The 242564-nt window shown below is 38.9% G+C and overlaps 2 protein-coding genes and 3 pseudogenes across 5 annotated transcripts; 2 read left to right on the forward strand and 3 right to left on the reverse strand.

Annotated features, from left to right (window-relative positions):
- Positions 1-4181: 4181 nt before the first annotated feature.
- On the reverse strand, positions 4182-53262 carry CCDC77 (coiled-coil domain containing 77). Of its 4 annotated transcripts, none has more exons than XM_037064818.1 (13): positions 53152-53262; positions 50129-50183; positions 48216-48267; positions 40528-40771; positions 35435-35577; positions 19997-20093; positions 17245-17317; positions 15977-16068; positions 14861-15009; positions 8609-8828; positions 6042-6167; positions 5788-5940; positions 4182-5029 (listed from the first exon to the last, which is right to left on the reverse strand). In XM_037064818.1, the coding sequence occupies exons 3-13, from the start codon at positions 48251-48253 to the stop codon at positions 4883-4885; spliced, it is 1482 nt and encodes a 493-aa protein (XP_036920713.1). In that variant the 5' UTR covers positions 48254-48267; positions 50129-50183; positions 53152-53262; the 3' UTR covers positions 4182-4882. The 4 variants fall into 4 exon arrangements, with proteins under 4 accessions (XP_036920713.1, XP_036920714.1, XP_036920715.1 ...); XM_037064821.1 differs by having other exon boundaries at positions 4183-5029; positions 40528-40629; positions 53152-53247; XM_037064819.1 differs by lacking the exon at positions 50129-50183 and having other exon boundaries at positions 53152-53247.
- Positions 53263-54996: 1734 nt separating this feature from the next.
- On the forward strand, positions 54997-55308 carry LOC119000026 (60S ribosomal protein L37a-like; annotated as a pseudogene).
- An 18313-nt stretch (positions 55309-73621) lies between these two features.
- KDM5A (lysine demethylase 5A) lies at positions 73622-207553 on the forward strand. The gene is made up of 28 exons (XM_037064822.1): positions 73622-74198; positions 77152-77229; positions 81269-81391; positions 97963-98133; positions 100102-100236; positions 111041-111146; positions 112517-112608; positions 113182-113340; positions 114676-114795; positions 115476-115634; positions 123778-123959; positions 133096-133258; positions 134319-134438; positions 138885-139079; positions 144918-145099; positions 145481-145605; positions 146306-146456; positions 148049-148163; positions 154281-154636; positions 158172-158310; positions 162702-162881; positions 163729-163890; positions 165640-166191; positions 166572-166715; positions 188579-188735; positions 194117-194337; positions 198034-198444; positions 204258-207553. The coding sequence occupies exons 1-28, from the start codon at positions 74034-74036 to the stop codon at positions 204462-204464; spliced, it is 5070 nt and encodes a 1689-aa protein (XP_036920717.1). The 5' UTR covers positions 73622-74033; the 3' UTR covers positions 204465-207553.
- Positions 149475-150561, reverse strand: LOC119000008 (aldo-keto reductase family 1 member B1-like; annotated as a pseudogene).
- On the reverse strand, positions 151512-152480 carry LOC119000007 (Y-box-binding protein 1-like; annotated as a pseudogene).
- Positions 207554-242564: the final 35011 nt, after the last annotated feature.

Raw genomic sequence — 242564 nt, forward strand, 5'->3', positions numbered from 1 at the left:
TTATCTAAGAAAAAGAAGATAAAAAACATGTACAGTAAAATGACAGCAAACTCAAAATCATTAACCACCACACCTAAAACAAAAATAAAAACAAACTAAGCAAACAACTAGAACAGGAACAGAATCATAGAAATGGAGATCACATGGAGGGGTAGCAACAGGGGAGTGTGGTGGGGGAAGTTACAGAGAATAAATAGCATAAATGGCAGACAGAAAATAGACAGCAGGGAGGGCAAGAATAGTATGGGAAATGTAAAAACTAAAGAACTTAGAACACAAAGGGAGGCAATGTGGGTGGGAGAGGGTGTGCAGGGTGGAAGGGAATGAAGGGGGGGAATGGTACAATGTAATAGCATAATCAATCAAATATATTTTAAAAAAAGAATTATTCTTACCTCATTCCTAACCCTTGTATCTCATCCATTACAGAGAAATGATGTTCATTCTACTTCTATATATGTCCCTTCCTCTCTATTTCCATTGTCTTCCTTTAGCTCCAGCCTTGAATATCTGCTCTGGAAAAGGACTGTAGCCATCTCTTTTCTTCTGTCCATGTATGCAGTGAGCTGTAAAAGTACAATCTGCTCTGTGGTGAGTATTACAGTAAATTTCAGTAGTGCAACTAGTGTGGCATGGGTGGAAAGGCAGTGTGAATCGTAAGTCTAGATAAAAAATAATATAGTTGCCGATTGGTGTGGTTCAGTGGGTTAGGTATTATCTCTCAAACTGAAAGGTCATAAATCAAAAGGCTATTGGTTCAATTCCTGGTCAGGGCACATGCCTGGGTGGTAGGTTTGATCCCCAGTAGGGGTGCATGCAAGAGGCAATTAATCAGTGTTTCTTTCCCACCTCACTGTTTCTCTCCTCTTTCTCCCTCCCTTCCCCTCTCTCTAAAAAATTAAAATCTTTTGAAAAATAACATTGAGGTTATTTTGTGGAAAAAATCACAAATTTCAAAGGATAAAAGGGTAACTTATGAAGTGACTTTTATACATAGGCTAGAAGGGAAAATTTAAGGCAAAGCAGATGACACCACTGGCTCTTTTCTCAAGATTTTCTGCACCGTCCTTTGCTTTGTTCCTGCAGATACTGTAATAAATCCTGGTATTAAGTAATTGTTCCTTGCCTTGATCTGCAGTACAAGAATTTCCCATAAAAGAAACATCTATTTATTAATGTGATGCTCCCTCTCTACCCTGATTTTTTCCATTTTCATTTATTGATTTTTAGAGAGAGAAACATCAATTTATTGTTCCACTTATTTATGCATTCATTGGCTGATTCTTGTATGTGCCCTGATCAGGGATCAGACTCGTGCATATCAAGGCAATGCTCTCACTAAGCTACCTGGCCAGGGCCACCCAAAGTTCTGTGAAAGTTAGTTTGCAATTCAAATTCTTTTAATACATGAATTAATACTATTAAATATTTCTGTTTTTTACCATTAAGTTTTTATTTGATGCAAAAGGTCATTTTTTAAATTTTTTATTTTAAATATTTTATTTATTTTTGGAGAGGGGAAGGGAGGAAGAGAGGGAGAGAAATATCAGTGTGTGGTTGCCCCTCATGCACCCCCTCCTGGGGACCTGGCCTGCAACCCAGGCATGTGCCTTGACTGGGAATTGAACCGGTGACCCTTTGGTTGGCAGGCCAGCACTCAATCCAGTGAGCCACACCAGCCAGAGCCAAAAGGTCATTATTGTGAAATGTAATGCACATTAATGTATTATCAATGTATTAATGTAAATATGTATAACATAATTACATATTATATAATACATATTAATACATTATTATATTCAGTGAAATGTTATACCTTTTTTCAAAAAAGTTTAGAGAGAGAGGAAGGGAGGGAAAAAGAGAGGGAGAGAAACATTGATGTGAGACAGCAGCACTGATCGGTTGCCTCCCATACACACCCTAGACCAGGGACTCAACCTACAACCTAGGCATGTGCCCTGACCATGAATCCAGTCAGCAACTTTCACTTTGTGGAATGATACCAGTTAGAGCTCATATATTTATGTCCTACATTACATGACTTTGTCTCCTGTCCTTGTACTTCCCCATGCTTTCACATGTTGTCCCTCTATCTAGAATGCCCAAATTCTTGTCTGACTCTGAATTCACATTTATAATTCAGCGCAAATATGACCTCATTTAAGTCATCTTCTCTGCTGGTTTCTATCCTTTGCACCTGTAGTACTTATTTTCCCACCCACTTTTGGAGCACAAAGAATATTTTTATGTGCTGTAAAAACTTAAGATCCAGCACAATTTCTAGTACATACAAAGCATCTTGGAATAAAATGATGAATGAAGAAATGAATGGTATTAAATGCATGTTGGAATCTGACTAACAATGGTGGGCACTTGAAAGAAAATGTGTGGTCTTTTGTATCTGGCTTCTTTAACTCAGCATAATATTCTTAAGGTTGACCCATGTTGCAGGTTATGTCAGTATTTATTCTTTACTATGTCTGAATAATAGTCCATTGTCCCTGGCTGTCGTGGTTCAATGGATTGAGAGCTGCCTGCAAACCAAATGGTCGCTGGTTCTATTCCCAGTCAGGGCACATGCCCGGGTTGTAGGCCAGGCCCCCAGTAAGGGGCACACAAGAGGCAACCATACACTGATGTTTCTCTCCCTCTCTTTTTCCCTACCTCGCCCTCTCTCTAAAAATAAAGAAAATATTTTAAAAAAACAGTCCATCAAATGTTTACATATTCAACAATTGATAGACATTTGGGTCATTTCCACTTTATGGCTATTATGAATAATGCTGCTAGGAACATCTATGTACAAGTTTTTGTGGGGATGTATATTTTCATTTTTGGGGGGTATATACCTAAGGAAAGGAATTGCTGGGTCACATGATAAAACAGTCACATGATAACTGTTTTAACTTTCTGAGCAACTGCCAGATGGTTTTCCTAAGCAGCAGCACCACACTCCATCCATTAGCAATATTTCTGGCTCCCAGTCTCCCCTCGCCTACATCAGCACCTACTCTTTTGTACTGCAGCCATCCCAGCGGGTGTGAAGTGGTATGTCACTATTGTTTCCAATCCCCCCAATTAATGATGCTGAGCATCTTCTAATGTTCTTATTGGCCATTTGTATATATTCTCTGGAGAAAAGTCTATCCAGATCTCTTGGCAACTTTTTATTGTTGAGTTCTAAGAGTTTTTTTTACATATTCTGGATATTAGATTTTCTCTTAATCCTCACAATCACCTCACTTAAGCAGATAGATTTATCTCTTTTTACAGATGAAGAGACTACACCCTTGAGGATTTTAGGAAGAGGCAAGATTGAAGCTACATCTGTGATTCTCCAAAGCCCAGACAGATTCTTTCCATTACTCTTTACTGTTTGTTGGTGATATTTAGAGATAGACTGTATTAGTGGAGGGTTAATATGAAAATGAATGTCATTGGAATTGAGGCCAGGGTGTTAGGAACTACCAACTGATAACTTAAGTCAATGGTGGTAAGCCCCAGAGTCATACATAAAATTAGAAATTTGTATTATATGATCTCCAAGATTCTTTCTTATTATGAAATTCTGACTCAACAGGGTTTGTGTTTTGCCCAGCATCAAAATAGCAAGTCATGAAAAGCCAATTCCTGAAATATTAGGACAAAAGGAAGAACCCATCCACTTACATACATCTCTCTAAAGCTCAGGACTGGTCTCTCTGGGAATTTCTGTCCTGATTCATTAGTAAAAAAAAACCTGATCTGTTTTCGAAGGCTTAAAAAAAAAGGCAGCATCTTCTACTGACCCTTTAATTACTACTTTCCTTCACACATATATGAAAACCTGTTCTTCTTCATTGCTTTGCCCTGAGTAAATCACAAGATGCCATACTAAGCTAGACTGATTTCCCAGAGGCTATCTAGGTGAACACAATTATTTTGCCTCAAACACATAGTTGTTTGCCTAAAAAAGGCTATAGATGGAAAAAATGGATGAAGTTTTAGTGCCATCACCTTTAGAACTATCTTTGCTACCTCCAATACCAGATGATTCCAAGGGATGCATTTAGGAAAACTTTACTGCATGTACAGGACCACAAAGACCATGGGACACATAAGTAAATGGAGCCACTGACAAAGTACCATGTGGTTTTTAACATGAAATTACAGAAAACTCAAAGAATATTTTCAATTATACATTTTATTGAAAAGAGTTAATTTAAAATATATACATTATTTTTTAAACAACATGTTATTGGTACAATACTGAACTTTTCATACAAAGATCACTTAAGTTTTACTCACTCTTATCAAAGTGCCACATTTATTTTCCTTGATAAACACTTTGCTTAAGAGTAGAGTCTCTATCGCCCTCTGGTGAAACTTCATGAGATTGGGTGTCTATAAAAGTAATTAAGGCCTCACAGCTCCCCAAAGCAGAAAGTTAAATTAGCAGAATTACTGCCTATTCACATTTGACAGTTGTGATGTGCCCACAAGAAAGGCAAACTTGGTGGGTGCCTTTATCTTAAGGAAGATGTTTCTCCTACTGCCCTTCAGCCAAGATCATAGCAAATATCCTTTCTTCCTGAGTTTTCATGGTTACTGTCTTCTTAAAATACAAAAACCTCTCATTATAAATGGAAAAAATAATGTGGGAAAGTTTCTAAGTAATGGTTCTAATCCAGACAAAGAAGAAGTTAACAGGAAAGCAAAAATTATAAAGTTTAGCATGCAAGAAAAGCTTTTTTAGTGGTCCCTGATTCTTCACCCTGTTTTTATAATAAAGGATAACACCACCCTAGTCAATTCCACCTACAGTTCTGGGAGAAGATGACATGTTTATCAGATTTCAAAAAGCAGACTTACTATGGATGAGGGCTATTTCTAAAAGTAAATATCAACAGAGTCTAAGTTCATTCTCCAGACCAAATACTTTGGACTTTAGGTTCTTCAGTTCTCCTTGAATTTTATGTGCCCGTCTATTGCTCTCACGGACCTCACACAGAACAGCAAGATCCTGGTTTGCCTGGGCATTAAGTGTTGCCTAGAGATTTGGGGGTGGAAAAAAAAAGATTAGAACATAATGCCAAAGGAGACAAAGCAGTCATAAAGACCAGGCTATGCTGGCTCCTTTTTATGACACATTTGGTACAGAAGGTAAATTCAATCCTTAGTTTTAGTGACTAAAAGAAGGAAAATTTAGAGTAAAAGAGGGCACGAGACCCTGCTTTCCCACACAACAGAATAAAGGAGACTTGAGATAGAGATCAACAAACAATTAACAATGAGTAAAAAGAAGAGATCGACATAAGCATCACTGGTGAATTTGCCAAAGAAATTACCCCATATTTTTTATAATCAACTTTTGTTTGGAGCACTGATCATTTAGGATATGTGGATAACTGGTTAAATCTCTATAAGAAAGTTCTTGGGGCAACTTTGTTTCTAAATAAATCTGTGTCTGGTAGGAAAAAATACTTTATTACTCAAATACTCATTTTCCCTATTTGTAATATAGACACAGTTCTTATAATCTATTTCTTGAATTGGGAAGGATGAAAATTTCTGCTAAGTTAGCTTAGATATAAGTATAATGTTATAGTCATTCAATGATTTAACCTATTTTTGTCTTCCCTCTAGCATGGACTTGTTCAACCAATTTTACTGAGACTTGAAGGATGTTGATCTCTAAGTACCTACCACCAGGGAAACAGCACATCTCTCTTCTGAGGAGCCCTCATGACCACGTGTTCTCACCTGTACCCCTTTTCTGCCTTTTAATAATTCAGGATCAGCACTTACCTTATAGAGCATTTGCTCCAAGTCTTTCAGTTTCTGCCGGAGAACCTTAATATCTGTCTTAAAGCCTTCTACTTCCAAGATACGCCGATTCTCCAAGGTCTCATATCGTTTTGTCATTACCTGTAAACGCTTCCCCATCTTGTTAGAGCGGTCCTGAATACAGGGAAATAAGAAGGCATCGTGACGATGAGGGAAGCGTTCCTTGAGCCACCTGACTTCCCACACCATCATAAAAATGGCAGAGAATCTGGTACCTTGAAGATATCTCTCCTCACTCCTTCTTCCTCACGAACTCGGGCAAGTTCCTCTTCTAGGGAAATGCACTGCTCTTGGTACATGTTGGACAGCTTTTTCTCTTGTACTAACTTATCCTTTAGGGACTGTGGGTCAAAAGGGAAAAAAATACTACTGAGTTCTGTGACTTAGGTACTTCAAATAGCATTTCGATAAAGAAAGAAATTAATGAAGGGATTTATAGAAGTACAAATGACTTAAGTAACAGGACAGCAAGAACTCTGGAGAACATTTGAAAGAGAATTCTCTTAGCTTTTTTCCAAAGTGTAAAAAGTGTACATAGTAGAAATCTTTTAAAATCAAGTATTTTTGGCTCTGTGAAGAGTAGATAACAGAGTTCAGAATTGTCCCAAGTAAGACGTAAGAACATAGCCCTCATATTCGCAGGTTCCACATCCATGGATTCAACCAAGCACAGAACAGAAATATTTTTTAAAAAGGGCATTGTTGCTGATGTGTATAGTGCAGTTAGGCCTACTGAACATTTTTTTATACAAACTTCTTTCCCTGTCATTATTCCCTAAACCAGTGATTTTGCAACACTTTTCATCTCATGGCACACATAAACAAATTACTAAGGTTCTGCAGCACACCAAAAATATTTTTTTTTGCCAATCTGACAAAAATAAGTATAATTTTGATTCATTCACACCAAATGGCTATTGTTGTGTTAGCTGTTGTCATTTCCTTTTTCTTTCTTTCTTTTTTTTTGACAATGTAAGGGAAAAGAGGCCCGTGCCCCTAAGTAGTCAGGAATTGCTTATTTTAAAAATTCTTATGGCACACAAGTTGAAAATCGTCATCCTAAACAATGCTGTCTAACAACTATTTACATTGTATTAGGAATTATGAGTAGAGATGATTTCAAGTACATGGGATGACCTGGCTGGTACGGATCGGTAGACTGGGTGTCATCCTGCAAACCGAAAGGTCACCAGTTCCATTCCTGGTCGGGGGCATGCCTGGGTTGCCGACCAGGTCCCCAGTTTGGGGTGTACAAGAGGCAGCAATTGTTTCTCTCCCACATCAATGTTTTGTTCTCCCTCTCTTTTTCCCTTCTTCCCCTCTGTCTAAAGGTAAATAAGTAAAATCTTTAAACTTAAATAAATGAAGTACATGGGAGAATGTGTGTAGGTTAATACAAATCCTGGGCCATTTTATATAAGACATATGAGTAACCATGGACATTGGTATCTGCAATCAATCCCCTGCAGATACCAAGGGACTACTGTAACATGTTTGGGACACATTTCTGAGGTTCTTTAAAAAGAAAGAAACAGCAACAATACTTATTATACATATTCTATTGAGCAGTCAGAATGATCTTTTTTTTAAAGATTTTATTTATTTATCTTAGAGGGGAAGGGAAGGAGAAAGAGAGAGAGAAATATCAATGTATGGTTGCCTCTCGTGCGTCTCCTGCTGGGAACTGGGAACTGGCCTGCAACCCAGGCATGTGCCCTGACTGGGAATCGAACCGCGATCGTGTGGTTCGCAGGCCGGTGCTCAATCCGCTGAGCTACACCAGCCAGGGCAGAATGATCTTTTAAAAAGCTAAATAATAAGCCCTGGCTGAGTGGCTCAGTTGGTTAGAGTGTTGCCTGTACACCAAAATGTTGCAGGTTCAGTCCCTGGTCAGGGCACGTAAGAGAGGTAACCGACTGATGTTTCTCTCTCATAAATAAAAAATAAAAATAAAAATAAATAAAATAAAATAAAGTAAACTAAATAACATTATATTACTTCCTTACATACAGACCTAGAAGAGCATTCCAGGGAGAGGAAAGAGCAACTTTAAAGGCCCTGGAGTATAGGAAAAGGAAGAAAGTCGTGGTTATAAAGAAATAAGCAAGGAAGAAGTGGTACACAAAGAGGTTACAGGGGTGCGTAGCAGTGAATCACAGTGGGTCACCCCTCCAACCTCCTTGTGTGCCACTTCATTTTGAACATACATACTCCAGGGCCTTTAAACTTGCTCTTCCCTCTCCTTGGAAGGCCCTTCCCCATAGATCTCTATGGCAAGCTCATTCCCATTTTTAGGTCTCAGTAAAAACACCAAACTTAAGAGACTCTCCCTGTTTCTCCATAAAAGTAGACTTCCAGTAACTACATATAATCTTCATCTAATACTTTTAATTCCTTAATACCACTTTTTCTTAATCATTTCCTTTGTTAATGCTTCTGTTCTTTTTCACCCACTAAGATGTAAATACCATGATGGCAAACCTAGTCAAGCTTATTTACTGCTATAGCCCCAGAGCCTAGCCCATAATAGAGGTGCATTAAATATTTGTTGAATGAAATGATTAAATGAGTGAATGACTCAGTCGATCATTTGATTTTCTAAATCTACAAACACTGTCATGATGAGCTACTCTTAAAACCTATTTCTTGAGGTTATTGCTACATCAGCTTCCTGCACTGAATGGCTCTTGTATGATAATTCTTAGGTTCTTTGAAATTCTCTGATTTCTTTCAAATTCTTACCAAAAAACCCCCCAATTTCTGTAAGATACATAGAAGGTACCTTAATATATTCGTTTTGTTTACGATGACTCTCATGAACAACTGGCCAAACTCTTCCAATTTTATCTTCTTTCTTCTTACACTGTACTCTGTATTCTTTAATCTTTGACACCAAATGATCCTTTTCAAGCATCCACAACTTCTCCTTATTTTGGTTTTCAAATCTGAGTTGCAAAAAGTCTTTGGTGCTCTCATAGAGCAGTTCCTGGGTATGACGGAGACTGAAAGAAGCACAAATGTGACCATGAAGATGTTTACACAGCACGTACGGCAGTTACTCCAAACGAAGGAAAGACACAGGTTCTTTAAAAACTCTCCAATATATAAATTATGTAAAATATTAGCAGTTTTATCTCTGGCTGATGTGGCTCAGTGGATTGAGCACCAGCCTGCAAACTGAGAGGTCACCGGTTCTATTTCCAATCAGGATACATGCCTGAGTTGCAGGTCTGGTCCCCAGCTGGGGGCATGTGAGAGGCAACCAAATCTCTCGCACACTGATGTTTCTCTCCCTCTCTTTCTCCCTTCCTTTCTCTAAAAGTAAGTAAATAAAATATTATTAGTTTAAAAAATATGCTTAATCTGATCACTCACAATCCTACATGTTTTATTGGACAGAATGTAATGTACCTACTCATGCTCATTGTTCACAGACTGGTCTTTACAGATATTTTGCCAAGTGCTAATTTCAGGCTACATAATCAGACGAACTAAATAAAAAATTTACACACAGACTGCACAAGAATGGACTACTCTCATGCACTGGTCTTTACAATAAAGAACCTAACTCATGGTACTCTGACTGAGGGTTAACACAAATTCTAAAATATTAGAAACAGTTTTGTTTCTGTTTAGCTGTGCTCTACACGTAAACTACCTGATATCAAATCTTATGTTGTTTTCAAAATCAACTTCCTCTATGAAGTCATCTGGACAACTTTGCCCATTTAATTTCTCCATTGTCTGAAATTCCTTATCAGCTTAAATCTAGTCTCCTGTGTTAGAATTCAGCTTGCTTATAATATACTCTCATGTTTTAACTGTCAACATGCATGTTTTCCAACCTGAATGAAAGCATGTAATTGTCTGTCATTTATTTTTTGCCCAGCTACTGCCAAATTGTCAAGGACAGAAGCAACTACTAGATATACAGAAGAAACAAAATAGATTTCTGCTGACTACGGAGATTTGGAAATAGGAAAATGATGTTTCTATCACCAACAAAGAATATTCCTAGAACAAAGCAATCCATCAGTTTTACACCTAGAAAAATACTGTATCAAGTAATCAAACTATTTGCAAAGAGTATTGAGTACTGTGAGGCAATCACTCTACTTTTCCACTGAATAACTAATGTTAGGTTCACTTAGCTCTTTTCATGAGTAACAGGGCACACAGACAGGAAAAAATAATAGCATAATGCCAGGCACAAAGTACAGTAACTGTCAGCTGATAAAATATATATATATATATTTTTCAGGTGTATGTATATGGGTACAAAGAGGGAGAGATTGATTTACTTATAAGGTTCTCTCTTGCTTTCAATGAGTTATTTTATTTTTACATTATGCTCTCAATTACAAAGTGGGAAGTATGGACTTGTTAGTGTACAAATGGTGAAAGTGACACCCAAAGAGCAGTCATCAATGGCCTTGAATTTCATGCCATTTAATATCGTCAAGATGACATAATGGAAGGAAATGATCATGTGCTCAGACATGCAGATGATGCTAACCTAAGCCAATTATTAATATTCTGGAAAACATGAACAATTAAAATTAAAAATACTGTTCCTTTAAAAAACAATGAAAATCCAATGAAAAGTGAAAGGTTTATGCTTAAGCACAAAATACCTAAAATAGGGCATTTTCTATCCTGCATTGTTCACAAATCTTAATTGAGTATCACATCCAATTTTAATTACCACATTTTAAAATGGAGACACTAGAAAAGTTTAAGGAAAAAAAACCAAAGTAATGAAGAATGTACCATGAAAAAATATTATTTTAAAATGTTGGATGTTCACCATAGAAAAGAGATGGTAGGATGCAACTTGGTAAGCATCACCAACTGTTCATCAGATGCTTATTGTGCTCCTGTTATCGACACAGGGCAAGACCCTAGAGGAACAAAGACATAATTATGAAAGTTGATGAAAAATGTCCTCACAGAGGCATGTTAATCATGATGGGAATGCAGACAAGGACAACTTAATTCTGCCTTGGGAAGTCTTCAGAGAAGGATGACACTACATATCAAGGGACCTGCCACAGAACAAGTGTTCCATGAACAACAGATATTATTAGTTTAGCTAAAAGACATAGTAAACTACAGCAACAGAAAATGAGGTAGGGCTGAAAGGTTAATTTAGTGCCACATGAAGTCCCTAAAAATTCATGCTGAGATATCAGGGCTTTATCATAAGACAAACAGGGAGCTATCAAATGTTTTAAAGCACTTGGTAAGTCCTGATGGAGGAGCTACTAGTGGTAGTGAGGAAGAGTACAGAATCCAAAGGAAGCAGTGAGAGGAAGTACATTTAGGTTATTGCAAATTTTTAAACAATGTAACTTGAGCCTATACAGTAAGAATGAGAGCAGAGAATGGATTTGAGAGGTTTCTTAGGCTTCTACTGCATAGGGTTTAAAATGAGGGAATGAGAGTGGGGAGTTCAAGATAATCGTGATGTTTCAAGCTTGGGAAACTGGATGTGATATCACTAAATTAAATGGGAAAAAGGCCCTGGCTGGCGTAGCTCAGTGGATTGAGCGCGGGCCTGCAAACCAGACGACCGCAGTTCAATTCCCAGTCAGGGCACATGCCTGGGTTGTAGGTCGCTTCCTTGCAGGCCAACTACCAGCAGGGGACGCACAAGAGGCAACCATACATTGATGTTTCTCTCCCTCTCTCCTTCCCCTCTAAAGATAAATAAATAAATAAATAAAAGTCTAAATGGGAAAAAGAATGAAGCAGTAGGTTTGAGATGGGGGAGGGGGTGCTTACTGGGGAAGAAAAACATATTGGATTCAATATGGTCACTCTGAGGTCAATCACATTCTCCACCCCCCAAAAGAGAACCGGCATTAAGGATTCATGCCATAAATTTATTTAGAAACACATCTAGTATGTTGACTTCAACAGTTTGATCCATTTTCAAAACAAACTGTACCTCTTAAAATGCTCCTCTTCATTTCTACTTCATGCATTAGCAAAAACATCCTTATTTTTTTAAGCAGTTGGTGTCTTATTATAAAGAATAGTGTGGCAAATCCAGATGCAAACTACAGTCATCATAGCTAGTAACTGCCCCGTTTTCCAGTGAAAATGGCAAGTTTTTCCCTGGGCTCTCCTCACAGTGGCTTCCACGAACCACAGAGTTTGTGAGCCTCCAAAAGCTCTGTACCAACATTTTGCTGATGGAAGAAGCCCTGGGAAAGGCACAGAAACCGAAAGTGGAAGAAATGGCAGTCACACCAAGTCCTTTTTTTCATGAATTTATTCCCCTCTGTGCAAGGACAAAAAGTGGTGTTGAAATATATTCAAATGAAGATGTCTTTATAGCACAGGTCTGGCCACTGGTACCAGACAAAAGGCGGAGGAGGGTTAGACAGGCAGAACTGAAAAAGACAGGTGTTGGAGAAATCAAGGGAGATTAACTTCAAAGTCAGAGTGACCAGAGGTGCCAAACATGCAAACAGATACCGATTACCATGCGGGCTGTAAAGAGATAACTGGTCAGAGAAATTAAGAAGTCAGTGTCGACCCTAGAAAGGGCATGCTCAGTAAAATGATGGGGATGAAATCACACTGCAAAAAGGTGAGGAAATGCAGACAGGGAAGGAAAAAAAAGCAGTGAGTACAGAGAGTTTGTGTCTTTTCTTTTTGTACAGGTGTATCAATCATGTTTCCATTTTCATGAAGGACCAAACAAAAGAAAGGACCCTACTATATTGAGTCAGATAACATATCCGTGGCTAAAAGAACATTTTTTAATCACTAGGATCAAGCTAAAGCACCAAAATGGGTTACACTGAGTGTTTAAAATACCTACCCTTGATTCCTCAAGAAAAGAATCAACAGCAGACTTCTGGCCAAGATGGAGGCATAGGTGGAAACACTGTACCTCCTTGCACAACCAAATTTAAAAACAACAAAGATTTAGAAACAAAAAACACAACCAAAGAGACAGAAAAGTGAACTGTACTGAAGTCCAACAACAACGACCCATTCATCCAGACAGGTAAGAGGGGTGGAGTCTGTGGCTGGCAGAGTCGGTGGATGGTGGAGTTGGTGGCCAGCAGAGAGGGGTCACGGCAGCAGGAGGCAATGGTTGCCGACCTGGGCAGGTGCGCTGGACGAAAACCCAGTAAGGCTAGCAAAGTGGCTGACTGACCGTGGACACACATTTGCATGCAGAGAAACCAGGCCGGTTTAAAAACAGTCATTGAGAAAGACCTCGCTACCCAAGGCTCCAGCAATGGGAACTAAAGCCTAAAAGCACCTATTGTAAAAACATGTGGGGGTTGAGGTGCTGGGAGAGACTCCCAGCCTCACAGGAGAGTTCGCTGGTGAGACCCACAGTGTCCTAGAATGAACACAAGCACACCCATACAGGAACCAGCAACTGAAGGGCCCAATTTGCTTGTGGGAAGCGGCAGAGAAAATCGAAATGCGAGAGAGAGGAGAACAAATGCCATTTCTCCCTCTCTGACACTGCATCCAGTCACAACCCAGTGACTGTGTTGACCTGCCCTGGTGAACAACTAAGCTTTCGCCCCTCAACGTAACAGGCATGATCAGACCAAAACATTATGGCTCAAGCAGAAGAACAGCTCAAAGTCCCAGAGCCAACACTTCTAAGTGACCAAGAGATAGCCAACCTATCAGATGCACAGTTCAAAACACTGGTGATTAGGATGCTCACAGAACTGGTTGATTTTGGTCACAAATTAGATTAAAAAAAAATGAAGGCTACACTAAGTGAAATGAAGCAAATTGCACAGTGAACCAATAGTGATGGAAACAAATATGGGACTAAAATCAAAGGAGTAGGCCAGAGCAAGAAAGAAATGACCTAACAGAAAGGAATAAAGAAACAAGAATTCAAAAAAATGAGGAGAGGCATAGGAACCTCCAAAACATCTTTAAACATTCCAACATCTGAATTATAGGGGTACCAGAAGGGGAAGAGAAAAAGCAACAAGTGGAAGACTTATTTGAACAAATAATAAAGGAGAACTTCCCCAATCTGGCAAAGGAAATAGACTTCCAGGAAATCCAGGAAGCTCAGAGAGTCCCAAAGAAGTTGGACCCAAGAAGGAACACACCAAGGCACATCATAATTACATTAGCCAAGATTAAAATGAAGTAGATAATCCTAGAAACAGCAAGAGATAAGGGTAGAGTCACCTACAAAGGAGTACCCATCAGACTGTCAGCTGATTTCTCAAAAGAGACTTTACAGGCAAGAAGGGGCTGGAAAGAAGTATTCCAAGTCATGAAATCCAAAGACCTACATCCAAGATTGCTCTATCCAGCAAAGCTTTCATTTAGAGTGGAAGGGCAGATAAGGTGCTTTTCAGATAAGTTCAAGGAGTTCATCATCACCAAGTGCTTATTATATAAAATGTTAAAGAGACTTATCTAAGAAAAAGAAGATAAAGATATGAACAGTGAAAGGACAAGAAACTCACAGTTATCAACAATCACACCTAAAACAAAAGCAAACTAAAAGGACCGCTAGATCAGGAGCGGAACCATAGAAATGGAGATCACAAGGAGAGTTAACAACAGGGGAGTGGGAGGAGGAGAAGCGGGGAAGAAGGTACAGAGAATAAGTAGCATAGAAAGTAGGTAGAAAATAGACAGGGGGCAGGGCAAGAATAGTATGGGAAATATAGAAGCTAAAGAACTTGTAACACATGGACATGAACTAAATGGGGGGAATGGTGGGGGAGGAGGTGCACAGGGTGGAGGGGAATGAAGGAGGGGAATGGGACAACTGTAATGGCATAATCAATAAAATATATTTTAAAATATATAAATAAATAAATACCCCCCAAATGAATCAACACCATTCCTGGACAAGCCTGGATACCCACAAATGTAGAGGTGGAGGTGTCTGATAAAGACAATTTGTTCAAAGGTCCTGGCAGTTCCATGATACTATGTTGCAAAAGTACAGGGCCATTATCTTTTAAGCCACTCAGAAAAAATTTTAAATCTGTTAGATATAGCTTCCTTGAACACTCACTTTTTGGTAAGCTCTTTGATTCTGTCCTTATTTCTTTGGTGATGAACTTGTATTTCCTCAATGAGAATTCGTCTATCTTCCATGAGCCCTTCAACTTGCTCTCTAGAAAGCTTGGTCTGTTCTTCTAGCTGAGCCTGCAGTGCTTCCACCTAGATAGGCCAGAAAGGGTGAGGTATCACTCCTGCCCTGTTTCCTCTTGTTCTTTACCTCCAAAAGCCAGCCTTTCTTCAGAAAACAAAACAAAACAAAACAAAAAACCCACAAACAAAACAAAAAAGCAGCAAAACAAATAGTAGAAAGGCATCACAGGGCACTCCTCTTTACTTAGTGACTTACAAATGGGGTTAGGCTACACAAGAGCAGACTTCACACAGCAAAGCATCTGTGTCACACAGAGAAAGCTACAAAACCCAATTTCCCCTATTCTCACCTCTTCACTATCTTCCCTTTTAAACTTGAAGCAGTGTCTCACCTTTAAGACTCCCTAGTGGCATAGAAATAGAATGACTCTTTTCTTCGTTTTTTATTTTAAAAAGTGGAGCAAAATCAGTATAATGTAACTTCCTTATCTGAGTCTAGCTGTCATGGCTACAAATGGAGATACTGGCCAAAGAGAGGAACTGCCATTTAAATCAACAGAGCCCCCCGACAATAACAGAATTTGAGTGTAACTAGATGAGAAGTTGTGGCTGCAAACGACAGACCATTGCGAGGTGGTAAGAGGATGCTGAATTACTCTCCTAGACCTGAAATACATGCACTAATAAACTGATATGCCCCCCAAAGTTTGATCTATCAGCACAGACAACTGCAACTCTCTGTGTATCCCCTAGGCAACCACAAAAGGAATTCTTCCTGTGCGATGGTTTTGCTGTGTTGGGATTAGCACATAAGCTGAGTGAACTGAGGGTTCAGAATAGCACCTTTAGAATGGTTAATACACAAGAGTGGTTTTTATATAAGCTTCTGTAAACTAAGAATAACCTCAATTTTTTAATCTCATAATGCCTAGATATAACATGTATGCAAGGAGATACTTACATGGCAGTGAAGGTGTGACATTCAAAATAAGCTATGGATAGAAACTGTTCTGGTCTGCCAAAATGAATTCTTTACCTGTAGCATGAGTGTTTGTATGTCTCTTTGGTACTGCTCAGAACTTTCTTCCTTCTCTCTCATTGCTGTTTTTCTATTGCTTATTTTATAATCTAAAATAAGAAAATAAAAATAATAAAAACCTTTATTTAGCTTTTCTTTCTGCTATGGAAGTATCAGCATTACCTTTGCATAGGAGTTCAGTTTCATTTACCTACAAGAAAATGCAAGAAAGAAAAAGGAAAACATACAATAATTATAGTGCTTAATTTTTCAAATAGGAATCTCTACAAGGAAACTCTGCTAAATGTCACCTGGAAAATAATATCCATCCATCTTTCTGAAGAATAAACTACTAAATTTTCCTTTGAAGTTGTATTTATTTCCTTTGTAAAATCTTACTTAATCAGAGTAAGGGTAAGAAATACAAAAACTAAATCTAAACATGTATCACCCAGTTTTTAAAAGACAAATTATTGTTAAAATAAGCAATACTGACACTGCACAGAACAAAATTTAACTCCTTGAACAATTCAAGAAGCTCATGCTAAAAGAGTAGATTTTAAAAGTTCTCACCATAAGAAAAAAATTGTAACTATGTGTGGTAACAGACGTTAACTAGATTTACTGTAGTGATCATTTTATAATATATACAAGTATCAAACCATTAGGATGTACACTTGAAACTAATATAGTTATATTGTCAATTATACATCAATTTTTTAACAAAGAAGGAAAATTAAGATTTCCATTAAACAAAGAGATGGCTCTGGCTGGTGTAGCTCAGTGGATTGAGCATGGGCCTGCGAACCACACGATCGCGGTTCGATTCCTAGTCAGGGCACATGCCTGGGTTGTGGGCTGGTTCCCAGCAGGGGACTCATGAGAGGCAACCATACATTGATATTTCTCTCCTTCTCTCCTTCCCTTCCCCTCTAAAGATAAATACATAAAATCTTAAAAAAAAAAAAAAAAGAAAAGAAAGAGATGACTGAGGCCTAGAGAGGCTAAGTAATATTCTGTAGTTCCAAAAGTTGTACAAGTTTTTATGACTTATCACCGTAAGCACGTTAATTATATATTTTTTATTTCTATTCCATTAAAAACATCATGGAAAGGTAAAAACAAAACAAACAAATAAACAAACAAAAAAAACCTCAGTTAGATCTCAGATTACCAGAGGATCATTATGAACATTCATTATCACTGTACAGTAGGGAAATTTTTCTAATTATTTGCAGCACGTTTTTGAATTCTGTATCAATGAGAATTTATTATATGGTTGGTACCTGCTCTGAAAGCTGAAGATTCATTCTGTTCACATGTATCTACAGCCTGGATAGTCTTTTGAAGAATACTGACCTAAAAAAGAAAAAGGAAGGTACAGAAATAGCCTTCCTGTATATGTGATGTTTTACTTTTTAGCTTTGGTGCCAAAGATAAACACTACTGATAAATTAAATTGGTCAAAATTGATATAATCACATAGAAATATCATACATATAAGACCAAAGTGGACAAAATGATAAATTGGATAAAACCCACTGTTGGTGACAAAAGCTAAAAATAAACAAACAAAAAAAAAACCCTTCAGGGTAATTTAGTAACATCTGCTTAAAAACTGTGGTCTTTGACAAGGACTATTTTGTTCTCGATATATTTTATTGATTATGCCATTACAGTTGTCCCATTCCCCCCTTCACTCCCCTCCACCCTGCACACGCCACCCCCACCATTACCCTCCTTTCATTCATATCCATGTGTCACAAGTTCTTTGTATTTTGTATTTCCCATAGTATTCCTGCCCTCCCCCCTATTTTCTACCTACCATCTATGCTACTTATTCTCTGTACCTTCTCCCCTCTTCTCCTCCTCCCACACCCCTGTTGCTAACCCTCCATGTGATCTCCATTTCGATGGTTCCACTCCCAATCTAGCTGTCCTCTTAGTTTGCTTTTGTTTTAGGTGTGGTTGTTAGTAACTGTGAGTTTGCTGTCCTTTCACTGTTCATATTTTTTATCTTCCTTTTCTTAGATAAGTCCCTTTAACATTTCATATAATAAGGGCTTGGTGATGATGAACTTCTTTAACTTGACCTTATCTGANTGGGCACTCCTTTGTAGGTGACTGTCCCCTTATCTCTTGCTGCTTCTAGGATTCTCTCCTTCATTTTAATCTTGGCTAATGTAGTTATGATGTGCCTTGGTGTGTTCCTTCTTGGGTCCAACTTCTTTGGGACTCTCTGAACTTCCTGGATTTCCTGGAAGTCTATTTCCTTTGCCAGATTGGGGGAGTTCTCCTTTATTATTTGTTCAAATAAGTTTTCCACTCGTGGCTGTTCCTCTTCCCCTTCTGGTACCCCTATAATTCGGATGTTGGAATGTTTAAAGATGTCCTGGAGGTTCCTAAGCCTCTCCTCATTTTTTTGAATTCTTGTTTGTTTTTTTTCATTCTGTTCTGTTTGGTAATTTTTTTTCTTCCTTCTGGTCCACCCCCTTGATTTGAGTCCCAGTTTCCTTTCCATCACTACTGGTTTCCTGTGCATTTCCCTTCATTTCAATTAGTTTAGCCTTCATATGTTCCTCTAATTTGTGACTAAAATCAACCAGTTCTGTGAGCATCCTGATCACCAGTATTTTGAGCTGTGCATCTGATAGGTTGGCTATCTCTTGGTCACTTAGATGTGTTGGCTCTGGGACTTTGAGCTGTTCTTCTGCTTGAGCCATAATGTTTTGGTCTGATAATGCCTGTTACGTTGAGGGGTGAAAGCTTAGTTGTTCACCAGGGCAGGTCAACTCAGTCACTGGGTTGTGACTGGAGGCGGGTCAGAGAGGGAGAAATGGCATTTGTTCTCCTCTCTCTCTCGGATTTCGGTCACCTCTACTGCTTCCTACAAGCAAACTTGGCCCCCCTGGTGCCAGCTCCTGGTTGTGTGGGTCTGTGCACCATCCAGGACCCTGTGAGTCTCTCCAACAAACACTCTGTGAGCTTGGGAGCTTCTCCCGGTACCTCGACCCCGAAAGTTTTTTCAATTGGCAATTTTAGGCTTTAATTGCTGTTGCTGAGACCTTAGCCTCTGCGGTCTGTCTCACTGCTTGCTCCTTCACTTGGTTTATCTGCATGCAAAAGTGTGACCACGGTCAGCCAGCGGCCTTGGGCCCTCACTGGGTCTGCCTGTTGCCACCCCACACCTGGGACCTGCCAACCCCCGCCTGGGCTCCTGGGTCGGTCCGGCCAATTTTTCCTGCCCAACACTGCTCCGCCAGCCACTGACTCTGCCCCTCTTACCAGTCTGGATAAATGGTTTGTTGCTGTGGGACTTTCGCACAGTTCAATTTTCTGTGTTTTGGCTGCATTTTTGTTACTAAAATTTTGTTGTCTTTAAACTTTGTTGTGGGAGGAAGCACAGTGTTTCCACCTACTCCTCCATCTTGGCCGGCAGTCGACAAGGACTTTTAGGAATGTAATGGAAACATACACAAGTGTATACACACACGTGTATATATATGTGGCTATGTATAAAGATGCTCAATGAGGTACTGTTTAGAGAAATTAAAAATGTGAATAGTATATATACATATAACTCTATGTGAGCAGAAAAATAGTTTTATCTCTGGGGTATACATTATAGGAGACTACCACTTATATATGATAGATTTCTGCATGTTTGTTTTTATAATTTTTGTAATCAGTATAAACAAAGATTAAAAAGAAACTTGAGTACTGAAACTTGAGTACTGAAAGTCTGATTCTGCCTTCCTCTCTAATCACATCCAAAAAAACTATTTCTCTGTGCTTTAGGTTTCCAAGTAGTGAAATGGGTGAATAATGCTACTTCCCAAGAATTCTGAAGAAAAATAAAATCATAAAGCTCTTCGTAATTATAGAAAATACTCTGAGAACTTAGGTAGACATGAGAGTACGATAACTAATTCTCCTTCTAACTTCTTAGCAAGCACCAAAATGGCACTGATTATGGACCTGAGACTTTATTTTGTAAAAGCCCTGTTTACCATGCTATCTAAACCAAAAATTACTTACTTTGTTGGGAGGCTCCTTAAAAAAATAGGTCACTTCTCCAGTGTCTGTTCCCACAAGAGCCAAGAGATTCTGAATCTTTTTCTTGTCTTCTAGCTCCCTGCAATTCTCATAAAGAGTAAACATACATTGTATAAGCACATTTTTCTGTTTTAAAAGATCTCCACTCTAAGTTACTTATTTATTAAAATACTTTATTTATTTTTTAGAGAGGGGAAGGGAGGGAGGGAGAGAGAGAGAGAAACATCAATGCGTGGTTGCCTCTTACATGCCCCATACTGGGGACCTGGCTTGCAACCCAGGCATGTGCCCTGACTGGGAATCAAACCAGGGACCCTTCGGATTACAGGCAGGCACTCAACCACTGAACCACACCAGCCAGGGCTTACCTTATTTTTTAAAAGTGTATTTTATTGATTATACTATTACAGTTGTCCCATTTTTCCACCTTTATTCCCCTCTGCTATGCAACCCCCCTCCCATCAGCATTCCCCCATCTTAGTTCATGTCCATGGGTCGTATATATAAGCTCTTTAGCTTCTCCATTTCCTATACTACTCTTAACATCCCCCTGGCTATTTTGAACCTACCAATTATGCTGCGTATTCCCTGTACCCTTTCCCCCATTGCCCCTCTCCCTCTCCCGCCGATAACCCTCCATGGGATCTCCATTTCTGTGATTCTGTTTCTGTTCTAGTTGTTTGCTTGGTTTATTTCAGTTTTTGTTTTTCTCTTAAGTTCCATTGTTGATAGTGGTGAGTTTGTTGCCATTTTACTGTTCATAGTCTTGATCTTCTTTTTCTTAGGTAAGTCCCTTTAACATTTCACATACTAAGGGCTTGGTGATGATGAACTCCATTAACTTGACCTTATCTGAGAAGCACTTTATCTGCCCTTCCATTCTAAATGATAGCTTTACTGGATAGAGTAATCTTGGATATAGGTTCTTGCCTTTCATGACTTGGAATACTTCTTTCTAGAGCCTTCTTTCCTGCAAGGTTTCTTTTGAGAAATCAGCTAAACTGATTTCTCAAAAGGCCTCCATAGTTTTATGAGAACTCCTTTGTAGGTAACTGTCTCCTTTTCTCTTGCTGCTTTTAAGATTCTCTCCTTCTCTTTCATCTTGAGTGATGTAATTATGATGTGCCTCCACTTTTACCTCTATTTTGCAACCATACCCAACCATTTCTGTGAGCATCTTGATTACCAGTGTTTTGAACTCTATATCTGATAGGTTGGCTATCTCTTTATCACTTAGTTGTATTTTTGGAGCTTCTATCTGTTCTTTCATTTGGGCCATATTTCTTTGTCTCAGCACTTCTGTTACATTTTAAGGGGCAGAGCCTTAGGTATTTGTCAGGGTGGGGCAACCCCCATCACTGTGTTTTGGCACTGTCTTTGGGGGAGGGGTCAGAAAGGGAACAATGCTGTATGCTCAGCTCTGGGCTGATTTTTTCAGTCACCCCCACCCCCGCCCCCACTATCCAAAAGCAAATTGGGCCTTTCTGGTGCAGATTCCTGGGTGGGTAGGTTGGTAGGTTCAAGCACCCTGTGGGTCTCTATGAAGCTGGGAGTTTCTCACACTGCCACAACCCCTACAGGTTTTTACAATCAGAGTTTTTGAGGCTTTATTTGCCTGCACTGGAATCCTGGGTTGCATAGTCTGTCTTGGTCCCCAGTTGTTCTTCCTGTTTATCTGCACATGAATATGAGACTGCCTGGTCCTCCAGCTAGTGCCTTGCCCTGAGTCCTCTCTGCCCCAGCTGTCCATCTCCGATCCTCCTATCAGTCTGGATGAATATTTCTTCTTTAACTCGGATTAAAGATTTAATCCAACAACTCGGTTGTCGGAAATCCATACAGTTTGATTTTCTGGCAGTTCTGGCTGTTTTCTGTTTTAAAACTTGTTGTTATCCTTCTTTTGGTTGTGTGATGAGGCAAAGTGTATCTACCTACACTTCCATCTCGGCCTGAAGTCCAAACTTCTTTTTAAAATAATGGTAACCTCAAATTAAAATTGAACAGAATTTATCTAGACCTCAGCACCAGTTTTTGAAATACCAGATACTTATAGTTAGGAATTGAGAGAGAAGGGGCCAGAAATTAATTTCTCATTTGGTTCTAGAAAAGAACTGTAGTGATAGTAGGGTATACTGCTCAGGTTCTCCACTTCAGGAGTGACAAATTCATTCTCCCAGCTACCAGCAATTTTGCAGGCTGATGGCTCAGAGCTGAATTTCTCTCTAGAACTGACATCTGTCAAAGAGGACAGCCTTAGCCAAGAAACAGCCTGCACCCAGTGCCCAATTCCCTTCTCTCAATTCTGGATATTTCTCTTTTTTTTTCAATATATTTTATTGATTATACCATTACAGTTGTTCTATTCCCCCCTTCATTCCCCTCCACCCACACCCTCCCTCCCCCACCCTTAGTTTATAACCACGTATCTCAAGTTCTTTAGATTCTATATTTCCCCCACTATTCTCGCCCTCTCCCCTATCTCTTTTCTACCTACTGTCTATGCTATTTTCTGTGCCTTCTCCCCCCTTCTCCCCCTCCAACCCCCGTTTCTAACCCTCCATGTGTTCTTCATTTCTATGGTTCCACTCCTGATCTAGCTGTCCTCTTGGTTTGCTTTTTTTTTAGATGTGGTTGTTAATAACTGAGTTTGCTGTCCTTTCACTGTTCATATTTTTTATCTTCTTTTTCTTAGAAAAGTCCCTTTAACATTTCATGTAATAAGGGCTTGGTGATGATGAACTCCTTTAATTTGACCTTATCTGAGAAGCACTTTATCTGTCCTTCCATTCTAAATGAAAGTTTTGCTGGATAAAGCAATCTTGGCTGTAGGTCTTTGGATTTCATGACTTGGAATACTTCTTTCCAGCCCCTTCTTGCCTGTAAGGTCTCTTTTGAGAAATCCGCTGACAGTCTGATGGGCACTTCTTTGTAGGTGACTGTCCCCTTATCTCTTGATGCTTCTAGGATTCTCTCCTTCATTTTGGTCTTGGCTAATGTAATTATGATGTGCCTTGGTGTGTTCCTCCTTGGGTCCAACTTCTTTGGCACTCTCTGAGCTTCCTGGATTTCCTGGAAGTCTATTTCCTTTGCCAGACTGGAGAAGTTCTCCTTTATTATTTGTTCAAATAAGTTTTCCACTCGTGGCTGTTTCTTTCCCCCTTATGGTACCCCTAGAATTCGGATGTTGGAATGTTTAAAGATGTCCTGGAGGTTCCTAAGCCTCTCCTCATTTTTTTGAATTCTCATTTCTTCATTCCTTTCTGGTGGGATATTTTGTTCTTCCTTCTGGTCCATTCCATTGATTTGAGTCCCAGTTTCCTTTCCATCACTATTGGTTTCCTGTGCATTTCCCTTCATTTCAATTAGTTTAGCCTTCATATGTTCCTCTAATTTGTGACTATAATCTACCAGTTCTGTGAGCATCCTGATAAATATTGTCTTGAATTATGCTTCTGAGAGGCTGGCAATTTCTCGGTCGCTTAGAGTTATTGGCTCTGGGACTTTGAGTTCTTCTCGCGCCATCTTTTGGGCTGTTCATGCCTTTTCCGTAGCAGGATCAGAGCCCTAAAGTGTTCACTAGAACAGGGCAACTAAGTCGCTGGGTTGTGACATTGTATGTGGGGGCGGGGTCAAAGAGGGACAATGGCTTCCCGTCTGCTGGCTGCCACCGCGGCCCCGGCGCCACAGCCACCACCGTCAACAGACCCACGTGTTTCGTTCCAATGCACTCGAGTGTGCCACCGCCGTCAGCCCTCCACCACTGGGTTCGCCCCCTGGGGCCTGTGTGGTCCGTCTCACTGTGCACGAATGTGTGACTGCGGTCAGTCTGCCCCACACCCCGACTGGTTCCGGGCTGCCTGCGCGCCTAGGTCAGGGGATCTGTCCTGCCCGACCCAGCTCTGCTGCTGGCTCCACCTCTCTTACCATCCCCGTTGAACGGTTCGTAGTTGTCGGACTTCGGTATAATTCCGTTTTCTGGTCTTTGGGTGTGTCTTAGTTCTCCAAACCTTTGTTGTGTTCAGACTTGGTTGTGGGAGAAGGCACAGTGTTTCCACCTATGCCTCCATCTTGGCGGAAGTCTGGATATTTCTGAAGACCCATCACAACTTTATGGCACCCTGTGCACTCACTGGGTCATCTCTAACTGAATCACAGTTTAGTATCTGCCCAGAGTTCTCTTATTCCTTCATAAGTAGTTACTCCTGAAAATACTCCCAATGACCCTCCTACAAGTAAATTTTCATTGCAGAATCTGTCTTCCAGGGAACCCAACCTAAGGCAGTTCACATCAGATATGGACCAAGGAAGTAAAATCTAAAATGAGATTTTAGAGCTGGTGATATGAGGATGACTTATAGAATATAATATTCTTATCAGCAAGACAGATGGCTGGGGGCGGTCAACAGGGTATAGTTTAAACAATAAAAAAAATCAAAAAGGGAAGGAGGATGATTATTGTCTATAATATAAAGTCACAACCTTTGAACCATTTTCCATACCTCAGCCAGTTTTAAGGGTCAGAGACAACTACCTGAAGGAGGAACTGGATCTCCAAGGAGGTAGGACTTGGTGACATCACAGCAAATATACATGGTAATGATTCCCTAAGTCTTCCCCAAAGTGCTTATGGCCATTATTCAAGTAATTGTACATTGAGGGAAAGAAATCACCCAGGCATTTTAAAGACTGCTTGGTATATGGTCTGAGCTGACACCAATATGGGGTGACTTGAAGGATTACCATGGCACTGTAGCATATGGGAACCAGGACACATATGGAATTTTGGCCCAGGTCCAGCTCACAACCTGGATCTGGCCCACTGGATCCAGGCTCAATCAGTGCTCACTTCCCTCATCTCCAAGTGAATAATTGGAATGAATGAATAACTGGAATATTTGGTAGTCAGCAAAACCTCCAGATTGGTTTCTTGGCTTCAGGTTAAGACAAGTAGAAACCTCTGAAACTGCCCATCCTCACCCGAAGATGGCAAAGACCTAAAGGATGTAGGAGTAAAGTTCTCCGTCAAATACTCAATTCATTTACAAGTTTATGACCTATGCAAAACCAGACAGATCATAGTAGACTACTAACAAGTAGGTCTCAATTTCAGTCACTGTGCTACATGTAGTGTTTTTGCCACAGCAAATTACCCTGGTCTTAAGTACATGATATGTGGCTACTGATTAAGCTCATGGATTCTTATCCATTCCTAACAGGACCACAAGCAGTTCTCATTCATGTGAGGGTGAACAACACTATACTTTTACAGTCTTTACATAGGTCCATGTTAACTTTTCCACTCTCTATCAAATCAGTCAGGAGGCACCAGAATCTGGCCATTCTATAGATGACATTAATTCACTATTGATATCATATTAAATTAGGCTGGATAGATAAGAAATGGCAACTGCATTAGAACCTTTGGCAAGATACATTTGCTCCAGAGGACTTCACTGATGTGCTTTGTAAATCCTACAAAGCACATCAGTGAAGTTTTAAGGGTCTGACCTAGGCATGCCAGAACATTCCCTTCAAAGCAAAGGATGAATTATTTCATCTCACACCTACCACCTCTAAGAAGGAAGCTAAATGCTGAGAAAGACTGTTCAGGTTCTGGAGACAACATGTCTTTTAAACAATATTTTGACCTATATGTCAAGTGACATGGAAGGTGAACTTTCACTGTGGCCGAGTTGAAAATGTTCTACATTATGTCAAAGCTAAAACTAGTAAGGAGATTGAATAAGTTATCAAAAACCTGACAAACAAAACCCTAGACCTGATGGCTTCACTGGTGAATTACACCAAACATCTAAGTCTAATACAAATCATTTCAAAACTTCTCCAAAAATTAAAAAAGAGGCAATACATTCTAACTCATTCTATGAGGTCAGGATTGCCCTGATACCAGTATCAAGAAAAATAATACAAGAAAATTACTACTGAGCAATATCCCTTATGAACACTGATACAAATATTCTCAAAATACTAGCAAACCAAATTCAGCAGCATACTAAAAGGACTATACACCATGATTAAGTGGAATTTATTCCTGAAATAAAAGTATAGTTCAACATAAAAATCAATCAATTTAATAGGCCATATTAACAGAATACAGGGACTTTTGGCCAAGATGAAGGCATGGGTAGACACACTGTGCCTCCTCTCACAACCAAAATAAGGACAAAAATTTAGAAACAAAATAACAACCAGAAGTGACAGAAAATTGAACTGTATGGAAGTTGTACAAACTAGGAGTTGAAATAGACACATTCATCCAGACCAGGAGGCAGGGTGGAGTCAGGTGGCCCAGCAGAGAGGGGTCGTGGCACAGGAAGTGGTGGCACCAGGCGCACACGCACACAAGATGGCAGCAGGCAGACCCTGGGTGCTCAGGCAGCAGTTGGAAGACTCCGGACACAGGGTGGCAACTGGCAGACCCAGTGAGGGGGCAAGTGTGAAGCAAGGCACTGTATGCAAGGTAGCTGGCTGACTGGGCGGTCCCACATTCACATGCATAAACTGGGGAGCAAGACAGACTATGCAACCCAGGGTCCCAGCGCCAGAAAATAAACCCTCAGAGCACCGACTGAAAACACCTGTGGGGGTTGAGGCACAGGGAGAGACTCCCAGCCTCACAGTTAGTTCAATGGAGAGACCTACAGGGTCCTAGAACATACACAAGCCCACCCACCTGGGAACCAGCACCAGAAGGGCTCAGTTTGCTTGGGGGAAACAGTGGAAGGGACTGAGGTCTGACAGAGAGTGGGATAAGCGCCATTGTTCCCTCTTGGACCCCAGCCATTTAAGGACCGAAATAACCTAGCACCGGGGGGTGGGGGTGGGGGGTTGCTGCGCCCTGTGAACACCTAAGGTTCTGCCTCTCACTACATAACAAGCAGAACGAGACAAAAAAAATGGCCCAAACGGAAGAACAGATCAAAGCTCCAGAAATAATACAACTAAGTGAGGAAGAGATAGCGAACCTATCAGATGCATAGTTCAAAACACTGGTAATGAGGATGCTCACAGAACTGGTTGAATTTGGTTGCAAATTATATGGACAAATGAAGGCTATCCTAAGTGAAATAAAGGAAAATATACAGGGAACCAATAGTGATGGGAAGGAAATTGGGACTCAAATCAATGGAGTGGACCAGAAGGAAGAAAGAAACATTCAACCAGAACACAATAAAGAAAGAAGAATTCAAAAAAATGAGGAGAGGCTTAGGAACCTCCAGGACATCTTTAAACATTCCAACATCCGGATTATAGGGGTACCAGAAGAAGAAGAGGAAGAGTAACAATGGAAAAGTAATTTGAACAAATAATAAAGGAGAAATTCTCCAGTCTGGCAAAGGAAATAGACTTCCAGAAAGTCCAGGAAGCTCAGAAAGTCCCAAAGAAGTTAGACCCAAGGAGGAACATACCAAGGCACATCATAATTACATTAGCCAAGATTAAAATGAAGTAGAGAATCCTAGAAGCAGCAAGAGAAAGGGAGACAGTTACCTACAAAGGACTGCCCATAAGACTGTTAGCGGATTTCTCAAAAGAGACCTTACAGGCAAAAAGGGGCTGGAAAGAAGTACTCAAAGTGATGAAAAGCAAAGACCTGCAACTAAGATTAATCTACCCAGCAAAACTATCATTTAGAATAGAAGGGCAGATAAAGTGCTTCTCAGAGAAAGTAAAGCTAAAGGAGTTCATCATCACCAAACCCTTATTATATGAAATGTAAGAAAAAGGTTAAAACATGAACATTAAAATCGTAACAAATTCACAACTATCAACAACTGAATCTAAAAAAAAAACCTAAGTGAACAAGCAGAACAGAAACAGAATCACAGATACGGAGATCATCTGAAGGGTTATCAGCAGGGAGGGGTCAGGGGAGCATGGGGAGAAAAGGTGCAAGGAAAAAGAAACATAAATAGTAGACAATAGCCCTGGCTGGTGGAGCTCAGTGGATTGAGCACAGGCCTGCGAACCACATGATCGCGGTTTGATTCCCAGTCAGGGCACATGCCTGGGTTGGAGGCCAGTTCCCAGCAGGGGACTCATGAGAGGCAACCATACATTGATATTTCTCTCCTTCTCTCCTTCCCTTGCCCTCTAAAGATAAATAAATAAAATTTTAAAAAAATAGTAGACAATAAATACCATTGTCTATTGTGTTGGGCACACAATAGAGAGGGAGAGGTTAAGAACAGTATGGGAAATGGAGAAGCCAAAGAAGTTATATATATGACTCAGAGACACGAACTAAGGCAGGGGAACTGTTGAAAGATTGGGAGTATTGGATGGAGGTGTCAAAGGGGGAAAATGAGACATCATTAATAGTATAATCAATAAAATATATTTATAAATAATAATAAAAATAAAATAATAATAAAAAGTAAAAGTTCAAACAAAACTACAAAGCTACAATAATCAAAACAATGTGATACTGCCATAATGACCGATGGACTAGAGAGCTCAGAAATAAATCCACATATATGGTCAAATGATATTCAACTTTTAGGGAAAACACAGACTTTTCAAGAAATGGTTCTGGGAAAAGTAGATATACACATGCAAAAAATGAAGTTATATATACCCTTACCTAACAACATATACACAAACTAACTTAAAATTGATCAAAGACTTAAATGTAAGAGCTAAACTTACAAAACTCTTAGAAGCAAAAATAGTGGCACCAGAGGCAATTATTTCATGAATATAACACCGAATGCCAAAGCAACAAATTGGACCTTGTGGAAATTAACACATGTGCATCAAAGAACAGTATCAACAGAGTGAAATGGCAACCTTCAAAATGAGAAGAAACATTTGGAAACTGAGAAGGATTAATATCCAAAATATATTTTTAAAAAACTCTGAAAACCAAACAGCAACAATAAAACAAACAACCCAATTCAAAAATGGGCAAAGGACTTAACAGACATTTCTCTAAAGAGGACATATGAATGACCAATAAGCACATGAAAAAATGCTTTGTATCACTAATTAGGGCAGTGCAAATTAAAGCCACAATAAGATACCACTTCACATTCATTATTATGGCTATTATTTTTTAAAGATTTTATTTATTTATTTTAGAAAAGGGAAGGGAGGGAGAAAGAGAGGGAGAAAAATATCAATGTGTGATTTCCTCTCATGTGCCCCTTGTTGGGGACCTGGCCTACAACCCAAGCATGTGCCCCAACTGGGAATCAAACTGGTGACCCTTTGGTTCGCAGGCTGGTGCTTAATCCACTGAGCCACACCAGCCAGGGCTATCATGGCTATTATTTAATAAAATAGAAAACAAGTGTTCTAGTGCATATGAAGAAACTGAAACCCTTGTACATTGACAGTGGAAACATAAAATGGTGCAGCTGGTATGGAAGAGTACTGCAGTTACTCAAAAAAATTGAACCTAGATATAGCATTTGATCCAGCAATTCAATTTCTAGGTATACACACAAAAGCATTAAAAGCAGAAACTCAAACAGGTATTTGTACACCAACATTCATAGCAGTGTTATTCATAGCAGTTGGGAACAAGTTAAATGTCCATCAATAGAATGGATAAACAAAATGTGATATACACATTATGGAGGAGCTTTGCCGGCAGAGCCCCCTGTCCACCGCAGATGAGAATAAGTCTACCAACACATGACCTGCTTGGAGAGGAAAGGTGGCCATTCTCTCAAAGGAGAAGGACCAAAATTCTTTTTCCTCAGTGGGCTTTTACTGGGTTCATTTTGCACAGGAATACAGGTAAAGCTCATTAATCATCGTCAGGCAATAAGGATCAAACAATAGATAACATACGAAGAACTACTAGGACTTATTCTGAGTCAAGGTATATTAGCAAAAGGGCAATAAAATTTCGGGAAACAAACTCATTTTCTGCTTGGACCTTTATCATTTAATTGAGAACATTCTTAGCAAAGCAGGTTTCACAGGATTTTATATATTCTTTCTTAGGCCTGATCACCCAGGGAACCTGCCTTTTCCAGCACAGGGATGCACGGTCCTTAAGGTCCTTAAGTCAGGCAGGGGAAGTAAGGCAGCCAAGAGATTAGGAGACTTCTCGAAAACACAATAAGGACTTAGGCTGTGTCAAAGCCGAGGTGCGAGGGTCTATCACTCCCTTTTGCTATAGTCCCCTAAGTCCTTCCCTGGGGGTCCCCCATGATCATACCTGTCTTAGGTCATTCCTCCCTTGAGGAATCTTACCTGTGTTACATGATTAGCTAACCAATCATGCACTGGGGGCCAGGCAGGGTGAAGTAAAAGAGGCAGAGGCAGTGCCCCTGCCCGGGAGATAAGCTTTGTCTACTTAGTGGCTTATGGTCCGAAGGTCTCTCACTCAGCCTTAGCCATGGGAGGGGTTACAGCTTCTGAAACCAGGGAGGGTGGTTCCCAACAACATATACAACAGAATATTATCTAGCCTTAAAAAGGAACAAAATTCTGACACATGACACAACATGATGAACACAGAAAACATTACGCTAAGTACAAAAAAGCCAGACAGAAAAAGACAAATACTGTATCATTCCATTTAATCTGAAGTTCCTCTAATAATCAAACACATAAAGACAAAGTAGAACAGTTCTTACCAAGGGTTAGAAAGAAGGGGAGTTATTGCCCTGGCTGGTGTAGCTCAGTGGATTGAGCATGGGCCTGCGAACCAGACGATCGCGGTTCAATTCCCAGTCAGGGCACATGCCTGGGTTGCAGGCCAGTTCCTGGCAGGGGATGCACAAGAGGCAACCATACATTGATATTTCTCTCCCTCTCTCTTTCCCTTCCCCTCTAAAGATAAATAAATAAAATCTTTTTTAAAAAAAGAAGCGGAGCTATTGTTTAATAAGTTCAGAGTTTCTTTATGGGATCATGGAAAACTTCTGGAGATGTACACTGGTGACAGCTGCACAAAAATGTGAAAGTACTGAATGCCACTGAACCACACATTTAAAAATAATTAAAATGGTAAATTTTATGTTAAGTATATTTTGCCATAAATAAAAAAGAAATCAGACATTCCAGAGGTCCTCAAAAAATGTTAGCTGGAAGCTTCCAATCAAGATGGTGGCATAAGTAAACGCTGTACTTGTGTCCTTCCACGACCACATCAGAATTGCAATCACACTATAGAACAACTACCATTAAAAAGTGCCTGAAGTCTAGCTGAACAGAATTCCTATAACTAAAGATATACAGAAAAAGCTACATTGAGACTGATACGAGGGACAGAGGACTCAGAGTGAATGGGCTGGTCCCACATCCATGTGTGATTTAAATTTGAGAGGAAAATGTTGACCCACCTTGAGGAATGAGGAGTTCCAGCCCCACACCAGGCTCCCCAGCCCAGGGTTCCAGTGCATGGAAGAAAAGACCCATAACTTCTGGCCATGAAAACTAGCCAGTATTGCAGCTGAGTAGGATGTAGGGCACCTGGAGTTCCCGGCAGTTTCTCTTAAAAGGCCCACAAATGGACTTACTATGACTCACTCACTCTGAACTCCAGCATTGGAGCAGCAGCTCAAAAAGTTCCAGGGACACATAGGGGAAAACTGAATTGTCTGCTTTTGGTGCAAGGTCTGAAAGGGCAGCTTTCTTCCAGAAAAAAGTGCTGGTAGAGGCCATTGGTCCTTTTCTGAGCCCTCCCCAACAGAGCGGGCAGGTGGGCACCTAACCTGGCTCACACAGTTCACACCCTGAGACCCTGCCCTACCCATCTGGCCAGCCCACCATGGCCTCTTCCAGTGGCTTTTGTATACAAACAGCCAGTCTTGGCTCATGCTGCAGACTTTCCTAAAATCTCTCAAAGGGCCACTAACCCCAAACAACCAGGATCTGGCTTCTGAGTGCCACCCCCTCCCCCCCACCTCTTTCTAAGAAGCCTCAAATCCAGCACTAGCAGCAGCCAGACTCAGTTCACAGCTTGGCCTCTCTCAGGCACCTCCAAACACAGTATAAGTAACAGCCATCTGAGATCACTTTGTAGCTCATGCTGGTGTCCCCAGGCAGGCCACTGGTGATGGGTGACCTTGGCCTTCACCTCCCATGAAGCTCCAGAGCCAGCACACCTGGTGAAGAGCTCAGAAATGCTGGAGTACTTCTATAAGTGACATACTCAAAGGACAGACTTGATGGGCACCAGAGCTCTGGTGAAGCAATTTCTGCTCCGTGGGGTTGGTCTCTGCACAGCAGCTCCTCTGCTTTAGGGCTGCCAGTCCTCGCAGCCAACTGGCTCAGGGAAAGGTAGTCAGTCCCTCCAACTGATGTGCCAACACCAACTAAGACTGAACTACAACAGGAAGGTAACACAACCTACATGGGAGTGCCTGGCTGAGATGACCAGACTGCTGTGCTAGTGGGCCCTACAGGACATCTACCACATAGAGCCATCCTACCAAGACTGGGAGACATAGCAGGTCTACCTAATTCATAGAAACAAACACAGGGAGGCAGCCAAAATGGGGAAATGAAGAAACATATCCTGAATGAGTCAAAGAAATCTCCAGAAAAAACTAAATGAATGGAGGCAAACAAACTACCAGATACCAGTTCAAAACAATCATTATAAGGATGCTCAAGGAACTTAGTGAGAACTTCAACAGCATATAAAGGACAAAGAATTAATCAGAAATGAAGAATACAATAACTAAGATGAAGAATACACTAGAAGGCCTGGCTGGTGTGGCTCAGTGGATTGAGCACTGGCCTGCGAACCAAAGGGTCACCAGTTGGATTCCCAGTCAGGTCACATGCCTGGGTTGCAACTCAAGTTGTACCCCCAGTAGGGTGTGTGTGAGAGGCAACCAACCACACATTGATGTTTCTCTTCTTTTTCTCCTTCCCTTCCCCTCTTTTTAAAAATAAATAAATAAAAGATTTAATTTAAAAAAAGAATACACTAGAAGGAATCAACAGCAAATTAGATGAAGCAGAGGAGTGAAACAGTGATTTAGAAGACAGAGTAGCAGAAAACACCCAATCAGAGTAGCAAAAAGAAAAAAGAATTTTAAAAAGTGAGGATAGTTTAAGGGACCTCTGGGACACCATCAAGCATAACAACATCCACACCATGGGTGTACCAGAAGGAGGAGAAGAGAGCAACTGATTAAGAACCTAGAAGAAATAACAATTGAATACTTCCCTAACCTGGTGAAGGAAAAAGACACACAAGTCCAGAAAGCACATAGAGTCCCATACAAGATGAACCCAAAGAGGCTCGCACCAAGACACATAATAATTAAAACGTCAAAGGTTAAAGACAAGGAGAGATTCCTCAAAGCAACAAGAGAAAAGCAGTCAGTTACATACAATGGAGCTCTCAAAAGACTGTCAGCTGATTTCTCAACAGAAATTTTGCAGCCAAAGGAATTGGCAAATAAAGGACTTACAACAAAGATTACCCTACCAAATCTCTATTACAAGAAATGTTGGAGTTTTCTTGAAGACGAAAAAAAAAGGAAACCAAAAATATGAAAAATGAAATGGCAATAAATACGTAGCTATCAACATTACTTTAAATCCTTAATCAAAAGACATATGGTGGCTGAATAGATAAGAAAACAAGACCCTTAAAATAAGACCCTTAAAACAAAAGGTCTCAGATCGAAAGATACACACACACCACTAAAACTAAAGAGATGGAAAAATGTATTTCATGAAAATGCAAACAAAAAATCAACAACAAATAAAAGTTAGAGTAGCAATACTTTATTCAGACAAGATAGACTTTAAAACAAAGAAAAGCTTGGGCTGACTCAGTGGGTTTACCATCATCCCACAAACTGGAAGGTCACTGGTTTGATTACTGCTCAAGGTATATAACTAGGCTATAGGCCAGGTCCCAAGTTGGGGGCAAGTGAGAAGCAAACGATGATGTTTCACTCCCACACTGATGTTTCTCTCCCTCTCTCTCTCCCTTCCTTTCCCTCTCTCTAAAAAAAAAATGATTAATTTTTAAAAAAGCCCTTGGGGAGCAGTGGGGGGTGAGCTGAGATGGGAGTAAGAGACAGAAAACTATACTTGAGCAACAATTTTTAAAAAAAGCCCTTAGTGATATTGCTCTGTGGGTTGGGTGTCATCTCAGAAACCAAAAAGTCACTGGTTCAATTCCTGGTCAGGGCACATGCCTGGGTTGCGGGCCAGGCCCCTGGTTGGGGGCCTGCAAGAAGCAACTGATTGATGATTCTCTCGCATGTCTGTTTCTCTCACACACTGATGCTTCTCTCCCTCTCTCCCTTCCTTCCCCCCTCTCTAAAAATAAATAAGATCTTTTTAAAAAAAAAAAACTATAACAAGGATCCAACAATTCCACTACTGGATATTTTTCCAAGGAAACCCAAAACACTGAATTGAAATTATATGTGAATCCATATGTTCATTGCAGCATTATTTACAAGCAACATTATTTACAGAAGCAACCTAAGCGTCTATCAATAGATGAATGGGTAAAGAAGAAGTGATGTATATATACAATGGAATATGACTCAGCCATAAAAAAGAACAAAATCTTGCCATCTGTGACAACATGGATGGACCTAAAGGGTACTGTGCTGAGTGAAATGGGTCAGACAGAGAAAGAGAAGTGCTATATGATTTCACTTATATTTGGAATCTAAACAGTAAAATACACAAAGCAGAATAGAAACAGACTCGTACATAAGAGAACATTTTGATGACTGCCAGATGAGAGAGGATGGGAGGATGGGTGAAAAAGGAAGGGACTGAAATGTATTACAACTTGCTAGTTAAAGAACAGTCATGGGACGTAAAGTACAGCATAAAAAATACAGTCAATAACATTGTAATAACTGTGTGGTGCCAGGTAGGTACTAATTTTATTGGGATGATCACTTCATAAATTACATAAATGTCTAATCACTGCATTGTACACATGAAACTAAAATGATATTGTTGGTCAATTGTATTTTTTAATACAAAATTAAAAGTTATTTTTTAAAAGCGTGTACTACAATGGATACTGTACTACACTGCTCAGATGCCACCTTCGGGACCGAGACATGTATTCCTCAGTTGTTGAGTCCTTCTCTAGGAACTACCTTGGCTGAAGGGGGCTGCCTCTCCCACGTTCACACCCACTGCCTGGTGGCAGCCTACCTCAAATGACCGATTGTTGTGGAGGTACAAAAGTGTGATTACTTTTCCCCTGTAGGGTTGGCTAACGCCTCTGTTACCACTGTATCACACTGCAAACTCTTCCCCTGCTCATCTGCTCATAGATATTTTTCTTGAGAGCTTTGCTACTAACCATCCCACAGGAAAATCTCTATATCCAGAGTGTTTTTGCTGGGAAATACAACCTAAGAGAATTACCACAGAGAAACTTATCTTGTTTAGCGTAATTTAGAAATATAACTTCCACATTTTCCTTCTCCTACTCGTTACCTGATTCTCAGTCGGTCATTTTCTGAGTAGAGGCGCAAAACATGTTCTCGTTCCTGGAAGAGGCAGACTTGCACATCACTTAGAGCTTTCTGCAATTCAGCAATCTCTTCCTCCCTCTGCTGCAAATCCCATTCTAGTTTGTGCTGAAAAGAAAAAGTCATTGAAAAGAGACTGAGCTCTGGCTGGTGGGGCTTAGTGGACTGAGTGCCAGCCTTTCAGGTTGCTGGTTCGATTCCCAGTGAGGACATATGCCTGGGTTGCAGGCCAGGTACTCAGTTGGAGGCGTGCAAGAAGTAACTGATTGATATATCTCTCAAACATCAATGTTTCTCTCTCTTTCTCTCCCCCTTCCCCTCTATCTAAAAATAAATGAAATCTTAAATATAAAATATTTAAAAAAAAAGAAAAGAGACTGAGCTTCACAAGAGTATCTCTTGTATATGGAAGGGATTGTACACATAGAAATATTACAATGTGAATGGTTTCGCCAATACAGACCTCAAATGACAACAGTAAGTTGTATATAGACTTGAGTTTAAAAGTTACAAAGTGAGTGGGCTTCCATATAATGTCAAAGCTCTCCTATCTTTTACAGACTATAGAACCCAGAATGCCACCTGATTTACCTGTTCTTTATATAATTTTTAAAAAATGCTTTCTATTCAACAAGCATTATGACATTTGAAAGATAAAGATGCAAAGTTATGTTTTCTTCCTAGAGCTAAGTAATTTTGTGAAGAGACAGATGTACGAACAATTAAATAAAACAATTACTTCACAGAGGAACATATCTAGTAAAATGGTAGAAGGAAAAATATGACTAGAGTAAAATCTCTGAAACCTTTTTGGGAAGTCAGAGACCACCATTAAAAAGTTGAAAGTTGAGCCCTGACCAGTGTGGGTCACCAGTTTGATTTTTCAGTCAAGGCATGTACCTCAGTTTTGGGTCTAGTCCCTGATGAGGGTGTGCAAGAGGCAACTGGTCGATGTTTCTCTCCCTTTTTCTTCCCACTTTCCCTTCTCTCCAAAATACATAAAATCTTAAAAATAAAATTTGAGCCCTGGCTGGTGTGGCTCAGTGGTTCAGAACCAGCCTGTGAATCAAAGGGTTGCTGGTTCAATTTCCAGTCTAGGGCACATGCCTGGGTTGTGGGGCAGATCCCAAGTGGTGGGGCACACTAGTACATTGATGTTACTCTCCCTCTTTCACTCTCCCTTGCCCTCTAAAAAATTAAATAGATAAAATCTTTAAAAATAAAAGTTGAAACTTGAAAGATGAAAACTGCTAGGGACAAGATGAGAGTGAGTACTCTCAGGAAAGAGAACAGTAAATACAGAACCATAGAAGAGTCCAAAATGTTTGGACAACTACAAGTATTTCAGTGTTACTGGAGTGAAAAGTGAGAAGCAGACTGAAGAGGTATGTGACTGGAGGCTGGACACTGGTTAAGAAGGATATTTTAATAATGCAGGTGACATAAGAATTTGAACTAGTGCTAAGGCATTGCAATGAAGATGTTGGAATGGATTAAGGGATATTTAGGAAGCAGAGTCAACAGAATTCAGTAAGTGACTGAATGTAGGGGCTGGGCAGAATTATAGTAAGACACAGAATAAAGAAAATAGTTAAGAGATAAGAATTTGACGAAGGACCCCAGCTAGCATGCCTCAAATGGTTGGGCTGCAAACTGAAAGGTCTCCAATTCAACTCCCATTCAAGGCACATGCCTGGTTTGCCAACTGTGGGCTCTGCCCGTCATGGCACTTGCAGAAGGAAGAGGCAACCAATTGATGTTTCTCTCTCTCTCTTTTTTTAGCATATTTTATTGATTATGCCATTACAGTTGTCCCATTCCCCTCTTCACTCCCCTCCACCCTGCACACCCCTCCCCCACCATTCTCCCCCTTTTGTTCATGTCCATATGTCACAAGTTCTTTAGATTCTGTATTTCCCATAGTATTCCTGCCCCCCCTATTTTCTACCTACCTTCTATGCTACTTATTCTCTGTACCTTCTCCCCTTTTCTCCTCCTCCCACTCCCCTGTTGCTAACTCTCCATGTGATCTTCATTTCTATGGTCCTGCTCCTGATCTAGCTGTCCTCTTGGTTTTTGTTTTAGGTGTGGTTGTTGATAATTGTGAGTTTGCTGTCCTTTCACTGTTCACATTTTTCATCTTCTTTTAGATAAGTCCCTTTAACATTTCATATAATAAGGGTTTGGTGATGATGAACTCCTTTAATTTGATCTTATCTGAGAAGCACTTTATCTGTCCTTCCATTCTAAATGAAAACTTTGCTGGATAGAGCAATCTTGGATGTAGGTCTTTGGATTTCATGACTTGGAATACTTCTTTCCAGCTCCTTCTTGCCTGTAAGGTCTCTTTTGAGAAATCCGCTGACAGTCTGATGGGTACTCCTTTGTAGGTGACTGTCCCCTTATCCCTTGCTGCTTCTAGGATTCTCTCCTTCATTTTAATCTTGGCTAATGTAATTATGATGTGCCTGGGTGTGTTCCTTCTTGGGTCCAACTTCTTTGGGACTCTCTGAGCTTCCTGGATTTCCTGGAAGTCTATTTCCTTTGCCAGACTGGGGAAGTTCTCCTTTATTATTTGTTCAAATATGTTTTCCACTCGTGGCTGTTCCTCTTCCCTTTTCTGGTACCCCTAGAATTCGGATGTTGGAATGTTTAAAGATGTCCTGGAGGTTCCTAAGCCTCTCCTCATTTTTTTGAATTCTTATTTCTTCCTTCTTTTCTGTTTGGTTGTTTCTTTCTTCCTTCTGGTCCACCCCCTTGATTTGAGTCCCAGTTTCCTTTCCATCACTATTGGTTTCCTGTGTATTTCCCTTCATTTCAATCAGTTTAGCCTTCATATGTTCCTCTAATTTGTGGCTAAAATCAACCAATTCTGTGAGCATCCTGATCACCAGTGTTTTGAACTGTGCATCTGAAAGGCTGGCTATTTCTTGACCATTTAGAATTATAGGCTCTGGGGCTTTGAGCTGTTCTTGGGTCATAATGTCTGGTCTGTTCACACCTGTTATGTATGAGGGGCGGAGCCTTAGGTGTTCACCAGGGACAGGCGACCCAGTCACTGGGTTGTGACATGGTCTGGCTGAGTGGTTCCTTGTTGTCGGACTTCTGTACAGTTCAATTTTCACTGTATTGGCTGTGTTTTTGTTACTAAAACTTCGCTGTCTTTAAATTTAGTTGTGGGAGGGGCACAGTGTTTCTACCTACGCCTCCATCTTGGCCAGAAGTCCTGATGTTTCTCTCTCATATCAGTATTTCTCTCCCTCCCCCATCTCTAAAATAAATAAATAATGGTAATAAAAAGAAATGAAGGGAAGGAAAATGGTAGTGGTGTATGTGTATGTATAGGTAAAGTTGAAAAACATTAGTTCAGATATAAACATATGAACATGGAGCTTAAGAGAAAAGAGTCAATATTAGCTATTTTGGATGTTATTACTCCATATGTAGTAGCATGGATAAAAATAAGATAATTTATAATACAATCTGCAAAACCGGTGACATTTAAGATTAAGGAAGGGGTCCTGTTAATGTAGACTGAGAGGTAAGATAAAAACCAGGAAAGAAAAATGACATAGAAATTAAGAAAGGAAGAGAGTTTTCAGAAAGCAGAGGTCAATAGTGACAGATACTGCAAAGGTCACAAAGAGGAGATCATTTTGGCAAATGGGACTTAGAGACCACATGAGTAGTTTTACTAGCAGAGTAAGGAGAAAGGCCTAACTGTAGCCAGAGAAAAGAATGAGTGATAATGTTAAACTATTCTGGAAGTGGGGCTAGGAAAAGAAAGCTACCTATATAAGAGAGTAGTTAGAGAGGGAAGCACAATTCAAGAATGGTGCTTCGTTTTGTTTTGTTTTTTAAGTAAAGAAAGACTTGATCACTATGAAAGAAAGATATGCTATGTAAGTGGAGCAAAGTAATAAGCAAGGAGTCACATGCAGGCAGTACTGAGGAGAAAAAGCCCACATTAAGCAAGAGGTTGAAGATAGAACACAAAGAGAAGAGCAATAATGAAGCGTTTCTAAGGAGAAAAAGGGATGGGGGCCAGGGAGACAGTTGATCAATTCAGCTTAAGAGGGAGAGACATCTTGTCCCTGAAGCAATATGAAGAGAGATGGACACAGGTGTAGGTGACTGTGTGGATGGGCAGGAAGGAGTTATGCATGATAGGTGGTATTTCCCCTTTGAACTAGAAAGCAAGGTTGCCTGATGAGAGACAGCTAAGACAGGCCTGCAGGCTGCAGGACAGTTGGGAAGGTACAACACAGATAGGAAGGGAGAAGGAACTGACCAGGGGTAGGGTGAGTTAATTGCTGTGGAGTAACTGAGGATGGAGAAGAATTTATTTACCACGAATTTATTCTGCAATGATTTGTGACCTAGGGGCAATTCTGCCTGTACCCCAAGGAGAAATTAGGCAATGTCTGAAGGTACTTTTGAGGGTCACAACTCAGGGTGGGGTGAGGGTGTATATGTGTGTGTATGCTGCTGGTATCTAGTAAGTAGAAGCCAAGGATGCGTTTAAACATCCTACAATTCATAGGACAGACCCCAAAATATAGAATTATAAAGCCCTAGATGTCAACAGTGCCAAGGCTGAGAAACCCTGCTATATAATTTAAGTGCAGCTAGGGTTTTTGCTAGGTAAGTAAAGCAAAAGAATAGGCAAGGAGTCATGTACAGGCAGTACAGTTACATCAAAGTAAAGTGTGATGGGGCTCAGGTTAGAAAGGAAGAACAAAATGTCAGAAACTGACACACAACATTCAGAAAACTGAAAAGTCAAGGAGCCATGAGGTAATAATGAAGTCAGGTATATGGGGGTGAAACAACTAAAAGTATAAGAGACACAGAGACATAAGAGTTTAAGATTTTAGAGGTGGAGGGGTTTGGGTGGGCTTTGATCTAATGAGGGACCCAAAGGGAGATAGCTAGGCTGGGGTAGAAGGTAATAAAAAAATACCTGCCTGTGATACAAGGTGGCATTTCTAGGTCTTCTCTAGTCATGAACAGACTTAATCACACTCCTAAAAGGGCATGCATCATCTTTTTTGTTACCTGTCCTTCACAAGCTTCTTTGTATAGCTCCAGTTTCTTCAACAAATCCTCATTTTCTGCCTCACACTCAGCCATCTTCTTTTGATAATATTCCAGAAGCTCCTGAGAAGGGCAGAGAATGGCCAGACGATCTTCAATGGAAGGCAAAGGAGTTGACTCCACTGAATCTGAAAAAGACACTCCCTTCCACCTGGCAGAACCACTGAGGCCACATGCAGAACCATGCTTGGAAGGAGTTGTCAGCCTATGTGAAATTAGAAAGGGCATATTCATTAAATTGTCTAAATGCTTATGAAACATAATTTTTTAACTAAAAAAAAAAAGGTTTATGTTTTAAAAAAAATCCCTACCCAAGGATGTGTACTGATCTTAGAGAGAGAGGAAGGGGAAAGAAGGGGAAGAGGGAGGGAGGGAGAGGGAGAGAGAGAAACATCAATTGGTTGCCTCCTACACGTGCCAGTACTGGAGACTGAACATGCAACCTAGGTGCGCACTCTGAACAAGGGTTGAACCTGAGACTTTCTGGTGTATGGGATGACGCTCCAACTAACTGAGCCACCCAGCCACGGTGAGGCTTATGTTCTTAAAGTAAGTAGGTCCTTGCCTTTCATGACTTCAAAAACTTCTTTCCAGCCTCTTCCTGCCTGCAAGGTTTCTTTTGAGAAATCTATCAGATTTCTCAAAATCAGTAGATTTTGAGAAATTTTGAGATTTTTCTCCCTTCAACCATTGTTATGGGAATTACTTTGTAGGTGATTGTCTCCTTTTCTCTTTCTACTTTTAAAATCCTCTCCTTATCTTTTAATCTTGGGTAATGTAATTATGATATGCTTTGGTGTGTAGTTCCTTGGGTCCAACTTCTTTGGGACTCTCTGAGCTTCCTGGATTTCCTGGAAATCTATTTCCTTTGCCAGACTGGGGAAGTTCTCCTTCATTATGCTTTTCAGTAAATTTTCAGTTCTTGCTCTTCCTATTCTCCTTCTGACACCCATATGATTCAGATGTTGGAACATTTAAAGTTGTCCTGGAGGTTACTAAGCTTCTACTCATTTTTTTGAATTCTTATGCCTTCATTCTGTTCCAGTTGGATTTTTATTTCTTCCTTCTGCTCCACATCATTGATTTGTGTGTCAGTTTCTTTCCTACACTGTTGGTCCATAACCTTCACTTTTACTTCCATTTTGTGACCATTCTCAACCATTTCTGTGAGCATCTTGAGAACCAGTGTTCTGAACTCTGCAACTGATAGGTTGGCTATTTCTTCATCGCTTAGTTCTATTTTTGAAACTTTGATCTTTCTTTCATTTGGGCCATATTTTTTTTGTCTCCTGGCACCTGTTATGTTGCAGGGGTGGAACCTTAGGTATTCACCAGGGCAGGGCAACCCAGGCTATAGTGTTACCTGGAGCAGGGCAATATATTTGGGGGAGGAGTCAGAGAGGGAACAATGTTGCCTGCTCAGCTCTTGGTCAGCTTTCTGTCACTTCTTCTGCCCACAAGTAAACTGGGCCCTTCTGGTGCTGACTCCCAGGTGGGTGGGTTTGTGTACATTCTAGGACCCTATGGGTCTCTCCAATGAACTTCTCCTGTGAGGCTGGGAGTTTCTCCCACTGCTACAACCCCCACAGGATTTTGTAGCCAGAATTTTGTGGCTTCATTTCCCTGTGCTGGAACCCTGGGTTGCACAGTCTGTCTTGCTTCCTAGTTGTTCCTCTGGGTTAATCCACATGCAAATGTGGGACTACCCAGTCTCCCAGCCGCCACCTTACCGCCCATTCTTCAGCCACTGACTGAAGAATGCATGTTCTCTGCCTCGGCTACCTGTCTATGCCCCTCCTACCAGTCTGAATGTTTCTTCTTTAACTCTTTAGTTGTCGGACTTCCATACAGTTCAATTATCTGGCAGTTCTGGCCTGCAACCCAGGCATGTGCCCTGAATGGGAATAGTATCGGTGACCCTTTGGTCACAGGCCAGTGCTCAATTCACTGAGCACACCAACCAGGGCTATTTTTGAATTTGTTATTTTTCTTGTTTTGGTTGTGATAGGATCCACCTACACCTCTATCTTGGCTGGAAGTCTAAAATTCATTTTTAAAAAATGAAATTCATTTTTAAAAACAAAGCCAGATACCAAGAGAAAATTTAATATAAGACATACACCAACAGAAACAATTATACTGCTGGTGAAGTGTAACTTGGTAAAACTAAAGACAAATTGGCAGAATCTAGTAAAATTCCAATTCCTCTTGTTCTAGAGAAACTTGTGCACTTATGTATAAGGTGACACTTAAGAAAAACATCACAAAAGAGTCAAAATTAGAAAACATAGCCAAAGTATTACAAAACTACATCACATCCTAATCTCTAGATTGGAGACATCTGTATTATACCAACCAAGACTAAACAAGATTTAAGGTGATCAAAAGTGTTTGCTGGACAAGAAGTGTTTTTAAGCTAAAACAATGAAAGTCAGAAAATAAATGATGTAGAATTGAAGAAACCCTCATGTGAAAATTAATCCATTTTGGCTTACTGCAATTTACTAGGTAACAAAACAGACAACAGAGTTGGTGAACCTGGTATACCAGAACCCAAGAGTTGTAGTTTATGAAGGTTATAGTTACCACTTATAATAAGCAAGCATGTATAGAAGAGATATTAAAATGTACTTTCAGCAAACATGAAGAAAAAATCTAATATTATCTCAATCATTAAGCTTGTGACAGAAATATTAGTTTATCCAATGTTCTATGTTTTCCAAGGGGGCTGCCTTATAACAACAGTGGGAAATAGGTTCGTAGATGAACTAAGAGATATTTCCGAGATTTTGCAGATGAGTGTTGTGGCAGAGGATGAGGCAACAAGGTGATGGCAGAACCAGCATTCCAAGTCCCCTTTGTATACTGGTTACTTCTTCTGTAATCCAGGAGGCACTAACCCTGTGCTAGGCCCACTCAATCTGTCTAGGTTCTGGTATTATCATTTAGTGTGTCCTTGTTTTTAATCTAAATTCCATGTAATAAGAAAAGAATAATGAACTTCCAGCCAAGATGGAGGTATAGGTGGAAACACTGTGCCTCTTCACACAACAAGTTTAGAGACAACAAAGTTTTAGTAACAAAAACGCAACCAAAACACAGAAAATTGAACTGTACGGAAGTCTGACAACAACGAACCATGCATCCAGATTGGTAAGAGGGGCGTAGTCAGTGGCTGGCAGAGCGGGATCCAGCAGGAAAAACCTATCTGACCAACCCAGGCACGCAGAAGGCGGTTGGCAGATCCCAGACAAGGGGTGGCAACAAGCAAACCCGGTGAGGGCGAAAGGCAGCTGGCTGACTGCGGTCATACATTCACACTTGGATAAACTGGCGAAAGAGTGAGCAGTGAGACAGACCGCGCAGGCTAGGGCCCCAGCGTCAGGAATTAAAGCCTGAAAGCACCAATTGGAAAAACTTTCAGGGTCAAGGTGCCAGGAAAAGCTCCCAGGCTCACAGAGACTTTGTTGGAGAGACCCACGGGGTCCTGGAAGGTGCATAGATCCACATACCCAGGAGCCAGCACCAGGGGGACCCCCAGTTTGCTTGCAGAGGGGAGGAAAATTGGAGAGAGAGTGGAACAAACGCCACTGCCCCTCTCTGACCCCACCCCCATAATGTCACAAATCAGTGACTGGGTCCCCCCACCCTGGTGAACACCTAAGGCTCTGCCCCTCATACATAACAGGTGTGACCTAACCAAAACATTATGCCTCAAGAACAGCTCAAACCCTAGAGCCATTACTTCTAAGCCACCAAGAGACAGCTAGCCTCTCAGATGCACAGTTCAAAGCACTAGTGATCAGGATGCTCACAGAACTGGTTGATTTTAGTCACAAATTAGAGAAACAAATGAAGGCTAAACTAATTGAAATGAACAGAAATGCACAGGAAACCAATAGTGATGGAAGGGAAACTGGGACACAAATAAAGGGACTAAAACAGAAGGAAGAAAAAAATGACGAAACAGAAAAGAATGAAGAAACAAGAATTCAAAAAATGTGAGGAGAGGCTTAGGAACCTCCAGGACATCTTTAAATGTTCCAACATCCAAATTATAGGGATCCCACAAGGGGAAGAGGAAAAGCCACAAGTGGAAAACTCATCTGAACAAATAATAAAGAACTTCCCCAGTCTGGCAAAGGAAAAAGACTTCCAGGAAATCCAGGAAGTTCAGAGAGTCCCAAAGAAGTTGGACCCAAGAAGGAACACACCCAGGCACATCACAATTACATTAGTCAAGATTAAAATGAAACAGAGAATCCTAGAAGCAGCAAGAGATAAGGGGACAGTCACCTACAAAGAAGTGCCCATCAGACTGTCAGCGGATTTCTCAAAAGAGACCTTACAGGCAAGAAGGGGCTGGAAAGAAGTATTCCATGTCATGAAATCCAAAGACCTACATCCAAGATTGCTTTATCCAGCAAAACTTTCATTTAGAATGGAAGGACAGATAAAGTGCTTCTCAGATAAGGTCAAATTAAAGGAGTTCATCATCACCAAGCCCTTATTACATGAAATGTTAAAGGGACTTTTCTAAGAAAAAGAAGATAAAAAATATGAACAGTGAAAGGACAGCAAACTCAGTTATTAACAACCACATCTAAAACAAAAGCAAACTAAGAGGACAGCTAGATCAGGAGTGGAAACATAGAAATGGAGATCACATGAAGGGTTAGCAATAGGGAAGTGGGAGGAGGAGAAGGGGGGAGAAGGTACAGAGAATAGGTAGCATAGATGGTAGGTAGAAAACAGACAGCGGGGAGGGCAAGAATAGTATGGGAAATGTAGAATCTAAAGAACTTGTGACACATGGACATAAACTAAAGGGGGGATTGGTGGGGGAGGGGTGTGCAGGGTGAAGGGGAATGAGACAACTGTAATGGCATAATCAATAAAATTTTTTTTTAAAGAAAAGAATAATGAGTCTAATATGGTTCAAATCCAGAGTGTGCAAGTATAAGCCAACTTGCACTAAAGTTATAAAAGTCTTGATTCTTTTTTTTTTTAAATCAGATTTTTTGTGTAACACGAGTTAATAGAAGTCTTGTTTCTTTTTTTTTTAAAGATTTTATTTATTTAGAGGGGAAGGGAAGGAGAGAGGGAGAGAAATATCAATGTATGGTTGCCTCTCATGTGTCCCCTGCTGGGAACTGGCCTGCAACCCAGGCATGTGCCCTGACTGGGAATCGAACCGTGATACTCTGGTTCGCAGGTCCGTGCTCAATCCACTGAGCTACACCAGCCAGGGCGAAGTCTTGTTTCTTTAATAACTCAAAAAAGAAACAAATATCTGGACTTCCGCCAAGATGGAGGCGTAGGTAGGAACACTGTGCCTTCTTCCACAACCAAGTTGGAATACAACAAAGGTCTAGTAAACAAAGACGCAGACAAAGAACAGAAAATTGAACTATGTGGAAGTCCGACAACAACAAACCATTCAACCGGACTGGTAAGAGGGGCAGACCCAGCCGCAGAGCAGGGAAGGGCAGAAAAGGTCCCCCGACCCCAGGTGCCCAGGCATCCGGGGTAGTGTCGGGCAGACCCAGTGAGGGCGCAGGGTGGTGGGCTGCCGCAGTCACACATTCACGCGCAGATAAACCAGAAAAGAAGTGACCAGTGAGACAGACCACACAGGCCCCAGCGGCGAACCCAGCAAGGACGCAAGGCAGCGGGCTGACCATGGTCACAAATTCGCGCGCAGTGGAACAGATCGTGCAGGCATCCGCGGTGGCGGTGGTGGCGGCAGGCAGCAGAGGGGACCGCCGTTGCTTTCCTTTGACCACGCCCCCACATACAGCGTCACAATCCAGCAACTGAGTTGACCTGCCCTGGTGAACACCTAGCACTAAATTCCTCATACGTAACAGGCACGAAGAGCCCAAAATATGGCTCAAGAAGAACTCAAAGCCCCAAAGCCGATAACTCTATAAGCAAAAAAGAAATAGCGAACCTCTCGGATGCACAGTTCAAAACACTGGTGATCAGAATGCTCGCAGAACTGGTTGATTTTAGTCACAAATTAGAGGAACAAATGAAGGCTAAACTATGTGAAATGAAGGGAAATGCACAGAAACCAATAGTGATGGAAACAAATCTGGGACTCAAATCAATTGAGTGGATCAAAAGGAAGAAACATTCAACCAGAACACAATAAAGAAACAAGAATTCAAAAAAATGAGGAGAGGCTTAGGAACCTCCAGGACATCTTTAAACGTTCCAGCATCCATATTATAGGGGTACCAGAAGGGGAAGAGGAAGAGCAACAAGTGGAAAACTTATTTGAACAAATAAAAAAGGAGAACTTCCCCAGTCTGGCAAAGGAAATAGACTTCCAGGAAATCCAGGAAGCTCAGAGTCCAAAACAAGTTGGACCCAAGAAGGAACACACCCAGGCACATCATAATTACACTAGCCAAGATTAAAATGAAGGAGAGAATTCTAGAGGCAGGAAGAGACAAGGGGACAGTCACCTACAAAGGACTTCCCATCAGACTGTCAGCGGATTTCTCAAAAGAGACCTTACAGGCAAGAAGGGGCTGGAAAGAAGTATTCCAAGTCATGAAATCCAAAGACCTACATCCAAGATTGCTCTATCCAGCAAAGTTTTCATTTAGAATGGAAGGACAGATAAAGTGCTTCTCAGATAAGGTCAAATTCAAGGAGTTCATCATCACCAAGCCCTTATTACATGAAATGTTACAGGGACTTATCTAAGAAAAAGAAGATAAAAAATATGAACAGTGAAAGGACAGCAAACTCATAGTTATTAATAACCACACCTAAAACAAAAGCAAACTAAGAGTGTTGTGGGAAGAATCTCACACCTAGAAGAGATAGCAGAAAACACAAGTAGTTTATCACGTGCACGGGCCCAGAAGAGTCAGTCTCCAAATTCTGAGCCCTGAACAAAGGGATTTATATAGTCTGCAGGGTCTTCCTGTCTAGGTGGTAAAGGAGGATACAAAAGCGGAATGTGGAAGTTAGTTCTGACTACGGGGCTTATCTTAGTCCTTGGGAACATCCTGTTATTTGCTTTCTCAAGCGCCCTGCTAGCTCTTCCCCGGGGTGCTTGGGGGTGCTTGAGGGTTGAGTGAACAAAGGTTTTCTGTATCAAGAGGACAGCTAGATCAGGAGTGGAACCATAGAAATGAAGAACACATGGAGGGTTAGCAATAGGGGAGTGGGAAGAGGAGAAGGAGGGAGAAGATACAGAAAATATAGCATAGACGGTAGGTAGAAAATAGATGGGGGGAGGGCGAGAATAGTGGGGGAAATATAGAATCTAAAGAACTTGAGACACGTGGTCATAAACTAAAGGGGGGAATGGTGGGGGAGGGGGTGTGCAGGGTAGAGGGGAATGAAGGGGGGGAATAGAACAACTGTAATGGTATAATCAATAAAATATATTTTTTAAAAAACGAAGCATAATAGGTAGGCACAAAATAGACAGGGAGGTTAATGGTATAGGAAATGGAGAAGCCAAGGAACTTATATGTACAACCCATGGACATGAACTAAGGAGGGAGGTGGGAAGCAGGGAGGAGGAGGATAAAAGGGAGGAAAAAATGGGACAACTGTAATAGCATAATCAATAAAACAAACTTTAAAAAGAAAAGGAACAAATAAAAAATAAACAAATATCTTACTTTTTGCAGACAGGGGTATGTGTCGGGGTAAAGTTCATGTTGTCTATTTCACCTGTCAGACATACAAATATTCAGAATGACAGGGCCGGAACAGAACAAAACGGTAGAACACACATACTGGTTCCCTCTCCAATCGTACATGAGCCTGCTGCTCCGAGTGTGACATTTTAAAATGTAGTACTATTTGTTAAAGTAGTTCTGAATCCTGAAGTTGTATGACTTTTGAATTTTCATAAGGTATTCTTTGTCATTATTATTTTCAAATAATATCAAAATTGCATTTAATATTTGGATGGATAAGCACAAAAAAACCCTCCTTGGTATGAAGATTATCTGCAACAATACAAAAACATTCCTTTTGCTGCAATTGTAAGAGAGGGAGATGCACAAAGTTTCTAATAAGCAAGAGATAGTAAGTGAAAATTAAGGTAGAGGACCCATTATGCTAAATTTAAGAGAAATAAAAAGCCATTGATATTGTCTTTATTTTGTATGTACTGTTTTATTTTAGAGAAAGAAAAAATATTACTTATAAATTTTAAAACGCCCATTCACAATCTTCATTTTTTTTCAGAGGAAGTTTATTTAGAAAGTTACAGTGGTAGCAGTAGCGAGCACAGACTCAGGAAACAGGCTACAGAAGCAAGAGAAGGGCCCTTAGAGCTTAGGCTAGAGAAAGGCAAATGTAAGGCAGGAAAGAAGAGGGGAATGGGAAAGGCAGTATGTTGATAAGACAGATCTTGGAGAAGGGGAAAAGAGGGAAGGGGAAGGAGGATGAAGGAGAAGGGGAGAGAGAAGGGGAGAGAGGAGAAGGGGAGAGACTTTTTTTAATCAGCTTTGGGGAAAGCTTTCTTATCAAGAAGGCTGTGTTGATTCATTCTGACTTTGAGCCAGTCAGGAGACAATGTGATGTGCTGTTCTTGTGTTCTACCTAGAATATATCTGTTTACAGTCTTCACTCCTCGGGGAACATTTTTTGAAAAAAGGAGATAATTACTATTGTCCACTCTATAACCATTTTCTTGCTAGGGACTCCAGAGTGTCTCTCCCCTAGTCCTTGAAACCTTTTTCATATGGCTTCCAAGACACCACAGGTTCCTGGTTCTCCTTCCTCATTGGTTGTTAATTTTTAGTCACTGCTACTTCTTCCTCATCTTCATCTATACTTATTGCTTTGGTAAATTCATGAAGTCTCATGATTTTCAAGTGTGCACCTCCAGTCCTTCCTTTGCCCTCTACTTCAGGCTCACACACACTCCACTTAGACACCCAACAGGTCTCACAACTTCACCAATTCCAACACTGAGCTCCTGATATACACTTCCTACCACCAAACCTGACCTTCTCTCTGAACTCAATGTCCCAGCAATTATTAACACCATTCTCTTAGTTGTTTAGGAAAACAAACTTAGAGAAATTTCACTCCTTTCTTTGTCTCAATCCATTAGCAAGTCCTATAGCCTCTGCCACCAACAAATTTAAAGTCTGACAACGATTCATGTCAGTAATGCCTGGATTACTACAATGGTCTCTCTGTTTCCACTCTCAACTCCATCCCCTGCAGTCTCTTCTCAACACAGCAGTTAAAGGGATTATTTAAAATATGTCAAAACACACCGAAACTCCTAAGGGCAGGCATTTTTTATCTACTGTGTTCACTGCTGTACCTGCAGTGACTGAAATAGTGCCTGGTTCATAGTAGGTGCTCTACATGTATTTTATAAAATAATAAATAATTTTAAATCCTCAATATGAATTTGACTCTATTCATCATCTTTTTCTTCTACTATCCAATCTAGCTGGAAAATCTGTTTTTGCTTTTGTCATTCCACCTTCTCCTACCAGCCAACTTCAAATATGCCATCTCTTTTTATCCTCTTGTTTAAAAGACTACTTTCCTTCTTCAAACTCACCTCCTTCTACAAAGCTTCTCCAAATTAGGCCAATTTGCCTCTTGTGGAAAATAACCTAGAAAATAAAAATGGTAACTAGGTAGGTATGGTAGGATCATAAGTGACTTTTTCATCCTTACCTGAAGACATGGTTATTGTTTTGAGAAAGAGAGAGGAAGGGAGGGAGAATGTGAGGGAGAGAAACATCGACTGGTTGCCTTTCATATGTGCTCTGACAGGGGACACCAAACCCACAACCTAGGCATGTGCCCTGACCTGGAATCGTACTGGTGACCTTTCTGTTTGCAGGATGACACCCAACCAACTGAGCCACACCGGTGATCAGGGACAAGTGACATTTTTATAAACACCTTTATTGAGATATAATTCACATTCTATATAAAAGTTTATAATTCAATGATTAGTATATTCACAGATACGTACAACCATCAGCACAGTAAATTGTACATTTTCATCACTTCAAGATCAAATCTTATATGCTTTAGCTATCACCCCTGTGCTCCACCCTACCCCTGCCCTAAGCAATTACTAATCTACTTTCTGTTTCTACAGATCTTCCTGTTATGGACTTTCATATTAATGTAATCATATAGTATGTGGTCTTTTGAGATGGGCTTCTTGCACTTAGCATGTTTTCAAGGTTCATTCACGCTGCTGCATGTGTCAGTCAGTACTTTGTTCCTTTTTATGGTCAAATAACATTCCATTTTACGAATATGGGAGACATCTTAAAGATAAATATCACTGTGCTAAAACTATTTAAGAGTACATTGGAACTTTTTCTTAATCCTCACCCAAGAATACATCCACTGATTTTTTTTTTTTTTTGAGAAGAAAAGGGAGGAAGTGATGGGGAAGAAGGAAGGGAGGGAGAGAGAGAGAATCATTGACTGGTTGTCCCCTTCCCCATATGTACCCCTACCTGGGGTAGAACCCCCAACTCAGGTATGTGCCCTGAGTGGGAACTGAACCCATGACCTTTTGGTGTACAGGACAATGTTCCAACCATCTGAACCATACTGGGAAGGGAAAGAGTAATCTGGAACTTTAAAAGAGCTTTATAGCAACCTGAAATCTCTCTTCCCCCTCACAGGCAATCTCACTCCTTCTTCTCGAAGACTATTGCACATTTACTAAAAGTTATCTACACTCACTTTTATTTTGTTTTATAATCTCTAACAATCTGACTTCTACTCTAACATCTGAACTAAAAGCACTTTTCTTGGTCAGGAGATATACAAATTAATAAATGCAGTTGCTCTTTTGGGTTCCCATCTTCCACCCAACAAGTCATCCTGGATTTGTATGCTTAATTTGTCAGTGTTGATCACCCTTTTAAATAATATTGCTTTATAGTTGAGAGCATGGATTCTGGAATCAAACAGACTTAAGTTTGAGTCAAAGTTCTGTCTCTTAGTAGCTGTGTGACTTCAGGTAAGTTATTTAACCTCTCTAAACTTCCATTACTTCTTAGAAAATGGGGAGAATAGCATGTATATTATAGGTCAGTGTAAGGATTAAATGAAATAATGAATAAAAGGTCTGACACTACAGGCACTCAGTAACTACAGATTATTATTTTTATTGAAAATGTCCCTCCCTTGGTTCAAAAGGTTCCATCCTCAACTTTCTTTACTACTTCCCCAATCCATTTCTTTGGAAACATCATTTTCACTGCTTTTATATTACCTCTATAATTAAAACACTGCCTGATGCAGAGTAATTAACTACTTGTTGAATGAGCAAATAGATCTCTTTCAATCTCCTGATGACTGGTTGCCTCTCTCATGTCTCCAACTGGGTACCGGGCCCACAATCCAGGCATGTGCCCTTACTGGAAATCGAACCAGCAACCTTTTGGTTCACAAGCCAGCACCCAATCAACTGAGCCACACCAACCGGGGCTCATTACTATTTCTATCGACCCTCTCATCCAACCATATAACTATCTATATTCTATCTCGATGATAACAATGCTAATTCAGGATCTCCCCATACTCTTAACAACGCTACAATGGCTTAAATGTTCTACCCACTCCTGGTCTTCCCTGGATCATCTTCGTAGAAAAGTCATAAAATTCATCACTAACTCCTCATAGCCAAATGCATTAAATCAAACTCAGCCTAGAGGTCACTGCTTTCCATCTAAGGACCAAACCTCTCTCTCCTGACTCATTTCCCCGTACTCCCCTAATTATGCCTTCTGTTGCTGATAACTGTCTTGCCTCATGACTTTGTTCCTACAACTGGGACATAGCTCCCTCCACTCTTACAAGTTCACTTTAACCCAGTCTGTAGATGAAAACGCATATGCTACTTCCTTCATCTGTTTCCTGAGTCTCTCCATCCATATCCTCTAAAAAAGAAAACCTGCACTTGTTTCGTACAAGTGCAAAAGAACTGCACTTGTACATATTGGAGTTCTTTGTTGCTACCATTTCTCCCATGATAGTGCATGCTCCTTGCAAGCAGCAGCTTGCCTTACCCATGACTGTATCTCTCAAAAGAACAACATCCTTGCTTATATTACATTAATGGGTTTCAACTAGCTTCTATTCCTCTTTCTCTGCAATATCCTTGTTTAGGTATATCTTTTATAGCTTGTCTACCTACAATTAACTCTTGTTTAGCACTTTGACATTTACTTTACACCCACAACTCTGTGAAGTATTTTTTATCTTCCATTGACTTAAACGAGATTGAGGCTTAATTAGAATAGCGCGGGATGGGGAATACTGGAACCCATCTCCAGGACCTCCTAATTCTGTACTCCTTTTTTAGTTTCATCTCGTTCTCGACTCCCTTGTCGCTATAGCTCCCCAATGCTCCAGTACCCTGAAATCTTTCCCTTTGCATATTCTAATTTTCCACATCCGCTCCCCAGGACTCCGGACGCCCCCAAACCCCACCCCCATATTTCGGGCCCACATCTGTCTCTTCCGAGCTGCTTCCACAGGTACTCTTCCCTCACCAGAGTTTCCCTTCCCCAGACCCTTCCCAGAAACCCGAAATTTTATACTCACGCCATTCTAAACCCCCGGAGTCACAGATGCCAACGGAAAAACAAAAGTTAGATCAAGCAGCGTCGTGGCGCCACCGACGGTACTGAAATCCGTCCAATCGCCTACCAGTTTGCCCAGTCCCGGTAGCATTGCGCACCAATGGGAAGGATATTCACTCAGAGGCACACCCCATTCCTGCTCACTGGTGCTCGCGCCTTATCGCGCAGAGATCGTTGGGGAATGTAGTTTTATTTCTGCTCACAGCTCTCTAGGCGGAGGAGGTAACTAGTCTCCCAGTTCTCTCAGAACGATACTTGGGATCAGACTGAACTAGTTCTGGACGCCTACAGTTTATGCTTGTTTATCTACTTTGTTTACATAAAAAGTGATGCAGAAACGCACTGCACAGTCATGAAAGGATCATAGGATTATTGTGTGTCGTAATGAACAGTATCTCAAGAAGATAAAGATAAGAAGTTTCTCCTTTAATGCCCTGGTGTTCTAAGCCAAGGCAGGGCCTGTGGTTCAATCTGTAGAGTCAGAGGATTGTGTATGTAAGTATATAAATGCTGACACTTTTGATAGATAGCAGGCTCTACTTAATTTTCCTGAGAGATGTGAGAAATTGACTTTAATAATATAACCCAAAACCCAACTGTCTCATCTTTCCAGAAGAGCAAGGTTTCAGAACTGCAGCTACTGGTATGGAAAAGCTTAGACTCTTCACTAATATAAGACCTAAGGATGTCCGAGAGAAACTTGCCATCTTTTCCCAAGCCTGCCTTTTTTTCCCCTTTGTGATTTTTCTCTGTTAGTTACATCAAGATCTTCTCAGACACCGTGGTTCAGTATGTTTATCTCTCTTTTGGCCCCTACATTAAAAAAAAATCATGGTGTTCTTTTTCTTTTTAATTTTAATTTTTATTAATTCTTGTTCAAGTACAGTTTTCTGTCTATTCCCAGCCCCGCCCCCACCAGGGCTCCCCACCTCCCTCCCATTTCCGCCCCCCACCTTAGTTATTGTCCATGTGTCCTTTATACTTGTTCATGTGAGTCCATCCCCTTTTCCCCTATGATTCTCTCCCCTCTCCTCTCTGGACCCTGTCAGCCTGTTCCGTATTTGAGTGTCATTGGTCATATTTTGCTTGCTTGTTTGTTTTGTTGTTTATATTCCTGTTAACGGTGATATCATATGGTATTTGTCCTTCACCACCTGGCTTATTTCGCTCAGCATAATGCTTTCCAGTTCCATCCAGATCATGGTGTTCTTACCTTCATACCTGTTCTCAAATATAGGTCTTCCTGTTTCCTTCTGCTTCCAGTCTCATTACCTTTTACTTGAACTACTACAAGAAAAAAAATTTTTCTCATTAAACTTTGTTTTTAGTCTCAAAAATCCTGTGACAGATTTTTGGTCAAGTTGTTTCCGCTAAAAATTACTGATTTCAAAAAGGAAACTAAGTGGTCCACAAAACATTCTCTTTTCCTTTTGAAGGTGATATGATGCATTGTAATCATTAACCCATCTTTTACTCTTGAACTTAAATGGCCAATTGAGACAAACAGTTCTATGACTGTCCTTCCACCACTGACTAAGACTGAGGTGGCAGGTATTGGGGATAACATTCATTTAGCCTTCTGAGCTTTCTGGGCGGACTTGGTGACTTTGCCAGCTTCCACTGCCTTCTTGTCCACACCTCTAATGACACCCATAGCAACTAACTCTCATATCTTGAAAAGCAAAATGGCCCAGAGAAGGATAGTTAGAGAAGTTCTCAACACGTGTGCCCTTGCCAGAAACCGTATCAACGATGGCAGCATCATCAGATTTCAAAAACTGTGGACCACTTTTTGGATTCCAACAACATGGCTAAATACACCAAGAAGATTGAAATTCTCAGTAACTATGGGACAAGTTATGGTACCTCCCTAAGGGCAGTGGTGAAGAAAATTAAAATCAGTTATCACAGTTGCCCCTCTAGGTACACTTGCCCTTGAAATCCAAGTACACTTGCCCTTCCTTTGGGAAAATGAAGATGAACAAACGAACTGTGGGGATCTGACATTGTGTTTCCTGCATGAAAAACAGTAGCCGGTGGTGCCTGGCCCTACAATTCCACTTGTGTTGTCACAATAAAGTCTATCACCAGAAGACTGAAGGAATTGTAAGACCAGTAGAAGCTCCACAATTTGAAATGTTTCTAGCTTATGGTAAAGATGCGGGAGCTTGTCAGCTGGATGAGTTGGTGGTACTGGACCCCTGGGCTGGGAGGCCTAGTATGGGGCTGGAACTCCTCATTTTCAAGATATCGAATTTTTGTCCATTATATGTGAATATGGGACCAGCCCACTCTTCATCTCTGCTCTACTACCAGTCTGGATGATTGTGGTTTCTTTAATTCTTTACTTGTCAGACTTCAATTCAACTTGACTTCTGATGGTTCTGAGTGATGGTTGTTCTATATTTTAGTTGTAATTTTGATGTAGTTGTGTGAGTAGGTGAGGCATGTTTACCCAGGCTGCCATCTTTACCTGAAGTCTACAGTAAGTTTCTAACTAATGTTTTTGCCTTCTTCAATCTATTCTATAAAAGATAATTCTTGAAAAGAAAGAAAAGAAAGAAAGAAAGAAAGAAAGAAAGAAAGAAAAGAAAGAAAGAAAAAGAAAGAAAGAAAGAAAGAAAGAAAGAAAGAAAGAAAGAAAGAAAGAAAGAAAGAAAGAAAGAAGTAAAGAGATAGATTATTTTTGTGGGGTCATGTTGGACATGGCTCTTCCACCAAATCCCAGCCCCGTGATGGAGGGCTGGCCCAAGGGACCCTGGCCAGAAGGAATGTGTGTTGTCCCAAGGCACAGTGTATGGCTCCCTCCCTATCTCCCCAGGGGACTGGTTTCTTGCTGGACTGCTTCTTGACCTTTTCTTTTTCAATGTGAGCATTGATGTATTATGACATAACTTTAGGCCACATGAAACTTTGTGTAATTTGGACCTATGCCCTCTTTGTCTGGGACACCTTATAATTAGTCTTGGACAGGGATGGCAGGGGTAATGCAGTCCTACTTAGCTGACTTGCCACCATCAGTGTTCCCTGTAATTTAAGTAATAAAGGCTATGTCTGTTATACTAGGTCCTTCTTGTGGATTTTTTTTACTAATCTAAATGAGTGGTCAAGGTCACCGGACTCAACTTCCTGTGTTACAGTTTTTTTAAAAGCACACTTCTGGACGTGTTATACTCATGTTCATAAACTTTGGGTGATTCCCCACAGAGCAGAGAATTAAGTCCAAATAGTAATGTGGCACTCAAACACTGACACAGTCAGATTTCACTTATTTCTATTATGATCAATAACTGATTATTTTCTGAATGTAGCATGAACTTTTCAGCTTTGTCTCATACAATTCCTTTTATCTGGATTTACCCTTTTCATGAATCAGCAGCCATAAAATTTCTACCAAGTCCGACACAAATACTCCTTGATTGGAAGTAATCCCTTCTGTTTTGATATCCTTGTACCAATTAGTCATTGTATTTTTATAGCACAGCTTCAGTTCAAATGTCATCAGTCTTGAGTCCTTCTCTGAAATGACTGATCCTTCCTTAACACTCTCTACTCCCACCACTCCCTCCCTTAGTTACTTTTTAAAATATCAGCATCTAAAATAATATATATTTATTTGCTTGGGCTTACTACTTTATCTCCCCTTACTACTCAAATGTAACCTCTATGAGGGGAGATAATTTGCCTTTTTGTTATATATCCAGCATCTAGAAGAGTGCCTGGCACATAGCAAATGGTCAATAATTTTACTTTTATTTTTATTTATTATTTTAGAGAGAGATGGGGAAGGAAGGAGAAATAGTGAACAAATAAGTGGAACATTGATATGTTGTTCCACTTAATTGCACATTCATTGGTTGCTTTCTGGACGTACTCTGACCTGGGATTGAACCTGCAACCTTGATTCCATACTTCAGCCAACTGAGCTACCCAGCCAGGGCTCAATGGTTGTTTTTGAATGCAGATAACATTTCTACCTACGTATGTATTGCCCCTCTCTTAGACTGGTCTTTCCATCTATATATAGGTAATATTTCATCATTCACTCAAATGCCAAAAGGGCATTCCCAGCTCACTGGTTTCTTGCAACCACCTAACATCAGAATGATAATTTTAAAAAATCATTCCAGTGGTGAAGGATGAATTAAATACAATGCTGGTAGATTTTGGAGGCTATAGTGATAACTGATATGAGAGCAAATGCCTAAGCAAGAGTGTCAGTGATAGGAATGTGTTGAAGGAAATAGGAGATAATTTGAAGTTCCTATTGACTGGGACCAGAACAGGAGCGCTAGCTAGAGGAGCTGACATTAATGAGCATGGGAAATGCAAGAGGAAGAATATATTTTGAGGTTGTGAGAAGAGCAGCTGGGGGAACACTAACTTGATGTATTATCTTTTTCACTTTATTTAAATTTAAATATTTTATTGTTTATGCTAGTGCAGGTTGTCCCAAACGTTCTTCCTTTTTCTCCCTCCACCAAGTCCACCTCCCACTCCTACAGTAAATCACCACACCATTGTCCATGTCCCTGGGTCATGCATACATGTTCTTTGAATAATCCCTCCACCTTCTTTCAACCAGTCCCCACCTTCCTCTCCCCTCTTACAGCTGTCATTCTGTTCCATGTTTCTATGCCTCTAGTTCTATTTTGCTTGTTGGTTTATTTTGTTCATTAGATTCCACTTATAAGTCAGATCATATGGTATTTGTCTTTCACCAACTGGCTTATTTCATTTAGCATAATATTCTACAGTGCTATCCATGCTGTCACAAAAGGTAAAAATTCCTTCTTTTTAACTTCTGGGTAGTATTCCACTGTGTAAATGTACTGCTGTTTTTTAAAATATATTTTATTGATTATGCCATTACAGTCGTCCCATTTCTCCCCCTTCATTCTCCTCCACCCTACACACCCCTTCCACCCACATTCCCTGCCCCTTCAGTTCATGTCCATATGTCATAAGTTCTTCAGCTTCTACATTGCCCATACTATTCTTACCCTCCCCCTGTATATTTTCTACCTACCATCTATGCTACTTGTTCTCTGTACTTTTTCCCCCTCTCTCCCCCTCCCACTCTCCTGTTGCTAACCCTCCATGTGATCTCCCTTTCTGTGTTTCTGTTCCTGTTCTAGTTGTTTGCTTAGTTTGTTTTTGTTTTTGTTTTAGGTATGGTTGTTAATAATTGTGAGTTTGCTGTCATTTTACTGTACATGTTTTTTATCCTCTTTTTCTTAGATAAATCCCTTGAACATTTCATATAATAAGGGCTTGGTGATAATGAACTTCATTAACTTGACCTCATCCGAGAAGCATTTTATCTGCCTTTCCACTCTAAATGAAAGCTTTGCTGAATAGAGCAATCTTGGATGTAGGTCCTTGAATTTCATGACCTGAAATACTTCTTTCCAGCCCCTTCTTGCCTGTAAGGTCTCTTTTGAGAAATCAGCTGACAGTCTAATGGGAACTCCTTTGTAGGTGACTGTCCCCTTATCTCTTGCTGCTTCTAGAATTCTCTCCTTCATTTTAATCTTGGTTAGTGTAATTATGATGTGCCTTGGTGTATTCCTCCTTGGGTCTAACTTCTTTGGAACTCTCTGAGCTTCCTGGACTTTCTGGAAGTCTATTTCCTTTATCAGATTGGGGAAGTTCTCCTTTATTATTTGTTCAAATAAATTTTCCACTTGTTGCTCTTCCTCTTCTCCTTCTGGTACCCCTATAATTCGCATGTTGGAACTGTTAAACATGTCCTGGAGGTTCCTAAGCCTCTCCTCATTTTTTTTTTGAATTCTCATTTCTTCATTCTTTTCTGGTTGGATGTTTCTTTCTTCCTTCTCGTCCACACCGTTGATTTGAGTCCCAGTTTCCTTACCATCACCATTGGTTCCTTGTACATTTTTCTTTATTTCACTTAGGGTAGCCTTTATTTTTTCACCTAATTTGTGACCAAATTCAACCAATTCTGTGAGCATCTCAATCACCAGTGCTTTGAACTGTGCATCTGATACGTTGGCTATCTCTTCCTTGCTTAGTTGTATTTTTTCTGGAGCTTTGATCTGTTCTTTAATTTGGGCCACTTTTGTTTTGTATTAATGTGCCTGTTATGTAGTGAGGAGTGAAGCCTTAGGTGTTCATCAGGGCAGGGTAATCCATATAGCTATTTTGTGACACTCTATGTGGGGGAGGTGTTTAAGGGGAAACAATGGTGCTTGCTCTGTCCTCTGCCAGATTTCAGTCACTTCCCCCACTTCCCACAAGCAAATTGGGCCCTTTTGGTGCTGATTCCCAGGCGGGTGAGCTTGTGTACACCCTAGGACCCTGACGGTCTGTCCAGTGAATTCTCCTGTGAGGCTGGGACTTTCTCCCACTGCCTCAACCCCTCACAGGTGTTTTTAATTGGCAGTTTGAGGCTTTATTTCCCTGTGCAGGAGCCCTGGGTTGCACAGTCTGTTTTGCTCCCCAGTTGTTTCTCCCAGTTTATCTGCACTAGAAAGTGAGGCTGCCAAGTCCACAATCTGCTGCCTTGATGGGTTCACCTGCTGCTGCCTCATGTACCCCGGTCCTCCAACCACCCCTTGCTGTGAGCAAGCAGTGTCCCCCTGGCTCATCTCCACCCCTCCTACCAGTCTGGATGAATGTGTCTTCTTTAACCCCTTGGTTATCAAACTTCCATAGAGTTCGGTTTTTGTCAGTTCTGGTTGTTTTTTGTTTTAAATTATTGACTTTCTTTTGGTTGTGTGAGGAGGCACAGTGTGTCTACCTACACCTCCATCTTAGGTGGAAGTCAGCCGTTTTTGAAATATTTTTTATTGAAGTTGATTTTTAGTTTCAAGGCATTATGATCTGAGAAAAGTGCTTGATATGATTTTAATTTGTGAAGACATATTTTATGTCCTACCATGTGGTCTCTCCTTGAGAATGATCCATGTGCACTTGAGAAGAATGTGTATTTTATTGCTTCAGGATAAAACGTTCTGTAAATGTCAATTAAACCATTTGATCTAGTGTGTCATTTAATGTAGCTTTTTTTTCTTGATGGTTTGTGTGGAAGATCTATCCAATGGTGATGGTGGGGTGTTAAAATCCCCTACAATGACTGTACTTTATCTATCTGTTGCTTAAAGTTCTCCAAGATTTTCTTTATGTATTTATGTGTTCCTGTATTGGGCACATATATGTTTATAAGGGTTATATCCTCTTGTTGGATTGATATCTTTAGTATTATGTAGTGACTTCTTTGTCTCTTGTTATGGCCTTAGTTTTGAAGTTTATTTTGTCAAATATAAGTATTGCTACCCTGGCTTTTTTTTGCATGGAATATGTTTTTCCCCCCCATCCCTTCACTTTCAGCCTGTGTTTTAAATCCTTTTTCTAAAGTGGGTCTTTTGTAGACAGTAAATATAATGTGTTGGTACCCTAAGCCACTAAGGAAACAAAGGTTATCTCCCTGGCAGGAGCACTGCCTCTGCCCACTTTACTTCACCCTGCCTGGCCCCCAGTGACTTCACCCTGCCTGGCCCCCAGTGCATGACCGGTTAGCCAATGACAGGTAAGATTCCTCCAGGGAGGGATGACCTAAGACAGGCATGGTCACATGGGGCTCTCAGGGAAGAACTTGGGGGGCTATGGAGAAAGGGGGTGATGGACCCTCATCCCTCAGCTTTGACATAGGCTAAGTCCTTGTTCTGTCTGTAAGAAGTCTCCTAATCTCTTGGCTGCTTTACTTCCCCTGCTTGACTTAAGCCTGAAAAAATGCTGGAGGTGGGTGTGGCCCTGTGCTGGGAAGGGCAGGTTCCCCAGGGCAATCCGGCCCAAGAAAGAATGCATAAAATCCTGCAAAACCTGCTTTGTTAATACCCTCAATTTAAATGCTAAGGGTCCAAGCATGAAATGAGTTTATTTTCCCAAAGTTTTATGGCCCTGACTCAAAATAGGCCCTCAGAGTTCTTTGAATGTTATCTATTTGATCATTACTGCCTGATAATGATTGATGAGCTTTTCATATACACCCTGTATTCCTATGCAAATTAAAACCAACAAAAACCCATCAAGGCATGCTTTCCTCTTAAGAGAGTGGCAGAGCTGTCCCTTTTCCTCCACAGGACTAGGTAGTCCACGAGAATTTGTCTCCTCTCAGCCATAATCCTGTGGAAACTGTGGGCTGGGACCTCAATCAATAATGGGTCATGTTTTCTTATCCATTCAGCTACCTTATGTCTTTTGATTGGAGTATTTAATTCATTTACACTTAAGGTTATTATTGATAGGTACTTATTTAATGCCATTTTTTCTTTGTACCTGTGTTCCTCTCTCTCTATTTCTTCTTCTTAGAGCAGTCTCTAGCATCTCTTGCAATGCTGGTTTGGTGAAAATTTACTGCTTTAGCCTTTCTTTCTTTCTTTTCTTTTCTTCTTCTTTTTTTTTTTTTTTTTTGGTCTGGGAAGCTATTTCACCTTCCATTCTAAATGAAAGCTTTGCTGGATAGAGTAGTCTTGGTTGTAGGTCCTTGCTTTTCATAACTTGACAGCTGGCTGGCTGTCAGTCTTAGACTTGTCACTGACCTGTTTCTGGGAAGCCTTCTGGTGAGATCAAGTGGATTCCTGGATCTTGAATGGGAGATGCCTTTCAGACTTCAAGAAAGATGGTGGTGTATTCCTCTGCCCCTGAGCCACTTGTTTGAGTCTGTCTGGGATTATCTCCCTGAACTGCGCAGGGTACAGCCTCACTAGGCTAGTGGGTGGGGCCTCCAGAGGCCAGATATTGGGTCTGCCAGAAACCAGGAGTGTGTTTCTATGGCTTTCCTGTGAGGGGGAAGCACCATTCTGGTTTCTGGGAAAGTGTGTAGAATGGCTGTGCCCTAAAGCCAGTCTCTGACATCCCCTGAGACAGCCTATATTGCTGTCTCCTCAGCAGGGATTAAGATGAAGGATGTGACAACAGAAAGGAAAAAAGAGTGTTCTTCTTCAAGGATGCCCGGATGATCATGCTGCAGCCTCCTGTATTTCCCAAAGGATGGTATTTTGGATGGGAAGGGACTCTGGGTGCTGCCTAAGATTGGACTGGCCTGGAGGAAGGTGGCAGGATTATTCTTCTTTGGATGTTCTAGAGGGGATGAGCTCTGAAGCAGAAGCCTGCCATTCTTCCAAAATTGTGTAACTTTTGTATCTTATGTTGTTTAATTTGTAAACTAACCTTATAGAACTAAGATCATTAAAAACTAACGGGGAGAATGATAGGGGAACTCAAGAGTTAAAGATCTTAGCATTAATTAATAGGCTTAAGTGATTAAAGCTGTATTTAAAGAGTTAAAGATTTTAGCCTGAAATGATAGGCTTAAAAGATTAATGCATGTGGAAAGCTGTTATTCCAAAATCTTGTAGCTTTTGAATAAAAACTCCTTTCCTTTGCCACCAAAAAAAGAAAAGAAAGAAAGAAAAGAAAGAAAAAGAAAAAACTAAAACAAACACATAAAAAGAGATATGGTGGGGGAAGGGTAGGCAAGCAGGATTTCAGAGGGTGAAGTGAGCAGTTTCTCACAGGGTACATGAAAATTATTTGCCTGTGTGGGGAGCCTACACCATGAAAACAAAACAACAATTAGTAACCATTTTTTAATTTTGAAAAAAAAACATGGATCAGAGAGAAGATAGGAGACTGATATTTATCATCTCCTCTCCGTTATTATTATTTATATTTTTAATTCTCTGATCTAGGTTGGTACATAGTTGAGAAAAAGGTCTGTTTTAGCTGTCCTCTATAAAATCATGTGTGGTATAGAAAATTATTGATAAAGTCCTTATAATAAATTTTGGCTTATCTAAGCCAACTGAGAACACTTCACTCAGTTTTTAAATTTGGAAGCTCTTGGTACACTACTTTATAAATTACACAAATAGTTTGGCAAACAGATTTAGAGATTCAAGTGACATGTTTTACCCAGCTATATTTTTTTACAGTACTCTTTGAAAGTTCCACTAGTTATTCTATGAAATAAGTGCAATTTGCCATTTACCCCTATTTGCAATAGGAGATATAAAATTAAAATCCCAAACTGAACCATAATTCAGAAAGACAGTAAAGGACCTTGTGAACTGAAAAATACAGAGGAAAATAGACAGTGATAATTTACAAGTAGTTTCTGTGACCTCAATTTTAGGTACAAATATACTTACTCATTAGCTTAAAGAACAGATAAAACAACACCAGCCATTACAATACATATGAGGAATAGGTGAAGGTTTAAATTTTTTTCAAAAATTGTGGAATTTTAAGGCAACGATGAAACCAATGGTAAAGAAGGTACTCGACTCTAAGAAAGAAATGGGTTATTAAACTATAGGATCAATCTAATAGTGTAATTAATCTAATTAGTATGAGATAGTGTTACCATAGACAGATCACTGGGGATTCTCCCCTATTGGCCAACATAGTACTAGGGGCAGGGGAGGTTCTTAAACTGAGTGAGGTGGAAGTTAGAAAGATGAATGGGTGGGACTGGGGTGTGCAGAAACCTAGAAGGTAATTGGAAAGGATCCTGGGTGCCAAAACTAGGAAGAAAATTGGATAGGAAAAAAGCCCTCCCCTCCCTATCCCTTTAAGAACCTCTGGTTTGAGCAGGCAGGGGAGATGGTCTTTGAGATGGGAGTCTACCAGGCTCCCAGGTGGTGGGGCACTGGTCTAAAACCTCTTTCCTTTTGCACCAGCATCTGTCTCATGAATTTGGCTTTTATTACAGCAGGCAGCTGAACTTTCATTTGTTTGGTTACAATAATATTCCAGAAGAAGAAAAAGTAGGTATATACAGTAGAACTTTGGTTAAAATACTACATTTAGTGGGGCTGGGTGAAAAAGTTGAAGGGATTAGGCAATACAAACTGATAGTTACAGGATAGTCACAGAGATGTAGACTGCAGCATAGGGAATTCAGTCATTAATACTGTGATAACTGTATGTGTGGGGCTAGGTGGGTACTCGAAACTGCAGGGGCACCACTCTGTAAAGTAGGTGATTTTCTAACCATTTTGCTGTACATCTAAAACTAATACAGAATGATATCGAATATAAGCTGTAATTGGAAAAAAAGTTAAAAGAATATAGGTTATGTTTATACCAGAATTTTGAACATAGTGACCAACAGATCTTTCATTTAAACATTAAGACATATAAAAGGAAGTTTTAAAGGAAAGGATTAGTTCAATAACACATGGTGGCATTTTATAAGAATTTGGAGATAACAAATCTCAGAGCCATATGTTTAATGCCTTTGGTAAGTACAGTGATCTAAACATTTTTAAATGCAATATTTCAAATGATGATTATTTATTAACATCATGATAAAGGAAGAAAGAACATTTAAATCATAGCTTTCAAAAATTGAATCTCTGTCTCTTTTATTCTGATTTGTCCTCTGTGAAGAAGAGAAAGTATTGTCCTGGATTGGCCAAAAAGTCCGTATGGTTTTTCCTATATAAAAGACACATTTTTTTCACTAATAACTTTATTGGTTTGGATATTGTGAGAATGTCGGCTATCTCCTGAATGGTATAATGTTGATTGCTCTCAATTACTGCCTCAATTTGATTGCTATCAACTTCCACTGATCTACCTGACCGTGGAGCATACTAGCCCAGCAAGAAATCTCCAGTATGAAACTTCACAAACCACTTTTGACACCTTTGATTAGTCACAGCACCTTCTCCATGCACTGCACAAATCTTTTGTTTTTTTTCAGTTGTGTTTTTACCTTTTTTGCACTAATAAAGCATAATGTGCCAAAAATGTTGCATATTTTCTTCCATCTTCAATATTAAAATGGCCACACAAAAACTTACCAATTTTGATAAGTTTTTTAAAATGCACTCTTATATGACAGCTGTCAAAATGCAATTTAACAAAATTGTTTTGAATGAAGTTAGAGACAGCTGAGTGCTACTAGAGTAATCATACAGAAAAAAACAAATGACTTTGCGCCAAACCAATACATGTATTCCTGTTAATTGAATCTGTTGACTTTAACTTTCAGGAGTCTGTAACAGAAATAACAATTTTTGTCTGTTTCCTGAATACTAAATCTGGTTTTTCTAGTAGTAAGGCCTTTCCCAAACCCTGCTCTGACACACATTAAGAAGCACTGATTTAAAGTGGTATTTCAAACATGGCCCTGGGTGGAGCTAAATAGAAATATTTACTAAAGTGAATTGTTGAACTTAATTGAATTCAATCCCAGATCACCAAATGCAGAACAAACTATCATTATTTTCATCTAAATGAATTTAAATGTTTGTTAATAATATTTGATTTCTTGCAATGTTAAGGAATATAAGAGAACCCATTTAACTGCATTTTAGAAGAATCTAGTAATGATACAGAGCAAAATTTTAAATGCTTAAATATTTAATAAGCAAAACCTGTTGTTGAAAGTATTGCTGTAATAATAGGTTATTTATTTTTCTTTCATCTTTTAAAAGCATGTCTCTTTCAACCATCCCATCCTTATGATGTTAATTCAAATTACTGGATAAACCAGAAGGTCTTGAAGTGTAGTCCTGTTTGTCCCCAGGACTTTGCTGTTCCCTGAGATACATTCTGAAGTTCTTGAAGTAAAAATTATTTTTATACCAATACTAAGATTCTGTTTGCCTATTTTATCATTGACATTTGCACTGATGGTGCAAAAGCAACAGTGGGTAGAAATGCTGGTTCCTGGAACAAATCGTTAACAGTGACACCAAACTATACTAGTAGTTATTGTCTTTTATTGCACAGTCATGGTTTTTAAAAAAGCCAGTTTCACTTAAGAATTCCCATGAAAAACCAGTAAAAATGATTACTTTCAATAAACCTTGACTCTTGATTACATGCCTTTTTTAATAGTTTGTGTGAGGAAGTAGGTGGGACACAGGACACGCTCGTGTTCCATACAGAAGTTGGAGGATCTGTTCAGGGAAAAGCAGCTAGGACTTAAGCTGGCCATTTTCCATGGAACACCAGAAGGCTTCACAGACATACTATGGGTATTGAGATCTAAGTATTTGAGGCATTTTCTTGAAGAAAAAAATGAGCCCCTTTCTTTGATGGAAACAATTGTCAGTATTTCATGATGATGAAAATTTCAGCTTTTAAGTAAAACTTACAGTTTTGGAAACTTGTTTCTGTCACAATTTTTATAGCTTCCCAATTTCCTGAGATCAATGAGAATGTGTTTGTGATTTTACAAATAACATACAATGATATGTGTCAACACTTGGAAGATCTGTATAACTCAGTGGACCAATATTTTCCAAATGACCGATGCATAATGTTACAAAATCATAACTGGGTAAAAAAATCCATTCAAGGACAACATTGACTGCCATTTTAATGTAACAGTACAAAAAGTTCACTTTTAATGTTTTAGATTTGACATTGCTAACCTTTAAGAAATTACAGTTATTCAAAAAGAAGAAATATTTATTTAATTTTACTTTTTTTTACAGAATCTTAGCATTTTTATTTGTAGAAAAAATAAACAAATTTCCATCCCCGTCAAGGTGTCACAAGAAATTAGGTAATAAAAGCAAAAATACAAATCCTAAAGTCATTTAGTACTTTTCTCCTAATTCCACATAAAAAAATGAAAAAAAGTGTTTTCAGGTTTTGAAGTCTCTCTTAATAATACCTAGGTGCAAGAAACCTGTAGATTCCTCTCATCTCATTTATTAATTTAATATTCTAAAGAAGTCTTTCCTTCAGGGAAAACTGAACTGATCAATTATGGGCTTTAATAACACAATTCCACTTCACCTGCTCTAAGTTCAGTGTGTTTTGTCTAAAACCACCCTTGAGAGACAGTATTACTCTCATTTATACAGTAGTAGCCAGTCTAGTATTTTGGAAACATCACCATGAGTGCCTTTTCCCTAGTTGTCTCCTCTGTGATGGTCTGAAACAATATACTGTTTTTCATCAATGATATATTTTACTAAATAAATACAATACAAAAACTAATTTAAAAGTCTCTTTATAAATAAAATACCTAGCCTTTTGTATATCAAATTATAACCTGGAAGATGAAGAATGCACATTGTTTTCAAATATGCAAATTATGTGCTAAAGTAAAAAATTACAAATGTCCTTTAATTCAAAGGTCTGTTGCTGCCGTCAGTGGGAAGTGCACCAGGAAACGATCCTCCATGCTAAAGGTTGTTCCTGCCCATTTCAAGTAAGGGAGTTACTTTTTACCTGCATCTTCTTTACAGCTGGCGCTGCACTGTGGCACAGATTAGTGGAGGATGGTGGTGAATTTCTCTGAACTTCTGTCACAGTCTTACAGAGTAATACTCAAATTTGCAGTCAAAACACTTCCACAGGTCGATTCTGGAGTGGGCATCTTCTGCACATTCTCAAGCTTTCCCCAAAATCCCAGGACTTGGATGCCTTCAACTTTACACGTTGGACACATGCGGTGATCCAAAAGCCATGGGTCAATGCATATTCTATGAAAAATATGCTTGCATGGCAGAATTCTGACAACATCTTTGACTTTAAATGTTTTAATACACACTGCACAATTCTCAACATCGACATTGATTCCCTTTTCTCCATGTTATTTAGTATGAAGTGGAAGCTGGCCAATAACTTTCCCCCCTCTATGGCTCTCACTTCCAAACTGTGAGCCAGTACATAGGAAATGCTATATATAGCAAAATACTAGTGAAAAGGCTAAATTTTAAAATATTCTCCCTCTTTTCAACCACATATCTGTGTGGCACTAAACCCATATCTGGGTTTTCTTCACATATTTTTAAAAATATTTTTATTTATTTATTTGTAGAGAGAGAGGAAGGGAAGGAGAAAGAGTGGGAGAGAAACATCAATGTGTGGTTGCCTCTCATGTGTCCCCTAATGGGGACCTGGCCTGCAACCCAGGCATGCGCCCCGATTGGGAATTGAACCAGTGACCCTTTGCTTCACAGGGTCAATCCACTGAGCTCAATCCACTGAGCTACACCAGCCAGGGCTGTTCATGTGTTTTAACCAAAACAATATATCACAACAGATTGAACTCAGAAACAGATATGAGAATCCAGCTTGATCCCAGTAAGCTAAACATTTAAAATTTTTAAAAAAATTTTGCATCTAAAAATAATGAATACATTTGTAAAAATCTTACAGAAAAGAATCAACAAATTGATGTTTCTCTCTCAAATAAAAAATATATTTATATTAACATGTATATATTAATGAGTCACATATATAATAAGTTACATGTATATACGACTTATGTGTCACCTTGGAGGATGTTTTTATCATTTTTAAAATTTTTAAAAAATATTTTATTTATTTATCTTTAGAGGAAAAGGGAAGGAGAGAGGGAGAGAAATATCAATGTATGGTTGCCTCTCATGCATCCTCTGTTAGGATCTGGCCTGCAACCCAGGCATGTGCCCTGACTGGGAATTGAAGTGCGGTTTGCAGGCCCAAGATCAATCCACTGAGCTACACCAGCCAGGGCAGAGGGTGTTTTTAGATGAGATTAATATTTAATTAATAAATTTTGAGTAAAGCAGACTGCCCTCCATTGTGTGGGTGGGACTCAATCAGTTGAAGGTTTAGATAAAGCAAAAGGCCAGCCTCCCCAAACAAGATGGAATTCTCCCGCAGACTGCCTTCAGATTTTATATGCACCATCATCAGCTCTTCTGGGCCTCCAGCCTGCCAGCGGACACTGCAGATTTGGAGCTGGCCAGTTTTTCTAATCATGTGAGTCAGTTCCTCATAGTAAATTTCTTTCCATCTATATACACATACTATTGGTCTTGTTTCTCTGGAGAATGCTGATTAATCCAACATGTAATGGATTTATTATTTTTAAATAAATATTTTAAACACTTTTTACTTTTAATTACTAATATAGTAAATATCTATAGAATATAATCCATATAAACAAGATCTTTTTAGGGTTCTCAGTAATTTTTAAGAGTGTAAAAGGGTCCTGAAACCAAAAAGTTTGAGAACCACTGGTAAACGATATTTAAAATAATATGGTATTTATTATTTTTTAAAAAGATTTTATTTATTAATGTTTTTAGAGAGAGGGGAAGGGAAGGAGAAAGAGAGGGAGAGAAGCATCAATGTGTGGTTGCCCCTCACATGTCCCCAAGTGGGACGGGGGAACTGGCCAGGGCATGTGCCCTGACTGGGAGTCAAACTGGTGACCCTTTGGTTTGCAGACCTGCACTCAATCCACTGCCCCTTACCAGCCAGGGCTGGTATTTTTTTTAAAAGAGTTAGTAATTTTGGTTACTTCTGCTCTCTAAAACTATTCCTCCTTCAATTAATCTGAATTCAAGAGGTTTTATTTCATTTTTTTAAAAATCCAGAGACAACAGCTTAGCCAATAATTACCACAGTTAAGTATTCATTTTATTCTATTGTGCACTAAGGATAGTCAATTTTATCTTATTTTATTTTTTAAAAGATTTTATTTATTTATCTTTAGAGGGAAAGGGAAGGAGAGAGGGAGAGAAATATCAATGTATGGTTGCCTCTCATCCCCCACTGGGAACTGGCCTAAAACCCAGGCATGTGCCCTGACTGGGAATCAAACCACAATCCTTTGGTTCGCAGGCCCGCACTCAATCCACTGAGCTACACTAACTAGGGCTAAGGATAGTCAATTTTAGATAAAAACATAATATTCTAATATTATTTATTTTTTCTCTGAAAGGCTAATTTCAAGAGCTATTAAAATAACGAAAACAACACCTTTAAACTACAGCTATACTCAACTCTACCAAGAGACCTGAATACTACTTTTTTTGTTCTTGTTTATTCTGTTACCATCATCCCAGAGACCCAAATACTATTGACAGTGAATTTAACTTCCTGTGTGCAGAATGCCCTCGTAGGCATTTCTTTATGATAGGATCTTTACAATAGTGATTTTTGAATGGGCGGGTGTAAGGGGTGAGGGTAGTGTTTATGTACCCTCCTTGAGAGGAGCCTCAGAATCAGAGGTGGTGAAACTGGGGAAGATTTCCCATCTCTAGCAGAGATATTTACTGCCCTTCTCTTACAGCTTCACTGCTAGTGTGAAGGGCTGTTTCTCAGGAGTAACAATGCAAATAAAAATGACTGAGAATCACTACTCTATAATTTTATATTCTACTAAGGAGGTAGTTAAAAAATAGGTAAGTATAACTTGAAAGACTATCAGGATATAAACAGGAACAATAAAAACTTTTGGGAGTTTACGCTTTTTTGTTTTTAAAGATTTTATTTATTTATTTTTAGAAAGAAAGGAAGGGAGGGAAAAAGGGTGAGAAAAACCACCATGTGGTTGCCTCTGACACATGCCGTACTGGAGACCCAGCCTGCAACCCAGGCATGTGCCCCAACCAGAAATCAAACTGGCAACCTTTTGGCCCACAGGCTGGCACTCAATCCACTGAGCCACTGAGGATTTATCATGGCCTTGCTGCTCTAATAATGCTAAAGCAAAACTGTTATATTTTAATTCAATGTTTAATAAAACAAATTATTTCAATGTCACTTGTTGTACTTAGAATTCCATTATTTCTCTTTCCTGTGAATAATACGATTGTCCAGATTTAAGTAGTAAAAAATCTCAAATTTTGTTGTAAATCATCATAATTGTATGCAATGAATCACCACTCTTTCTCTATACCTCTTTGCAGTGTAACACTGTTGCTCTTGCTGTCCAGAAATGCAGTTTTACCACCCTCTTGAATCAGGTCTTGCCTTATGATTAGCTTTCACTAATAGAATGTCATAGATGTTATTTTGTGTATTTTAGAGTCTAGACTTCAGGCCTAGGCTTCCACCTTTACAGTTCTGGAACACTAAGACCACCATGCTGTGGAAAGGCCCTGTGTATCCTACTGAGAATGAGAAGTCAGCCTTCCTTGTGTGGCTCAGTTGGTTGGAGTGTTATCTTGTGCATCAAAAGGTTGTGGGTTATATCCCTGGTCAGGGTGCATGGGGAAGGTGATCAATCAGCGATTCTGTCTCCCTTCCTCTCTCTCTCAAATCATTAAAAACATATTCTTGAGTGAGTATTAAAAAAAAAAAGAACGAGAAGTCACGTGAACTGAGGCTTCCCAGCCAACGGCCAGCACCAGCTGAGAGATGTATGAGATTATTTTGGATCCTCCAACTCCAGTCCAGCTGTCAGATGACTGTAGCTGTATTAGTGATCCCAGGTCAAGCAATCAGAACACCAGATTGCCAAACCAAAGAATTGTAATAATAAAGTTTTCACTTTCAGCTATGAAGTTTTGAAGTAGTTTGTTACACTGCACAGGCTACCTGAAACAGAACTATCTCCTCAAAGTATTTGTGTATGGAGTTTAGACTGGTGTGTATGGGTAACTGGGCATCAACTTTTGTGGATACTATAATCAAATGGAGGGATATTATGTTTATCACATCCTAATAGTCTCAAATAAAATTTATTATTTGTAAATGTAGGATGAGGCAATGAAACACAAGGCAAATTTATTGGGTCAATCTATTAATTCATTAATTAATTCACTCAACAGATATTTATTGCACACATTTCAAACACCAAGCAATATTCTAGGAGCTGGGACTAAAATGTCAATAAGACAGACAGTACTCCTCTCATCATATAGCTTATAGTTTGAGGAAGAAAGCAATTAAACAAGTGATTTTAAAAAGTTGCAGAAAGTGCAGATTACTGCTGACCAAACAAATGCACAACATTAGGGAAGGCTTTCTGGAGAAAGTGATTTTTTAAAAAAGATTTTATTTATTTATCCTTAGAGGGGAAGGGAAGGAGAGAGGGAGAGAAGTATCAATGTATGGTTGCCTCTCCTGAGTCCCCTGCTGGGAACTGGCCTGCAACCCAGGCATGTGCCCTGACTAGGAATCGAACCTCGATCATGTGGATCGCAGGCCCGCACTCAATCCACTGAGCTACACACCAGCCAGGGCCAGAGAAAGTGATCTTTAAGCTGATGGATGATGAATAGAAATTCATTCAGAAAGGGGATATAGGAAACTGTGGGGTGGGTCAGGAGAATATAAATATGTTCAAACAAAGGAAACAATATCTGTGAATCCTCAAAGGTGAAAGCATGGTGCATTAAAACCACTACAAAAATGTCTGTGTAGTATATTGAAAAGCTTTAAGAGATGAAGCTTAGGAGTAGGGCAGCAAAGTAAAGGAGTCATTGAAGCGGAGATGAAAAATGACAACGTAATATGGCAGCTGGTAGAGATAGATTTGACAGGAGCAAAAACTGAGCTGTTATCATAGTTCAGGTGAGAACTTAAACTGGGAGAGTAATAATAGGGATGGAGAGACATGGGTGGATTTAAGATTTTTAGATGATAGAATCTCCAGACTTGAAGCACAGCTATATATTGGTAATAAAGAAGCAGGAGTTAAGTATTATTTTTAGACTTCTGGCTTAGGCAACTGAGAGATGGAAGAAGTCATTCATTGGAAACTGGAAACACTGAAAAAACAGTGGGAAGCTAACCATGAGTTCAAGGTACTTACAAGTTTACCAGGTGGAGTTGTCCAATGAGTAACTAGATATAATTCAAAACGGAAGTCTAAGTTGGAAATACAGATTTGGGAGTCATCAGCCATCGCTGGCAATTTAGGTCCTGGTGGAAGCTAAGGAGTACACAAGGAGTATATGAACCAGCCCTGGGAAGTAAGACTTCCTTCCCACAAAATTTTTGTTTCGATTTTATCTGCAGGTCAGATTAACATCAGTGAGGGTATTAAGAGACTTTATCGAATTAGGGTATAAGAAACTTCCAACAAATATTTAATACTAAGAACACACTCTCAACGATTTTAGTCATTTCTACATTATTGTCCACAGTTTGGAGGAAGTAGAGATAGACACAGATATAGAGATTTCTGACAAACAGGGTCTGAAGAATTGCCATAGCTTTTACAGCAAATTGAGAAAAGATTACGTAGTATGTAGTGCCAGAGTAAAGTGGTTGCTGTTCAGATGACTTGCTCAAAAGCAAGTTAACAGTTGGAAAAGCAAGATCAGCAGCCTTTGCTTCTACGTGGATAAAAATCAATTCTGCCAGGCGGCAGGACTTGGGGAACGGGTTTCACACGAACCAGTATGGTGATGGGGCGGATATAAAGGGGCCGAGATTGTTATAAGAGTCACTAACAATCAAAGGACAAAAAAAACAAGAGAACCTGAAAAAAGTTTCTTGGAAAAACACACAGAAGTTAAAGCAGCCTGCCATGAACTAGCAGCTAAGTGAGGTAACCGAAAACGAGCCCAGTCTGTTCTTCCGCCCATTTAAACACAAAGGGGAACTCCATTTCCTCTCCGGCCTCCGGCCCTCACACAACGGAAGCAGAACCTTTGCTCTTTGCAGCATTACGCATTCCTCCGCGCCGGAAGAGTGCTTCCGATCTCAAACTCGAGTGCTTCTCGACTTCCAAGGAGAGCTCAGAGAACTCCAGGGTGTTTTGGTTGAAGTTTTCGGGCAGCGTGGAACCTTCACAGACAAGAAGACAAGGAACACTGGGTTGCTGGGAAAGGGGGGAAGAAGGGAGGTTGTACAACGAGCGTCGGGCTGCTGCGGAGGGATTCTATTTTGGGGTGGCGGAGGGATTTGACTGTATGTGAACTTCCGGAAAAGTACCAGTCCTGTGAGGAAAAACCCCGAAGGAAACAATAACAAACGAAAGGAGGAAGCGATTTAGGGGTTTCTGTGTTCTTGCCCAAGAAGATGAGCTTCGGCCCTCGTCAGGGGACGTGAAAGAGTTCGGAGGGCTTTAGCCACATCTTCTCCACTTGTTTGCCCCACGGGGGCCCTCAGGGTATTGCCATGGCGGGCGTGGGGTCCGGGGGCTACGCGTCGGAGTTCGTGCCACCGCCGGAATGCCCAGTCTTTGAGCCCAGCTGGGAGGAATTCACAGACCCGCTCAGCTTTATCGGCCGCATCCGGCCTCTGGCAGAGAAAACCGGCATCTGCAAAATCCGACCGCCCAAGGTACCGGCGTCTGAGGGAAGAAGAGAGTGGGAACTCGGTGTAGTTTTACTTTTCCAGTCCTTCTCTCTTTTTATATTTAGTTTCCTTTATTTCTCAATCACTAGAGATATGTTTTTTGGATGCTTTTGCCTTGATTTCTTTTGCGGTCTTAACGTACGCTTGTCCGAACGCGAATGTGTTGTCCCTGGGGCCTTTCCCCTTTAAAACTTGGGGACTGATACTTCTTGGATTGTGGACAAGGCTAACAAAAGGCGTTAGGCCTTTCATTGACCGACAAAGTGTTTGAAGTATTATGGCATGACATGTCCTACACTCATGTACCATCCTTATTACGGTACGGTAGTAAAAATTGCCGTCCATGGGCTATTTCTTTATCCAGGCCCTATTAATGCTTTATTTACTAAATATTTGCAGGCCTCATCTGAGGGCTAAGGTTTCTTAAACAGTAACCTGAGTTCTAGTTGTCCCCAAGGATGGTATCTCCAAACAAGAACCCTAGACAGATTACTGCTGAAATGATAGTCTTCCCAGGGCAAGAGGAGGAGCAGCATTTATTTTTAAAACATAAAGGATTAGGAAGGATTTATGAGTGATTGATGTGGAAGAAAACGTTGAAATCTTTTGATATAAGGAACGGTGAATTAAAGATTTATGAATCGCAATTATTGCAAATAACTGGGTTTGTTTATAGGTTAATTACCTCAGTCTTGTAAGGTAAAAAAAAGCAAATACTATCTTTTGTTCGGGGGAATTAGTGCCCCAAGACACCGAGTGATTTGTTCAAGGTCAAAAGATTCATTAAACCTCAAATGATGTTCCTGGTCCACCTGTACCAGGGTCAAATATATGCTCGTTAAAATGCAGATCCCTAGGCCCTGTTCCCAGGCTAGAATCAGTTTCTGTATGTGGGAGATCTAGATTCAGCTTTTCTAGCAAGTACTCGCGGATGATTCTTAATGCACATTAAAGTTTGTGAACCATTGCCTTAGTGCTTGTTGAAAGGGACACCTTGCTTTATGTTTTGTCTACTAGTAATACAAATAAAATGTTGAGTACTGTTACTCGTATTGTGTTTTAAAAAGCATTTGTTCTCACTGAAGACTACCATGGTGTGTGCACAACAGTGAATAAAGAGTTTAGTTGGGAGGGAAGAGGAAGGAGCTAATTTAGCACCTACAGATTATTTCAGTGAATACTCTTAGAAGCCTTACTAGGTAAATAAAGCCTCATTTTACAGATGAGGCAAGTCTGGATGAGTTAAATAACTTATATCAAATGTATGATTTTGGGCAAGTGGCAAAGTAGATAGAAACGTTTGTTTCTAAAACCCTGACATGCTACTGCCATTATGCAAAATGATTTTGGTTAAGATTACAGACTGTTGCCCTGGCTGCATGTGGCTCAGTGGATTGAGTGCCAGCCTGAGAACCGAAAGTCTGGTTGGATACCCAGTTAGGGCACATGCCTGGGTTGTGGGCCAGATCCCCAGTTGGGGGTGTTTGAGAGGCAACCTATCTATGTATCCCTTGTACTTAAATGTTTCTCTTCCTCTTTCTCCCTCCCTTCTCTCTCAAAATAAAAATAAATAAAAATAAAACTGATTATAGACTATAAATTGAAAGCAAAGAATTATCAGATAATTGCTATGGTGAGTTATGATTATATGAACTGCCATCTACCAGAAGCTTCATTTAACTCTTTTTTTCTATCAAAATTAGCTAGTACTGATGAAACCTTAAGCACTGAAGTTTTTTGGTAAACCATATTTTCATTTACTCTATTGTCTTTATGAATTAGAGATTCTATTTAAGGTTCCTTTTGGTAAAAAAAGTTGGTTTTTATTACTTAAAAGAAGGTTGAAGTAATAACACCTTCCCTTTTTATGTCACACCATTGAAAATTTAATTTCAATTAATGTAATTACAATATTGGTGGATTTCTTTAGTTTACAAGATAGGATAAAAATTTTTGATTACTCAGGTTTTTAAATAGATTTACTATTACCATATTTTGCTATGTATAATGTGTTCCCATGTATAATGCACATCCATGTTTTTGGCCCAAACTTACAGGGGAAAAAATTGTCCATTTTAATTTTTTAATTCAATTATATATTTATATTTAGGTAGTTGTTTTTGTACTATAAAGGAATTTTTAGCATTTATTTTTGAACATATTATGGTATAAGAAATTTTATGTAACAAATAATTATAAAACACAGGAACAGATACAAAGTATTTCAGGTACTACCCATGTATAATGCGTATCTTTATTTTTCTCTCAAAAATTTGGGCAAAAAAGTGTGTATATATTATGGTAAACCATGGTATTTAGGCCAAATTAAACTGTTCTCTAGAACCATGCTTGCAATATGCTATCTCATTTAGTTAACACTACATCTGCATCTGCAGTCTGGAAATTATCCTTTTTCTGTGGGGTTACTTACCTTTTTTTTTTATTCTGAGAGCTGGGCTTTGAACAAAACGTTTACGTCACATAGACTGTAGAGTGCTGTGTCACATTACACATGAATAAACATATTACCCAATTATATAAGTAGTTTAAAGAATTACTTTTTAATTCTACCCTTTGTTGTTTCTTTCAAATTCAGTTTTCTTTTTAATTTTCAAACTTGGGTGTTTATTAGACATTGTATTGAGATACATGTTCACTGCATTCTACTTGATTAATTGGGCAAAGCATAATTGAGGGGTATAAAAATAGTACTTGTGGGATTTAAGGATTTATAGATGAAGTTATTTAGAGATAAATGGAGATAAGCAATATTTTATCTAAATATTATTATTTCATTCTAGAATATAATAAAGAAGACTTGTTAGTTGTTTTCTTGTCATCATGATTTGTGACAACTCAACGAATATAAATGAAGGGAAGGAATAATGCATTCCTTGCTTATATACCAGTATACTATAAAAAAAATCTTTCCATTTAGGATTGGCAACCTCCATTTGCGTGTGAAGTAAAAAGTTTTCGTTTCACACCCAGAGTCCAACGCCTGAATGAACTTGAGGTGAGTGTTATATCACCATTGCTACTTCCTGATTCATTTTTTATGTCAGAGCTCTTGATAGAGAACTTTGAGAAGTTCGTGTATCAGAGCTCAGTTACATTAATTGGGACTGAGTGAAAGGAAGTTTCTGATTTAAAAACAATTGTTTTAAGTAGTTATTACAGTGCTTCTGCTTAACTGAGATTATGGGAAACTACCTTTAGCCTTATTTTTCATGGTTGAAATTTCCAGCTTAGTTACTTTCAGAGACCTGGAACTCTTCAGTTGTACTTCTTTTTTTCCCCCCCTTTGTAATTTACTTCTCCCCTTTATCTCTCCTCTGCCCAGCACCCCTAACCCTCCAGCATTCCCCACACTCCCCTGCCTTAGTGCATGTCCATGGGTTGTACATAAAAGTTCTTTGGCTTCTCTGTTTTCTGTACCATTCTTAACCTCCCCCTGTCTCTTTTGTACCTACCAATTATGTTTCTTATTCCCTGTACGTTTCACTCTCCCCATCCTCCCCCCGCCCCCCGAAAACCCTTCGTGTGATCTCCATTTCTCTCGTTTCGTTCCTATTCTAGTTGTTTGCTTAGTTTTTGTTTTTTAGATTCAGTTGTTGATAGTTGTGAGTTCAGCACAACTTGTGATAAGTCCTTTTAACATTTCATATAATAAGAGAGTGGTGATGATGAACTCCTTGAATTTGACCTTATCTGAGAAGCACTTTGTCTGCCCTGCCATTCTAAATGAGAGCTTTGCTGGATAGAGTCATCTTGGATGTAGGTCCTTGCCTTTCATGACTTGGAATACTTCTTTCCAGCCCCTTCTTGCCTGCAAAGTTTCTTTTGAGAAATCAGCTGATAATCTTAAGGGCACTCCTTTGGATGTAACTCATTTCCTTTTGCTGCTTTTAAGATTCTCTATCTTTAATCTTGGGTGACTTAATGATGATTTGCCTTGGTGTGTTCCTGTGTGGGTCCAGTTTCCTTGGAACTCTCTGGGCTTCCTGAACTTCCTGAACTTCCCGGAAGTCTATTTCCTTCACCAGATTGGGAAAGTTTTCCTTTATTGTTTGTTCCAGTAAGTTTCCAACTTCTTGATCTTCTTCTTCTGGCATCCCTATGATTCTGGTGTTAGAGTGCTTAAAGTTGTCCCAGAGGTTCCTAAGCCTCCTCATTTTTTTAAATTCTTGTTTGTTCATTCTGTTCTGGTTGAATGTTTTTTTCTGCCTTTTGTTCCAAATCATTGATTTGAGTCCTGGTTTCCTTCCCTTTACTGTTGGTTCCCTGTGTGTTTTCCTTTATTTCACTTTGGGTATCTTTCATTTATTCCTTCATTTTGTGACTGATGTCAATCAGTTCTGTGAGCATCCTGATTATCAGTGTTTTGAACTCTGCATCAGGTAGGTGTAGCAGTCTCCTTGTTACTTAGCTCTTTTTCTGGAGCTTTGATTTGTTCTTTCATTTGGGCCATATTTCTTTGTCTCAGTGCACCTGTTATGTTGTAAGGGGTGGAGCCTTAGGTATTCATGAGGGTGGGGCAGGGGTCAGAGAGGGAACAATGCTGCTGGCTTGCTCTGCTCTAGCCTCACTTTCCAACGAACTCTCTGGTGTGTAACTGGGAATTTCTCCGGTTGGAGCATCCCTCACAGTAGTTTACAGCTAGCTAGTATTTAGTTTCCTCTTCAGTGAGCCCTGCCTTGCCTGAGTGTTCTGCCCCCTTGCTGCATGCTCTCTGCGTGGCTGCCTTCTGTTTCCACTCCTACTGGTTTGGGCGAATGTTTCTTTAACTCCTTGGTTGTTGGAGTTCTATGCAGTTTGATTTTCTGGCCATTCTGGTTGTTTGTTGTTTTTAGATTGGTTGTTGTCCTTTTGGTTGTGTGAGGAAGTAAAAGGTTTCTACTTATGTCTCCATCTTGGTGGGAACTTGATAACCTTGTGTGTTGTCTTGCCCTGTACTTTTCTTTAATACTTATTATTTTGCTAAAATTTTTTGTTGATGTTGGAAGATTGTCTCCTATGGTCTTTGGAAAATAGTTTATTAAATTCTATCCAAAAATCCCTAGTTTTTAGAGTTTTCTTAGGGGAGATAGGTTCAACAACTTTTCAGGAAAATAAAAATTTAATTAAAATCTTAAGTTAATCTGATTTATTAAGAGTTCCCTTTAAATTTGACTAATCTCTCTATTTAAAAATAGTTATTCTTCTGTATGTCCTCCTTGGTGAAGTGTCTGTTCAAGTCCTTTGCCCATTTTTTAATTGGGTTGCTCGTCTTTGAGTGGAGTCCTGTGAGTTCTTTGTATATTTTGGAGATTAAACCTTTGTCTGAGGTATCATTGGCAAATATGTTTTCCCAAACAGTTGCTTCTCTTTTTATCTTGATACTGTTTCCCTTAGCCATGCAGAAGCTTTTAAGTTTGATAAGATCCCATTTGTTTATTCTTTCCTTTATGCCCCTTACTCTAGGGGACGTATCAGTAAAAATCTTAACGCGTGGAATATCTGAGATTTTCCTGCCAATGCTCTCCTCTAGGGCTTTAATGGTTTCCCGGCTTATATTTAAGTCTTTTATCCACCTTGAATTTTTTTTGGTGCATGGTGTAAGTTGGTGCTCGAGTTTCATTTTTTTGCATGTAGCTGTCCAGTTCTCCCAACACCATTTGTTGAAGAGGCTGTCTTTACTCCATTTTATGTTTTTGCCCCCTTTGTCGAATATTAATTGACTGTAGAGATTTGGGTTTATTTCTGGGCTCTCTGTTCTATTCCATTGGTCTATGTGCCTGTTTTTATGCCAGTACTAGGCTGGTTTGATTACAGTGGCCCTGTAATACAGTTTGATATCAGGTATTGTAATCCCAGTTATTTTGTTCTTCTTTCTCAAAATTGCGGCCCTGGCTGGTGTAGCTCAGTGGATTGAGCACGGGCATGCGAACCAGAGGATCGCGGTTCGATTCCTCGTCAGGGCACATGCCTGGGTTGCAGGCCGGTTCCCTGCAGGTCAACTCCCAGCAGGGGACACACAAAAGGCAACCATACATTGATGTTTCTCTCCCTCTCTCCTTCCCCTCTAAAGATAAATAAATAAACAAAATCTTTAAAAAAAAATTTGCGGCTGCTACTCGGGGTCTTTTATGGTTCCATATAAATTTTTGAAGTGTTTGTTGGCGGTGAAAGACAAATACCATATGATGTCACCTTTAACAGGAATCTAAACAACAAAACAAACAAGCAAGCAAAATGTGACCAAAGACACTGAGATACAGAACGTGCTGACAGGGTCCAGAGGGGAGAGGGGAGAGAATCACAGGGGAAAAGGGGAAGGACTCACATGAACAAGTATAAAGGACACACGGACAATAACTAAGGTGGGGGCGGAAAAGGGAGGGAGGTGGGGAGCACTGTGGCGGCGGGGGGGCAGGGCTGGGAATACAAGACAGAAAACTGTACTTGAACAAGAATTTTAAATAAATAAATAAAATAAAAATAGTTATTCTTCAAGGTTTTCAGAAGATCTTTAGTGTGGTAGAAAACTATTTCAGCATACAAAAGAAATATCTTAGCTAAGGTTTGATATGTCATACTGAGACTGTTTTTTCCTTGATTCCCTAAAACATTTCTGAGATTTATAATATATATCTTTTTCCTTTAGTCTCTTGTAATTAGATACTTGATGAAGGATCTTGATTTAAAGTACACAGTTGGTGTACTTTAAATATGCATGTTATCTACAGATGAAATGGCAGAATACTTAGAAACAGATTAATTTGATCTACCAAATTTTCTGGTTAGCTTAAGCTTAAGCCAACTTCATCCAAAAAATTGCTTTGGTTGATAATATGAGAACTGTTGACATATATTACAGTAATTTTTTGCCTTAATAAATTATATCTGTTAGAAATATTTTGCTTTATTATTAGTTTACTATACAGCAATGGACTGAACAATAATGAAAAGCCTAAATTTCTTTAGAGAAACTAGTATCTGTGTTAAGTAATACACATTTATTTTCAACTACAGTATAGTTCTTATTTCTGATTTCTGCATTTTAATAATCTTAGGCAATGACCAGAGTGAGATTGGACTTCTTGGATCAACTAGCAAAATTTTGGGAACTTCAAGGGTCTACTTTGAAGATCCCTGTGGTGGAGAGGAAAATCCTGGATCTGTATGCTTTGAGCAAGGTGAGGCTTTTACTAGGTCTAGAAATTGGAGAAGAAGTTAGTGAATTTACAAAATTAGGAATTTCAACCCTGGCTGGTGTGGCTAAGTGGATTGAGTACCCACCTGCTAACTGAAAGGTTGTTGGTTTGATTCCTGGTCAGGGCACATGCCTGTGTTGCAGGCCAGATCCTTAGTAGGAGGTGCACGAGAGGCAACCACACATTGATGTTTCTATTCTTCTATTTCTCCCTCCCTTCTCCTTTCTATAATAAATACATAACACTCTTTAAAAATAAATAAGTTACAGAGTTAATTTTTGGAAGATTTCGTTTCAAGGAAAAAAATTACATTTAAATTATTTTTATGATACATTTAAAAATTAATGTCAGGTCATAATTCTCTAAAAACTTTGTTATATACCAAAAATTCTGGGAAGTATAATCTTATGCTAAAAGATGTTGCAGATTTTTTTTTAGACATATAAATAAGGTAATGATGTCATTAAGCACTGTGCTGAGAATTATCTAGTGCAGGGGTATGAAAACCTATAATATACTAAAAGGGCAAGTTACAGTGAATTTGAGGGATGGATTTATATCTTGTATGGAACCATTAGGATAAAAAATTTTGTTTTAAGAATGTCTTTTTTAACAATTAAAAGGTAAACATTTAATTAAATGATAAATTAGGTTGCATTCTTGGATTTGTAGAGTTGTAGGATTTCTTTTTATTAATTAATTTTTAACTCCTTATCTGAGGATATGCCCATTGATTTAGAGAGAAAGCAGAAGGGAGGGTGAGAGTGAGAGGGAGAGAAGCATTGATGGGTTGCCTCTCACGTGTACCCCGACCAAGATCAAACTCATGACTGAGGCATGTGCCCTGACTGGGAATTGAACCCATGAAGACACTCTAACCAATGGAGCCACACAAACCAAGGCTAGAGTTGTAGGATTTAAAAATTGAGAAGAGGCTTTAGAGTTAATTTAATCTGAATACCTAGTTCACACTCCTTTGTAAATGGATTGCTTAACTGTATGTTGAAAAAATCCAATTCCTTTTTGTGCAAAGGAGAATACTACTACTAATAAAGCATATCTTATTTTAGTATTTAGAGAATGTGTTGCAGCTATGTGAAGGGTAAAGTTTGATTTTCCTGGGGTTTATTGAAGTCTTTATGTTGCCCTTAACCTTTGGAAATGCTTATAAAACTGAGATATAAAGATAAAGGCAGACAGATTTTGATTTGTAGTCACTCTGTTTATACTTTATAATACTTTTGTTCTCTAAATATCATAGTGAGATTGCTGCCTCTCAGCACATGATCTTTTTTCTTTATATTGAGGTGTAACTTAGAGTGCAATGCACAAATCTTAAATGTGCAATCCAGTAAGCGTTTATATATGTGTGCACTTGTGGAACCACCACCCAGAGAGTTAGAAAATATTTACAGCACTCTAGTGGGCTCCTTCATCTCTATCCCAGTCACTACTTCTCCCCCAAAGCAACCACTATTCTGATTTTTTTTCTTTTTTTTAAAAATATATTTTATTGATTATAACATTACAGTTGTTCTATTCCCCCCTTCATTCCCCTCCACCCGCACACTCCCTCCCCCACCATTCTCCCCCCCTTAGTTTATAACCACGTGTCTCAAGTTCTTTAGATACTACATTTCCCCCACTATTCTCGCCCTCCCCCCATCTATTTTCTACCTACCATCTATGCTATTTTCTGTGCCTTCTCCCCCCTTCTCCTCCCACTCCCCTGTTTCTAACCATCTATGTGTTATTCATTTCTATAGTTCCACTCCTGATTTAGTTGTCCTCTTGGTTTGCTTTTGTTTTAGGTGTGGTTGTTAATAACTGTGCGTTTGCTGTCCTTTCACTGTTCATATTTTTTATCTTCTTTTTCTTAGATAAGTCCCTTTAGCATTTCATATAATAAGGGCTTGGTGATGATGAACTCCTTTAATTTGACCTTATCTGAGAAGCACTTTATCTGTCCTTCCATTCTAAATGAAAGTTTTGCTGGATAAAGCAATCTTGGCTTTAGTTCTTTGGATTTCATGACTTGGAATACTTCTTTCCAGCCCCTTCTTGCCTGTAAGGTCTCTTTTGAGAAATCCGCTGACAGTCTGATGGGTACTCCTTTGTAGGTGACTGTCCCCTTATCCCTTGCTGCTTCTAGGATTCTCTCCTTCATTTTAATCTTGGCTAATGTAATTATGATGTGCCTTGGTGTGTTCCTTCTTGGGTCCAACTTCTTTGGCACTCTCTGAGCTTCCTGGATTTCCTGGAAGTCTATTTCCTTTGCCAGACTGGGGAAGTTCTCCTTTATTATTTGTTCAAATAAGTTTTCCACTCATGGCCGTTTCTGTCCCCCTTCTGGTACCCCTATAATCCGGATGTTGGAACGTTTAAAGATGTCCTGGAGGTTCCTAAGCCTCTCCTCATTTCTTTGAATTCTCATTTCTTCATTCCTTTCTGGTGGGATGTTTTGTTCTTCCTTCTGGTCTATTCCATTGATTTGAGTCCCAGTTTCCTTTCCATCGCTATTGGTTTCCTGGACATCTCCCTTCATTTCAATTAGTTAAGCCTTCATATGTTCCTCTAATTTATGACTATAATCTACCAGATTTGTGAGCATCCTGATAAGTAGTGTCTTGAATTGTGCTTCTGAGAGGCTGGCAATTTGTCGGTCGCTTAGAGTTATTGGCTCTGGGACTTTGAGTTCTTCTTGTGCCATCTTTTGGGCTGTTCGTGCCTGTTCCATAGCAGGATCAGAGCCCTAAAGTGTTCACTAGATCAGGGCAACTAAGTCGCTGGGTTGTGACGTTGTATGTGGGGGTGGGGTCAAAGAGGGACAATGGCTTACTGTCTGCCGCCTGCCGCCTCAGCCCCGACCGGTGCCGCAGCCACCACCGTCACCAGGCCCACGCGTTACGTTCTACTGCACTCGAGTGTGCCACTGCCTTCAGCCCTCCACCACTGGGTTCGCCCCCTGGGGCCTGTGTGGTCCGTCTCACTGTGCGCGAATGTGCCACCTTGGTCAGTCTGCCCCACACCCCGACTGGTTCCGGGTGCCTGCGGGCCTAGGTCGGGGGATCTGTCCAGCCTGACCCAGCTCCGCTGCTGGCTCCGCCTCTCTTACCGTCCCCGTTGAACAGTTCGTAGTTGTCGGACTTCGGTATAATTCTGTTTTCTGGTCTTTGGGTGTGTCCTAGTTCTCCAAACCTTTGTTGTATTCAAACTTGGTTGTGGGGGAAGGCACAGTGTTTCCACCTATGCCTCCATCTCCGTGGAAGTACGGTTTCGTGTTTTGGTTAAATTACTTTGTCTTTCTCCCTTATTTTTGATATTAAAAAGTGTTATTGGGATGTCTGTAATTTAATGGAGTTTTACAATAACAATTACTGTTTCTAATCAGTGCAACAAGGAAATTAATTTTTTAAAATGTATTTATTGAGTATGCTATTACAGTTGTCCCAGTTTTTCCCCCTTTATACTCCTCTGCCTAGTACCCCCATTCCCTCCAGCAATTCCATCTTCCCCCCTCCCCCCACTTAATTCATATCTGTGGGTTGTACATATAAGTTCTTTGGCTTCTCCATTTCCTATACTATTCTTAACCTCCCTGTGTCTATTTTGTATCTACCAATTTGTACTTCTTCTTTTTTGAAAATATATTTTATTGATTATGCCATTACAGTTGTCCTATTTACCCCCATTCATTCCCTATTCCCCTCCACCCTGCACACCCCTCCCCCACCATTCCCCCTTCTTTAATTTATGTCCGCATGTCACTAGTTCTTGAGATTCTATATTTCCCATACTATTCTTGCCCTCCCCCCTATTTTCTACCTACCATCTGTGCTACTTATTCTCTGTACCTTCTCCCCCTTCTCCTCCTCTCACTCCCCTATTGCTAACTCTCCATGTGATCTTCATCTCTATGGTTCCACCCCTGATCTAGCTGGGCTCTTAGTTTCCTTTTGTTTTAGGTGTGGTTTTTAATAACTGTGAGTTTGCTGTCTTTGCACTGTTCATATTTTTCATCTTCCTTTTCTTAAATAAGTCCCTTTAACATTTCATATAATCAGGGCTTGGTGATGATGAACTCCTTGAACTTGACCTTATCTGAGAAGCATTTTATCTGCCCTTCCATTCTAAATGAAAGGTTTGCTGGATAGAGCAATCTTGGCTGTAGGTCTTTGGATTTCATGACTTGGAATACTTCTTTCCAGCTCCTTCTTGCCTGTAGGGTCTCTTTTGAGAAATCAGCTGACAGTCTGATGGGAACTCCTATGTAGATGACTATCCCATTATTTCTTGCTGCTTCTAGAGTTCTCTCCTTCATTTTAATCTTGGCTAATGTAATTATGATGTGCCTTGGTGTGTTCCTCCTTGGGTCCACCTTCTTTGGGACTCTCTGAGCTTCCTGGATTTCCTGGAAGTCTATTTCCTTTGCCAGACTGGAGAAGTTCTCCTTTATTATTTGTTCAGATGAGTTTTCCACTTGTTGCTGTTCCTCTTCCCCTTGTGGGACCCCCTATAATTTGGATGTTAGAACGTTTAAAGATGTCCTGGAGGTTCCTAAGCCTCTCCTCACGTTTTTGAATTCTTGTTTCTTCATTCTTTTCTGTTTGGTCATTTTTTTCTTCCTTCTGGTCCACTCTCTTAATTTGAGTCCCAGTTTCCTTTCCATCACTACTGGTTTCTGTGTATTTCCCTTCATTTCAATTAGTTTAGCCTTTGTTTGTTCCTCTGATTTGTGACTAAAATCAACCAGTTCTGTGAGCATCCTGATCACCAGTGTTTTGAACTGTGCATCTGATAGGTTGGCTATTTCTTGGTCACTTAGAGTTATAGGCTCTGGGGCTTTGAGTCTTCTTGAGCCATGATGTTTTGGTCTGTTCACACCTGTTATGTATGAGGGCCAGAGCCCTAGGTGTTCACCAGGTCAGGGGAACTCAGTGGCTGGGTTGTGATGCTGTATGTGCAGGCGGGGTCAGAGAGGGGCAGTGGTCTTCCCCTCTGCCACCTCCCACTGCTGGGGCCTGTGCTGTTCGATTAACTGCTCACTCTGTCTCACTGCTCACTTTTCGCCTGGTTTATCTGCACACGAATGTGTGACTGTGGTCAGCCTGCCGCCTTGCGCCCTCACTGGGTCTGCCCATCGCAACCCCACTCCTGGGATCTGCCAACCGCTGTCCCCGCACCTGGGTTGGTCTGGCCGAGTTTTCACGCACAACCCCCTTCTGCCAGTCGCTGACTCCACCCCTCCTACCAGTCTAGCTGAATGGTTCGTTGTTGTCGGACTTCCATATAGTTCAATGGTCTTTGTTTGGTTGTGTTTTTGTCACTAAAACTTTGTTGTCTTTAAACTTGGTTGTGTGAGGAGGCACAGTGTTTCCACCTTTGCCTCCATCTTCTCAATTTGTACTTCTTAATCTCTGCACTTTCTCCCTATTCTCCCCTATGCCCCGCCTGCTGATATCCTTCAAATGATCTTCATATCTAGAATTCTCTTCCTGTTCTGCTTGTTGGATTAGATTTTTTTTTTAGATTCAATTGTTGATAGTTTTGACTTTGTTGCCATTAAAATGTTTGTAGTTTTGATCTTCTATTTCTTATATAATATAGTTCTTTTTAATGTTTCATATAACAGTGGCTTGGTGCTGGTGAATTCCAGTAGTTTTGCCTTGTCTGGGAAGTACTTTAGCTGCCCTTCCATTCTAAATTATGGCTTTGCTGGATAGAGTAACCTATGTTATAGGTCTTTGCTTTTCATCACTTTGAATGCTTGCTAGTCCCTTCTATCCTGGGAAGTTTCTTTTGAGAAATCAGCTGACAGTCTGAACTCCTCTTTTCTCTTGCTGCTTTAATGATTGTCTCTTTATATTTGTAACCTTTGGCATTTTAATTATGATGTGCCTTGGTGTGGTCTATGGGTCCAATGTGTTTGGGACTCACTGTGCTTCCTAGATTTGTATCTATTTCCTTCACCAAATTAGGGAAGTTTTCATTTATTATTTTTTCAAATACTTTTCAATTTCTTGCTTTTCCTCTTTTCCTTCTGGCACCCTTATGACTTGGATGTTGGTATGTTTAAAGTTGTTGCAGAGTTTTCTAAGCCTCTCCTCATTTTTTTGAATTCTTTTTTCTTCCTGTTGTTCTGCTTGAATATTTTTTTCTTCCTTGTGTTCCAAATAGTTGATTTGACTCTTGGCTTCATCCTGTCTGCTTTGGATTCCTGTAGACTTTTATTTTACTTAATGCAACCTTAATTTCTGCCTGGGGCTATTTTTTATGCTGTTGCAGTATTCAATGAATTCTTTGAGCATCCTGATAGCCAGTGTTTTGAACTCTGTATCTGATAGTTTTCTTACCTCTATTTTGTTTAGTTCTTTTCTGGAGTTTTGTTCTGTTCTTTCATTTGGGCTATATTTCTTTTTCCCTCAATTTGGTAGCTTGTGTTTATTTCTGTGTATTAGGTAGAGTTGTTTTCACTACTTGACTTAGTAGTGTGGCCTTTGCTAGAAAAATGCACCTATAAATTGTGTGGGATGGAGCCTTGGGTAATTGCTAGGGCATGGAAAGCTGTTTCACTGTTTTGTGGCTGTATGTGGTAGAGGGCTCAGAGAGGGGTCAGTGCTACTGCCTGTCCTCCAGATATTTGCTTGGAAGGAAGCTGTCTGCCAGCACAGTCCTCTTGCCATTCACTTTAGTTTCTCCCCATTTGCCACTTGTCCCCTTCTAGCTGTTGCCTTGGTGCTGAATCCCAGAGAGGGGTGGGTCTGCATAAGTCCTGAAACCTTTGTGGGACTTTCAGAGAAGTCTTCTTTAAGTTCTACAGTTTCTTCAACTGTCCCAACCCCCTACTGGTTTTTATAGCCAGAAATTACAGGGACTGGCGTTTGAACTCTGGGCTGGGTGATCTGATCTAGGGCTGGGATCGCTTGCTTTTGAGGTATCTCCTCCAGTTTTTATCCAATACATGTGAATGTGGGACTGCCTGTTCCACTACTTCTCTGAGTCTCTCTATGCCTCTCACCTCTTCACACTTCTCCATGTCTCCATCCCTCCTACCTGTCTGGATGAATGTGGCTTCTTTAAATCCTTGGTTGTTATACTTTCATACAGCTCGATTTTCTGATGAATCTGGGTGATACTTGTTTTGTAGTTGTAATTTTTACTGTAGTTGTGCGAGGATGTGTCGTGTATTTACCTCTGTCTCCATCTTGACGGGAAGTACTGAGTCAGGAAATTCATTCTCTCTCTTAAAAGTTTTTTTTGATAGCTATAGTACATTTACACAGTGGAATTCTATGCTGCAGAAAGGAAGAAGGAGCTCCTACCTTTTGCAACATCATGGATGGAACTGGAGAGCATTATGTTGAGCGAAATAAGCCAGGTGGTAAAAGACAAATACCATATGATCTCACCTTTAACAGGAATCTAAACAACAAAACAAGCAAGCAAGCAAAATATGACCAATGACACTCAAATACGGAACAGGCTGACAGGGTCCAGAGAGGAGAGGGGAGAGAATCATAAGGGAAAAAGGCAGGGACTCACATGAATAAGTATAAAGGACACATGGACAATAATTAAGATGGGGGGCGGAAATGGGAGGGAGGTGGGGAGCACTGGTCGGGGCAGGGCAAGGAATATAAGACAGAAAACTGTACTTGAATAAGAATTATATTAAGAAAATAAATAAAAATAAAATGCAAAAAAAATAAAAAAATAGTTTTTTTTGTTTTAAAAGTAGCATTCTCCTCCACCCTTTTATTCCCATTCCCACTCCTCAGAGCTAATCACTTTCAATTCTTGGCTGTTTCTGGATTTGATCTTTGTATGTCCAATTAATATGCTCATTATGCTACATCTTTATTCTTCAGTTTTAAATATTATATACTAATTTTCTACTTTTAGAATTGGGAAATGGGTATAAGAAATCTAAATCCTCACAAATTTTGGTTCTCTTGTCCCTTCTAGTGTGGTTAGATAAATTTTTTATTTTTTATCCTTAAATTACTTATTAATTTTTAGAGAGAGGGGAAGGGAGGAAGAAAGAGAGGGAGATCAATATCAGTGTTTGGTTACATCTTGTGAGCCCCCCACTGGAGACCTGGCCTGCAACCCAGGTATGTGCCCTGACTGGAAATTGAACTTTTGACTCTTTGGTTCGCAGGCTGGCACTCAATTCACTGAGCCACATCAGCCAGGGCAGATAAATTTCTTATTAATCAAAAATTATTACTATGATGGTATAAATACAAGTATTATTTATGCTCAGGAGTTGTAGTTTGCTGTGATTGTTTTTTAATGCTATTTTAAATTTTTCTTGCAGTTAATTCCCCTTTTTAAAATTTTCTGTGTTTTGTTTTTAACTATCAAAAATTTGTTTACAGATTTTTCAGCAGATGCATAACACTCTTAGTATGGTTTTACCCATCATCAGATCATCTGTCCATTTCATTTTCTTGGTGCCATTCCTCTGGAGTTTTCTTTTCTGCTGCATTCCAGACTTGTTGTTTTTTAAGGTCAGCTATCAGCCTTGGAGTTTATTTCACTATTATTATTCTGGGAATTTCCTTTGTCTCTCCTTGTTTCAGATCTTTCTCTTACTTGGTTTTCTCCTATTTTGGTGAAATATTTCTTCTACTATTCAATAGTTTAATGAGCTTCTTAATAGTTTAAGAAGGTAAATGAGATGTATTTTATTTCTTTGTTGATTTTGAGAGTACATTTATGAAAACTGGGCACAGTGAAACAAGGAAGGACCTAGGATAGAAGAAGCAACAGGAGAGAGTCTAGGGGAAGCTGCTTTGACTCTCTGTAAACATTACTGGAAAAAGTGAGCCAAGGTAGGGCTGCTGTCAACTCACTGGGAAGTCAGAGAAAGGAGGACCAGGACACAGTTTCATTGGGTAAGCCTAGAATGGATTACCATCGCCCATTGCTCCCTTGGTTGCAAGTCTCGTGGGGGTCCCTTAGAGTTTAGGAGATGCATGCCTATATGGGAAGAAGAGAAGGAAGGGAAAGGTACAAACATGCTCTCTGGAAGGAGACTGTTCAGGGATGTAAATCCTTGTCTAAAAATGTAAAACTTTATTGGTAGTTTGGTGGGGTTTAGGAGTCTTAAGTTGTAAATTATTTTACTTCATTATTTTGAAAGCTTTACTCCATATTCTTCTGGCTTTCAGTATTGCTGTTGAAAAGAATGATGCTATGTTAATTCTTATTCTTTCTATGTGTTTTTTTTTCTTGAAGGCATAAGAGTTTAATCTTTATTCTCAGTGGTTTGAGATTTCACATGATACTCATTACTGTGTGTCTATTTTTATTCAATATTTTTATTGTACTTGATAAACTCTCTAAATCTGAACTCATGTCTTTGAGTTCTTGTGACTTTTCTTGTATTTTTTGACAATTTCTTCGAATTGAACTCTTATTAGTTGGATGTTAGACTAATATCCCTATATTAGACTATTAGACTGATTATACTGTTATGCGGACCCCGTAATATACATACCTGTTTCCTTCTTAGGGTAGAGTCCCCCTTATTTTCAAATTCTCCTGGGAATAAATCTCCAGTCACCTGCTGATATTGGAGAGAGGTAGTTTGGCTGTACTTAGTGGTGATGGTCTGATTGCTTTTAGATAGGTTTTCAGTCAATCCTGTTTGTTCATTGCTATCCCTAATTTTAAAGGTACTGCTGTTTTCATTGCATAAGCTTCTCAGGTCCTATGTTGCAAAAGCTTCTCCTTGGCTTTCTTCTATTGCAGGTGCTTGGTTTTTTTTGTTGGCTAGGTTATCACTTGTACACCTGCTTTCTCTTGCTGTATTTGTCCTCTTAAAATTAATGCCTTTGTGTTCCTTTACTGTTTTTTTTTTTTAGTGGAGTTTTGGAAAGGAGGTTTTAAGTATACTACTACTACTACTTTATGTCTGTTAAAATTGTTTCTTGCTAGCCAGACTTAGTGTGTCATTGGATTGAAATTTTGGCCTTGATTGGATCATTACTCTTTGGTCAAGTATTCATAAAGGGCTTCTCTTCATTGTGTTCAGTTTAAGTGCATGTCATGTATCTTTTTATGGGGCATTTTTGATTGATATTTTTTCTAGTGACAGTGGTGTGATATATTGCATTGCAAATGCTTGGAATAAATTGTTTATATTTTGAAATTATGCATGGTAATCCTTGAATCTGTCAGATGAATAAAAACAAGTGTAAGGTTTTGTGTTTTTATAGTAGTATTAGGGCTGGTTAGATTGTTAAAATGTTGTATACATGGAGCCAAACTCATGGTTTTGATTTCTTTGTGAGATAGCTTTGTCTTATTACTTTACCATACAATGACTCTGCTGGCTGTCATTTTCACAGCTATGTGCCAGTAATCAGAAGTATTGTTACTAATTTAGCTTGAAGTGTTTTGACTACAAAGCAGATTATTATGCAATGCTGATAATCATATTGGATAGTAAAGATTGTTGAGAGGGCTTCTGTTTCCTGTTTGACTTCATTTAGTATTTCTCTCCATGTGCTTTAGCCACATTGGCTTCCTTATTGTTCCTCAAACATTCTAGGCATGCTTGTCAACTTAGGGTCCTTGGTTTGGCTAGTTCCTCTATACCCAGGAGGTAAGTCCTCTTTTATTAGTAAGTCCCTTTAACATTTCATATAATAAAGACTTGGTGGTGATGAACTCCTTTAACTTGACCTTATCTGGGAAGCACTTTATCTGCCCTTCCATTCTAAATGAGAGCTTTGCTGGGTAGAGTCATCTTGGATGTAGATCCTTGCCTTTCATGACTTGGAATACTTCTTTCCAGCCCCTTCTTGCCTGCAAGGTTTCTTTTGAGAAATCAGCTGATAGTCTTATGGACACTCCTTTGGAGGTAACTGTCTCCTTTTCTTTGGCTGCTTTTGAGATTCTCTTCTTCCCTTTAGTCTTGAGTAATGTAATTATGATGTGCCTTGATGTATGCTTCCTTGGGTCCAGCTTCTTTGGGACTCTCTGAGCTTCCTGGACTTCCTGAAAGTCTATTTCCTTTGCCAGATTAGGGAAGTTCTTCTTCAGAGTTTCCTAAGCCTCTCCCCATTTTTTTGAATTCTTGTTTCTTCATTCTTTTCTGATTGAATGTTTATTTCTTCCTTCAGGTCCAAACTGTTGATCTGAGTCCTGGTTTCCTTCCCTTCACTGTTAGTTTTCTGTACATTTTTCTTTATTTCACTTTGCATAGTTTTCACTTTTTTGTGTGTTTTGTGACCATACTCAATCATTTCTGTGAGCATCCTACCATTGTTTTGAACTGTGTGCATCTAATAGATTGGCTATCTCTTCATTGCTTAGTTGTATGTTTTCAGGAGCTTTGATCTGTTCTTTCATTTGGGCCACTTTGTTGTCTTGGTGCATCTGTTACGTAATGAGGAGCGGAGCCTTAGGTATTCAGTAGGGCGTGGCAACCCATGTCTCTGCGATGTGATGCTATGTGTGGGGTCTCGAGAGGTTCCAGAGAGAACAATACTGCTTTCTCTGCTCTCTGCTGGTTTTCAGTCACTTCCCCCACTACCCACAATCAAATTGGGCCCTTGTAGTGCTGATTCCCGGGTGGGTGGGTTTGTGTATATTCTAGGAACCTCTGGGTCTCCAGTGAACTCTCCTGTGAAGCTGGGTGTTTCTCCAGCCTCCTCAACCCTTACAGGCTTTTCAATAAGAGTTCTTGAGGCTATATTTCCCCACACTGGAACCCTGTGTTGCGTAGTCTGTCTTACTCCCCATTTATTCTCCTTAATTTATCTGCACGCGAATGTGGGACTGTCCACTCTGCCAGTGGCTGCCTCACCTGGTCTGCCAGTGGCTGCCTTGCTGCATGTCCTCATGAGGCCTTTTAACTGCTTTTTAAATTTTCTAACACAGGAGTTATCACTTCAAAATTTAACATGTTATGTTTATTGTGTGTCTTCTAATAGAATCTAAGCTCCATGAAGGCAAATATTTTTATTTTATTCACAGACATATGTCAGGCACCTAGAGCAGTAGCTGATATTATAGAAGCAATGGAAGTATATGAAAGAACTGATGCATACTCTGGCCAGCAGGGTCTGTATGTCGTAGCTGCAATGAACCAATTCACACGGACTACAGAAGTCCTGTGGAGAAAAAGGGATGGCGTGGCCACTCTCAGAGAGCACCTTGACCCTTGCCTGGACAGGATTTTATTGCTTTCCAGTAGCATTACATCAAAGAAGGTTCTCATTTTTTATACTTAGGTTTACTTTAAGTGATTACTTCTTACAGATAACAGAAAAAAATGTTGCAAATTTAAGGGAATGATAAAAGTCATTGATCTGGTTACATTCCATCCTTGGGATGGCTTAGCACAGACTTTAAGGAGTTGCTTCAGAGATACACATTAAACATCTGCAGTCTTAACTCAAGAGTGAGGGAGTTTTAGCAAAAGCAAGCCTTAAAGCAGCCTAGGTACAATGCCAGCCTGGTTCTCCATGGGAAAGGTGATCTGGGGGCCTGGGTCCTGTGAGCCGCCTCTTGCCTGATAGGTTTTCTGGTTCAGTGCTGGGCTGCATTGACCATTGCCATGCTGATTGGTGCCCTGTAAAGAATGGCATTTTAATTTATCCATTTGCTTCCCGACAGCCCTTGCTTTAAGCTACCCTCATTGTCTTCTGCACTACAAAATTTGAAAATATATTTACTCTGAGGATATGATAAGAGAAGTTGAAGAATTAGAGATGTGTTCAACTCTTGTGCATGTGAACTTGTGTGTGTTTCTACCAAGCTTTCAGATATTTCACTAGAGAAAAATTTTACTTTGGTTATAGGTTCTTCTTTGTCTATAATGGTATCCTAGATCACATGAGTTGCAAACATTTTCTTAACTTATTTATACCATGTGTACCCCCCTCCCACATATACACTTGTTCACACACATAGACATTTATAATACAGATAATATTGATATAGCAGTTACTGTGTCCTGGTGCTTCTTATGTTTTATTTATTTCATTTATCTTCACAACAGTTGCATAATGAGGTGTAGGTACTGTTTTTTAAATCCTCACCTGATGATATGTTTTATTGATTTTAGAAAGAGAGGAAAGCTGGGGCGGGAGGAGAGGGGGGAGAAACAAACATCTATATAAGAGGCAAACATTGATTGGTTGTTCCCTGCATATGCCCCGACCGGGAATTGAACCTGCAATGTTAGGTATGTGCCCTTACTGGGCATTGAACCCACAGCATTTTGGTGTATGGCACAGTGCTCCAACCAACTGAGTCACCTGGATAGGGCAGGTGTAGGTGCTGTTATTACAACTTTTTAAATAGTAACGAATTTGAGATGCAAATTATATAATTTACCCAAGGTCATACAACTGTTATGTAGCAGAGCTAGTATTTGAATTCTCAGTCTGGCTGCAAGAGTGCGTGATCTTTGCCTTAAAAAAAAAATTGTGGTAACTTATATATAACAAAATTAGGCATTTTTAAGGGTACAATTTAATGACATGAAATACATTCAGAGGACTTATGCCAAGATGGAGGCGTAGGTGGAAACACTGTGCCTTCTCCCACAACCAAGTTTGAATACAACAACGGTTTAGTAAACAAAGACGCAGCCAAAGAACAGAAAACTGAACTATACGGAAGTCCGACAACAGCTAACCGCTCAACCGGGACCAGTAAGAGGGGCGGAGCCAGCAGCAGAGCAGGGTCGGGCAGGAAGGATCCCCAGACCCAGGTGACCCAGGCGCGCAGGCAGCCGGGATAGCATCGCAGACCCAGTGAGGGTGCAGGGCAGGCTGAGCATGGTTGCACATTTGCAAGTGCGTGGATAAACCGAGCAAAGGAGTGAGCAGTGAGACCGATCACGCAGCCCTGGCAGGGGGAGGAAGCAGAGGGGACTGCCATTGATTTCCTTTGACCCCACCCCCACATACAGCGTCACAACTCAGCATCACAACTGAGTTGCCCTGCTCTGGTGAACACCTAGGGCTCCAATTCTGATACTTAACAGGCACAAACAGCCCAAAAGATAGTGCAAGAAGAAATCAAAGTCCCAGAGCCGATAACTCTAAGCAACCAGGAAATAGCGAACTTCTCAGATGCACATTTCAAGACGCTGGTGGTCAGGATGCTCACAGAACTGGTTGATTATAGTCACAAATTAGAGGAACATATGAAGGCTAAATTAAGTGAAATGAAGGGAAATGCACAGGAAACCAATAGTGATGGAAAGGAAACTGGGACTCAGATCCATGGAGTGGACCAGAAGGAAGAACAAAACATCCAACCAGAAAAGAATAAAGAAACAAGAATTCAAAAAAATGAGGAGAGGCATAGGAACCTCCAGGACATCTTTAAACGTTCCAACATCCGAATTATAGGGATACTAGAAGGGGAAAGAAATAGCCACATGTGGAAAACATATTTGAACAAATAATAAAGGAGAACTTCCCCAGTCTGGCAAAGGAAATAGACTTCCAGGAAATCCAGGAAGCTCAGAGTCCCAAAGAAGTTGGACCCAAGAAGGAACACACCAAGGCACATCATAATTACATTAGCCAAGATTAAAATGAAGGAGAGGATCCTAGAAGCAGCAAGAGATAAGGGGACAGTCACCTACAAAGGAGTTCCCATCAGACTGTCAGCTGATTTCTCAAAAGAGACCTTACAGGCAAGAAGGAGCTGGAAAGAAGTATTCCAAGTCATGAAATCCAAAGACCTACATCCAAGATTGCTCTATCCAGCAAAGTTTTCATTTAGAATGGAAAGGAAGATAAAGTGCTTCTCAGATAAGATCAAATTCAAGGAGTTCATCATCACCAAACCCTTATTATATGAAATGTTAAAGGGACTTATCTAAGAGAAGATGAAAAATGTGAACAGTGAAAGGACAGCAAACTCACAATTATCAACAACCACACCTAAAACAAAAACCAAGAGGACAGCTAGATCAGGAGCAGAACCATAGAAATGAAGATCACATGGAGAGTCAGCAACAGGGGAGTGGGAGGAGGAGAAAAGGGGAGAAGGTACAGAAAATAGCATAGACAGTAGGTAGAAAATAGATAGGGGGAGTGCAAGAATAGTAGGGGAAATGTAGAATCTAATGAACTTGAGACACGTGGTCATAAACTAAAGGAGGAGAATGGTTGGGGAGGGGGTGTGCAGGGTGTAGGAGAATGAAGGGGGGGAATAGAACAACTGTAATGGTATAATCAAAATATATTTTAAAAAGAAAGAAATGCATTCAGAATGTTGTACAACTATCACTACTATCCATTTCCAGAACTTATCCCTCCCTATATCCTCTGGTAAAGCCTCTATTCTACTTTCTCTATGAATTTGCTTACTCTACCTATATCAGGTAAATGGAATCAGACAATAGTCATCCTTTTGTGTTTGATTTATCACTTAGCATAATGTTTTCAGAGTTCATCCATGTTGTCACATGTATCAGAATTTTATTCCTTTTTTGTGGCTGAATAATATTTTTTGTATGTGTATACCACATTTTGGTTATCCATTAATCTCTTGATGGACATTTGGGTTGTTTCTATCTTTTGGCTGTTGTGAATAATACTGCTGTGAGCATTGGTATGCAGGTATCTGCCTGAATCCCAGCTTTTAGTTCTTTGGGCATATGTATATGTAGAGGTCGAATTGTTGGATCATGTGCTAATTTTGTGTTGTTTTTTTTTAACTCTTTTGATACAGTAAAATGCAGTAATGCATATTCAAAGAGGAAAATTACTTTGAGTAATTTAGATGAGTTCAAATAACTGTTATGGTCCTTTTTATTCTGTTATCAGTGAAACTGAAAAGTGCCTAAATTTGAATGTGAGAGATGTATAATATCAGCTTCTAAAAGATAGGGGGCCTTGATACATATAGATTATACACAGAGTCAGATTTGTTGTGAACATTCCACCAAATTGGCCAGCTTATCTCATCACTTTCTATGTTAACACATTCTGTGCTACATTCCAGTAAATGTAATACAATAATCTAATCTTTCCATAGTATTTCTTATAATCTTCCATGTAAAACTTTTCTTCTTATGAAAAATTATAGCCTCTTTCCAGCTTATCCTATGAATCCACTATTTGCTTGAAATTTAAAAAAAATTTTACCAGCTTTTTGGTACATTTTTTATTTTCAGGAAGTATGTTTCTTTTATATAACATTTATTCTCATGTCTATTTTTGGTCTGTGTTTAATTCTTATATGCTGAGTTCCTTATGGGTATGGAGACATGTATGTGTTTAGTTTTCTCAAGGTACATAATATACAAAGTGTAAATTCATTGAATGTTTTGAATGCCTGGTTTATTTAAGGTAGGCAAATAGCATTAGTTAAATAATAAAGTTTAAAACTTCAAAAAATCATCTCATTTATACTTTAAAATGTTGGCAAGTTTCAGTTTTGTCAGATATTTGTTGAAAGAAAATTTGAAATCTAGGCTCACAATAATTTTTGTATTTATCAATCAAGGCGTACAGTCAGAATGCATGAATCTACCTTCTTTCCCTAAATAATTTTTACTTTCTTTTCAGATTGTTGCCAGCAAAGGAGGTTTTGAAATGGTCACCAAAGAAAAGAAATGGTCTAAAGTGGGTAGCCGCTTGGGATATCTGCCAGGAAAAGGAACTGGGTCTCTTTTGAAGTCACATTATGAAAGAATTCTCTACCCATATGAGCTTTTCCAGTCTGGTGTCAGCCTTATGGTGAGAGATATATATATACACACATTATATATATATTTTTAAGGGGTGGATAAGTTCGGTCTGCCGAGTATAAACTTTAGACTCTGTTCACCATAACTAGTTAACAGTTGGCTATGTGTAGGAGGTACCACAATTTGGGGGAATAAGGTGTAGTTTAAAAATCAGCTATTTTTGATGGTTTACAAGGTAAAGGATGATGGGAACAAAGGATGTTTTGGTAGTTAATTTAAAATAGATCCTTTGGCTTAAGCTTTTTGAAAGATTACTGCTCTTCATTTTATGTATTTTTTAAATGACTTTATTAAAGTGTAATTTACATACTATAGAATTCACTCATTGTAGGTACACAGTCAGTAAGCTGTAATAAATAAAACACTACAATCTAGTTTTACAAACACTTCAAGCAACCCCCAAAATACCTTTGTGTGTGTTTGTAGTTGGTTCCTGCTCCTACCCCCAGGTCTAGACAACTGATCTACTTTCTGGTTCTATGGTTTTGCCTTTTCTAGAAATTTCACATAGATGAAATCATACGATATGATTTTGTGTCTGGCTGCTGTCACGTAGCCTAGTGTTTTTAAGGCTCATTCATGTTTTACCTTGTATTAGTACTTCATTTTTTATGACTGAATAATATTCCATTGTATGGATATACTATAGTTGTTTATCCAGTACTAGTTGATGGACAGATAGATTATTTCCAGTTTATGGTTATTATGAATAATGCTATGAATATTCAAGTACAAGTCTTTGTGTGGACATATGTTTTCATTTCTCTTGGGTAGATACCTAGGAATGGAATTGCTGGGTTATATGGTAAGTTTATGTTTAACTTTTTAAGAAACTGCCGAACTGTTTTCCAAAGTGGCTGAACCATTTTACATTTGCACCAATAATGTAGAGGCTTCCAATATCTCCATGTCTTTGCCACCAGTTGGTATTGTCAGTTTTTTTGCTTATAGCCATTCTAGTGGGTGTGTAGTGGTATCTCATTGTGGTTTTAATTTTCATGTCTCTAATGGCTAATGGTGTTCTGCATCTTTTCATGTGTACATTAGCCATTTGTTCATCTTCCTTTATGAAATGTCTGTTCAAATCTTTTTTTATTGGGCTGTTTCTCATCTTGTATTTGTTCACTGAATGTTCTAGATTCAAGTTCTTTATCAGCAAGTGATTTTTAAGAATGCTTTTACCTAGTGTGTGGTTTATCTTTTCATTTTATAATGGTGTCTATTTGAAGATTAATTTATTGATACTATTTTTTCTTCCCCATTTATGAATTGTTTTTCTGTTGTTAATAACTGAGAAATCTTTTCCTAATTCAAGACCACAAAAATTTTCTTCTTTGTTTTCATCTAGATATTTCATAGTTTTAGCCTTTTTATTTAGGTCTTGATCCATTTTGAGTTATTTTGTGTGTGTGTGTGTGTGTGTATAGTATAAGGTAAAAGTAAGTTTTTTTCTGGTGGGCAGAGTGGTATATGAATAAATTGTACATCTAATTGTACCAGCACCATTTGTTTAAAAGACTACCCTTTTACTATTGATTTACTTCGGCACCTTTGTTGAAAATCTGTTGACTTTAAACGTGGATTTATTTCTGGTCTCTGTTTTGTTCTTTGATCTACATATTTACCTTAACACCAATACTTTGCTGTCTTGAGTACTATAGCTTTATAGTTTTGATATCCAGTAATGTAAGTCCTCAAACTTTATTCTCTTTTCCAGAATTTCTAAACAGTTTGCATTTTCACATAAATTTTAGGATCAGCTTCTCAGTTTGTTCAAAAGCCTGCTAGGTTTTGATAGGGATTAACTTGAATCTGTAGCTCAATTTGGTGGGAGATTTGCCATTTGAGGTTTCATGTAGCATTAGGGATTGATTGTAAATATATTATTTTTCCCCTAAGTCTCGTGTCTGATCTCTTATCAGTGAAACTGCTCTCTTTCTGTGCTCTGATTCTTTAGGGTGTACAAATGCCTAATTTAGATCTTAAGGAAAAAGTGGAGCCTGAGGTTCTTGGCACTGATGTCCAAACTTCCCCAGAACCAGGCACAAGAATGAACATTCTACCAAAGAGAACAAGACGTGTCAAGTCTCAGGTATCAATTTCCATGGGCCATTTATAATAGGAGTTTTAAATTTATTGACTGTTCATCTGGTTACGGGAGGTCAGTCGCATGTTGGTATTCTTTAAAACTTGAAGAGACCTGTGTTTCAGTTACTTTTGAGACGAATGGAGAAGAAATTACAAAATTCAGTCTGCTTTGTTTTAGAAAACCTTTGTTAATTTTGAACAGTTTTTGACAGGGACAACAAATCAGAGGGTTACTGCATATTGTTGGGTCAATTTCACAGACATGCTGATGAATTCTGGTACATTTTTATTTTCATGGTTAGCAGAAATGAGAGGAGTAGGAAAGAGTAGTTTTTATTTCACTTGTCATTCCTTGAAAAAACCACAGTACAACTTGGACTATTCCAATGTAACTTTTGTAGTGTTCTTGTAATCTAAAGTAATTTCAAAGTCTATTGAATGCATCAGAAGAAAAGTGCCCTAATTTCTTTTTGTTTGTTCCCTCTACTGTTCCCTTTTGTGTGTGTGTGTTGGGGGGGGTTTCCAAAGTTGTATTTTTTAAAGTTTTTAGTAAAAACAAGCCTGTAATTTGGGAAAGTGAGATGCCCTTAGAACTCTGACATGTGCTCCATTTAAATTAAACACATGAGTAGATTGAAATACAACTTAACTGGATTTTAATCATTGACTTTAATATATCTAAAAAACCCTGTGTTAAAAGAATGGAAATGGGTTACATTGAAAGTGGGAATCAGAGAAGGAAGATAGTCCATGAGAAGAGACACTGTATCTGGGATGGTAAGGAGTCTTGTCACTGCAGAGGCAGGCTAGTGATACTTTATGCTGCTTTGAGGCCATGTCTCCCTTCCTTGTTCTGAGTTTATGCTTATTAAATAACCTCCTGATTCATTAATTTAGGTTCTTAGTTACCTTAATAGCAGAAAGAGAGGTGTCTTGCATGGGGAATACGAATTTAATGGAAATTCATTGGAAAGTGGTAGCCCCACTATAAATTAATAAACTCTGGTTTAGTCATTAAGTGATTTTATTGCTATGACTGTGATCACTTTTGGGTCATGATTCTATTTCAAGATCTGAAACACTGGAAGAGTAGTAGTCTCTTCGACATAGTGACTCAAGGCTGAAGAGTTGCCCCAAGTGGCCCTGCCCTATTCATCAGTTGCCAGCTTGTGATGAAACCCCTTTTGATGTTTCTTCCAAAACAAAAAGTTCTGCTTCTTGGTACAAGAATAGGGACTATACAGAATGCTTTTACCCATTGTAATAACTGTCACTGGAGTCAGATTGGTTGAAATCAAGTAGAAAGTAGAACCATTTCAGGATTTGCAATTAAGAATTTCTTAAACTCATATTATTAATTACTATATTGTCAGTCTGCCTCATTTTTAGTTTCCTATTTTAATAAGAAAGAAAAAGGCTTTCTGGTAGGACTCCCAACTTCTTGACCCGTACAGAAAATTGTTAATATTCATTCTTAACCTCTGCCTGTCTCTAGGTAAAGTGTACCTTTCCAAGGATAATCTACTTTTGTCCCTTATGACTTCTTTATTTTATTTTATTTTTTTAAAGATTTATTTATTTATCTTTAGAGGGGAAGGGAAGGAGAGAAATATCAATGTATGGTTGCCTCTCTTGAGTCCCCTGCTGGAACTGGCCTGCAACCCACGCATGTGCCCTGACTAGGAACCGAACTGCGATCGTGTGGTTTGCAGGCCCGCGCTCAATCCACTGAGCTACACCAGCCAGGGCTCCTTATGACTTCTTTAATAATTTCAGTATATCAGTTGTGAAATCTTTCTCTTTTGCATCCTCTGCCTGCTACTACCTCTACCACCCGCCGTATATGTGTGTTCAAGCCTTTTTCTTTAAAGAACAACCCATACTTTTTCTTGAGCTATGTTTTTCATACAGTAAAATGTGTATATCTTAGTGTACATTTTGATGAATGTTTATACCTTTGGAAGTAGGGCAATTCCCTCTTTTTATATCACTGTATATCATGATTTTTTGATACTTGTCCTATAATCTATTAAAACCTTTTGTTCCTTTTTGATAAACAAATTGCTTCAAATTTGGTGAATAGGAACACCTTCAAGCTGGTTCATGATCTTTTGACATGTTTCCATCAATTTTTGAGCACTTACTTAAGCACAAGAAGGGCTTACCATCTTCTTGTACCTTAGACCTGTAATCAGCTATTTATCCAAGGAATCCTGGTTAATTTTAGTGGGAAATGGTTTTTAGAAACCAAAATCTGAGCAGAAGTTGTGCTTGTTCCTACTGGTATACTATTGTTTATAAGCCCTCTTAGTGGTCAGGGCTGGGAAATAAAATTTTAAAACATTACTTTATATTTTCAGGTCATACTGATAATTCCAACTCTAGTGCAGTATCACCAGGTTTTGGGGGGGTTAATGTTGTAGTTCTTTTGCTAGCATTTTGAGTTGGTAACTTAATTCATTTATTTTTGTTCTTTCATTTTGATGTGTTTAAGACTGTAAAATTTCCTCTAATTACTGCTTTAATTTATTCCAGAGTCTGATATGGTTTTTTTCAATCATCAATAGAAAGTTGAAAAATTCCGGGTGGAAGGGCCTTTTGATTTTTTATTTTGTTTTTCTACTTTTATTTCAGTAGTATCAGAAAATGTCATTTTATTATTTCTACTTTTTTGAACTACATTGGCCTGTCTATAAAGGTTATATTATGATTCACTGATTAAAATACTTTGATATGGCACATACTATATACTATATGCTCTGTTTCTTAGCTTTTATTATCATATAATTTGCTTTAGCTTCTACATTTCCCATACTATTCTTGCTCTTGCCCCTGTCTATTTTCTACCTACTGTCTATGCTACTTATTCTCTGTACCTTCTCCCCACTTCTTCTCCTCCCACTTCCCTGTTGCTAACTCTCCATATGATCTCCATTTCTATGGTTCCACTCCTGATCCAGCTGTCCACTTAGTTTGCTTTTGTTTTAGGTGTGGTTGTTAATAACTGTGAGTTTGCTGTCCTTTCACTGTTCATATTTTTTATCTTCTTTTTCTTAGATAAGTCCCTTTAACATTTCATATAATAAGGGCTTGGTGATGATGAACTCCTTGAACTTGACCTTATCTGAGCAGCACTTTATCTGCCCTTCTATTCTAAATGAAAGGTTTCCTGGATAGAGCAATCTTGGCTGTAGTTCTTTGGATTTCATGACTTGGAATACTTCTTTCCAGCCCCTTCTTGCCTGTAAGGTCTCTTTTGAGAAATCCGCTGTCAGTCTGATGGGTACTCCTTTGTAGGTGACTGTCCCCTTATCTCTTGCTGCTTCTAGGATTCTCTCCTTCATTTTAATCTTGGGTAGTGCAATTATGATGTGCCTTGGCATGTTCCTCCTTGGGGCCACCTTCTTTGGGACTCTTAGAGCTTCCTGGATTTCCTGGAAGTCTCTTTCCTTTGCCAGATTGGGGAAGTTCTCCTTCATTATTTGTTCAAATATCTTTTCCACTTGTTGCTCTCCCTCTTCTCCTTCTGCTACCCCTATAATTTGGATGTTGGAATGTTTAAAGATGTCCTGGAGGTTCCTAAGCCTCTCCTCATTTTGGGGGGTTCTTGTTTCTTCATATTTTTCTGTTAGGTCATTATTTTCTTCCTTCTGGTCCACTCTCTTGTTTTGAGTCCCAGTTTCCTTCCCATCAATATTGGTTCCCTGTGCATTTCCCTTCATTTCACTTAGTTTAGCTTTCATTTGTTCCTATGATTTGTGACTAAAATCAACCAGTTCTGTGAGCATCCTGATCAGCAGTGTTTTGAACTGTGCATCCGATAGGTTGGCTATCTCTTGGTTGCTTAGAAGTACTGGCTCTGAGGCTTTGAGCTGTTCTTCTTGAGCCATAATGTGTTGGTCTGCCATGCCTGCTATGTACGAGGGGCGGAGCCTTAGGTGTTCACCAGGACGGGACAACCCAGTCACTGGGTTATGACGCTGTATGTGGGGGTGGGGTCAGAGAGGGGCAATGGCATTTGTTCTGTGCTCTCTCGGATTTCGGTCCCCTTTACTGCTTCCCACAAGCAAATTGGACCCTTCTGGTGCTAGTTTCCGAGTGTGTGGTCTTGTGCACCCTCCAGAACCCTGTGGGTATCTCCAACGAACTCTCCTGTGAAGCTGAGAGCTTCTCCCAGCGCCTCAACCCCCAAAAGTTATTCCATGCGGTGCTTTTAGGCTTTAATTTCCGTCACTGGGGTCCCGGGTTGCACGGTCTCTCTCACTGTCTTCTTTTTTTGCCTGGTTTATCTGCATGTGAATGTTTTACTGTGGTCAGCCAGCTGCCTTGCGCCCTCACTGGGTCTGCCCATTGCCACCCCACACCTGGGGTCTGCCACCTGCTGCCTGAGTGCCTGGGTCAGTCCGGCAGCCACTGCTTTTTCTGGCCGCGACTCCTCTCAGCCAGCTGCCGACTCTGCCCCTCTTACTGGTCTGTATGAATGGTTCGTTGTTGTCGGGCTTCGGCACAGTTCAATTTTCTGTCTGCTTTGGTTGTGTTTTTCTTTCTAAATCTTTGTTGTCCTTAAATTTGGTTGTGTGAAGAGGCACAGTGTTTCCACCTATGCCTCCATCTTGGCTGGAAGTCTATTTTGTTGATGATTTCTTTTGCTGTGCAAACCTTTTTAGTTTGGTGTAGTCCCATTTTTTTATTTTTTTGTTTCCCTTGCCTAGGGAGATATTTTTGATAAAAAGTTGTTATGACCAATGTCTGAGATTTTGTTGTCTATGTGTTCTTGTAGAAGTTTTATGGTTTTGGGTCCAACATTTAAGTCTTTGATCCATTTTGAATTTATTCTAGTGTGTGGTGTGTGAAGGTGGTCTAGTTTCATTTTTCTGCATGTGTTTGTTTGATTTTCCCAGTATCATTTATTGAATAGACTACTTTTAGCCCATTGTATGTGTTTGCTTCCTTGTCAAATATTAATCGACTGTAAAGATGTGGATTTATTTCTGGCCTCTGTTCTCTTCCGTTTATCTGTGAGTCTGTTTTTATGGTAGCACATTGTTTTGATTACTGTAGCCTTATAGTATAGTTGATATTAGTTAGCATGATTACTCCAACATTGATGTTTTTTTTTTCAGGATCACTGTTGCTGTGTGTGGTCTTTTGTGGTTCCATATAAATTTGTTCTAGTTTTGTGAAATATGTCATTGGAGTTTTGATAGGAATTGGTTGACTCTATAGATTTGTTTCGGTACCATGGACATTTTAATGATGTTAATTCTTCCTATGCATGAACATTGTGTATACTTCCACTTATTTGTATCTTCTTCTCATAATTTTCTGATTATAGGTCTTTTGCATACTTGGTTAGGTTTATTACTAGGTATTATTCTTTTTGAAGCAATTGTGAATGGTTCTTAATTTCCCTTTTTTGTTAGTTCATTATTAGTGTATGTAAATGAAACTGATTTCTGGATATTAATTTTGTATCTTTGCTGAATTCATTTATCAGTTCTAGTAGTTTCTCGGTGGAACCTTTGGGGTTCTCTATGTACAGTATCATGTTATCTGCAAATGGGAGTTTTGCTTCTTTCCAATTTGGATGTCTTTTATTTCTTCTTGTCTGATTGCTATGGCTGGGACTTCCAGTACCATGTTGAATACAAGAGGTAAAAGTGGACATCGTTGTCTCGTTCCCTCTCTTAGGAGTAATGCTTGTAGTTTTTGTCCCTTGAGTATGATGCTGTCAGTGGGTTTGTTATTTATGGTCTTTATTATGTTTAGGTGTGTACCTTCTAATCCCACTTTGCTGAGAGTTTTGTTTTTTGTTATTGTTTTTTTAATCATAAATGGGTGCTAGATTTTATCAAGTACTTTTTCTGCATCTATTGATACGACCATCAGTAGTTCTTATCCTTTATTTTGTTTATGTGGTGAATCACATTTATTGATTTGCAACCTTGCATTATCAGAATAAATCCCACTTGATTGTGGTGTATGATCTTTTTGATGCATTGCTATATTCAGTTTGCTAATATTTTGTTGAGGACTTTAGCATCTATGCTTATCAGGGGGATCTTGGCTATAATTATCTTTCTTTGTAGTGTCTGTATTTGATTTTGGAATTAGGATTATTTTGGCTTCATAAAATGAATTTGGGAGTCTTTCCTCTTCTTGAATTGTATGAAGTAGTTTGAGAATGAGAGGTGTTAGTTTTTCTTGAAACAATTGGTAAAATTCCCCTGTGAAGCCATCCAGTTCAGGGTTTCTGTGTTTTGGGGAGTTTTTTTTATTACTGCTTCAATTTCACTAGGTGAATCTGTCTATTCAGATTCTTTGGTGCTTCCTGATTTAGTTTTGGAAGAGTATATATTTCCAGGGACTTATACATTTCGTCTAGTTTGTCCAGTTTTTTGGCATATAGTTCATAATTTTTTTTAAATCCTTTGTATTTCTTTGATGTCAGTTATTATTTCTCATGTTTCATTTCTGATTTTATTTACTTGAGTTTTTTCTCTTTTTTCTTGATGAATCTGGTAAAATGTTTGTCAGTCTTGTTTACCTTTTCGAAGAACCGGCTCCTGGATTCATTGATCTTTTATATCATTTTTTAGACTCTTTTTCACTTATTTGTGCTCTAATCTTTGTTATTTCCTTCCTTCTACTCACTCTGGGTTTTGTTTGTTGTTCTTTTTCAAGTGCCTTTAAGTGTAAAGTAAGATTTTCTTTTTGAGCTTTTTCTTGTTTTTTTAGATTAAAAAAACAAATGAAAATGAGGACACAACAATCTAAAATCTTTGGGACACGAAGAAAGTAATCCTAAAAGGGAAATTCATAGCATATAGACTATACAGGCCATGAATTTCCCTTTTAGGATTACTTTCCTTGTATCCCACAGATTTTGGATTGTTGTGTCCTCATTTTCATGTTTCCAGGTATCTTTTGATTTCTTCCTTGATCTTGTTGTTGACCCATTTAGCTTCCATGTCATTGCGTGTTTTCAGTGTTCATGTGGTTGATTTCTAGTTTCATAGCATTGTGGTCAGAGAAGATGCTTGATATGATTTCAACCTTCTTAAATTTATTGAGACTGTTTTGTGTCCTAACACATGGTTTCTCCTAGAAAACATCCCATGGGCACTTGAAAACTATGTGTATTCTTTTGGAGTGAAATGCTCTGAAGATACCAATTAAATCCATTTGATCAAGTGTTGCTCTTAAGGCTGCTGTCTCCTTGATGATTTTCTGTCTGGAAGACCTATCTGTTGAAGGTAATGGTGTGAAGTTAATGGGGTGTTAAGGTCCCTGACTATAACTGTATTTCTGTTGTTCTCTCCCTTTATGACCAACACGATTTTCACTTCATATATTTAGGTGCTTCTAAGTTGGGTGTGTAAATATTTACTATGATTATCCTACTGTTGGATTGTTCCCTTTATCATTATGTAATATCCTTTGTCTTTTACTATAAACCTTGATTTTGAAGTTTGTTTTGTCCGGTGTAAGTACTGCCACCCCAGCTTTTTTTCCCTTTCCATTTGCATGGATTATTTTTACTTTTAGTTTGTGTATATCTTTTGAACTGAGATGTGTCTCTAGGAGCAGCATATATATGGGTCTTGCTCTCTTACCCATTTCCGTTAACCGTGTGTCTCATGGTTGGACCATTTAAGCCACTTTCTTTTTTTAAAGAGCAGGAGAGAAACATCAGTGTGTGGTTGTCTTTCTTACATCCCCTATTGGGGACCTGGCCTGCAACCTAGGCATGTGTCCAGACTGGGAATCAAACTAGTGACCTTTTGGTTCACAGGCCAGCACTCAGTCCATGGAGCCACAACAACCACAGCTCTTCTTCTTAAAGCAAGCCCTTTAACATTGATTGCAGTACTGGTTTGGTGTTAACAAACTCCTTTAGCTTTTTCTTACTTGGGAAGTGCCTTATTTTTCCTTTAATTTTAAATAATAGCCTTGCTGGGTAAAGTAGCCTTCACTGTAGGTTCTTGCTTTTCATCACCTTGACTATTTAATGAACTCCCTTCTGGCCTGAAATGTTTCTGTTGAGAAATCAGATGACAGCCTAACTGGTGCTCCTTTGTATGTAACTATCTGCTTTTCTCTAATGGCTTTGAGGATTTTCTCCTTGTTTTTAAAGCCTTCTCATTTTAATTATGATGTGTCTTGGTGTATGCCTGTTTGAATCCAGCTTATTTGGGACTCAGGGCTTTCTGGACTTGTGTATCTTTTTTCTTCACCAGACTGGGGAAGTTTTTAACCATTCTTTCTTCAAATAGGATTTTGTTTCCCTTGCTTTACTCTCTTCTCCTTCTGGTATTTTCATGATGCGGATGTTGTTTTACTTCATGTTCAAAATGTTTCTCAAGCTCTCCTCATTTTTTAAAAATTCTTTTTTCCTTTTGCCGCCCTGCCCGATTGCTGCTTTCTACCTTGTTTTCCACATCACTGATTTTATCCATTTCTTCAGCTGATCTACTGTTTATTCCTTCCAGTGTATTATTTACTTCAGATATTGCATTCTTTAATTCTGACGTGTTCTTTTTTATGGTTCCCATGCCCTTCATGCTGTTGCGTATTTTTATAATCATTACTCTAACCTCTCTATCTGATAATTTGCTTGCCTCCATTTCATCTAGTTCTTTGGGAGTATTTTCTTGTTCTTTCATTTGGGGTCTGTTTGTTTTTTCTTCCTATTTTGGCTGCTTCTTTGTATTTATTTCTGTATATTAGGTAGATCTGCAGAGTCTGGTGTAGGCCTTTGTCAGACACTGCTTGTGACTGGCCTTGGCTTGGTCAGTCTGTTTAGAGCTATCAGCCTGTGGCTGTCTGTGCTGGGCTTGTTTGTGCTCAGAAAGAACCAGGCTGGCTGCACACTAAGGCCACCTTTCATCAGTAGTAGGCCTGGTGGAGGGTCAGCTGAAGCCTCATAGAGCTCATAGAGTTCCCAGAGCTCTGCCTTAGTTATTAAACTAATCAGTGGTATAACCTCAAGTTATACTGAGAAATTTAAGTGCCACAGGGTGGGGCAGAGTAATTCCTGTGGGCAGAGTTGTTGCTTCCCTCAAGTTGCTGATGCCACTTGGAGGGCAGTGCTCTCTGCTTGAGAAAGATAGCCCCTTCAGTATGGGGAATGACTCAGCACTGGGAACCTTGTGTATGTTACTTCAGTTCTCTCTCCAGAGCCACCAACCCCAGACTGTCCTCAATCTCTAGTCCACTCTGCTATCCCTCTGCCAGAGCTCAGGGTAAGTGGCTGGAAATGAAATTTTGTGCATTGGCCCTTTAAGAGGCTCTCTGAGTTTCCACCCATCTCTTCCTGACAGACAGAAACCCTCTGCTTTTCACACCAGGGTGTCATCTGGGTTTCTTTCTGTCTCTGGTGCTGTCAGCTGGGGAGCCCAGCTGGGGGTTTAGAAGCACAGACTTCCCACACTTCTCAGGGGGAACCCCCTGGCTGCTGAAATACCTGTCTGAATCTTCAGCTGCTGCCCATAGGAGTGCAGCCAGAGCTCTCTCTTCTCTGTACTCCCTACCAGTCATGTTGTGGTGAAGTGTTTTCTTCTATCTGTTCATGGTTATAAGGCTTCTTTCCAGCTATTGTTCAGTTGGTTATTCAGGATGATTCCTCCACAATTTAGTTGTATTTCCAGTTTGGTTATAGGAGGAGGTTAGTGTAGCTTCCAGTTACTCTTCTGCCATCTAAAATGGATTTTGATTATTTACTTATTAGTCCCTGTCAAGAGATATGGTTCATCTAAATTCAAAGTGTAACAGTGATGTCTGTCAGGAACCTATCATTTTCAAGTACTAGAATATCAAATGATAGTAGCTTAAACATTAACAACACAGTTTTCATATAAGGACATGTTTTTTACATAAGATTTCCAGAGATACAGGCAGTTCTAGGATTGATAACAGCAACTGCACATTCTCATCAACAGCCCAGGCTGTTTACATCTTTATGCCTTGCTTTCTTCAGTGTGTGAATGATGTACCTATGTCCTCCTAATTGCAGTGTGTCTGCTGCCCAGTCAAGCACTGTTCTTTCACCAGACTGAGTCTCCTAGGAGTAGAAAGGGAAGTTGGGGCAAAAGGGCTAACTCTTTGAGAAACTTTCCCATTTATTAGAAGATGAAAATCTTTCCCCAATGCTTCCTCCAGTAGCTCTTTCAAATATCTCATTGGCTAGACCAAGATAACATTCTAATCCCTAGCTAGGACATCACCAATGAAGAGAAATAGCATGGACATAATTAGCTTAAGATAATCATATTCATCTGTTGGGATGGGCATATATTCTCTCTAATCAAAATTGGTATCCATTAGCAAGTTAGAACTTCTTTTAACTAAGTGGAACTTTCTCTGGAAAGTTCCTGGAAATAGAACTTTCTATTGAGTTAATCCTTTAATTATTACCAGTAGTTTTTGTCTCTGGACAGAACCTAATTAACAACTGTGCTTTAATGAAAGATTTTCTTTTGTGGAAAGGAATCTGGTAGTTGTATACCTTTGATGATGTATGCTCAACTGTAACAATGAAGCAGCAAGTGGAATTAGAGAAGAAATAATTTTTTTCTTTCTTTTGAAGAGGACCTTTAAACTTTAAAATTTTTAAATTGAATTTATTGGGATGACATTTGTTAATAAAATTATATAGGTTTCAGGTGTACAATTCCTGTAAGACATCATCTGTATATTGTATTGTATGTTTACCACCCCAAGCAAAATTTTTCTTTACTAAGAAGTAAATGTATGAATCAGAATAATTAGACTAATGTGAGTTTGTTTGTTTTTGTTTGTTTGTTTAGTCAGAATCTGGAGAAGTGAATAGAAACACAGAACTAAAGAAACTTCGAATTTTTGGTGCTGGGCCTAAGGTTGTGGGCCTGGCAATGGGCGTAAAAGAGAAAGAAGGTAAAATCTGTTACTTGGTCATGAAAAGAAATATGATATAACAATATGGTCATAGCAAGGTTCAAATGACATTTGTATTAAGGTCTACCTTGGGATCTTGCAAAGACTTGTAAACTTGCAACATGGTTCCTACACAAGTCACCTCTTTTTATGTTAGATAATCTTAAGTTTAAAATGTAAGGATCATTATTAGGTTGAATTTTTATAATATTTTGGGAGAGAAATTTTCCTTTTTCATGTCTAATGTGACACAGAAATTATTGTAGTTTCTGAAGGCTAGTTTATGAGAGAATTGTGAAATTAGTTTCTGAGTGATCTGTCATGTAACTTTTAAATTCAAAGAGAAAGGAATCTTTGGTCTTTAGTATCAAAAGAACTTAAGTTCTAACTATAATTTTTTAAAAGATTTTATTTATTCATTTTTAAAGAGAGGGGAAGAGAAGGAGAGGGAGAGAAATATCAATGTGTGGTTGCCTTTCACATGCCCCATAATGAGGACCTGGCCTGCAACCCAGGCATGTGCCCTCATTAGGAACCCAACTGGTGACCTTTTGGTTTACAGCCTGTGCTCAGTCCACTGAGCCACACCAGCCAAGGCTAAATTCTAACTATAATTTTGATTTTTTTTGTAATTGCCGTAACATATTATTATACTTCATTTAAGTAAACTGTTTTAGGAAAACCTGGTAGTCTTAGCTTAGCATGTTTGAAACTTTTTTGTGAATAAGATTACTAATGCAGAATCAGGTTCTACTTTTCTCTGTATGTACATGTCAGTTTTAAAACTTAACAAAGATTGTGTTAGATATGTTTTCACTATGTAAAGAATTAATGAAATGCTATAATAAAAAATCATCACATTTTATGGTATCAGTAACTAACTCGAAATTCAGGTTGTGGACTGAACTCTGGAAGATCAGATAATATTGTGCCATCATTCTCAAAACATTTAGTGTGTTAGGACTTACTAAATACATTTATCATGTTTTTATTATTACTCTTTTAAGAATTAAACACTTTATCTTTTCCATTCTTATAATTATTGTATTGGCTGGCAGTGTCATAAAACTAGTCTCAAATTAGTCCTTGATAAATACTACATATAGTCAGTATAGAATTAGTAGTTAAACTCTGGACCTTGATTTGCCTGGATTAGAATCCCAAATCTGCTGTTAACTGGCTGTGTGATTTTGGGCAAGTTATCTAACTTCTCTATACTTCTGATTCTTTATCTTCAAGGGGGAATAACAGTTTTCTATCTCATATTGTTGTGAGACTTTAATTTAAAGAATTTTGAATAGTGTCTGGTCCAGAGTAAGTTCTCAACTTTAGTTTTTACTGTTTTATTATATAACTATTCTTATTTTAAGATGAGGTCTCCCGAAGACGAAAAGTTACCAACAGGTCAGACGAATTTAACATGCAAATGAGACAACGGAAAGGAACTCTCTCTGTTAACTTTGTAAGTGTTCTGAGATGTGTCAGTAGGGAAAGGATTTGTTATTATTTAGTTTTGCACTTTTTATCTTGCTCTAGTATCTTGGTATGCTATTTAGTTATTTATTTGGTTAGAAGACTTAATGGTGAATCTAAAGTTGCAGCTTTGGTTATATAATGTTAACCTTTCTTTGTACTGTATACTTCAGTAACTAAGTGAGAGAATGAATATGAATCTCTAAATTCTTGAGCTATTAGATAGTGCTCAGTATTCATTCTCTAACAGAGCATTTGTGTATAGGGAGGATGACTTGGTATATCTTATATCTATAAATTAACTTTCAAGTACCCTAAAGAATTTTTCTTTATTCTTATAACTCAATGCACTCTTATTAACTTGCCTATAGTGGCTGAGGAAATTTAGGAAGTTTTATGAGAAGCTACTTAAAAGTACATTTATTTAAAATAAATATTCAGGATTTAAGTTGTCTTTACTTTTTAGTGTATATTATTTTGTTTCAATTAAGGAGTTCCTGGTAAAAATTTAATGTTATTTATTATAGAAAATACACTTTTATTTTATTTTGTTTTTTAACAGGTCGATCTCTATGTTTGTATGTTTTGTGGTCGGGGAAATAATGAAGATAAATTGCTTTTGTGTGATGGATGTGATGATAGCTATCATACCTTTTGTTTAATTCCTCCACTACCTGATGTACCAAAAGGAGATTGGAGGTGTCCAAAATGTGTTGCTGAGGTACAATTTACAGATTCTTTTAAAATTAAGCTTAATAACACATGCATACATACATACTATAAACACATTCCCAAAAGCTTTTTCTACTTTTTGTTCTTCAGTATTTAAAATCTCCAGGATGTTAAGAAAATTGTATTATATTCTTACCTGAACACATTTTTTTTCATTGCTTTTACGGTAAGAGAGAAATACTGATGCGAGTGAGAAGCATCCATCAGTTGCTTCCTGCATGCACCCAGACAGGGAACTGTATAGGAATCAAACCCACAATCTTTTGGTTATGGGACGATGCTCTTACCAACTGAGCCACATCAGCCAGGGCTAAAGTCTTCAGGATTTTTTAAGAAAGATCCTAAATGGAGCTATAAAAATTGTGTTCTGACAGCTTGCCTTTCAAAGTTACTTTTTCTGACTATGGTTCGACAATTCTGTTTATTGTTGCAGATAAATGAGACTTTTGCTCAGAGTGTTCATATGCTTGGAAAACAATAAAAGTGAAGATAGGTTGTAGGTTAATATTTTTATTTTTTAATTTAAAAGAATGTAAAAATCAGGCATGAAACTCTAAAGAAACTCTTTAGGAATTATGCATTCAGTTTTTGTGCTACAAAAAAAACTGATGGTATCTGTTAATATTTTTATTTGATTGTATAAATTCTTATTGAAAAGTTATAATGATGTCATTGTCATGAAATGCCTAGTCTGCCTATGTATTTTCACAAAATGTGATTGATACTGAAGGAAAGGAATTGGCTGGGTGTATCTAGTTGTATTCAGAGGTCTTTTATGGCCTTTGAATTGTTATTGAATACTTAACTATTCTCAAGGCTACGTGATTCTGAAGCATTTCTACCCTAAGTGAATATTTGTGTTAAGATATTTGTCATGGTGATTGATGGTGTGGAAAAACCATTCTTCTAGCTAGATATTCCAGCAATCTAGTGGATATACCTTTATTCATTGATCTCTTCTTTCTCCATGAACATTTATATTCTTCACAGCTAGCTCCATAAATATACTGAGAATGATAGGCATCCATAGCCTTGACTGCAAGTGAGTAGTCCTGTAGATATTTGTCATAGTATCAGAGCTGAATGCCAACTTCTGAGTTTAAAGGTGTCTTATTACCATTTTCCTACTGGAAGACTGAAAAATGCAGTTGAGGTTCCAGAACATGATTTCCTAATTCCATATTGCAAGTAATTAATACCTGTTTTGTTGTCTAGGATTGATGGATTAGCTTCATTAGGGGATGATCAAAGAAGGTAGTGCCTGGGAGCTGTAATACTTTGGTTCTATTTCAGTGAGTTCATCTTATATATTTTTTCTTCCCAGGAATGTAATAAACCTCGAGAAGCATTTGGATTTGAACAGGCTGTACGAGAGTATACGCTTCAGAGCTTTGGAGAGATGGCTGATAATTTTAAGTCTGATTATTTCAATATGCCAGTCCATGTGAGTATCTCTATTTAAGTCTCTCTGAGAAAGTATGAAGTCCAAAGCTTTTGGTTTGCTTTCTACCTAACATTTTGTAGAAAACAGGGACAGCATGAAAATGTTGCTAGATCACCAAATCTAAAGACTAGGGGCCTGGCATCTGTATTTATTTCTTTCACTCTCTAATACGGCATTGTGTACTTTCCTGTTAAGAAATACACATTGATCTTTAAATTGTTTTTTAGCCCCCATGGGAAATCATTTTCAGAAAAGCATGAAGTATATGGCAGTTGCTGCTTTTGTTCAGTGATATGTAATAATGAAGTTTACTTACTTTCCAAGGGGCTTTTTAAAATCCTTATCAAAAAAAATTGCCAAAGCTATTAAAATACAGCCCTGATTTTTATGTTTCTTTTTTTCTCCTTAATGTCCTAGGTCTTCTTTATCTTTCTTAGTTAAGAAGCAGCTTACAAAAAAAGACAGTTCAAGTTCAATGTGTTTTTCTGGACAGATAAGTTGTTTTTAGCTTTTCCCCATCCTCAATGGAAAAAGCTAGGACCCCAGTCTTTTCAACTGTGGGATGGGAGAAGGTTTTCTATTTTATCATGGGTTTGTGTTCACTTGTCCTATGTATTAATGTTATAGTGGGTTCTCGTTACAGTGAATTAGTAATTATAACCTTTGTTTTCCTTGTATAGATGGTTCCCACAGAACTAGTAGAAAAAGAATTCTGGCGGCTGGTGAGCAGCATTGAAGAAGATGTTATTGTAGAGTATGGAGCTGATATCTCCTCAAAAGACTTTGGAAGTGGATTTCCTGTAAAGGATGGTCAGAGAAAAATGCTGCCAGAAGAAGAGGTGCAGAGCAGATAGTAATATTTAAACTTCCGCTTACCCCAAGCTGATTTAGTATTTGCATTGTAGAAAACTACCTTTCTCATTAATCATAAGGGACCATGTTTATTTAAAATGTTAAGTATGTAAGATTTGGACAATATAATCTTCAGTTTTTAAAACCATTTCAGAGTACTTTTAAAAATTATTTAATTTTGCATTTAGAAACCAATTTAACCAGTTTAAAACTTTAACCCTAGCCCTTTCTGTTTGAAAATCTAGAAGGTAATTTAATTTAGTTTCCTTTAAAACCTGAGCAGGTAGGTTTTGAAATAATGCATTTAAATTCATAAAATAAAATCCTGTCACTTAGGAGGTGACCTCTATGTATAAAGCTGAATTAAGATGACCATTTATTTCTTTTTCTCTTTTGTCCTTGTAATTTTTTCTTTTTCTTTGTAATTGGCAGTGATTCAATGTTTTACCTCCAATTAAAAGTTATACAGAGTTTTTTAAAAATTATATAATGCAGGATATACAGTGAAAGATATAGTCACTTCAGTTCTCTTAAGGTTACTATTTGCGTGATATATCTTTTTCCATTCTTTTGCTTTTTAAAAAATGTTTTATTGATTATGCTATTACAGTTGTCCCATTTCCCCTCCTTCATTCCCCTCCACTCTCTACACCCTCTCCCACCCACATTTCCACTCCCCTTTAGTTCATGTCCATGTGTCATTAGTTCTTTAACTTCTACATTTCCCATACTATTCTCGCCCTCCCCCTGTCTTCTCTACCTACTGTCTATGCTACTTATTCTCTGTACCTTTTGCCCCTCTCTCCTCCTCTCACTCCCCCTCCATGTGATCACCATTTTTGTGGTTTTGTTCCTATTCTAGTTGTTTGCTTAGTTTGTTTCTGGTTTTGTTTTAGGTGTGGTGGTTAATAATTGTGAGTTTTCTATCATTTTACTATACGTGTTTTTTATCTTCATTTTCTTAGATAAGTTCCTTTAACATTTCATATAATAAAGGCTTGGTGATGATGAACTCCTTTAACTTAATCTTATCTGAGAAGCACTTTATCTGCCCTTCCATTCTAAATGGAAGTTTTGCTGGATAGAACAATCTTGGATATAGGTCCTTACCTTTCATGACTTGGAATACTTCTTTCCAGCCCCTTCTTGCCTGTAAGGTGTCTTTTGAGAAATCAGCTGACAGTCTGATGGGCATTCCTTTGTAGGTAATTGTCTCCTTATCTCTTGCTGCTTCTAGGATTCTCTCCTTTATTTTAATCTTGGGCAGTGTGATTATGATGTGCCTTGGTGTGTTCCTCCTTGGGTCCAACTTCTTTGGGACTCTGAACTTCCTAGACTTCCTGGGAGTCTATTTCCTTTGCCAGACTGGGGAAGTTCTCCTTTATTATTTGTTCAAATGAGTTTTCCACTTGTTGCTGTTTCTCTTCCCCTTCTGGTGCCCCTATAATTTGGATGTTGGAATGTTTAAAGATGTCCTGGAGGTTCCTAAGCCTCCTCATTTTTTTGAATTCTTGTTTCTTCATTCCTTTCTGTTTGTTTGCTTCTTTCATCCTTCTGTTCCACTCCATTGATTTGAGTCCCAGTTTCCTTCCCATCACTATTGGTTCCCTGTACATTTTCCTTCATTTCACTTAGTGCAGCCTTTATTTTTTCATCTGATTTGTGACTAAAATCAACCAGTTCTGTGAGCATCCTGATCACCAGTGTTTTCAACTATGCATCTGATAGGTTGGCTATCTCTTGGTCATTTAGTTGTATTAGCTCTGAAGCTTTGATCTGTTCTTTTGTTTGGGCCATTTTTTTGTCTCATTCTTCCTGTTACTTATGAGAGGCGGAGCCTTAGATATTCACCAGGGCAGAGCAGTTCAGTGGCTAGGTTGTGACACTGTATGTGGGGCAGGGGTCAGAGGGGGAGCAGTGGTATTTGCTCCGCTCTCTTTCGGATCTCAGTCCTCTCTGCTACTTCCCACAAGCAAACTGGGTCCTTCTGGTGCTGGTTCCCAGGTGTGTGGACTTGTGTATGTTCTAGGACCCTGTGGGTCTTTCCAATCCACTTTCCTGTGAGGCTGGGATTCTCTCCGTGTGCATCAACCCCCACATGTGTTTCCAGGCTTTATTTCCTGGCACTAGAACCCTAGGTTGTGCGGTCTGTCTCACTCCTCAATTTTGCCTGGTTTATCTCTGTGAGAACGTGGGACTGCCTGCATGCCGGCGGTGCTTTTCGCGCCTGGTACCACAGCTTTTTGTGCCACGACCCATCTCTGCTCAGCCACCCGACTCCACCCTGCTTACTGGTCTGGATGAATTTGTCTATTTTATCTCTTTGGTTGTCACACTTCCATATAGTTCACTTTTCTGTCAGTTCTGGTTGTTATTTTGTTTCTAAATTGTTGTTTTTATTTTGGTTGTGTGAGGGGGCACAGTGTGTATACTTATGTCTCCATCTTGGCTGGAAGTCTCCAATCTTTTGCTTTGAAGCTGCTTGTATCTTGGAATCTGAAGTGTCTGTTGTAGGCAGCATGTGGATTAGATCTTGCTTTTTAAGTGTAATCTGACATTGCCTTTTGATAGGAGTGTTTTGTCCACTTACATTTAATGTAGTTACTGATACGGTTGATTTATGTCTGCCATCTTGCCATTTTTTATGTCTCTTGTCTTTCCTGTTTCTCTTTTATGGCTTTTCTTTCAATGTTAAGCAGATACTTTGTTGTAATATCATTTTAATTCCTTTGGGGTATTTTTGGGTATGTATTTTGGCTATATATTATTGAGTTAATTGGTGATTATGAGAATTGTAATAGCAGCTTTTTTCTCTTTGAACAGCTTTATTTGATACTGTACATTTTAAAAATACATTTTATTGATTATACCATTACAGTTGTTTTATTCCCCCCTTCATTCCCCTCCACCCTGCACACCCCCTCACCATTCCCCACCTTTAGTTTATGACCATGTGTCTCAAGTTCTTTAGATTCTATATTTCCCCTACTATTCTTGCCTTCCCCCCTGTTTTCTACCTATTGTCTATGCTATTTTCTGTACCTTCTCCCCCCTTCTCCCACTCCCCTGTTGCTAACCGTCCATGTGTTATTCATTTCTATGGTTCTGCTCCTGATCTAGGTGTCCTCTTGGTTTGCTTTTGTTTTAGGTGTGGTTGTTAATAACTGTGAGTTTGCTGTCCTTTCACTGTTCATATTTTTCATCTTTTTTTTACATAAGTCCCTTTAACATTTCATATAATAACATTTTTAACTTATTTTTGCTTCACATTAATATTGACCTAAGTCTAGGAAATACAGCAACTTTTAAATAGTGTCTCTTCATTTCCTCCTCTCTTTTGTTCATTGTACATTTTATCTACATAGTGTATAAACATAACAGCAATATAATTATTGCTTTTCTTACAAAATGAAATTATTTATTTTTAGAGAGGGAAAGGAAGGGAGAGAAACATTGTTGTTGCCTCTTGCATGCACCCCAACTGAGGACTGAACCCATAACCCAGGCATGTGTCTTGACTGGGAGTTGATTTGGCAGCCTTTCGCTTTGCAGATTTATTCAGTCAACTGAGACACACACTGGTTAGGACTAATTATTGCTTTAAACCACCTTTATTTTCTTTTAAAGTAAGAGGGAAAAATACTTTTAAAAAGCATATTTACTCACATACTTACCACTTTTGGTTCTCTTCATTCATTCCTATGGATCAAAGTTACCATTTCGGGTCATTTTCCTTTGTTCTGGAGGACTGCTTGTATTTGTAATGCTGGTCTGCTAGTAATGAATTCTTTCAGTCTTTGCTTATCTGGCAGTGTCTTTATTTATTTAGCCTTTTAGCTTTTCAAGAATAAATGTTTCTCAATTTAATTGTTTTATGCCTTTGATGAGTTTCTAGTGCCATGATATAGTGGTTTTGATAATTTTGTCCAAATTTATTTTTGTTTTCTATGGAGAGGAATTGCCCAACCTTTTCACATTGCCATTGCTGGAAGTCCTTTACAATGAAAAGTTTTCCTCCTACCCAAATTTACAATTTGACAGAGGCAGATTCTATTTTATCTTCTAGTGTATTCTATCAAATATATTGTGTCTTTCTTCAAGTAGTTATATATTACATATACAAAGTTACATATTCCTTTTAAAAAAGAACTGGGAGTATAGTACTTAACATGGTTCTGTACACGGCTTATCTATTTTTTGAGTCCCATCATGCTTTATCTAGTCCATCTTAATTCTTTATAGCATTACTTACCCGTTTATTGATGGTACCATCTCATCTTTTGTTATGCTTGCCATGTATTCAGAAATATCTGAGCACTTAATATGTGCTGAATGAAGTTTTTATTTATTTATTTTTCTTTGTGATCAAAAGTTGTATCTTTTGGCTTTCTCATTATTTTAGCAGTATATATATACTTATTTTCTTCCTGTGATCGTAGAACACACAGGTTAGGATAATCAGGTTAGGATAATATTGATTTGAGAATAGACATTAGGTTTTACTAAGAGAGAAAAAGTATACTTACAGTGGATGGAGAACATAGGCTATATATAGATGTTTTTTATACAGGCTTTAGTGTTGGAATGTACAGGTGTTAAATTTATGTAATTAAACCTGGTATATATATATAAGTATAAAGAATTGAGTCAGTCTGAGTTTCTTCATACCCTGCTATTAGCAAATGGTAGGCAATTAACAATTATTGGATAGAGACTTTGTTTTATAGGTCTTGACTTTTTCTGAAAATTTTTTATGTTTTGAAGTTTTAAGTTTTTCTTAAATAGATATTTACATCTTCTAACCTCAGAGATAAGGCCACAGGTTTTAAAGATTATTCTTAATGTCAACCCCAAATAACTAATACTAATAATGTAAATATTAACTCTTCTTCATGTTTGAGTTTTGTATGAATGTACATTTATCTATTTCTACTTCTGTACCATAAGAATGTGTAGTAATGTGTAGTAATGCTGGGTTTTAAAGATACCACCCATAGTATGAGGAGATAGGTGATACAACTTTTTTTTCCTAGACTGGATTGTGGATTTGCTGTTTATTTTCTCAGCAATGATGTTTAACTCATTTCTGTTTTTATGATGAAGGTTGGAGAGAACCCATTTATCACAAAAGGATTGTAAGGACTAATTAGAAAATGTGTATAAAATCTTCAGACTTTTTATATTTTATGTCAATTTGTTACTGTCCTGTGATTCTGTTAGAATATAGATAACCACTAGTTTTTCGCAAGAAAAATACATTCATTTTATGGGTTAGTCTTTTGATATCTGATAGCATGCATTTCTGGTATCACAGCATAGTGGAAAAGTACTTTCAAAGTTGGTGTATTTGTCTTATGAGTACGGTGTGTTCTACAAACAGGGTTTCTGAAGACTACAGATAGCATACAACTTGAAACCTTGGGAACATTGTTTTTTTCTTATCCTTGTTCTGTATTAAATCATTGACTGAATCCTGTCAATTCATTTTTCGTTATTTTCTGTAGGATTAACCTCTTTTTGCCCCCACTACTACCTTCCTTGTCTTGGTCTTACCACATCTTGTTGGGATGGTTGCCATAATAACTACTGTTATGGTCTTCCATAATAACTACTTGCATTGGGAGTCCCCATGACCATCTCCAGGTTTGGGGATTTTCTAGGGGAACTCATGGCTGTGGTTTATTACAGTGAACAGGTACAAAGGAAATCAGCAAAAGGAGAAGATGTGAGTTCAAAGTCTAGGGTAAACCAGCTGTAAGCTTTCGAGAGTTCTCTCCTAATGGAGTCACAGAGGATGCACTTCAGTTATTTCAGTATCAAACTGACAATGAATGAAGTGTTGCCTACCAGGAAGCTCATTAGAGACGGTGCTCAAGGTTTTTGAGAGCTAGCGACATAGACACCCTCTGCTCAACATATATACCAAGATTTCAGATTCCTGGAAGGAAAACAAGTGCACATAAACCACATTGTACAGTCTAGGCCCTGTGAGCCACTCGATCACTGTGAGGAACTCTGTATCATGTAAGTTTCCAAATGCCAGCCAAGGGCCAAACTTTAGGCAGGCCTTTGAGGGATAGCAGTCCTAGGCCTCCATATTAATTGTTTTTTTTGCTTAGTGCTTCTCTCTGCAGTCTTTCTCATGGTTTTATTTCACTTAAAATTTTAAGATTGGTAGGTTTTTGGGAGTTCATTATCTAAATCTGTCAACTTTTGTTTATATTGAAATTTCCATAATCAAAAGTTTAAAATATTTAAGATGCATTTGTTTTCCCTTTTGAAGGTAAGATTAAATTCAAGCTTTTTAGTTTGAAACTTTAAAGTATTAAAGATCCAATCTTTTTTTCTGGGCTTAATTCCTGTTTTACTGAGTATGATTATTCTACTCTGCCCCTTCATCAGCTAGACCACTGTATTCTGTCATTTACTTTCAGATCTTACCTCTCCTTTCAAGCTCCACTCAGCTTCTTCATTTTCCACAAACTTTTCTTTACCATCCCAACCCATGATGACTACTATTTTGCTGTCCTCAAAAGAACTAAAGAATTTACTGTTTTGTCTCTATTTGTAGTTTAATACATATTGCCTTGTCTTGGAACTTTTGTATATAGGTCTTAGGTCTTCAACTAGATTCATTATTTTTTCAGCCAACCACCTAAGCAACTAAAAAATGTATTGAGTAGTATTTTTTTGAAAGCTTCTTCATTTTAAAGCCTTTGGAAGCTAAGAATCATATCTCTTTATTATTTTTTATTGGAATTCCTAGTTAAAACTATGTTGAGCTTTATTTTCTCCTCAGTGACTCTTTTTTTTAGGCCCTCACTCAAGGATAATTTTATTTTTAAGAGAGAGCAGAGCAGGGTGTGGGGAGAGAGACATCAATCGGTTGCCTCCAGTACATGCCCACACAGGGGATATAACCTGCAACCTTTCTTGGTGTGTGGGATGACTCTCCAACCAAGCCACTCAGCCAGGGCTGTCCTCTATGATGCTTCAGTATACTTTGATAGTTTTCATTTCCGTTATGCATTATGGATGATATCCTCAAATATGTCTGTTTCACAGATTCTCTCTTCAGCTTTGTCATTGTGTCAAACCCTCTTATGCTGAGTGTTTTATTTTTAAACCCTGTATTATGGAAAGTCTCAAGTGTATAAAAATAAATGTATAATATACTTACCTTCCTCCCCCAGTACCTGTCATCCAGGTTCAACAGTTATCAACCTTCCACTGGCAGGCAGTTGGATTCTTTTATGTTTCATATATTCAGTCTTTCTGATGTCACATATCACACATCCTTTGGAAATCTCACACTACACTTCGGCAAGAATGATAGTGAAAAAGGCAAATAACATCTTAGTATTATTAAGAAAATAGTTTGACTTTGCAGATCCCCTGAAATAGTCTTGGGCTTTCTAGACCCCATTTTGAGAAATGCTCTTTACAAGGGTAAGAACTTTTAAGTCTATCTCGTACAGCTTTAGGGGTGGGTGTTTCGTATTCAGTGTCCAGTGCTTATATTTAAGTTAGAGACCTATATGAAAATTCAGACAACTGCTTTCATTCTGGCTTTGCTTCCTTTCTTTGTTTCAGGAAACTGGGAATCATTTTCTCTTTTGAGTCCATCTATGAAACAAATGTTTTATTATCATAATTTATGTAATATTTCTAGATGAGTTTGTAATGAGGGGGTTGGTCATGTCGACTTTTCTGCATCATCTCAGTCTTTAGTGTTGCCACAAACTATGTCCTCATTATATGGCACCATTCTAAAAGTATGGTGATAGACATTTTTGGAAGTTATGCTACTGGGGATAAAACAAAACTATAATAGCAACCTATTAAAATGAGTGTCACACTATTTTACTGGTAAGCTAGGGGGAATAGTAAAAAGCCTTGTTCATATTCTTCAGAATAAACCAGAGATACCTGAAATAATTAACAGGAAATATAAATACTACCTAAATAAAAAGATAGGATTAAATATTTAGGTGTAGAAAACAGCACAGATTCTATGCAGTAGCTTACTATGAATGTAAAATTTTTACTTCTTTTTTTGAAGATTCCCTTGAGATTTCTTTTGGGCACTGGTCATTTCTGATCTCTCATTCACATTTTTTTTCTTTATAGGAATATGCACTTTCTGGTTGGAACTTGAATAACATGCCTGTCCTAGAGCAGTCTGTTCTTGCACATATTAATGTAGACATATCTGGTATGAAAGTGCCATGGCTCTATGTGGGAATGTGTTTCTCTTCTTTTTGCTGGCACATTGAAGATCACTGGAGTTATTCCATCAATTACTTGCACTGGTATGTACAATCTTTGTTAACAGCATACAAATATAGCAACATTTTTAAAAGTTTAATAATATTAGGTGATATATTAGGAAGAGCTGAATTTAAAAGTGTTTCCTATCCAGAAGTAGGATAATATATTAAGGAGAGAAGTGTAATGATGTAAGGATACACTATGTCAGACACCTTACCTTTTAAAGTGTGCATGCCAAGAGCTTAGAGTTTTAGATAAAATGATAATACTTTGGCATATCTTTTGATATGCCAGGAAGGATGTTTAAAGTTTATATACTTTAAACCTTCTGTTTAAGATCTGACTAAACTTTCTGTATTTAAAATTTTCAAATAATTGTACCTTTTAGATAACATTTTTTCTAAAAATAGTAAGTTACATGTATATTCATTATTGGTAAATTGTTTTGCTGAATTTATTTGTATCTCACCCACAGCTTGCCTAGTTCATTGGCCATTATTATGATCCTAACTAAAAGATATTTTTCCCCTAGTTTGGAAACTGTTACTCAGATCACACTATGCAGGGGAAAACTAGTGATTTTCATTCTCTGCCTGATCACTTACTGTGTATTGTGATAATCCTCTAGGCACATGTGGCTATTTAAATTAGTTAAGATTAAGGAAAATTAAAAATTTACTTCCTCAGTAGTACTAACAACATTTCAAGTGCTTATAGTCACATGTAACTAGGGACTCCTGGATTGGCCAGAACAGATAGAAATGTAGAGTAACTCAGGGCATGGCCCCTCCATGACCTTAGAGAACAGGTGGCTGCCTAGCCATCAACCATAAGAAATGGAAAAAAACAGTCCATATTTGGATATCATAGCTCTCTCAAGGCCTGTGTGTCCAAAGACTCCTGTGTTTATCAGCAAAGTATAGAATTTCCACACACTACGCCATCCCTAATGCTATAAGTAACTCAGAGGCTGAAGGTGGGGTCCAGTCTCCCACACCAATCCCCCACCATTGTTGTACTGTCCTATAATGTAAACAATAAACAATATGTCCACAACACCTGGTCCTCTGGTGGGTTTTTTTTAGGGGGGTCGGTAATACGACAAAACACTTTTAAACAGCTTCCTGGCTAAGAACGTCTGTGTTACAGTTGGCGTCATGAACTTGCTATTCCAGAAAGTACACCTGTTGAGTTGACTGAGAGTGCCAATATGCTGATTAGTGGAGGTTACCAGGGGGAATCCTGGAGACGTTGCCAGGAGTAATCCAGAGGTCGTCCATGGAGAGCTCACTGAGGAGAATCCCAGGGTGGTTCAGTGGTTCAATGTGGTATGAGGTGACAAGCCTGTTTGATTGCTGGGACCCTCATTATTGGAGGGACACCCAAACACTCTCACAGGTTGTGTAGAACTTTTAAAGGCAGAATGCTGCCACTGGGAAAAGAAAAAACATGCACCACATTAGTAGCAGTGGGTTGACCCCTACTGCATATACTGTGCCAGTGCATTACCAAGCAGCTGGAGGCTGAAGGGAAAGTATGGTGCTTAGAGGGTGGGCTTAACTTGAAAAGAAAAAGGAGGAAATAAAATTCTAAGGCTAGTCTCAGTCTCTCCTTGATGCTTTGCCTTTGCTTTAAATATTGTTCTTGTTTCTGTTCTGAAAGAAACGGTGTGGTCACAACCTTGATTGTTTCGCCAAAGTTCTGGTAAATGGCATAAAATCTCTTGTATACAGTCTATCATGTTGTGACATCATACAAATTTTACTCAGACAATTTAAGTTGATGTTAAACATGGAAATAATCTCATGTGAACAATAACGATTGTTCACATGAGAACAATAATGATTTCATAGTACTAGTCAGTGGGGACCATAGACACCACTGACTGAGCATGTACACTGTGTGGCTGTCACATTCAAAATGAGCAAGTAGAGCAACAAATCTGCATCAAATTTTGTGTTAAGTTTGAACATTTCTCCACAGAGACTATCCAGATGATTCAGAAGGCCATAGAACTCCCCTCTCAGACAATAAAGCTGAGAGAGAAAAATGAGTCTTTTAAACACTGTAAATTCTCTTTCTGGAAGCTCAGGAGCTGTAGTCCTAGGAATAAGCCCAAGACTGATCTCTCCCCTGCCTCTTCTTCAGCTTTTGTAAAATTTGTAGAGAACACTAAGTAATAAAACAACTTACTTTTGAGCACACTAAAGGAATGTAGTAATCGCCAAAAATAAAAGTATAAATGTACTTGTGAATAAAAAAATTTTCTGAAAATTATAAAATATATTCCTGAATTTGTCAGTCTTAAAGAATAGTAACTACTTTTAGTTGTCACTAAAAATTAAGTTGTAATTAAGTTTTAAAAGTACATAATTTTTATAATAAAATATTTTTATTATAAATATAATATACACTAGGTTTTTAAAAATAAATTTACAATGTTTTAATTTTTAATAACTTAAAAGAGGCAAACAAAGAGGGTGTAAAAAGTTACGGAAAAATTATATAAACAAAGTAAAAAAATTGTGTACTTTCTCCACAAAAATTAGTAATTCACAATGTGTATATAGTCTTTATGTGTTCAGTCTTCATATGTGTGGTCTTTATGTAATATATATTTCTGTATGTGAGGTCCAGAGGTATCTAGCCATGTAATATGAAAAAATAGAGACATTTATTGAAAAAAGACACAAGAGAAACATTGTACATAGGAAAATGATGCCTTAGTCTGCTTCAAGGTAGGTGCCTTGGGACCTCACACAGTTCTCCAATTCACTGTCAGCTGCTCCATTGTGTTTTGCTGAATCTCATTGATGGTCTTTCAAAGGTGATTTTAGTTTTGGGAAAAACCAGAAGTTTCAGGGATACCAAATCCAGGCCGTAGGGGGCTGAGTCACCTGGGTGATTTGATGTTTCACTAAAAAACTATGTTTCACCTGGGTGAAACGATGTTTCACTAAAAACTCAAGATGTGTGAACAGATGTGTTTTGATGAATCTGTCAGTTACCAGTTGCCCATAACTATGGCCTTCTGAATCATCTGGATAGTTTCTGTGGAGAAATGTTCAAACTTAACACAAAATTTGATGCAGATTTGTTGCTCTACTTGCTCATTTTGAATGTGATAGCCACACAGTGTACATGCTCACTCAGTGGTGTCTATGGTCCCCACTAACTAGTACTGTGAAATTGTTATTGTTCACATGTGGGCATTCCAGTCCACTCACTTTGGCTGCCTGGTTAATCAGGGTAGCTCAAACCATTCTTGTTATATTAATAATGGCTGGTGTTTTTCTGGACAGACATCATCTATTAAATGTAATATGTTTTCTGCCTCCAAATGTCATAAATAGGGTATAATATTCTATTGGGCTAAAATAATAAGCATAAATTCAACAAAATCCTGTGCTCTGGATAAATTATTTGATATAAAAACCTATTTTAAGTCTTTTAATATGATTGCCATAAAAAAGTGTTACTTTACAAAAAGTTTGTTACATATTCTTTTGGTTAAGTTTATTGACACCATTTCCAAAATTCAAATTTTAAAATTCTTTCTAATTGAGAAATGACTAAATTGTTCCATTGGTCCCCTGGAATACCTTAGTAATTATTCTCCCTCTTTTATTAAATAAAGGTTTTTTAACTAATCAGGCCTATTTAATAAAGTACATAAAACATAAATATATTCCATTTACATATACATTTTATTAAAACAAATATTCTAGAAATGATAAATTCTAACATACTTTAATTTATATTCTACTTTTTATCTTAAAATATACAGAAAAACAAATTCCTTTGTCACATTATTTCTAGGATGTGGCTTTAATATTTAAAAGTTATTCAAAAAGAAAGCTAAAACTTTATTTTATTTCAGTATATTTCATGATTACACTGTTAAGGTTGTCCCAGTTTTCCCCCCTTTACTCCTTTCTGTCTGGTACCCCGCTTCCTTCCAGCACGCTGCCAGCTTAGTTCATGTCCATGGATAATGCATTTAATTTCTTTGGCTTCTTCATTTCCTGTAATATTTTTAATATCCCCCTGTCTATTTTGTACCTACCAATTTGTACTTCTTAATCACTGCACCTTGTCCTCCCTTTTCTCCCTTCCTTCTTCCTGCTGATAACCCTCCAAATAATCTCCATATCTATGATTCTGTTCTTCTGCTTGTTTGCTTAGTTTGTTTTTTAGGTTCAGTTGGTAGTTGTGAGTTTGTTGTATTTTAATGTTCATAGTTTTGATCTTTTTAAAAAATAAGTCCCTTTAACATTTCATATAATAAGGGCTTGGTAATGATGAATTCCTTTAACTTGACCTTATCTGGGAAGCACTTTATCTGCTCTTCCATTCTAAATGATAGCTTTGCTGGATGGAGTCATCTTGGATATAGGTCCTTGCTTTTCATGACTTGGAATACTTCTTTCCAGCCCCTTCTTGCCTGGAAGGTTTCTTATCAGAAATCAGCTGACAGTCTTATGGGAACACCTTTGTAAGTCACTAAGTTCTGCTTTTTTAATGCTGCTTTTAAGATTCTCTCTTTATTTTTAACTTGTGGCATATTATTTATGATGTGTCTTGGTGTGGTCTTCTTTGGGTTCAGCTTCTTTGGGACTTGTGCTTCCTGGACTTATATGTCTGTTTCCTTCACCAAATTAAGGAAGTTTTCATTAATTATTTTTTTCAAATAAGTTTTCAATTTCTTGCTCTTCCTCTTCTCTTTCTGCAACCCCTACAATTCTGATGTTGGTGCATTTGAAGTTGTCCCAGAGGTTTCTAAGTTTATCCTCGATTTTTTGAATTTTTGTTTCTTCTTTCTGTTCTGGTTGAATGTTTATTTCTTCCTTATGTTTCAAATCATTGATTTGATCCCAACTTCTTTCCCTTCACTTGTTGGTTCCCTGTATGTTTTTCTTTATTTCACTTAGTGTATTCTTCATTTCTTCCTTTATTTTGTGGCCTTACTCAGTGGGTTCTCTGAGCATCCTGATTGCCGTTGTTTCGAACTCTGCTTCTGATAGGTTGGCTATCTCTATTTCATTTAGTTCTTTTTCTGGGGTTTTGATGTCTTCTTTCATTTGGGCCATATTTCTTTGCCTCCTCAATTTGGCAACCTCCCTGTGTTAGTTTCTGTGTTTAGGAAGAGCTGCTTTTATTTTCTGTTTTAGTAGTGTAGCCTATGTAGAAAAGGCACCTATAAATTGTGCAGAGTAGAACCTTAGATAATTGCCAGGGCAGGACAACCAACTTCACCAATTTGTGGCTCTGTGTGTGGGGCCGGGGGGAAGTCTCGGAGAGAGGACAATTGCAGTGCCTGCCTTCTGGAGGCCTGCTGGAAGGCCACTCGCCCTGCTTCCTGTCACCCGGCTCCACCTTCTGTAGGTGATAGGCACCCTTCCAGCTGTTGCCCTGGAAGGACATATGTTCTAAGCATATGTTCTTAGAACATATGTTGCCTATGTTCTAAGCCCATGCATGCTCTTTAAGCTGTGAAAATGCAGCAGTTTCTTCTGTTGCCTCAGCCCCTACTGGTTTTTAAGCCAGAGGTAATTGGAGTTTTTCTTCCCAGTGCTGGAACCCTGGACTGCATGGTGTGGTCTGGGGCTGGGATCATTTGCTCCCCAGTTACCACTCCTGATTTTTATCCACCACAAGTGAATGTGGGACTGGCTCTTCCACTGGCTACCTCTCTGTGCCACCTGTCTGCCCTGTTCCCACAACTCCACCCCTCCTACCCGTCTGGATGAATGTAGCTTCTTTAAGCCTTTGGTTGTTAGACTTCCATACAGGTTAGTTTTCTTTTCTTTTCTTTTTTTTTTTAACATTTTATTTATTTATTTTTAGAGAGAGGGGAAGGGGAGGATAAAGACAGGGAGAGAAACATCAGTGTATGGTTGCCTCTCACAGGCCCCCTCCTGGGGACCAGGACCGCAACCCAGGCATGTGCCCTAGACTGGGAATCGAACCAGCAACTCTTTGGTTTGCAGGCCCATGCTCAATCCACTGAGCTACACCAGCCACGGCCCATACAGTTCAGTTTTCTGATGGTTGTGGATGTTACTTGTTTTGAGATCTGTTTGTAATTCTTTCTGTGGTTTCAGGAGGAGGCAAAGTGTGTCTACCTATGCCTTCATCTTGACAAGAAGTCCTGTCAATTACATTATCAAATCTCTAATAAATCATTTTTAAGATTTGCATTTATAAACAGTCTTATTATTGTTTTACTATAATACATTTACAAGAATATATTATGTCTTTGGAGGAGTGCATGGAGAGGACTCTGACTTGTTTTGAATTTTGTATGTCTGAAAATGGATTTTCAAATCATACCTTTAAACTGAATAAAAATTGCTAAAACTGTGAAATAACTGAATTTATAGACATGCTTGCAAATAATCAGCATAGACAAAAATTAATTACAGGACATAATAACTTAAAAATAATTGTGACATAACTTTTTGTTTAAAATATTACTAATTTTTAATCTTTTTCTTTAGACTTGAGAAAACTCTATTTTCCTAAAACAACTTGATAAATTATAGTTTCATAAACAATATTAAAACATTTATATATTTTTTTCATCCCTAATCCTCTGAAATTTAGAAACTCTTAAATATTCTTTTCATGACAGTGTTTTTTTAAGACTATTTATTTACTTTTAGAGAGAGGGGAAGGGAGGGAGAAAGAGAGGGAAACATCAATGTGCGGTTGCCTCTTACATACCCCCTACCGGAGACCCGGCCTGCAACCCAAGTGTGTACCCTGGCTGGGAATTGAACTGGTGACCCTTTGGTTTGCAGGCTGGCACTCAATCCACTGAGCCATATCAGCCAAGGTGACATTTATTTACATAAATCCGATCAAAATCTGATGTCTTTGTAGTAGGACACATAAGCCAGTTTTCAGTTATGGTTTCATTAACCAAGTCTTTGTCTGGAATGTCATGATCAAAAAAATGCCTGGGCTCTGAGTGGCACCAAAGAAATTTTAAAATTAAGACTAACTTTGAAAACTAGTGAAGACCCCTTAGAAAAATGGTCTGGTACCTTGCTTTTCAAAAGAATCATGACAGTCTTTCCAGGTTAAAAAAGTTACTTTTGTGGGAAATTAAAAACCAAAAACCATCAAAACATTTTGCTAACCTCAAAAACTTGAAAAGCTGACCCATATCTATAAATATTGCAGACAAAGTCTGATGACAACTTTGTATAACATTCCAACCAAAAAATTTTAAACTACTTGTATAATCCATTACTGTTTCTATTATGTTTATACAAATAATTAGGCAAAATTAAAATTGGACTTAATACAGGAAATAAATTGACCCTAATTTGATTCTTTAACTAAAATAATTAAAAATTATGTTTCAACAAAATCTATTATACACAATTATAAAAATAAGACTCATTAAAAATAAATCATTTATAAAATTTTATTTCTCCTCTGTAAATTAGACTGGGTCCTGAATTTTTCTAGTTTTCTTTCCAGAAACATAAACTAGAGGTAAAGATAATCTGTATCAAATTGTCACTACTTAATTTAATTTCAGCAAAAGCCTCTCATTTGGAAGTCTTCCCATCTGACACTTATAAACTCAGAAACTAGTTTGTAATTTACTATATTCATTAACCTTTGTGTTCTTTCTGTTTTCATACCTGATTACTTGTTTACACAGTATAGGCCTCACTTTAAAAGCCCATCTACATCGCTCAATGGATTAACTAAATAGACTTATTACCAAAACTAAATAATCAAATTAAATTCCACAATTTCATATCAAAATAATAATACTTTGGGAATTCCAGCCTATCCCTACTTTGGAAAAATCAGCTGACAGCTTCTTTTCCAGTCTTAAGTCCCATTCTCTTGTTTCCCTTATTCAGACAAATTAAACAAAACAAGACCCCCCCAAAACAAAAACAAAAACCCTTCCATATCCTACATAGACAGGGACCTGGTTTCTCTGTTGAAATCCTGGAGGTTGTGTTGTTCAATAAGACAAAAGTCATTTCCTCCTTGGCCTTTTTTTCTTCCTCTTGGGGTATATGTAGCTTATACTATATTTATGGTGTATAAATACAATATGCCAACATTCTCACCAGCCAGGGTCTGCCTGTCTGGAAAAACTAACGCAAAAGTTGTGAAGTAAAAAACAATGTTGTAATAGAACATGGGACAACTCAGGACATGGCACCTCTATGACCTCAGAGAACAGGTTTGGTAGCCTTAAGGAATGACAAAAACAGTCTATATCTGGATGTCTCAGCCCCCTCAAAGCCCACGTGTCTTAAGACTCCCGTGTTTATCACAAAAGTAGAATTTTCACGTGCTACTCCCTCCCTAACCCTATGAGTAACACCAAGGCTGGACGCAGGGTGCAGTCTCTCTACCAGTCCACTGCCATTGGTGCACTCCCCTGTAATGTAAAGAATAAACGACATGTCCACATCTGCTGATCCTCTGGGTAGTTTTTTCAGAATATCAAAAACATTTAAACAGCTCCCTGGCTTGCAGCTCCTATATTAGAAGAACATTTCCATCATCACAGTAATTTCTAGAATTGGATTAGGATTAAGAAATTGAGGTATTATATAAAAAATGAGTAAATAAATCCATTTCCTAGGAGTACACCTTGGCATTATAAATGAACTCTAATGCACTAAAGTGTAGTACATTAATGCCAAGTTTTTGGTCGTTAAGATTTAGAGATAACTCTATTCAAGGTCTCAACAATTTCCGGCCTTAGCTTATTGTTTTTTTGTATTGTATTGAGCTCGGTGAAATTATTTAAAGATATTCTAGAGAGCATTGACTTTTACTTTGATCATTTTGGTGATAATAAGAATGTTCAGTGGACCTATGAATCAAGGAAGTATTTCAGTATCCTTTGGAACAGTGTGTACTTTTTATGTAGTTTCTTTCCTGTTTGAAGATACTATTTACTGGTGCACCTTAAGGAGTTCATGTGTTTTGAATTGTTTTTTTAAGAGTGATCAGTATGTATCTATTACAAACAATAGCACAGCTTTATGAGATGGTTGCCAGGATTCAGGGCTTACAGTCTGTGGCTGTTTGAAACAAGACAGTTAATTATAATTTAGTGGATTTGCTTCAGACACACTGGCCTCATTGGCACCATGCTCTACCTAGCTAAACAGTTATTTCTTTTGCTAGGGGGGAGCCAAAGACATGGTATGGTGTGCCATCTCATGCTGCAGAACAACTGGAGGAGGTGATGAGGGAGCTGGCCCCCGAGTTATTTGAATCTCAGCCTGATCTTCTACATCAGTTAGTCACCATCATGAACCCCAATGTGCTAATGGAGCATGGTGTGCCTGTGAGTTTTTTTTGTGTCTCCTTTCAGTATTTTAAATTAAGAGTTATTTTAGCTTTTGATTAGATAGATAGTTGCAATAAATGCTTTGTTTTATAACTGGAAGTAAAAGATCATGTCTTCTTCTAGCTAAATTAGAATTTACACTCTGAAGGGACATCTATTTGATTAAGAAAGGAGGTGTGTTAAAGTATGAATTGTACTTTATGTATAGATAACTATAAAAATAACCTTTTGCTTTCAGTAAACTATTATATCTTGGTTTTAACAAAAATCATATTCTTTATTATCTCTAACAAAAGTATTTTAAGTGGTAGTTCTAATAACTAATGTTCATTCTTTTGGAAATCATATATACTTTTTATAAAGATTTCACAGGTTTATTCCACATGAGATGATGAAGTAAACATACATGAATATTTTTTCAACTTTTCAACTTAGTTTTGAAAATGATTATTAAATTTAAGCTACTAATACCTGATAAAGTGTAAATTTGGTATTTGTTACATACAGTCAGACACTCATCATAACCCCAATGAGGCTAGATTAGTGGGAGTGTTACTTGTCTTTATAGAGTGAATTTATACTAGGATATAGGCCTTTTCATAAGATACATAGTATTACACAATGAAATGAGATTTAGGAAACATGGGGATTTCTCCATAATACATAATGAGCTAATCAGTTAGTTTCTTTCTAAAAAATTAATTCAAGAATGGGAGGAAGTTCCTTCCTTTACAACACAAGAATAAAAAGAATTAAATTCTCTTAACTGCAAAAATTCTATCAACTTAGGAAACTAGTGGCTCAGTGAGAGTAACTCTCTCTTTGAGAATTTCTTTTAGTTTTTGTCATGAATTATCATAACTTGTTATCAGTGACTATTTTAAGAAGGTAGAATTCTGGCTGCTTCTTAAGCTTGATACTATTTTCTGATGTGTATCAGGTTAATGCTCTGTTATTTTCAATTTTACAAAATGGTTCTGAAACTGACTGATCAAATCTGTCACCCTCTTTTTTGTTTTTATTTTGTTTTGTATCACTGTTTTGAATTTACACTTAGGTGTACAGGACCAATCAGTGTGCTGGCGAGTTTGTTGTGACGTTTCCCCGTGCCTATCATTCTGGATTTAATCAGGGCTACAACTTCGCTGAAGCTGTGAACTTCTGTACTGCTGACTGGGTCTGTTCTATAGCAAGTAGCTGTTGTACGTCTACTAACATCCCTGGAAAATGCATCTTAGTTGCCATATTTCCTTAGCTGGGGAGGGTAGGGTTCATGAATATTTCAGTACAGATTGGAGTGGCTGTAGTAATTTGCAGAGTTCAGAGTTCCCATTATGGTTTTTATTTGGAAGATATCATGGTTCTTTACTTCTTATTCATTATTTGCCCCATTCTGTTTGAATTTTAAATAGTTCATATTTTCTGAATCTTTTCTGAGAGGATATGTTTCTTTTAGTCTTTGCTTCCTCTGAGCACCTTTGGATTTTATAGAGATGACTAGACCTTTTAATAAGAATTCATTCTACCATATTTTCAAATATCTAGATCTGTGCTTTTATTTTAAAATGTCCCTGTTTTACTCTTTTGATGAACAATTTCATGATTTTTATTCTCTCTTCCATTTTATGTTTTCTATATTCACGTTTTAAAAAATTATTTTAAAGAGTAACTATAATACTAAAATCTCTACAGGCTGTACTTCTGTTTAAACGGTAATGCCAATGATTGCTATTTTGCTTTCGTATAAGCTAATTATCAAATAAATACTCATTATAATCATGTCATATTGGTTGGGAAAGACTGCAAATATATAATACACTCTTTGACTTTTTCCTTTAGTGATGTTTCTGTCACCTCTCAACATTTTGAGGAATGGCCTTTAGTAATAATGGATCTTATGTTTTCTCTGGGCATCTTAGTTTATTAAATTTCATGATTAACCATTTTTTGTTTCCTTGGTTAGTGAATGAAATGATACAGTGAACAATCTTATTTGATCTAGTAATTTTAAACTTCTTTCTCATTGGACTTAGGAAGCAGCAAGAGCAAAACCAAACTTAGGACTTTGCCCTGAGTTTGAGCTCTATTTAAAAAATTCAGCTTTTATTGCTTATGATTTATTTCTTGCTTGGTTAGGTGTGGGGTGGGAAATGGAGATGATTCAGAGATGAGTAAGAGATTGTTTTTGCCTTTAACTTGCTATTATTGATATTTGACCTTGGGTAGCTTTTTAAATTTCCCTGGGCCTAGGTTTTATTACCTGGTATATAAAGGTACTGATCCATGAAATAACCTCAAACAACTGAAATAATGTATGTAAAAGCTCTTGATACTGCTCTATAGAGGAAGGTAGTGATATAAATGAAAAGTTACATATAGCAGCTTTATATGTGGAATAAAATGATGGTACTAATTTTTATAAGCCAGTAGTTAAATAAATCAGCTCTTTTATGTGGCTTCTTACATATTGTAGTAATTAAGAACTGCAAATCCCAGTTTTGTTTTTCTCTTTCTTGCCCTTGTATTAAAGCTATATAAGAAATGTTTGAGCCCTCGCTGGTGTAGCTTAGTGGATTGAGTGCGGGCCTGCGGACTAAACAACGATTCCCAGTCAGGGCACATGCCTGGGTTGCAGGCCAGTTCCTGGAAGGGGATGCATGAGAGGCAACCACACATTGATATTTCTTTCCCTCTTTCCTTCCCTTCCCCTCTAAAAATAAATAAATAAAATCTTTAAAAAATGTTTGAAGAGTAAATATGTAAGAATTAAGAAATGAAAGAGTTGGATATTATTGACAAATATTTGCTAATCATAAGCTCAATATATGTATTTTCTTAGAAAAGTTTGTTTCTTTGAAAGAGTATGAAAATAACTGCTTGATTCAGAGATAGTCTCGGACTCCTGAACTATGGTTCTTATGATTCCTTTCAGAAAATGGGGGTGAATTCTAGATGGGTCTTAAATGTTCATTTTTGAAATTTTTTCTATTTTATGTTGCAGTTTTCAAATACAAACAAAAACTCCTTTTAGCCACCCAAGTTTTTCAGCTAGAGTATAGGGAAGAAGTTGAGAGAGAATGTATGTGTATGTATGTGTATTTGATAGCAATATTATTATTTGGTTTAAACTAAAGCTTGATGGTTACAAAAATTTTTATAATTCATCTTATAGAGTATATCTGTGGCTTTTGAAGAGTAATTAGTAATTTATCTCTCTTAAGGAAAATAAAGTACGTAATCTTATGCTTTTATCTTGAATTTACTGTAGACCAGACTTTTAAAAGAATTCCTAGATGCCAAAAATCTAAATCATCTTTTGCATTGGTCCTCATTAAAAAAATTAAAAGTCAGAGACTTCTGCCAAGATGGAGGCGTAGGTGGAAACACTGTGCCTTCTCCCACAACCAAGTTTGAATACAACAAAGGTTTAGTAAACAAAGACGCAGCCAAAGAACAGAAAACTGAACTATACGGAAGTCTGACAACTACGAACTGTTCAACCTGGATCGGTAAGAGGGGCGGAGCCAGCAGCAGAGCAGGGTCGGGCAGGAAGGATCCCCTGACCCAGGCGAACCAGGCGACCCAGGTGGGACCCAGCTCACCCAGGTGCGCAGGCAGCTGGGGTAGCATCGAGGACCCAGTGTGGGTCCGGGGCAGGCTGAGTGTGGTTGCATATTGGCACGCGCGCGCGCACACACACACGAAGATAAACCGAGCAAAGGAGTGAGCAGTGAGACGGACCATGTGGCCCGCCATTGATTTCCTTTGACCCCGCCCCTACATACAGTGTCAAAACCCAGCGACTGAGTTGCCCTTCCCTGGTGAACACCTAGGGCTCCACTCCTGATACGTAACAGGCATGAACAGTCCAAAATATGGCTCAAGAAGAACTCAAAGCCCCAAAGCCGATAACTCTAAACAACCAGGAAATAGCGAACCTCTCAGATGCACAATTCAAGACACTGGTGATCAGGATGCTCACAGAACTGGTTGATTATAGTCACAAATTAGAGGAACATATGAAGGCTAAACTAAGTGAAATGAAGGGAAATGCACAGGAAACCAATAGTGATGGAAAGGAACCTGGGACTCAAATCCATGGAGTGGACCAGAAGGAAGAACAAAACATCCAACCAGAAAAGAATAAAGAAACAAGAATTCAAAAAAATGAGGAGAGGCTTAGGAACCTCCAGGACATCTTTAAACATTCCAACATCCGAATTACAGGGGTACCAGAAGGGGGAAAGATACAGCCTCGAGTGGAAAACATATTTGAACAAATAATAAAGGAGAACTTCCCCAGTCTGACAAAGGAAATAGACTTCCAAGAAATCCAGGAAGCTCAGAGAGTCCCAAAGAAGTTGGACCCAAGAAGGAACACACCAAGGCACATCATAATTACATTAGCCAAGATTAAAATGAAGGAGAGGATACTAGAAGCAGCAAGAGATAAGGGGACAGTCATCTACAAAGAAGTTCCCATCAGACTGTCAGCGGATTTCTCAAAAGAGACCCTACAGGGAAGAAGGAGCTGGAAAGAAGTATTCCAAGTCATGAAATCCAAAGACCTACATCCAAGATTGCTCTGTCCAGCAAAGTTTTCATTTAGAATGGAAGGATAGATAAAGTGCTTCTCAGATAAGATCAAATTCAAGGAGTCATCATCACCAAACCCTTATTATATGAAATGCTAAAGGGACTTATCTAAGAAAAAGAAGATGAAAAATGTGAACAGTGAAAGGACAGCAAACTCATATTTACTAACAACCACACCTAAAACAAAAGCAAACCAAGAGGACAGCTAGATCAGGAGCAGAACCATAGAAATGAAGAACATATGGAGGGTTAGCAACAGGGGAGTGGGAGGAGGAGAAGAGGGGAGAAGGTACAGAAAATAGCATAGACAGTAGGTAGAAAATAGATAGGGGGAAGTGCAGGAATAGTAGGGGAAATGTAGAATCTAATGAACTTGAGATACCTGGTCATAAACTAAGGGGGGGAATGGTGGGGGAGGGGGTGTGCAGGGTGTAGGAGAATGAAGGGGGGAATAGAACAACAACTGTAATGGTATAATCAATAAAATATATTTTAAAAAATTAAAAAATCTCTAGCTTTCAATGAAAAAAATTAAGTCGGTCAGTATGAATTGCTTAAATAGTGCTCTCTTCCTTTTTTACCCCGTCCCTCCCACCCTTCCTTTTTTTTGGGATACTTATAACAACTGTTCTTTTTGTTCTGTAGAATCTTCAATGCTGAATATGTCCACTTAACCTTTTATAGCCTGATTTTTTTCTCTTTGTTTCTATAATGGCAGTTTTACGTTAGCCTGGTCTAAACGTTTGCTGCCTCATTTATTTATATAAAGGAACTCATATTTCTTGATGTATATAATGAGTAGAAAATCAGCAGCTTATGCCAGAAGTTTAGCAGCTCATAATTATGGGAATCAAAATTCCTGCTGGGCCATAGAAGTTTAATATTTACCATTACTTCTTATGTTCAAGTGGAGTTCGTTACTCTGTCTTCTTTATAATAAAAGGAAGGCTTTGGAGGGTAAATAGTGGTTCTGTTCTGGAATATGTTACAAGCAAGTAATTTAATTTGAGAATTTTGTCGTTTTCAGTTGCCCATTGGCCGTCAGTGTGTCAATCATTACCGCCGGCTAAGGCGCCATTGTGTCTTTTCACATGAAGAACTCATTTTCAAAATGGCAGCAGATCCGGAATGCTTGGATGTGGGGCTGGCTGCCATGGTGTGCAAAGAATTGACTCTGATGACTGAGGAAGAGACACAATTAAGGGAGGCTGTGGTGCAAATGGTGAGTTTGCTGAACACATTTCCTTGTATTTAATACTGGTTATGGAATATAAAAAACTGAACCTATAAAATGCATTTTGTTTTTGATCTTTTTAGAAGTTGAACACAAATATCATTAGTTTGGAAAACGTTTCATATTTTTATACTTGTCATTTTGGTTTCTTCAACTTGAAAATTTTTTAAGAATCTTATGTCATCATCTCTAGGTTGTTAAAAATGGCGTCCTCAGGTAGAATTTCTTAGGTGTATGTTTATTTTTTAAAAAGTCTTCTACATGTAGTATTATTTCTTTAAACAAGAAAGTTCAAACCTTTCTTTTCTCTCTGAGCTTTCTAACTGAATGAAAGTTACATTTATGGGGATTATGGACTGTCAGTCCCCAAAAATGTAACTTGAAAATTAATCTGTCTACTATTTCTCCTTCTTCTAAGTAATTTAATGAGTAGAAAGAACTGAATAACCAAGGGTTGGGAGTTGAATGCTTAGAATAAGCTAAACATTTATCACATTGAAATGGGAGCAATGTGAGAAAATCTGTCTTTATCTCCATCTTGGCCCAATCTCCCTGACCCCTCCTTTTGTAGCTAGTTGCACTAGATTTGTGACTTGCTCCCTTCTGCTCTTGCACAGCTTGCTTTCTCTACCTAGATATTCTATTTCCATTTTTGAACAGCTTTGTTCAAATATAATTGATATACAGTATACAGTATGTTTGTAGTGTATAATTTTGTGTTTGAATATACTTGTGAAACATTTGTCACAATCAAGATAATGAGCATATCACCTTCAGAAGTTTCCTTTATGCCCCTTTGTGATCCTTTCCTCTTGTTCCATCCGACCCCACTCACCCTTTATAGGAAAACACTATCCTACTTTTAGTTCACCTTTTTTAGAGTGTTTTTTTAAATTGAATTATGTAATTTATACTTTTTATCTGATTTCTTTCACTTAGCACAAATACCTTGAGATTTAGTCACGCTGTTACATGAATTAATAGTATATACCTTTTTATTGCTAAGAGTATTACATTGAATGGACATACCACAGTTTGTTTATCCAGTCACTTGTGAATGAACATTTTAATTGTTTTAGCCCAAGCCAGTGTGGCTCAGTTGGTTGGGTGTCATTCTGCAGACCAAAAGGCCACCAGTTCAATTCCCAGGCAGGGCACGTGCTTTGGTTGTGGGTTCGGTCCCCAGATGGGGTGCTGTGAGAGGCAACTAATTGATGTTTCTCTCTTCCCCCCTCTCTCTCTATAAAAAGTAAATAAATCTTTTAAATTGTTTTTGGTTTCCCTGGTTGGCGTAGCTCAGTGTATTGAGCACAGACCTGTGAACCAAAGGGTTGCTAGTTTGATCCCCGTCAGGGCACATGTCTGGTTTGGGGGCCAGGTCCCCAGTAGGGAGTGCTTGAGAGGCAACCACACAATGATGTTTTTCTCCCTCTCTTTCTCCTTCCCTTTCTCTCTCTCTCTAAAAATAAGTAAATAGATAAATAAATAATCTTTAAAAATAAAAATAAATAAATTGTTTTTGGTTTTTCCCTGTTACAAATGAAACTGTTGTGAACATTTCTGTACAGATTTTTATATTGACATGTTTTTATTTCTTGGGTAAATTCTAGCAGTGGAATGGCTGGTCATATGGTATCTGTGTGTTTAATTCTTTTGTAAAATAGAAACTGACAAACTATTCTGAAGAGGTTGTATCACTTTACATTTCCACCAACAGTATGTAAGCATTCTGCTTGTGCTACATTGTCATTGACACTTGGTATGGTTAGTCTTTTTAACTTGTTAATAGGTTTGTAGTGGTATTTCATTATAGTTTTCATTGTAATGGCTGATGATTTTGAATACATTCTTCTGTGCTTATAGCTGTTATGTATCTTTAGGGGAAGAGATTAAATTTTTTTGCCTAACCTTTTTATTTTCAATTATAGTTGACATTCAATATTATTTTATAATACTTTCAGGTATATAGCATAGTGGTGAGATATTACATAGCTTGTGAAGTGATCCACTTGATAGGTCTAGTACCCACCAGGCACTATACATGGTTATTACAAAATTACTATTTTCCTTATACTCTACACCTTCATGATTATTTTGTAACTGTCATTTTGTACTTCTTAATCTCTTTGCTTTTTTACCCAGCTTCCCAATGTCCCCCACCCCCACAATCATCAGTTTGGTTTGCCCAGCTTTTAAAAATTGGGTGGTTTTCTTATTGAATTTTGAGAGTTTTTTATATATTCTGGATGTAAATTCTTCATCAGATATGTAATTTGGAAGTATTTTCTTCCAGTCTGTGGCTTGTCTTACCCATTACTTAACAATATTTTTTTTAAAGAGCAGAAGTTCTTAATTTTTATGAAATTTAGTTTATCAGTTTTTCTTTCATGGCTTGTGCTTTTGGTTATATTTAAGAAACCTTTGCTTAATGCAAGATCACAAAGACTTTGTCCTATGCTTTCCACAAGTATTTTATAGTTTTAGTTCTCATAGCCAGATTTTTCATCTATTTCAGGTTAATTTTTGAATGAGGAATGAATGAGATATGGATCAAAATTTATTGTCTTGTATCATATGTCTCTTATAATTTCAAGTACTTAGGAGAACTTGAACCAAGAATAATTAGTAGGTAGAAATAAAGCAACAAGTTTCTATTGAAAATACTGTTATATTTAATTAATTAATTATATCTATTTATATTCTTGATTATGTTATTACAGTTGTTCCATTTTCCCTCCCTTTATTCCCCTTCATCCTGCACACCCCCTCCCCCCTGCTTTCCCCCTGGCCATAGTTCACGTCCAGGGATTGTACATGCAAGTTTTTTGGCATCTACATTTCCTATACTGTTTTTAGCCTCTGTCTGTCTATTTTGTACCTGCCATTTATGCTACTTATTTTCTGTACCTTTTTCCCCCTCTCTCCCCCTTCCACTCCTCTGTGGTTAACCCTCCATATTTGATTTCCGTTTCTGTGATTCCTCTTCTAGTTGTTTGTTTAGTTTGATTTTTGTTTTAGGTTCAGTTAATAAGTGTAAGCTTGTTGTCATTTTACAGTTCATATTTTTTATCTTTTCCTTAGATAAGTCCCTTTAACATTTCATATAATTAGGGCTGGATATTGATGAACTCCTTTAACCTGATTTTATCTGGGAAGCACTTTATCTGCCCTTCCATTCTAAATGAGAGCTTTGCTGGACAGAGTCATCTTGGATGTAGGTCTTTGGATTTCATGGCTTAGAATACTTCTCTCCAGCCCCTTCTTGCCATAAGGTCCCTTTTGAGAAATCAGCTGACAGTCTGATGGGAACTCCTTTGTAGGTAACTGCCTCCTTTTCTCTTGCTGCTTCTAGGATTTTGTCCTTCATTTTAATCTTGGCTAATGTAATTATGATGTGCCTTGGTGTGTTCCTTCTTGGGTCCAACTTCTTTGGGACCCTGAGCCTCCTGAACTTCTTGGAAGTCTATTGCCTTTGCCAGATTGGGAAAGTTCTCCTTTATTATTTGTTCAAATAACTTCCACTTGTTGCTCTTCCTCTTCTCCTTCTGGTACGCCTATAATTTGTATGTTGGAACTTGTAAAGATGTCCTGGAGTTTCCTAAGCCTTTCCTCATTTTTTTGAATTCTTGTTTCTTCATTCTTTTCTGGTTGGATGTTTCTTTCTTCCTTCTGGTCCGCACCAGAAGGAAGAAGGAGTCCCACTCTTGAAAGAGTCCCAGTTGATTTGAGTTCCAGTTTCCTTCTCATCACTATTGGTTCCCTGTACATTTTCCTTTATTTCACTTAGCATAGGCTTCGTTTTTTCATCTAATTTGCGGCCAAAATCATCCAGTTCTGTGAGCATCCTGATCACCAGTGCTTTGAGCTATGCATCTGATAGGTTGGCTACCTCTTCATAGCTTAGTTGTATTTTTTCTGGAGCTTTGATCTGTTCTCTTGTTTGGGCCATTTGTTTTGTCTTGTGCCTATTACATAGTGAGGGGCGGAGCCTTAGTTGTTCATCAGGGTGGGGCAGCCCACATTGCTGGGTTGTGATGCTGTATGTGGGGCAGGGGTCTGAGAGGGAACAATGGTGCTTTCTTCGCTCTCTGTGGGATTTTAGTCACTTCCCCCGCTTCCCACAAGCCAGTTAGGCCCTTCTGGTGCTGATTACCATATGGGTGGGTTTGTGTATGTTCTAGGACCCTGCAGGTCTTTCCAGCAAACTCTCCTGTGAGGCTGGGAGTCTCTCACGACATCTCAATCTCCGCGGGTGGTTTCAATCAGTGGTTTGAGGCTTTATTTCCCTGAGCTGCAGCCCTGGGTTGTGCAGTCTGACCCACTCCCCAGTTTCACCTGGTTTATCTGCATGCGAATGTAGGACCACCCGGTCTGCAAGTCACTGCCTTGCTGACCAGCTGCAGCCTTGCAAGCTGCTCCCAGTTCCATAGTCCACCGCCTCTTGGGTCTGCCAGCCACCTCCTTGCTGCAAGTCCTCTTCTCCCGGCTCCCTGACTCCACTCCTTCTACTGGTCTGGATGAGTGTGTCTTCTTTAAATTTATGGTTGTCAGACTTCCATACAGTTCCATTTTCTGTCAGTTCTGGTTGTTTTTTGTTTTTAAATTGTTTATTCTTTTGGTTGTGTGAGGAGGTACAGTGTGTCTACCTACGCCTCCATCTTGGCTGGAAGTAGCATAAAAATAATTTTTAATGAAAATATTAAATGCTAATATGAGAAAGTGGAAAGATAAGAGAGTGTAGTGAGATTAATTCAATATCAAAACAAAGTATATGTTGCCCTGGCTGTTGTGTAGTTCAGTAGATTGAGTGTGGGCCTGCAAACCAAGGGATTGCTGGTTTGATTCCCAGTCTAGGGCACATGCCTAGGTTTCAGTCCAGGTTGCCAGTAGTGGGGGGCAGATGAGAGGTAACCACGCATTTCTCTCCCTCTCTTTCTCCTTCTCTTTCCCGCTCTCTAAAAATAAAAGCAATAAAATGTTTAAAAAATAGCAAATAGTAAAGCATAATTAATTTTTTAAAAAGTATATGTTCAAATTACTAATTAGATTGTGCCTGCCAGTGAAAATAAAGATCAGGTCCCACATTAAGTGTAAAAAGTTTGCTCTCATTGTGGAAATAGGTTTATAAGTACTTTGCTCAACTAAGTAGAAACCGTTAAGTGAGCCCTTATATGTTAAATGGAATCTTTGTAAAATACCACTTCAGATGTTGTTGTTTGTTAAAGTGGCATACTGATGAACTTTTTTTGATACCTTGCTCAAGGAGATTATTTTGTGGTTCGCATAGTTTATTTTATACTTCTTTATCTTTATATATGTTTATATATCTCAATGTCATTTTTAGATAATAGATTACTAATGTGTCTGGTTCAAAGGTGTATTGTCCTTGGGGATAATTTTTTTCTTCTTTTAGAGAGAAGATAAAAAACACACAAAACAAATATTTGGTTTTATGAATTATTATATGATAAACTTTGTTGTTGTCATCACAATTCTGGTCAAGAAATACAACTTTTGTCATTTACCCTCCAAGTCCCTCCAAATATAACTTCCCTGACTGTTTTGACCTTTGCAGTAATAACATCCTTGTAGTTTAAAAAATTTTATCAGTGTAATAATGCATTTGTAGATACCAAGGTTTAGTCATCTCTATTTAAAATAAATACTAATGATTATTTCTCGAAAGTATTTTGATGAAGTGCCATTGTACCTTCTATGTTTATATCTTAATTCAGAGGTTACCCCTAGAGAAAAACTTAATAAGGAAATTCTTTGATGCTTGAAAGTCTGGAAAGACTTGATCTGATAACATAAATTGTATTTCAGGGTGTCTTAATGTCAGAAGAAGAAGTATTTGAACTTGTTCCTGATGATGAGCGACAATGTTCAGCCTGCAGAACGACGTGTTTTCTCTCTGCTCTCACATGCTCCTGTAATCCTGAACGACTTGTGTGTCTCTACCATCCAAATGATCTTTGCCCTTGCCCCATGCAGAAGAAATGTCTGAGGTATCCATCTAGAAGTTTCTTGTAATACTTCCATTACCTTCTTTTAAAATCAGGTGCTAATGTTGCCCTTCATAATTTTTTTTCCCTGTGTTTGGGCTGGCAAATGCTTATCTAATCTGCCTCCCTGCTTGAGGACCATCTTGTAAAGTTGGCCCTATACCTGGCAAGTAAAATCAGTTTCTTTGTCAGTTGATTTCACATGCTTCTTATTTCTCCCTGTGTTAAAACTGTGGCCTTCTTTGATTTCCTCTGTATTTGTACCAAGACATTATTCCTCTGGCTCTTGTACTTTCCTTAAGTTGATTGTTCTTAAAATTTAATTTATTTTCAAGTTGTTGGTTTTTGAAGTTTTTATTTCCATATTTTTTGTTTTATTTTTAGATATCGCTACCCATTAGAGGACCTCCCTTCTCTTCTATATGGTGTGAAAGTCAGGGCACAGTCCTATGACAGTTGGGTCAGTCGTGTTACAGAAGCATTATCTGCCAACTTCAACCACAAGAAAGGTTAAGTTTCCTCCTTTTGTATGCATACATGAAAATTGTTGTGACTTTGAAAGAGGCCTTGTTTTATGTGTTTTTTCTTCATTAAGCAAAAATCTCAGGCTTCATATGAGATTTGAGACTAATGGGTTGGTTGATTATGGTCTTAATTTTCTGTTTGAGAATCTTTTTTTTTTTCAAGTGAAAATGTTGATATAAAATGGGACAGATAACTAACTTGCAGTAGATATTTTTGGGAGCCATTGTTACCTGTGGACTAACATTAAAGGTTTATTGAGAAAGAAAAATTGCCTTAACTAAAAGGCGTTGTCTGTAAGAATTAGGAGTAAGCTTTTATTGCATCGGTGAGGTTTTTTTCACAGCTGCAGTATGTTTTTGGTAACAGATTGATCACTGACTTGAGAGAGGTTAGTGAAAATTTTTCAATGATTTTTTATGTCTGTGGTCATAGTATATGGCTATTTATTCATTAGGATTTTATTTATTTTTAAGGAGAGGGGAAAGGAGGGAGAAAAAGAGAAAAACATCAATGTGAGAGAGAAATATTGATCAGTTGCTTCTTGTAGGTCCCTAACTGGGGACCTAGCCCACAACCCAGGCATGTGCCCTGACTGGGAATTGAACTGGTAACTTTTCAGTTTGGGGGATGACACCCAACCCACTGAGCTACACCAGCCACACCATTTTTTATTTATTTTTACAGATTTGATTGAATTCCGGGTAATGCTGGAAGATGCTGAGGATAGGAAATACCCAGAGAATGATCTTTTTAGAAAACTCAGGGATGCGGTAAAGGAAGCTGAGACCTGTGCTTCTGTGGCTCAGTTGCTTCTGAGCAAAAAGCAGAAACACAGGTAAGACTGAGAAGCATTGAATTCTTAATGGTTTCCTTTTTTCTTTTTTTCTGGAGTATAGCCAAAATTTTAACTTGCCTTTGAGGCCTTATATCATCTTTAACTTCTAGTATGTATGTCCCTCCCTCCTCTAATAATGCCCTAATATTACCTCCTACTATTCACTCCCCCCCTTTTTTATGGATTTCTTATTTTTAAATTTTTTCCATCACTATTTATTATTTTCTTTCTTTCTTGTTTCACTCTGCAACCCTCTTCTTTGCACTGTTCATGCACACCAGAAGTGTTCCTCCTTAGGGCCTTCACACTGCTATTCCCTCTGCTTGGAGTTCTCTTCCCCTAATATCCAAGTGTCTTGTCCTCTCACTTCTCTCAAGTCTTAGGCAGATATCACATTCTTGTAGAGGCCTTCTCTGACAGCCCTTTATAAAGTTGCAACTCTTTTATTATTCATTATTTCTCCTAGCTCGGTCCACTCCTGATATACTAATGTGCTTATTGTCTGTCTCCTTTCTTTCCTTGTCCCACTTGAATGTATGCTAGACTAGAATGCAAGAGATTTTTCCATTGCTATATTTCTTGTGCTTAGAACAATGCCTGATGCACAGTAGATATGCAATAAATATTTGTAAATAAATACAGAATGCTATAGGCTGAAGAAGGGTGGCAGCAAAGAATAACCTTGATGGATGCAGGGGAAGCAGTCAAGGAGCACAGAAGAATGTAACCTTGGTTTAATGTAATTCATGTGTTTTACATTTTCTGTAGTATTGTTTCATATTCATTCCAACACATTCTTTATATCTGAATGGCTTTTTCTGTAGCAATGCACATTGGTAATTGTACATTTTTATCTGCTATTTTACCAGGAAACCTTTCCTAGAGACATTGATCAGCAAATCTTCACCTGTTATTAGATCACTGAACCTCTTAGAAAATCTGATGAAAGCTTAGGGACCCTTTGTATTTGTTTCTTTTTAATGTAAAAGATATTATTTATTTATTTTTAGATAGAAGGGAAGGGGGGGAGAGAAATATCAATGTGTGGTTGCCTCTCGTGCGCCTCCTACTGGGGACTTGGCCTACAACCCGGGCATGTGCCCTGACTGGGAATGGAACAAGCACCCTTTGGTTCATAGGTCTGTGCTCAATACACTGAGCCATAGCAGCCCAGGCTTAAGGACCCTTTTTAAAAGAAATATACATACGACAAAATTTTGAATCAGTTTCAGAGGGTTGTTTTCTAAGCCATAATAGATGCCCTTCTTCATTAAGCTTTGTGAGATAGAGGATTCTGTTTTGTCAGTGAACTTAATATTTTACTGTGAGGAATTCATTGATTATTTAAAATCTTTAATACTTACAAGATTGGAGAAACTCTAACTTTGGGAGTTGAATCTTTAAGCTGTTAACTATAGAGCTAAAAACCTAATTTGGAAGTGATGACCACCATTGTAAGTAGAATTTATCAAACACTATTCTGGAATTGCTTAGGTGTGAGAATTATAAAGAGATTAGAAGCCCTTTTGATATCCAAATGACTGTGAATTTTTCTTATGTATGTCTCAGCACTATTTTATATTTTACATCAGGCAGAGCCCTGATTGTGGGAGGACTCGGACCAAACTGACGGTGGAAGAGTTGAAGGCCTTTGTCCAACAACTTTTTAGTCTTCCATGTGTTATCAGCCAAGCTCGACAAGTAAAGGTGGAGTATTACGGTCTTTAATTGGGTAATATCCTTTGTAGTATGGGCCACAATTTTGGGTAAACAGAATAATGTGTCTAGCCTAGTTTTTCTTCTGCTTGTTTATTTTCTCACATAAGTGCTATTATTTAACGTTTTTTAAGAGACAGTAAGAATCTCTTTGTATCATTCTTAGCTTGTAATTCCCTATTTAAAATTTGGAGTTAAGGCTAGTTTAGAATTTTTTTCTACATTTTGAATAGGAAGCCCCATTTAACTTAGACATAATTTAAGTGCAAGAAATTAATTAAAAGAATTTGAATGTATTAGTGAGTCATTAGTTCATGACCTTTAAAAATGAAGAATTCTGACATTACCAGGGCCTTTATGGTTTAATGAATATATAAAATCAAATATATTCATAGTATAAATCAGATATATTGATCTGAATAGTTAGTAATCTTTTGATAGTTTGTGGTATGTTTTTGTGATTTGGCTGAAGGTAGGATATCTAAAATGGTTTTGTCAAAGCTATCAACTTGTGAAACCTTGTATTGTGGTTTTGACTACTCCAGATCATAAGAGGATTTTGATAGTTGAACATACTTTCAGTCCTGAGAGATTTTCTTCTGTAAACATGTGTAACGTTATAGTCTCTGGTTTTCTTAACTCATTCACAATTCTTTTTCTTTAGTCTTTGTGGATTGTTTTCCCCTTGGCTTGACTCTTTTTTCTCCAAGTACTTTTCATTTGAGGCAGGGGGAAATCTGGCTGAAAGGATTACAGTTTCAGGCAGCCAAAATGAAATTGTTAGTGGCACTCTTTTTCACTTTGTAGATTCATCTCACCAAGCCCTTATCATATGAAATGTTAAGGGGATTTATCTAAGAAAAAGAAGATAAAAAAATGTACAGTAAAATGACAGCAAACTCACAATTATTAACAACCACACCTAAAACAAAAACACAAACAAACTAAGCAGACAACTAGAACAGGAACAGAACCATAGACATGGAGATCACATGGAGGGTTACCAACAGGGGAGTGGGAGGAGAAGAGAGGGGAAAAGGTACAGAGAATAAGTAGCATAGATGTTAGGTAGAAAATAGAAAGGGGGAGGGTAAGAACAGTGTGGGAAATGTAGGAGCCAAAGAACTTATATGTATGACACATGGACATGTACTAAAGGGGGAGGAATGTGGGTGAGAGGGGGTGTGCAAGGTAGAGGGGAGTGAAGAGGGGAAAATGGGACAACTGTAATAGCATAATCAATAAAAAATATTTTAAAAAAACCAAAAAGGTAAAAAAAAAGAAAAGGGTATTGAGGTTGTCCTTTTCCCATCGGACAAGAAAGGCAAAGAAAACTGGAAGATTCCTCTAATCTTCTCAGACTGCTCTTCGGACCTCATGCCAGGCTGGCCACGCCCTTGCTGATTTGTCTGCAGGTGGCTGTCCTGCCACCACTTTTGGGAACAATGAGTCAAGAAGGACAGCAGCAGGTGTCTTGGGAAAGCAGACACACTTCAGAACTCTTCATTGAAGGAATAATTCCTATGGGAGACAAAGTTCACCATGGCATCCTCTAGTTCTTGTTGTAGCTGAGTGAGGTAGTCATATTCACACTGCTCAGTTAGAAATCAGCATTGCATTCAGGTGTCGTAGTCTTAGGGATCATGACCAGATTCCTCTGCATGGGGAATCGGATCAGAACCAGGGCTGTGGTTTTATTGTATTTGTTAGCTGTAGCTTTGATTCTGAGATCTTCCAGTAGGGAAGGGTCCTCAGGCTTGACCCACGGCCTGTCAAGAATGCCGAGAGGACTGTAGACATTTAACCACAATTCCTTTGGAGTGGCAATACTGGATTAACTTCTGAGTGAGTTACAGTTGGCACTTGATCTGGCTTGTATTTTAAGTCAGGTTTGTTGACGATCTTGATTTGGAGATGGTTGAAGTTAAAAGATTTCAGTAGCTTTCATCAGCCCTTCACCCACCAGCCTCCCATGTGACCGAAATATGGGTATCAGAGGGAATCACATTGCTTTTCCCATCCACCAGGAAAAATTTGTTCCTGGTCTTGAAACTGGCCAGTGAATCAGTTTGAGGATAAGGGTGAGGTCAAGATAGTCCAGCTTTAGGTCTCTGAGCATATTCTGGCAGACTCTCTTCACCAGGCTTTTCTCATGGTATAAGGACCACAGCTTGCTGCTGATGAAGAGGTCCTTTCGCTTTACTACCTGCTCCTTGAGCTTCTCTTGGTTGGCTGCCCCACCTTTATTCTTGTTCTGATACATGTGAGCACAGTCAGTGTGGTGGTATCCAAGATCATTTGCCACCTTCGCAGCCTCCGTCATTTTGCTTAGAGGGGACTTCCAGGTGCCCAGACCTGTGATGGGCATCTTGGTGCCGTCAGAGAGCATGGCTGGCTATGACTGATGCGCTTAATAGACCCAGGCCCAAGGACCATGACCTTGTCTTGACTTCTAATTGTGGAGTATATTAGGAGACTCAGCGCCATTTTTTTTAGTCTTGGTCCTGATATTTTATGTGTCCAGAGACATTAAATATTATCTGTATACTATTCCAGTCTCCAGCTCTGACTGCCATTCCTTTCTACAGAATAAAAGTCTTCTTAAAAGCCTTCTAATGAATCAAAATCCTTGATTTCTTTATTTCTTTTTTACCCTATATCTAGTCTGTAAAGAAATGCTATTATCTCTAAGATGTATGCCAAAGTAAACCACTTGTCATCAACTCCATTGCTTAAACTATACTCTAAACCACTAGAATCTGTCATTTAGATTAATGCAACCAGCCTCTTAACATGTTTCCCTTCTACTTTTGTTCCTGACATTAGTAGCCAGAGTGATCATGTAAAATATAAATAAAATTATATCACTTCCCCTTGGTTCCAGTCATTCTCCAAAACTATTAGAATAAAATCTAAACTCATAATCTGACTTCTGCTTATTCTTCAACTCTATTTATTTTCTTGTGTTTTAATTTAAGACCTTATTCAGTTTGTTACTTTTTTGCAAAAATCAAGTTGTAAACTTTTATTGCAAATTAAAAGTGTGGTTCTTAAAAATCTCAACTTGACCAGATATAAAATAGTTTAAAAACCTTTAAAGGTATATTGAGAAAAATCAGGTTTATTAAAAAAAATACACACACACAAAACATTCGTCATTACCAAAAAGAGATGTCTTTAGCTAAAAATAATGAAAACCCCTTGTTGCATAGCTAATGCCAATAATTCTAGTTATCTGGTCAATGGGCAGAAGTAAGCACCAAGGTCTTAAGCTCCAGTCTTGTGTTCATTTCTTCTTGTTGGGATTTCATATACATTTCTTCTTGTTGGATGACTAAATAGAATGATGGTAGAGATGGTAAGCTGGCATTTACTCAGTCCTTCCCTGCTTAGCCCCAGGAGCAGACGAGTTCTCAGCTGGTAGATTAGCTGCTTTTGTCTTTTTGCTGTCCTGTGGTTTAGGGTTCACTGGGTGTCTGTGTCAGTAATTAAAGTTGCAGCAACACCAATGATGAGGTGGCTGCTGACTTTGGGTCTCAGCTCCTTGATTTTCCTTATCTTCTGCGTTGCTTTCCTCTCTAGGCTGTCTTTGGCAATGAGGGCCCCTGTAAATTGTGGTCGATAGCCCTGACACATACTCTGTCTCACTGGTGTACCTTGTTCTCTTGCACCATTCTTGTCAGCACCCTCCATCATTTCTCCCTGCATAGGTGGGTTGGAATACTGTGGTCATTGCCCATAGGGTCTCTGCAGTAGGGCCAGTGCTGTTAGGCCTGGCCTTTAGGAGCACTCTCCCACTCCTCATTATTTTCCCCACTCTCACTATTCTGGTAATTGCTTTACTTCTGGTAATTCTGGTAATTCTACGGGTAATTATGAGGAGAATCCTTACAATATAGATAGCATGTATCTATTACAGTCTGCTGCATATTTACTGCCTTGCACTGGAACTCCACCAGGGCCTGTGACATTTGCTGTCTTCGCACCCTTTTCTTCAACAACATCAAACTTCACAGTCTCTCCATCTTCTTTACTGCAAAGGTACTTCCTGAGGTTATTCTTTTTTATGGCAGTCTGGTGTACAAATACATCTTCCTTGGTGTCATTCCTATTGATAAAACCATATCCATTTCTTACACTGAACCATTTTACTCTTCTCAAAACCTGTTGGGATGACCTTCTTGTCCTCTCCAGCAGGCATTGCTGATCTGAGGCTGCCTGGGCCACCACTCCCTGTGGTATTGCATTTGGTATTGGCAGTGCTGAGGGGGCGGCAGGCAGCTACTGGGTCTTGGCCTTACTGCTCATGGTTTCAGTGATCGAGACTTGGGCTGGCTGTGGCAGCTGTGGCTCCTCCCTGGGTGTGATGGTAACTAGGCTGGTGGCAGGTGGGGCTGCTTCGGGCTCTCTGGGGTTTGCTCTCTGCTTTCACTACTTGATGAACTGTCAACTACATTTATGAGGTGGGGACCCCTCCAAAAAACAGAATTATTTTCTGGAGGGCAGGCCCCTTTCATTGTAGTACAGGCTTCCCCCACTAGGTGAATGTTCTAGGAACCCATCTATATCAGTGTACCAGCTGGCGTTTTTTTGAGAGGCTATGTTAGGCTTCAGTACATTTTTTTTGAAGATCCTTTTAGCTCCTTTACCCATTTCATGATGGGTGATTCATGAGTGCACCAGCCCACACTGCATCATGTTCAGCAGTTTTTGACCAAAAATGGTGTAACTCCTAGACCCCATCCTTCCTATTCACACATTTCGCCCCGAGTGCCTTTGTTTTTGTTTACCTGGATGAAAAAGGTTTCCAAAGGGAAATGTTTTGCCAGTATGGAAGAAGTGACTCAAAAATGGCAGAAGCACTAAAAGGCATCAAAATTGACAAGTTCAAAACTATTTTGAGCAGTGGAAAAAACTTCTAGATAGGTGTTTTGCGTCAAATGGAGAGTGCTTTGAAGGTGACTGAAGTTTAAACATGTGAGAATAAATACACAATATTTAATAAATAATTTCCATTTTGGGGGCCTTGTCATACTCTTCATCTACTTTGCTCCCTATCATCCACTTTGGAGCAAGACACCAGGGTCATTTCTGTTTCAAAGCTTTTGCAATTATTACTTGCCCTGTCTGAACTGCTCTATTCCTAGCTGTTCATGAGGTTCCCACATTTACCTTCTCATTTTTGTTTTGGTTCATCTGTCTTTCAAATGACTACTGCAAAGTAATATGCTGCACTTTTGTTCATTCTATATTGTGTTGCTCTATTTTATTTTCATAGTGCTTAAAAAACCCGACATTTTATTCATGTATTTGGTGACTGGCCACATATATTGAAATGTATATTCTTGAAGACAGGGACTTTGTATGTTTTGTTTAATGCTGTGTGCCTAGAACAGTGCCTACATCTAAGTCAGAAGTCATTACGTATATATTTTTTTAAAGATTTTATTTATTTATCTTTAGAGGGGAAGGGAAGGAGAGAGGGAGAGAAACATCAATGTATGGTTGCCTCTTGTGTGTGGGTCCCCTGCTGGGAACTGGCCTGCAACCCAGGCATGTACCCCGACTGGGAACTGAACCGCGATCGTCTGGCTCGCAGGCCTGTGCTCAATCCACTGAGCCACACCAGCCAGGGCTCATTACATATTTTTAAATGAATTGTATTTTAAAAGTAGGACTATGTAAGTGATTATAGAGAAGCATACTTACACCCTTAACTCTTATATCAATTTGGTGCTATGATGGTGAGATTATTAGGTGGTCTAGAATTTGATAATTTTACCTATCAAAATTATGTCTATTTGCCTTGGTCAGTGTGGTTCAGTTGGTTGGAACATTGTCCTGTACACAAAAAGGTTGGGAGTTCGATTCCCCGTCAGGGCACATACTTAGGTTGCGGATTTGATCCTTAGGGTGCGTAAGGGAGACCACCAGTCAGTGTTTCTCTCTCTCATAGATCTTTTCTGTCCCTCTCTCCCTCTCCTCTCTCTCCAAAATCATTAAACATATTTAAAAAAACTGTCTATTTTATTGCCTACAAAATATGTTTATTACTCATTTTTTATCATTTAAATTTATTTTTAATTTTTATCCTTTTGGCCTTTTAAGAATCTGCTGGATGATGTGGAAGAGTTTCATGAACGTGCTCAAGAGGCCATGATGGATGAAACCCCAGACTCTTCTAAACTCCAGATGTTGATAGACCTGGGCTCTAGTCTTTATGTGGAGTTACCTGAATTAACCCGACTAAAGCAGGAGCTACAGCAGGCTCGATGGTTGGATGAAGTAAGACTGACTCTGTCAGACCCACAGCAAGTCACTTTGGATGTCCTGAAGAAATTAATAGACTCTGGGGTAGGGTTGGCTCCTCACCATGCTGTGGAGAAAGCAATGACTGAACTACAGGAGCTCCTTACAGTCTCTGAGCGATGGGAAGAAAAGGCTAAGGTCTGCCTACAGGCAAGGTGAACACATATATTGGTGACTTTACCTTTTTCAAACTAAGTAAGATAGCAGAATGAGAAAAGGAACACAGGGTCTATTTCATTAAATATTTCATTAAATATTTTATACCTTCCCTGACCAAGCACCATGTTATGAAATGATTCTACATATAGACAGTTCCATGTATTATGTGCAAAGTATTTTGTTAGTATTTTACATGATACAAAATAGTGTTTTGTTTAGAGCCTCCCATTGCTGATACTATAGTTAGGAGCTGAGAACTATGAAGTTCATTGCAGTTATGTTATTAACTGAGGGGTGCAGAAAAGTGCTATAGGAAAAGTGCTATAGGGGTGCAGAAAAGTGCTATAGGATGGTCAGAAGTGAATCTTGAGAGAAATGTAAGAACTTAGAAACTTGAAAAATGAGTAGGATTGAAGTGGAAGAAGCAAGAGAAATGTCATAAGCTAGTAAGTTTAAGGTATATAAGGAGTGTTCATGTGACAAAAGTTTAAATGGGCTTTTTTGGAGTAGAAGATGTATGCAGGAAAGTAGTGAGAGATAAGAATCAGGCATAGGTGTGTTAAGTAGTAGCATTAGCATAACACCTTGTTGGGCTTGTGAGATTTAAATATAGCATATTTGACTCTATATCAACTAATTTGACTGTAATGTTCTTTATGAAGGAACAGTTTTTTTAGCAGCTAAGATTAATGTTTATGTAATTTCTATTGTGAGGATGAGGAAACTGGGATGTTTAGAGAGATTGTATAATTATTAAATAACAGCTCAAATTTAAAGTATTTTCTACTATAATGTCTTCATGTACTTTTCTTTGCCAGCCAGTTATTTTGAATGGTTTCAAAAAGAGGTCTTAGATGATTTAATTAACATAGTTCTGCTCAGCCAAAAAAGGCTCCACGTTTATTAGATATTTTTCTCTTCAGATGCTAAGGAGCATAGCAACTATATTTATTTATAACTCTTCTTATCCAAAACATTCAGATTACTCTGTGTCTTCAGATTCATGGGACTTCCAGGAGGTAGGAGAATATTAAATGGGAGAAGCTAAATAATTTTGCAATTTAACACTATGATTTGGTATATCTGATGCATCTACTTACAGTCTAATGAATGAAATTTGTTGGTAGTAATGTTTGAAAACTTCCTTTTTTCCCTCCAAAATGTCTTTTATATCTTTCTCTTCAACTTTTTTGTCACTGACCTAGTTATAATACTTTTATATTTTCCCTTGATCTTCTCAATTTGCTAAGTATTTACAGAATACCTAATACATGCCAGGCACTAATGTTAAATGCTTTGGAGATGGTAGGGAAGGAAGACACACAAGGTCCCTGCACTAAAATAGAGCCAACATTCTAGAGGGGAGAGACAGTTGAATTGTGAAGAAATGAATGAATTTTAGATATTTAGTGTCATGAAGAAAATAAAATTGGTGAAGAAGTAGGAAGTGATGGAAATGGTGGGAAGTTGAGTCTTCCCTTTTCTAATTCCTGTCACAGTTACCTTTCTGAAACACGTTTTTAATATGCTTCCTTTCTCAGTATTGGTTAACTACTGACCTTTTTTTTTCTTAGTACCCTCCTCCTTTGCCTTTGGGCTTCTCTCTCTGCTTAAATAATGGCTTTCCTCAGTGTTCTGTCCTAAACTGCTGCTTTTCTCACTTTGTATATCTCCCTGAAAATTCATCTAACTTCTTGGCTCTGTTTGCCATCATTCTACTGATTAATTCCAAATTTTTGTCTATAACATAGTAGCTTTTTTTCCTCATAGATACCATCTGCCTATTAGATAATTCCATTGGATGCCCCTCAAATTCCCATATCCAAAATTAGATCCATTAATTTATTTCCATAATTTCTTTCTTTGTTCCTTTTTTCTTTGAATTATACCATCTTTCATTCATTTGAACAAGCCAGTATTTTGAAAATTAACTTTGACCCCTGCTTTCTATTTTTTTTACCATCAAACTCAGTTAACTATCAAGTCATATTGATTCTATTTCTTTGGTTTTTCACTTTCATTCTTATTTTGGCGAGGGAGGGGTAGTTGCTGTCATTACTGATCATGAATCATAGCAATAGGTCCCATCTCTGAGCTCACCTCTCTCTAATCCAGTCCCTGGACTGCAACTATTATTTTCTTAAAATACAGGTGTGACTTTGAGTCCCCTGCTTAAAACTCTTCACTGTTTACTATTCCACTTGGGATGAAGTTCAGATTCCTTGACCTGATTTATAAGGCCAACCTATAATCTAGCCCCTTGCTTAAATATCTCCCCTCATCCCTTGACATTCTTCCTCTTGCATTCTGACATATTGATCACACCTGCCACCCCACCATCAGTTCCTCAAACATGCCATGTTCTTGCTTATCTCTGGACCTTTTGCACCATTTGTTTTCCTAGGGAGCAGCCTTCATCTCTGCTCTTTACCTGTGGCGCACCTCCACTAGCCCTGTGGCCCCAACTTTTCTGACTAACTTCTATTCAAAAAGTATGAGAAAGCTTAGAGGTCATTTCTGGCAATCCTTTTTTCCACCGGCGAAGTCAATTAGGTCCTTTTAGTATATAACCTGATAGCATCTTTATTTTCCTCTGTTATTGCACATGCATCTCACTCCTTATTAATAAGCCCCTCCTCCACAAGATTAAAAAGTATTATAAGGATGCTGTTACTCTTGCACATTAATAATCTCTGGGACCTAGCGTAGTGCCTACCACATAGTAGGATTCATGGATGGCTGCAAAACCTTTCCCATCCTAAGCAGCTTCCCATTGTTTACATACTGAAATTCAGGACTCTCAAGACCTCTGATCCGTTTACATCTTTCTTTCCTGCTAAATCCCCCTACTTCATGCTCTTTCTTTTACTCCCTCCCCCAATCTTCATACCATTCCTTATCTTAAAATAGATTGCCAACTTATTTTTGTATGTCTCTTTGTCCATTATATTCCTGTTTTTTTTCCTTTAACCTTTCACTTGACAAAATCACCTACCTTTAAGGCCTGGCTCAAAGCCCTTCTCAGTCTCCCTAGGCAGAATTAATCATTACCCGCTGTAGTAATTTGTTCTTAGTTTCCAGTACATGCTTTCCTGTATTCTGATAAGTTGAGGATAAAGGTCTTTTTTATTCATCTTTGTGTAACTAGGTGTTAATGACTCTAGTTTAATTAAATGTTCATGGTCAACATTAATTGATTTCTAGACTATTGCTTTCCACATTGTATCTACTATGCATCTTTGACAATTTCAGATATTGTGGAGAACTCAAGTAGGGGCAGTTTAGTGTAGTGAAAAGAGCTTGGGATCTGAGACATCAGTATTCCAGGTGTGCGTGCCATTTACTACATTAAGTGACTTTGGGGAAAATAATTGAAAGTTACCTATAAAATGGAAATAAAGATAATAGCTGTTTTGCCTCCCTTACAGAATTATGGTAAGTTAAATGAAATGAAGTGTATGAAAATTCTCTACATATTTTAGTAGTTTGACTTTTTCTCATATGTCTGCCCTACTTTTTGTGTATTGTTAGACCAAGACACAGTGTGGCAAGTTTAGAAAGCATTGTGAGTGAAGCTAAGAACATTCCAGCTTTTCTACCTAATGTGCTATCCCTGAAAGAAGCCTTACAAAAGGCTCAAGAATGGACAGCTAAAGTGGAAGCTCTTCAGGTAAGGAACCTTTTGAATTTTCTAATCATTCAGATAATGCTTTTTCACAGATGAATCATAAGCATTTAATTTTTAAGAATTAGAATAACCATAATAAAATAATTATAGTTACTAAAATTCACTTGTTCTCCCATCTGATTTTGTATTTCAAAATAAATATTACTTATTAAACATTACTGTTTCTATTGACTCCCTTCTGTAAAAGATGACAAAATGAAATTTGTGCTAGATAGAAATAAGAGTGTGCTTGTCTACATAATATTTCTTCTGAATTATAAAAACCATTAGTAGCATTTAGAGTACTCAGGATATGAATTGCTGCACCAAGAAAGAACATACTGTGAGTCAAGCAAGTTCTAATGACTTCTTTTTTTAATTTCTTTTCAGTTCACTTTTTCTGGGATTTATTTATTTATTATTTATTTATTTATTTTTAAAATATATTTTATTGATTATACCATTACAGTTGTTCTATTCCTCCCCTTCATTCCCCTCCACCCTGCACACCCCCTCCCCCACCCTTCCCCCCTTTAGTTTATGACCACGTGTCTCAAGTTCTTCAGATTCTATATTTCCCCTGCTGTTCTTGCTCTCCCCCTGTCTATTTTCTCCTTACCATCTATGCTACTTATTTTCTGTACCTTCTCACCCCCTTTTCCTCCTCCCACTCCCCTGTTGCTAACCCTCCATATGTTCTTCATTTCTATGGTTCTGCTCCTGATCTAGCTGTCCTCTTGGTTTGCATTTGTTTTAGGTGTGGTTGTTAGTAACGGTGAGTTTGCTGTCCTTTCACTGTTCATATTTTTTATCTTCTTTTTCTTAGATAAGTCCCTTTAACGTTTCATTTAATAAGGGCTTGGTGATGATGAACTCCTTGAACTTGACCTTATCTGAGAAGCACTTTATCTGTCCTTCCATTCTAAATGAAAGCTTTGCTGGGTAAAGCAATCTTGGCTGTAGGTCCTTGGATTTCATGACTTGAAATACTGCCTTCCAGCTCCTTCTTGCCTGTAAGGTCTCTTTTGAGAAATCAGCTGACAGTCTGAATTTGTAGGTGACTGTCCCCTTATCTCTTGCTGCTTCTAGGATTCTCTCCTTCATTTTAATCTTGGCTAATGTAATGATGGTGTGCCTTGGTGTGTTCCTTCTTGGGTCCAACTTCTTTGGGACTCTCTGAGCTTCCTGGATTTCCTGGAAGTCTATTTCCTTTGCCAGACTGGGGAAGTTCTCCTTTATTATTTGTTCAAATAAGTTTTCCACTCGTGGCTGTTTCTTTCCCCCTTCTGGTACCCCTATAATCCGGATGTTGGAACGTTTAAAGATGTCCTGGAGGTTCCTAAGCCTCTCCTCATTTTTTTGAATTCTCATTTCTTCATTCCTTTCTGGTTGGATGTTTCGTACTTCCTTCTGGTCCATTCCATTGATTTGAGTCCCAGTTTCCTTTCCATCACTATTGGTTTCCTGTGCATTTCCCTTCATTTCAATTAGTTTAGCCTTCATATGTTCCTCTAATTTGTGGCTAAAAACCAATTCTGTGAGCATCCTGATCATCAGTGCTTTGAACTGTGCATCTGATAGGTTGGCTATTTCTTGGTCACTTAGAGTTATTGGCTCTGGGACTTTGAGTTCTTCTTGAGCCATGATGTTTTGGTCTGTTTGTGCCTGTTATGTATGAGGGGCAGAGCCCTAGGTGTACCACCAGGGCAGGGCAACTCAGTGGCTGGGTTATGACATTGTATGTGGGAGCGTGGTCAAAGAGGGGCAATGGCCATCCCCTCTGCTGCTTCCTGCGACTGGGGCCTGTGTGGTCTGTCTCACTGCTCACTCCTTTGCCTGGTTTATCTGCGTGTGAATGTGTGACTGCGGTCAGCCTGCTGCCTTAACGCCCTCATTGTTTCTGCCTGTTGCTGCCCCATTCCTGGGATCCACCAACGGTTGCCTGTGCTCCTGGGTCAGTCCAGTGAATCTTTCCTGCCTGACCCAACTCTGCCGCTGGCTGTGCCCCTCTTACTGGTCTGACTGAATGGTTCATTGTTGTCCGACTTATGTATAGTTCAATTTTCTGTGTTTTAGTTGCATTTTCATTACTAAAACTTTGTTGTCTTTAAACTTGGTGTTGGGAGGAGGCACAGTGTTTCCACCTACACCTCCATCTTGGCTGGAAGTTGTTTTCTTTTTCTTAAGTAAGTTCCTTTAACATTTCATATGAGGGCTTGGTGATGATGTATTCCCTTAGCTTTACCTTGTCTGGGAAGCACTTTATCTGCCCTTCCATTCTATGTGATAGCTTTGCAGGGTAAAGTAGTCTAGGTTGTAGGTTCTTGCTTTTCATCACTTTGAATACTTCTTGCCAGTCCCTTCTTGCCTGCAAAGTTTCTTTTGAGAAATCATCTGATAGGCTTGTGGGAACTCCTTTGTAGATAACTTTCTGCTTTTTCTCTTGCTGCTTTTAAGATTCTCTAACTTTAACCTTTGGCATTTTAATTATGATGTGTCTTGGTGTAGTCCTCTTTGGGTCAAACGAGTTTGGGACTCTGTGCTTTCTGGATTTGTATGTCTATGTCCTTCACCAAGGTAGGAAAGTTTTCTTTCAACATATTTTCCAATAAATTTTCTATTTCTTGCTCTTCTTCTTCTTCTGGCATCCCTATGATTCAGATGTTGGCATGTATGGAGCTGTCACAGAGCCTTCTTAGTCTCTCCTCATTATTTGAAATTCTTCATTCTGATCTGGTTGACTGTTTATTTCTTCCTTATGTTCCAAATCATTGATTTGAACCCTAGCTTCCTTCCCTTCACTGTTGGTTCCCTGTGGACTTTTCTTTATTTCACTTGGCATAGTCTTTGTTTCTTTTCTTAGGCTTTTGTCATACTCAGTGAGATCTCTAAGCATCCTTATCACCAGTATTTTAAATTCTGTATAATAGGTTGCTATCTCCATTTCACTTAGTTCTTTGGGGTTTTGTTTCGTTCTTTCATTTGAGCCATATTTCTTTGTCTCCTCAATTTGGCAGCCTCCCTGTGTTTGTTTCTGTGTATTAGGTAGAGCTGCTTTGATTCCCTGCTTTTATTCCCTATATTACATTGCATGGGGTGGGACCTTAGGTAAACGCCAGGATGGGGCAGCCCACTTCACTGCTTTGTGGCTCTGTATATGGGGGTGTGGGTCAGACAGGAGCCAGTGCCACTGCTTGACTGCAGATTTGTTTGCCACTCACCCTGCTTTCGGTCACTTACGTGACTGACACTCCTCTAGCTGTTGCCCTGGTGGTGATTCCCAGAGTGGGTGGGTTTGCATGTATTCTACGACCCTGCGGGTCCTTCAAATGGACTCTTCTGAGAGACCAGCAGTTTCTTCTGCTGTCCCAACCCCTCCTGATTTTTGTATTCAGGAGTTATGAGGCTTTATTTTCCTGTTGCTAGAACCCTGGGCAGTGCAGTCTGGCCTGGGGCTCGCTCCTCAGGTATCCTGTGGGATGGCCCATTCCTCATAGTCTCCCCCACACACCACTGCCACACCACATCCTCTTCACCCAGCTCCCTAGCTCTGTCCCTCCTACCCATCTAGATGAATATGTCTTCTTTAAATCTTTGGTTGTCAGACTTCCATATAATTCAGTTTTCTGGCAGTTCTGGGGTTTTTGTTTGTTTTGAAGTTAGTTGTAATTCTTCATATGGTTGTGCAAGGAGGTGAAGTCTGTCTGCTTATACCTCCATCTCGACTGGAAGTTATATGCCTGTTCTTTACATTATCCACTGTCCTGTATGATATTAAATATCTGTTTCCATCCATTAGCAAATTTGTTTCCTTATTTCTAAGCATATATATGTCTGTTTTGTACATCGTCCTTTGAACTGGTTTTTACATCTTACTGTTTTCCTCATTAATCAGTAAAATTAAAACCTTTGACAACAGAATTTACACAAACATTTAAAATTTATTGGGGTGACATTGGTTAATAACATTATTTTTAGGTGTATACAATTCAGTACACGTATATATTGTATTTGCACAGGTTTTTAAAAGAAACAGTGTATTGATTTTATTTTTAGACCAAGGGGAAGGGAGGGAGAGAGAGAGAGAAACAGTGATTTGTTATTCCACTTATGTGTGCATTCATTGGTTGATTTTTGTATGTGCTCTGATGGAGGATTGAACCTGCAACCTTGACATATCAGGATGATACTCTAACCAACTGAACTACCTGGCCAAGGCCTTTTACAAACTTTTTAAAGAGAACATTGGTAGCTCTATTAATTCAAGAGCTACAATGAGGTTTAAAGAACAATATTAAAAAATTATTCTAAACTCTTTGTAAGGTCTTTGACAATAGATTGCTACACTTCATAAGTGAATGTAAATTGTGTGATAATGTACTTTTGTTTTTCAGAGTGGCAGCAACTATGCTTACTTGGAGCAGCTGGAGAGCCTATCGGCTAAAGGGCGCCCCATCCCTGTGCGTCTTGATGCATTGCCCCAAGTAGAATCACAAGTAGCAGCAGCACGGGCATGGAGAGAACGGACTGGGCGGACCTTTCTTAAGAAGAATTCTAGCCATACTTTGTTACAGGTAAAGAGTGGTTTACTTTATATATATATACTTTAACACCTTCATCAGAAGTTGATTATTTAATACCTATAGGTAATATTATTGGTGAGGGTTGTTTTCATTTTATTTTGTACAAGAGAGGGTTGTACAAGAGATTCCTGTTAGGTAATATCAGATGTTGGCCAGAGCTCTTACTGGTGTGGCTCAGCTGGGCATCATCCCACAAAGCTAAAGGTCGCTGACTTGATTCTCAGTCAGGGCGCATGCGTGGGTTGTGGGTTTGGTCCTTGCCAGAGATGGGTACAAGAGGCAACCAAGGGATGTTTCTCACACTGACGTTTCTCTCCCTCTCATTCTCTCTCCCTTTCCCTTTCTCAAAAAATAAATAACTAAAATCTTAAATGCTGACCAGAAATTTGGAGCCTATGACAGATTTATTTCTCATTCATACTGTGCTGTGTCCAGAAAAAGCAATCAGCCTGGATCTTGTCTCTCTTGTTAATAGACTCCATCGCTGAAAGGTCTCATTTCTCAGTAGCATAATTTTAAATACATATTACCCTACTCATTTTGAGCATTTAAGCATAGTAAGTTAGTTTTACGTTTGAAGATTGGCTTCCTAATTACTAACCCTGTATCCTTGGTCAAGTTGTTTCCTTTCTGAGCCTTAGTTTCCCTTGTTTGTAAAATACAGATGATACTGTCTATTTCAGAGAGTTGTTATGAGAATTGAATTCGATAATGTGTGTAAAGTCCTTAAGACAGTGCCTAGGACTTGGTGAGCAGTCAGTAAATGCTTCCTTTTAGTATTTTTAATTCTAATATTTTTTTTTTAATGAGAGCTCAATGTTTGGTTTTATTTTTGTAGGTGCTAAGTCCCCGAACTGATATTGGTATATATGGGAGTGGTAAAAACAGAAGGAAAAAAGTAAAAGAACTAATGGAAAAAGAAAAAGAAAAGGATCTGGACCTTGAGCCTCTGACTGATCTGGAGGAAGGATTGGAGGAAACCAGAGATACAGCCATGGTGGTAAGAAATTATGATACACATCTTAACTTTGCACTGAGAATACAAAATTCTGTGATGATAGTAGCAGATTCACTATTCTTGTGTTCTTTTAAAATTTGTGTATACTTTTTTGGCTTTATGGTTATATATATTTCACATATTTTAAAAATATTTATAACCAAAGTATACAAAAAAGTTTATTATTCTGTTCTCTTCCTAGAATTCTTTTCCATTTATCTGTTTCTTGTTATTTTTAATAGTTGTCTAATATTCTGTCAAATTGTCAATAATTTGCTGAACATTTTTCTGATGTTGAACATTTGGTTAAGTGTTCACTCTTATGGATACTAATAAAGTGAATTTCTTTGTATAGCCTTTTCCTTTTTCAAGTTATTTTCCTTCACTTGACTCTTAGGAGTGGGATTACTGGGTTAGAATTTAATAATAATTTGTGACACTTAATATTAATGTGCTTTTCACAGGAACTGTATCAGCTTACTGATACCAGCTGCTGTTTAAAATATCTCCCTTCACTCAGTAGCATTCAGTGGTATATTGAGTGCTGAATAAAATATTTGTTTCCAATTAGAATTATTTTTTGCAAAGTAGGAGCAGTATGTTAAGAATACTAGGAGCCTGAGGAAATGGAAAATAAAAATGAGTTTATTATGTAATAGTAAGGAGTTTCAAATGGCCGCTCCAATGTGTAATATAGTAAGGATTTTGTGTGGCTGTTTCTGCCTACAAATGATTTCTGCTTTTTGTTTTTAGGAGTTTTTAAATTTTATTTTTCAATTACAGTTTGAATTCAACATTATTTTATATTAGTTTCAGTTGTACAGCATAGTGGTTAGACAGAGTGCTTCCCCCAATATTTTAGGTACTTTACTTGGTACCATACATAGGTTTTACAATATTGTTAGCAATATTGATCCTGTTTTGAGGCTAGTGGAAATGATTTTTTTTTTGGTGGCGGTGGGGGGTGATTTCTTATTAAGGAGCCTGCCTAACAGGTCAGTCTTGGCCAGACAAGTGGAAAAGGAAATCATTTCAAAATTGTTTCAAAGCTATGAAAGAGTTTTAAAAATCTACTGTCAGTATTCATGATAATTAAGTTTTATTTACTTCTGTTTACTTTTTTGAAATGAGCTATGTAAAATCTTGTTGTAATAGGCCATCAGGCTGTGCTATTCTACTTCTACATAAGTTGGAGGGGCCTTCTAAAAAGAAATGAAAATTGATTTGTATAGAACTTCTTCCTAAGGAATGAATTTCAAGGGGATGGGGAACTAGTATTTATTGAGGGTTTACCTTGTGCCAAGCACCAAGTTAGGCATTTTGATGTGTTATCTTATTTAATCCATAAAACAGCAAAATGAGGTTGGTGGTATCTTCATTTTCCAGAAAACTGTAATTCAGAAAACTTGTGCACCAGATCAACAGTACATAAGTACAAGAGCCAGGCTTCATATGCAGGTTGTTTGATTTCAAGGCATATTTACTGAATCTACAGAAGAATTCAAAGTACCCTACTGATAAAATTGTCAAATATGTTAGCTCTTTGCCCATTTTACAGACAAGGAGTGTTTGCATGGAAACTGTCAGGGCTGCCGCACATTTTAGGAAATGATTGACAACTGATTTTTTTGAAAGGAAAATGTTTTGTCACAATGAGACCACAACTTGTAGGTGATCCCTTAGCCTTGAGGATTTGATACTTTTGGAATATTTTCCAGTGACTCCTTTCTATTAAATGTTTGTTGTGTACAGGTGGCAGTTTTCAAAGAACGGGAGCAAAAAGAGATTGAAGCCATGCATTCCCTCAGGGCAGCCAACCTAGCTAAGATGACAATGGTGGACCGCATAGAAGAAGTGAAATTTTGTGTTTGCCGTAAGACAGCTAGTGGGTTTATGCTGCAATGTGAGCTCTGCAAAGACTGGTTCCATAACAGCTGTGTTCCCCTGCCTAAGTCATGTTCCCAGAAAAAAGGGTCTAGCTGGCAGGCTAAAGAAGTAAAATTTCTTTGCCCTCTTTGTATGCGGTCTCGAAGGCCAAGGCTAGAGACCATTCTGTCACTCCTAGTATCCCTTCAGAAGTTGCCTGTACGGTTGCCTGAAGGAGAGGCCCTACAGTGTTTGACAGAACGTGCTATGAGTTGGCAGGATAGAGCACGGCAGGCCCTAGCCACAGATGAACTGTCTTCTGCCCTGGCCAAACTATCTGTGTTGAGTCAGCGTATGGTAGAGCAGGCAGCTCGAGAAAAAACTGAAAAGATCATCAGTGCAGAACTCCAAAAAGCAGCTGCCAATCCAGACTTACAGGTGAGTTTAGGATTTTCTTTCTTTTTATATTTCATGAGATAATATTTGTCAGTGTGTAAATAGTAAATCAAATGTATCATAGCAGTTGACTAGGAAGACAACAGTAAGCTGCCAGCAACTATATTATTCATAAAACCTTCATTCTGCATACACCCATAGGATTTTCTTTGGATATATACCTAGCTTGTTTTAGTTGAAAATTATCTGCATATATCATTCAGGTAGACCTTGGTATCATAGGCAGATAATTTGATATCTCCTAACTGGTGAATTCTGTTAGCTAGCCACTTTTCAAGTTCATTACACTTTGGTAGTCACAGTCACGTAGTACTCATGTTTATTTAGCGTGTCTCTCTGTTCATCCTGGAAATGTTGTTTAGGGACACTTACCTAGTTTCCAGCAGTCTGCTTTTAACCGGATGGTAAGCAGTGTATCTTCTTCCCCTCGACAAACAATGGATTATGATGATGAAGAAACAGATTCTGATGAAGACATTCGGGAGACATATGGCTATGACATGAAGGTAATTACATGACCAGGTGTGTGGTCACATACTTGATCACTGGGTTTGTTTAAAAAGTTATTTAATACTGATGTTTGAGGCCTGAGAGTAGAAGAGAAAGCTAATAATTTATTTATCTATAGTTCATGATGATAGTGTTTTGTTAAAGCTCAAAAAATATAAATTAATGAAATAACAATTTTTAAAAGGTGGAATTTTTAAACAGAATTTATTTTCATCACCTTGTAAGTCTTTATGGCTTAGGGGGAGTAGCAAAATTATGCATTTAGTTACTGAAAGCTTGATGGCTGCTTTCATTATTTTTTATTTGAGTTGTTAACATCAATATAGTTTTATTTTAAGAATTTCATTGTTTCTGTAAGCTGTAGCCCTTTGCTTTGGTCTCTCATCTCTCTGGTGCTAGATGAATGTCATAGTCAGAGATGGTTTATACTTGGGCCTATGGTTTGAATTTGCAGATGTAGTTGCAGTTAGAATGTATTATTTGCCCTCAATATGATTATTTTGATAATGACACCACACTGGTGATGAAGAGAAAGTTTTGGCCAGTTTGTTTTATCTTGGATTTTATTGGCCTTTTTAAAATCCTCACCTGAGGATAAATTTACTGACTTCAGAGGGAGGAAGGGAGAGAGAAACATTGATGATCAGTTGCCCTCCATATGCACCCTGATCAGGGTGAACCCGCATCCTAGGTGGTATGTGCCCTGACTGGGAACTAAACCCGTAGCCTTATGGTGCATGGGATGATGCTCCAACTAATTGAGCCACCCACCCAGGGCTTAGTCTTTTCAGCACACAAATCAGATAGATAAGGATCATTCTTTTTTAAAAAATATATTTTATTGATTATGCCATTACAGTTGTTCCATTCCCCCCCTTCATTCCCCTTCACCTTGCACATCCCTCCCCCACCATTCCCCTTTTAGTTTATGTCAATGTGTCACAAGTTCTTTAGATTCTATATTTCCCATACTATTCTTGTCCTCCCTCCTGTCTGTTTTCTATTTACCATCTATGCTACTTATTCTCTGTACCTTCTCCCCCCTTCTCCTCCTCCCACTCCCTTTGCTAACCCTCCATGTGATCTCCATTTCTATGGTTCCACTCCTGATCTAGCTGTCCTTTTAGATTGCTTTTGTTTTAGGTGTGGTTGTTAATAACTGTAAGTTTGCTGTCCTTTCACTGTTCATATTTTTATCTTCTTTTTCTTAGATAAGTCCTTTCAACATTTCATGTAATAAGGGCTTGGTGATGATGAACTCCTTTAATTTGACCTTATCTGAGAAGCACTTTATTTGCCCTTCCATTCTAAATGAAAGCTTTGCTGGATAGAACGATCTTGGATGTAGGTCTTTGGAGTTCATGACTTGCAATATTTCTTTCCAGCCCCTTCTTGCCTGTAAGGTATCTTTTGAGAAATCAGCTGACAGTCTGATGAGAACTTCTTTGCAGGTGACTGTCCCCTTACCTCTTGCTGTTTCTAGGATTCTCTCCTTCATTTTAATCTTGGCTAATGTAATGATGGTGTGCCTTGGTGTGTTCCTTCTTGGGTCGAACTTCTTTGGTACTCTCTGAGCTTCCTGGATTTCCTGGAAGTGTATTGCCTTTGCCAGATTGGGGAAGTTCTCTTTTATTATTTGTTCAAATCAGTTTTCCACTCGTTGCTCTTCCTCTTCCTCTTCTGGTACCCCTATAATTTGGATGTTGGAATGTTTAAAGATGTCCTGGAGGTTGTTAAGCCTCTCCTCATTTTTTTGAATTCTTGTTTTTTTTCATTCTGTTCTGTTTGGTTATTTTTTTTTCTTCCTTCCGGTCCACTCCATTGATCTGAGTCCCAGTTTCGTTCCCATCCCTGTTGGTTCCCTGTGCATTTCCCTTCATTTCACTTAGTTTAGCCTTCATTTGTTCCTCTAATTTGTGACTAAAATCAACCAGTTCTGTGAGCATCCTGATCACCAGTGTTTTGAACTGTGTATCTGATAGGTTGGCTGTCTCTTGGTTGCTTAGAAGTATTGGCTCTGGGGCTTTGAACTGTTCTTCTTGAGCCATAATCTTTTGGTCTGGTCATGCCTGTTATGTACGAGGGGCAGAGCCTTAGGTGTTCACCAGGATGGGGCAAGCCAGTCGCTGGGTTCTGGCGTTGTATGTGGGGGCAGGGTCCGAGAGGGGCTATGGCATTTGTTTTGTGCTCTCTCAGATTTCGGTCCCCTCTACCGCTTCCCACAAGCAAATTGGGCCCTTCTGCTTTTAGTTCCCAGTTGTGTGGGCTTGTGCACCCTCCACAACTCTGTGGGTCTCTCCAATGAACTCTCTGTGAGCCTGGAAGCCTCTCCTGGCACCTTGACCCCTGAAAGTTTTTCCATTTGGTGCTTTTAGGCATTATTTCCTGGCTCTGGGGCCCTGGGTTGCACAGTCTATCTCACTGCTCGCTCCTTTGCCTGGTTTATCTTCACATGAATGTGTGACCACGGTCAGCCAGCTGCCTTGCACCCTCACTGGGTCTGCCTATTGTCACCCCATGCCTGGGATCTGCTAACCGTCGCCTCTGCGCCTGGGTTGGTCCAGCTCCTTTTTCCTGCAGGACCCTGCTCCAAAAGCTGCTGACCCTTGTCCCTCTTACGGCTCTGGATGAATGGTTTGTTGTTGTCAGACTTACGTACAGGTCTATTTTCTGTTTGTTTTGGTTGCTTTTTTGTTACTAAATCCTTGTTGTCTTTAAACTTGGTTGTACGAGGAGGCACAATGTTTCCACCTATGCCTCCATCTTGGCTGGAAGTCAATAAGGTCATTCTTAGAGCATGAATGTCATCAACATTAAATTTTTAGGATATAAAATTAAAACCAAGCATCACAGATGCCTTTAAATCATCTGGTAGAAAATATTTTTCTCAAGATGCAAATGGATCCAGGGGATGTTTTAATGAGGGAATTTTTAAGTCACATGAAATAAAGACTTGAGAAAAGTTGAAACTCGAATTTTTCTGTTAAAATAATGTTCTTCACACCTTGTTACCCCGAAGTTAATGACCATCTTTGTTGTATAGGATAAGTAGGAGCAGCTAAAAGGACATGCAGCCCATGCCACATATAAATTATTTAGCTAATACTAGAATTGCCTGTTTTCCATAGCTTAGAGGCCTCCGATATTGGATTATCTGTCAAGCACATTAATAATCAGCAATTCTACCCAGTATTATAGAATTGTTAAACAGGATGCTTTTTACTTGGAAGCAGATTGGTAACTTATAAAAACAAAACCACAAATATTACATGGTTTCAGGATTAAGGATCAAAACTGTGTTTTGGTATGGTTGTGTGGAGTAGTCTTTTTTCCTAAAATTTATATGGGAGTCTCACCCTATGTTTCTTCTTTGGTCAGGGGTATTGGCAGGGTAGAAACATAAAAGTAATGGATTTTATAGTGTTAGCAATGTGTTGATAGCTCAGAAGAGTAGAGTGGTGCAAGGCTTAAGTTAATTCATTATAAAAGTTACCTTGCTACAGCTATCTGTGCATTTTAAGAAATACACTGTTGAGTATTTCCCCAGAGAGCAAGCAAGCACTTAATTGTGATGAAAATTTTATTTGCAAATTTATTGGAGTTAGCTTGGCAATCTTTTCCTTTGTATAATTTCCCCAATTGTGACCCTGAATTATCCTTAAGATAGTTTGAATTAATATATTTACTACTGGGGGAGCCCCCTAGTAGTTTAGGAAGAAGAGTATGTAATTATATAGAAAAATAAAATCAGTCCTTTGATCTTGAAATTATCCTAGCATTTAAATGTCTAAAACAGATGGTTTTTGCTCTGCATTGTATACTTCATTTTGTATGTAATATTCTGTGAACAGAATTAAAATACTCTGAGGAGCAATTCAAGACAATTATTACTGCTCTGGTGGGTGTGTGGCTCAGTTGGGTTAGAGCATCCTCCCATAAAACCAAAGGTCTTAGGTTTGTTTTCTGGTCAGGGTACATGCCTGGGTTGTGAGTTTTCAGTCCCTGTCAGGTGCATACAGGAGGCAACCAATCAGTGTTTCTCTCACATTCACGTATCTCTCTCTTTCTCCCTCCCTCCCCCCCTTGGGTAAGGAAAGAAAAAGAAAAGAAATAAAAAGAAAAGAAAATTACTGCTTAAGAAAATACATATTTAATGAAGAAGTCTGTCATAGATCTTTTGTGATTGTGTCTGGGAAACCTTCCTTCAGATATTCATATGATTACTTCCTTTCAAGGCATATTGTTTACCTTTGCTGAGACCATTTATTCATATTATAGTTTACATTTTACAAATGCATATATGTGCAGAATTATATATCAGGAGAGAGGGTTTAAAACAATAGTAGTTATTGTCTCCCAGGAAGCTCCTTTTCTGTATCTCAGTAATTGCTTCTTTTAGAGAGAGGCAAGTCAAGCACTTAAATTTTTTTTTCTTCTCACCCTTATTAATACTTGGGTGGCTTGAGCTTTATTGGAAATAGAGTAGATTTTGTCTTAGACTTTAGTTTTACCTAATATTAGATAAAGTGGATTGATAGATCTATATATAAACTACATCTTTCTTTTGCTTAATATATTTTCTAGATTATGCTATTATGTTGTCCCAATTTTTCCCACTTTGCCCTAATCCACCCAGTACCCCCATTCCCACCAGCAATCCCCCCAGCCCCCGGTCTATGTCCCTGGGTCATGCGTGTAAGTTCTTTGGCCACACTACTGTCTGTACCTACCAGTTTGTACTTATTCCTTGCACCTTTTCCCCCATTCTCCTCTTTCCCCCTCCCAACTGATTACCCCCCAAATGATCTCCATATCTATGATTCTGTTTCTGTTCTGCTTGTTTGCTTAATTTGTTTTTTAGATTTAATTGTTCATAGTTGTGAATTTATTGCCATTTTAGTGTTCGTAGATTTGATCTTCTTTTTCTAAAGTAAGTCCCTTTAACATTTCATATAATAAGGGCTTGGTGATGATGAACTCCTTTAGCTTTACCTTGTCTGGGAAGCACAGTGTCTGTCCTTCTATTCTAAATGATAGCTTTGCTGGATAGAGTAATCTTGGATGTAGGTCCTTGCTTTTGATCACTTTGAATACTTCTTGCCAGTTCCTTCTTGCCTATAAAATTTCTTTTGAGAAATCAGCTGACAGTCTTACGGGAATACCTTTGTAGGTTACTATTTGCATTTCTCCTACTCCCTTTAAGATTCATTGTTTACCGTTAGCCTTTGGCATTTTAATTATGACGTGTCTTGGTGTGATCCTCTTTGGGACCATATTGTTTGGGACTCTGTGCTTCCTTGACCTGTATGTCTGTATCCTTCACCAAGTTAGGAAAATTTTTATTAATTATTTTTTCAAATAAGTTTTCAATTTCTTGCTCTTTCTCTTCTGGCAACACTATGATTTCAATGTTGGTACATTCAAAGTTGTCCTAGAGGCTCCTTTGCCTGTTTCTGTGTTTATTTCTTTTTTAATTCTTTTTTATTCTTGCTTTACTGATTGAATGTTTTTTTCTTCCTTATGTTTCAAATCATTGATTTGATTCTTGGCTTCATCCACTTCACTGTTGGTTTCTTATAGACTTTTCTTTATTTCACTTAGTGTAACCTTCATTTCTGCCTGGGTCTTTTTTATGCTGATGAAATACCAAATGAGTTCCTGAGCATCTGTATAATCAGTGTTTCAAACTCTGCATCTAATAGATTGCTTGTCTCCATTCTGTTTAGTTCCTTTTCTGTAGTTTTGTTCTGTTCTTTTATTTGAGCAGTATTTCTTTGCTCATTTTGGCAGCCTGCCTGTGTTTGTTTCTGTGTATTAGGTACAGCTTCTTTGACTCTTGTCTTAATAGTGTAGCTTATTGTAAAAATGTACACTGGTAAATTGGATGGGGAGGAGCATTAGGTAATTTCCAATGCGTGGCAACCTGTTAGAACCACATTGATGGAGTCTCCGATATGGTGTCCTCACTCTGAGTCTCTTTGGGAGGGAAAGCTCGGAAAGGGACAATGGCTGCTGTCTGGCCTCTGGAGTTTTGTCCAGGAGGAAGCTGTCCCACAGCACTCACTCTGATGGCAGACACTAGTTTCTCCCCATATGCCACTGGTGCTGTTGTAGCTGCTGCCCCAGTGCTGGATTCTAGAAGGAGTGAGTCTACTTGAGACTTAACTCTGTTGCGGGCCTTTTAAGAGGAGGTGCCTGAGAATTCCACAGTTCATTCTGCTACTCTAACCCCCCTGATTTTTATAGCCAGAAGTTATATGGACTTATCTTCCTGGCACTGGAACCCTGGGCTGGGTGGTCTGGTATCCCTCACTCCCGAGGTATCCATCCTGACATTTATCTACGATATGTGGGTGTAGGACTGCCCATTCCTCATCTCCATGCATCTCTGTGTCTTTGCCTCTCCTACCTGTCCGGATTAATGTGACTTCTTTAATTCCTTGGTTGTCGGGACTTCCATGCATCTTGATTTTTTGATGTTTTGTAGTTTAGTTGTAATTTTTGCTGTGGTTGTTTACCTACACCTTCATCTTTATAAAACACATTTTTTACTCAGAGGTCCTTCCATCTTTCTTGCATGTTTGCCATCAGTGGGACTGTACTGTAATTTTCTCCTTAAAAAGAATAATTTGTTAAACTTGCTGTTTATCAGCCTTTTACTTTCAACCTGTTTGTGTCTTTAAGTTTAATATGCATATCTTGCGATAATGTATAGTAAATAGGGTCCTTTCTTTTTTGTGTTTTGCGTATACATGTAGTTATAACATGTACAGTTGATTCTTTGTGTGTTTAAAGTAATACTATGATCTGTCTTTTCATTGAAAGTGTTTAGTCCATTTACATTGATTTATGTATTTATTTAGAAAATTTTTTAAAGAATTTATTTACTTTATTATTTCTTTTTTTTAGAGAGGGGAATGGAGAGGGAAAGAGCAGGGGAGAAGCATCAGTGTGTGGTTGCCTCTTGCGTGCCACCTCACTGGGAACCTGGCTGGCTACCCAGGCATGTGTCCTAGACGGGGAATCGAACCAGTGACCCCTTGATTCACAGGCCAGCACTCAACTGCTGAGCCACACCACCTAGGGCTAGTCCATTTAGATTTAATGTATTATAATTGTTGACATGGTGTGGTTTAAGTTGACCATCTTGCTATTAATTTTTTATTAAGCTGGGCGTGGGGGGTTTGTTGACCTTCCTCTATTACTCTATGCTGGCCTTCTTTTGGGTTATTTGAAATTTAAAAAAAATGTTTCAGGACTTCCGCCAAGATGGAGGCATAGGTGGAAACACTGTGCCTTCTCTCACAACCAAGTTTGGATACAACAAAAGTTTTAGAGAATTAACACACACCCAGAGACCAGAAAACGGAATTATATGGAAGTCCGACAGCTACGAACCGTTCAACGAGGACGGTAAGAGGTGGAGCCAGCACCGGAGCTGGGTCAGACAGGACAGACCTAGGAGTGCAGGCAGCCCAGAACTAGTCGGAGTGCGGAACAGACTGACCAAGGTCGCACATTCGCGCGCAGTGAGACGGAACACGCAGGCCCTGGGGGCGAACGCAGTGGTGGAGGGCTGACAGCGGTGGCACACTCCCGTGCCGTGGAGCAAGGTGCGTGGGCCTGGTGACGGTGGTGGCTGTGGTGCTGGTGGGGGTCGCGGCAGCAGACGGCAGAGGGAAGCCATTGTCCCTCTTTGACCCCGCCCCCACATACAACGTCACAACCCAGCGACTGAGTTGCCCTGCTCTGGTGAAAACCTAGGGCTCCAATCCTGCTATTGAACAGGCACGAACAGCCCAAAAGATGGTGCACAGTCCCAGAACCAGTAACTCTAAGCGACCAACAGATTGCCAGCCTCTCAGAAGCCCAATTTAAGATACTATTTATCAGGATGCTCACAGAATTGGTAGAGTACAGTCACAAATTGGAGGAACATATGAAGGCTAAACTAATTGAAATGAAGGGAGATGTCCAGGAAACCAATAGCGATGGAAAGGAAACTGGGACTCAAATCAATGGAATGGACCAGAAGGAAGAACGAAACATCCAACCACAAAAGAATGAAGAAATGAGAATTCAAAACAATGAGGAGAGCCTTAGGAACCTCCAGGACATCTTTAAACGTTCCAAGATCCGGATTATAGGAGTACCAGAAGGGGGAAAGATACAGCCTCGAGTGGAAAATGTATTTGAACAAATAATAAAGGAGAACTTCCCCAATCTGGCAAAGGAAATAGACTTCCAGGAAATCCAGGAAGCTCAGAGAGTACCAAAGAAGTTGGATCCAAGAAGGAACACACCAAGGCACATCATAATTACATTAGCCAAGACTAAAATGAAGGAGAGAATTCTAGAAGCAGCAAGGGATAAGGGGACAGTCACCTACAAAGGAGTACCCATCAGACTGTCAGCGAATTTCTCAAAAGAGACCTTACAGGCAAGAAGGGGCTGGAAAGAAGTATTCCAAGTCAGGAAATCCAAAGAACTGCAGCCAAGATTGCTTTATCCAGCAAAACTTTCATTTAGAATGGAAGGAGAGATAAAGTGCTGCTCAGATAAGGTCAAGTTCAAGGAGTTCATCATCACCAAGCCCTTATTATATGAAATGCTAAAGGGACTTATATAAGAAAGAGATGATGAAAAATATTAACAGTGAAAGGACAGCAAACACACAGTTATTAACAACCACACCTAAAACAAAAGCAAACCAAGAGGACAGCTAGATCAGGAGTGGAACCATAGAAATGAAGAACACATGGAGGGTTAGAAACGGGGGTGGGAGGAGGAGAAGGGGGGAGAAGGCACAGAAAATAGCATAGATGGTAGGTAGAAAATAGATAGGGGGGAGGGTGAGAATAGTGGGGGAAATATAGAACCTAAAGAAATTGAGACACGTGGTTATGAACCAAGGGGGGAGAATAGTGGGGGAGGGAGTGTGCGGGTGGAGGGGAATGAATGGGGGGGAATAGAACAAGTGTAATGGTATAATCAATAAAATATATTTAAAAAAGGTTTCAGTATTGTACCTCTTCATATTTCATACTTCGCTTGGAGAAATAATTTTTTCTAAATTCATTTAATTATTGTTCAAGTACAGTTTCCTCTCTTATACTCCCATCCCAGCCCTCCCCCCGCCGCAGTGCTCCCCACCTCCCTGCCGTCCTCCCCCCCCNCCCCCCCCCCCCCCCCCCCCCCCCCCCCCCCGCCACCTTAGTTTTTGTCCATGTGTTCTTTACACTTGTTTCTGTGAATCCTTTCCCTTTTCCCCTGTGATTCTCTCCTCTCTCCCCTCTGGTCCCTGTCAGCCTGTTCTGTAGTTCAGTGTCTTTGGTGATATTTTGCTTGCTTGTTTGTTTTGTTGTTTAGGTTCCTGTTAAAGGTGAGATCATATGGTATTTGTCTTTCACCGCCTGGCTTATTTCGCTTAGCATAATGCTTTCCAGTTCCATCCATGCTGTTGCAAAGAGTAGGAGCTCCTTTCTTTCTACTGCATAGAATTTCATTGTGTAAATGAACCATAGTTTTTTGATCCATTCATTTACTGATGGGCACATAGGTTGCTTCCAGCTCTTGGATCTTGTAAATTGTACTGCAATGAACATTGGTGTGCATATGTTCTTTTGCATTGGTGTTTCAGGGTTCTTAGGATATACTCCTAACCGTGGAATTGCTGGGTCAAGAGGCATGTTCATTTTTAGTTTTCTTAGAAAATTCAGCCCTGGCTGGTGTAGCTCAGTGGATTGAGCGCGGGCCTGCAAACCAGAGGATCACAGTTCGATTCCCAGTCAGGGCACATGCCTGGGTTGCAGGCCAGTTCCCTGCAGGCCAACTCCCAGCAGGGAATGCATAAAAGGCAACCATACATTGATGTTTCTCTCCCTCTCCTTCCCCTCTAAAGATAAATAAATAAATAAAATCTATAAAAAAAAAATTCCATACTATTTTCCATAGTGGTTGTACCAGTATGCAATCCCATCAACAGTGAACAAGGGTCCCCTTTTCCCCCCACAAACTCTCCAATATTTGTTGTTTGTTGCTTTGTTTTTGATGGCCATTCTGACTGGTGTAAAGTGGTATCTCATTATGGTTTTAATTTCCATCTCTGATAGCTAGTGATATTGAGCATCTTTTCATGTGTGTCTGGATCCTCTGTATGTCCTCCTTGGAGAAGTGTCTGTTCAAGTCCTTTTCCCACTTTTTAATTGGATTCCTTGTCTTCTTGGAGTGGAGTCATGTAAGTTCTTTGTATATTTTGGGGATTAAACCTTTGTCTGAGGTATCATTGGCAAATACATTTTCCCAAACAGTTGGTTCTCTTTTTGTCTTCATGCTGTTTTCTTTAGCTGTGCAGAAGCTTTTAATTTTGATGATATCCCATTTGTTTATTCTTTCCTTTATGTCCCTAGCTGTAGGGGACAGTGAAAATGTTGCTGCCTGAAATACCTGAGATTTTCCTGCAAATGTTCTCGTCTAGGATTTTAATGGTGTCACGGCTTATGGTTAAGTCTTTTATTCACCTTGAATTTATTTTTGTGTATGGTGTAAGTCGGTGCTCATGTTTCATTTTTTGCATGTAGCTGTCCAGTTCTCCCAGCACCATTTGTCGAACAGGCTATTTTTACTCCATTTTATGTCATTGCCCGCTTTGTCAAATATTAGTTGCCCATAGAGACTTGGGTTTATTTCTGGGCTCTTTGTTCTGTTCTTTTGGTCTATGTGCTTGTTTTTATGCCAGTACCAGGGTGTTTTGATTACAGTGGCCCTGTAATACAGTTTGATGTCAGGTATTGTGATCCCTCCTACTTTGTCCTTCTTTCTCAAAATTGCGGCTGCTATTCGGGGTCATATATGGTTCCATATAAATTTTTGAAGTGTTTGTTCTATGTCTGTGATATATGCCATTGGTACTTTAATAGGTATTGCATTGAATCTGTAAATTGCTTTGGGTAGTATGAACATTTTGATGATGTTAATTCTTCAAGTGCATGAACATGGTATATGTTTATATGTATATATCTATATATATCTATATATATCTATATAAAACATATATATGTTTACATATATAAACAGACATTATTTATGTCTTCCTTGATTTCTTCAGTGTTGTGTAGTTTTCTGCATACAGGTCTTTCACCTCCTCGGTTAGATTTATTCCCAAATATTTTGGGGTTTGTTTTTGCTATATTGAATGGGATTTGTTTCTTGATTTCTACTTCTGCTGATGCATTGTTAGTATACAGAAATGCCTTTGATTTCTCGATACTGACTTTGTAACGCGCTGTTTTCCCAAATTCATTTATTAGTTCGAACCGTTTTTTGGTAGAGTGTATAGAATTTTCCATGTACACTGTCATGTCATCTGCAAACAATGACAGTTTTGTTTCCTCCTTTTCCATTTGGATGCTTTTTATTTCCTTTTCTTGTCTGGTCGCTGTGGCTAAATCTTCCAATACTATATTGAATAGAAGTGATGAAAGTGGACAACCTTGTCTTGTTCCTGATCTTAGTGGAAAAGATTTTAGTTTTTGCCCATTGAGTATGATGTTGGCTGTAAGTCTTTCATATATGGCCGTTATTATATTGAGGAATGCTCCCTGTATTCCAACTTTGGTGAGTGTTTTTATCATAAGTGGGTGTTGTATCTTATCAAAAGTTTTTTCTGCGTCTATTGATATGATCATGTGATTTTTGTCTTTGTTTTTCTTTATGTCATGTGTTACATTTACTGATTTCCAAATATTGAACCATCCTTGCACCCCTGGGATGAATTCCGATTGCTCATGGTATATGATCTTTTTGATGTATTGTTGGATGAGATTTTCCGATATTTTATTGAGGATTTTTTAAAAAGATTTTATTTATTTATTTATTTTTTAGAGGGGAAGGAGAGAGGGAGAGAAACATCAGTGTATGGTTGCCTTACGTGCATCCCCTGCTGCGAGTTGGCCTGCAGGGAACTGGCCTGCAACCCAGGCATGTGCCCTGACTGGGAATTGAACTGCGATCCTCTGGTTTGCAGGCCCGCGCTCAATCCACTGAGGTACACCAGCGAGGGCTTTATTGAGGATTTTAACGTCTATGTTCATCAGTGATATTGGCCTGAAGAGTTTCTTCTTTGTTGTGTCTCTATCTGGTTTTGGAATTAGGATGATGCTGCCTTCATAAAAAAGAGTTTGAGAGTTTTCCTTCATTTTGGATTTTTTGGAATAGTCTTTGAAGAATAGGGGTTAGCACTTACTTAAATGCTTTGTAGAATTCTCCTGTGAAACCATGTGGTCCAGGGATTTTGTGTGATGGGAGCTTTTTAACAAAATTATATATATATATATTTATATTTTATATAATTTATATATATATATTATATATTTAAATATATATTTTATATATATTTATATATATTATATATTTTATATATATTTATATATATATATTGATTATACCATTACAGATGTTCTATTCTCCCCCTTTATTACCCTCCACCCGCACACCCCCTCCCCCACCATTCTCCCCCCCTTAGTTTATAACAATGTGTCTCAAATTGTTTAGATTCTATATTTCCCCTACTATTCTTGCCCTCGCCCCTATCTATTTTGTACCTACTGTCTATGCTATTTTCTGTACCTTCTCCCCCCTGTTGCTAACCCTCCATGTGTTCTTTATTTCTATGGTTCCACTCCTGATCTAGCTGTCCTCTTGGTTTGTTTTTGTTTTAGGTGTGGTTGTTAATAACTGAGTTTGCTGTCCTTTCACTGTTCATATTTTTTATCTTCTTTTTCTTATATAAGTCCCTTTAGCATTTCATATAATAAGGGCTTGGTGATGATGAACTCCTTGAATTTGATCTTATCTGAGAAGCACTTTATCTGTCCTTCCATTCTAAATGAAAGTTTTGCTGGGTAAAGCAATCTTGGCTGTAGGTCTTGGGATTTCCTGACTTGGAATACTTCTTTCCAGCCCCTTCTTGCCTGTAAGGTCTCTTTTGAAAAATTCGCTGACAGTCTGATGGGAACTCCTTTATAGGTGACTGTCCCCTTATCTCTTGCTGCTTCTAGGATTCTCTCCTTCATTTTAATCTTGGCTAATGTAATTATGATGTGCCTTGGTGTGTTCCTTCTTGGGTCCAACTTCTTTGGCACTCTCTGAGCTTCCTGAATTTCCTGGAAGTCTATTTCCTTTGCCAGACTGGGGAAGTTCTCCTTTATTATTTGTTTAAATAAGTTTTCCACTCGAGGCTGTATCTTTCCCCCTTCTGGAACCCCTATAATTCAGATGTTGGAACGTTTAAAGATATCCTGGAGGTTCCTAAGGCTCTCCTCATTTTTTTGAATTCTCATGTCTTCATTCTTTTGTGGTTGGATGTTTCGTTCTTCCTTCTGGTCCATTCCATTGATTTGATTCCCAGTTTCCTTTCCATCACTATTGGTTTCCTGTGCATCTCCCTTCATTTCAATTAGTTTAGCCTTCATAGGTTCCTCTAATTTGTGAGTAAAATCAAGCAGTTCTGTGAGTATCCTGATGACCGACCAGTGTTTTGAACTGTGCATCTGAGAGGCTGTCAATCTGTTGGTCGCTTAGAGTTATTGTCTCTGGGACTTTGAGTTCTTCTTGAGCCATGATGTTTTGGTCTGTTTGTGCCTGTTATGTATGAGGGGCAGAGCCCTAGGTGTACACCAGGGCGGGGCAACTCAGTCGCTGGGTTGTGATGCTGTATGTGGGGGTGGGGTCAAAGAGGAGCAATGGCGTCCCGTCTGCCGCCTCCCGCCGCAGCCACCACAGGTGCCGCAGCTGGCACCGTCACCGGGGCCCGCGCGTTTCGTCCCACTGCATGCGAGTGTGCCACCGCCGTCAGCCCTCCACCACTGGGTTCGCCCCCTGGGGCCTGCGCGGTCCTTTTCACTGTGTGCGAGTGTGCAAATGTGCGACCGTGGTCAGTCTGGCCCGCACCCTGACTGGGTCTGGGCTGCCTGTGTGCCTGGGTCGGGGATCTTTCCTGCCCGACCCTGCTCTGCTGCTGGCTCTGCCCCTCTTACCGTCCCGGTTGAATGGTTTATTGTTGTTGGACTTCTGTATAATTCAATTTTCTGTTCTTTGGCTGTGTCTTTGTTCTCCAAACCTTTGTTGTATTCAAAGTTGGTTGTTGGAGAAGGCACAGTGTTTCCACCTATGCCTCCATCTTGGTGGTAGTCCGGGACTCTTGATTACTGCTTCAATTTCATCTGCTGTTACTGGTCTGTTCAGGTTTTCTGCTTCTTTTTCATTGAGTTTTGAAAGATTATATTTTTCTACAAATTTGTCCGTTTCACCTAGGTGTTCAAATTTCTTGGCATGCAGTTCTACATAGTAATTTCTTACAGTCCCTTCTATTTCTGTGGTATCAGTTGTAATCTCTCTTCTTTCATTTTTGATTGTGTTTATTTGTGTCCTCTCTCTTCTTGATGAGCCTACTTAAATGCTTGTCTATTTTGTTTATCTTTTCAAAAAACCAACTCCTGGATTCATTGATCCTTAGAATTGTGTTTTTATTCTCTATGTCATTTAGTTCTGCTCTCATTTTGGTTATTTCCTTCCTTCTACTTGCTCTGGGCTGTCCTTGTTGTTGTTCCTCGAGTTCTTGTAGGTGTAGGGTTAGGTTGTTTGTTTAAAATGTTTCTATCTTTTTTAGATAGGTGTGTATTGCTATGAACTTCCCTCTCAGGACTGCTTTCACTGTGTCCCATAAGTTTTGGGTTGTTGTGAGTTCATTTTCATTTTTTTCCAGAAACTCTTTGATTTCTTTCCTAATTTCATTCTTGACCCATTCATTGTTTAGGAGCATGCCATTCAGTCTTCATGACTTTGGGTGTCTTGGGTTTTTTCTTTGGGGTTGGTTTCCAATTTCAGTCCCTTGTGGTCAGAGAAAATGCTTGGTATGATTTCAATTTTCTTGAATTTGTTGAGTCTTGTTTTGTGTCCTATTATGTGATCTATCTTTGAAAATAGATGTTCCATGTGCATTTAGAAAGAATGTATATATAGCTTCTTTGGGATGAAGGGCTCTATGTATATCAGTTAAGTCCAGTTCATCTAGGGTGTTGTATAATGCCGCAGTATCTTTGTTGATATTTTGTGTGGAAGATCTGTCCAATTTTGACAGTGGGGTATTAAAATCCCCTACTATAATTGTGTTGCAGTGAATATCTTGAAGACCTGTAAGATTTTCTGTGTACATTTGGGTGCTCCTATGTTGGGTGCATATATATTTACGATGTTAATATCTTCATGGTGGATTCTTTCCTTGAGTATTATGGAGTGACCTTCTGGGTCTCTTTTTATGTCCCTTTTTTGAAGTCTATTTTGTCTGATATGGGAATTGCTACCGCGGCTTTTTTTTTCTTGTTTGTGTGCTTGGAAAATTTGTTTCCAGCCCTTCACTTTTAGACTCGTGATGGTCTTTTGTCCTGAAGTGGGTCTCCTGTAGGCAGCATATGTGTGGGGCATGCTTTCTTACCCATTCAGCTATTCCATGTCTTTTGATTGGAGCATTTAATCTATTTACGTTTAAGGTTATTATTGATAGGTACTTATTCATTGCCATTTTTCTATCTGAGTTCCTCTCTGTCTCTCTCTTTTCCTTCCTTTCNTGTTCTCTGCTTCCACCTACTCTTTTGTGTGTGTGTGTGTGTGTGTGTGTGTGTGAGAGAGAGAGAGAGAGAGAGAGAGAGAGAGAGAGATCAGTTGGATGGGGAGCAAAATATTTTATGACAGGAAAAGGGTATTTTATGATATTTACAATTACAGGTGGTAGAGAAGAGATAGAAGATCTTTAGGCTATATATAGTGTTAACCATAATCTTCAACCCAACTTGCCACTTTTAAGAAAGGATGGACCAAAGATAAATCTCTTGTTGGGGAGGGAAGGCTTGTCAGTTGGATCTAGAAAGCAGTGACGTTTTGGGTGGTCAGATTTTGAGGTAAGGTGAGAGTAAAGATTAGTAACTAGGTGTAGCATGTGAGCAAATAGAGTTAATCACTAGAGTAATAGAATTCAGGAACTTATAAAGTGGGCTAAGATCCGAGAGATTTGTTGTGAAGTATTTACAATTGTATAGAACAGGTATTATTTACAATAATATTAGGGCAATAATCGTATGACAGACTCTATGTGATTTGTCTGAAAAGTGGTATAGAGCTTTGGGTAGTGTGCCAAAGGAAAACAAGTGGCGTGAAGAAAATTAGCGATACACTGTGGAAGAGAGAACAGGGGAAACCTGTCAAGTAATATAATATAACCAGCCAAGACTAGGAAGCCTATGCAGAAAGAGGTGGAATACAGAGGTACTATTAAAATATAAAAGAAGTGACAATAATGAAATAAATAATACAAATATGGAGCAACTTGTGTCTTCTCTGCTATGGCAAAGTGAAATTCGTCTCTCTGTCTCTATTGTTGAGATGCTCCCTCTTTGTGTCCCACTCTCGTCCTTTTGCGCTTCCCAGTTGTTTGTGTCTCTAGTGGGTAAAAGAAAAGAAAGCAAAAAAACAAGAAAAATAGGTAGGACAAGGGAGGAAAAAGCGGTAAGTTTAGAAAGAAAGGAAGAAGGACTAAGACGGGAACGAAGAATGGAGAGGAACAAAGTATTGAAAGATAAAAGAATTATAAAATTTAAAAATATAAGATTACTTTAAAAAAAAGTTACTAAAGAAAAAAAAAACCACCACCAAAAAGCAAACAAACATCCCTTTTTGGTTTCAAACTGTCCAAACTGGTTTTTCTATTTGCAACAGGCTGTGGGTCAATTGGTGTAGTCTTTGTAAGAGTGCTCTCCCAAGAGCTAGTCTCTCCCCAGCGCTCCATGAAGGGGATCTAGGTTCTTTTCAGAGTACCTTTTCCCGGGTTTCCTCTCTGTTCGCTGGGATGCAGGTGCCCGTGGGCCTGCCAGGCTGCCTGGGTCCCGCAGATTTGGCTTGGTCCTTCCCAGTTCTGTGTCGGAACTCAAGTGTTTCCACCCCTCCTCTGGATTGTTGCCAGGCTGGGTGGAGCGCAAGCCAAGGTGCCGTCACAGGAGAACACCTCATTCCACTTTCCAAAAGAAACTTCTCCAGAAAGCCTGCCTCTCAGTCCAGCTCAATCCCCAGCCAGCTCGGTGACGACAATGCTCCTCCCAATTCTCCTGGGCGGGCGACCACAGAGTCTGCAGTTGAACACTGTCCTTTGTCCTTGTTACCCTCTCTGTAAACTCAAGCAGATTGGTCTCTGCCTGGTGTTGCCCAACCTTGCTTAGATGGGGAGGGAGGGAGCTGATGACCCAGCTCTCTCTCAAGGACCCTGCAGCAGGCCCAAGGCTTCCAAAGAATCTGCTGTAGACCCACCTTGTGCCGGGCTTCTGAAGAGTCCTCCGCGGCAGACGCTCCCGCTGCTGGTCTGAGACCGATGCCTCTGGAACCCCAACGTGGCAGCGATGACTAGGCACTGGCCGCCGCCACTGCCACCGCTACCAGTCTTGTCTTTACTCACGTCTTCAAGACCCCACTGACCTGCTGCTGTCTGGTCCTTCAGCGTCCGTCACAGTCTCTGGTCTTTTATTTTCATAAATGCTGGGAAACTGTTGGTTGACCGCGTTGTTCCTCAGTACATCTTCTAGGATTTTCTCCCATGTCACGTGCATGAGAATTGGAATCCACTCTGTCCTACTCCGTCGCCATCTTCCCCCTTCCCCCGGAGAAATAATTTTTAAAAATTTTCTTTTTCTTACTACTTTCCTTCATTATCTTCTGATCATCATCCTTTCCATTTTAAAAGCCTAAGAAAGTTTTCTGTTAGAGTTATAATGAAATGAGTAGAGTCAAGGTCAGAAAAGATAATTCCAATTCCAGTCAGTGAGAACCAGCATCTGGGAACTAAAGTAGGGAAGTTATAGTACTACAGTGCTGTATAGCACCTGTTGCTTTCTAATAAAAGTAAAATTCTTGAATAGGGCAGAAGGTGATGAACTGCTATTCCTAAATCTTCAGTGAATAGCACTGCCTTTCAGAATCCTGTTGTAAAGCTTTTTAAGTATCCTGTTTAATTAAGGATAATATCATGATAAGAAATTTTCCTCTCATCTGCTGTACAGGGAAAATTGCATGTTACATTAGTCATTTAGCTTTTGTCTCCCTTCTCTTACCCCACTTTTTTATAATAATAATCTTTGTGTTGCTAAGGAAGGAACTCTGATCGAGGGGCTTTAAACCTTTTCTGTACAGTAATATATCAATATATGTTGTTATATTTTACATGTAATGTATATTGTTACATACAGTATATGTTAATATGTAATAATAACATATAGTACATATCTTAGGCTTTGGAGCCACATATGTTCTCTATTACATATTTCTTTGTTTTTTAAACAACTCTTTAATATATGAAAAGTATTCTTTGCTCACACTTTATACAAAAACCCAGCCTGCCAGCTGGATTTGATCCATAGGTTGTAGTTACCAACCTCTGCAGTACACATTTGTTTTTTGCCTGCTGCTTCCCTTCTGCCAGTAGAGGACATTAGAGAAAATTAAATGTTCTGGACAGTCAGAAGGGACTTGGCCTTTCCCATTGTATTTTCCATTTCTGTCATCATCTGAACTGCATGCTTTTTTATTTTTTACCCCGGCAGCAGTAACTATTTCCAGTTTCTAAATTTTTTGACACCCTAGAAAACAACCACATCAGGGTTTCTTTCTCAGTGATCTGGATCTCAAGTCTTCAGGGTGCCTCCTCTGAGTTTTTAGGTTCTAATGACCCCACTTCTTCCCTTCATTACCTTAAGCCCAATGGTTGACAACTCTTTCTTGCAATTACCTTTGTGTTACCTGTTGCCTTTCAGGCCTTTAATGTACAGGGTGTGGCAAAAGTAGGTTTACAGTTGTGAGTATGCAAACCACAGTTTATTCTTATATCATTATTAATTATTGTATTATTTTCCATGTGAAAAACTGTAAACCTTCTTTTGCCCACCCTGTTCATTTAGCTAGTTTGTTTTATTAAAGTTCTCCCTGTTGAAATAACTTTCATTTCTGTCTTTGTGATTCTACTCTTGACTATTAAAGCTGCACATGTGAATTTATGGAAATTGACCACAGAGGAAAATCATCTGAGACCTAATGAGAGCTGTCAGAATTGTATAATTTGAATATTGTCAGTAAGCCTCTTCACTGTATTAAGAGCCATTGCTAAGCTTCTAGGTTTCAAAACCTTTAGGGAGAATTAAATGATTTGTGTTCTTAAGGTGTCACATTTAAACCTTTCTTACTCTTTTAGGTTCATTTTATTTTTATTCCAAAGGATCAGAGTTTCTTAACTTCTTATGGGTATGGGATGTTTTATGAGTTATAAAGTATACACGGTAAATTACTTAATAGTAATTTTCTTGTACTTTATTATCTCTGTGGATTATTTTTGAGATTTACTCTTTCCCTTTTGTTTGAGATTGTGGTCATTACTGTCCCCTCCTCCCCCAGTGGACATTTTCTATCTTATTTAATATCATATCTTTAATTTTAAAGTCATATTTTTAGTATGTTGTATTAGAAGCTTTTTAAAAAAATACTATTTTATTTTTTAGCCTGGCTGGTGTAGTACAGTGGATTGAACATTAGCCTGTGAACAAAGGGTCGCCAGTTCAATTCCCAGTCAGGGCACATGCCTAGATTGTGGGCCAGGTCCCCAATAGGAGCACGAGAGAGGCAACCACACACTGATGTAGCGCTCCCTCTCTTTCTCCTTCTCTTCTCCTATCTCTAAAAATAAATAAATCTTAAAAAATATTATTTTATTTTTTATATATTTTATTGATTATGCCATTACAGTTGTCCCATTTCACCCCCTTCATTCTCCTTCACCCTGCACATTCCCTCCCCCTCACATTTTCCCCCTTTACTTCATGTCCATGTGTCACATGTTTTTTAGATTCTACATTTCCCATACTATTCTTGCCCTCCCCCATCTATATTCTACCTACCAGCTGTGCCACTTATTCTCTGTACCTTCTCCTCCCCCCCACTCCCTTGTTCGTAGCTCTCCATGTGATACCCATTTCTGTGGCTCTGCTCCTGTTTTAGCTGTCCGCTTAGTTTGCTTTTGTTTTAGGTATAGTTGTTAATAACTGTGAGTTTGCTGTCCTTTTACTGTTCATATTTTTTTATCTTCTTTTTCTTAGATAAGTCCCTTTAACATTTCATATAATAAGGGCTTGGTAATGATAACCTTCTTGAACTTGACCTTATCTGAGAAACACTTTATCTGCCCTTCCATTCTAAATGAAAGCTTTGCTGGATAGAGCAATCTTGGCTGTAGGTCTTTGGATTTCATGACTTGGAATACTTCTTTCCAGCCCCTTCTTACCTGTAAGGTCTCTTTTGAGAAATCCGCTGACAGTCTCACGGAAACTCCTTTGTAGGTAACTGTCTCCTTTTCTCTTGCCTCTTATAGAATTCTGTCCATTTTAATCTTGGCTGATGTGATTATGATGTGCCTTGGTGTGTTCCTTCTTGGGCCTACCTTCTCTGGGACTCTCTGAGCTTCCTGGACTTCCTGGAAGTCTATTTCCTTTGCCAGATTGGGGAAGTTCTCCTTTATTATTTGTTCAAATGAGTTTTCCACTTGTTGCTCTTCCTCTTCCCCTTCTGGTACCCCTGTAATTCGGATGTTGGAACGTTTAAAGATGTCCTGAAGGTTCCTAAGCCTCTCCTCATTTTGTTGAATTCTTGTTTCTTCATTCCTTTCTGTTTGGTTGTTTCTTTCTTCCGTCTGGTCCACTCCATTGATTTGAGTCCCAGTTTGCTTTCCATCACTATTGGTTCCCTGTTCATTTCCCTTCATTTCACTTAGTGTAGCCTTCATTTGTTCCTCTGATTTGTGACCACAATCAACCAATTCTGTGACCATCCTGATCACTGGTGTTTTGAGCTGTGCTCTCTGATAGGTTGGCTATCTCTTGGTTGCTTAAAAGTATTGGCTCTGGGGCTTTGATTTGTTCTTGTGTTTGAGCCATATTTTTTGGTCTTGTCGCACCTGTTATGTAGTGAGGGGCAGAGCCTTAGGTGTTCACCAGGTGGGGCAACCCAGTCAACCCGTCCCCGTCATACAGGGTTATAACACTGTATGTGGGGCAGTGTCAGAGAGGGAACAGTGGCTGTTGGTATACTTTCTCTCGGATTTCAGTCTCCTCTGCTGCTTTTCACAAGCAAACTGGGCCCTTCTGGTGCTGGTTCCCGGGTGGGTGTGCTTGTGTGCATCCTAGTTTCCTCTGGGTCTCTCCAATGAACTGTCCTGGGGCTGGGAATCTCTCCCGGCACCTCAACCTCCTCAGGTTTTTTCAGGTGGTGCTTTATTTTTTGTTGCTGGGGCCCTGAGTTGTGCAGTCTGCCTCACTGCTCATTTTTTGCCTGGTCTATTTGTGCATGAATGTGTGTTCGGTGTCAGCCAACTGCCTTGTGCGTGTCACTGGGTCACTGGGTCTGCTCGTTTCCTCCTCATATCCGGGGTCTGCTAGCTTCATGCTGCCTGTACACCCAGGTCTGCTAAGTAACACATTTTCCTGCTGCGATCCCTCTTCCACCAGCCACCGACTCTGCCCCTCTTACCCGTCTGGATGAATGGTTCGTTGTTGGACTTCCATACAGTTCAATTTTCTGTCTGTTCTGGTTGTGTTTTTATTTCTAAATCTTTGTTGTCCCTAAGTTTGTTTTGCGAGGAGGCACAGTGTTCCCACCTACGCCTTCATCTTGGCCGGAAGTCTGTATTAGAAGTTTTAACTTGAAAGTTCACATTTAGATCTTTGTCATATGGTAAGTTAAGTGTAATTCTGAATACCTCTCTTTGTTTCTTCTTCAGGATACAGCCAGTGTGAAGTCTTCTAGTAGTCTGGAACCCAATCTTTTTTGTGATGAAGAGATTCCCATTAAGTCTGAGGAGGTGGTCACTCACATGTGGACAGCACCATCATTCTGTGCAGAACATGCGTATTCTTCTGCTTCTAAGAGTTCTCAAGGTATTACTCTTTACAGCATTGTGGAGAAGATAAGCCTGAGACCAGTGAGAAAAAAAAAGTTTTTTAGAGAAGACTATGAATCCCTCTTACATACATATCTTTCCTATGAAATACTACTAGAATCTGAAAGTGCAGTTTTGGTTAGGAGAAGCCATTCCCTATTGGCATTTTTTGTCTTTAGGTGATAATCTGAAAACTTAACATAGAATTATTGGATCCTAATTAGAAGCACTTTAGAGGCCATCTAGTCCAACTCCCTTTTTTTTTTCTTTTTAAAATTCTCACCCAAGGATATATTTTATTGATTTTAGAGAGAGAGGAAGGGTGGGATTGGTGGGGAGAGAAAGAGAAAAAGTGAAAAACATTGATCGGTTGCCATATGCACCCCATCCGGGGATCAGCCTACAATCTAAGTATGTATTCTGACTGGGAATCAAACTTGCAACATTGAGACATGGGAGGATGCTCCAACCAACTGAACCACCTAGCCAGGACCAATCTCTCATTTTTATAAAATCCCTGATAAGGAGTCATTTAGCCTTCTTTTTTGTTCATTACCATTATTGAGGAACTTGCTGCTTTAGAAGAATATTGATCCTATATTCAGAAAGCTTTGCAGAAAGCTTTTTCTTTCCTTGCTACATAATGTCTTTGTTACATGCACTTTCTTTTTCCCCAGTGAAAATAAGTCACACTGCTTTAGGTTACACCTCTGTAAAATGCAGTGTGTTCATCTCTTCATAGAAAAATTCAGAATTTTGCAGAACAGGATATTAAAACTGACCTTTGAACAATGTGGTGGTTAGGGGCACTGACTCACTGTGCATTCTTTTTTTTAAAATATATATATTTTATTGATTATACCATTACAGTTGTTCTATTCCCCCTCTTCATTCCCCTCCACCCACACACCTCCTCCCCCACCATTCTCCCCCCCTTAGTTTATAACCATGTGTCTCAAGTTGTTTAGATTCTATATTTCCCCTACTATTCTTGCCCTCGCCCCTATCTATTTTGTACCTACTGTCTATGCTATTTTCTGTACCTTCTCCCCCCTGTTGCTAACCCTCCATGTGTTCTTTATTTCTATGGTTCCACTCCTGATCTAGCTGTCCTCTTGGTTTGTTTTTGTTTTAGGTGTGGTTGTTAATAACTGAGTTTGCTGTCCTTTCACTGTTCATATTTTTTATCTTCTTTTTCTTATATAAGTCCCTTTAGCATTTCATATAATAAGGGCTTGGTGATGATGAACTCCTTGAATTTGACCTTATCTGAGAAGCACTTTATCTGTCCTTCCATTCTAAATGAAAGGTTTGCTGGATAAAGCAATCTTGGCTGTAGGTCTTGGGATTTCCTGACTTGGAATACTTCTTTCCAGCCCCTTCTTGCCTGTAAGGTCTCTTTTGAAAAATTCGCTGACAGTCTGATGGGAACTCCTTTGTAGGTGACTGTCCCCTTATCTCTTGCTGCTTCTAGGATTCTCTCCTTCATTTTAATCTTGGCTAATGTAATTATGATGTGCCTTGGTGTGTTCCTTCTTGGGTCCAACTTCTTTGGCACTCTCTGAGCTTCCTGAATTTCCTGGAAGTCTATTTCCTTTGCCAGACTGGGGAAGTTCTCCTTTATTATTTGTTTAAATAAGTTTTCCACTCGAGGCTGTATCTTTCCCCCTTCTGGAACCCCTATAATTCAGATGTTGGAACGTTTAAAGATATCCTGGAGGTTCCTAAGGCTCTCCTCATTTTTTTGAATTCTCATGTCTTCATTCTTTTGTGGTTGGATGTTTCGTTCTTCCTTCTGGTCCATTCCATTGATTTGATTCCCAGTTTCCTTTCCATCACTATTGGTTTCCTGTGCATCTCCCTTCATTTCAATTAGTTTAGCCTTCATAGGTTCCTCTAATTTGTGAGTAAAATCAAGCAGTTCTGTGAGTATCCTGATGACCGACCAGTGTTTTGAACTGTGCATCTGAGAGGCTGTCAATCTGTTGGTCGCTTAGAGTTATTGTCTCTGGGACTTTGAGTTCTTCTTGAGCCATGATGTTTTGGTCTGTTTGTGCCTGTTATGTATGAGGGGCAGAGCCCTAGGTGTACACCAGGGCGGGGCAACTCAGTCGCTGGGTTGTGATGCTGTATGTGGGGGTGGGGTCAAAGAGGAGCAATGGCGTCCCGTCTGCCGCCTCCCGCCGCAGCCACCACAGGTGCCGCAGCTGGCACCGTCACCGGGGCCCGCGCGTTTCGTCCCACTGCATGCGAGTGTGCCACCGCCGTCAGCCCTCCACCACTGGGTTCGCCCCCTGGGGCCTGCGCGGTCCTTTTCACTGTGTGCGAGTGTGCAAATGTGCGACCGTGGTCAGTCTGGCCCGCACCCTGACTGGGTCTGGGCTGCCTGTGTGCCTGGGTCGGGGATCTTTCCTGCCCGACCCTGCTCTGCTGCTGGCTCTGCCCCTCTTACCGTCCCGGTTGAATGGTTTATTGTTGTTGGACTTCTGTATAATTCAATTTTCTGTTCTTTGGCTGTGTCTTTGTTCTCCAAACCTTTGTTGTATTCAAAGTTGGTTGTTGGAGAAGGCACAGTGTTTCCACCTATGCCTCCATCTTGGCGGAAGTCTCACTGTGTATTCTTAAAGTTAGCATATAACTTAAATCACCACTGTGTATACACAGATTCCCAATCTCAGATCAAAAATACAGTTTAGGACTTCAGCCAAGATGGAGGTATAGGTAGACACACTGTGCCTCCTCACACAACTAAAATAAGGACAAAAATTTAGAGGCAAAAAAACAGTACTGACAGAAAATTGAACTGTATGGAAGTTGGACAACCAAGGAGTTAAAGTAGACATGTTCATCCAGACCAGCAAGAGGGGCAGAGTTAGGAGGATGGCAGAGAGGGGTTGTGGCAAAAAAAAAAAGAGGAAAAAACAGTGGCTGGTGGACCTGGGGCGTGCAAGGCAGCAGCAAGTGGACGCAATGAGGTAGCAGATTGTGGAGGGGTGTGACTCGCAGGGTGGCTCTTGGAGCGGGAGATCCCACATTCATGCGCAGATAAACCAGGCAAAACTGTGGAGCAAGACAGACAGTACAACCTAGGCTTCCAGTGCGGGGAAATAAAGCCTCAAACACCAATTGAAAACACCTGTGAGGGTCGAGGCAGCAGTGGGAGAAATTCCCAACCTCACAGGAGAGTTCATTGAAGAGCCCCACAGGGTTCTAGGACGCAGAGAAACCCACCCCCACCAGAACCAGTACCAGAAGGGCCCAGTTTTCTTGTGGGTAGCAGGGGAAGTGACTAAAATTGAGCAGAGAGCGGAACAAGCGCCATTGTTCCCTCTTGGACCGCTGCCCCACATACAACGTCACAACCCAGCAATATGGGTTGCCTAGCCTTGGTCAACACCTAAGGCTCCGCCCTTCACTACATAACAGGCGCATCAAGAGAAAAAAAAATGGCCCCAAAGAAAGAACAGATCAGAGTTTCAGAAAACATACAACTAAGCTATAAAGAGGTAGCCAGCCTATCAGATGCACAGTTCAAAGCACTGTTGATCAGGATGCTCACAGAATGGGTTTAATTGGTCGCAAATTAGATGAAAAAATGAAGGCTATGCTAAGTGAAATAAAGGAAAATGTACAGGGAACCAATAGTGATGGGAAGAAAACTGGGACTCAAATCAACAGTGTGGACTAGAAGGAAGAAAGAAACATCCAATCAGAAAAGAATGAAGAAACAAGAATTCAAAAAATGAGGATAGACTTAGGAACCTCTAGGACATCTTTAAACATTCCAACATCTGAATTATAGGGGTTCCAGAAGGAGAAGAGGAAGAGCAACAAGTGGAAATGTTATTCGAAAAAATAATAAAGGAGAACTCCCCCAGTTTGGCAAAGGAAATATACTTCCCAGAAGTCCAGGAAGCTGAGAGAGTCCCAAAGAAGGTAGACCCAAGGAGGAACACACCAATGCACATCATAATTATATTAGCCAAGATTAAAATGAAGGAGAGAATCCTAGAAGCAGCAAGAGATAAGGGGACAGTCACCTACAAAGGAGTTCCCATCAGACTGTCAGGTGATTTCTCCAAAGAGACCTTATTGGCAAGAAGGGGCTGGAAAGAAGTATTCCAAGTCATGAAATCCAAAGACCTACATCCAGGATTGCTCTATCCGGCCAATGTTTCATTTAGAATGGAAGGGCAGATAGTGTTTCTCAGATAAGGTCAAGTTCAAGAAGGTCATCATCACCAAGCCCTTATTATATGAAATGTTTTAAGGGACTTATCTAGGAAAAGGAAGATAAAAAACATGTACAGCCCTGGCTGGTGTAGCTCAGTGGATTGAGCTCGGGCCTTCGAACCACACAATCGCAGTTTGATTCCCAGTCAGGGCACATGCCTGGGTTGCAGGCCCCTTCCCAGCCAGGGACTCAAGAGAGGCAACCATACATTGATAGTTCTCTCCTTCCCTTCCCCTCTAAAGATTAAAAAAAAAAAAAACGTACAGTAATGACAGCAGACTCACAATTATTAACAACCACAGGAAAAACTGAAACACACTAACGAAACAACTGGAACAGGAACAGAACCACAGAAATGGAGATCACATGGAGGGTTAGCAACAGGGAAGTGGGATGAGGAGAGAAGGAAGAAAAGGCAAAGAGAACAAGTAGCATAGATGGTAGATAGAAAATATACAGAGGGAGGGTAAGAATAGTATGGGCAATGTAGAAGCTGAAGAACTTAAAAGTATGACACATGGACATGAAGTAAAAGGAGAGGATTGTGGGTGGGAGTTGGTGTGCAGGGTGAAGGGGGAAATGGGACAACTGTAATGGCATAATCAGCAAAGTATATGGTTAAAAATACAATTGATCCTTGAATGAGGCAGATTTGAACTGCATGGTGAGTTCACTTATATGTGGATTTAAAAAATCTGCATTTAATTGGACATGCGGTATTCTATCTATATGTAGAACCTGACATGCAATTTAAACCTACTTGTTCAAGGGTCAATTGAGTTGCCTGTTTATTAGAAGAATAACCACTTACTTATATAGGGCAGGTTTACGTTTAATCTATTGGTATCCTCTAAAAGGGAGTAAGAGATTCTTTTCTATTGCCTTTCCATCACAGGATAAAGGAATAATAAGGAATGAGTTTTTTAGTGTAAACCAATTTTTTAGACTGGATATTAGAATTCTAGATCTTTTTGCTGTATATTTGTTTTCAATTCCATTTTTACTTTCATACTGCTGCAGTCAATCCAGATGTCCAAAATATTGCGGGAGAAAGAACCATTTTTCTAAGATACTTACTTTGGAAAAACTTTACATTTTTTCTATAATTTACAGTTTTGTTTTGTCTTAATGTTTTTTTGGGAAAGGTTCAAGCACCCCAAGGAAACAACCTCGGAAGAGCCCTTTGGTACCCCGAAGTTTGGAACCTCCAGTATTGGAGTTGTCACCTGGAGCTAAAGCCCAGCTGGAAGAGCTTATGATGGTTGGAGATCTCCTGGAAGTATCACTAGATGAGACTCAACATATATGGCGGATATTGCAGGCCACACACCCACCTTCTGAAGACAGATTCCTGCATATCATGGAGGTATGGATTTAAAGCTTAAACAAGTGGTTGTACAACTACTTAGAATGCCCAAGTTCCTGGGAGGTCCCATGAATGCTGGCAAGGAGAGATGGCTGAGTGGGTAGTATTCTGGCTGTCCTAATTTCTGATTCAGCTAAGTCATTTTATTTTATAGTTTTCTTTAAGGAAATTTTATGTGATATAAAATTCAGAGGAAAAACAGGTAATTTGTGCTAAAAAGAAAAGGATATTGAAAATCATTGATACAGAACAGTTTCCTTAGCCCAGGTTCCCATTATTCAAAGGCCCAAACGTTAGGGGAAAAATATATTGGTTAAAAAAAGAAACTTTCCAAGTCTTGGATTATGCTGCCAATTTCCTAACATCTCTCAAACAAGGAGCATCTGGCCTTGGTGTGCTTTATACCTCTTGGTAAATATCTTTAGGCCCAGCACTCGTGTCAGCCAGCCTTGGTTTGAAGCTTGACCTGCTGTGGACATCTTGAAACCTAGCATAAGTAGTAACTATCTGCAGATTGCTTTGTAGCTCATGCCAAGTGGCCCCGGCAGGGCACAGCAACCGCTGACCTTGGCCTGCACCTCATGGAAGGCTCTATAGATGGTGGACCTGGTGGGCAGCTTCAGACCTTGCCAAAGCGTTACCTCCACAAGTGACACACTCAAGAGGTGGACTCAGCGGACAACAGAGCTCTGCTGAAGTGAGTCCTGCTCCATTGGGTTGGTCCCTGCACAGCATGTCCTCCATGGTGGTTGCAGAAATTCCTTGAATCCAACTGGCCTGGAGGAAAGTCTCTCTCATTGACACACTAACAGCAGTCAAGACAACTACAATAGGAGGGTGCACTCAGTCCACATGGGGAGTGCCCATGGAAAGCCCAGCTCAGGTGACCAGGGAAGCTGCACCACTGGGCCCTAGAGGATACCTACTACATAAGGTTACCTAAAACATTATGTCACTCTAGCAAGACTCGGAGATGTAGAAGCTGTACCCTAATGCATAGGCACAAACACAGGGAAGTAGTCATAGTGAGGACAAAGAAGCATGGCCCAAATGAAAGAATAGAATAAAACTCCAGAAAAAGAACTAAAGAAAACGGAGAAAGACCATATACTAGATGCTAAGTTCGTATAACACTGGTTATAAGGATGCTCAATGAACTTAAGGGAAGAGTAAATGAACTTAGTGAGAGCTTCGACAGCATAAAAAGGACACAGAAACCGTAAGAAAGAACCAGTCATAAATGAAGGATACACTAACTGAAACGAAGACTAATTTAGAGGAAATCAACAGTAGAATAGATGAAACCAAGAATCAAATCAGTGATTTGGAATATGAAGAAGCAAAACACACCCAATCAGAACAGCAAAAGGAAAAAGAGGATAATATAAGAAGCCTCTGGGACATACCAACATTCACATCATGGGGCCACTGGAAGGAGAAGAAAGAAAGCAAGGAATTGAAAACCTATTTGAAAAGAATCACAGAAAACTTCTGTAACCTGGTGATGACAATAGTCATGCAAGTCCAGAAAGTACAGAGAGTCCCAAACAAGATGAACTCAAAGAGGCCCATACCAAGACACATCATAATTAAAATGTCAAAGGCTAAAGACAAAGAGAATCTTAAAAGCAGCAAGAGAAAAGCAGTCAAGTTACCTACAAGAGAGCTTCCATGAGATTGTCAACTGGTTTCTCAACAGAAACTTTGCAGGTCAGGTGGGATTGGCACAAGGTATTCAAATAGATGAAAAGCAAAGACCCAGCAAAACTATTATTTAGAACTGAAGGACATAATAAAGAGCTTCCTAAACAGGGGGGAAAAAAGCAGAACAGAAACAGACTCAGATACAGAGAACATTTTGATGGTTGTCAGATGGGAGGAGGTTTGGGATGGGTGAAAAGGGGGAAGGGATTAAGAAGTACAGATTGGTAGTTACAGAAAAGTCATGGGGATGTAAATTACAGCATAGGGAACATAGTAATATTCTAATAATTGTGTGTGGTCTCCGATGGGTGCTAGATTTTTAGGGGTGATCACTTTGTAAGTTATATAAATGTCAAATTACTGGATTGTACACCTGAAACAAAGTTATTATTATTATCATGTTTTGTTTTTTTACAAAATCAAGCTTCCCAAGGAAACAGTTGTACAAAAATGGGGAGGGAAAGTCCATATTTATATGTTATTACCTGCATAGCAGTTTGTATATATACAGTGTTTATATATCTTTGATCTCATTTGATCCTCACTACAATCCTGAAGGAGGGAGAGGGAAAAGGATAGACAAGGCAAGTATTTTTAGCCTTTCTGCATGTGAAGAAATTAAGGATGCAAGAGGTAGAAACTTGCCTAAGATCACACATGTAGTAAAAACATGTGAGACTTGGTTTCTAACTGTGGCATGTAATTCCTAGTATTCTTTTCATTATTTGCTTCTGTGTAATGGAATGGTACAGTGTTACCAATAGTTGATACAGATACACTTAGCATACTATAGTTTAGTTTGTTTTTGGTTTGAAAGTCAAATCTAAGGTGTAGCCTACTATAAAAAATGTTTTCCAGTCCACAGAGCATTTTCTTCACATTCATTATCTCATCTGATCCTCTTTCTCTTATTTTACATAAAAGGACACAAAGTATTTAGAAGTTAAATATCCTGTTCAAGGTGTAATAGAGTTAGGCATTTATAATGCAGTGTATTTTCGAGTCTGCAGATTGTTAATTTCCTGTAAAAGATTTTTCAGTCTCAAATCTGGAAAAATTCTCAAGTGTTATCTCCTAAGTAATTATCAAACTTATATTTTCAGTTTTTCTTCTACTTTCCCCTTGCTCTTTCTGTTCCTAGATATACCTTTACTATTAAAACTTTAATATTTATTACACTGGCACAAAATAACAATATTAGAAAGTTGAAATGAAAAATGATAATTTTCTTGCCTTGTCACATCAATTATATTCTAGCTCTTGCCAAAGTCACTACATACCCTTTCTAATGATATCATGATACAATTTTATATGTTTTGATAAGATTTCTACTAACTTATTAACCTCCAAGAATTTATTGAGTTAATAAAGAACTATAGTAGTGGTAAATGGAGAGAAAAAATTATTACGTAATTTAATTTACTACATTTAGTTTTCTGAGTGTGTTTTCCTCTAAAACAGATGCTACAGATTATATTAATATATACTAACAATGAAACTTTTTACTCTTTTTTTCTCCTAACAAGCTAAAAATATGTGAGGTATTTTATTTAGGGCTTGCTATTATTTTCTGTTATTGATTATCTTTACTGAATATTATGCTTGCCTTCTTAAAATGTCTTTTAAATATCTTTAGAATACTTACGGTTAACGTATACAACACAAAATTTACTATTTAATCCTTTTTCTAAATAACTATTTTTACTATTTTTATAATATTTACTGTTTTAATTCTTTTTAAGTATACAATTCAGTTGTATTAGTTACATTCATAGTGTTATGCATTGATCACCATTATCTATGCAGAAATTTTTAAACATCCCAAATAAAAACTCTGTACCCATTAAGCAATAAACTTCATTTCTTCCTTCCCCATTAACTTCTACTATAATTTGTGTTTACGTATTTGACTCTTCAAGGTAACTCACATAAAAGAACAAAGCTTTTTAAATGTCTTAATTGAAAATTTTTTCTGATTTTATATTTTTGAAGGATGACAGCATGGAAGAAAAACCATTAAAAATAAAAGGAAAGGACTCCTCAGAGAAGAAACGGAAACGGAAGCTAGAAAAAGTAGAACGGCTCTTTGGAGAAGGAAAACAGAAGTCCAAAGAGTTAAAGAAAATGGATAAACCTAAAAAGAAGAAATTAAAATTAAGTGCAGAAAAATCAAAAGAGCTGAACAAACTGGCCAAGAAACTAGCAAAAGAAGAAGAGAGGAAGAAAAAGAAGGAAAAGGCTGCTGCAGCCAAAGTTGAGCTTATGAAAGAGAATACTGAGAAGAAGAGAGAGAAGAAGGTGTTGGACATTCCCTCAAAGTATGACTGGTCAGGAGCAGAGGAATCTGATGATGAGAATGCTGTGTGTGCAGCACAAAACTGCCAACGGCCCTGCAAAGACAAGGTGAGTTCTGAAGAGATGTAGCGCAAGTGTGAGAGAGGACAAGGAGCAGCAGGTGTACAGACAGACATATGTTTAACATCATGGTAGTTTGTTTTTGATCCCAGGGTTTGTGCTTCCAACATATTTTCTACAGTTCCTATAAACTGTTTTCGAATTATGAGGCTCTTAGATCAGTGTGCTTTAGTAGAAGAAATTCTGTATTTTAAAATTTATATATTTAGTGAACATAATGAGGCAAGAGCAGAGAGGAGTTATGTGATAACCTAGGGCAGCAGTGTATTTCATATGCAGTTGGCATAAAAAACTTCAAAATAGTCTTAGCCTTCCCCATGGGGTGACTCAGAGAACTAAATACTTTGTTAATTAGCCACAGTGCCCTGAAAATATGCTTGGCCTGTATTCTGAGAGCTCTGGCAAATTGCATTAAAATTTGTTCTAATAACCTAAAACTCAGGGGTGAAGTCTTCCCTTTTTGCCTGGGGTGTCTTATCTATTACTCAGGCCTATGTGCACTCTCCTAAATGGAATATGATGTTTTGAAATCCCTTGTAAAAAATAGTTAAGACCTTTAAAGGTAATGTTTAAAAAATTTTACTCCTTAATTTTAAGTATAGTAATTGTGTATAGTGGCCATCCTTTAGGTAGTATTAATGTTCTCAGAAAGATGAATGGACTTCATGAAAAAATCTCAGTTCATAAGATCACTGGAGATATCAATTATGGTTCCTATCAAGGTTATTAGTAAGTTCATAGTTTTAATTTTATTATGCTCATTATATGATTTGGTATTTAGAATTTTAATAGCTTCTCAGTTTGAATATATGAACAGAATAAATACAACTGCATCATTATTTCCTCAGTTCCCTCCTTAATCAAATATTGATAGAGCTTGAAAAAGTCACATCATCCAGGGGGTTTCATTTTGTAAATTATGAAACCAGGACTCAATGAAGAAAAGTGATGTGACCAAAGTCACAGAGCTAATTAGTGGCAAGAGCAAAAGTAGAACCGTGGTTACCTGGTCCCAGAGACCAGGTTCTCTCCACTAATAGCCTCAGCCCAGCATTAATTGAGGTGTAAAAATACAAAATCACATTTCAAAACTTAATGGCACTTATATTTAAATTATATTTGTTAAAGTTTTTCCACTCATTTTTGGCAAATGAATATGTAGGAAAATGTATATCCCATAGTCTGACCTTCCAACGACACCCATTTTTGTGTGTTTACTTTCAGTCCCTTTTTATATGATTTATTTTATATCATGTCATACTGTCTATTCACTTTGGTATCTTTTTTAATTTCATAAGCATTTTTATATACTTTAAACATTTTAGTAGATGTATGTGTGTGTTATTTTTATTTTTATTTTTTTAAAAGATTTTATTTATTTATCTTTAGAGAGGAAGGGAAGGAGAGAAGGAGAGAAATGTCAATGTATGGTTGCTTCTTGTGAGTCCCCTGCTGGGAACTGGCCTGCAACCCAGGCATGTGCCCTGACTGGGAATCGAACCGCGATCGTGTAGTTCATAGGCCTGCGCTCAATCCACTGAGCTACAGACCAGCCAGGGTTATTTTTATTTTTTATATTGAATTTATTCTCATCTGAATTTGTTATTAAAGAGGCTGATGAAAGGTTAACTGTTTTTCCTTGGGTATTAGCAGCTCAATGTTGGCAGAACTTCTCCCTTTCTCCTTTAACTAATTTTATGGCAGTTTTGGGACTGTCAGCAAAATACGTTTCTTTTTCAAGCTTGTCTATTATCTGTATAGTTTTTATATCTGGTATGATCCTATTAACCTTCTCTTTTCCTCCTTTTATCTTCTTGTAGCATATAAACACTACACGTAGTTTTTTTTCTTTGTTATAAAATTTTTAAATTAACTTGCTTATTCTCAGGGTTATGAGAATAAGTTAGATAATCTCTACAAAAGCACTTGTTAACCAGATGTGCAATGTAAGGGTTAAAGTGTGATCATTATTATTAAATGAGCCCTAAGATTTGCTCCTACCAGTATAGGTAATTTTGTAAAGAAATTTAGAAAGTTACCTACATTGCGATGGAGCAAAAAGAGATTTAATCTTTAGAGAAAATGTCTATTTTAAACTGTTAAAACACATACAAAGGTGAGGAGTGTGTACCTTAAGCTGTCATTAGCTTACATAAAAGAAGCTTAGTAAATACTGTATTTCTGTAATGTATATTTAATTTTAAAAAATTATTTCAGATTTTAAACATTTTGCTCATCATTGGTATTTTGCAATTTTTGTCGTTCTTCAGGTTTGTTCCTGACACCAGTTTCACTATATAAAACGTATATTTCTTTATAAGCTTTGTATTGAATTTGATAACTTTCTCAGTTTGAAGTATAATATTTGTCTAAGAAGATCTAAATTCGTGTATGGCACACATCTCAGAACAAAATATTGACAAGAAAAGAATGCTTTTTGGGTAGTTTATCTTTTTTAAAAATAACATGCAGTAAAAAATAATTTATGGTTCATTCATATTTAGATAAATATATATTTACCATTTTTCTAACCAATTACTGTTTCCCCAAAATGTGCAGACTGAGAAAACTTTGAAGAATTACCTAAATGTTACCCAGCCTCAATTTCAAAATATTTTGGAAAGAGAAAGGGAAAGTATCAGAATAGAATTTTTTAAAAACTGTCTCTCCCATCATATTCTGACTTGCTTGCAACTTTCTTACTCCTTCCACTGAAATTCTGTGTCTTAAGAAACCCATCAGTCTTGGGCAGACTGAGAGAACCTGGTCACTGAATCCTGAGAGCACCAAAAAAAGTAGATAAAAGGATTCTGAATATATGCTATATTGTCCTTCATCAAGTGAATTTAAAAAATTTTCAAATCTGACCTTTGCAAGGAACCTTGGTACCAAAGAGATTGAATGCCAAAATTCCAAAAGCTCAGTTGGGTAACTGAGCTAAGAATATCATGAAGTCACCAGGCTTTTTTATCCCCATTGCAGTAATATGCTTTAAGAATTGAACAAAATATATGCCAAGTATTTTTAAGTATAAATATAAACCATGTAGCAAAACATGAATGTCAAACTTGTATTATTTCCTCTATTAATATAGTTCTCTTTTAAACACATTTTCTGAAATCCAAACCTAGTAAATTGTTTGTTTTATAATGTTTTCTCTGGTATTAGTTAATATTTAAAGAGCTCATAGTTATGAAGTTTTTACAGTTATTTTTATAATTTGATAAATACATCTCCCAGAAGGGAGATGACTATTAGAACTTAATAGGCAGTTGGCCAGATTCTATGTTCTTGAGTTTTCAGGCTATTATATAGTCTGTCATGGTATGCCAAAATCTTATGTGGATCTGGATTGACACTCCAAACTTGAGTTTGCTTTATGATCCTGTGTGGGCCTTTTCACACAACTAGAGTTTGATTGTTAGTAGAGGGACATGATAAAAAGATAATAAGAGAAGGAATGTTTTTTCCCTGTTAGAGTATCAGGGTACATTGTTATGTAACCTGTGGTCTGGGATAGAGTTTGTGTATCAATGAGTATATTAAGAAAAGTTAAGTATTCTTTCAGAATCCAGTGGAAAAGCTAGGTTTGAGAATGTACCTCTAGCCAAAATCACAAAAGGGAAAATGTCTTCCTTATTCTAAGGAGAGTGATCAATTTAATTTTGGGAAATAGGGAGCTAGTGAGTAAAGTGCAGATACAGGTTTTAAAAGACATGAGACCAATTTTCTTAGCAAATACAGATAGATTGGTGACTTTCTTATCCTATGGATTACTATGAATGGGACTGGTGTGGAGGGTTCAGAGGTGTAATCATAGACAGGATAATATCCCAAATCTGGGCAGTCTAAAGAAACCATATATCTTTCCAATTCCCTTTTTCACTCCAAATAGCCAAAACATTTATCTTGAGTTCACCTACTACTGAATTAGCACTTTATAAACCTTCACCTGCTCTCAGGACTTTTCTTTTTATTTTGTTGCACAGAGGTCAGTATCTTCCTTTTCTATCTCTGATATAGTTTGCCACAAAGGAACATTTTGATCAATTATTTTCTTTATTGCAGACTTCAGAAAATAAATATTACACAAATCGAGAAAAAAATTATTTTAGGAAGGAGTTGTTCAATTGCTCTATTTACAGAGAGCAGTATCACCAAGTGACAGTGATCACATTTAGAATAAGATTTACCTGGGGGTTGATTAAAATGTTTTCTTCTGGTTTATACCCCCGAGATATTCTGAGTCTATAGGTTTGGGATGGGTATTAGCTGTACTTACAACAAACACAGCAGGTGATTCTGATGCAAAACACACATTTTGAGAAGGGGCACTGCTGCGGGCAGTTATTTAAAGATGCAGAAGTTTTTGTGGAAGGTAGGATATTGAGTAGAGCCATGAAACTTTGACACTAAAAAGGTGTTCCAGTATCCTAGGCAGTAACTAGGTGTTTTGCCATACATTATTTCATTTGATCTTTTCAGTAATTCTGTAAAGAAAATATTATCTCCATTTTACAGTGAAGAAATTAACCCTTAATGAGATTAAATGACTTGCCTCAAATTACACACATCAGAACTTAGAACTTCTGACTGAATTCAGTACTCTTTATACTACACAACATAGTTTCTTAAACTGTAGAATTTTAGAACAGGAACAATGAAAGCAGAAAGGTTATTTTGACAAACGATTTCTCCCACCCATTAATAAAACCTTAAAACTAATAACATGACTATCATAGTTCTGATAATTTTTAATAATACATGGAAGTTAATTTGGAAACGTATTCGCTTTCCTTGAAACTCATTTATTTAGCCAAAACCTCTTTCCTTTGTTCTTTCTCACAAGCTGTATTGAGGTACTTATTTAATCCCTTCATACTCCTTACTTTGCTATGTTATCTGGCAAAACTCCTTGTTTTAAGTGACTTCCTACCTTACCAGTGAAATGATTGACTCCTGTAGTGTGTACTGCATCTGCCATGAAATCAGCTGTGAAAACCACCACAACCACCCTCCAAGTAGAGAAATCACCTTATTTTTCACTCTAGGCCAAGGCTTCAAGTCACCAAATGACAGTGCCTTTCTAGCCTCCTATAATCAGTCTTCTTTGAAGGGTCAAAGTTTGCCTGGCATGTGCCGCTGACTTAGCAGTTATCCAGACTGATTTTAAACCTTAGAGCGATCTATTGACCTGTGTCTTTGACTGTTTTAATTGGTTAATTTGTAAGATGTGACCTCTGATATTTGCTAACTTTTTATAGGGAGTTGTATTTGTAACGGAAGAAGAGAAGAATAAAAAATATTAGTTTTAAAAGTGGCCTATGTGACTGCTTTTCTAAAAAGGTATTTAATGCTCTTAGTATTTTGGCTTATCTCTTTGAAATAAAGCTAATACACAGGATTGCCTTCACATTGTTGTGCTCTTCCTTTCTTGATTGATAATTGCATTGCCTAGAAATTGTTAATATTAGCTAAAACTACTTGGCTGCTCTATTAGAAGTTCCTTTTTTGTCAAGTTTTTCTCAAACATGTTACTGCCTCACAAGAAGTCCCAGGTAATTTATGAGGTAATGGAGTACCTAATGGGCCAAATTTTGTGGACATAGCATGGTAAAATATAGCTTTGGGGTATTAGCTTCTCAACTTCTTTCTTTGAAAAAGAACCCCATAAGAAGTCATTGTCTATCTCTGGACATCCTGATTTTTGCTATCATTTATCAAGAAAGCTTTTTGGTTTGCTTTTATTTTAGGCTTAATGATTATGTAACCTAAACATTTCCCAATCTTGTTTCTTACAGGTAGACTGGGTACAATGTGATGGTGGCTGTGATGAGTGGTTTCATCAAGTTTGTGTGGGTGTGTCTCCAGAAATGGCTGAAAATGAAGATTACATCTGTATAAACTGTGCAAAGAAGCAGGGGCCAGATAGCCCAGGTCAAGCACCAGCTTCTTCCTTCATAATGAGCTACAAATTACCAATGGAGGATCTTAAGGAGACCAGTTAGCAGATGCTGAGTTAGTTTGGGACATGGAGAAAATGGACCACATTAAGACCTCAGTCATAAAATTGAGTGAGTTAGATCCACTCATAATGTTGCTTCCAAAGACAAATGGCCTTCAAAGAAAGTCCTGTAGCTGACTTCCTTATTGCATGGACTGTGTGATCTCCATTCTGTATCAACACATCTGTGCAGAGGATGTCTTCTTTGGTATAGCAGCCAATATTTGAGTTCATGTCTTTTTTGAGTATGATTTGTTACATTAAGGCCAGGCATTTGAGCTCCAGGGTGGTTGGTTGGGATTAATACATTGGTGTTCCAGCAGGGCATGTAGGGATGTGTGTCTTAATGGCCAGTTGATATTAATTAGAGGTTTACCACCTAGAGGCCACACCCTCTGGAGGTGCTGATTACTTGGATCTCCTTAGGATAGTTACAGAGGAGTCAAAGCACCGCTTTCCCCCCACTGTTACGTGGTATCTAATGCCCTGAAAATATAGCTAGGAAAAGAACAGGGCCAAAGTTTACTCTTGTTAGAAGTCATGGGATACTAGTGCCGCCTAGACCTCAGCTACTTTGTGCTGGTTTGTACCAAGAAGAAACCCCCAAAAGATAGGCAGATCACCTTATCTCCCTAAGAAGGAGAATGTCTTATAATTCAGAAATCTGAATAGATTGTATTCTGATAAGAGAGCTTTTCTTATTTCAAGACTAAGTAGCCTTTTGTTTTGGCTTAGAGAAGAGCAGGTACATGGATCCAGCCCTCTGCAAAAGAAAGGACAAGTTAATGTTTTACTGAGCCACAGTGATGCATGCGTTTTGGGAAAACTTTCATTCACAAGTATACTAGTTACCACCAGGTTTCAGGCATGGCCATGAGCAAAACCAGCAAGTAACAGCTTTTTGCCTGGCAGCCCTGACACCAATGTCTGCTGTTTCCAATACTGGCCATTTCTGACCATGGCACACAGCAGATGCTATTGAATGACACCATGCTTCATCACAGGGTGTGGGATTGTAGGACTTCTGGGTGATGAAGTTGTTTTACTAAGTCCATTTTTTAAAAAAGAAAAAAGGACCTGTTTTTACTTTTTTCTAAATGTCTCTGACTACTGACTGTTCTATAAATAGATTATTTTTCCTTTTTTAATATACATATATGAATATATAAATATATATATTTACTGTTACCAGCAGCATATGACAGAGTTTCAGCATCAGAAATCCATTTGGGGACTGGATTGCTCTTTTTTGCTTTTCAATAAAGAAATCCCATTTCTCCTTGTAATACAAGGAGTTAGCACTTCCTTCTCCATCCTGGCCTAACCAGAGCTTCCATCTTGTTTTTGTTTAAATAAATAATTATATTTCCTTTGTGCGTTGGGTCTTGTCCCTGTCTGTTGGGAATCTTGGTCTTACTATATGATGGCTGTTTTTTCTATGTGAATGTGTGAAACTATGGTGCTGTGGCCTCTTCTGTTGTGTTCTCTGTTCTTGTTAAGGTGTTAGGTAAGCTGTGTGAAAATTCTTAATAGAAGGGGACTAATTTTTTTCAAAGAAAAACTAACTAAAAATACTTTGTTACTATTCTGTGTCTCTTTTATTTGGTTTAAAAACTGTCATTTGACTTAAATTCATAAGTTTTACTTTTAAAGGGGGCAGGGTGGACCTAAAGAATAGCTTCTAGTCTCCTTCCCACTTTGCCCCAATTTATTTGAAAGAAATGTCTTTCTGGTAACTAGAACTGAAATGTACTGTCCAGTCACAGTTTGAGTGGGTATGAGGTTTAACTCAAAAGGCATCTTACAAAAAAAAATAAGCAAAACCTTTTCTATAAAATTCAATTTTTGAAAATGCTTTCTCTGTGGTTCAGACTACCAATTTTTCAGTCACTCTTCCCTTAATAACATTTTGAGTGTTTTGACCTGTTAAGTTTGTAAGCGTTGCTGTGCATGTGTCTTGAGAATATCATCTCCTCAAGTGTGTGTCATTTAAGATTTCAGTGGATATTGCAGGCTGACTAGTTAACCAATTTCATAAGTTTTCATTTTGCTGAACTATATAAAGATACTGTTCAAAAATGTCACTTGGTTGATGTTACAAAAGAAAGCACAGAATTTTTTGCCTTTTGGTCTTCTCTGTAAAAATCTTCAAATACTTGCGGGTTAAAAATTGAATGCAATTTTAAGTGATGGCTGTCTGGAATACATTTTAAAATATTCTATTTTTCTTCCTGGTCACCCAACTACTCAGCTATTAATGGAGAGGCATGAGGATGCTAAGAAAGATATCTAAAGTGCTTTGCTTCTTGGACCATGGTAGATGGATATAGGTAGCTGTTTAAGGAATGCCTTATGTTCTTAATATGGCATTTGTCTGCTAAAGACCTGAGAGAAAAATAAGAGCAGTCTCCAACCATGAAAAAGCTTCCAGTTTTTCTTCTGGCATTTTGAAACTTAATGTAGTATCATTTAATAGATACAGTGGGATTTTCTGTATTTACTTGAAAGTCTGGGAGGATTTGGTCTGACTCTAGACCATAAATTTAAACCAAGGCTGAGAAGAGCAGTTGAAATTAATGTTTTTAAGAGAGTGGGAGAAAGAAAAGTTATCATAGACAAACCAGTTTTGGAATTAATGGACTGAGACTTTATTTAGAGAAATGCTGATGCTCTAACACAAAACATTGTTTTCAGTTAGGGGGAATTACTATTTACACCATTCTTCAGTATTTTAACATTTTATATAGAAATAATTTGAAGTGTTTCTTTACCCTTTCTATCTCCTCAAAGTTGTAATTCTTCACCATTGGTATTGTAACTTAGATGTTAGTTCTTTCAAACGTATTTCTTACTACCTTCATTTTAAACTATTTTGGCAAAGATTATAGAGTGAAAAATGAAAAAACGGTAGGGCCTTGATAGTCTCAAAGGGTGGGTCATTAGAACTATGCAAACTCTAAGTTTACGAGTCCAACTAAAGCATTGGTAGTCTTGTTGGAGGAAGGAGCATTTTCCTCTCACAGATGTGTGTTTCACTTTGGTAGGTACTGCAACAAAGCCATGTTGAGTTGTAAATAAAGTTACTGCAAACCAGCTTTGCACTGCATGGTTCAAACTTGTGCCTCAATAAAATTACAAATTATTATATATCATACTTTGCGTAATTGAAAAGGGAAACATTAAATCTGATTCCTCACAATATACTTGTAATATTAGAACAATTTTTCCTGTGCTTCACTTTTGTTCTCTCCTTTTGTCTTTAGCAAGTGTCTAAGAAATTAATTGTTTTTCTTAATTTTTAGATTCTGGGTGCAATTCAGTGCATGTAAAAGAAACTCCCTGCTTGTCAATATTTTGATTCTATAGCCATTTGTGTGACATCAGCCAGTACTTAAAATAGGAAGAGGAAAGGAAAAATTGAGAAAGCCCCACTTTTAAAAGGTGATGTTATCCACTTTTTAAAGGAGAAAGTGATAATTTGCAGTGGGATTTGAAAGTGTAAATTGTAGAAAAATTAAGCTGTTCAAGTCCCACATATGACCAGGTTCAATAAAAGTTTCTGTATGAATGGGTGTGTAGTAAGTTGCTTTTGCAGTAGGTCCTTAAGTATAATTAAAAAAAAACAGGCAGTTGATTTGCTGTCCCCCTCTTTTTTAAAAAATTAAAATGTATTTTTACTTTTGGGATATGGATGTGCCAGTTGGTCTTTATTGCATGAGAAGGGAAGGATGTTAATATATTTTGAAATTGCAGTCTTCTCTTGCCTTGAATCATACCCAGCCACCACTATGCAACAAATGACATGCACTGGGAAAGGTTAGAATGTATTTTTAAACATATATCCTGCTTCTTAACTTTTGCAGTACTCCAAGGGGTCTAAACAGGAATGTCTTTGTAAACTTCAAGACCCTCTACTGATTATTCTCATACATATTTATTCACCTTGCTAGTGAGACACTTAAATATAATATGGATTCTAATTTATCAGAGTTTTGGGTGGTGCCTTATGAAAAGTATTACCTTGATTTCTTTTTATTTTCCGCATGTTTTTCATTTTTTGTTTTCTGATACAATATTAGATATGGTTATTTGTATTACATCTAAATAATAAAGAACATTTTTCCTGTGTGCTCAGGTTTCCCCCCCACTCCTCATTTACATTTGTGGCATCTCTGGTAACAAGTGAAGGAAGATTTTGTAGTGAGTTGTTAATGATCTGGAGGAAAATTAGCAAGTGTATGAGAGCCACTTTTCACCTGTGCCAAAGCGATTTCTAATACTGCATTTGCTCTCTCTAAAGTAAAGAACTGGCCTCAAATAATTTGGTCAATAGTGTCATTAACTCTCACTACATTGCTCAGAAGTGTGAAGTTGGAGAAGTGATGTCTGAAGGTTTAACCTCTATGTTCAGTAAGAATCCAGGGATGACCAGTAAACATTTCCCCACCTTTGACTCCTGAACAATTTATTCCTTTGCAGCAAACCAATAATTTGGAAAAGTAGTAAATACAGGTGACCATTGAACAGCATGGGTTTGAATTGTATGGGGTCCACTTATGCACAGGTTTTTGTTTTTGTTTTTGTTTTTTTTTTTCAGTAAGTACTGTAAATGTATTTTCCTTACACTTTCTTAACAGTTTGTTCTTTCTAGCTTGCTTTAAGAATACAGTCTCTAGCCCTGGCTCATGTATAGCTCAGTGGATTGAGTGCAGGCCTGCAAACCAAAGGATTGCAGTTCGATTCCCATTCAGGGCACATGCCTGGGTTGCAGGCCAGTTTCTGGCACGGGATGCTTGAGAGGCAACCATACATTGATATTTCTCTCCCTCTCTCCTTCCCTTCCCCTCTAAAGATAAATAAATCTTTAAAAAAATAGTTTCTAATACATGTAACACACACAGTATGTGTCACTCAACTGTTATCTGTAAAGTTTTCAGTCAACTTCAAGCCATTAATAATAGTTAACTTTGGGGGAGTCAGAAGTTATATGTGGATTTTCAACTGCATGGGAATATGCACCTTTAACCCCGGCATGTTTCAAAGGTCAAGTGTACTTTGGCCTGATGCTTAAAACTTACTTGAGAGAAGTATCGTAAATTGCACTTTTTTCTCATTGCTAAGGTTACCAGGCCCTCCAGCCATTGTTGAAAATGTTAAGGTTTGCTTGCAATGAAATTTGCCTCAGACATGAAGTGTGTGACTGTGTGTATGTATTGGGGAGAATTGGTGGGAAGAAGAGGAAAAAGTCTGGTTATCTCTTAATTTGGAAAAGAATTTTCTTGCCAACAAAGACACCTGAAATTTTATAAAGTAACACATTCTTTTGTTTTTAAAAATTGTTTGGGATCCTGTTACAGAGCAGAGGTCCAAGGGGGGGCAATATTTGGCCCACCCAGGGATGCCAAAAAAACTGTTAAAAGAACAGATACACCAGGGCCCTTGACTCCAGAGGATGGTCTGGATCCCCCCTACTAGGCCCAGTCGTCTGCCCCCAATTGGAAAGACGTCTCAATGCCAGAGATTTGTGAAAAGGAAACGAAATGTTTATTTAATACTGTTCAGACCGAATGCCTTCATTAAAATATCAAAGTCCTTTAGGGTATACACCTACACACACACACCCGCTCCCTCCCCTCCTCCTAAAACTCTCTGAGTACTGTGTATACACACACACCCCACCCCTGCCCCGCTCCCCGCTCCCTGAGTACCGTAAAGCAGGAAAAGAGCACACGTCCATTTTTCCAGGCCGCTGGTACCGTCTGCTGTGTTGACATCCAAGCAGGATCTCCAATTAATCCAAAGTCATGCAGCACCTTCCACTGGGAAGAGTTCTTTGTACCAATTTTTCCAGTCAAAGTCTCCTGCTTTCCAGGCCACTCGGCCAAAGGGAGACCCCCAAAGCCGAGTGGGCCTCTTCTACAGAAGCTGCAAGGGTCAGCACTCCACCAAAAGTGCGTGTCTTCTTCACCTGGCTGCAGGGATCTCCGTTCTGGCAAAGCTGCATGGTTTTCCTTTCACCTGGGAAAGGGGAGGGGGGTCTGCGCTCTGCCAAAACCGCGTGGCTCCCTCTTTCACCTCGCCAAGAGGGGGTCCTCAGCCCCAAAGTGCATGGCTCTTCCCAATGGCTGCCATGTCCGGGTTTAAATCCCTGCACCAATCTTTCTCTGTACCCCTATTTCTGACTCCTCCCACAATCAGTTACACCTGCCAGTATTTCTGTATTATTACAAGTTTACTGGGCTGCCATCATGAGTCTGCAGGTATTGCCCCATGTCATGGAGCCAATCTTCTCCAAGCTCCCACACAGGCGCTGTAACTTGGGGGATCTGCCCCCCAGTTACATCTTGGGGGGGGGAGTGACTTCATTCCCCTAGTTCCAAGCCTGGCCACGGCCATTTAACGTATCCAAGTGACCCACCAAAGGCTATAGATATGTTAAATGACCATGCTATGGATTAGCTGCAAGGCTGTGGCTGTACAAAACAGCCCTGCATGTTCCTGCTCCATGTGTCCCTCCCCCCCACCCACCCCGGGGGGGGGGGGGGGGGCTGAGGACATCTTATGTATTTCTCCAATATTCCTATACACTTTGATCTCTGGACACCATTCCAAATCTTTTTTGCCCCCCTCCCCCGCCTTGGTTGCGCCCTGTATCCTAATTCAGATCAAACATTTTTGTGGCGTTGGCACTGTAGTTGATACCAATAAACTGAAGGTCCAGAATCTCTTTATGCAAAGGCTAGCCATTAATTGGGAAGTCACTATGATACAAGTAAAGAACACAGTCAAATACTGTATTATGTGAGTAAATTTAGAGTGGTTTTTAGAATTTAATATTCCCATAAAGTTCCATGAAATTATGAGGCAAGGATTTTCTGTAACCTTGTGCTTGGAACTAGGTCATATATCTTGTTGCTGGAAAGAAAGGGCAACACAGGAAGCTTTAAGAATGACTTGTTGATGCTGGCTGATGAAGCATATATTAAGGAACCCTGATGAGTTGTAAGGGACATAGGAATGAAGTCAAGAATTTTTTCAGGCCTTTCATTTGTAGTTTAAAATAAAATCATTCAGAGGCCCAGATGAAGACTTCAAGGTACAGAACACTGGACTTGGGAATTAAGTAATGTGGGTTTTATAGTTTCATGACCTTATGTTAGCTTTGAGTCTTGTTTTCTGCCATGTGTGGGTTCATGTGGATACAAAGATACTTTAGTTACAGAACCTCTTTGAAAGAAGGTAAAACAGATGATGAGTTTTAAGGATGTTTCTTACTAAAAATTTATAGAATTTAAATTGTAAGATATAGATGGATTTTAGACATGTAGTCCAAATCTCCATTTAATGATAGAAAAATCTATTCGGTACTCCTGAAGAGGAACATACAGCTTATATTGAATATTTAGTCTCTTAGAAAATTCAAGTATTGGTCATTAACATTCACATTAGAGCTTACCTTCACTTGGTTCTGCATTCATGATTCATGAAGCACTTTCATGTATTCCCCAAGGCTGGCATTGTGCCCTTCTATTCAGTGCTGAGCTCTGGAGGTAAGGTGAGAGTATCAGACAAATTTTTTTTCACATACCTAACTAAGAAACTCCCTCCTCCTGAATTGACCTGGCCTTCATAATCTTTTCCCTGGCCCAAAGCATAGGCCCATTTCCTCTCCATACTAGGATGTACCCTGCTTAAAAAGGTAGGCCACCTGGACACTGGCAACTTTAATTGCCTTCCTGACCTAACCCTGCCATTTTCTCTACTTGGAGCTAAGCTTTGTTGAGACCCAAATCAGATTATTACTAATATTCTTTTTTTGAACCCAGAACAATTCAGGCATATCTAGCCTTGGTCAGTGCTCAGTGCTTCTGTTTATTTTGTAACAAATTCACTCCAGAGTTCTCATTGGAACACTGAGGATGGTTAAATTCACTTTGCTTCTCCCTGTAATTCATTGCTGCCATCCTGAAGCCTGTCCAGTGAAGTCCTCTCTCCCCATTCCAAAACCTGCTGTCAATTCTTTTCCCTATTGCTCCCCTTTCTGCCAATACTTTGCATTATAAAAACCTCACTTCCTTAAAAGTTTCCTCTTTTTCATTAACTGAAATCTGGCTCTCAGCTACACTTCCCTTAGGATTATTCCAAGTGGAGGGTGATTATTTTCTCCCTTTACTATTACAAAGTGTGAATGGATGAATTACAGAAGCTGTCGCCCTTGTATTTCTGAATTCCATTGTTACGCTTTGAGGCCTCTGCTATTCAGCAGTACCATGTAGCCTCATCACCGTTGTCTCATTACATTCGTGGACGGCTTTGATGGTTCATGGGCATCTCTACTCCTATGCCTTCCATCATTCTGGGCCATTCTCAGGGCTGACTGGTGTGATTCAGTGGATTGAGCTCCAGACTGCAAAGCAAATGGTTGCCTGGGTTGCCAACCAGTTCTCCAGTAGGGGGCACACAAGCGGCAACCACACTTTTTCATTTTTTAAAGTATATTTTATTGATTATGCTATTACAGTTGTCCGATTTTCCCTTTATTCCCCTCCGCCCTCCACACCCCATCCCAGCCACATTACCTACCCCCTTTAGTTCATGTCCATATAAGTTTTTTTGGCTTTTACATTTCCTATACTATTACTATTTCCTATACCTTTTTTTTTTTTACATTTCCTGTACTTTTACATTTCCTATACTGTTACTATTCTTAACCTCTCCCTGTCTATTTTCTACCTACCATCTATGCTGCTTATTCTCTGTACCTCTTTTCCTCTCTCTTCCCCCTCCCACTCCCCTGTTCATAAGCATGTGATCTTCATTTCTGTGGTTCTGTTTCTATTCTAGTTGTTTGCTTACTTTGCTTTTGTTTTTATTTCAGGTATGGTTTTTAATAACTCAGTTTGCTGTCATTGTTCATATTTTTTATCTTCTTTTTCTTAGATAAGTCCCTTTAACATTTCATATAATAAAGGCTTGGTGGTGATGAACCCCTTTAACTTAACCTTATCTGAGCAGCACTTCATCTGCCCTTCCATTCTAAATGAAAGCTTTGCTGGATAGAGTGATCTTGGATGTAGGTCTTTGGATTTCATGACTTGGAATACTTCTTTCCAGCCCCTTCTTGCCTGTAAGGTCTCTTTTGAGAAATCAGCTGATGGTCTTATGGGCACTCTGTTGTAAGTAACTGTCTTCTTTCCTCTTGCTGCTTTTAAGGTTCTCTGTCTTCAGTCTTGGGTAACTTAATGATGATGAGCCTTGGTGTATTCCTCTTTGGGTTCAACTTCTTTGGGACTCTGAGCCTCCTGGACTTCCTGGAAGTCTATTTCCTTTGCCAGATTGGGGAAGTTCTCCTTTATTATATGTTCAAATAAGTTTTCCACTTATTGCTCTTCCTCTTCTCCTTCTGGTACCCCTATAATTCGGATGTTGGAGTGTTTAAAGATGTCCTGGAAGTCCCTAAGCCTCTCCTCATTTTTTTTTTGAATTCTTGTTTCTTCATTCTTTTCTGGTTGAATGTTTCTTCCTTCTGGTCCACTCCCTTGATTAGAGTCCCAGTATCCTTTCCATCACTATTGGTTCCCTGTACATTTTCCTTTATTTCATTTATCATAGCCTTCATTTTTTAATCTAACTTGTGACCATATTCAATGAATTCTGTGGGCATCCTGATCACCAGTATTTTGAACTGTGCATCTGATAGGTTGGCTATCTCTTTATTGTTTAGTTGTATTTTTTCTGGAGCTTTGATCTGTTCTTTTATTTGGGCCACTTTTTTTTTTTTTTGTCTCAGTGCACCTGTTATGTGGTAAGGGGCGGAGCCTTGGGTGTTCACCAGGGCAGGGCAACTCAGTGTCTGAGTTGTGACGCTGTATGTAGAGGAGGAGTCTGAGAGGAAACAGTGGTGCTTGCTCTGCTCTCTGATGGATTTTACTCACTTCCCTCACTACCCACAAGCAAAGTAGGCCCTTTTGGTGCTGGTTCCCAGGTGGGTGGGCTTGTGTACATTCTAGGACCCTGTGGGTCTCTCCAATGAACTCTCCTGTGAGGCTGGGAGTTTCCCCTGCTGCCACCTCAACTCCCACAGTTGTTTTTAATCAGAGGTTTCAGGCTTTATACCCCTGTTTTGGGACCCCAGGTTGCAAGGTCTGTCTCACTCCCCAGATGTTCTTCTCGGTTTATCTGCACGTGAATGTGGGACAGTCCGCTTCACCACCCGCCACCTTGCTGGGTCTGCCAGCTGCTGCCTTGCCCACCTGGTCCTCCAACCACCACCTTGCTGCAAGTCCTCTTTGTCCAGCTGCCCAATTCTGCCCCTCCTACCGGACTGGATAAATGTGTCTTTTTTAACTCCTCGATTGTCAGACTTTCATACAGTTTGATTTTCTGTCAGTTCTGGTTGTTTTTTTGTTTTTAAATTGCTGCCCTTCTTTTGGTTGTGTGAGGAGGGACAGTGTGTCTACCTATGCCTCTGTCTTGGCTGGAAGTCTGAGGCAACCACAGATTGATGTTTCTCTTTCTCCCTCTCTTCCCCTCTGTCTAAAAATAAAATCTTTTAAAAAATGAAAAGATCATTTTCATACCTTAGCCAACAAATTTCAAGGCCATAGCTCGGACTCCATCAAAATCTTATTTCTGAAATGTTAAATTTTAAGATCCTCTTTGTACTTTTTAAAAATAATCCCCACTGAGAATGTTTATTGATTTTAAAGAGAGAGGAAGGAAGAGAGAGAGACATTGATGTTACAAAGAAACCTTGATCACTTGCCTCCTGTACATGTTCCCACCAAGGATCAAACTGCAGCCTATGTATGTGCTCTGACCGGGGTTGAACCAGCAACATTTTGGTGTATGGGATGATGCTCCAATCACCTGAGCCACCTGGCCAGGCCTTTCATTACTCCCTCTCAGTACAATAGCTGTGACCTCAAGAAACCTCCACTTCTGCCCTGGCCAGGTGGCTTGGTTGGAGTGTCATCCGGTACACTGAAAGTGCAGGTTCCATCCTTGGTCAGGGAACATACTTAGGTTGTAGGTTCGGGGAGTGTACAGGAAGCAGCAACCTCTGAATGATCTGAAATCAGAGGTTGAAATCTGATCTGAATTCTCTTCATCTCTGAAATCAATAAACATATCTTCAGATGAAGATTGAAAAAAAGAACCCCCCCAAAACCTCTGCTTCTTTAATCACTATTTTCTTCCAAATACGTCAGTTCACTTTGGCTTTCTTCTCCATTGGGTATAGACTCACCCATGGACTGTTGTTTCCCCATCCATGCAGAACCTATCCCTGGGTCATTTTAGCCATGTGCCACCTTTGTTGTCATGGGCTGCTGAATACTACTGACCCCACACCATTGATTCATAGCACTACAAATTGACTCAAGTAGGCAAGCTCTCAAAATAGTTCAGCAGCCCCAGTGGTTCAACAACCTCTTCCATTCTTAAAGTCTATTTCAGACTTTTATCTCTTATTAAATCCTCATCCTACCATCTCTTCCCTCAGCAGAGGCCTCCCTAACATCTAGGAAAATGAAGCTGACCAGAGAGCTCTAAGCTTCCCTAGTCACCTCTACCATCAGCATCTTCATCCATCTCAGAAGAGGTGTCTGTCCGCTGGCCAACACTGAATGTATAAACAAATGAGCAAGTCAGTGATACCATCCCATCTTAAGTCCTTAAAGCAGGGTCTGCATCCCCCAGCCTACAGACTGGTACTAGTCAGTGCCTGTTAGGAATCAGCTGCTCATCAGAAGGTGAGCTTGAATTTAATGATTTTCAATCATCCTGAAACCATCTCCCCCACTGCCCCAATCCCAGGTCCATGGAAAGTTTGTCTTCCATGAAACTGTTACCTGGTGTCAAAAAGGTTGGAGACCACTGTCTTTCTCTTCTTTAGAACTGTCAGTCTCTTCTTTATCTTCAGTGTCTCCTTTCTCCCTCATTTAGCATATAAACAGCCAGAATTTTTAAAAATTGTTGTTCAAGTACAGTTTTCTCTCTTGTACTCCCATCCTACCCCTCCCCTACTCCCCCCCCCCCCAGTTTTTGTCCATGTGTCTTATACTAGTTCCTGTAAACCCTTCCCCTTCTCCCCTAAAATTCCCTCCCCTCTCCCCTCTGGACACTGTCAGTCTGTTCTCTATTTCAGTGTCTTTGGTTAAAGTTTGCTTGTTTGTTTTTTTTTGTTGTTTAGGTTCCTGTTAAATAGATTTTTTATATTAATATTCTCCCTTCAGCCTGTATTCTGTCTTCTCTCTAATTTCCTTGGAAGCCAAGCCCCATTTGTTCTCTACTTACTTTTTGTTGTTGTTGTTCAAGTACAGTTTTCTTTCACCACCCAACCCCATCCCCACCTCCCTCCCGTTTCCACACTCCCTTGTTGTTGTCCATGTGTCCTTTATAATTGTTCCTGTAAATCCTTCACGCTTTTCCCCCATTATCCCTCCCCTCTCCCTTTGGGTCACTGTCAGGCTATTTTTAATGTCAATGTCTTTGGCTGTGCTTTGCTTGTTTGTTTGTTTGTTTTGTTGTTTAGGTTCCTGTTAATGGTGAGATCGTATGGTATTTGTCTTTCACCACCTGGCTTATTTCATTTAGCATAATGCTCTCCAGTTCCATCTATGTTGTTGCAAAAGGTAGGAGGAGCTCCTTCTTTTCTGCTGCATAGAATTTCATCATGTAAATGTACCATAGTTTTTTGATCAATTCATTTACTATGGGCACTTAAGTTGCTTCCAGCACTTGGGTATTGTAAATTGTGCTGCTATGAACATTGGGGTGCATAAATTCTTTTGGATCGGTGTTTCAGGGTTCTTAGGATATAATCCTAGCAGTGGAATTTCTGGGTCAAAAGGCAGATTCATTTTTAGTTTTCTGAGAAGATTCCATACTGTTTTCCATAGTGATTGTACCAGTCTGCAATCCCACCAACAGTGAACTAGGGTCCCCTTTTCTCCACAACCTCTCCTCATTTGTTATTTGTGTTCTCTACTTTTAAATCACTCCTTAGTCTATTATAATTTTGATTCTACCTTCAACATTTCATTGAAATTACTCTTGCTAAAGTCATCAACTAACTACATATTGCTAAACCCAGCAGACATATCAGATTTAAACACTCTTTCCTGGAGCTCTGATATCAGATCGTAGATACAATGGTTCTCAAGGTATAGTCTGAATTAGCATCAGCAACACCTAGGAATGCAAATTATTGGACCCCACCCCAAACATCCTGAAGCAGAATCTCTGGGAAAGAGCCAACAACTTGTATTTTAACAAGCCCTCCAGGAGATCGTGACACATGCTCAAGTGTGAGAATCACTAAGGGTGTGTTAGAATTCTGCATTTATATTTCAAGGATCTAACACAATGCCTAGAACTAAAGATCTAACCTAACAAAGAACTGAAATCCATCTTCCTGTAGCCTCATACATCAACCCTGATTCTTTTGAGGATATGAAGAATTCAGCTGCCTCTGTTTGGTAACCTTTTAATATTTGATGATAACCATTATTTGTATCTCCCCACCCCTCATCTACAATCTTCTGGTTAAATATTAGTTCTTTCTCATGTGCTATGACTTTGAGTAATTTCAAAATCAAACTCATTGGATTTAGCTGAACAAACTTCAACTTAATATCTAAAATATATATTCAGAACATCCTTTTAGCTTTCAAATTCTAAAGGTGGAACTAAATATCTTGTATCATCACCCCACAAGATGACTAACATTCCATTTGTACAGTTGGAGATGTATTGTGGAAACAAAATGTGATCCAAACCTTTCCACATTCTCTATCTCAAGGAACCTTGCCATAGTAACATGAAAGTAATTCTGTAAAGTGGTTTCATATACCTGAAGTGATAGTTCTCAGCACATTAGAATCACCTGGGGAGCTTTGAAAAACCATCCCAACTCCTGTCCCAGACCAGTTGAATCAGTATCTCAGAGTGGAGCCCAAGCACCAGTATTTTTTTTTTTGAACTGCTTTGTTGGGGTATAATATGAAATTTACTCTTTTTAATGTACGAGTCAATGATTTTTAGTAAACTTACAGAAGTGTGCCACCATCACCTCTTCTAACTTTAAAATGTTTTTCCATCACCCCCAAAAGAAACTTTATGACCATTCATAGTCACTCCCTTTTTCCAATCACAACCCTAGGAAGACATGAATTTACTTACATCTCTATAGATTTGCCTTTTCTAGGCCCAAGAAATAGGATTTTTAGAACCATGGTTCTAAACTCATAAGAAATCTTAATGATTTTTAAGAGCTGTTTCACGTATTTTCACATTAGTGCCTCCCACCTATGCCAACACCATCCTGTGTACAACTATCATTAGCATGACAAGATTATTAATTTCACAGTGGAATTTTCCCTTTGTACCCTTTGGTATTTGACTCTATCCCCAAGGTATTTTGAAACCTCTCTAGCCTGCTTTCTTCCCTTTGAGTCATAAATAATCAGCAATGGAAGTTATCTTAGGAGCGTTCTTCTGAGGTAATGTAGTCTACAGAAATGATTGTGATGTATTGGTGTTGACCCCATTTGTAAAGTTATGTTTATAAAGGCTTTCACATTGAAGTTCTTTTCACTAGATATTTTGCTATCTGACAACTCTGCCCAAAAGAAATTTTTGCTTTATAAATACACTAATACAAATTTTTGGGGGGGAAATATATTTTTTCTTTTTCTTTTGAATAGTGCATGCACATTTGTCTAAAAATACCAAAAAAAGAAATAAATGAAAAATACTCACCCCCCAAAATGACTGCTGTTTAGATTTAACCAAATTTACTATCATCAGACAGCTATCTGTATACTTATGTATGGATATATGCAAATATGTACCTAAATGAAGTCACTCTATGTCTTCTTCTTTTTTTTTAAGGAGGACTTTGTCTCAGCTATATTTTTAAAGATTTTGTTTATTTAGAAGGGAAGAGAGGGAGACACAGAGGGAGAGAAGCACCAATGTATGAGAGATACATCAACTGGTTGCCTCTTGCACGTCCCCAGCTAGGGGCCTGGCCTGCAACCTAGGCATGTGCCTTGACCAGATACCCAACTGATTACCTTCTGGTTCATAGGCCAGCACTTAGTCCACTCAGCCACACCAGCTAGGGCTATGTATATCTACCTTGCCTTTTTTAATTTAATGAAAACACTTCTTATAAGGAAATAACTATAGATTTATATTGTTTTTATTGGCAATATAATTTTACATTAAGTGGAATCTTGATTTTTAAGAGTTATGGATATCGAAGACATTTCTTTGTCTTGTGTTGCAAATTTTTGACCAGTTTGTTAGCCGTTTTTTAAATAGAATTAAAATTTTTCTATTTACTGATTTTAGAGAGCAACATCAATTTGTTCCACTTATTTATGCATTCATTGGTTGATTCTTGTATGTGCCCTCACTAGGGATCAAATCTGCAACTTTGGCATGTGGGGACACTGCTCTAACTGAACTACCCAGCTAGGGCTCATCTTTTTAGCCTTTAATTTTTTTAAAAGATTTTATTTATTTATCTTAGAGGGGAAGGGAAGGAGAGAGAGAGAGATATCAATGTATGGTTGCCTCTGGTGCGTCCCCTGCCGGGAACCGGAAACTGGCCTGTAACCCAGGCATGTGCCCTGACTGGGAATCAAACTGGGAATCGAACTGCGATCATATGGTTTGCAGGCCCGCGCTCAATCCACTGAGCTACACCAGCCAGGGCTTTAGCCTTTAATCTTAATCGTAGTTTTCCTTTACAGATGTTTTCTGTGCAGATGTTTCCTGTACAGAAGTTTGTTAAGTTTATACTCATAAATTTATGATATAAATTTTATGATATAAACTTAACCTCTTTAATTTTATAATTTCTGGTTTTCCTGACATGCTTAGAATGACCTTCTCATCTACAAGATAATAAAAATACCTTCATGATTTTGCTTAATACTTTTTTCTTTTGTTTAATACTTTTATAGTCGTATTCTTGATACTAAGTGTTTGTTCCATCTTGAATTGATTGTTGTGAGGAATGTCAAGTTCTTTTAGATTATTCCTTTCTTGACTACATTTTCTAAATTTCTTGCAGCATACTCTTTCCCACTTCTAAATATCTGAGCATCTGCCTTGCATTTCTATGTATGTGTAAATATAGTCACCTCTGAACCTCTAATACTCAAACACAACCTTACGTATGTGTATACATTCGGTATACTCAACTGCTTTAGTAATCCCTTGCTGCGTAACAACAATATCACTAATTCAGCAGCTTAAAACAACACACATTTAACACCTCACAATTTCTGTGGGCCAGGAGTCAGGGCACAGCATTGCTGGGTCCTCAGCTTCAGGGTCTCATAAGGCTGTAATCAAAGTGGTGTTCAAGGTTTCAGTTTCATTTGAAGATTGGCTGGGGAAGAATCCCTTGCAAGCTCATGTGGTTGGTATAGCATTCAGTTCCTGTGGGTCATCATACCAAGGGCCTGTTTTTTTTTTTGTTGGCTGTTGTCCAGAAGCCATCCTAAGTTCTTTGGCTCATGCACTTTGCCAACATGGCCACTTGTTTCCTCAAAGCCAGCAAGGGAAAGAGTCTCCTTGAAAGACAGATGGTACAGTTGTATATAATGAAATCATGTACACATAATAATGTATATCTGTCACCTTTGCTATATTCTGTTGGTGAGAATTAAATCACAGGTTCTGCTCACACTCAAGAGGAGGAAGTCACAGAGGAGGTGAAAACCAAGAGGCAGGGATCGTGCAGGGTCCCCTTAGAGTCTGTCTGCCACACTCACAGATTAAGACTGAGTGCTTGAGAAAGAAAGTAACTTTCTTACGCTTTACAAATTTCATCCTATCCATACTTTACTCTTCAAGTTAAATTGAAGAAGTATTTTTTTAAAGTTCAATAACTTTTTTCACTTGAGCTAAACTTCTATAAAACTGCTGTAATTTGAGGCGATTATAACTACCCTTTGGCCAATCCCCTCCTGCATTCAAAAAATCTTTTCTGCTTCTCAGAGAAATAGAAATGTCTCAACTTCATCAAGTCTACTTCCGTGTGTTCTGAGTTTCTTGATCCTACTGGTAGTTTTCTGAACAGGCTGAAAATTGTTCAAATCCTTTTTTCCCCTAAAACCATTCTTTATATTTCAATTACAGTTGATATACAATGTTATATTATTTTCAGGTGTGCACCCAGTGATTATACACATGAAAAATACAGACATTTATTGAAGGAGATAGAACATACAAGAAACATTGTATATAGGACAGTGATGGATGCCTCAGTACCCCTCAAAGTAGGCATCCTGAGACCTCACACAGCTCTTCCAATAGCTATCAGCTGCCCTGGCATATTTTCCTGAATCTCATCAACGGTCTGAAATCTTCCCTTTCAAAGGTGATTTTAATTTGGGGAAAAGCCAGAAATCTCAGGGTGTCTAATCTAGGCTATATGGAGGCTGAGTCATGGCTGTAGGGAGGGTGATTTGATGTTTCATCAAAAAACTGCACGAGACATGATGCATAAGTAGCAAGTTGTCATGATGAAGCTGCCAGTCACCAGTTGCCCATAGCTGCAGCCTTCTGAATCATTCAAATAGTTCCTGTGGAGGAATGTTCAAGCCTAATGCAGAATTTGATGCAGATTTGTTTCTCTACTTGATCAGTCATTGGAATGTGACGGCCACACAGTACATATGCTCACTCGATGGCATCTACCATCCCCACTGACAAGTACAGCAAAGTTGTCATCATTCACACTTGAGCACTCCAGTTCTCTCTCTTTGGCTTCCAGGGTACATTGATGTTGTGCAAACCATTCTTGTTATATTAATAATTACTGGACTTTTGGGGGGCAGACATTGTATAACTTATTAAGTGATTACTCTGATAAATCTAGTATCCAACATCATATATAGTTATTAGAATACTATTGACTATATATCCTTTGCTATACTTTACATCCCCATGACTATTCTGAAACTATTGACATGTACTTCTTTATCCCTTCACCTTTTTCACCCATAGCCCCAACCCTCCTCATCTGCCAACTGTCAAATTGTAGCTTTGTATCTATATGTTTCTGTTCTACTGGTTCATTATTTTTTTCTTTAAATTCGATTGTTGATAGTTATATACTTATTGCCATTTTATTGTTCATATATTTTATATTTTATAAAAAAGGTCCTTTAATTTTTCATGTAATACTGATTTTGTGGCAATGAACTCCTTTGGCTTTTTCTTGTCTGGAAAGCTCTTTATGTATGCTTTGATTCCAAGTGATAGTTTTGCTGGATAGCATAATCTTGGTTGTAGGTCCTTGTTTTTCATAACTTTGAGTATTTCTTGTCAGTTCCTTCTAGTCTACAGTTTCTGTTGAGAAATCAGCTGACAATCTCATGGGAGCTCCCTTGTAGGTAACTGACTGCTTTTCTCTTGCTGCTTTTAAGATTCTCTTTGTCTCTAGCCTTTGACATTTTAATTATTATGTGTCTTGGGTGGGCCTCTTTGGGTTCATCTTATTTGGGACGCTCTGCACTTCTTGGACTTACATGACTATCATATTCACCAGGTTAGGAAAGTTTTCTGTCATTATTTTTAAATAGGTTTTCAATTCCTTGCTTTCTTTCTTCTTCTTCCAGCACCCTCATGATGTGAATGTTGATATGCTTGAAGTTGTCCCAGAGGCTCCTTATATTATCCTCTTTTTTCTTTTGCTGTTCTAATTGGGTGTGTTTTGCTTCTTCATATTCCAAATCACTGATTTGATTCTTAATTTCATCTACTCTGCTGTTGATTCCCTGTAAATTATTCTTCATTTCAGTTAGTGTATCCTTCATTTATGACTGGTTCTTTCTTACAGTTTCTGTGTCCTTTTTATGCTGTTGAAGTTCTCAGTAAGTTTATCCACTCTTTCCCTAAGTTCATTGAGCATCCTTATAACCAGTGTTTTGAACTCTGCATCTGGTAAATTGACCCCATTTTGTTTAGTTCTATATCTGGAGTTTTGTTCTGTTCTTTCATTTGGGACATGTTTTTTTGTTTATTTGTTTGTTTTTTGTCTCCTCATGTTGGCTGCCTCCCTGTGTTTATTTCTATGTTTAGGTAGAGCTTCTACATCTTCTAGTCTTGGTAGAGTGGCCTGAGATAGTAGGCATCTTGTAGGGTCTAGTGGCATAGCCTCCCCATTCACCCAAGCTGGGCACTCCAGGAGCACCTTGTAATGTGGACTGTGTACACCCTCCTGTTGTACTTGGGCCTTGATTGTTGTTGGCACATCAATGGGAGGAATTTATCCCCAGGTTTAGCTACTACAAGGACTGACTGTGACCACTGTGGAGAATCAGCTGTGCAGGGGCCCAACCTGTGGGAGCCCGCCAGGCCGCAGGGGACCAAGGACAGAGCCCCCACTGTGAAAATGGTGGAGGGACTTGGTTTCTGGTCCCTGGAGCCGGCGGGTATCTTGACATCTTCCGGACCTTCTCCTTCTCAGCCTTGAAGGAAAGAACAAGATCTTGGCATATGCGTCATGTTCTAGGAAAGTGATAGTAATGAGGACACTGCTATCTTTGGGCTCATGTTCTCAGGATATGAGAACATCTTGCCCTCTTGATAGCCTTCGGGAATGTACAAACTTTTGTAAAACAGCATTGTTCTCAGGCCACTGCAGTTCTGCATATAAGCCAGCAGTTCCTTGAATAAATTTGCCATTTGCCAGCAGAGCACTTGGTCCTCTCCATTCTTTAAGTCCCTCTCCTCACCTCGCGACCACCCTTGCTGCCGCGGGCGGCGGCACCAACCTACAAAGTAGGACTTACTTCAGCAGGGCTCTAGTACCCACTGAATCCATTCCTTGAGTGTGTCACTTGTGGAGTGGGTAAGGTGGTACTTCAATATGGTCTGAAGCTATCCACCGGGTTCTCTGGCTTGCAGCCTCCCAAGAGGTACTATAGGCCAGGTTCAGCTGCTGCCAGGCAGAACTTGTAGAGTTCTGCCCTACGAAGTTCACGACCTACGAAGTGATCTTCTTATGGCCACTGCTTGCGCTGGGCTTGGAGGTACCCAGAAGAGGCCAAGCTGTGAACCAAGGCCAGCTGTCACTAGTGTGAGGCTGGGGCTTTTACTGAACTGGAGGGGGTTAGTTTGCATGCATCAAAGCCCAATAAGATATGAACAGGAGTTTTCAGCCAAGCAAGTAATAATTTATTAAGAAGATGGCACCATACCCAGAGAGCTAATGCTTAAAGACCAGGCTCCCAATGGCTTCCAGGGGGTGGTATATGTAGGAGAAAAAATTATTAATCATGGTGACTAATAGAGCTAGGCTCATAATCTCTACTGATTGGTTGGTGCCAGGGCAGAGGGTTTTTGATCATTGCATTTAGTCCTGATGTCAGCCATGGAGTTGTTCTGTCCAATTCCTCAAGGATTTACTCTGTGAGATTGTTCCACTTTCCAGGGCCCAGAGCTAAAACACAGCTGAGGCTAAGATGCTATGTTTAGTTTGACTGAAATTTTTTTCTCAATTGTCAATAGACTCAGGACATTGTTTCTGAGATTACTGGATGCTGTCCCAAACCTCATTGTCCTGAAGGCTTAATGATTAACACAGGAGAGGGAAGTGAAGAGTCAGGGTCCTTGGTGAGACCAGTTTGAGTTACAGGGGGAAAAAAGTAAGTAAAAGGCCAGATTACCCCTGGCTGGTATGTCTCACTGGGTTGAACCTAGGCCTGAGAACCAAAAGGTCACCAGTTCAATTCCCAGTCAAAATACATGCCTAGGTTGCAGGTCAGGTCCCTAATAGGGAGTGTGCAAGAGGCAACCAGTTGATGTTTCCCTCTCTTTATTCCTCCCATTTCTTCTCTCTAAAATTAAATTTAAAAATATTTTTTAAAGGCCAGATTACAGAAAATAAAATTTCTGTTGGTTACAGGGCTACTTAGCAAGAGGTATGGGGGTGGGGGGCACAATGAGGCCAGATGCTGCTTGTTTGAGAGATTTTAGGAAAACCTGAAGCATAAGCCAAGACAGGTCATTTGTTTGGAAAAGCCACTGGAAACAACTTGGATGGGCCTACAAGATGGGTGGGGCAGAGTCTCAGGGAATCACCAGTAGGGGGTGAATCATGTGACCAGGTTTATGGAAACTCAGATTTGCCAGGTCTGTGGGAGGGCTCATAAAAGAAAAAATGGCCTCTGCCAGCACTTCTTTCTTGGAGAAAGCTGCCCCTACAGCTCTTGTCCTGATGCTAGACAATTCAGTTTCTCCCTATATGTCCCTGGTGCCTTTTGAGGTGCTGTCCTATTAGTGAAGCTCTGATCAAGTGAGTTTGGGTAGTTTCATGCTTGGGCCTTTAAAGAGAATGCCTAGAAAGCCCTCTGTCTCACTCAGCTTCAACACCCATTGGTTTTCACAGCAGAAATTATGGGGACCTCTCTTCCACTCTTCAGGGGGGACCTCTGCAGCTGAGATATTCCTCCTGATTTTTATTTTCCACACATAAGTCAGGGATGTAGGACCAGCCTGTTTCATGACTCTGCACCTCCATTCTCAGTGTGGATTCTTCTTTATATCCTTAGTGGTAGGACTTCTGTTCAGCTAGATTTCGGGTGGTTCTCAATAATGTTTGTTCTGTAGGTTAGTTATAATTTTGATGTAGTTTGATGTGATGATGATTCAACTACCACATTTACCTATGCTGTTATCTTGACAAGAATCCTGTTCAAGGCATTTTTAATGTCTATGCAAAACATTCTTTTAATCTTTAAACTACATTCTGGGTGAAGGAATCAGATTTTGAATTTTTCAATTCATGAGATTCTGTATACATAGTTAAGAGTCTTTGTAAATTTGTTTCTACTCTTTACTTCTTTTTTTCTTCTGTAGACTCATGATTTTGGAGGCTTTCAGCAAAAATTGCTGTATTTCCTGAATCGCCACTTTCTTACTAAGTTGGAGAGTAGAAAAAGAGCAGTTAAAACCACGTTTTCTTTCTGAAATGTGTTAACAGATGTGTAATACCTTGTCATTTTTAAAGTAAAAGAGCTTCCATGGTAAGGTTCCCTCCAAAGCATTCTTTCTTGTAGAAAATAACGAGGAAGCTAAGACATTCATGTACTGTGCAGTACCTGACTTGAACACAACAGTTTGTGAATGTCAAAATGAAAAGGACGTGAAGAGTTTACTTCTTTTAAGCAAGTGAATTTCTCTCTGTAGGAACCATTATGAATTGTTGGAAACTTTCAAAATCACTTGGGAATGAGCATGTTCCTTAGAAAGCCTGTTTTAGGCAAACTCTGTCTGAATTGTTTCGAAGTGTAATGCAAGAAACTCATTTGAGAAGGACAAAACCACAATGCTCTTCCCATAACAGACTTTTCTGGCTCTTCTTTTCAAGTGTTTCTCTGCAGTGTCACATTTCTAGTAAATATTACACAATAAGATCTACCAAATCACTTGTGTCCCAACATATGAATGCTTCCATAGGAGCATGCTATCTGTGAAATAGAGGAAACTTCTATCCCATGGTTTACTCCAATGCATTTCTTTTCTAGGAGAAAATCATAGCCTAACTGAGAAGGGTAAGTTTACTGTAGTACATAAATTGGCCTCTATAGGTTTGTGAGTGTTAAGTGAATGTAAAACTGAAGGTACACGTTGTGGGCTCCATGAATATTCCATCTGATTACACAGTAGTGCTGAGGTTTCAGTCCCTCAAATCACAAGAAGGAACAATATTTTGTATGAAGTGCGTTTTCAGGAAATGCCGTCTACACTGGTCGTGATCATGTTAGTGTGCTCATTTGAATAGAAGATGAAATGAGAGATGTATCAGATTGGGCCATCTGTTTTCAGCCCTTGGTTGAAGAATCTTCCTATCAGTTTTGTGGGGTGAGGGAGAAGTAATCAGCTACTGAATTTATTGATAGCCAATTGGTGAAGGCTGGCATAGGAGATGAGATATTTGAATGACAAGAAGCTTGTAGAATAAAAAAAATTTCATGTGTTTTTTTTCCAAGAGGAAAGCATATCCCAATTAAGACATGCAAGTAAGACGTGCTTTGGACAAAACCGTTTTGTCATGATTGAAATGAGTGTGGAACGAATGGTCGATTTTCTGTCACCTAGTTAATTTTCCTTGGAGAAAAGAGCAAAGAATTGTTGGAACCCTTTGAAATCATGCTGGAAAGACACTGTTTTACTACAACTGGATCTGAGCGAACAAATTTGGCAGTGTGTATAAGTGAGGACAATAGTCTCATTTTGGACAAGCTAAAGGGAATGATGTTTGTGATCATACAGAGTGCATTTTTCACTTGTGCTCAAGTATTCCTGAATTGTCACTTTCTTACTAAGTTGGAGAGTAGAGAAAGAGCAGCTAAAGTCACGTTTTCTTTCTGAAATGTGTCAACAGATGCATAAGACCACGTCACTTTTAAAGTAGGAGAACTTCCATGGTAACGTTTCCTTCATAGCATTCTTTTGTTTTAAATTTAGATTTATTTAATTATTGTTCAAGTACAGTTTTCTGTCTTATATTTCCAACCCTGCCTACCTGCCTCAGTACTCCCCAGCTCCCTCCCATTTGCCCTCCTCACATTAGTTATTGTCCATGTGTCCTTTATACTTGTTCCTGTGAATCCTTCCCCCTTTCCCCTGTGATACTATCCTCCTTCCCTTCTGGTTCCTGTCAGCCTGTTCTCTATTTCAGTGTCTTTGCTCATATTTTGCTTGCTTGTTTGCTTTGTTGTTTAGGTTCCTGTTAAAGGTGAGATCATATGGTATTTGTCTTTCACCGCCTGACATTTCACTCAGCATAATGCTTTCCAGTTCCGTCCATGCTGTTGCAAAGGGTAGGAGCTCTTTCTTTCTTTCTGCTGCATAGAATTCCATTCTGTAAATGTACCATAGTTTTTTGATCCATTCATTTACTGATGGGCATCTAGGTTGCTTCCAGCTCTAGGGGACATATCAGTAAAAATGTTGCTGTGTGAAATATCTGAGACTTTCCTGCCCATGTTCTCCTCTAGGACTTTAATGGTGTCATGGCTTATATTCAAGTCTTTTATCCACCTTGAATTTATTTTGGTGTATGGCATAAGTCGGTGCTCAAGTTCCATTTTTTTTTGCATGTAGCTGTCCAGTTCTCCCAACACCTATGTTGAAGAGGCTATCTTTACCCCATTTTATGTTACTGCTCACTTTGTGGAATATTAATTGGCTATAGAGATTTGGGTTTATTTCTGGGCTCTCTGTTCTGTTCCATTAGTCTGTGTGCTTGTTTTTATGCCAGTACCAGGCTGTTTTGATTACAGTGGCTTTGTAATACAGTTTAATATCAGGTATTGTGATCCCTCCTACTTTGTTCTTCTTTCTCAAAATTGCAGCTGCTATTTGAGGTTGTTTATGGTGCCATATAAGTTTTTGAAGTGTTTGTTTTATGTCTGGGAAATATGCCATTGGTACTTTAATAGGTATTGCATTAAATCTGCAAATTGCTTTGGGTAGTATGGACATTTTGATTATGTTAATTCTTCAAATGCATGAACACGGTATATGTTTCCATTTGTTTGTGTCTTCCTTGATTTCTTTCTTCAGTGTTGTGTAGTTTTCTGCATACAGGTCTTTAACTCCTTGGTTAGATTTATTCCCAGCTATTTTATTTTTGTTTTTGCTACATTTAATGGGATTTGTTTCTTGGTTTCTGCTTCTGCTGATCATTGTTAGTATACAAAAATGCCTTTTATTTCTCGATATTGACTTTGTAACCCGCTGTATTGCCGAATTCATTTATTAGTTAGAGCAGTTTTTTGGTAGAGTCTATAGAATTTTCCATGTACACTGTCATGTCATCTGCAAACAATGACAGTTTTGTTTCTTCCTTTTCTATTTGGATGCCTTTTTTTTTCTTGTCTGATCACTGTGGCTAAAACTTCCAGTACTATATTGAATAGAAGTGGTGAAAGTGGACAACCTTGTCTTGTTCCTGATTTTAGTGGAAAAGATTTTAGTTTTTGCCCATTGAGTATGATGTTGGCTGTAGGTCTTTCATGTATGGCCTTTATTATATTGAGGAATGCTCCCTCTATTCCCACTTTGCTGAGTGCCTTTATCATAAATGGATGTTGTACCTTATCAAAAGCTTTTTCCGCATCTATTGATATGATCATGTGATTTTTATCTTTGCTTTTGTTTATGTGATGTATTACATTTACTGATTTGCAAATACTGAACTGCCTGCAACCTCACTGCTTTCTAGATCCAACTCACAAGCCTTCCCTCCCCAACAAGAGATTTATCTTTGGTCCATCCTTTCTTAAAAGTGGCAAGTTGGGTTGAACATTATTATTAACACTATATATAGCCTAAAGATCTTCTATCTCTTCTCTACTGGCTGTGGCTGTAAATATCATAAAACAATCTTCTATCATAAACCATTTTGCCTCCCCCTTTAACTAATCACACACACACACACACACACACACACACACAAGAGTAGGTGGAAGCAGAGAACATCAAGATACCTGAAGGTGACTGCACCACTGATTTTCACAGGTATTCTACCACAGAAGTTCACACCATAAACCCAGGGAGTCAGAACCATCCATTTAAGAAGCTGAGGCTAAAAAGAAGAGTCTCACAAACAATGAGAAGACAAAGAAACAATCTCCAAATGAAAGAAAAGGTGGAAGCCTCAGAAAGAATGTTAGATGAAATAGAGGCAATTCAACTATCAGATATTGAATTCAAAGCACAGGTTATCAGGAAATTCAAAGAGCTCACAATGAACTATACCAGAAACTAGAGGGGAGTTACAATGAACTCACCACNTTCTGACTCCCTGGGTTTATGGTGTGAACTTCTGTGGTAGAATACCTGTGAAAATCAGTGGTGCAGTCACCTTCAGGTATCTTGATGTTCTCTGCTTCCACCTACTCTTGTGTGTGTGTGTGTGTGTGTGTGTGTGTGTGTGTGTGTGATTAGTTAAAGGGGGAGGCAAAATGGTTTATGATAGAAGATTGTTTTATGATATTTACAGCCACAGCCAGTAGAGAAGAGATAGAAGATCTTTAGGCTATATATAGTGTTAATAATAATGTTCAACCCAACTTGCCACTTTTAAGAAAGGATGGACCAAAGATAAATCTCTTGTTGGGGAGGGAAGGCTTGTGAGTTGGATCTAGAAAGCAGTGAGGTTGCAGGCAGTTCAGTATTTGCAAATCAGTAAATGTAATACATCACATAAACAAAAGCAAAGATAAAAATCACATGATCATATCAATAGATGCGGAAAAAGCTTTTGATAAGGTACAACATCCATTTATGATAAAGGCACTCAGCAAAGTGGGAATAGAGGGAGCATTCCTCAATATAATAAAGGCCATACATGAAAGACCTACAGCCAACATCATACTCAATGGGCAAAAACTAAAATCTTTTCCACTAAAATCAGGAACAAGACAAGGTTGTCCACTTTCACCACTTCTATTCAATATAGTACTGGAAGTTTTAGCCACAGTGATCAGACAAGAAAAAAAAAGGCATCCAAATAGAAAAGGAAGAAACAAAACTGTCATTGTTTGCAGATGACATGACAGTGTACATGGAAAATTCTATAGACTCTACCAAAAAACTGCTCTAACTAATAAATGAATTCGGCAATACAGCGGGTTACAAAGTCAATATCGAGAAATAAAAGGCATTTTTGTATACTAACAATGATCAGCAGAAGCAGAAACCAAGAAACAAATCCCATTAAATGTAGCAAAAACAAAAATAAAATAGCTGGGAATAAATCTAACCAAGGAGTTAAAGACCTGTATGCAGAAAACTACACAACACTGAAGAAAGAAATCAAGGAAGACACAAACAAATGGAAACATATACCGTGTTCATGCATTTGAAGAATTAACATAATCAAAATGTCCATACTACCCAAAGCAATTTGCAGATTTAATGCAATACCTATTAAAGTACCAATGGCATATTTCCCAGACATAAAACAAACACTTCAAAAACTTATATGGCACCATAAACAACCTCAAATAGCAGCTGCAATTTTGAGAAAGAAGAACAAAGTAGGAGGGATCACAATACCTGATATTAAACTGTATTACAAAGCCACTGTAATCAAAACAGCCTGGTACTGGCATAAAAACAAGCACACAGACTAATGGAACAGAACAGAGAGCCCAGAAATAAACCCAAATCTCTATAGCCAATTAATATTCCACAAAGTGAGCAGTAACATAAAATGGGGTAAAGATAGCCTCTTCAACATAGGTGTTGGGAGAACTGGACAGCTACATGCAAAAAAAAATGGAACTTGAGCACCGACTTATGCCATACACCAAAATAAATTCAAGGTGGATAAAAGACTTGAATATAAGCCATGACACCATTAAAGTCCTAGAGGAGAACATGGGCAGGAAAATCTCAGATATTTCACGCAGCAATATTTTTACTGATATGTTCCCTAGAGCAAGGAATATAAAGGAAAGAATAAACAAATGGGATCTAATCAAAATAAAAAGCTTCTGCATGTTTTAAGAAAACATTATTAAAATAAAAAGAGAACCAACTGTATAGGAAAACATATTTGCCAATGATACTTCAGACAAAGGTTTAATCTCCAAAATACACAAAGAACTCACATGACTTCACTCTAAGAGGACAACTAACACAATTAAAAAATGGGAAAAGGACTTGAACAGACAGTTCTCCAAGGAGGACATACAGAGGATTCAGACACACATGAAAAGATGCTCAATGTCGATAGCTATCAGAGAGATGCAAATTAAAACCACAATGAGATACCACTTTATACCGGTGAGAATGACTATTATAAACAAAGCAATAAAGAACAAATGTTGGAGAGTTTGTTCAGAAAAGGAAACTCTAGTCCATTGTTGGTGGGATTGCAGGTTGGTACAACCACTATGGAAAACAGTATGGAATTTTTTAAGAAAACTAAAAATGGACCTGCCTTTTGACCCAGCAATTTCACTGCTGGGATTATATCCTAAGAACCCTAAAACACCAATCCCAAAGAACGTATGCACCCCAATGTTCATAGCAGCAAAATTTACAATAGCCAAGAGCTGGAAGCAACCTAGGTGCCCATCAGTAAATGAATGGATCCAAAAACTACAGTCCATATACACAATGGAATTCTATGCAGCAGAAAGAAAGAAGGAGCTCCTACCTTTTGCAACAGCATGGATGGAAATGGAAAGCATTATGCTGAGTGAAATAAGCCAGGTGTTGAAGGGTAAATACGATATGGTCTCACCTTTAACAGGAAGCTAAACAACAAAACAAACAAGCAAGCAAAGTATGACCAGAGACACTGAAATAGAGAACAGGGGGACAGTGACCAGAGGGGAGAGGGGAGGAAATTTCAGGGGAAATAGAGGAGGGATTTAGAGCAACAAATACAAAGGATACATGGACAACTAACAAGGGTGGAAATGGGAGGGAGGGGGGAGCACAGTGGGATGCGTTGGGATGGGAGTAAAAAAGAAGAAAACGGTACTTGAGAAATGATTAAATAAATTTTAAAAAAGAGAGAAAATAACAAGGAAGCTAAGACATTCACATACTGTGCACTACCTGACTCGGACAAAAGAGTTTGTGAATGTCAAAATGAAAAGGACATGAATAGTTTACTTCTTTAAAGCAAGTGAATTTCTCTCTGTTGGAACCATTATGAATCATTGGAAAACTTCGAAATCACTTGGGAATGAGCATATGCCTCACAAAGACTGTTTCAGGCAAACTCTGCCTGAATTGTTTCCAAGGGTGATGCAAGGAACCCATATCAGAGGTACACAAACACAATGCTCTTCCCATAACTTAGACTTTCCTGGCGCTAATGTCCAAGTGTTTTTCTGCAGTGTCACATTTCTGGTAAATATTACACCATAAGATCTAACAAACCACTCGTGTCCCAACATATGAATGCTTCCACAGAGCATGCTATCCGTAAAATAGAGGAAACTTCTATCCCATGGTTTACTCCAATGCATTTCTTTTCTAGGAGCAAATCATAGCCTAACTGAGAAGGGTAAGTTTGTTGTACTACATAAATTGGCCTCTACAGGTTTGTGAGTGTTAAGTGAATGTAAAAGTGAAAGTACATGTTGCGGGCTCCCTGGGCATTCCATGTGATTACACAGTAGTGCTGAGGTTTCAGTCCCCCAAATCACAAGAAGGAGCAATATTTTGTACGAAGTGCGTTTTCAGGAAATGCCGTCTATACTGGTCGTGATCATGTTAGTGTGCTCATTTGAATAGAAGATGAAATGAGAAGTGTATCAGATTGAGCCATCTCTTTTCAGCTCTCAGTTGAAGAATCTTCCTATCAGTTTTGTGGGGTGGGTGAGAAAGAATCAGCTACTGAATTTCTTTATTGATAGCCAATTGGTGATGGCTGGCATAGGAGTATGAAATATTTGGATGACAAGAAGCTTGTAGAGTGAAGATTTCTCGTGTGTTTCTTTTCCAAGAGGAAAGCATATCCCAATTAACACATGCAAGTAAGATGTGCTTTGGACAAAAAAAGTTTTGTAATACTTAAAATGAGTGTGCATCGAATGGTCGATTTTTTGTTACCTAATTCATTTTCCTTGGAGAAAAGAGCAAAGAATTGTTTGAACTCTTTAAAATCACGCTGGAAAAAAACTGTTTTAATACAATTGGTTCTGACCAAAACACTTTGGCAATGTTTATAAGTCCAGGACAATAGTGTTATTTCAGACAAGCTAAAGGGAATGATGTTTCTGATCATACAGAGTGCATTTCTAACTTCTTTAAAGCATTTCTGAATTGTCACTTTCTTACTAAGTTGGAAAGTAGAGAAAGAGCAGCTAAAATCTTGTTTTCTTTCTGAAATGTGTCAACAGACGTGTAAGACCATGCCATTTTTAAATTAGAAGAGCTTCCACGGTAAGGTTCCCTCCAAAGGATTCTTTCTTGCAGAAAGTAATGAGGAAGCTAACACATTCATGTACTGTGCAGCACACAAACTGCAAAAGAGTTTGTGAATGTCAAAATGAAAAGGACGTGAAGAGTTAACTTCTTTTAAGCAAGTGAATTTCTCTCTGTTGGAACCATTATGAATTGTTGAAAAACTTCAAAATCACTTGGGAATGAGCATGTTCCTTAGAAAGCCTGTTTTAGGCAAACTCTGTCTGAATTGTTTTCAAGGGTAATGCAAGGAACCCATATTAGAGGTACACAAACACAATGCTCTTCCCATAACTTAACTTAGACTCTCCGCACGCTTCTATTCAAGTGTTTTTCTGCAGTGTCACATTTATGGTAAATATACACCATAAGATCGACCAAACCACTTGTGTCCCAACATATGAATGCTTCCATACAAGCATGTTATCTGTAAAATAGAGGAAACTTCTAAGCCATAGTTAGTCCGATGCATTTTTCTCTAGGAGCAAATTGTAGACTAACTGAGAAATGTAAGTATGCTGTAGTACATAAATTGGTCTCTACAGGTTTGTGAGTGTTAAGTAAATGTAGAACTAACAGTACACACTGCAGGCTCCATGGACATTCCACCTGTTACACAGTAGTGCTGTGATTTCAGTCCCCCAAATAAAGAGAAGGAACAATATTTCATACGCAGTGCATTTTCAGCAAATGCTATTTACACTGTTTGTCATCATATTGGTGTTCTCATTGGAATAGAAGATGAAATGTGAGGTGTATCAGATTGGGCCATCTCTTTTCAGCCCGCGGTTGAAGAATCTTTCTATCAGGTTTTTGGGTGAGTGAGAAAGAATAAGCTACTTAATTTCTTTATTGATAGCCAATTGGTGAAGGCTGGCAGAGGAGTGTGAGATATTTGAGTGAGAAGAATCTTGAAGAATAAAGATTTCTCATGTGTTTCTTTTTCAAGACAAAAGCATATCCCAATTAAGACGTGCAAGTAAGACGTGCTTTGGACAAAAAAGTTTTGTGATGGTTGAAATGAGTGTGAACTGAATGGTCGATTTTCTGTCACCTAGTTAATTTTCCTTGGAGAAAAGAGCAAAGAATTGATGGAACCCTTTGAAATCATGCTGGAAAGACACTGTTTTAACATAACTGGAGCTGAGAAAACAACTTTGGCAGTGTTTATAAGTCCAGGACAATAGTGTCAATTCAAACAAGCTAAAGAGAATGATGTTTCTGATCATACAAAGTGCATTTATCAGTTGGCTGAAAAATTCCTAAGTCATCACTTTTTTTACCAAGAGGGAGAGTGGAGAAAGAGCAGCTAAAATAACATTTCTTTCCTGAAATGTGTGAACAGATGTGTGAGACCATGTCACTTTTAGAGTAGAAGAGGTTGCATGGTAAGATTCCCTCCAAAGCATTTTTTCTTGTAGAAAATTAGGAGTAAGCTAAGACATGCATGTATGGCCAGTAGCTGACTTGGGAAAAATGGTTTGTGAATATCAAAATGAAAAAGAGATGAACAGTTTACTTCTTTAAAGCAAGTGAATTTCTTGCTCTCTGAAAAACTACTATTATGAGTGAGTTTTCAACCCAGGATAAATATGCTGTTTAGCACCTTGTGACTGGGTTCACGTTAGGGAAATAAGAAGGAAGTGGAGTCGCTGAGTGTATGTACTACTTGAGGTTTATCTTTCACAGGTATTCGTTTTGCAGTGAGAGTGCTATAGAAGGGCTTTTGAACATACTGCTGTCCCACCCAATAAGAAAATAGATTCCAAAAATGGTAGCGTGCATTTAGTGAATTACCTTGTGCAGGTCACTCTAAATAAGGAGTCTTTTCTGCACAAAGGTAAAGAGAAGCTTAAGATGCACAGATGGTGTAGTACTGAACCTGAAAATAATACTTTTGTGAAGGTCGATATGAACATGATGCTAAGAGTCTAGTATTTGTTACCAAGTGCATAACTTTATGATTTAACACTAATGAATTCTTTGAGTCCTTTCAAGTCGCCAGGAAGTAAACAGGTTTTCTAGAAGTGTTTTCTAAGCAAACCATCTCTGAATTGTGCCTAACGCTGCACCAGTGTGCTCTTCCTTGTAAGTGCTGAAATGCATGATGTCTCTGGTAACACACAATGTTTTAAACTGTGCAGTTTAAGATCTCTCGGAAACCTCACTTTGATGCTAGATTGTTTGCAAAGAAGCTGCCGAGTGACAACTCTGTCAAGGAAGAAATGAGGTCTCAGGCCCAAGTAAATAGATCCTCTATGAATCAAAGTCAGCAACAATATCAGTTATTCGCTGAAGTGTTTTCATAGGAAAAAGGCAGAGCCGAATTTAGAAGTGCATGTAGATTGTAGCATGTATCTGTGAAAGGAAATGGGAAAGTCTAAGAAAAAATGAAACTACAGTAAAAGTGCTAAGGCCTTTATAGTATGACACTCTGATAGCATAGCAGTGAGGACCTTAAGTTTTTCTAATGTTCCTGGGGATGGGAATATTTTCTTTGTGCAGGTTTTGAACCCAGGATATCTATGCTGTTTAGCACCATGTGACGGGGCTCATGTTAGAGGAAGATGAAGTAAGTGGAGTCTCCGAGTGTATTTATGGTCTGGTGCACTCTGTTGACATTTATCTTTCAGAGGTATGCGTTTTGTGGTAAGAGGGCTAGAGAAGGGCTTTTGAAAAAGTGCTGTCCCTCCCAATGAAAAAATATATTCTAAAATGATAGCGTGCATTCTGACAAATATCTTGTGCAGGTCAGTTTACAGCAGCACAGTCTTTTCAGCAGAAAAATACAGAGAAACTTAAGAAGCACAGACTGCGTAGTCCTGGACCTGGTGATAATTCTCTTGTGAGGATCCATGTGAACACGATGCTAACAGTGCACTATTTCTTCCAAAGTGCATCACCCTATGATGTAACAACAGTCATGAATTCCTTGAGTCCTTTCAAATCACTGGAGAATGAACAGGTTTTCTAAAAGTGTGTTCTAAGCCAAGGCTGTGTGCATTGTGCCTAAGGCTGCATCAGTGTGCTCTTCCTCGGAAGTGCTGAAATGCAGAGTGTCTCGGTTAACACACAATGTTTTAAACCATGCCGATGAAGTACGACTCAGAAATCTCACTTTGGTGCTAGATTGTTAGTGAAGGAGCTGCTGAGTGACCGCTCTGTCAGCCATAGAGTGAACTCTCAGGCACAAGGAAACAGTTCCTCTATGAGAAAAAGTCAGCAACGATACCAGTTATTCCCTGAGGTGTTTTCACAGGGGAAAAGCCTAGCCTAATTTAGAAGTGCAGGTAGACGGTAGCATGTAACTGGGAACAAAACTGTGAGAGTCAAAGTAAATACGAAATAGCAGTATCAATGTGAAGGCCTTTACAGCATGACACTCCGATTATAGAGGGTTGAGAAATTTATGCTACTCTAAGGTTCCCGGGGATGGGAACATTTCCTATGAGCAGGTTTTGAACCCAGGACAGCTACGCTGTTTAGCACTTTGTGACTGGGCTCACATTAGAGAACTATGAAGTTAGTGGAATCTCCGAGTGCATTAGTGCTTGGTGCACTCTGTTGACATTTATCTTTCCCAGGTAAGCATTTGGCGGTAGCGTGCTGGCAAAGGGCTTTTGAACATACTGCTGTGCCACCCAGTAAGGGAAGAGATTCCTAAAACAGTAGGGTGCATCCTGTGAATTCTCTCACACAGGACACTTTAAATCCAGAGTGTTTTCTGCACAAAGGTACAGAGAAGCTTAAGATGCTCAGGCGGTGTTGTATTGAACCTGAAAAATAATACTTTTGTGAAGGTGGATGTGAACACGATATTCTGATATCATATCACATGGCTAACCATCTGCCATGTGTTACCAAGTGCATTGTTCTGTGATGTCACAGTAATGAATTCTTGGAGTCCTTTCAAGTCACTGGGAAATGAGCAGGTTTTCTAGAAGTGTTTCCTAACGCATCTCTGTCTGCATTGTGCCTGATGCTACGTCAGTGTGCTCCCCCCAGGAAGGGTTGAAATGCATAATGTCTGTGGTGACACACAGTGTTTGAAACCCTCCCGTTGAAGCATTTCTCTGAAATCTCTCTCTGGTGCTCGACTGTGAGTGAAGGAGCTGCCAAGTGACCCCTCTGTCATCCATGGGGTGAACCCTCGGGCAGAAATAAACAGATCCTCTGTGAGACCATGTCAGCAACGATAGATACCACAGTTATTCCCTGAAGTATTTTCACAAGGAAAAGCTTAGCCTAATGTAGAAGTGCAGGTAGATGGTAGCATATAACTGGGAACAAAACTGCGAGCGTCAAAGTGAACATGAAATGGCAGTAACAATGTGAAGGCCTTCACAACCTGACACTCTGACAATACAGCAGTGTGGAATTTAAGCTTTTCGAGGGTTCCGGGGAATGGGAATTTATCCTATGAGCCGGTTTTCAACCTAGGAAAGCTACGCTGTCTAGCGCCTTAGGACTCGGCTCACGGTAGAGGAAGATGAAATTAGTGGAGTCGCCAAGTGTATGTACTGCTTGGCGCACTCTGTTGACATTTATCTTTGTGAGGTATGCGTTTTGCAGTCAGAGGGCTAGAGAAGGGCTTTTGAACAAAGTGTTGTCCCACCTAGTCAGGGAATGGATTCCTAAAACCGTAGCGTGCATTCCGACAAATATCTTGTGCAGGTCACTTTATAGCAGCACAGTCTTTTCAGCACAAAAATACAGAGAAGCTTAAGAAGCAGAGACTGCGTAGTCCTGGGCCTGGTGATAATTCTCTTGTGAGGATCCGTGTGAACACGATGCTAACAGTGCACTATTTCTTCCAAAGTGCATCACCCTATGATGTAACAACAGTCATGAATTCCTTGAGTCCTTTCAAATCACTGGAGAATGAACAGGTTTTCTAAAAGTGTGTTCTAAGCCAAGGCTGTGTGCATTGTACCTAAGGCTGCATCAGTGTGCTCTTCCTCGGAAGTGCTGAAATGCAGACTGTCTCGGGCAACACATAATGTTTTAAAGCATGCCGCTGAGGTATGACTCAGAAATCTCACTTTGCTGCTAGATTTAGCGAAATAGCTGCCGAGTGAAGGCTCTGCCATCCGTGGAGTGAACTCTCGGGCACGAGTAAATAGTTCCCCTATGAGACCAAGTCAGCGAGGATACCAGTTATTCCCTGAGGTGTTTTCACAGGGGAAGAACATAGCCTAATTTAGAAGTGCATGTAGGTGGTAGCGTGTCACTGTGAACACTACTGTGAGAGTCAAAGAGAATATGAAACCGCCTAAACAATGTTAAGGCCTTTACAGCATGACACTCTGATAATACGGCGGTGAGGAATTTAAACTTCTCTACCATTCCCAGGGATGGGAATATTTCCTATGAGCAGGTTTTCAACCTAGGACAGCTACGCTGTTTAGTGCCTTGTGAGAGGCTCACATTAGACGAAGATAAAGTGAGTGGAGTCCCCGAGTGCATTAGTGCCTGGTGCGCTCTGTTGACATTTATCTTTCAGAGGTATGCATTCGGAGGTAGCCTGCTAGCCAAGGGCTTTTGAAATTACCGCTGTGCAACCCAGTAAGGGAAGAGATTCCTAAAACGGTGGCGCGAGTTGCATGAATTCTCTCATGCAGGACGCTTTAAATCAAGAGTCTTTTCTGCACAAAGGTACAGAGGAGCTTAAGATGCAAAGACGGTGTAGGACTAACCTGAAAAATAATACTTTTGTGAAGCTGGATGCGAACACGACGCTAACCATCCGCCGTGTGTTAGCAAGTGCATCACTATATGATTTCACCGTAATGAATTCTTTGGGTCCTTCCAAGTCAATGGGAAATGAGCAGATTTTCTAGTAGTGTTCTCTAGGGACATTCTGTCTGCATTGTGTCTAAGGCTGCATCAGCGTGCTCTTTCTCAGAACGGTTGAAATGCTCTATCATCCATGGAGGGAACCCTCGGGCAGAATTAAATAGACGCTCTGTGAGACCATGACAGCAACAGTAGATACCACAGTTATTCCCTGAAGTAATTTCACAGGGGAAAAGCTTAGCCTAATGTAGGAGTGCAAATATATCGTAGCACGTAAGTGGGAACAAAACTGCGAGAGTCAAAGTGAATATGAAACGGCAGTAACAATGTGAAGGCCTTTACAGCATGACACTCCAAGTATCGAGGGTTGAGAAATTCCTGCTTCTCTAAGGTTCCCAGGGATGGGAAAATTTCCCATGAGCAGGTTTTGAATCCAGGACAGGTACGATGTTTAGCACCTTGTGACTGGGCTCACATTACAGGAAGATGGAGTTAGTGGAGTATCTGAGAGAGGTAGTGTTTGGTGCACTCTGTTGACGTTTAGCGTTCCCAGGTAAGTACCATTTGGCGGCAGGGTGCTGGCAAAGGTCTTTTGAACATACTGCTTTGAAAGTTTTCTTCTGGATGGTCACGTTTCTGATAAATATTATACCACCAATTCACCAATTCACTTGTGCCCCACATATGAAAGACGTCCAAAGGCATGCTGTCTGTGAAATAGAGGAAACTTCTATAGTTTTCCGAGAATAAAGCATATCTAAATGAAGATATGGAGGTCCGTGTGCTTTGTAGCAGACAGTTTTCTGATGGTTGAAGTGAGCGGGAAAAGAATTGTCCATTTTTGGTCACCTAGTTCATGTTTCTTAGACAGAAGGGTAAGGAAATGTGGGAATTTCCCCAAATCAAGATGGAAATCCACTTACTCAACACAACAGCTTCTGGGCAAACAACCTTGACAGTGCTTGTAACTGCAGGAAAGCAATTCTATTTCAGACCAGCTAAACAGAATAATGTTTTGGATCATGTACATAGCATTCTTAACTGCTGCTTATCTATTCCCAATTCATTCCATTCTAACCAAGTTGGATTGTAGAGAAAGACCAGCTAAAATCACGTTTTCTTCTGGAATGAGTCAGTAGATATGTACGCCCATGTCACTTTAAAAGTAGGGGAGTGTCTACAGAAAGGTTCACTGAAACACATTCCTTCCTGTGGAAATAACAAGGAAGCACAGACACTCATGTACGCTGCAGTACCTGATTGGAAGAAACCCGTTTGTGAATACCAAAATGTAAAGCAGATGAGCAGTTTACTTCTTTCACGCAACTGAATTTCCCTGTGTTCTAACCATGAAGAAAGGTTGGCAACTTGGGAAATCTCTGGGGAATTAACAAGTTACTTACAAAGCCTGTTTGAGGAAAACTCTGTCTGAAATGTTTCCAACCCTAGTGCAGGCAACTCCTTTCAGAGGTCCAGAAATGCAATGCTCTTTGAAATACTTCAACTTTTCTGGCACTTCTGTGAAAGACTCCTTGTGGGCGGACACTTTTCCTGTTAAATACTATACAAAACATTCAGTAGTTCACTTGTGCCCCACATATGAATGACATCCAAAAGAGTGCTGTGTGTGAAAGGGGGGGCCTTGTATAGTTTTCCTAGAGGAAAGCATATCACGATGTAGATAGGGAAATACGTGTGCTTTTTAGCAGAGAGTTTTGTGATGATTGAAGCGAGCGTGAAAAGAATGCTCCATTTTTGGTATCCTAGTTCATATTTCTCAGAGAGAAGCATTAGGAAACATTGGAACTTATCCAAATCAAGATGGCAATGCACGAATTGAACAAAACCGTTTCTGGGAAAAGAATGCTGACAGTGTTTCTAACTCCAAGATAAGAGTTCTATTTCAGAGAAGCTAAACAGAGTAATGTTTTGGATCATGAACACCGTATTTTCCACTATAGGTTAAGTATTCCCAAATCGACCTGTTCTAACTAAGTGGGAGATTGGAGAAACAGCAGCTAAAATCACCTTTCCTTTCTGGAATGAGTCAGCAGATAAGTAAACCCATGTCACTTCAAAAGTAGGAAAGTTTCTACTCTAAGGTTCACTGAAACGCTTTCATTCCTGGAGAAAGGAACAAGGAAGCACAGACACTCAGGTACTCTACAGTACCTGATTGGAACAAACCCACTTGTGAGTGCCAAAATGTAAAGCAGATGAGCCGTTTACTTCTTTCAGGCAACTGAATTTCCCTGTGTTCTGACCATGAAGAAAGGTTGGGAAATTGGGAAATTTCTTGTGAATGAGCAAGTTCCTTACACAGCCTATTTGTGGAAAG

This window comes from Sturnira hondurensis, unplaced genomic scaffold (genome assembly GCF_014824575.4).
Source record: "Sturnira hondurensis isolate 20B ecotype Veracruz unplaced genomic scaffold, ASM1482457v3 Scaffold0015509, whole genome shotgun sequence".
NCBI classification, from domain to species: Eukaryota; Metazoa; Chordata; class Mammalia; order Chiroptera; family Phyllostomidae; genus Sturnira; species Sturnira hondurensis.

What these genes read in the sequence shown, in the direction of transcription:
- KDM5A (XM_037064822.1), top strand. Translation starts at nt 74,034, where the DNA reads ATGGCGGGCGTGGGGTCCGGGGGCTACGCGTCGGAGTTCGTGCCACCG. An exon ending in ATTTCAATATGCCAGTCCAT is followed by an intron (nt 114,796 to 115,475) that starts GTGAGTATCTCT and finishes TTCCTTGTATAG; the next exon opens with ATGGTTCCCACAGAACTAGT. An exon ending in AGCAAAAAGCAGAAACACAG is followed by an intron (nt 146,457 to 148,048) that starts GTAAGACTGAGA and finishes ATTTTACATCAG; the next exon opens with GCAGAGCCCTGATTGTGGGA.
- CCDC77 (XM_037064818.1), bottom strand. Translation starts at nt 48,253, where the DNA reads ATGAACTTTACCCCGACACATACCCCTGTCTGCAAAAA. An exon ending in TTAAGGAGCCTCCCAACAAA is followed by an intron (nt 17,318 to 19,996) that starts GTAAGTAATTTT and finishes TTTCTTTTTTAG; the next exon opens with GTCAGTATTCTTCAAAAGAC. An exon ending in TGGAGCAAATGCTCTATAAG is followed by an intron (nt 5,030 to 5,787) that starts GTAAGTGCTGAT and finishes CCAAATCTCTAG; the next exon opens with GCAACACTTAATGCCCAGGC.